The following is a 270,617-nucleotide window of genomic DNA, read 5'->3' as shown; positions in this document are numbered from 1 at the left end:
TGTCCCAGAGAGTTTTATTATGCAGAAAAGCAGTCCACTTTGTCACGGTAGAGGGATGGGAAGGACACTGTATTTGGATGCAGAAAGCCTTGCTTCAGACATCAGCTCTGCCACTCACCCGTTTTGTAAACACTAAGCCCTTTATCTCTGTGCACTCCAATTTTCTCATTTGAGAACAGAGCTTGGCTCTGATCAGAAGACAGAGTTTAGTGACATTAAAATGAGTAACACATTATTAACTAAGTTTCAAGCTGCAAAGAACTACCTAAAAGTAGTTACAGTGGTGTGACTACCCCTAAACTAGCTTTGCGGGGAATTTGGTAGTTCCAGTTGCACATGTCATTCAAGAGCACTGTTCAGGAGTTTTTGTGCCACACTTGTGCTTGCCAAGATCTTAATGACCTCAGAGAGTTCCGCATAATCTAGTAGATTTGCTATCTCGAGTCCACGAAGAACGAGAATGGCTGTGCTACACAGCACAGGTGATTCAGTGGTTTAAAATTACTCAGCAATGACCAGGAACCCTGCATTGTGCTAAGCACTGGGAGGAGAGGATGACACCAAATAAGTGAAAGACATGCCCACTGTCTCCAAGGAACACATGTAGACACTAAAAAAAAAAAAAAAAGATTTACGTAAAGCAAGAAGCATAAGTCAGAGCATATACATTAGACCCAGCAGAAATACAGAGAAAGGAGAGATTATAGGGTAAGATTAGGCAATTAATGCATTATCCTTACTTTTTTTTTGTAGAAGAAATCCAAGAAACTTTGCATTTTCCCTTTGGAGCTATAATCTCTGGAGAAGTATTGTGGAAGAATATATGGAACGCAGCTATACCCCACAGTCTAACTTTTCACTTCGACCTGTCCTGTTTCAATTGCTTCTGGCCCCACCACATTTAACACAGGGCCCTGCTTCCACTGAAACGAATGTGTTGAGTAAGGATCAAAAAGTCACCCTTCTGCTAATTCTAACTAGAATATCTGAGAGAGGCCAGAACTTGAAAAACACTTTGCCAAATATTCAAAAAGAATAAGTGGAAAATGCAGAGAAAAAAAAACTAACTACTCCACGTGCTTCCTACTTCTATTCTACTTTGAAACCATCTTGAGACACAAATACCACTATACCAAAGGGTTGGCCCAATTTTCAAGCATCTTGTGTGGAATCTTTACTGAGCCACAGAGACTAAGGACATTTATGGAGAAGCTGCAATTCTCATCAAGTATTTTAGGTGCTGAGGGCACAGAGATGGTAACAGGACTTGTAGCAGAATCAGTGTCCATGAATACTCAGTGCTTGCATCTCAGTATCTGTTAGTAAAACAGATATCATCAGCATAACAATACAGCTATTTTCCATTTAAATGTAAGCACAGTTTTTATAAAAGTGATTAAAAGTCCAAAGCAACCTCTCCTGGTTTCCTCCAGCTTCAGTCTCCTCTTCCCATCATACCAAATGATAGGGACCAAACAAATATTTTCAGGAGAACTAAGATAAATTAGCACTCTCTCTTATCTTTGTATGTTTGTGACCTGGGCTTTTCTTCTATGGTTGGCTTTAGGGTCTACATTAAAATTTGGAAAAAAGTGAAACATATACAGGTGGTGACCAGGTGTGTCTATTTAATAGATGTGGCTCAGTTCAGGAAGACTTGACCATTTCTTGGTCCCCGAAGAACTGATTCTAGGCCTTAGTGCTTGAGTGGAGAGCTCAGATATCTGTCACAGTTCCAGTGAATTGTGCATATTATAATAATATGTGCCAAGCGGGTGAATTTTTACTAGTCCAATTTTTCACAGGAACACTGAAAGGTATTTATTATTTTTCTCAAGTCATGTATGAGGGGATTATGCTTCAAAGAAGTTTCAAGTTTGCTAAGCTAATAAGTGGTAGATTCAGGATTCTATTACTCTAAAAACGAGTGTTCTCACCACTTCCTAGATTTTAGATCCACTGCTGCTATTTAGTCACTAAGTCCAAGTCCAACTCTTTTGTAACCCCACGGACTGTAGCCTGCAAGACTCCTCTATCCATGGGATTTCCAAGGCAAGAATACTCCAGTGGGTTGCCATTCCCTTCACCAGGGGATCATCCTGGCTCAGGGATCAGATCCACATCACCTGCCTGGCAGGCATGTTCTTTATCACTGAGCCACCTGATCTGTGCTGTGCTGTGCTTAGTTGCTCAGCTATGTCCAACTCTTCACGACCCCATGGACTGTAGCCCACCAAGTTCCTCTGTCCATAGGGATTCTCCAGGCAAGAATACTGACGTGGGTTTCCATGCCCTCCTCCAGGAGATCTTCCCAAGCCAGGGATCGAACCCAAATCTCCCACATTGCAGGCAGATTCTTTACCATCTAAGCTACCAGGGAAGCCCAAGAATATTGGAGTAGGTAGCCTATCCTTTCTCCAGGGGATCTTCCCAACCCAGGAATTGAACTGGGGTCTCCTGTATTGCAAGCTGATCCTTTACCAGCTGAGCTACCAGGAAGGCCTTGCCACTTGATCTACTTGCCACCAACACTCCCAAGCTCAGATGTCTCAGCACCTTAAGGCTTAATCCCTCCCTCTGCTCTCTTTATCCCTTCTCTTTACATGTCCTTCAAGACATTACTATGTGTCTTCCTCAATTTCTTCCAAAGAGAAACAAAAACCCAAAAGTTTCCTTTAACTCCACATCTACCATCTTTTTTTTTTTTTCCTCTTGGTTGTCTCCCGGTTATACTTCACCTGTGCATCAGGATATCATTACCAGCTCTGCAAAAGACACCTGTACCCCTTTGTTGGACTTCCCTGGTGGCTCAGACGGTAAAGCGTCTGTCTACAATGCGGGAGACCTGGGTTTGATCCCTGGGTTGGGAAGATTCCCTGGAGAAGGAAATGGCAACCCACTCCAGGACTCTTGCCTCGAAAACTCTATGGACGGAGGAGCTTGGTGCAGGCTACTGTCCATGGGGTCGCAAAGAGTCAGGCACGACTGAGTGACTTCACCTTCACTTTTCACTCCTTTGTTGATCAATCCGAAGGTTTTTCCTCTTTCCTCGTGTAATGTCTGATATTCAGACTACTCCCTCCTTCTTTCTGAAACTTTTCCTCCCCATGGCTTCCTGGCCCCAGATACTATTTCTAATCCTCTGCTTTTGGGGTCCAATTTCCTTTGCCAATCCCTCTCAAAAAGTTACTGTGCTTTCTAGTGCTGTATTATCAGCGTTTTTCTCTCCTTGCCCATTGTCTTTATCTGTGAATTATTAGATCCCTTGACTTTGTGTCTGTTTACATTCTAATAACTTCCAGTCAAGTTTCAGACCCCAAGTACTTGCACTGAACATCTCCTTCTGGACAAGTCCATATAGTTCAGAGTCCAGAATGAGACAAACCAGGATTTCCCATTGTTCTTTATACCAGTTAACACTACCACAATTATCCTCGTCCCAAGATGAGACACAGAGGACACTCTTCTTTCTCCACTCAGCCCACCCACAATTGTTCACTGAGTCTTGTTAGCTTCGTTATGCGTTTGAATTTTTTTAATGGAGTTTATTGACAATATTATATTAGTTTCAGGCATACAACAGAGGAATTCAATATTTTTATACATAATACTCCATTTAAAGTTATTATAAAATATTGGCTATATTCCCCGTGCTGTACAATATATCCTTGCAGCTTATTTTATATACATAGTTTGTATCTCTTAATTCCCTACTCCTGTGTAGCCCCTCCCTCCCTCTCCCCACAGGTAAACACTAGTTCATTCTCTATATCTATGAGTCTCTATTTTATACTTGTTAATTCCTAAATAATTACATGAAGTAGCAACATGATATTTAAAATAATAATAAAAGAGGAGAAAATGCCTAGCTCTTGGCCTCCATTTTCCTCCGCTTTCCTCTTTTGGCTTCAGCCATTGGAAACACAGATTTTCCCAGGAACATAAGCAGTTTCACATCTCCAAATTTATTCAGGCTCTGACTTTTGCCTGAAATAACCACCTCCCAGGTTTAATTTATTTTCTCATTCAACAGCTATTTGTTGATTGTATATTATTTGCCAAAGGATACAGTGTGAACAACACAAACAAGATCTGCAGTAGAGCTATGAACAACACAGACAGGGTCTCTGATGCTACAAAGCTTAAAACAGCAAAAAATAAGTGAGCAAGCAAGGTGATTCCGGACAGTGATACGCCATGAAGTAAACAGTGAGTTGTTTAGAGTTGCTCAGGAGTCAGGAGTGGAAAGGATGCTACAGATAAGGCCATAAGAGTAAACCCCTTTAGGAGGTAACAATGAATCTGAGACCTAAAATTGGAAAAGGATCTATCCCTGGAGAACTATGAGGAAAATGGCATTCCAAGCAGAGGGGACAGCACGTGGGAGTGGCCTGGAATGATGTATTAATTTTCTATGGCTGCCATAAAAATTAGCACAAACCTAGTGGCTTAAAAGAACACAAATGTATCATCTTATTGTTCTACAGGTCAAAAGCCTAGGTCTCATTAAGCGAAAATCAAGGTGTCAACAAGACTATGCCCCTTTTCAGAGGATTTAAGGATGAACCCATCTCTCTACATTTCCAAGCTTCCAGAGATCTCCTGCGTTCTCATGGCCTCTTATCTTCAAGCCAGCAATGTAGGGCCTCTCTGAAGCTACTTTTGGGGTTACGCCTCTTTCTCTGACCATTGCCAGGAAAGGTTCTCTGCTTGTAATAATACGTATGACTGTGTTGGTTCTATCTGAACAATCCAGAACAATTTCCCCATCTCAATATCCTTAATCATATATCACAAAATCATTTTTGACATGTAAAGTAACATATTCACAGGTTCTAGATACCAGGACATGGACATCTTTGGTAGGCTATAATTCCTCTTTCCAAAGATAGGAATAAGCTTTGAGTGTGAAAGAATAAAAGAAAACTATTATGACTAGCCTGATATGATGTAAGGTTGGAGATAAGGTCTGTGTACCTTAATGTAAAGTACCTACTGTGTGTACCTACTGTAAAGTAGGTCATGTGTAAGAATTCAGATTTTTTTCTATATGCAATGAGAATCCAATGAAGGGTTTTAAACAAAGGAATGATGTTCTCTAATTTACTGATTTTTTAAAAAATCTGAATGGCTTGTGAGAAATGTATTATAGCAAAGCAAGAATGGAAGTGGGGACACAGGTTAGGAAGCACTTTTAGTCCAAATGAGAAATGATGGAAATAGAAGCAGAAAAATTCAGAATATATTTTGGAAATAAAATCCCTAATGAGTTATGAGAAGTTAAAGTATGAATTTGAAGAGGAAACTTCTGCCAACTAAGTGGATAATAGAGCCAGCAAAGCTCAAGTGTTGGTCCCCTGACAAATCAGCCTTTTCCTTCATAAGGTGACCAGCGTGTTCTCTATGTTCCTTCCTGTGCTGTGCTGTGCTTAGTCGCTCAGTCATGTCTGCCTGCTTGCAACCCTATGGGCTGCCCGCCAGGCTCCTCTGTCCATGGGGATGCTCCAGGCAAGAACACTGGAGTAGGCTGCCATGCTCTCCACCAAGGGATCTTCCCAACCCAGGGACTGAACCCAGGCCTCCCTCATTGCAGGCGGATCCTTTACCATCTGAGCCACCAGGGAAGTCCAGGGCCCTCCCTAACCTCACACAATATTTACAAGTCTGACTTCCCTGTCAGACTGAAAGCTCCTTAAGATTATGGCCATTGTCTGATTATTTATATTTATTGTTGTTTCGTCTCTAAGTTGTGTCCGAGTCTTTTGCAACCCTATGGGCTGTAGCCCACCAGGCTCCTCTGTCCGTGGGATTTCCCAAACAAGAATACCGGGGTGGGTTGCCATTTCTTTCTCCAGGGGATTTTCCTGACCCAGGGATCAAACCTGTGTCTCCTACCTCAGTCAGATTCTTTACTGTTTGAGCCACTGGGAAGCCCATGTTAAGTATTTATTATGGGTCAAGTACAATGTAAGTACTTTGTATGGACTCACCAACTTAATCATCATATCAATACTGTGGAATTAGTCCTATTATTTTCTCTGTTTTACAAATGAAGGAAGGATATTGAGGCTCAGAGAAGCTAAATAACTAGAGTCAAGTCATACTAAACTAGTCAAGAAATGACATACTAGTCAAGAAAAGGCTAGGTCCTGGTTGGAACTCTCATTTCACAGCCTTTTCTCTTAAGGAGATGTGGTGCAAAGAAATTATATGATAATTATTTATTTAGCTTAAGCTCCATCACTGATTTTTTTAAAGCAAATGACAACACTTAGAGAATCTTTCAAAATGTCTTTAGCATAACAGCTTTTCAAGTAAACAAATATATGAATCAATTAATTTAATTATAAATGCTATCTATATTCAAACTTTTAAATAAAGGTTAGCTCTATCTGAATATTTGTATTAAAAATGTAATTTTTTACAGGTAAGCATAATAAGGAATATTTTCTTTTTAACTTCTTAAAATATGAACTTTCATTTTAATCTGGATCTTTACATTTTAGAATAAGCCACATTTTAAGAAGTTTGCAATTTTAAATTTTAAAATATTTTCTTATCTCTTAAGACAATCAATGGTCACATTTAGAGGTTATGGAGAGTCCTGTAAATGAAAACCATAAAATGATCTAACAAATAATGTCAGCTCATATAGACCTAACTGCTTACCTACTCTTTGAGTACATATGCTTTGAGACTAACAATAACCCAGTGAAATAATATGACCAAGATAATCATTCCCATTTTACACTGGGATTCAGTGAGATTAAGTGACTTTTTAGACAATGCAAACAATAGTTATAAAATGGTTTCTAAATCCTAGCAGTCTAGGCCCTGTACTTCATGATAATTGAACTATAATATAATTTCATTTTACTAAGTAGGAAGATAGCATCAAAAAATTCTGCAAGCTGGGCAAAACAGTAGGTCTTACTTGCTCTCACCATTTAAAAAAAAAAGGTAACTGTTTATTAAGGTATATTTTAGACAGTAAAATTTGCCATTTTAGATGTACAGATTTTTAAGTATGACAAAATTATACAGTTGTATAGCTACCATCACCACTTAGAGGACATTTTTTTCATCCCCAAAAGTGCCTCCACTTGTGAATTCAACCTTCTCCTCCCAACCCTACTCCTGGTACCACTGATCTGACTTCCATTCTCATAGCTTGCTTTTCCAGAACATCATGTAAGTGGAATCAGACATAAGCGTACTTTTGTATCTGGTCCTGATTCATTCCTGTTGCTGCATGTATCAGTAGTTCATTCCTTATTTTTAAAGAACTATGTTCACATTTTAAAAATTTGACCCTCCTTCTTAACCATTAATCCATTATTTATTAAGCCTAATAAATCCTAAAATGTGGATGATTGTTTGAATTGGAATAGACTATTCTCTCTAGCTAAAATGAGAGTCCATGAGTCAGGGCTCCCCTAAGGGAAACTTGTTAGATGGCAGGAGTACATATAAGCTACAAAGGGGAAATTGTCCAGAAACTCAGTGACACCAAAGGCCGCTTATACCAAATGAGCTTGCATGCTCCGTATACTGTTTTGAAAAAATTAAAGGCCTGAGAGTCCCAAGTTGTTTCTCAACAAAATAAGGACTCTTTCAGCCCATAAGACTTTTGAGTTATTATACTGTTCAGTTGACAATTATATGGAGATCAGAAGTCTGGAAAATTGGTCCTTGGTATGGAGAGGGCAGCAGAAGGCAAAGAAATCAAAGTGATACATTTTATCACACTTCATACCTCCATCAGTATTTTGTTAATTTTCTACATTTTCCTTGCTTGGGGCAAACTACCCTTCAGACACTTTTATAACTTCATTTTTGTTTTACAGAGCTATGGAATTCTCTGCTTTGAAAGGTCATAAAAGAAATTTTTGTAAAATCGGCTACTTGAGAAAGTATAGCATTTTATATAGCCTGCTGTTTCAAGTGTGATTTATGCTATAATTTTGCTTGATGTTTTACGTTTGTGTCCAGAATTTGAATATGAAAAATAACTACACCAAAAATTACATCAGTTGTCAATATGTCAGAAGTATTTGATGCCAATTTTTAAAGCACTTTTTTAGACAGTCTATGAGCAATAAAAATTCATCCCTAACTCCCTCTTTCCAATGTGCATATATCAAATGGGAAATGGCCAAACTTCTGCTCACAGTCTCTACTATCATAACTATTTGTCATATGCAAGTACTTTAATAATCATGAAAAAGCTGAAATATATTGATTAAAAACATATGACACATTTAGATTATAATTTTTGTTTGAATATCTCCAAGTAATTAATGAGTTCACTTTGGATGAATTTACAAGTATAAATTAAGATAGGCTCTGACCACAGTATTAAAGTCTTAATTAATTATTAAAATTAGTCACTCTGTATCCAAGTTTCTCAGTCTTCAAAATACCACAGAGACCCAGTAGCTCACTGACAATATGCCTAGAAATCAAGAGCATTCTATATATTTATCACATATTGCCTTAATTACTATTCAATTAAAATGTATAGATATCTACACACATATACAAAGAGTTGGCAAGGGAACAATTTACAAGCTTGACTTTTAATATGTTCTTGAGTTATTTTAGCCACATAAATTTGAGTCCTGAACACCCAAGGATAAGAAAATCATAGCCTCCCGTGATCACTTACTGCCAAAAAATGGGTCATTATTCCTAATATATAGAAAATACTAACGTAGGTTTCACTCACCAGTTGAATAATGTTTTATTTTAATTTTTTAAGGATGTGAGTGATATCGTCTCATGAGATTAGAAGGAACACATGGATCTCATTTTCTGTTTTACAAAGACTTACTTTTGTTTTCTCTGGAGTAAATACAATCATAAGATACTATTGAATTAGTGAAATTTTACAAATGTGCCTTGTCTTCTCTTTCAGTATCATCTCCACTTCCATGATTTTGGAATGAGAGAAATCCAGAAAATTGTTCCTGGGACATTAGAAATCCCTTCTCCATAAATCTATAGCTAAAACAATCAAGGAACACTTAGAACATTTGGCCATTTCCCTTCCTGTTAAACTAGTTGGCATTAATTTTATACACATTTATTTGTAAGAAACGATCATTTATTAATTCACATCTTGTAGTGAATCTCTAAGGCCCATCAGTTGTCTCCAAAAGCGACAATGCACTTACTTGACTAAATTTATTCTGGATTCTGCTCAACTTTTATGAATCTGTTAAAAACTCTAAAAATCACTTCAGTTATCTCTGACATGGAAATCAACAGTAACAGGGGAAGTTAATAAGTCACCGTACTTCTGAAGCATGAGCAGTATGCCTTGCCCATCCTAATGTGTCCATTCTGCTTAGGGAAGAGGAGGTTCTGGCTTCAGAAGATATATGCAATTCAACATAAGGTACATTTGTTAGGAAATTACTTTGAGGATGCAAATATATATAGCACCTACTCTTGGTCCTCCATGAGCTTACCTGGTTTGGTGGTAATAGACATAAGCCCTGGTATCTACTGATATAACCCACATGATATTGGCATGAGTTCTGTATTGTGAAAGTGCACAGAGCAATGGAAGAACAGAGGAGGGCGGGACAGAATCGCAAGGAATCTGGGAAAGAGCCCATGGATGTGATGGAATTTAAGCAGAGCATCAAAGAATGAATAATGCTTCAACAAAGACTGACTGAAGGGAGGTTAGGGAAGACACAGAGAAGACTCAAGTGACTTAGAGAATTTGATAGTAATCTAACAGATTTAAATCAGAAGCCTCTTAACACTACAAAAGAGGGAATAAAAACTCAGTGCTTTTAAAAGTATGAAATATTAAAGAAAAACACATTAACTTATACTTAAAATCTTATTAGTAAAACTCAGCCATGATATTAAAAGACCTTACTCCTTGGAAGAAAAGTTATGACCAACCTAGATAGTATATTCAAAAGCAGAGACATTACTTTGCCGACTAAGGTCCATCTAGTCAAGGCTATGGTTTTTCCTGTGGTCATGTATGGATGTGAGAGTTGGACTGTGAAGAAGGCTGAACGCCGAAGAATTGATGCTTTTGAACTGTGGTGTTGGAGAAGACTCTTGAGAGTCCCTTGGACTGCAAGGAGATCCAACCAGTCCATTCTGAAGGAGATCAACCCTGGGATTTCTTTGGAAGGAATGATGCTAAAGCTGAAGCTCCAGTACTTTGGCCACCTCATGCGAAGAGTTGACTCATTGGAAAAGACCCTGATGCTGCAAGGGATTGGGGGCAGGAGGAGAAGGGGACGACCGAGGATGAGATGGCTGGATGGCATCACCGACTCGATGGACGTGAGTCTGAGTGAATTCTGGGAGTTAGTGATGGACAGGCAGGCCTGGCGCGCTGCGATTCATGGGGTCGCAGAGTCGGACACGACTGAGTGACCGAACTGAACTGACTGAATATTTTATTTTTTAAACCTTTTATTTTATATTGGTGTATAGCCGATTAACAATACTGTGATAGTTTCAGGTGGACAGCAAACGGACTTAGCCATACATAGACATGTATCCATTCTCCCCCAAACTACCTGCCCAATCCAGGCTGTCACATAACATTCAGCAGGACCAGTAAGTCCCTCTGCTATACAGTAAATCCTTGATGATTATCCATTTTAAATATAGCAGTGTGTACATGTAGATCACAAACTCCCAAACTATCTCTTCTACCCGTCCTACCCTTGGCATTTGTGTTCATTGTCTAAGACTATGAGTCTGTTTCTGTTTTGTAAATAAGTCCATTTGTATCATTACTCTTTAGATTCCATATATAAGAGATGCCATACAATATTTCTCCTACTCTGAAAACTTGATATTTTAAAAATATAAGGTATTTATAGTAAAAGAAATAGGTAGATGAGCCAAAAAATATTTAAAAGCCAACTGCAATAAATCCCAACCTTAAAAATACCTTTATCTTTTGAAAGTCTATTTAGTATTTCAAGATAATACCTATGGGAATTACTATATTTCAGGGTACAGTGATTTTTAAAATGATTTCACTAAACTAATAAACGACTGTGCTGGGTTCTGCAGTACTCTCTGTCATTCGAGAAGCACAGAAGGACATTGATAATATCCCCACATCTTTAGTCTTGTAGCAAAAATAAAAAACATTTCTAATACTTTGCATGGTTTTGTTTCGTGTAGAACCACACCCATATCTTAGCTTCCAAAAGAAGACATAGTTCAAGAAAAAATGTGCATGAATCAGTAACCATACATAAACTTGAACTGTTTTTCACATAGCAACCTCATCTCATCTAAGCTCACTCCAAAGTGATTTTTCAGCAGCTTGAGTCAGCATACCAAGGAGAAGTAGAAAATACACATCTGAAGATCCCTATCTTATCTGTCTGTGAGTGTTACTATCCCTTTAAAATATTTGGAAAGATAAATACCATTTCAAATTCCAAATCTGGAAGAGAGGGAATGAATAGCTAGTACAATCAAAGTAATTTTAGATTACAAAAAAAAAGAAAACTGCAAAAATTCATCTTGTGTCATTAAGAACTTGAAGTGTGATATCTCTGAAAGAATTGATACACAGACTATTAGCAGCAGCAATACTGGGCCTTGAGAAACACAAGCCTGGTCCTGGGACAATCTCTGATCAACCTCTTGACCTGAGAAGGACCCCTCTACATTATCAGAGTCCAGTTTCTTATTTACAAAATGAAGTATGAGAAGTCCCTTCATATTGCCAAGTATTGTCACAGAGGCTATGCATGAATGAGAATTAAAAATTCTAAAAATTAATAAAACATAAGCTATCATTCTCATTATTAATACATTTAAAGAATGATTAAATATAAACAGACCATTTAAGAAAAATCCTGTCCCTTTCTTTACTTAGGAACAGACAGTGAATTCTAAAGCTATTTTTTAGCCATTAAATGCATATTTTCAATGGGTAAAAGGACAAGACAAGTGAACAATGCGATGTTCCTTGGTTTGGCAGGATTCCCTTTAGACTGCCTAAACTCAGAAGGAACTTCCAACTGAGTACTGATCTCATAGAATGAGCTAAGAGGAGAGCAAGAGTTTGGAGAGAAAGCAGGGGACAGAGTAATGAGGGGGACAGTCCAACAGCCTTCTGAAAAAACAGAAAAGATTTTTCCTTTTGCATAGAAGTAATGCACAGAATTAAAATTTTATTCCTTTGCCACTTACGACTATGAAAGCTGCAAACATAACTACTACTACTATCTGATTAAACAGAAAATAGGGAAATGACATATGTTGTATCTCAAGTCTTTGTTTTGAAAATGCAAGGGAATTTCACAACGACTTTTCTCAACCACACAGTGGAATACAAATCTCATTTCACAGATAACATTTAGTTCAATGGTGTTAAATGAAATGTCAGAATTACACAACTAATAAATAAATCACTTATTTAGGACTCAAACTCAGATCTGACTTCCAATTCTTCCTGTACCTCAGAGGAAGGTCTACATACTCGGGTGCTCCCAGGACTTTCTACATTTAGGGAGTTGGGGTGTAAGAGTGTGAGAGTAAGTCTGTGAAGCTTTCCTTTTTCCAGTCACATATCTGTATGAGTCCATGTTTTTCAATATGCTTTAACCATAACAAAACATGGCAACAGATGGAAATCAGATACAAATATGAGAATCTGCTGTATTCTATTAAGCCAGACATTTACGAGATTTGCAAAAATTTTAAATAATGCCACTCACCTAATTAAGTTCTCGTTTTGTTAAATATGGTTGTTTTATAATAACACATCTTTGATGTTAACATAAAATAGGTATACTGTTTTCAATGAATTAATAACTTTTTAAAAATTGCTGAGATTTAACTTCTAAAATTGTAAATATCAATAAGTATAAACTATTAAATGTTATTTGGAGTCCTTGATAATTCTACAAGTGAAAAAGGCTCCTGAAACCAAAAGAAAAGTTCAGGAAACACTGCTCTACATCATGATACAGGCATGTCCAATTCTCTTCTACATTTTTAAGATAGTAAGTAATTTTCATGTTTACTTAGCACATATGTTTACATGTTTACATATGTTTTCATGTAAACATAGCACACACTTCCGCATCCCTAGAAAATGGAAAATATAGAAAGTACAAAGAAAATGATTTCATTTAATAAACCCTGACATAATAATTTTTAACACACTATTTGTTTCCATTTTTTTCATTTGAGAATGCATGTTACATGCAATCTCTTGATGTGCTACTAGTTTCCTAGTGTCTATGAACAGCCCTTTTAGTGACTATGTAATATTCTATCAAACATCTAATCTATTATTTGTTTAGTCATTCCCCTGTTGTCAGATATTAAGCTGTTCCCCAGCTTAGATATTATAAATAAAGCAAGGTGGAAAGAGTTCCTGGAAAGACTCTCTGTTTCTGTGTGATAGATAAAGCCAAGTATATGCTTTATTGCGGTTAAGAAAAGATATGTTAAAGCTGTTGAATTGGTTTAAAAAGAATGTTTATTTAGGTTTATTTAGTTTACTAGCGATGTTTAAACTGAGAGCCAAATGACAAAAAGTAGCTAGCCATGAAAATTTTCAAAGGTGGAAAACTCCAGCAAAAACTCATACAAATGCATTAAGATAGGAACTGCTTGATATAGTTAAGAAACAGAGAAAACCAGTATGGCCAGAGGCTTCATATTACTGTTCTTTTATGTAGCAGAAGTTTCTTAGAAGCCCTTGTTATTTTTCATTCTGCAAATTTAACCTTTAATAAAATACATATTTAGATCTAGGGGTATATCACTCCTACCTGGAAGAAGTGTATATTATTCTTTAACATCAATTTTCCACACGGAATTGAATGTATAAATATTATCTTTATACAATACAGATAAAGATATATAGACATAAAGATAGGGAATACACTTACAAGCACAGAATCTAGTCTGGTAATTACTCGTCTTTGGCAGTGCTGTTGGAGTAGCGTGAGATGCTTTACCCCCATGCATGGTGCGTGCCAAGTCTTTTCAGTCGTGCCCGACTCTTTGCAACCCCGTGGACTGTAGCCTGCCAGGCTCCTTTATCCATGGAATTTTCCAAGCGAAACTACTGGAGTGGGTTGCCATGCCCTTCTCCAGGGGATCTTCCTGATCCAGGAATCGAACCCATGTCTCTTATGTTTCCTGTATGGGCAGGTGGGTTCTTTATCACTAGTGCCATGGGTGAAGCCCCTCTTTTGCCACCACTCTGTGGTTATTTGATTATGAGCAAAAGATCTTAGGAAAGTGAGACAGTATGAAGCTCATCTTTAAGTGGATGAAATGTGGATAGCAAAAGGGAAACATAGTGGAAGGCATCACGTTTTTGGAAAAATCTAGGGAGAAAGGATAGGGTAGGTAGAATATTTGCTAGAAAAATGGATGGAGGTATGAAGTTTTATTTGTTGGTTTGTGGACAAGTGGGAAACACATGCTGACTAGAGCCACTTATCAGATACTTCTATTAATGATGTGTCTAAAAAGTTAATTAATCATCCAGAAGTTGCTTTTATAATAGTAGATGGAAAACAAATTAAAGGTCTCAAAATCAACCCTTTACCTACTGTTGTAGAACATATATAAGTCATCCTTTTGAGAGATAGACAACAGTGATATTAATAAATAAACAGAAGAAATGATAGTCAGCATTAAGCCACCAATCTATCACCTTGAGATATAAACTAATTTTTTGTTTCAGCAATAGTCGTTTTTTTAGATTCCAAGTTGGAAAGCAAGAGAGAGTTATTGATTTTTATTTTCAGAGCAATTCTATTCTAATTTCTAATTTATTCATCAACTACTTCACTGATGTATTCTTTCATTCAGCCACATTAATATTCTTCCTTTTCTAAAACTATGTTTTTACATGATGTTCTATCTTTTCAATAAACTATGACTCAACAGAATCAAGACCAGTTCTTTTTGTAACATTTTTGAGTTGGGTTCTTATAAATACAAATTGTTGAGCAGGCCCATGATGATAAAGTAAAATGAGTATTTTGTTAATTCTACTCTTATGTAGTGAAAATTTTTATAATTCACATATTGGTGGTCATTAAAAACTTAAAAGTGAAACTAGCTGCTACATGTTAGCAAGGGAGATGAAACATGAGATAACGCCATAACCATCTATACAGTAATATTTATTAAGGCAGCATTTAGTCAAGTTTTTTTCTCTTCTCTTTAAAATATAGAACAATCCGCAATGTTATATTTGTTTGCTTTTATTTCAAAACACAAAGCTGTAGAGTGGCTAATTTAAAAATTATACCCAGAACTCTAGAAAGTCAGGTGAAAAGACTATTCAATTTAAAGTCTAAACTATGTACAGATACAGTTCTATAGACTTTTCTAGTTAGAATATTTATTCTGATACAATAAATTCCCAAAGATAGCAACAGATGTACTTGGTTTTCTCCTTTTGCCTCATCAGATTCATTCTTCATCTCTCTCTATACATCTGTTTGTCCCAAGAGGCTGACATTTACACTTCCATCAACAGCCTCATTCTCTGGCTTGGCCTGTTATGGTCTGGGCATTGGGAAGCACAGTAGGGGATTGGAAAGCAGGAAGAGAATGAGGTCAGAGTATTTATTCTCCCGGCCCTCGCCTGCCAGGCTGTGGTTAGAGAATGGCTACATTCCTGCAGGGTAGCTTTTTCCTAAAGCAACATTTCCCCAGGTTCCAAAAACTGTTCTCCTCTTTTATTTATCCAGGCCCAAGGATGATAAACACAAGTCTTGGGTGCTTTACCATTTGTTGTTGAACATACTTTCCTTCTCACACGTTGTAAATTTTTCATTCATCATCCTCTATTGCGTCCCAGAGGATCTCATCTGTTTCTTGCCAGGATCCTGGTATACACAATCTATCAAAAATAGAATTCTTCCAAGTGTTAGATACAGCAGACTACTGGTAAGAAGATGAGATCAGGGGAAGTTTTTACCTTAGCAACTTGTAGGTAAGTATTTCACAAATTTATAAGTGAGACAAAATGAGTAGTTGAAAGCAAAAGGATATAATAAATACAAATTACTAACAGTAATAATAATAATAAATTTATTGAATACTTTGTGCCAAGCATTCTACTCAGTACTGTTTGGGAATTAATATCATTTAAGACAAACATCATGTATGAAGTAGATTCAAAGTTAAGAAAACCAAATACTAGAATGGTTAAGTATAATCAGCCAAAGACAGTGGTTAGAACTGAGTTTCAAAGTCTAGTACCTTCAGCTGCAAGACAACAGTCCATTCCCTCAGCTACAAGACAATATCAACACAAGATAATTATTTAGCCACAGAATTTCTACCTTTTTCAATTATTGTATTTATATATAACATTTACACAAGGTGATAGCACAGCACTTACTCAAATGATCTATAACATTTACCAGATCAAAGCTCAGAAAGTCTGTGGGGAAAGGATGGGTGAACAGGAAGGAGACCCTCACTGTGAACATCACTGTCAGTCATACCAATTTCATGGATGCTGAAACCTGAGTAAGGATGTACCTTGAAGGAGTGCTCAAGAAAAGAAATCCAAAAAAAAAGTCACAGGCTCTTCCAGCTTGTTTCTTTGTCGCTACTTTTCTTTCTCCACTTTATCTTTCAGCAAATTCCTAGCCCTGTTAGTGCCAGCACAGAAACTCAACAGAGAAAAGGAAAAATAAAAAGAGAAAAGGGAAGAAGCAAAAGGTAGAAGAGGAAGAATAGGAAGGCACGTGAAAAAACAAAGCCATAGTTCAAATAAAGAATTCTTCAGACTCTCAGTAAAATTAGTGCGAGATATTTCTATTAACAAATTATACTACTAATAAATTATGAGTTCAAATGTTACATGTCTATAGAAGATGAAAACTGAGTGTATAAGTGCTCAAAAAGGGAATGGAAGATAAATATAAACAAAAGCCATAGTGAAAGCAAAAGCAATGGAATATATATTACTGAAAACAGAAAAGAGAGTGAACAGGTTAAACACACTAACACAAAAATAACTGAAGATAATACAGTTACTAAAGTACATAAAGACTATGATAGGTATTGTAAAACTAAGGAAATCAGAGATTCAATATACATGTAACTGGTGCTTCTGATTTTAAAAAAGAAACAGAAAATGTATACACACATAGGAGAGGAAAAGCATTTTTAATAAAGAGAACATCCTGAACATACAATGTATATATCATATATATACATATCTTGAACAAGAATATATATATCATAACAAAAGTTGTTACTGAACAATCAACACAAGGTTATATCTTAGTGGACTTATTGAGTTTCCATGATATTAAAAAAAGATCTGAATATTGAGGTAGAAAGAAAAAGTTCATTCAGTTCAATTCAGTTCAGTCACTCAGTTGTACCCAACTCTTTGCCACCCCATGGACTACAGCATGCCAGGCTTCCCTCTCCATCATCAACTCCTGGAGTTTACTCAAACTCATGTCCATTGAGTAGGTGATGTCATCCAACCATCTTATCCTCTGCTGTCCCCTTCTCCTCCTGCCTTCAATCTTTCCCAGCATCAGGGTCTTTTCCAATGAGTCAGTTCTTCGCATCAGTTGGCCAAAGGATTGGAGTTTCATCTTCCACATCAGTCCTTGGAGCAATCACTAACAGTATATTGAAATCATATATTCATAAAAATTTCATAATGGAGGTAAAATGAAATCATACAAAATGCCCAGTTAATCCAAAAGCTAAGCTATTAGACACAGCTAAAGAGAAAAGTAATAAATTAGAAAACAGAATATAAGAAAATATCTAGAATGCAATATAAAAAATAAAATAAAAATATAAAAGGGACATTAAGAAATATATAACTTAAGATTAAAAGTTCTAATATACATCTAATTAAAATCCCAGAAGGAGAAAGTCAAGAGAATGGAAAAGAAGCAATATTCAAAATGATAATGGCTAATAATTTTTTCAGAATTACTCTAATCCTCAAAGATAAAAATTTTAAATACCAAAATAGGATCAATAAAAAGAAACTCACAAATATGTGCATTGTATTGAAACTGCAGCACACCAAAGACATAATATTGTAAGAGCAGCAAGAGAAAGAGAAAGATGAATTATCGTGAAGGAAACAACAAGCAAGCAACAGCTAATTTCTCAACAGCAAAAATAGAAGGCAGAAACCTGTGCGACAGGGATGTACTATAAGAAGAAAACAAACATTATCTGAGAAAAACATTTGAGACCCAAGCAAAGAAAAATGTTATCCATATGTGTAAACCTAAATAATGATTGACCATATAAGCCAATTTCTAAAAGTTCCAAAGGATTAATAAATAACTAAAATTGTATATATTATCATTTCATATTAATTATATATATATGTCATATTGTATGCAATGTATTACATAGTATATGATAAACATACATATTCTATGTATTATACAATGCAGATAATACATATAAATATTCTACATAGTAGATAACATTATATATGCACATTATATATGTTGTATTTTATGTATTATATAAAAAATATAAGCATCATAAATGTATATATGTATATATAGTCCATATATATATATGTATAGATAGTCCAATGCATGAGACATGGGTTTGATCCCTGAGTTGGCAAGATCCCCTGGAGAAGGAAATGGCAACCAAGTCAAGTATTCTTTCCTAGGAAATCCCATGGACAGAGGAGCTTGGGGGGCTACAGTCCATGGGGTCACAGAAAAGTCAGGCACGACTTAGCGACTAAACAACAACATACGCTCATACACATAGGTCTTTGGGAGTCAAATGTTTTAAGCTGCTGTTATAATTGGTAAGAGATTAAACGTATTAATCTCTTCAGACTGTTCATCTTAATATATGTGTAAAAAAAGTAAAAAATAATTTTAAAAATAAAAATTAAATGCATAAAATACAACCTAGTTGGGTGAAGGGGAATAGAATGTACACAAACACAAAATCCGCTTATCTTCTCTCTGAAAAAAAGAAACTAAAACAGAAAAACAAGGTAAAGCAAAAGAATGAAATGCAACGTCAAAAATTAAGACGTAATAAATGTAAATCAATTGAATTATACAGTTTAAAGCCATAGATTGTCAGGGAGGATCTTGAAGAAAAGTTGGATTTGGAATGCATAGAGGAAAGAGATGAGGAGAATAAGTACAGGGAAAGAGTAGAGGATGGAATAACTTCTATTTATTCAAGTTGCAGTAAGGGAATAGGCCAAGAAGGCAGAGGTTTCATATTCAGAGGCTCAGAAATCAATTTCTACAGATTTAAAATCAATGTGATGGAAAAGTGAAAGCTCCTGAGCAAAAGATCAAAAATGAGAGTAGTACATAAATAAGCAGGTCAGGTAAATTTCTGATACATTCAAGGTGGCCATGATGAATTTGAGTTATCATTAAAATTATTGCCTTTGGTGGGAAATGCAGCCAGATAGTAGAAATTTGGATGAGGGGAAAGGAAACCTGAATCAGAGACATAAAGCTTATTAATCTTTTCTTAAGATCACTTTCAATCATTCATATTTTATTACTTATGTACATTTAAACTTACCAATATTTAAATGAAATTGTTTTTTCTACAAAAGAGTTTTGCCTAACAGCTCAATTACTAGAACAATATTATTACTGATAGATTCCAAGCCTCTTCTCTGCTAAATAATTTTTCCTCTAATAGCATAGAAATGGTAAGAACAAAATTCAAGTTTAATAACTTCCTACAGATCATAAATCTGAAATGGAGTCTTTAAAGGCATATTTTGGAAACAAGAGACTGTATGAGTTCTTCAAACATATGTACAAGTCAAAGACATATAATGAAGATATAGCATGACCGTAATATAATAGTCCTGCTTTATTTCTTTGCACCCTCCCAAATCTAAAAGTGGCATTGCTTTCAAGTTCCAACCAAAAAAACTTAGAATGAACTTAAGTACAATGTAGTCAAGAACCAAACACCAGAGCTCTAACTTACAATCAACACACCCATCCCATAAATACAGGAGAAACTCTCGTGGCGCGGTAGAATTACAGGGAGCAGACCAGTATTTGCTTTGGCAGATGTGAAGTCTGTGCAAATAGGGAACACAGCTGTATGCTGAGTATTTCAGCATTTCTAAAACTGCTGAATCAGGTATAAAACAATATCCAAAGTTGCGGTGTATCAGCAAGTTTAGAGAACAGAGTGCCATTCTAAGTAATTTTTAAATTTTTATAGAACAAGTGACCTGTAATAAGCATTTTTGTCACCATGTCAGTTGTAATATAGTACTTCAATCTTCAAGACCCAGGGTCACATCTTACTTACATGACTCCAGTCCTTGCTCCACTTTAGGTCTTTTACTATTTTTCTACGGTGTAACACCAGCAAACTCCAGAGGAACTAGTGACCCGTTAGCCTGAGAGAATTTTACCTGAACATGTAAAACATATGTATGAAAATTTCAATAAAACTGAAGTATCTTACACTGATATTCTGAAAAGCAATACTGGAAAATTATTGAGAATAATATTGGAAAACTTGACCCAGGACTATCCATGTCTAAAAACTGAGGCATTTTTACATACCACATTTTAATTCTCCAACTTAGTAAATTATACCATTCTTGTGGAGAAATCAAGCTCACTTTAACATTTTCAAAAACCAGACTGAAAAAGAAGCACCTTCAGTCAGTTCAGTTCAGTTCAGTCACTCAGTCGTGTCTGACTCTTTGTGACCCCGTGGACTGCAGCATGCCAAGCTTCCCTTTCCATCACAAACTCCCAGAGCTTGCTCAAACTCATATCCATCAAGTCAGTGATGCCATCCAACCATCTCATCTTCTGTCTTCCCCTTCTCCTCCTGCCTTCAATCTTTCCCAGGATCAGGGTCTTTTCCAAAGAGTCATTTCTTCGCATCAGGTGGCCAAAGTACTGGAGCTTCAGCATCAGCATCAGTCCTTCCAATAAATATTCAAGACTGATTTCTTTTAGGATGGACTGATTGGATCTCCTTGCAGTCCAAGGGAGTCTCAAGGGTCTTCTCCAACACCACAGTTCTAAAGCATCCAAACTCAGTTTTCTTTACAGTTCAATTCTCACATCCATACATGACCACTGGAAAAACCATAGCTTTGACTAGGCGGACCTTTGTTGGCAAAGTAATGTCTCTGCTTTTTAACATGCTGTCTAGGTTGGTCATAATTTTCCTTCCAAGGAGCAAGTGTCTTTGAATTTCATGGCTGCAGTCACCATCTGCAGTGATTTTGGAGCCCCCCAAAATAAAGTCTCTCACTGTTTCCATTATTTCCCCATCTATTTACCATGAAGTGATGGGACCAGATGCCATGATTTTACTTTCCTGAATGTTGAGTGTTAAGCCAAATTTTTCTCTCTCCTCTTTCACTTTCATCAAGAGGCTCTTAGTTCTTCCTTGCTTTCTACCATAAGGGTGGTGTCATCTGCATATCTGAGGTTATTGATATTTCTCCCAGCAATCTTGATTCCAGCTTGTGCTTCATCTAGCCCAGTGTTTCTCATGATGTACTCTGCATATAAGTTAAATAAGCAGGGTGACAATATGCAGCCTTGACATACTCCTTTTCCTATTTGGAACCAGGCTGTTGTTCCATGTCCAGTCCTAACTGTTGCTTCCTGACCTATATACAGATTTCTCAAGAGGCAAGTCGGGTGGTCTGGTATTCCCATCTCTTTCTGAATTTTCCGTAGTTTATGGTGATCCACACAGTCAGAGGCTTTGGCAAAGTCAATAAAGCAGAAGTAGAGATTTTTCTGGAACTCTCTTCCTTTTTCTATGATCCAGCAGATGTTGGCAATTTGATCTCTGGTTCCTCTGCCTTTTCTAAATCCAGCTTGAACATCTGGAAGTTCACAGTTCATTCACTGTTGAAGGCTGGCTTGGAGGATTTTGAGCATTATTTTGCTAGTGTGTGAGATGAGTACAATTGTGCACTAGTTTGAACATTCTTTGGCATTGCCTTTCTTTGGAATTGGAATGAAAACTGACCTTTTTCAGTCCTGTGGCCACTGCTGAGATTACTAAATTTGCTGGTATATTGAGTGCAGCACTTTCACAGTGCCATCTTTTAGGATTTGAAACAGCTCAACTGGAATTCCATCACCTCCACTAGGTTTGTTCATAGTGATGCTTCCTAAGTTTAAGGCCCACTTGACTTCACTTTCTAGGATGTCTGGCTCTAGGTGAGTGATCACACCATCTTGGTTATCTGTGTCATGAAGATCTTTTGTATAGTTTTGTGTATTCTTGCCACCTCTTCTTAATATCTTCTGCTTCTGTTAGGTCCACACCATTTCTGTCCTTTATTGTGCCCATCTTTGCATGAAGCAAGCAGCCATGAGGAGATACCCCACATCCAAGGTCAGAGAAATCCCAGTAAAATGATAAGCACTGGAATAGCTATGAAGAGATACCTCACACCTAAGGGTAAAGGAGAAGCCCCAGCAAGATGGCAGGAGGGGCAAATTCACATTTAGAATCAAACCCCATTCCCGCCAGAGATGCTCAGAGGGCTCAAACAAACCTGTTTGCACCAGGACCCAGGGACCCCACAGAGACTGAGAAGGAGCTGTGCCTAGGCATCTCCTGTGGAGGAAAGGGTCGCAGTGGACTGCCGCAGGAACAGGGGCTCTGGTGCCGCAGCCTTGGGTATGGCACAAGCCCTCTTGGAGGAGGTCACCATTAAACCTGCCATAGAGCTGCTGGAACTTACACAGGACTGGGAAATAGACTCTTGGAGGGCACAAACTTGTGTGCACCAGGGCCAAGGAAAAAGGAGCATTGACCCCACAAGAGACTGACCCAGACTTGCCAGTGAGTGTCCAGGAGTCTTCAGTGGAGGCGTGGGTCGGTGAAGGCCTGCTGCAGCGTTGTGGGCATGGAGTCTAGCAGTACAGGCATGGGATCTTTTGAAGGAGGTCTCCATTATCTTCATTACCTCCATGATAGTTTGGCCCCAGGTAAATAGCAGGCAGGGAGCACAACTCCACCCATCAACAGAATATTAAACATTTACTGAGCATGGCCCTGCCCATCAGAACAAGACCCAGTTTCCCCCTCAGTCAGTCTCTCCCATCAGAAGGCTTCCATAAGTTTATCATCCTTCTCGATCAGAGGGCAGGCAGACAGACTGAAAACCACAGTCACAGAAAACTAACCAATCTAATCACATGGACCACAGCCTTGTCTAACTCAATGAAACTATGAGCCATGCTATGTAGGGCCACCCAACATGGATGGGTCATGGTGGAGAGTTTTGACAAAATGTGGTCCACTGGAGAAGGGAATGGCAAACCACTTCAGTATTCTTGCCTTGAGAATCCCTTGAACAGTATGAAAATGCAAGAAGATAGGACACTGAAAGATCAACTCTCCAGGTCGGTAGATGCCCAACGCTCTACTGGAGATCAGTGGGGAAATAATCCCAGAGAGAATGAAGAGACTGAGCCAAAGCAAAAGCAACACCTAGTTGTGGATGTGACTGGTGATGGAATCAAGGTCCGATGCTGTAAAGAGCAATATCGCATAAGAACCTGGAATGTTAGGTCCATGAATAAAGGTAAATTGGAAGTGGTCAAACAGGAGATAGCAATAGCGAATGACATTTTAGGTAGCAGCGAACTAAAATGGACTGGAATGGGTGAATTTAACTCAGATGACCATTATATCTACTACTGTGGGCAGGAATCCCTTAGAAGAAATGGAGCAGCCATCATAGTCAACAAGAGTCTGAAATGAGTACTTGGATGTAATCTCAAAATGACACAATGATCTCTGTTCATTTACAAAGCAAACCATTCAATATCATGGAAATCAAAGTCTATGCCCTGACCAGTAATGCTGAAGAAGCTGAAGTTGAATGGTTCTATGAAGACCTACAAGACCTTTTAGAACTAACACCCCAGAAGATGTCCTTTTCATTATAGGGAACTGAAATGAAGAAGTAAGAAGTCAAGAAACACCTGGAGTAACAGGCAAATTTAGCCTTGGAGTACAGAATGAAGCAAGGCAAGGGCTAATAGAGTTTTGTCAAGACAAGGCACTGGTCATAGCAAACACCCTCTTCCAACAACACAAGAGAAGACTCTACACATGGACATCACCAGATGGTCAACACCGAAATCAGACTGATTATATTCTTCGCAGCCAAAGGTGAAGAAGCTCTATACTGTCAACAAAAACAAGACCAGGAGCTGACTGTGGCTCAGATCATGAACTCCTTATTGCCAAATTCAGACTTACATTGAAAAAAGAAGGGAAAACCACTAGACCATTCAGGTATGACCTAAATCAAATCCCTTATGATTATACAGTGGAAGTGAGAAATAGATTTAAGGGCCTAGATCTGACAGATAGAGTGCCTGATGAACTATGGATGGAGGTTCATGACATTGTACAGGAGACAGGTATCGAGACCACCCCCAAGAAAAAGAAATCCAAGAAAGCAAAATACCTGTCTGAGGAGGCCTTACAAATAGCTGTGAAAAGAAGAGAAGAGAAAAGCAAAGGAGAAAAGGAAAGATATACCCATCTGAATGCAGAGTTCCAAACAATAGCAAGGAGAGATAAGAAAGTCTTCTCCAGTGATCAGTGCAAAGAAATAGAGGAAAACAGCAGAATGGGAAAGACTAGAGGTCTCTTCAAGGAAATTAGAGATACCAATGGAACAGTTCATGCAAAAATGGGCTCAATAAAGGACAGAAATGGTATGGACCTAACAGAAGCAGAAGATATTAAGAGGTGGCAAGAGAATACACAGAAAAACTATACAAAAAAGATCTTCATGACCCAGATAATCATGAAGGTGTGATCACTCACCTAGAGGCAGACAATCTGGAATGTGAAGTCAAGTGGGTCTTAGGAAGCATCACTATGAACAAAGCTAGTGGAGGTGATGGAATTCCAGTTGAGCTATTTCAAATCCTAAAAGATGATGCTGTGCAAGTGCTGACTCAGTGTGCCAGCGAATTTATAAAATGCAGCAGTGGCCACAGGACTGGAAAAGGTCAGTTTTCATTCTAATCCCAAAGAAAGGCAATGCCTAAAAATGCTCAAACTACCACACAACTGCACTCATCTCACATGCTAGTAAAGTAATGCTCAAAATCCTCCAAGCCAGGCTTCAAGAATACATGAATCGTGAACTTCCAGATATTCAAGCTGATTTTAGAAAAGGCAGAGGAACCAGAGATCAAATTGCCAACATCCACTGGATCATCGAAAAAGCAAGAGAGTTCCAGAAAAACATCTATTTCTGCTTTATTGACTATGCCAAAGCCTATGACTGTGAGGATCACAACAAACTGTGGAAAATTCTGAAAGAGATGGGAATACCAGACCACCTGACCTGCCTCTTGAGAAACCTGTAGGCAAGTCAGGAAGCAACAGGTAGAACTGGACATGGAACAACAGACTGGTTCCAAATAGGAAAAGGAGTATGTCAAGGCTGTATATTGTCACCCTGCTTATTTAACTTATATGCAGAGTACATCATGAGAAATACTGGGCTGGATGAAGGACAAGCTGGAATCAAGACTGCCAGGAGAAATATCAATAACCTCAGATACACAGATGACACCACCCTTATGGCAGAAAGTGAAGAGGAACTAAATAGCTTCTTGATGAATGTGAATGAGGAGAGTGAAAAGCCTGGCTTAAAACTCAAAATTCAAAAAACTAAGATCATGGCATCTGGTCCCATTACGTCATGGCAAATAGATGGGGAAACAATGGAAACAGTGAGAGACTCTTTCCTTGAGCTCCAAAATCACTGCAGATGGTGACTGCAGCCATGAAATTCAAAGACGCTTGCTCCTTGGAAGTAAAGCTATGACCCACCTAGACAACATATTAAAATGCAGGGACATTATTTATTGACAAAGGTCCATCTGGTCAAAGCTATGGTTTTTCCAGTAGTCATGAATGGATGTGAGAGTTGGACCATAAAGCGACTGAGTTCTTAAAAACTGATGCTTTTGAACTGAGGTGTTGGAGAAGACTCTTGAGAGTCCCTTGGACTGCAAGGAGATCCAACCAGTCCATCCTAAAAGAAGTCAATCTTGAATATTTATTGGAAGGACTGATGCTGAAGCTGAAGCTCCAATACTTGGACCACCTGATGTGAATAACTAACTCATTGGAAAAGACCCTGATGCTTGGAAAGATTGAAGGCAGGAGGCGAAGTGGATGACATAGGATGAGATGGTTGGATGGCCTCACTGACTTGATGGACATGAGTTTGAGCAAGCTCCGGGAGTTTGTGATGGACAGGGAAGCCTGGCGTGCTTCCGTCCATGGTGTTGCCAAGAGTCGGACAGGACTGAGTGACTGAACTGAACTACCTGAAACATATAGCTTTTCTTTGTTTCCTATTTTGTCATCCAAATGAAAATAAAGCTATTTTTTGAAAGCCAAAATGTCCAAATTAAAAAAACAACAATTATTTTATGTTCACTCTATACCAGTCACCTACTGCTTTACATGTATTATCTGATTGGCACAGGCAATCCTGGAAGAAAGGAAATATTATCATCTTCGCCATTACCATCCCTAACTTAAAGATAACAAAATTGAGTCTTGAGTATGTTAAGTGGTACACTCAGAGCTTCAGTGCTGATGAGTAGAAGAAAAGGGATAGAACCTAGGAAATCTAATTCCAAATGCCACATTCCTAATTACAGTGGGAAGCTACATCTATAAATGAGACATTGGGCCACATTTCAGTTCAGTTCAGTTCAGTTGCTGTCGTGTCTGACTCTGTGACCCCGTGAATTGCAGCACGCCAGGCCTCCCTGTCCATCACCAACTCCCAGAGTTCACTCAAACTCACATCTATTGAGTCGGTGATGCCATCCAGCCATCTCATCCTCTGTCATCCCCTTCTCCTCCTGCCCCCAATCCCTCCCAGCGTTAGAGTCTTTTCCAATGAGTCAACTCTTCACATGAGGTGGCCAAGTACCAGAGTTTCAGCTTTAGCGTCATTCCTTCCAAAGAACACCCAGTACTGATCTCCTTTAGAATGGACTGGTTGGATCTTCTAGATCCTAGTAAAAAAACTGAACTGAATGTTAATGTTACAGGACAGTTTACATTTGGCCTTGACTTAGATTTCTGTGTTCATACCGTATTTGCCACCCAGCTGTGTCTTATAAAGCTACCCTTATCTTACATAAAATATGGAGATAATGTTTCCTATATTGTGAAACAATTATGAAAATTAGTAAAATAACTGCATGTAAGATATCTGGCCAACAGTTGATTTCAATAATTGTTAGTTTTCCACACTCATATTTTAATTTCTTACAGTTCCTAGAAGTAAGATCTCTAGGTTTAAAAAGGGACCTATAATTCATTAGCTAGCAAAAGTCATGAGCATTTTTGGTGATTTATAAATTTGTGTAATATGCCAGAACCAGGGTATCACATTTATTAGAAAAATTGGTGGATTTTGAAGTAATAATATGGTACAACGTCATATTATCCCACCAAAATTCCAATTTCTTAAAATGACTTATTCAAAGTAAACAGTAATTACTCCCTTCCTTTTCCAAACTGCTGTTAGCAGCTCTTAAGTCTATATAAACTTTTCAACGTTCACTCCATGTACATGTCACATCAGAGCCTAGAGGCAGAGGATCACAGTAGGGCATGGAGAGGGATAACACGAGGTGTGTCGAGATGCTGAGCCTAAACATGACACCAAGAGCAGGAAATTAACAAGGAGCTGGTTCAAGTGAGTTCACGATGGACTCCATAGGAAGGGTAAGTGGTAGAAATATGTCAAAGTCAGGGATGGGATTATAACCAGACAAGCAGATGGCAAGAGTTAGAGCATCCAATCTTAAAACAAATGCTGAAAGGAACTTCGGGGGAGTCAGCTCAACAGAAGTACAAGCACAGAGGCCCAGACCAAATTCTACCATCCTTATCTGTCGCAGCACTCTTAGGTCCTAAAGGCACTACACCCAGTTTGGCTGGACCAAAGGCAGATGTGGTTTTATTTTGGATGTAATGCCCTCCAGGCCAGCTGCATGCAAAAGCAGAAATAGTAGCTGCCTGTATGTTGTGATTTGTAAGGAAATAAGAAGCTTCTTCTCTAAAATATACCCTGTGATGAATAAAAGTCCTTTGAGCTAAGGGGTGGCTCTCTGTTAAAAACATGAAGGGTAGAAGCAAGCCTGAGCAACCATTGGAAAGGGAAGAAAAACCACTAATCTTTATTTGTCATTTACAACTTACTGTAAAAGTATTTGCCCAACAAAGTCACATTGACAGCGATTTTGTGAAAGTTATTTAAGACTGGGAAACAGAGAAGAGAAAAAGATTACCACAGGGGATGAGAAGGCTATGAAAGGTGACACTGAAAGGTTTTCATAACAATATCATTTATTTGACAATTTTGTGTTGAATTGGGCCAAATAGCCTCTGATAATTTGCTGTGAATTGCAGTTGTGAGTAGCTATTCAATAAGAACATCAAGGAAATATTAAACTTGGAGGGACCCCCCTGGTGGCTCAGAGGGTAAAGAATCTGCCTGCAATGAAGGAGACCCAGGTTTGATCCCTGGGTTGGGAAGATCCCCTGGGTAAGGGAATACCCATTTCAGTTTTCTTGCCTGGAGAATTCCATGGACAGAGGAGCCTGGCAAGCTATATAGTCCATGGAGTCACAAAGAGTTGGACATGACTGAGCTTCACTGGCAATATTGCAGATATTTTTTATATGTAATTCAAATGTATACTTTTAAAAGTATTAAAAGTTATTTTGCAACATAACCTTGGACTTCATACAAATTAAAGACGAAAATTAAGATGCCTATTACTCCTTCCTATAACAGTGGAGAATACATGTTGAAAGAAACTAGTAATACCACTGCAGATCAAACTCTTCTTGTACATGTTAAGTCAGAATAAAACTAGGGTACACCTATGACTTTTCAAACGTAAACAACAGGGATATGGATTAGAGCTGAGAGGTTTATGGCATTATGTTATTTTCAAAAATTGGCTTTATTTTCCCATTGATTCCTCTACAATTTTTAACTTTTAACATGCAAAGTTTTTTTGAATCATTGAAATTTATCTTCAAATTTAGGCCAAAAATAACTCAGGAAAAAAAAGTAACAAATATTTTAGCTTCTACTCTACTAAACCTAAGCCACAAAAACTTGCTCTGTGCCATGACCTGAATGTGCATACGTGCGTGTTTGCTCAGTTGCTTCAGCCGTGTCCAACCCTTTGTAACTCCATGGACTGTAGTCAGCCAGCCTCCCCTGTCCACGGGATTCTCCAGGCAACAATACTGGAGTGGGTTGCCATGCCCTCCTCCGGGGATCTTCCCGACTTAAGGATCGAACCCATGTCTCTTATTTCTCCTGCATTGCAGGTGGATTCTTTAACCTCTGAGCCACCTGGGAAGTCCCTGAATGAACCTAACCCCCTCAAATTCATATGCTGAAATCTTAACCCTAAACATGATGATATTTGTTGGTGGAGTTTGGGAGAGATGCTTAAGTCATGAGGGAACCCTCATGAATGAAAATAGCCCCTTGTAAGAGGCCCCAGAGTGATCGCTAGTCACCTTCTATCTTGTGAGGATACAGTGAGAAGTCTGTGGCCCAGCAGGGGACCTTCACCAGACTATGATCTCAGATTTCCAGCCTCCAAAACTGTAAGAAATAAATTTCTGCTGTTTATAAGCTCCCTGGTCTGTGGTAGTTTGTAATAACAGCCCAAACAGACTAAGACACCCTGTTATTTTATAGTTTTAATTAATCCCCTTTAATAACCTTCATCAGTGATACAGCTCTTAACAAGCACCTAGTAGGTTCCAGTTGCTGGTCTAAGTGGTAAGGTTACATAAGGCACCTGCAGAAAGTACATGCTGTAGCTGGTTAGAAAAACTGGAAAAGAACTCTAACACAAGAAAATAAGTACCCTGGGTCTTGTTCTTCAAGTCAAATTCCTGTTAAGTTATTTAACTGTCTCCATTTTCACTCCCTTGTTCTTATTCTACGTGTTGGTGTCACTGCTTCACTGAAAAAGATCTCCCTATGATCACTATGAGGTCATTTAAATCCAGTGCAAAAGTCTGCATGCTCATTTTGTTAAACCTCAGCGGCATTTAACACTGTTTCTAATTCACATTTTTGAAATGTTTTTTTCATTGTTTCTGCTTTTAATCCTCTCAATTCCCCTTGACTCAGCCTTTAATTGTTTAAGCTATTAAAAATTTAGAAACTGTCTCTTCTCTTTCCTCTCCTCTCTTCCTAGGACTGTGATTAGAATGTGTCTGCTGTTGCTGCTGCTAAGTCACTTCAGTCGTGTCCATCTCTGTGTGACCCCATAGACGGCAGCCCACCAGGCTCCCCCATCCCTGGGATTCTCCAGGCAAGAACACTGGAGTGGGTTGCCATTTCCTTCTCCAATGCATGAAAGTAAAACGTGAAAGTGAAGTCGCTCAGTGGTGTCCAACTCTTCGTGACCCCATGGACTGCAGCTTATCAGGCTCCTCTGTGCATGGGATTTTCCAGGCAAGAGTACTGGAGTGGGGTGCCATCGCCTTCTCCCATGGGTATGCTAGAGAGTGTCAATGTACTCTTCCAGTTAGCCCTTACTTTGACCCTACATGCTCAGTTATACAATAGTTGTATCAATTCCCTTGGATATATCAATCCCAGTTTCCGCCAATCCAAGTTCAAAAATAATTTCCGCAGGAAACTCCATGCAGCAAAGACCAAGGGCGTTTGGTTCTTCATTACACTATGCTTTGCACAATGGCTATTACATAATATAGAGTCAGTACACACCTGATTTGAATGAATGCACCAACAATCTATGAAAGTACAGAGGAACACATCGTTAGTTTTGTCTAGAACTCAGTTTAATGGAAGAGTTGACTCTAAAAGAATGGACAAGATCTTGTCAAAATATGAAAGAAAGTCAGAAGAGGCAACAGAGTAACACAATGGAAGTAATTAAATGTTTCAGAAGAAATGAATCAAGGATCGCACAGCAAAGGGCATGGTGAAGAGGCAGCTGAAAGTTAGGAGGTAGGGTGAAGACAGAAATAAGAGAGGAAAGGGAGGATGGGGGAAAGATCGGAAGTCGATTTTGGCGGGAGAGCAAGGAGTCTAAAACTCTGTCCCTTAGGTAGCAAGGAGCCGCTGATTGTTTTCAAAGTGCGGAGGGGAGGTTGTATTTCCAAAAGCACACTGTACTGATTATTAAGCTCTCCACTCTCGTCTCCAGTCCATCCTTCTATACTCTCTCCTGGGAGGCTAGTGCTTGGGATTCTACAAATAACTCTCTTTTGCTATCTGGTTCTTTTAGAGTCTTCAACAGGGGACTGGACTAGAACTGGGGAAAGGGACAGGGACTCTCTCCTTTCTGGTGACTTCCTGGCTTTGTCAGTCACCCTACCACAGCACAGCTGCTTCTGACTTTCCCAGACTCTCCTCATGAGGCCCCTTGGTGGCTACCAGTACCTTCCAGGTACTGTTCCTTCCTCCAAGTCTGAGTCCTCTTCTCAGGGCCTTTCCCCTAATCATCCAGCTTCCAAAAACCCCAGCCTAAGGCCTCTCTTCACTCAGCCTTAGGAATGGTAGCAGCTTCTGCAGTTATCCTTCTGATTACTTCTTTGTATTTTTTTTTTCAGTTCTCTAATAACTATTATTCAATACCTTTTCAATCCTGTTAAAATACCTAGTATAACTTCAGTTGTTCTGACTGAGCCCTCACATTTTCCTTAGATAAGGAAATTGAGTGATTAAGAACTGGAGTTAGAAGACTACTTAAAAAATCATTTCAATATTCTAATCAAGAGATAAAGTAAGTCAGTAAAGCAGTGAAAATTATAATGATGAAACTAATAATAACTAATATTTACAGAGTACTTACAATATACCAAGTACTCTTCTAAATTCATAGTCTCTATGATATAGATATTATACTTATTTCCTTTTCACAGACAAGAGAACTGAGACCCAGACAGGTTTTAACAAACAGGTTAAATAACACAGATAGTAGTGGGTGGAGACAGGATTTAAACCTGGTTCCAAAGTCCTTCCTTCGAACGATTAGAAAGGGATTGAATTCTTGAGTTCTTTCTGAAAAGGAAGCAATAGTTTTTGAACACTTATTCAACAGGAAAGATCGCGGAGAGGGAGGAGTTTAAAAAGACATCAGAGACTTAGTTTTGGAAATTGGGTGAATGATGAAGCTATTAATATTAACAATGAAAAATTATTTTAAAAAACAAGATTTGGGTGCTCAGTAGGAATAATTAATTCCATTTTGATATTTTGGATTAAAGCAACAGTTAGAACTGGACATGGAACAACAGACTGCTTCAAATAGAAAAAGGAGTCCGTCAAGGCTGTATCTTGTCACCCTGCTTATTTAACTTATATGCAGAGTACATCATGAGAAATGCTGGAATGGAAGAAACACAGGCTGGAATCAAGATTGCTGGGAGAAATATCAATAATCTCAGATATGTAGATGACACCACCCTTATGGCAGAAAGTGAAGAGGAGCTAAAAAGCCTCTTGATGAAAGTGAAAGTAGAGAATGAAAAAGTTGGCTTAAAGTGCAACATTCAAAAAACGAAGATCATGGCATCCGGTCCCATCACTTCATGGGAAATACACGGGGAAACAGTGGAAACAGTGTCAGACTTTATTTTGGGGGGTTCCAAAATCACTGCAGATGGTGATTTTAGCCATGAAATTAAAAGACGTTTACTACTTGGAAGAAAAGTTGTGACCGACCTAGATAGCATATTCAAAAACAGAGACATTACTTTGCCGACTAAGGTCCGTCTAGTCAAGGCTATGGTTTTTCCTGTGGTCATGTATGGATGTGAGAGTTGGACTGTGAAGAAGGCTGAGCGCCGAAGAATTGATGCTTTTGAACTGTGGTGTTGGAGAAGACTCTTGAGAGTCCCTTGGACTGCAAAGAGATCCAACCAGTCCATTCTGAAGGAGATCAGCCCTGGGATTTCTTTGGAGGGAATGATGCTAAAGCTGAGACTCCAGTACTTTGGCCACCTCATGCGAAGAGATGACTCATTGGAAAAGACCCTGATGCTGGGAGGGATTGGGGGTAGGAGGAGAAGGGGACGACAGAGGATGAGATGGCTGGATGGCATTACTGACTCGATGGACGTGAGTCTGAGTGAACTCCGGGAGTTGGTGATGGACAGGGAGGCCTGGCATGCTGCGATTCATGGGGTCGCAAAGAGTTGGACACAACTGAGTGACTGAACTGAACTGTGGGACATCTGAAGAGTGATGTCAGTTGAAAGTTAAATTTGAGTCGGGTCCTTTAAATGCTTTATAAAAGTAAAGATTTCAGAGCTCTTAGTATACAGATGTTAGATGAAGTTATAAAAGCAGATACTGAGGTACATACATCTTTTTCAATCATCATTTTCTCAGGGCGTATGCCCAGTAGTGGACTGCTGTGTCATATGGTAGTTTTATTCCTAGGTTTTTAACTGAAGCGACTTAGCAGCAGCAGTGGCAGCATACTGGCTGTATCAATTTATATTCCTACCAACAGTGCTAGAGGGTTCCTTTTTCTCCACACCATCTCCAGCATTTATTGTTTATAGGTTTTTTTGATGATGGCTGTTCTGACTAGTGTGAAGTGATACTTCATTGTAGTTTTGACTTGCCTTTCTCAGTACTATTTACAATAGCCAGAACGTGGACGTAACCTAAATGTCCACTGACAGATGAATGGATAAAAGACGTTGTGGTGTATAGATAAGAGACTATTACTCAGCCATTAAAATAATGAATTTAAGTCAAGAGTAGTGATGTGGATGAACCTAGAGCCTGCTACACAGAGTGAAGTAAGTCAGAAAGAGAAGAACAAATATCTTGTATTAATGCATATGTATGGAATCTAGAAAAATGATATTGATGAATCTGTTTGCAGGGCAGGAAAGAGATGCAGACATAAAGAATAGACTTGTGGACACTGTACGGGGAGGAGAGGGTGGGACAAACTCAGAGAGTAGAATTGAAACATATACACTACCATGTAAAACAGATAACTAGCAGGAAGTTGCTGTATAACACAGGGAGCTGAACCTAGTACTCTGTGACAACCTAGAGGGATGGAATGGGTGGGAGGTGGGAGGAAAGATCAAGAGGGAGGGGACATAGACTTACGGCTGATTCGTGTTGTTGTATGTCAGAAACCAACACAACATTGTAAAGCAATTATCCTCCAATTAAAAATAATTTTTAATGAAAAAAGAAAAGAAAAGCAGATATTGATAGTAATGCCAGTCCTGAAATGGAGGCTATGGAAAGAGAGTGAGCCGAGTTTTCAGGCTGCCAAATATAAATCTCATAGCTCTTTTTCCTACATAAAGCATAGCCAACAGTTTTTAGAAGAAATATATATTAAGCAGTGGAATGGAGACATGGGGATTGAAAGGAAATGTATGTGGTATGACACACAAGCGAAGTATGAAATTATTCAAGACTTTTTTTTAAGGAACCAAAAAGAGAGGGAAAGGGGAGATAAAGAGTTTAAAACAAAATGCTTTAGTTCCTACATTGAAATGCAGGCTTCTCTAGATGGATTTTTCCCCTTAGAATGACTTGGCAGCAGAGAATGAGATGACATCAGCAGGCCAATCCCTAGCCGAGTAGAATGAGTCACATTTCGTCTGTTTTCACTTGATTAAAATATTTTACATTTGTTGAGCTTGAAAAAAAAAAAAGGGACAGAGGAAGCCATTGAGAAGGGAAAATTGAAAGTCCAAATACGGTGTGTTTCTGACTCACTAGAATTGCAGCATCACAGGAACTAATAACTTTGACTTAGAGAGACATTAAAAAAAAACAAAACAAAACTCTTCTTTAAGAAGTAAATCCCCAAATGGGATAAAAGTGCTTTACAGCTTTTTTTAACTTTTAACTTAATAGCAAACAGAGAAAACCTTATAAAAGGGCAATCTTCTATAATACTTTAAAAAATATAAAGATCTTGTCAGCTGTAGAAAAAAAGGGTAATATTTAAATATCATCTGGTCTTTATAACTGATTTGGTTCAGATTAGCAGAAACTGCTCGTTTTGATGGTTCAAATGTGTCTAAACGTTTCCGTCTTTGGATCAGAGCAGGGCAAGAAAAGTAGACTAAAGTAGCGGGGGGGGGGGGGGGGGGAGGCAGATTTGCTTCTTCACAGGGCTTTATGCCAAGTAATCTGCAAACAATCCATTTCCTGGCAAATGTCACTAACTGGTTTGTCCATGATTTTTTTTTTTTTTCTGTACTGTAGTTACTAATACTGACCTTCAGATCCCTTAACAGCAAGAGAGATTTATAATTAGGCAGAATTCACTTGGAAAACAAATCCACTGCTGCTGATTTTAGGCAACTCTTTTTCTAAGAATGTGAATTATCATGACACAAATTATATAAGCGAAAGATGTCCTTAAATAATGAGGCACTTCAAAAATCTTAGTTATTGCTTGTTTAATAGATAAGAACATGTAGAGATCATCTATGAATAGGAGTAACTCTGTTGGGGGCCATTTCCTAAGAAAATGCACCACTTTCCAAGATTTCATTTTTTTTCATCCTGAAGTGGCATTAAATAAATATTGTTCACCAGTAAAACTTATCAAACTCTTTACCAACTAGTGGGTGAGTCTCTCTAGTTTTATTTTTCTTTAATTGAAATATAGTTAATTTACAATGTTGTGTCAATGGGTCACTAAATATAGCTAAAAACAACATAAAAAATTGAGAAACTTATTCACTTAAAACTATATTATGTCAAAATAAATTTAGATGATAAATACAACACTGTTAAAAATTATCATTATTATATCATCATTATTATCATTATGTGATACTCAAGAATTAAAATGTATATCTTGAGTTCTTACACATTAAGGAAAAGGCCATATACAAAAGAAAAAAAATTCTCAAAAGGCTGATAATCAATACATCATAATATTGTAAAATCATTATCAGGTTTAGTAAATATCAAGGAAAAAATTTAAAAGCAGTTAGATGCCATTCTCAGATTGCATATTGACAAAGATGAAAAATGAAAATACTGAGGGGGAGTCTGGAAAGATGACTGAAGTAGGGACAGCAGAGGTTTTGGATCTTCCAGAAAACCTGTATGAAAATGGACAGAAGAGCCAGAGAGTAAAATCAAAAACCCATGGGCAACATGTTCAACCAAAATGAAAGTGCAAAAAAAAAAAACAACAAACCACCAGTAGCCTCAAACCCTCAAGAGAAGGGAAGCTGTTCAGAAGTCAAGGCAGGACAAGAGGCATCTGGTGGATTTGACAAAGGAGACAATCCCCAAACAGCTGCCAGCAGGTATTCCCTGAAAATTCCAGTAAGCCAATTTGGGATCAATTGCTTGGAGGGGGAGGTGGCTCTGTGAGACTGATCTATCTAAGTAGAGAGAATTATTTTGTCGATGACATTGTGTCAGTGGAGACTAATAATGTAAAGCAGACCAAGTTTTAGTAGCTCATTTTAAAATTTTTCTATAGCCAATGTGACCCTTTTGGGTCAAGCCACTATTCTCTACTAGCAGCTATTAGATTCATTCAGCAATTAACTAACTCATTCATTCATTCAGTGTTCTTTTCTCTAGGAGTTAGGGGATTAGAATTCAAAGATGAGAAAACTAAATACCTGCAGCCTGGGGATCTCAAAATCTGGATTATAAACAACACAACAAACTATAATGTGATTAGTGCTATGGTAAACAGGACTTCCCAGGTGGCGCTAGTGGTAAAGAGCCTGCCTGTCAATGCTGGAAACTTAAAGAGAGAGATGCAGTTTCGATCTCTAGGTCGGAAAGATCCCCTGGAGGAGGGCACCACTCCAGTATGCATGTCAGGAGAATCCTATGGACAGAGAACCCTGGTGGGCTACAGTCCATAAGGTCACAAAGAATCAGACACGACTGAAGTGACTTAGCATGTATACAAAGGCTATACACATCACTGCTGCTGCTGCTGCTAAGTCGCTTCAGTCGTGTCCCATCCTGTGCGACCCCATAGACGGCAGCCCACCAGGCTCCCCGGTCCCTGGGATTCTCCAGGCAAGAACACTGCAGTGGGTTGCCATTTCCTTCTCCAGTGCATGAAAGTGAAAATTGAAAGGGAAGTTGCTCAGTCGTGTCCGACTCTTCGCGACCCCATGGACTGCAGCCTACCAGGCTCCTCCGTCCATGGGATTTTTCAGGCAAGAGTACTGGAGTGGGGTGCCATCGCCTTCTCCGATACACACACACATCACTAGGATAAATTAATCGATTAAATAGTAGTCACGTTAAAGAGCAGACAGTGGGATTCTAAATAAATAACAACTCATAACATAACATAATATGTTAAGATCACAAACGCTGGAGTCGCTAGTCATGGGTACTGCAAGAAGGACATGACCTCAGTGAGGAGGTGCTGTACAGCTGAGACCCAATCTTAAGAAATTGACAGCTGGGCAACAAGAAGGGGGACCAGAGCAACACCTCCGTGTCCGTCACCGGCATCACTTACTCCATGTTGTGTTGAGATCTTATCACAAGACTTTAAAGATAAATTTAGTTGCCCAATTTTTTCCTTCCTCCTTGTATATGTAAAGATTCCCAGAGTCTAAGTCATTTTCCAAAGTCACAATTTCTTAGAAAGTTCTTTACTGGGAAAACTCAAATTTATTTGAAAATTACTCTTTCAAAAATGTTTTAACTATATTTTAAGTTTACAAATTTAACATTAACTCAGTGCATTCAAGAAAAAAGATAAGGACTAATTTTCTACAAGGGTTTTAATATGCCAATCATTCCAATACAATGCAAATACAGAAATCAATACAAACAGACAATTTTCAGGCTCTGTCTTTTTCAAATCAAATTTTGCTCACATTGCAAATGGACTAATTCAGATAAGGACATACTGTAGGAAAATCTTGCATTTAGGGAATTCTACAAATAAACCAGTAATCTTTAGCTATAAATTAGGAAATAAACCAATGAAAGTTATTGTATGTAAAATGAAAGACCCAATGCAAACAAGATTTTGGCATACCAAAGTCATTTCTGATGTCCTGTGGTATGTAGTAAGCACAATAATAATCATGAGGATCATCACCCAGCCCTCCTCTTTCTTCTTACCCTGCTGACATTTTTCCATAGCACGTATTTCTTTCCAAGTTACTATTCACATTTGTTTTTTCCGTTACCTGTCTCCTCCCTTTACAATAGAAGCTCTATGAGGTCAATGCTTTCTGTCAGTTTTGGTCATTGTTGCATCCCCAGTACAAAGAAGATTAGCTAACCCACAAGAGGTGTTCTAACATAAGCTGTTGAATGAACACATGCATGACTAAGTCCATAGAAATTTATAGAATTGTGACTAAAAATATAAAGTGCATAAATTCACACTTGTATAAATCAGCAAAGGCTAAGTGCTGTTATACTACAACTTGACAAAAATCAAAATGGAGATCATAACATACTACTCATACCCTTAAACACCCCAAATTATGAAAAATAGTTACAGCACATACCCCTTTGAAGCTCCGCTTGTTTGTGAATGATTTAAATCTACTAAGGATCATGTTTTTGTTGCAATCTAAAGGGTATCTTTCCCATGCCCGAGGGGCGGCTGCCAAGAGGAGTTACCCCATGTCCGAGGCCAGGAGCGGCGGCTGAGAGGAGCAACCCCACGTCCAAGGAGCGGTGGCTGTGCAGGAGAGGGCCTAGAGGAGCTATTCCATGTTCAAGGTCAGGCAGGGCGGCAGTGAGGAGATAACCCTGGTCCAAGGTAAGGAGCAGTGGCTGCGCTTTGCTGGAGCTTTTCTGTGAAGAAACACCCCATGTTCAAGGTAAGAGAAACCCAAGTAAGATGGTAGGTGTTGCAAGAGGGCATCAGAGGGCAGACACACTGAAACCATACTCACAGAACACTAGTCAGTCTAATCACTCTAGGACCACAGCCTTGTCTAACTCAATTAAACCAAGCCACCCAAGACAGGTGGGTCATGGTGGAGAGGTCTGACAGAATGTGGTCCACTGGAGAAGGGAATGGCAAACTGCTTCAATATTCTTGCCTTGAGAACCTCATGAACAGTATGAAAAGGCAAAATGATAGGATACCGAAAGAGGAACTCCCCAGGTCAGTAGGTGCCCAATATGCTACTGGAGATCAGTGGAGAAATAACGCTAGAAAGAATGAAGGGATGGAGCCAAAGCAAAAACAATACCCAGCTGTGGATGTGACTAGTGATAGAAGCAAGGCCCGATGCTGTAAAGAGCAATATTGCATAGGAACCTGGAATGTCAGGTCCATGAATCAAGGCAAATTGGAAGTGGTCAAACAGGAGATGGCAAGAGTGAACGTGGACATTCTAGGAATCAGCGAACTAAAATGGACTGGAATGGGTGAATTTAACTCAGAGGACTCAGATGACCATTATATCTATTACTGCGGGCAGGAATCCCTTAGAAGAAATGGAGTAGCCATCATGGTTAACAAAAGAGTCCAAAATGCAGTACTTGGATGCAATTTCAAAAATGACAGAATGATCTCTGTTCATCTCCAAGGCAAACCATTCAATATCACAGTTATCCAAGTCTATGCCCCAACCAGTAATGCTGAAGAAGCTGAAGTTGAATGGTTCTATGAAGACCTACAAGACCTTTTAGAATTAACACCCAAAAAAGGTGTCCTTTTCATTATAAGGGACTGGAATGCAAATGTAGGAAGTCAAGAAACACCTGGAATAACAGGCAAATTTGGCCTTGGAATACAGAATGAAGAAGGGCAAAGACTAATAGAGTTTTGCCAAGAAAATGCACTAGTCATAGCAAACTCCCTCTTCCAACAACACAAGAGAAGACTCTACACATGGACATCACCAGATGGTCAACACCGAAATCAGACTGATTATATTCTTTGCAGCCAAAGATGGAGAAGCTCTATACAGTGAACAAAAACAAGACCAGGAGCTGACTGCGGCTCAGATCATGAACTCCTTATTGCCAAATTCAGACTTAAATTGAAGAAAGTAGGGAAAACCACTATATGACCTAAATCAAATCCCTTATGATTATACAGTGGAAGTGTGAAATAGATTTAAGGGCCTAGATCTGATAGGCAGAGTGCCTGATAAACTATGGACTGAGGTTTGTGACATTGTATAGGAGACAGGGATCAAGACCATCCCCATGGAAAAGAAATGCAAAAAAGAAAAATGGCTGTCTGGGGAGCCCTTACAAATAGCCGTGAAAAGAAGAGAAGCCAAAAGCAAAGGAGAAAAGGAAAGATATAAGCATCTGAATGCAGAGTTCCAAAGAATAGCAAGAAGAGATAAGAAAGCCTTCTTCCACAATCCACTGAAAGAAATAGAGGGAAACAACAGAATGGGAAACACTAGAGATCTCTTCAAGAAAACTAGAGATATCAAGGGAACTTTTCACACAAAGATGGGCTCGATAAAGGACAGAAATGGTCTGGACCTAACAGAAGCAGAAGATATTAAGAAGAGGTAGCAAGAATACACAGAAGAACTGTACAAAAAAGATCTTCAAGACCAAGATAATCACAATGGTGTGATCACTCACCTAGAGCCAGACATCCTGGAATGGGAAGTCAAGTGGGCCTTAGAAAGCATCAACACAAACAAAGCTAGTGGAGGTGATGGAATTCCAGTTGAGCTATTTCAAATCCTGAGAGATGATGCTGTGAAAGTGCTGCACTCAATATGCCAGCAAATTTGGAAATCTCAGCAGTGGCCACAAGACTGGAAAAGGTCAGTTTTCATTCCAGTCCCAATGAAAGGCAATGACAAGGTATGCTCAAACTACCACATAATTGCACTCATCTCACATGCTAGTAAAGTAATGCTCAAAATTCTCCAAGCCAGGCTTCAGCAATACGTGAATCATGAACTTCCTGATGTTCAAGCTGGTTTTAGAAAACGCAGAGGAACCAGAGATCAAATTGCCAATATCCACTGGATCATAGAAAAAGCAAGAGAGTTCCAGGAAAACATCTATTTCTGCTTTATTGACTATGCCAAATCCTTTGACTGTGTGGATCACAATAAACTGTGGAAAATTCTGAAAGAGATGGGAATACCAGACCACCTGACCTGCCTCTTGAGAAACCTACATACATTTCAGGAAGCAACAGTTAGAAGTGGACATGGAACAGACTGGTTCCAAATAGGAAAAGGAGTACCTCAAGGCTGTATATTGTCACCTGCTTATTTAACTTATATGCAGAGTACATCATGAGAAATGCTGGGCTGGAAGAAGCACAAGCTGGAATCAAGATTGGCGGGAGAAATATCAATAACCTCAGATATGCAGATGACACCACCCTTATGGCAAAAAGTGAAGAGGAACTGAAAAGTCTCTTGATGAAAATGAAAGTGGAGAGTGAAAAAGTCGGCTTAGAGCTCAGCATTCAGAAAACGAAGATCATGGCATCCAGTCCCATTACTTCATAGATGGGGAAACAGTGTCAGACTTTATTTTGGGGGGCTCCAAAATCACTGCAGATGGTGACTGCAGCCATGAAATTAATAGACGTTTACTCCTTGGAAGAAAAGTTATGACCAACCTAGATAGTATATTCAAAAGCAGAGACATTACTTTGCCGACTAAGGTCCGTCTAGTCAAGGCTATGGTTTTTCCTGTGGTCATGTATGGATGTGAGAGTTGGATTGTGAAGAAGGCTGAGCACCGAAGAATTGATGCTTCTGAACTGTGGTGTTTGAGAAGACTCTTGATAGTCCCTTGGACTGCCAGAGATCCAACCAGTCCATTCTGAAGGAGATCAGCCCTGGGATTTCTTTGGAAGGAATGATGCTGAGGGTGAAACTTGAGTACTTTGGCCACCTCATGCGAAGAGTTGACTTGTTGGAAAAGACTCTGATGCTGGGAGGGATTGGGGGCAGGAGGAGAAGGGGATGACAGAGGATTAGATGGCTGGATGGCATCACTGACTCAATGGACATGGGTTCTGTGGACTCCGGGAGTTGGTGATGGACAGGGAGGCGTGCTGCAATTCATGGGGTCGCGAAGAGTCAGACACAACTGAGTGACTGAACTGAACTGAACTGCAAATGTATCTTAAATATCTGAGCAAAGCGAAATATCTGAGGGAAAGTTACTCTGATTCTTTTTTTTAGATAAAGTAAAACTGAAAGAATAGTGATGAAGTGAAGTGTTAGTCTCTCGGTCATGTCTGAGTCTTTGCAACCCCATGGACTGTAGCCCGCCAGGGCCCTCTGTACATGGATTTCTCCAGGCAAGAATACTGGAGTGGGTTGCCAGTCCCTTCTCCTAAAGAATAGTATCCTGTGCTAGTAATAAAACTTGTTTCTATTTTTCTGATCACGATGTGATTAATATCTTATCTTTCACTGAGGCATAGGGACTTGAATCCTCAGAGGTGGGGTAGCAGTGGGAGTGAGGAAAGAAATGCTTAAAGGGAAAAGGATAATAGTCAGGCTAACATTAACACTGAAAGTACATATATGGTATGAAGCTTACATCCAAACATTACAACCTCTTTATCAAAAGGTATTTATTCAAGAAATATAAATATATAAGCTTACAATTAAGTAAAGGAAAAAAGACACGTGAAAGTTACATAGGAGTATCTTAACTCTTGTAAATAGGGGTTTCCCATTCTAGTAAATCTTATTCTTAAGAAAAATTCATTCACTTTTCTCATTTTCTTCTCTCCCCATCTGCTCCTCTGTGGCAACAGAGTGAAAAAGTAATATATGGCAACAATATAAAAGTTGGACTAGAATTTAGCACATGAATGATGCTGGAAGTCCACTATAACTTCATTGTCTACAGAATAGAATTTTCTATAATGCGGATATATTCAAGATGCAAATCGAAGGACATTTAGTTCCTGAAACATAAACATGTTCATGAGACACCACACTCAGTACATTCCAAGTTATAGCCTTAAGGCTTTGAAAAATATTCCTAGAGTATTACTAGAATTATGGGTAATTAATGCTTAGCCATTTAAATTGATCCATGTAAATTACCATCATTTTGTTGCCATTTAAATTTCCTCTTATTTTCAAATGGATTCTAACTAGCAGAATAAACTCAACTGACTGTGCTTTAAGGTTTCAGCCAAATGTCTACAAACATTAGTGTGTGTCAGAATCATCTGAGATGACTGATAAAAATGGAAATTTTGAGGTCCTTTTCTCAAAGATTTAAAAATAACAGGACAGGATGTGTGGTCTACATATTAAGAAACATTGGAACAAATAGTTGTGAATTTCAAGCCTTTGTGAGAGATAGAAATAGTTTTAGAAACACTATTATATAGCAAAGATAAGGAACATTTACTGGATGAAAATGTTATCAAGTATGACGTTTCATAATATATTCTTGAATACTTCTAGGTCAATGAAAAACAGTTCATATCTCCTACCAGTTGTATCCTCCTAACCAGGAAAAGTGCCAATTCAAGTTTGTTCTCCTACAAAATCAAAAGAAACATCTGTGTACTTATAAATGCCAGGACAAAAATGACTGGGTAATTTCCTTCTTAGTCTACCAAGCAGCCTGATCCCCAGAGAACCCAGACTGGGCACTTGGAAAAGCACTTAAGGGCTTGACTCTGGGCCACTGGACTTTGGCCAAGGCAAACCTGTCTGCTTTCCTCCTCAGAAGGGGCAGTCATGTTTGTAGTTTAGGAAAGGAAATCACTGATGCCCAGTAGAAAGCCTCCCAGAATTCCAACAGTACAGTTCTGCTGCAGGCTGACTGCAGAACATCATTGAGCATATGAAAACCAGATCTTAACCAGAGTAAGTCTGCATCAGTCCTGAGAGCTACTTTACGTGAGGTTGCTTCAGTCTCCTGCACTGAGAAATTCTCACTCACCCAGCTCAAGTATTCCTAGGCTGTATGGCAGAATAGTTCATGGATAACATTCAAGGACTACAATAAATAAATTCTACATTTCAATCGAAAAGAACAAATATCTGAGTTTTCCTTAAGTCAGCCCAGCTAAAAATGTGCTCCAATATAAGTTAGTTTTATACTACGATATCTTACTGTGTTCATTAGGAAACAGATTTCTCCAAATAACTTAGCACACAAGAAACCTTCACCAAAAGAACTTCTAAACACAGCCATATTTAAAAAGGAATCTTTCTCATCCAAAGTTTTCCTCATCCAGACTCTTTCACATATAAGATTGACTTCAACAAAACTGTTTGTTCAGACAATATTTTGTGCACAAAGCTAGTCTGGCCTACACTTGCCTAATCTATAGTCTCTTCCTGTTTTTCCAAATTCAGATTTTATTCTATTCAATCGCTGGATTTCTGTGAATACTAGAACAAGCTAGTCAGTCAAGTTGTAATGAATGTATGTGTGTGTTCATCAAAAGACATGCATGAGAACAGTCATAGCAGAACGTATTCCTAATAGCCAGAAGCTAGTAGTCACCCAAATGTGAATCAATTAAAGAGTGGATAAACAAATTTATGGTTATAATCATACAGCAATGAGAATCAATCATCTATAATTAGTCACAGTTGAGTGAAAATCTTACAAACATAATGTTGAGTGAAAGAAGTCAATATTATGTTGTTAGTACATAACTGTATTTCTATTTATATAAAGTTCAAACTCAAGAAAAAGTCATTTATAGGGTTCTAAATCAAAATAATGGTGAACTTGAGTGGGGAGGAGAAAAGACATGAATAGGATGTTGGTGCAAAGAGGCTTTCTGGGTTGTTAGATGGTTTTGTTTACTTAGCTGGCTCCTGAACACATGGGTCTGTTCACTAAGAAAGCTTGTGTGTATTGTGCTTAAAAGATATGACACTTTTCCATAGTTCAATAAAAAGTTCATTTTAAAAACGTCTGCCATGTTGTGCAACCTCTGAGGAAAACAACGTGAAAATGGACTAAAGGAGATCAGAGTAAAGGACAGGGAAATGTTTTATCAAGAAAGCTAGAAAAGGAACAGATAGAAGAAATGTATCAGAAAGTGAAGGCCAGGCTTCTTACTGGGGAAGTCTAACTGAGGGTAAAATCCAAACCGAGGATTTCCCTGACCGTCCAGTGGTTAAGAATCCGCCTGCCAACGAGGGGACAAGAGTTTGACCCCTGGTCCCTGAAGATCCCACATGCCTCAGAGCAACTAAGCCCGTGCACACAACTCCTGAGCATGCACACTCTAGAGCCTGCGTGCCATAGCTACTGAATCCTGCAAGCCCTAGAGCCTGTGCTCCGCAACAAGAGAAGCTGCTGCCATGAGCAGCCCATGCACCGCAGCCAGTGAGCAGCCCCTGCTCGCCACAGCCTGAGAAAGCCCTCACCTAGCAGTGAAGACCCAGCGCAAAGTAAAATGAATAAATAATTAAGGAGAATGGCATTCTAACATGTATACTATCATGTAAGAATCGAATCGTCAGTCTATGTCTGAAGCAGGATACAGTATGCTTGGGGCTGGTGCATGGGGATGACCCAGAGAGATGTTATGGGGAGGGAGGTGGGAGGGGGCTTCATGTTTTGGAACACATGTAAGAATTAAAGATTTAAAAAAAAAAAAAAAGAGAAAGAAAACTGATCCAGGAAAAAAAATAAAATAAAATAAAATAAAATAAACACACCTAAACCAAATGGCTGGAGAACACTGAAAATCATGCCCCACCACTGAACCCTCAAACCAGTTTCTCCCTTAATAAGAGAACACGTCAAAAGTCAAATGCAACTGAGAAAAATAAACGGCATTGTCTTCCCTAACCAATGATTTTTTTAAAATTGTGAGCTGCCTAGTTCATACCATGCAATCTCCCCAGAAATCAGTTGTGCTTTTGATTTAGATGAAATAAAGTACAAAGAAAGGAGACAAATAAAAGAAGAATCAGTTCTTAAGTAAGCATGAGTTACTGTAAGCATTGTTTTGTTATTATTCAATTGCTAAGTCATGTCTGACTCTCTGCAACCCCATGGACTGCAGCACGTCAGGCTTCCCTGTCCTTCACTATCTCCCAGAGTTTGTTCAAACTCATATCCACTAGTCGGTGATGCCATCCAATCATCTCATCCTCTGTTGCCCCTCGCTTCTCCTGCCCTCAGTCTTTCCCAGCATCAGGGTTTCTTCACAACCTATAAATACAATTTTTTCAACTTGAAAAATCAAAAATATCTATACCCCTGAAAACCAAAACTGGAAGTAAGAAACTTTTAAAGAGATTTGGGGAAATATCTGCAACTTATTTGAAAGGCAAAGAGTTAATATACTTGATTTGCTAAAAATACTCACAAATTGATAAACACGTCTCAATAGAAAAATAGACAAAGTACATAATTAGGCATGTCATAAATGAATACAAGTAAATGAAAAATGAATCATTTTCAATGCATGTCAAAGCAATTATAGCATTTTGCAATTATAAAATTGGCAGGGGCTTTCATAAATGTTAATCATCAGTGTTGGTATAATACAGAGATACGCTGAAGACACAAGTATTAAAAGCATCTTGGAGGAGAGCAAATCTAACTAAATCAAAACTCTGTATACTGTACACACAAAGTTCAAGTTTTACCCTCAGTAATCTTCAAAGAGAATCAGGAAGAGGTGGTTGTGTATGGACAGCGATGGCAACAACTCGGATCCAGAAGCTTCTGGGCTGCTGCTGGGCATAACACCAGTGAGGAAGAAGATGGCTGGGCTCTCAGGACTTCGGAGCTGGCCCCTAAGGAGACTAAAACCAGAGAAAAATATTCATGACAAACCATCTCTAAAGGACCAGCTGCAAAATGATGAAAACTTCTCTCATCTTGTATATAGTCTCCAATATTATTTTAACCTAAATATGTCTTATCAATCTGAATCATAACAGTCAGACTCAAGGAAATCTATATCCAACTTTGGCAAAACATTAGTGGTGTTCCCTTCACAACATTTTGCTGAAGAATAAAGCTGATATGGGACTTTTTGTTTTTCCTATTTACAACAAAGAGAATATAATCAGTGTGTTAAAATGTTTCAAACAAAAAGGATAATTATGAAAAATAAAAAAAACTGTTTTAAAACACAACTAAAGCAAACCACAACAACAAAACCAAACAAGCAATTGTATATGCTCCAAGTTGGGCACTGAGTTCTGGGGCTATTTATGTTGTCATGTTGTTTTGTTTTTTTCTATTCTGTTTTATTTCTAGACCAGCCCCTGAGTTAAGCTACACAAGTATGATGGTTACCATGCACTGTCTCTGACTCCAGGGCACAGGTTCTGGAGTTAAAGTGCCTGGGTCCAGTTTCTAGCTCTTCTGCTAATAAACTGCATAAATTTGGGTAATTTAGGGTTCTCTGGTGGCTCAGACAGTAAAGAATCTGCCTGCACTGTGGGACATCCGGGTTTGATCCCTGGTTTGGGAAGATCCCCTGGAGAAGGAAATGCAACCCACTCCAGTATTCTTGCCTGGAGAATCCCACGGACAGAGGAGCCTGGCAGGTTACAGTCCACGGGGTTGCAAAGAATCGGACATGACTGTGCATCAGTTTCCTCCTCTGTAAAGTCAGAAAAATAATAGCAACATATCTGCAGTGTTTTGTAAAAATTAAATATCACTGAATAAACACTAAGGATAATTACTGGTGTAGTAAAATTCTGTGTTGATATTATCTGTCAGTATGATTTGTATCTCTTAGTTTCTGTTATTACAGATAAAAAGCATGGAGCATGACTCGTTCGTGATAACATTTTCAAGAACTCAAACCAGAGAGGCATATGTAAGTACCAAGGAGAGGGTGGGACGAACTGAGAGAGTAGCCCTTACATATATACACTCCCTCTCGCCGGGCACAGCACCACACAGCTGGGAGGAGACTCTCTTCTCCTGGCTTTGTCTTAGGAAGGGAAAGAGAAGACTGCACCATACATCTAACATTCCGACCTCTCAGAGAGGCTTCCCAAGGGATTGGCTGCTATCTCACTGTCTCGGAGTGTTGCTGGAACCCAGTTACTCTAGCGGGACCACTGAGAACAAAATAGCTGGGCGCCACGCTGATGCGGCAGGGGACACACAGCACAGCACGCAGAGGCTAATATGGCTCAGCAGCCTTTCTCAGTGGAGAAAGAAAAGAGCGGAGCGTGTGGCCAATTTTCCAGCTTTGTGAGAGCTTCCCAAGGCACTGGTTTCTGTACAACCCAACTCAGAGCTCTGACAGGACCCACCATACCACTGATGACACTCTAATAGAAGAAAACCATAAGCCAGTATTCCTGATGAATATGGATGCACAACTTCTCCACAAAATGTTAGCATATTAAATTTCATGGCATATGAAAAGAATCATTCACCATTATTAAGTCGAATTTATGTCAGGGATGCAAAGATGGTTCAAGATATAAAAATCAATTCATATGATACATCGTATTAACAGAACAAAGGGTAAGATGCATAAAAAGCATTGACAAAACTCAATGCCATTTTAATATAAAAATACTTCATAACGAGGAATAGAAGGAGAGTACTCCTACATAAAAAAGACCAAATACAACAAGCCCACACTAACACCATACTCAGTGGTGGAATACTGAGAGATTTGTCTTTATGGTCAGGAAAAAACAAGCATGTCTCCTCTTACCCAGTTGCCGTCAACATAACATTGGAAGTCCTAGCCAGAAAAATTAGGAAATAAAAAGAAACAAAAGACATCCAAATTGGAAAGAAAGATTAAAATTGTCTCTGAATACAAATGATAAGACATTCAAGATTCCATTTAAAACACCATTAGAACTAATCAATCAATTCAACAAAGAAGCAAGATAGAAAAACAACATACAAAAATCGTCAGCATTTCTCTACATTAACAACAAATAATCTGAAAAGGAAATCAAGAAAATAAACCCACTTACCATAGCATGCAAAAGAATAAACTGCTTAGAAATAAACCAAGGAAGCAAAAAACGTGTACAATGAAAAAAAAAAATTAAAACTTTGCAAGAATAAATCAAGAGGATACAAATAAATGGAAACACATCTGTGTTCATAGATTGGAAGGCTTAATATTGCTTAAATGTCCATATTACTCAAAGTGAGCTACAGATTCAATGCAATCTCTTTCAAAAGCTCAATGATCTGCAGAAATAGGAAAAAAAAAACTTAAAATTCATGAGGAGGCACAGTCGTGTCCAACTCTTTGCGACCCCATGGCCAGAATACTGGAATGAGTAGCCTTTCCCTTCTCCAGGGGATCTTCCCAACCCAGAGATCGAACCCAGGATTCCCACATTGCAGGCAGATTCTTTACCAGCTGAGACACAAGGGAAGCCCAAGAATATTGGAGTGGGGAGCCTATCCCTTCTCCAGCAGACCTTCCCTACCCAGGAATCAAACCAGGGATTCTTTACCAACTGAGCTATCGGGGGAGCCCTGATGACCCCAATAACTAAAACAATCTTGACAAAGAACAAAACTGGAATGCTCACACTTCCAAAAGGCTGGTGGTGATGGTTTAGTGGCTAGGTCATGTCCGACCCTTGTGACCCCATGGACTGTAGCCCACCAGGCTCCTCTGTCCATGGGATTTTCCAGGCAAGAATACTTGGTGTTAACTAATTTAAGATGAACGCTTGCCTGCTCAGTGCAGGGATGCATACTGTCAGTGTTTTATATGACTTCTTTCTGAGCTGCTCTTGCCAATCAGTGCCTCTTTTAATTGGCTTATCAGGTTTTACTCATCTTATTGACCCAGTGGTCATCCAGCGTCTTTAAGACAGTTTTATAGATCTCTTTCTTACAATATTATGGGCTGCTCTCATAACATGACTCTCAGAGGGTATCTTAATTTATTTCCAGGTTCTCAGAGTTACATGTTAACCCTCAAGTGCAGTCAATACTAGTATATAAGTATATTATATAAGTTAATATAAGTAATGTATAATGGGAAATTAATGAATCAATTAATTAGTCAATAATCTGTGGAGAGAAAATTCAAGCCATAAAGCTATACTCAGAAATACACAACGTGAACAGAAGCATAGTCATAACATTTTGCCTCTTCTATCCATGGGCATTTGCTTCCTCAAATTGGACTTCAAGTCATATATTGTTTTATCATTAAAATCAAATAGCTTTCCACTTAGACAAGAAGATCCATTAACTCCCATTTTATGTTACTGATATTAATGTTCCATAGAATTTGCATTTTCTTTCTTCAATTTTCTACAGTGTTCAGTGATGCCCTGTTTTCTTCCACATCAAATATAATCGTCAAAAAATAAACTAATTAAATAAATGAATTTTAAAAACAAATAAAATTATCAACTTTCTTCACCACATATCCTCATTACTCTCTGAAATACAACACAGCTCTTAAAGAGGTTCGTTGAGCTCCATTGTCTTGCCCACAATTAAATAGCTAGTAATCCATAGATACAGGATTCAAACACAGCTTTCAGTTCAGTTCAGTCACTCAGTCGTGTCCGACTCTTTGCGACCCCATGAATCACAGCACGCCAGGCCTCCCCGTCCATCACCAACTCCCAGAGTTCACTCAGACTCACGTCCATCGAGTCAGTAATGCCATCCAGCCATCTCATCCTCGGTCGTCCCCTTCTCCTCCTGCCCCTAATCCCTCCCAGCATCAGAGTCTTTTCCAGTGAGTCAACTCTTCACATGAGGTGGCCAAAGTACTGGAGTTTCAGCTTTAGCATCATTCCTTCCAAAGAACACCCAGGGTTGATCTCCTTCAGAATGGACTGGTTGGATCGCCTTGCAGTCCAAGGGACTCTCAAGAGTCTTCTCCAACACCACAGTTCAAACGCATCAATTCTTCGGCGCTCAGCTTTCTTCACAGTCCAACTCTCATATCCATACATGACCACAGGAAAAACCATAGCCTTGACTAGACGGACCTTAGTCGGCAAAGTAATGTCTCTGCTTTTGAATATGCTATCTAGGTTGGTCATAACTTTTCTTCCAAGGAGTAAGCGTCTTTTAATTTTATGGCTGCAATCACCATCTGCAGTGATTTTGGAGCCCAAAAAAATAAAGTCTGACACTGTTTCCACTGTTTCTCCATCTATTTCCCATGAAGTGATGGGACCGGATGCCATGATCTTCGTTTTCTAAATGTTGGGCTTTAAGCCAACTTTTTCGCTCTTCTCTTTCACTTTCATCAAGAGGCTTTTTAGTTTCTCTTCACTTTCTGCCACAAGGGTGGTGTCATCTGCAAATTTAGCCAACATCAAAACCTTCTTCTTTTCACTGTATTTAATATTCCTCACAAACAAACATGCCCTACAATGGTCCTACTTCACTGTGTTCACTCTTAATTAAAAACTCAGTTGTTCAGATTTCACCTGCTTTTTATGGTCTAACTCAAACTTTGCTGCCTTCTATTCAAAGATACATATTTTTTGTGAGAAACATCATAATGTAATGGAAATTACATTACATAATGTAATGTAATGGAAAATGTTAAATTGCAATGTAATATTAACTTTAAAATATGCTATCAAACATAAAACACAAAGTGGAAAATTTGATAACTCAATGGAACAAGTTGAACTTGATGAAAAGAAGAGACAGTGGATACAGGAAGGGGGTTGCAGAGAGGAACCTTATTAGATCATCCTGAAGATTCTAGGAAAATGGGACACTGATGTCTCAATTTCCAACAGCTTCCAGGGGAAGTAGATGGAGCATACTGGCCAATCCAAGTCCTCCAATATTATACTCATGGAGTCAGAGCACCAAATGGAGATACCAGAATAGATCAGCCAAGAAATAAATGACTAATATGAGAGCTTGCCTTGTTTTGATGGGTTGATGAAAGGGCGGATAATAGGAAAGCAGAGAGCCTCTGAATAGATCAGGAAAATGTCACCGCTCAGGGACAGTCGTGCACAGAAAGAAGCAGCATAGGAATGCTATAGCCAAAGCATATAGCTAAGTGCTACATGAGGCTAAGGAACCACTTGGAAAGGAAATTGAACCTGTCCACATGTGGGCCTTAGTCAGGTACAGACATGTGATAGACTGCAGTGTGGGGATGTGGTAAAAAGTAACCAAACCCAAGTAACAGGCAAATAGAGAACAAGGCTACTCTTAGAGAAAAATCAACAGAAATGGGAAATAATTTTAGTACAAGGAACCAGATCTAGCAAAATACCTCCTTGGTGAGAGAGACTGATGGTTGAAGATAAAGCCTTAAGCAATGTTTGAATGCATTATATCCAGCCTTCTGGACTAGAGAGGGCTGTCTGTGGTCCTTGAGAAAGAGAAAACTGTGATGCAAACCCAACCAAAGAAAGAAGCAATTCATCAAGTCAGTTCTTCTGAGGAGTAATCACTTCTCCACTTCCAAACAAAACAAGAAAGCACGACTGATATAGAGGAAATGTTTCTCCGCTGGTTGGATAAAAGATCACCCTCAATCCAAGACATGTAGAATAGTGACATGGCCCTAGCAAAGGTAATAGACAAGCAGGTTTTGTACACTATCAAGAGACTCCCCCAATTATAAATAAAATTTTTAAGAAGAGACCTAGGCAGATTGTGGCTCCCATGCAAGTGGGCCAAGACCTGCTGACAGAATCACCGATGGTGAAAGAAGCATCAGCATGAAGAGCAGAGTGACGGACAACAGTCCATAGAGACGGCAGGTACGAAAGCAGAGGTGCAGGACTATGGAATGGATTCAAGAGAAATGAACCTTCTTTGAGAAATCCCAGAGAGCCAAAGAAAAGAGAAAAAATATTTGGCAGCTGGTGGCTCTTTACCTAACAGTCTTAGTGTCTACAAACCAGTGGGCACATATGCATGTTAATATAAGCATGGGTTAACAGGAGCTATGTACCCCATCTTCTCTCCCCCAAAGAAGCTCCATGATTAAATAGCATAATGAAACAAGCAACTATAGCCCCTCTTTGAGATTTACAATACATATTAGAGTCAGAAAATTCCACAGTAGAGAAACCTGAAATAATCAAATTTATTTGCCAATAGGATGTTTTTTCTGCAACATAGTTTTTGGCACACTGAGAATTACAAGACATACAGTTAAAGAATCCTAGTGTGAAATTTTTAAGTTTCTAAAATGTAAGTAATCGGGTGCATTGAACAATGATAGGTTCTGAAAATATATTTGATGAATACTCAAAGCCTTTAAAATCAATACATATTCTAATTTCTCTAGGAGTAAAATTAATTGTTATAATTCACTTGGAAACACTTTACTACCAAAATAGTTCAAGCTGAACTTTAAAAGTGTTAGTTGTTTGCTAATTCTTACTATTTTAGCTCCAAAATATCAAAGACAGAATGTGAATATTCAGTTTACAAAATGTCACAGCTTCTATCCTAATAGCATTTTAAGTTTTGTTTTCATCAAAGTCAAAAATCAGTAGTTTTCATTATCAAGAAATGGCTGTTTGTGCCATAATTTATGTCGGTAAAGCAAAGTCTGACATTTCAGAGAAATTCCCCTTATCTACAGCTATTTCCATGTTTTAAAAAAAATTGGAGAAGAAACAGATGTTGAATGGTGAAACATATTTTAAACTATTTCAAAAATATTTGGCAGCAAGTGCTGGAGCATTAGTGGAAGAACAGTTTTTGTATAAATGGCAAGTTTATTTTGCATGTACTTTTCTTGAAAGAAAAATAATTTGAAGAGAGACAAATGAGAATTATTGATGTGCATTATATAAACATTTACTAATATTGAAAACAGCTTTTAGTGAATATAATATTTCATGATTTTAAGTCTCTATAAAACTCCATATATATATATGCATGTATGAGTATATACTCATACATGTAATATATTTTAAAACTTTCAATTCCTTCTGCTTACTATAACTTGTGATTTTAAAAATAATTATCCCTGATTATTTTACCCTTCCTTCCTATCTTTTAATTTCTACTATAGCTTTTAAACTAATCCTTGCTCAAGAAAACAGACTGATCCAATATTGCTCTACATTAATCTCTGAAAGATTCCTGTGGTTAAGTAACAACTCAAGTTTCTGGGCACATCTGGTCATTTCTTATAAAATGTTCATTTCACTCTTGGTCATCAAGCTATGTTTCTACATCATTGCATAACTTTAAAATATCTTAATCTATCTTTAAGTCTATTCTGGTGGATAGATTAAAAGATGATTCCACTGAAAATGTTGTCATAATATTTCAAGAAATGTGGGCAATAAAGCATTAGGTGGCTTAATTCAAATTTTTTTAATGATTTTTTTTTTAACCATTTGTCCCAGGGATACCCAACTCTGAAGTTTTCTTTGGCATACCAAGAACAGTTTTATCAAAACAAACTTTCAGGAAACGAAGTTAGCAATGTATAGGATCAGTTCAGTTGCTCAGTCATGTCTGACTCTTTGCGATCCCATGGACCACAGCATGCCAGGCCTCCCTGTCCATCACCAACTCCCAGAGTTCACTCAAACTCATGTCTATAGAGTCAGTGACACCATCCAACCATCTTATCCTCTGTTGTCCCCTTCTCCTCCTGCCTTCAATCTTTGCCATCATCAGGGTCTTTTCAAATGAGTCAGTTCTTCGCATCAGATGGCCAAAAGATTGGAGTTTCAGCCTCAGCACCAGTCCTTGCAATGAATATTCAAGACCGATTTCCTTTAGGATGGACTGGTTTTATCTCCTTGCAGTCCAAGGGACTCTCAAGAGTCTTCTCCAACATCACAGTTCAAAATCATCAATTCTTGGGTGCTCAGCTTTCTTTCTTTATATAGGATAAGCATATATTATTTCTGATTATTTTTCCTTTGGCTAAAATTCTCTAAGATGGCTGCTGGAATTTATATTGCTTTATCGCTAATTGCAATCATTTACCAAAATAGCCAAAACTCAGAGATTGCCTACATATGATATTAAAATAAGGTGGCAATTTTAAAGTTCAATTAATGAATCTGTCATTCATGAAAAGCTTAAGTTCTTTTCCAGTTGTCCTTGAAGTTTAAGGTTTATGTATGAGAAGGCCAAACTCCAACAACTGCCTAATTTATGAACAACCAGCAGACTGGTATAGTTTCTCATGGTAATTTAAGATCCAAAGATTTTTAGTCAAAAACAATCCAAAACTCATTAGATAATTTTAACAAACTTGAAGTACAAATAAATCATTTTTGTCATTTTATTCCAGCATTCCAAATTTAGGTTTAGAAGTAGTCCTTTTATCTGTGATCCCCAACTGAATACTCGTGCTTAATTATTTAATTAAAAATAAAACAATTCAAAAAACCAAAGACATCACTCAGTCACTAGCTGTCAGCTGGATTCAGGCCAGTGTAGCTACCTGTCTGTCATCACGTACATGAGTATGGCTGTAAAGAGAGGAAAGAACAGTGTGGCTTCTGGTCCACAGCCAAAGCACATTTTCCAGTGAAAATATATACTATAGGAAAAGGATGAACAATCTTCAAGATACTTAAGGTGCTAGGGAACAGGACCACATAGCAGAAGTAGCTCCCACTTATATAGAGAGAGCTTTCACTGTGTACAGAGTTCATTTCCTAGAGTTTGGGACATATTAACTCATTTAATTCACAAAGCAAATCTATAAAGTTGGTACATGATTACCCCATTCTTTTGGTTTGTTTTTGTCCATGCTGTGTGGCATGCAGGATCTTACTTCCCTGAAGTCAAAGTCAGAGTCACTCAGTCATGTCCGACTCAGTGTCCCCGTGGACTATACAGTCCATGGAATTCTCCAGGCCAGAATACTGCAGTAGATAGTCTGTTCCCTTCTCCAGGGGATCTTCCCAACCCAGGGATCAAACCCAGGTCTCCCACATTGCAGGTGGATTCTTTACCAGCTGAGCCACAGGGAAGCCCTTTACTTTCCTGACCAGGGATCAAACCTGACCCCCCTGAGATAATGGAGTCTTAACCATTGGACCACCAGGGAAGTTTCAATATAACCCCATTTTACAACGAAGACTAAAGCACAGAGAGATTAACTAAAATGCTGAGATCACGTAGTTGGTAAAAGGAAGAGCCGTGATTAAAATCCGAACAACTTGACCTAATAACCCATGCTCTAAACCAAGGACTAAACCTAAAATGAGTCAGGCTATTCTGCAACTCTAGAGATTCATATTTTAGTCAACTACCTCCAGTTCCTTTGTCCAAACAATTTAGAGTCGCTTTGTCTAGAATCTTCAACAGAGTGACTAAACTTACTGATATAATTTCCTTCAACCTGCTTTCCTCCTCTACTTGCAACTGATCTTACATCACTCTTATTTTCTCAACTTTTTATCCTTCATTGAAAGAATAAATATCTCTCTTTCTCTCCAAGACTAAGCAAAGGTTCCACTTTAGCACTCAATTCTATCCCCATCACACTCTTTAAAAGACCATGACGCGTAACTCTCCTTACAGAGTAGCAAGCATTTGTCCCTTTACTCGAAACTATAACATGTTCACATCTCTACTTCCTTTGATAAAATAAATCTTCCCTCAATGCCTCTAGAACTTTTATCCCATCTTCACTCATTTACTTCATGCAAGTTTTATTTTAACTAAGGAAAAGTGGCTAAAGCAGGGTGTTTTAGGCATAGACCAAAAAGAAATCACAATATAAATTGTTCAACCATTTTGATATAAAGGGATCAAAGACTTGGAGCCAAAAATCTACCCTGATTAATAGTGTGAATTCTGGGCATCAGTCATTTGTAAAATATGGACGTGGATGAGGATACACCACTGCATTATGTTCTTGGGAGGATTACATGTGACCAAAGATGAGGAAATCCCACAAACTCATCTTGGAGTACAGTAAATAATTAGGAAATATTTGCTAAGTAATCATTATTAAGTAACAATATCAATAATTATTAGTTATATATAGTAATAATATTAATAATTATTAAGTAATAATTAAGTTAGCAAATTATTTTATATTAATAAGTAGGGAATGAGATCAGATTGGATGAAAAGGAATATATGTAAGGGAGAGAGCAAAGAAACAGAGATCAAAATGGAGAAATAATGACAAGATTGTGTAAGATTGTGTAACTTATCCTCTGGAATTCATTGATTCAGCAAATATTTAGAGAGCACCCACTACATCCCAGGCAGGGTTCTTGGTGCCTGGGATTCATTAGCAAACTAAGCAGAGAGAGTCTCTCTACGTCTGACTTTGTCTACTCCAACAAATTAATTCTTATAAAGATAAGGAAATAAGTTATTTCCTTTTTGAAAGTCTTCAGCAGTTCTTCATTGTCTGCTTAGTGAATTCTAACCCCCTTAGCCTGTCTTTCAGGGTCTTTTTAAGTTCTTTGAATTCCTAATCTATTTCTTCAATCTATTTCTTACTATTTCAGCTTTCCTCCAACATGTACTCCCAGGAGGCAAAAATAAATAAATAAATAAATAAAATTTTAAAGGGATTCTAGAGCTCTCCTAGAGTTCTGGTATTTAATCATATTTGAGTAGAGCTGGGACATCTGAGAGCCTTATACAGGGGGTGGGATTGTAGATGATGGGGTTGTAAAAGAAAACTGGACTAGAGCCAGATTATAAAGGATATTACATGCCAAACTAAGGCTGAGTTTGTTCTTAAAGGCAGTTGAACACCATTTTAACAAAGGAATGACATGATCAGATCTGTGTTTTCCAAAGGTAATTCTGGAGGCAATGGTAGAGAAAATTTGAAGAGGAGATGTCTAGTGGCATGGAAGGCAGTTAAGAGAATATTACAATAATGAAGAGAACCAAATAATACAGTGGAGCAGATGGAGTGAAGGATCTAATTCTTGAGAAACATGTCAGAGTTATTATCAATAAGGTCAAGGATAAATTGGCAGAAGGTTTTAATGTTATGTGACTCTGGAGTCAGACTGCCCACGTCCAAGCCTTGCCTTCCACACTTCCTAAATATATGACATATCAAGGTAACATACCTCCCTGAGATTCATTTTCCTCAACTGTAAGGTGAAGATAACCAAAGTACCTATCTTCACAGATGCCCTGAGAATTAAAGTCAATAGTTTACATCAAGTTCTTGGCACCATAACCTACTTATTCACCATAACCTGCTTATTAAGTGGTCTATAAGTTATATCCCTAGAATGTAGCAAAGCATCATAAGACTTTAGATCCCTCTCTCAGCTTTCTGTTCTCAAATTTGTTAAAATTTCCTTATATTTCATACATAATACATTTTGCTTCCCTGGTAGCTCAGCTGGTAAAGAATACCCCTGCAATGCAGGAGACCCTGGTTCAATTCCTGGTTAGGAAGATCCACTGGAGAAGGGATAGGCTACCTACTCCAGTATTATTGGGCTTCCCTCGTGGCTCAGCTGTTAAAGAATCTGCCTGCAATGTGGGAAACCTGGGTTTGATCCCTGGGCTGGGAAGATCCCCTTGAGAAGGGAACTGGCTACCCACTCCAGTATTCTGGCCTGGAGAATTCCATGGACTCTATAGTCAACAGGGCTGCAAAGAGTTAGACACGATTTTTACCTCTTTCACTTTTATCTCTATTGGATCGTACTTCATGCCACCTCTTTCACTCTGGTTTCCATCTACCAAAATTTAACTTAACACCAGAGTCTGTGGTTTAGTCATCCTTGAATTCCCAGCATTTAGGTTAATTTAGGCTGGAATTAAATTTGTTCAAAGTTCTCTGTAAACCTCTCCAAACATGATCTTTCCAGCCCCTGAACTTTCACAGAACTTTATGTCATCCTTGACCCTACACACAGTCTTGCATTTGAGGACTTGATGTATGTAACTAATCTCCCCTCATTGCTCCATGAATCATTTCTTGACTCCAACTTTTCTGGGGTTCTACAGATGAGCAGATTGGTGTCTCAGGAAAATAAATCCAATGTATAATAATTTGACGATTTTTCTCATTCACTCAATTATATGACAATAATTCCAAGGACAGCCACCAACTAAACTCCTCATTGCTATCAATTGACTGTCTTTGTAGTCAATACTTACATGTACTGTTTCATCATCTTGAAACCTGTTTCTGGGGAAGTACTGGAAAGTGTTCATTAAGTAATCTTGAGTTCACAAGATTTGATCTTTTGTTGATTGCCCTTGGGTATTTTATGATTCTCACAAAATCTTTCCAAAAAGTTAAAACTCAAACCTTCTCAATTAAGATAATTTAAATGCATACACTATGCTATAATTTAACAGAAAATGTGGAAAACTCTGAAAGAGATGGAAATACCAGACCACCTAACCTGCCTCTTGAGAAATCTGTATGCAGGTCAGGAAGCAACAGGTAGAACTGGACATGGAGCAACAGACTGGTTCCAAATAGGAAAAGGAGTATGTCAAGGCTGTATATTGTCACCCTGCTTATTTAACTTATATTCAGAATACATCATGAGAAACGCTGGACTGGAAGAAACACAAGCTGGAATCAAGATTGCTGGGAGAAATATCAATCACCTCAGACATGCAGATGACACCACCCTTATGGCAGAAAGTGAAGAGGAACTAAAAAGCCTCTTGATGAAAGTAAAAGAGGAGAGTGAAAAAGTTGGCTTAAAGCTCAACATTCAGAAAACTAAGATCATGGCATCCGGTCCCATCACTCCATGGGAAATAGATGGAGAAACAGTGGAAACAGTGTCAGACTTTATTTTTTTGGGCTCCAAAATCACTGCAGATGGTGACTGCAGCCATGAAATTAAAAGACACTTACTCCTTGGAAGAAAAGTTATGACCAACCTAGATAGCATATTCATATTCATTACTTTGCCGACTAAGGTCCGTCTAGTCAAGGCTACGGTTTTTCCAGTAGTCATGTATGGATGTGAGCGTTGGACTGTGAGGAAAGCTGAGTGCTGAAGAACTGATGCTTTTGAACTGTGGTGTTGGAGACTCTTGAGAGTCCCTTGGACTGCAAGGAGATCCAATCAGTCCATTCTGAAGGAGATCAGCCCTGGGATTTCTTTGGAAGGAATGATGCTAAAGCTGAAACTCCAGTACTTTGGCCACCTCATGAGAAGAGTTGACTCATTGGAAAAGACTCTGATGCTGGGAGGGATTGGGGGCAGGAGGAGAAGGGGACGACCCAGGATGAGATGGCTGGATGGCATCACTGACTCGATGGACGTGAGTCTGAGTGAACTCTGGGAGTTAGTGATGGACAGGGAGGCCTGGTGTGCTGTGATTCATGGGGTCGCAAAGAGTTGGACACGACTGAGCGACTGAACTGAACTGAACCGTTAGTTGTTTGCCCAGCTTGGGTCATATTATATTTCATTGCATGGGCAGGTATCTGAATGTTTCACAGACAACAGTTATAAGGGGTGTAAATATCGGGTGGCTTATACTTAGTTTAGAAGCTCAAGGCTGTGATGGCCAATGATCTAAACCAGCACTGCTGCTCCACGAAAAGATCTTGGGCAGGGCTTTAAAACATCTTGGGAGGGCAGCCAGCCAAACACATGTGCCATCCACATTTCCAAGTCTGGGGATATGAGAAAGAAGGAAACCTGCCCAAGCGTGCTCAGAGCAGACAGTATACTCAGGTCACTTCTCCTATCCTCTCAGGCTGTGCACCCACCTGGGGCCATGGTGGCACTCCCGCTCTGCCTGCTGCCACCCCAGGCCCTGTGTCACAGAACATTCCCTCTGACATTATACCACCTTCAGGCGGCCTCTGCTTGTCACCAGATGCCAAGAGACAGTATTCTACTGCATTTGAAGTAAATGCTGCTGAGGGATGCCAGGAAAAATGTGAACCAGGGGCCAGTTTGGGAAGTAAACCACCTCAGAGATTCCTACTCAACCTAGCAGCAAAACTCCTAGCATTTGAAAGCATCAATACACACTTCTTTCATTCCAAAGATCCCATAATCACACTGTATCTTATAGACTTTATTCTGCTGTGTGTGTGCATGCTAAGTTGCTTCAGTTGTGTCTGACTGTGCGATCCTATGGACTGTGGCCTGCCAGGCTCCTCTGTCCATGGGATTCTCCAGGCAAGAATATTGGAGTGGGTTGCCACGCCTTCCTCCAGGGGGTCTTCCTGACCTACAGATCCCTGCAAACAATTGTTATGCTTATCCATCAAATGCAAAAAGAAAGCATCTGCACACTCCATCCTACATCCCTTCCCAAAGGACAGTCCTAAGACTGTAAAGGATGTACAAAAGCAATGTATCACTCTCACTTCCACCAATCAGAACGCAGTCAAGGTTTCTTTCCCACGTGTTAGAAACATGTGCCTCTGATCCAAATATTTTAGTTGACAGAGTTTAAGAATCAAAACATAAACTCCAAATGTTGATTAACAGAATATGTGATTAAGTCAAACAGTTAAAATCCAAACATAGAAGTCTAGTTCAAACATACACTTCATACAAGTCAAAAGTTCGCACTCCCCAATTAATTATTAAGACAGTCCAATTTGTGTAGTCATTTAACATTCTTTCCAGTGTGCAATAAAACTTTATAGGGAAATATTAATGCCATCTGTACTTTTTTCACTTTCCTCCATCTAAATGCCCACCTTCTTTTCCCAGCATGAATCCAAAATTTCTTTGATGCTGGAATTCTGTTCTGAAACCCACTATTATTCAGATAAATGTTTTAAAAATGCTGATATTTTCACAAAACAAACTAAATTTATATTACCCATAATATAATAATTATTTGTGCCATACAAATAAATACTTTGTCTTATAAAATTTTTGACATGATTCAATTTGATAGACATTTATCAATTCTTATTTTGATTGGTGCCAGGGCGAGCCACCATATACAATATGGGCTTCCCTAGTGGCTCAGTTGGTAAAGAATCTGCCCGCAGTGCAGGAGAACTGTGTCAGATCTCTGGGTTGGGAAGATCCCTGGAGAAGGAAATGGCAACCCACTCCAGTATTCTTGCCTGGAGAAATCCATGGACAGAGAAGCCTGGCAGGCTGTAGTCTGTGGTGTCTCAAGAGTCAGACACAACTTAGTGATTAAACTACCATTTACAATAAAATATGCTCCCTTGGGGAGTCAATGGTCTAACAAGAAAAATAGATATGAAAATATCTAACTATAATCTAAAGTGGAATGATGTAAGAACTAATGTCCACTGCAAACCTGTTGTAAGAGTACATTGGGGAGTGGGAGAGCCATTCATCTTGTTGAGGGGAATCAGGTAATGTGTCAAGTAGCACTCAAGTATCTTCAAACAGGAGGAAGACTGTGACATAAGAGAGATGGATGAATATTCTACTCTCTGAAACATCATGTCTTAGAAGTACAAGGAGGATGAGGAACAAAGAGTGTGGAACGGCCAGAGTATACGGAGCATTGGAGTAGGAGCTGGGGCTTCAAAGATGAAGAGAGAATCATTACAGCCTTCAGAATTCATTTGTTATCTGTTTAGGTGTACTCAGATGTAGCTATTGCATACATGATATAACTCAAGCAGAGCACTCATCCTAAAGATTCAGTCGGGATTAAATTCCGTCCATGTCTTCCTATCTAGAAAGTCTTAAAGGCAAATTTAAGAACTTTTAATTTCATTTTTGTAGGCAACAAGAAGCTTCTGAAGGCCTTTGTGAAAATAGATGGAATAAATGAGCCTTTATTTGAGACCACTGCTCTTTGATACTATGTTAAATAGACTGGGGCCACAAAAATGAAAATGAAATGGTAATATTAATATGTCTGGAAGGACATTTTTTCCCTCCTCTGTTGTTTCCTTCCTGGCAAAATGAGGGTCACTAGCAGTATTACTCCGGAGAAGGCAATGGCAGCCCACTCCAGTACTCTTGCCTGGAAAATCCCATGGACGGAGCAGCCTGGTAGGTTGCAGTCCATGGGGTCACGAAGAGTTGGACATGACTGAGTGGCTTCACTTTCACTTTTCACTTTCATGCACAGGAGAAGGAAATGGCAACCCATTCCAGAGTTCTTGCCTGGAGAATCCCAGGGATGGGGGTGCCTGGTGGGCTGCCATCTGTGGGGTCACACAGAGTCAGACACGACTGAAGCGACTTAGCAGCAGCAGCAGTATTACTCATAGCATCTCTTCTCATCCTGAGGAAAAAAGTGACTCAACAGATTCATGAATTTCAAAGGAGAAACCAGATGTGTGAAGCCCTGCCCATTCCTCTTCCGGTCCTCTTGTGAGTTAACACTTGACCTCAAAGAACTTATGATCCCCTGAACGTCTCTATTCTCCAAGCAGTCCACGGTTGACTCCAACTGGACGGGTAAGACTGGCTAATTCAGGAACTTACCATTTAGGAAAAATTTTTGGAGATCATTTCAAGTCAATGAAGAGCATTCTCAACATTTTCTACACCTACATAGTATTTCCTTTTTGAATGCACCCTCATTATTTAACTTAGCTACTATTGTAGTAGCTAAGTTCTTAGTTGCAAACTTTTCTAATACTGAACTCTATACAATATTAACTACCATTCTAAAACAGTATTGCATTTAGCGATGCATACACTTCACACACATAAGAATGAATTTATCTTGAGAATAAGGACTCAGAATTAAAGGCTATATACATTCATAATTTGGGGCTTCTCCAATGGCTCAGCTGGTAAAGAACCCATCTGCCAGTTCAGGAGACACATGAGATGCAGGTTCGGTCCCTGGGTCAGGAAGATCTCTTGGAGGAGGAAACATCAGCCCACTCCAGTATTCTTGCCTGAAAACTCCCATAGACGGAGCCTGGTAGGCTACAGTCCATAGGGTCACAAAGAGTCAGGTACACGACCCAAGAGACTTCGCATGCAAACACGCACAAGTGTATCTAAGCTTATTGGGTATATCTAAGTATATCTAAGTCTTGTTGGGCAAATTCCTGTTTATTCTATTGTGAAGTTAACTTCTGTCAATGCAAGAGTATAACTCCAGATAATTAAATAAATAATACTAAAAACTTTTCTTCTGTGTGTATGCTAAGTCACTCCAGCTGTGTCTGACTCTTTGCAGCCCTATGAACTTAAAGCACCAGGCTCCTCTGTCCATGGGATTCTCCAGACAAGAATGCTGGAGTGGGTTGCTGTGCTCTCCTCCAGGAAATCTTCCTGACCCAGGGATTGAACCCACACCTCTTATATCTCTTGCACTGGCAGGTGGATTGTTTACCACTAGCACCACCAAAATATTGCTGCTGCTGTTGCTGCTAAGTTGCTGCAGTTGTGTCCAACTCTGTGCGACCCCATAGACGACAGCCCCCCAGTCTCCCCCATCCCTGGGATTCTCCAGGCAAGAACACCGGAGTGGGTTACCATTTCCTTCTCCAGTGCATGAAAAGTGAAAGTGAAGTCGCTCAGTCGTGTCTGACTCTTCGAGACCCCATGGACTGCAGCCTACCAGGCTCCTCCTTCCATGGGATTTTCCAGGCAAGAGTATTGGAGTGGGTTGCCATTGCCTTCTCCGACCAAAATATTGGGGCTAATAATTAACCTATGATGTATAATTGTGTATTCAAAATAATTAATTTACATTGCTGCTTTTTCTATATAACTTTAAATTAACATGCTTTTCTGAACAGAGATTTTAGTTAATTACACCCAATCATTTTATTGGGAACAGACGATAATTAATTCAATAAAAAAATAAAAGAGTCCTATCTTTGTTTACCATAGTAATTCTTGTCCCAAGATTGCTAAAAAAGCAATATGCAGTTTCTTAATCAAATCCTACCCTCAAAATGAATGATTGTAAGGAAGGTGAAATTTGACTAAGTTTTTGTGTGTAACAGGGAGACAATGTTAGGATGCTTTTTCACTCAGATACAAATTTTATTACTTTCACCTGAAAGAGGAAGGACAGGGAGCTGTAGAGCCCAGGAGACACCCAAGTGACCAGGGAGTAATATGGTGGCGCAGGAAAAAGATGCATCCAGAAGCTGGGAGAGTGGGCACCAGCCTCAGCTCTGACTTCAAATGAGCCAAGGCAAGTCACCTGCCAATCCTTGACCTATTTCCTCAGTTGAAAAATCTGACCACCCAAGACCCCTCCTGGGCCAATATTCTAGTCTATGCTTTGGTAACTCCAATCTTATCCATCCTTATCCAGCTGGACTTCCATGATCCCAAACAGAGCAGAACAGAGAAGTTTCACTCATCTGTGTGTGAAAGGAGCAAACTGTGATTTTCAGTCTCCTTGTACCTACCTAAGGCAAGTAATCTGTAATGAATCCTTGGTCCATTTTAGCCCCCAAATGCCTTTGGTGGCAGAATAATTGTTATTCAAAGAAAAAAGTGTGCTAGAAGGTAATTACACCAGCAATAAATGTGTATTAATTTCTTTCTTAAAATGTGAAAAAAAAATCTAACAATGTTGTAGGCCATTCTAAGATTTTTCCATTTATAGCCTCTTATAGTAATAGCCATTCAAGTCTAATTTTCCAACATTATGCTTAACCTTACACAGGGTGATTATTCTCCTTCACTATGGTAACCACACATCACCAATTTTCCAAGGCAGCCCCACTTCCAATAGTTTTATCCAAAATTTAGGCAAAGTTTTAAACTTTATCTCTTTTGTTTTAAGCTTAGGAGATATGATTATCCATATACTTAGCTACTGTCTTTCTGTTTTTCTTCTCTGATTATAGTAACAAATTTGAGATGAGAAGAGTAGACTAAGGAGATACCCAGAATGTTATATTTCACATCTTTGTACTTGGCTCATAGTTTTACAAGCTGATGTGGTGACAGAAAGAACTGGAGCCCCACATAAGCTTTATCCATTAACTATACAGAGATATTGGGAGATATTTAGCTATAGTAGCTGAGCACACAGAGTTTAGAAGGCCTGGGAAGCAAAGTCAGGATTGCTCCACTGTTAATAGCATTTCCAAGTGATTATAGTAGGGTCCTTCTGAGGGGAAAGAAGTCAGTTAAGTTTAGGAAGCTGACAGACCAGCAGTTGTCTTCTGAGAAGAATATACAAGGGCCTCAGGGCTTGGTAACTAGGCTGAGGTCCCCATTAGTACTAGGAATCCATGCAATGAACAGAGGGGAAAGAGCACGGTGGGTCATCAGGTATCCAGTGCTGGGCACAAGGATATATGGAAGCAAGGGGAAATGTTTATTTCTTTAATTTTATTTTCTACTGGCTGTAGATACCATGATATCGCACTCTCAAATCCTTTACTTTATGTCTCTAGAATATAAGCTGTTTTTAAACTTGTATTACATTTCTCCTTGAGAAAGTGCTGAAAGCTAGTCAGGTAAAAAAAAAAAACTTACATGTCAGTGTCTTATGGGCAATTTCAGGGGATTCACAGCTTCCTGAAGTCAGTTCAAACCCTTAAACAAATCTGCAGGGTGATCTAGGAGGGTGAAAAGTGAAAGTGAAATCACTCAGTCATATCCCACTCTTTGGGACCCCATGGACTATAACCTGCCAGGCTCCTCTGTCCATGGAATTTACCAGGCAAGAGTACTGGAGTGGGTTGCCATTTCCTTCCCCAGGGGATCTTCTTGACCCAGGGATTGAACTCAGGTCTCCTGCATTGCTGGTAGATGCTTTACTGTCTGAGCCATCCAGGAAGCCTGGTAGGAGGATGGCCAGCAAATGCCAAATCTAGTTAGCAGCTAAGAGTATTTGAATATCCTACTGACTGGTGGGGATTCCCCAGTTTGTAGACTGGGAGGATAATTGAGTCAGCCTCCATGGGAAGTTGAAGCTGTTTATCACCATCTTCTATATGTCCTGTTTGGTCTACAAAATGGAGCAGGAATGACTTGTGGTATGAAAATCAGGGGGCCCAGTTCTCAGGAGCTGAGTCTAGAAAGGGTCAAAATATAAGGTACACCGTATTGGACTGAGTCAATCAAAGAATCTGCTGCCTGTGCACCATGCCCAAACACCACAGACAAAAACAAAGTGGGATTTTAAGGGTCAGACCTGAATAGTAAAAGTCAAAGGAGAGGGCTCTGCAAATGGCATTGGCAAAAGGTAAAAGAAAGAAAGAAAGATGGTGACCAGATGTGGTCCATTTGGAATCTGTAAAAGGGAAATTGCATTACAGTAGTAGGAATTCAGGTTATATAAAAGGAAAATCTTGTATCCAGTGAACTTTGCAAAGCATGAGAATTACTTACTGGTGGCCATTGTTATTCTCTTTCCATGTAACATTTGAAAACAGAATGGACATTAGCGTGCTTTCAGGGATTTGAATATAAGATTGTCAGAAACAAGAGATCATGTCAGATATATACAGACATATTGAAATTCTTTAAAGACCAGCATGTCTATATTTGACATTTATTTCATTATAATAATTAGTATGAATAGCCTTCAAATCCATTGCATTCCCTTAATCTGACATTTCACCCAAACTTTTCTATACAAAATTGAGAATAAAAATATGCTTAATAGAATTCTTAGTCAACATAATCACAGAAGCCACTCACGAGCATCAGTACTCCTACTAATTCATATTAACAAGAATTCATAGTGAACACATCAAGATGTAGCAGTCTGATTCTCATTTGAAATCATATTTTTAAGTAAAATGACTCATATCTACATACATATGTTGCAAATAATATCTTAAGTAAAGTACACTCTGGAAAACTATGCGGAAAGTAATGGAAAAGTAAATACCAAAAAAAAAAAAAAAAGTTCTGAAAAGACCGTTAGAAAAATAATGAGATTCACAGATTGACTCAAAAACAGCAGAAAAACCTCCAAAAGGTATTTGACATTTGGTCAGTCAGTCAGCAAAGAGAGTTGGCAGTTGGTCAGGAGAAAATATGAATCATGAAGTCTACCTCCTCCATCATATAGTGCATATGAATCATATGTCTGCTAGCTAGTTCTTGGTCTCAATTCTAAGAGTCAGTAACTACTTTATATAGTTGGCTTCATGACCACGTTTAGAGTTCCTGTTTTTTCAAAACACTCACACAGAATTTAGGGTAGAATGTCACGATCCTCTCATCCGTGCTCACCACTTTTCATTTTGACCAACTGCTGAGGCAAAACTGCCATTTCTATCACCTACAGCTGAAGATTGACTTTTAGCCAAATATTAGGAAGCACTTTAGTGACTACTATGGCAACAGACTAAACAGACAATCTAAAGGGCAGAATTGGAGGCATAGGTAAGCAATTCCAAATACACGAAGGTATGAATTTAGTTTGAGAACTTTCAAACATGACTCCAAGGCATAACTCTGAGAATCCACATCAGAGTTAAGAATATTCTTTACAAAAATATAATTACTTTCTGTAACTGTTTTACCAATATTACCACCTGTGTTTTTAAATGGTTTAACCTCAAGTTCTAATGAACTACAAATTCAGAGAAAACATAGTTTCGAAATAAGAATTCTAATTCAAAATTTCCAAATGCTAACTCTTAAAATAATCTATACAAATAATTTGAAATTATTCCATTCCTTTAGAGCTGTCCCCTGCTAGCCTTCCAGCTGGAAAGGAAAATGTTAGCAGCACCAGATGTAAGCCACAGAGGAAAAAACGATACCACCTGTCTAAACTCTACTTCCTTCTGTGTAGTTCTCTGAGAGCTTTTAGTTTCCTAAATCCTTCCATTATAAATTCTCTCACACATACACACAAACAAACCTTTCTCATCTTATCAAGACAAAAATCAATTTTAAAAAAATCCTTTTGCTTAAAAACATAAGATTATTGCCGTTCTTAGATGGCTATATTTGTGGAGTTGGGTGAAACTTTAAAACTGTTTACAAAAAGAATTACCATTTATGGTTAACCAAGTGATTCTCTATTTAGACCAATGATTCTAAACACTGACTCAGAGTCTTCTTTAATAACAAATATTTTTAACACTTTTGTAGTATCATGAAGCTCTTAGAATATATAACTTATAAACATATCTAGCTTTAACAAATCAATATAATATCCTAATTGCAATGCAACAAGAAAGTAAAAAGGAATTTAAAATAAAATAATATGTATTTTAGTACATATTAATAAGTGTACAGCCATTACTAGGCTAGATGACATAAGAAATAAAATCCTATAGGCTTCTCAGTTGGCTCAGATGGTAAAGAATCTGCCTGCAGTGTGGGACACCCAGGTTTGATCCCTGGGTCAGGAAGATCCTCTGGAGAAGGATCTTACCCACTCCAATATTCTTGCCTAGAGAATACCATGGACAGAGGAGCCTGGTGGTCTACAGCCCATGAGGTCACAAAGAGTCAGACATGACTGAGTGACTTATACTTTCACTACTTTTTTTTTACACCTTCTGATAAGCAACCAATATGCATATAATACAATTAAGACAACATTCATCTGATTATTACAGTACTATTTATGCTCAATACCTAGATATAAAGGCTAAATAATGTATAGTCATATACTTAACAGCTGCATTTCAGAAAAATACATTATATAATAAAACTGTATAGATAATACTGTGTTTGCATATATAATGAAGGTGGTTTCTAGGCTTAAATAATTACAAATGAATTTTTCATTTCAAATGAATGAATGGCAAGTCCTTCAGATCAGGCAAGACACAAGACAGTTTTACACTACATGCTAGGAAATGTATGCAGCACACCACCTCCACCTCAACCTTAAGAATCATAGGGCTAAATAAAGACATCTAGATACCTTGGCTCTTTCAAAACATAAAGAAAAAAATACTTTTTCAGACAAACAAAAATTGAGAAAACTGGTTGTTAGTGGACCTGACTTGGAAGAAATGTGAAAAGAAGTGCTTTAGTGAGAAAGAAAGGCATCTAGTTTAGAAACTTTGGTCCACATAAAGACAAAAGAACATCAGAGAGGGAGGAAGTGAAGGCAAAAGAAAAATTTTGATTTTGCTTATTCTTAATTGACGTAATAGGTAACGGCTTGTCAAAAATAACAGCAGTCGTGTGTACTTCTGTACAGGAATACCGTGGAGATACTACACAGTTATAGACCATCACAATAAAGCAAATCTCTCGGTAAGGCAAACTACACAATATTTTGCTTTCTCAGTGCATATAAAAGTTATGTTTACACTCTTCTGTAGTCTATTAAGTGTGCAATAACATTATGTCTTAAAAGACAATGTTATACCTTAACTAAAAATACTTTATTGCTAAAAAAAATTCTATTATCTGAGCCTTCAGGAAATTATCATCTTTTTGCAAGTAGTAACATCAAAGATCATTGATGGCAGATCACCATAACAAACGTTATAATAACGAAAAAGCTAAGAATATTGGAAGAATTAACAAAATGAGACACAGACACACAACGTGAGCAAATGCCATTTGAAAAAAGGCACCAATGGGCTTGTTTCACGCAGTATCAACACAAATCTCTTTGTTTGTAAAAAACAAAGTATCTGTGAAGTACAAGTATGATAAAGTGAATCAAAATGAAACAGTGTATGCCACTAAAAGCCAAATGAAAGACAGCACTGATACAAGGGATGAGATAAGGGATTAGGGTTATGTTGTTCTTATGAGGTACTTGCGCTACCCATGAAGCAGTATGTTATTTGAAAACCAACTTGGATTCGCTGTAAATGTATATTGCAAATTCTAGGGCAATGATTTCTTAAAGTTTTTTCTCTCTCTAAAAAGTTTCTTTTTAATTGATATGCTAAGAGAGGAGAAAAAGTGTATCATATAAAATGCTCAGTTAAAACCTCAAAGGGCAAAAAGAGTGGAGAAAAAAGAAATAAAGAACAAGGGCAACAAATAGATAAATGGTAAAAAAATAAAAAAGAATGATATATACTCATTCAACCGTATCAGTAATCACTTAGAATGTCATAGTATAAACACATCAAATAAGACAGATATTGTCAAAGTGGATCAAAAATCAAGACCCAACTATATGTTTTCTACAAGGAATCCATCTAAAATATGAAGACAGATATAAATTAAAAGTAAACAGATGAAGAAAGATGTACCATGCTACCACTAATCAAAAGAGAGCTGGAATAGCTGCATTAACTTTAGAAAGATCGGACTTCAGAGTCAGGGAAGTTACCAGGGATAAAGAGAGACATGATTTAATGATAAAAGGGTCAGTTTTCCAAGAAGACGTAACAGTCCTTAACATATGAGAGTAAAAATAGAGCATCAAAGTGCATGAGGCAAAAACTGGTAGAACTGTGAGGAGAAATAGATGAACCCACTGTTAGAGCTGGAGACTTAAATACTCTCTTTCAGAATGGACAAATCCACGGAAGAAAAAATAAGTAAGGATATAGTTAAATACAACAACACCCATCAATCAATCACATATAATGAACATCTATAGATTACTTCATCCTATGACAACATAAGACATATTCTTCTCAAGTTCATATGAATGTTCACTAAGATAGACCACATTTGGAACTATAAAACACACCTTAATAAATTTTTTAAAAGTAGGAATCATATAATGTCTGCTTGCACACAGTGGAATTAAATTATTAGATTAAAAATCAATAACAGAAAGACAGATGGAAATATCAAAATACTTGTAAAATAAGCAATAAATCTCTAAATAACACTTGGGCTAAAGAAGAAAGTTTAAGAGAAATTTAAATATATGTTGAACTAAATGAAAATCAAAACACATTTTGTCAAGATGTGTGGGATGCAGCATTAAATGCACATATTAGAAAAGAAGACTTAGAGTTAATTGTTTAAGCTTCCACTTCAGAAACTAGAATAAGAAGAGAAAATGAAATCCTAATTACACAGAAAAAAATTATAGCATAAATCAATAAAACTGAAAACAAGAAATTAATAGAGAAAATCACTAAAACCAAAAGCCGGTCCTTTGAAAAGATTCATAAAATCAGTAAGCATCTAGGCTAAAGAAAAAACCTAAGACATAAATTGTTAATATTAGAAATGAAGAGGGGATATCACTACAGATCTCATGAACTCATGAATACTAAAAGAATAATCAAGGAATACTATAAACAATGTTATGCCCACAAATTTATAACCTAGATGAAATGGAAAAAGTCCTTGAAAGATGCAATTTGCTAAAACTCACACAAGAAGAAATAGGTAACCCAAATAAGCTGATATCTATTAAAGAAACTGAACCAATAATTAATTATTTTTCACAACAGAATGTACCAGGTCCAGATGAGTTCACTCATGGATTCTACCAAACATTTAAAAAAGGAATTATACCAATTTTCTACAATCTCTATTATGAAGCTAGCATTACCCTAATACCAAAACCAGATAAAGACATGATAAGAAAACTAAGACCAATATCTGTCATGAATACAGATGCTAAAAAATCCTCAACAAAATATTATTAAATTGAATCCTACAATGTATAAGAAAATTATACACCATGATCAAGTGGAATTTACCTCAGGTAAGCAAGGCTTACTCAACTAATGTAATCTGACATATCAATAGGCTGAAGAAGAAACATATAATCAGACCAATAGATGCAGAAAAAGCACTCCACAAAATCTCACATCTATTCATGAAATGGAGAGAAATCTTTCTCAGCTACAAAAAACTGACAGTTAACATCATACTTAGTGGTGAGAAGCTTTAAGCTTTTCCACTAAGATCAGGAACAAGGCAAGTATGTCATCTCTCACCACTGTTCTTTTTTTGTTTTAATTTGTTTATTTATTTTAATTGGAGGCTAATTACAATATTGTAGTGGCTTTTGCCATTGAATCAGCCATGGGTGTACATGAACCCCCTCTCACCTCCCTCCCCATCCCATCCCTCTGGGTTGTCCCAGTGCACCAGCCCCGAGCACCCCGTGTCATGCATCAAACCTGGACTGGCGATCTAGCTCACATATTGTAATATACATGTTTCAATGCTATTCTCTCAAATCAGCCCATCCTTGCCCTCTCCCACAGAATCCAAAAGTCTCTTCTGTACATCTGTGTCTCTTTTGCTCTCTCACATATAGGGTCATCGTTACCATCTTTCTAAATTCCATATATATGTGTTAATATACTGTATTGGTGTTTTCTTTCTGGCTTACTTCACTCTGTATAGCAGGCTCCAGTTTCAACCACCTCATTAGAACTGATTCAAATGCATTCTTTTTAATAGCTGAGTAATATTCCATTGTGTATATGTACTACAACTTTCTTATCCATTCGTCTGCTGATGGACGTCTAGGTTGCTTCTGTGTCTTGGTTATTGTAAACAGTGCTGCAGTGAACATTGAGGCATATGTGTCTCTTTCAATCCTGGTTTCAACATTATACTGGAAGCTTTGGTTAATGCAAGTAAGACAAGAAAAGGAAATGAAACTTATACAGATTGGGAAGGAAGAAATGAAACGTCTTTGTTCCCAGATGACATGACCATCTTCGTAGAAAATTTAAAACTAATCAACAAAAAATTTCTGGAGTTAGTAAGTGATGATATCAAGTTTTCCAGATACAAAATTAATGTATAAAACTCAATTGCTTTCCCATGGACCAGCCATGATCCAATGGATAAAATTAAAAACAGTACAATTTAGGTTAGCAACTTCAAAATTAAAATCCTTAGGCAGAAATGTAACAAAATGTGTATAATATTTATAAGAGAAAAACTGACAACTCTTATAATCAAATCAAAGAACTAAATAAATGGATATATATTCCATGGTCATGGATCCATATTGTTACGATATAAATTCTTCCCAACTTGATCTAAAGGTTGACTAAATCTCAATCAAAATCCCAGCAAGTTATGTTATGGCTATCAAGAAAATGTTTTTAATGTTTATATGGAGAGGAAAAAGACTAATCCTAGCCAACACAACTGATCTTTGACTATTGAACAAATGCAATACAATGAAGAAAAGGTAGACTTTTCAACAAATGGTGCTAGAACAACTGATCTTCCACATGCAAAAAGAAAAAAAAAAATTGAGACATCCTTCACAATAATTAACACAATATGGATCACAAGCTTAAATTCAGAAGTCTAGATGACTTGGGTTTGGCAAAGATTTTTCAGATACAACAAAAAAGGTATTATCTATGAAGGAATAATTGAAAACTGGATTTCATTAAGTTAGAGGTTTTTGCTCTGTGATATACACTGTCAAGAGAGTGAAAATACAATCCACAGAATGGGAGAAAATATTTGTAAGACACATATCTGATAAATGAGTAAGTGAGATAAAACCACACATATATTAGGATGGATATATATATATGTATATGAAATAAAAATAAAATCTTCACAAGAAAAACTCTCATGGGAGTATTGAGTATTTTCTGTATAAATTAATAAGATATTGTGTTATTAACTCAGGGAACCCCAACGATGCAATGGAATAGAATGGAAAACCCAAGAACAAATGTATACATATAGAAAAATTTTATATATAAAAAAGAGAGCATTGTAAAGCAGTGAGGAAAAGATGACATTTCCTATGAGTGAGAATATAAATAAGAAAATACTTTTTAATTCTAGAAAAAATATAGAACATATTTCTGACTTCATTTTTTAAAATCAAGCACAAAAATATAAATCATAAAATTAATCATAATTAAAATTACCAAAAACACTTAAATACAAGCCAAACTAGGAGAACATATTTGAAAAGTATGTAACGGACAAAGGGTTTGTATTCTCTACAATGTGTTCACCAAGATATATGTACTTATCCATTTTTTTTATCATTAATGGCCATTTGAGTTATGTCTGATTTGAGGTTATTAATTTTTGCTTCTCTGGAACATTTTTATTCATATATCCACTCCTAGGTACATACCCAGGAGAATTAAAAACATATGTCCATGTAAAAATTTGTACACTGATATTCACACCTCCACTATTAATAATAGTCAAAATAACAGTCAAAACTCATGCCCATCAATTGATGAATGGGTAAACATTTACCTGGTTAATCATACAATGAAATATTATTCAGCCATAAAAAGAAATGAGGTGCTTATGTATATTACCACATGGATGAACCTGAATTCTTAATGCTAAGTGAAAGAAACCAGACAAAGGCCATATGCTGGATGATTCCATACAGTGAAACGCTCAGAATAAGTAAGTACATAGAGACAGAAAGTAGGGTCATAGTCGCCAGCAGGGAGGAGGAGGAGATGGGTACGGGATCTCCTCTCGGGGTGATGAAACTGTTCTAAAATAGTGGTGGTGCACATACTCTATGAATATACTATAGAACACTGGATTACACATACCAAACGTGTAGATTTATGGTATATAACTACACCTCAATAAAAACATTATTTTAAAAAAGATTCTTCAAAATATTGTTTTAAAACAGCTTTCTGTCACTAGTTAGTCAAATGAAGTACATAGATAATCTATGGCCCAGCCATTCTACTCCTAGCTTCAGTTCAGTTCAGCTCAGTCGCTCAGTCGTGTCCAACTCTTTGCGACCCCATGAATTGCAGCACGCCAGGCCTCCCTGTACATCACCATCTCCCGGAGTTCACTCAGACTCAGGTCCATCGAGTCAGTGATGCCATCCAGCCATCTCATCCTCGGTCATCCCTTTCTCCTCCTGCCCCCAATCCCTCCCAGCATCAGAGTCTTTTCCAATGAGTCAACTTTTCGCATGAGATGGCCAAAGTACTGGAGTTTCAGCTTTAGAAACTCCAAAGAACACCAAAGAACACCCAGGGCTGATCTCCTTTAGAATGGACTGGTTGGATCTCCTTGCAGTCCAAGGGACTCTCAAGAGTCTTCTCCAACACCACAGTTCAAAAGCATCAATTCTTCAGCGCTCAGCCTTCTTCACAGTCCAACTCTCACATCCATACATGACCACAGGAAAAACCATAGCCTTGACTAGACAGACCTTAGTCGGCAAAGTAATATCTCTGCTTTTGAATATGCTATCTAGGTTGGTCATAACTTTCCTTCCAAGGAATAAGCGTCTTTTAATTTCACGGCTTCAGTCACCATCTGCAGTGATTTTGGAGCCCCCAAAATAAAGTCTGACACTATTTCCACTGTTTCCCCATCTATTTCCCATGAAGTGATGGGAACCAGATGCCACGATCTTCGTTTTCTGAATGTTGAGCTTTAAGCCAACTTTTTCACTCTCCACTTTCACTTTCATCAAGAGGCTCTTTAGTTCCTCTTCACTTTCTGCCATAAGGGTGGTGTCATCTGCATATCTGAGGTTATTGATATTTCTCCTGCAATCTTGATTCCAGCTTGTGCTTCTTTCAGCCCAGTGTTTCTCATGATGTACCTGCATATAAGTTAAATAAGCAGGGTGACACTATACAGCCTTGACGTACTCCTTTTCCTATTTGGAACCAGTTTGAGGTATGTATATATATATATATATGTATGTATGAACATATATATATATATATATATATATACACCCTACAATTCTTGGGAAGTTATATAATAACATATCTGAAAATGTCTATTATAGTGTAAAACATAGTGCTGGGAAGCTGGAGGCAACCTACATGTTCATCACTAAAAAAGTATATAGATAAAACAGGGGTAGATGCACACTCTGTAGTATTAGGCAATCTTTCAAAAAGCAGATAAGATACACTTGTTTCAAAGTATGTGGATGAACATCAACAATATGATGCTTGGCAAAAAAAAAAATCCATATACAGGATCCTCTATGATCCACCTCCCAGAATACTGGAAATAAAAGCAAAAATAAACAAATGGGATCTAATTAAAATTAAAAGCTTCTGCACAACAAAGGAAACTCTAAGCAAGGTGAAAAGACAGCCTTCTGAATGGGAGAAAATAATAGCAAATGAAGCAACTGACAAACAACTAATCTCAAAAATATACAAGCAACTTATGCAGCTCAATTCCAGAAAAATAAACAACCCAATCAAAAAATGGGCCAAAGAACTAAATAGACATTTCTCCAAAGAAGACATATGGATGGCTAACAAACACATGAAAAGATGCTCAACATCACTCATTATCAGAGAAATGCAAGACCACAATGAGGTACCATTTCACATCAGTCAGAATGGCTGCGATCCAAAAGTCTGCAAGCAATAAATGCTGGAGAAAAGGGAACCCTCTTACACTGTGGGTGGGAATGCAAACCAGTACAGCCACTATGGAGAACAGTGTGGAGATTCCTTAAAAAATTGCAAATAGAACTGCCATATGACCCAGCAATCCCACTGCTGGGCATACACACCGAGGAAACCAGAATTGAAAGAGACACATGTACCCCAATGTTCATTGCAGCACTGTTTATAATAGCCAGGACATGGAAGCAACCTAGATGTCCATCAGCAGATGAATGGATAAGAAAGCTGTGGTACATATACACAATGGAGTATTACTCAGCCATTAAAAAGAATACATTTGAATCGGTTCTAATGAGGTGGATGAAACTGGAGCCAATTATACAGAGTGAAGTAAGCCAGAAAGAGAAACACCAATACAGTATACTAACACATATATATGGAATTTAGAAAGATGGTAATGATAATCCTGTATGCAAGACAGCAAAAGAGACACAGATGTATAGAATGGACTTTTGGACTCTGAGGGAGAGGGAGAGGGTGGGATGATTTGGGAGAATGGCACTGAAACATGTATACTATCATGTAAGAAACGAATCGCCAGTCTATGTTCGATACAGGATACAGGATGCTTGGGGCTGGTGCACAGGGATGATCCGGAGAGATGATATGGGGTGGGAGGTGGGAGGGGGATTTAGGATTGGGAACTCATGTACACTCATGGTGGATTCATGTCAATGTATGGCAAAACCAATACAGTATTGTAAAGTAAAATAAAGTAAAAATAAAAATTAAAAAAAGAAAAAAATCCATATATATTCATTTATTAAAAGTCCATGTACAAACATATTCATCTTTGCAAAAACACATACAGATGAAAAGATACATATTAAATACATTTAATTAATTGCCCAAGAGGACAGGAAGAAAATAGGAACAATGTAAATAGTAATAAAAGGAAATTAATTCCATGTGCATTCCATTAAAATAACAATAAAATAAAGATGCCAGAGAATTGAGAAGCCAGGGTACCAAATGCAGAGAAGAATAGGGGTTGATATCAAAGTCTGGGCTTCTATTTGCTCCACATGATTCACAGAGAAGGCTGACTCCATTTAATAGATTACTGGTAGATACAGATGATGTGTCTTACTTTGTATTTATTTTTACAGGAATGCTTTTAGGGTCAAGAATAAGTAGTTTACTAAAAGTTATTTGGCCAACTGAAAATGACTCTAGCAAACCAAATAAGACAACCAAACTCATCACCACAAGTCTGGCCATTATATTATACATTTTAGTTGATCCCTAGTTCAGTGTTTACCCACTCATTTGTTCCTTTTTCATATTTTTATGGATTATGTAACTTTCTGCTTCCCTGATAGATCAGTTGGTAAAGAACCCACCTGTAATGCAGCAGACCCGGGGTTGATTCCTGGGTTGGGAAGATTCCCTGGAGAAGGGAAAGGCTACCGACTCCTGTATTCTGGCCTAGAGAATTCCATGGACTGTATAGTCCATGGGGTCACAAAGAGTAGGATATGACTGAGCGACTTTCACTTCACTTCACTTCGTGTTTTTTTCTATAGTGCCTTATTGACTATTTAGGACAAAGATATAGCTATATATAATTAGGCTTCATATATCTTCCTACTCAAAAACTGGAATTAAAATGTCAAATTATCCACTATTTTTTCATTCAGTAAGTAGAGTTCTGGTTTATTTTTTTTCACATATCTTTTGGGTCATAGAGCCATTTTTTAAAAATAATTTTAAAAAGAAGCTCTTCATCACTATGGCCTATTCCTTTAGTCACGCTTACCACCAAACTAAAAATTCTAGGAAAATTGTCATTGTTTCCATAAGAAACAAAGATATCATTTCATTTCTAAGGTATAACATTCTCTTCTTTTAAGTAAAACTTCATTTTGTTGCCTAAAATTGTTAGTAGTTCCAGCACCATTTCTCTGGCTTACTGAATATGTGGCAGAAGTTTAAATTGTTTCCAGACCTCACGCTATTTTTATATGAGTCATCTGAGCAAACTCTATTCAGCATACACTTTTAGAAACAAATTTCAGACAAACATTCTTCCTCCAAGAAGTAAGAAGCAATGAAAATTAATGCAACTGAGGTTCAGAGAAAACCCTTGTTTAACAGGTGTGCATTTACAAATAATAAATTATTCAAAATAAAAAGTTTCTCAACTATGAGTGAACATGTAAAAAATAATATGCCTTTTCTGGGAATAAACTTTGAAGAATTCATAAGTATTTTATCATTTGACCATAAGATGAATCATTAATTTTTAACAAAATTTAGAGGGAAAAAAAAGTCACTATTAGTGGATATTTTGCATACATTTAATTCTTCATTAGAACAATATCCCTTTTGCATAGAGCTAAACATTAGAATAGACAGAAAAATTGCATAGCTTTTGGTAAAGAAGATAATTTTACATAAATCAAATTTGAGCATTATCAACTACTTAGCAGTTGCTTAAACTCCCATTGCCTTTGTAAAGGAAGGATATTAAATAAGATGATCACTTGTGTCCCCAAAACTCTGTAATTCACTGAAACCAGAGTCTAGCCTTGTCTTAATGGAATGAAATGAGAGAATCCAAACATTTGGTTGGCTACCAACTTCAATACTTCACCTTTTTCACAATCAGGAAATTCTTCTGGGCTAGCCTAAATCTTAAGCCCTTCCAATAATTCTATAATGTGGTTAGAAAACAGATGATTACTTTCCCTTGTATGGAAAAAATTAATTCCATACTTGAATAGACCTAATAAATCACAACTTAGATTTTTCTCCTCCAGACTGGATAGTCTCAAACTTTCCTTTAAAAAAAAAAAAAACTCAATTTCTAACTATTTAATCATGTACTGGCTTTCCCATGACTCTACTCCAAGTTTTCTAGATTTTAGAAATGTGAGTCTCAAACCTAGACAATGAAATTCCTGGAGGATCTTAATACAGCTGAGTGTAATTCTCTACCAGTTTAAGGACATGAGAAATAGCATGGATATTTCAGAAACTAAAAAAACCTTTACTCCTTGTACATTATGACCACTAATTTTGTGAAATGATTATAACTTTCTCTGCCAAGAATGCCAATGTAAATGACTGGGTGGTTCTCCTCTATCATCCACAAACTAGAAGGTACAAATAGCTTTTCTTTATAGTATTCTAACAGAAGATAGATTTCAAATTAGATAGATCAAAACACTGGCTGTTTTCTGATCTCTTACATTAGCAATGTGGATATATGTTGTGCTTTTGTACATGAATCTCAGATAAAATTAAATTGCTTTGATGGAAGAAGGCATTCATGATGACCGAAAGCATAGAAAGTTTGAATGTGAGGTCTGATTCAAAATTGTATTATTGCCATTTGATGGCCTATGTCCTTCCACAGGTTACTATTTAATTTCTCTGGGCCTTAGTTTCCTCAATTTTGAATATGCAATTGACACTAATAATATGTACCTCCTAGGATTGTTCTGAGGCTTTAATAAGAAAATTAGGTATAACCCAGATGTACAGTACCCTCTCATCTGCTCGGGCTAACCTGGAATAATGCCAACACATAATCCTTCATAAACATCAACAGGAAATCCATTTGTATTAACAGCAAGAATATCATGGTTTGGGCATTTTTACTGAACATTTACAAAGTCTCAGGGGGTTGAACGCAATTGTACTCACAGTTCTCTGTGATCATTCACCAGATTTTGACCACAAGGTCTGTACTCTCTTTAACCTTGAGTTCACCTTGCAGGTGCTGGCCACCATCTTGCATCATCCTCACAACCTTCACTGCCTACTCTCAGTTACATGAAAAATGTGATCCAGCCTCAGGTTCTGTACTGAAAACATAGATCTTTTCCCAACAAAGTGCTCAGTAAATTACAGAAGTCACTGGAGAATCATAGCTACCTGTTTTTCCTACGACAAGAGTAAAGCATTTTCTTGACAAGGTACTTGATGAACATTAACTTCCTCCATCCACCTCTGTGGGAAATTCCATGAGAGGGAGTTATGTCAGAAGCTAAAAATAGTAAATACTGAATCATGGTAACTGTTTTAATCTTAAAAGTACTTCTGTTTTGTGCTTTACAATTCACAGTATTAAATATTTCTAGTGTCCATAGTCAATCGTTCCAGTAATAAAAATCAAAACCAAATACATCGTTATTCTTCAAAGCAAAACCTGTGGAAAGTGGTTGAATATACACTATTTAAGCTTCTGTATAATTATAATTATTTTTATCATTACCTAACCCAGGAGCTGACTGTGGCTCAGATCATGAACTTCTTATTACCAAATTCAGATTCAAATTGAAGAAAGTAGGGAAAACTGCTAGACCATTCAGGTATGACCTAAATCAAATCCCTTATGATTATACAGTGGAAGTGAGAAATAGATTTAAGGGCCTAGATTTGATAGATAGAGTGCCTGATGAACTATGGAATGAGGTTCAGACATTGTGCAGGAGACAGGGATCAAGAACATCCCCATGGAAAAGAAATGCAAAAAAGCAAAATGGCTGTCTGGGGAGGCCTTACAAATAGCTGTGAAAAGGAGAGAGGCAAAAAGCAAAGGAGAAAACGAAAGATATAACCATCTGAATGCAGAGTTTCAAAGAATAGCAAGAAGAGATAAGAAAGCCTTCTTCAGCAATCAATGCAAAGAAATACAGGAAAACAACAGAATGGGAAAGACTAGTGATCTCTTCAAGAAAATCAGAGATACTAAGGGAACATTTCATGCAAAGATGGGCTCAATAAAGGACAGAAATGGTCTGGACCTAACAGAAGCAGAAGATATTAAGAAGAGGTGGCAAGAATACACAGAAAAACTGTACAAAAAAGATCTTCACGACCCAGATAATCACGATGGTGTGCTCACTCATCTAGAGCCAGATATCCTGGAATGTGAAGTCAAGTGGGCCTTAGAAAGCATCACTACGAACAAAGCTAGTGGAGGTGATGGAATTCCAGCGAAGCTATTTCAAATCCTGAGAGATGATGCTGTGGAAGTGCTGCACTCAATATGCCAGCAAATTTGGAAAACTCAGCAGTGGCCACAGGACTGGAAAAGGCCAGTTTTCATTCCAATCCCAAAGAAAGGCAATGCCAAAGAATGCTCAGACTACTGCACAATTGCACTCATCTCACACACTAGAAAGTAATGCTCAAAATTCTCCAAGCCAGGCTTCAGCAATACGTGAATTGTGAACTTCCTGATGTTCAAGCTGGTTTTAGAAAACACAGAGGAACCAGAGATCAAATTGCCAACATCTGCTGGATCATGGAAAAAGCAAGAGAGTTCCAGAAAAACATCTATTTCTGCTTTATTGACTATGCCAAAACCTTTGACTATGTGGATCACAATAAACTGTGGAAAATTCTGAGAGAGATGGGAATACCAGACCACCTAACCTGCCTCTTGAAAAATCTGTATGCAGGTCAGGAAGCAGCAGCTAGAACTGGATATGGAACAACAGACTGGTTCCAAATAGGAAAAAGAGTACGTCAAGGCTATATATTGTCACCCTGCTTATTTAACTTATATGCAGAGTACATCATGAGAAACACTGGGTTGGAAGAAACACAAGCTGGAATCAAGATTGCTGGGAGAAATATCAATAACCTCAGATATGCAGATGACACCACCCTTATGGCAGAAAATGAAGAGGAACTAAAAAGCCTCTTGATGAAAGTGAAAGTGGAGAGCGAAAAAGTTGGCCTAAAGCTCAACATTCAGAAAATGAAGATCATGGCATCTGGTCCCATCACTTCATGGGAAATAGATGGGGAAACAGTTGAAACAGTGTCAGACTTTATTTTGGGGGGCTCCAAAATCACTGCAGATGGTGATTGCAGCCATGAAATTAAAAGACGCTTATTCCTTGGAAGAAAAGTTATGACCAACTTACATAGTATATTCAAAAGCAGAACATTACTTTGCCGACTAAGGTCCGTCTAGTCAAGGCTATGGTTTTTCCAATGGTCATGTATGGATGTGAGAGTTGGACTGTGAAGAAAACTGAGCGCCGAAGAATTGATGCTTTTGAACTGTGGTGTTGGAGAAGACTCTTGAGAGTCCCTTGGACTGCAAGGAGATCCAACTAGTTCATTCTAAAGGAGATCAGTCCTGGGTGTTCATTAGTAGCACTGATGCTGAAGCTGAAACTCCAATACCTTGGCCACCTCATGTGAAGAGTTGACTCATTGGAAAAGACCCTCATTCTGGGAGGAATTGGGGGCAGGTGGAGAAGGGGACGACAGAGGATGATATGGCTGGATGGCATCACCAACTCGATGGACATGAGTTTGGGTAAACTCTGGGAGTTGGTCCTGGACAGGGAGGCCTGGTGTGCTGCGATTCATGGGGTCAGAAAGAGACGCACACGACTGAGTGACTGGGCTGACCTGTACTGAACCCATGTTATTTTTCTACTTATGGTATTCCTATTTTTATTCTGCTAAGTGAATTAATTACTTGTATAATGGCTCTTGACTGGGGAAACACTTCAGTGATTTTAATTATTTTGGCTATAGTAAATCAAACATTGGCCACACAACAGTGAATTTTACTGAAGCTCTAAGATAATCAACAGGAAAGTAATCTTTCCAATTATGTATTTATTTATAATCTTGCCAAGAAATTACAAATTTAATTGTGTGATATTTGGTTCCCAAATCTAACAGTTATAAAGTCAGCAAAGCATTTTTTCAAGTTTAAAGAGTACAACATGATGGTTTGATTTATATATACTGTGTAATAATTATCACAATAGGTTTAGTTAATATATATCATCTCATATAGATATATTGAAAAAATTTCTCCTTGTAATGAGAACTCCTAAGATCTACTCTTTTAATTTTCCTGTGTATCATACAGCAGTGTTAACTATAGTCTTCAAGCTGTACATTGCATCCTTAGTACTTATTTATCTTAAAACTGAAAGTTTATACGTTTTGACCATCATCATCCTATTTTCCTTCCTCTCACTTTCCAACTCTGGTAAACACAAATCTGGTCCCTTTTTCTATTGATTTACTGGTTTGTATGTGTGTATGTTTCCATTAGATTTCACATTTAAGTGAGGTTGCAGTATTTGTCTTTATCTGTCTGATTTACTTTATTTAGCATAATACCTTCAAGGTCCACCCATATTGTCACAAATAAGATTTCCTCCCTTTTTTAGAGGTGAATAACATTTGTGTGTGTGTGTGTGTGTGTGTGTTAAAACTTTTTTATCTAGTCATCCATCGGTGGACACTTAGGTTGTTTCCATGTCTCAGCTATTATAAATAATGTTATTTTGAACATGAGGCTCTAGGTATCTTTTCAAGCTGGATTTCTTTTGGATATAGTCCCAGAATTTAAATTGCTGGATCATATAGTAATTCCATTAAAAAAACATTTTTATTAGCATTAAATTAGTCTCCTTAAAGGAAAAGCTTTTTCTCTAAACATCTGTAGCACATTTCTCTCATTTTCCATTTAAATATATTTTTCAAAATATTAATATTATTATTAAATTAATGGATATACAATAGCTGAAATATGGAACATCCCTTTAAATATATTATTTTAAAATAAAAGAACCCTTATAACATTCCAATCTCTCCAAATTAATGTTACTATTTATAATTTGGAATCAAATCTTACAGATTACCATTAAGTTAATTTGTTTTATATTTTAAGCCTTTTCCTCAAACACTACCATCTAATTTATTAACTGTAGATATGTAAAAATATGGAAAGCTTTTTTATTTCTAAATAAAAATATTCTTTTTCATCATTTGTTAGAAGCCAACAATTTAGATCAGTTGATTTAGTATTTGTGCCTTATGAAATTGCCACTTTTTAGGAAAAATATGGCTGAATATCAGCACTTTATATGGTTCAAACTACTAATCATATTCCCATTTCAAAAGAAAAATGTTGACACGTATTCCTATCAGTTACACAGAGAGCCAATAGGAACTTGTGGGAATCTGTCACAGGCACTACACAGTCTATGATTTCAAATTTTTATCTCAGCCCCAAACCAACTTTGATATTTCTTTTCTCCAAATTAGGTAGTCTTACTCTGAGGGCAGCGCTGGAGTTGGTTAAGCATTATGACCTGTATTCACTGTGTGTCCTGACCACCACATGCTATTTAATGTCATCCATTCTCTGGGTTGCATGTCTGGTGAGATGTCTTACTCTCCACTGCTCATTTATGGTAAATTGTCTCCCTTGAGGTTAAGGACATAGTACAGTCTGGGAATTTTTTTTCTGGTTTTACGAATGACATCAGATTTCCAGAGACTGCTAAATATGTACCAGAGTACCATATTGCATACAATTATTGTCTTATTGCCACACAAATTCCCTTTAGGAATTGCTCAGTTATGATTCATATTATATGGGTTTGACTCACTTAAGGCCATATCATTTTAGAAAACTACTTCAAAAATATACTTAAACAGAAGCATCATAATTTAAATTTAATATATTAAAAAGTAAGATTTCTTTTCTCCTATGCTAAATGTATTGGCTTATGTCATACTCTCTTGTAGTTCTCTACATTTTTCAGTTCTCATCTCATTCCCATCACATCTGTTACTTTGAACTTCCTTTCAGTTGTCATAAATCTAAAAATTAATCTAAAATCTAAAAATTAAATCCTTGACTCAGTATTTTAATTTTCTTAATTTTCTAATGTAAAAAGGCAAATTTTGAAGCTATATTTCATGAATGCTTAATTTATTACAGCTTAGTTATTATAGCTTAATTTGATATTTGAAATAAAATAGATCTGCATTCAAATCTCTGCTGTGTAAGCTATGTAAGCTGTGTAAGCTATGAAACTTTGGGGACATTATTTTACTTTCCTAACTCTGTTTTCTCATGTATGAAATAATGATACTAAAAATTATATGTAGAAATTAAATTGGGCAAAAAATAAACCACATAATTTAATGACTTGCCTACATTAAGTGAATAAAGGTACTAATTGTTAATATTATTAGTATCATCTACCCAATAATCCAAAACAAGAAGCCTTCTAACCACAGAAGTTTTCATTGTATAAGGGCCATTTACATATGTGAATGAGTCTATCAAAATGTTTACATGACCCATGATTCACTGAAGTATATTCCAGAATTAAGGCAAATCAAGTAAGCAACAGTAAGTCTGGCTTATTTAGCTAAATAACAGACTGAAAACACAAGGGCTGGGTTAAGTATTACCTGTGAGTTTAAGTCAAACACTATAAATTCTTACCCTTCTCTATACCCCTTAATAGCAAAACATCATGACATTACAAAGGCCTACGTCAGCCATTTTCGTTAGACTTAAGAATCACAAGGGGGAGGTCCTTTGCAGGCCACAGTTTGGGAAGATACTAGGCTTCAGAAACAAGAGAAGCTTTACTAGTGACAAGGTATCCATCAAAATCTACGGAAACATATATCTTAAAATAAAACTAACATAGATTGCTCCGTATTGCCATTGCATAGGTACTCATAAATCCAGTATCTTGTTTGTCACAGTCTCATTTACGATATTCTAAAAGATTAGCCCTTTGTCAGTGTTTCCACCAATTTATCCTTTAACCAAGCACAATGGACAAAACAATAGCAACCTGCCAGCCCCAACTAGCAGTATTTGAATGTGAGTTTGGCTGTTAAGGAACTTTCTTTCTCTTTTCGGTAAAATGGGAATCTGTTTAGATTTCCAAACTGGGTGGGTTCCAGGAGGTCAAAGAACATCTCTGGAAACCTTAATTTTACAGCTAAAAATAGGGAATTTCCTCCAGGAAAATAAATAGTTTCCACTTCCAGAATGCTAACTGCAGACACCTGAGAAATGTTCAGATAAGACCAGAAAATCATAGAGATGCACTGTGGTGTGATCAACACTGACCATATAGTCAGAATAGACAGGGGATTGTCCATTCTGGAGATGAAGGGGTGAAGCTGTACTAGTTGGAGCTGCCCTGGCAACACAAGGGATTTAAATACTCCATGGCCAGTGCATCAGCATCAAAAATGTAGTGCAGCAAACAAAATCTGGGTCTAAAATTATATTTAAATAAAAGTAGATTGCTTACTTGAAGCAAAGTGGAAGCCTCTGAGAGATCCTACAGTCAAATGATTAGTTTTGATTTGAAATTTTTGACCAGTGTAAATTATTCAGGAGAGTAAGAGATGAGCTCAAAGTGAATTAGGACCTTGACTGCAGACAAACATGCTTAGATAAATATAAATTCCTAGGAAGGAAACCCATTTTAAGATAAATGTGAAAAGTTATATTTATATCTAAGTTAATTGCTGGATATAATCTACCTTAAATGTCTTTTCAACCAATTCTTTGGTTTGATTTCAAGTTGCCTTTCAGATATTGTAACCTAACAATCCAGAGGTCGTTTAAAACATATTTAAACAGGAACTATTGTGCAAATGTGGAGAAGGCAGTGGCACCCCACTGCAGTACTCTTGCCTGGAAAATCCCATGGATGAAGGAGCCTGGTGGGCTGCAGTCCATGAGGTCGCTAAAAGTCGGACGTGACTGAGTGACTTCACTTTTCACTTTCATGCATTGGAGAAGGAAATGGTAACCCACTCCAGTGTTCTTGCCTGGAGAATCCCAGGGACAGAGGAACCTGGTGGGCTGCCATCTATGGGGTCACACAGAGTTGGACACGACTGAAGCGACTTAGCAGCAGTAGCAGCAGCATTGTGCAAATGACTTCCTTAAAAGGTTAGTTCCAGAAGTGTGACCCAATGGGAGATGTACCTGACTTTTCATATTACCAGGAAAATAAATGTTTTAAATATATGTGCATGTATGCACAAATCATTGTATTTCAGTTAAAATTTTGCTGACTAAATAAAAAATTTTACAACTTTTACAATTTTAGGAAATATTTTCTGCCACATTTCTTTCAAATCATAATTTGATAGTGTCTTTATTATCGTCTGCTTCTCTGTGAGCTGAACTATATATGCTGTTACTGGCCAGACATTGGGACAGGAATAGCTAGATTTAGAAAAAAAAATTATTTAACTTCCCACAAAGAATCTTCTTTAAAATACTTTCTGGAAAATCAATTAATGAAGTCATTTTTCAGGGACAGTGGAGTTTTCCATCTTCTTGGTTTTTATTCAGGAAATCTTGCTGGGGAATAGTGGATGGTGTTGCCTTCTTGTTTGGTTAATAATTAAGAACATTCAGTCAATCCAAAATATATTGCATATCAACAATCTGCAGAGCATACTTCTGGGAAGAATTAGAAAATAAAATATTAGAAGACACAAGCCCTACCTTCAAATAGCATTTAGAATGTTTTCTTTGCATTCACTCTTAATATTCATTAGAGAGGGTTTGATGTTGGATTTTTCCTGTATTCTATTTGGCACACACTGTGCTTTTTCAAAACCAAAGTCTCCATTTTTCTTTAGTTCCATATCTACAAATTCCACATCCATGGATATGATGGGCCTTCTATTAGTTAGAAGAAGCCCCTGACAAACCTAGACAGCATATTAAAAAGCAGAGACATTACTTTACCGACAAAGGGCCATATAGTCAAAGCCACAATTTTTCCAGTAGTCATGTATGGATGTGAGAGTTGGGACCATAAAGAAGGCTGGATGCTGAAGAACTGATGCTTTTGAACTGTGGTGTTGGAGAAGACTCTTGAGAGTCCCTTGGACTGCAAGGTGATCAAACCAGTCAATTCAAAAGGAAATCAGTCCTTGATATTCATTGGAAGGACTGATGCTGAGGCTGAAACTCCAATACTTTGTCCACCTAATGTGAAGAACTGACTCATTGGAAAAGACCCTGATGCTGGGAAAGATAGAAGGTCAGAGGAGAAGGGGATTACAGAGGATGAAATGGTTGGATGGCATCACCGACTCAATGGACATGAGTTTGAGCAAGCTCTGGTTGTTGATGAACAGGGAAGCCTGGCATGCTGCAGTCCATGGGTTGCAAAGAGTCGGACATGACTGAGAGACTGAACTGAACTGATTAGATAGTAAGAGTTTATTGTAGGGTGTAAAAACACTTCTCAACTGGAAGCTTGCAAATTTAAAATTAATATGAAGCTCAAGAGTCATTAATAGCTTACAAAATGAAAATGCGGAAGTTGTTTAATCTTTACAATGATTGGTTATTACAATGGAGGTTTCCAGAGAGCAGCAGATTGCTTAAAATGTGATTATCTTATACCATTTTTAGGAAGATGGCTTAGATTTCTTTTATAATTATCAGAGATATTTACAAGCAATAACCTAAGAAAAGTTTCACTTATAATCATGAAATAAACTAGATTTAATCTTTCTTACATGGCTTATATGGTTTTGTCTGCTCAGGGAATTCTCAAATATATTCTGTATTTCTGTATTTAACAATTTCTTACACATTTTGCACAACATCAAGGAGTATACAATAAGAACTGTATAATAATAATGCAAATATGTTATATAATTCATAATAAATATTTTATTTATAACAAATAATTTGTAAATTATAATTTACAAATATTATGTTTATTAACATAATATCTTATATAATATACAGATGCTATACAACCTGTTATAATGGTTATATAAATTACATAAAATATAGATATTATATATACATATATTGTAAATATCTGTATAATGGCATAATATAACACAGCTATTTAACAATAAACCAAAAAACCAAAACAAGAGACATGGAATACAGCTTCAGAGCTAATTCATCCTAGCTCCAAAGTAAATGTCTCCACATAACATTATTTCAATAATTTTTATATTTTCCAGCATAGAGTATATACACTGTATATTTGGTCAAATAAAATGAATATTTCTTATACTGAGGAAGTCAATTAGGTCAGCTGAGAAAACCCAAGAAAATAATTTCCTGGCAAAAATCTAATTCTCAATTAAGAAGATGAAAATAATTTATTTTGACTCAATTTGCAACTTCCATTGACTTGATGGGCATGAGTCTGAGTGAACTCCGGGAGTTGGTGATGGACAGGGAGGCCTGGCATGCTGTGATTCATGGGGTCGCAAAGAGTCAGACACAACTGAGCGACTGAACTGAACGTAAAATTTATGATTAACCAATAAGTATAATACTACTTAATAAACGTTCTGTTTTATTAGAATGGATAACAGTGAGTTTAAAATTATGTTTGCATTTTATAATAAATTTCCACATTGTATAATAAATTTGAAATCATTTAACCTTAAAAAAACCCTATAAGATTGCAGTATGGGTATTTTTTTAATTAATTTGTTTTTTTATTGAAGGATAATTGCTTTATAGAATTGCATTGTTTTCTGTCAAACATCAACATGAATCGGCCATAGATCCTCCCATGTCCCCTCCCTCCGGAGCCACTCTCCCATCTCCCACCCCATCCCACCCCTGTGGGATTGATAGAGTCCCTGTTTGAGTTCCCTGAGCCACACAACAAATCTCCATTGACTATCTATTTCACACATAGTGTTGTAAGTTTCCATGTTACTCTCTCCATACATCACCCTCTCCTTTTATTATTATGTTTTCCACTTTATAAATCAAAACCTGAATGCAACTAAATTAAATGACATGCCCACTGTCATATGGTGACGCTGGATAAGATTTCTAGACAGAAACTGGATTGAAAGATAAAAGAGTTCTTCATAAGGAGGAAGAGTACAAGGAACTTGGAACTTTATGGATCAAACCAATGACTCAAAAATGCCACATGTTTATGAATAATTAGGAAAGGACTACATTAGAGTGGCCTGCTTAGTGTAAAATCACAATGAATGGATTTACTCTTATGAGTAGAAGACTGAGTTTACTGGATATTTAAAAGAGAGTGTCTCAAAAATTCAGACTCTCCAAATAATGATAAAAGAAGGATAAAAAGGCAGTTGTTATAAATGCATCTTTATGTGTGCTTGGTGAGGCAAAGAATCTCTGTCCCATATTAATCTTTGATTAACTATACCCTATAATTAGATTGTATGCATGCTAAGCCTCTTCAGACATGTTTGACTCTTCCCAACCCTATGGACCATAGCCAGCCAGGCTTCTCTCTCTAGGGCATTCTTCAGGCAAGAATACTGGAATGGGTTGATATGCCCTTCTGCCAGAGATCTGCCTGACCCAAGGATCCAACTTGCATCTCTTATGTCTCCTGCATTGGCAACCAGGTTCTTTGCCACTAATGCCAGCTCAGAAGCCCATAATTAGATTGGCTGGCAGTAATATCATCTCTAAGAACAGTAAGGTCAGCTACATGCAAAAAAAAACTTGCTCATTCAACAAATATTTACTGAGTGTGTACTATACCTAATGAGTTCATTTTTATTGTTGATGCTGTTCAGTCGCAAAGTCGTGTTTGCAATCCCATAACCTCAGCATGCCCAGCTCCCCTGTCTTTAATTATCTCCCAGGGTTTGCTCAGATTCATGTCCAGTGAGTTGGTGATGCTACCCAATCATCTCATCCCCTGCCACCCACTTCTCATTTTGCCTTTAATCTCTCCAAGCATCAGGGTCTTTTCCAGGGATTTATCACTTTGCATCAGGTGGCCAAAGTATTAGAGCTTCAGTTTCAGCATCAGTGTTTTTAATGAATATTCAGGGATGATTTCCTTGAGGATGGACTGGTTTGATCTCCTTGCAGTCCAAGAGACTCTCTCTTCTCCAGCACCACACAATTCAAAAGTATCAATACTTCAGTGCTCAGTCTTCTTTATGGTCCAACTCTCAAATCTGTACATAACTACTGGAAAAACCATAGTCTTGACTATATGGGCTTTTATCAGCAAAGTGGTGTCTCTGCTTTTTAATATGTGCTCTAGGTTTGTCATAGCTTTCCTTCCAAGGGGCAAGCATCTTTTAATTTCATGGCTGCACTCACCATCTGCACTGATTTTGGAATCCAAGCAATTAAAGTCTGTCACTGTTTCCACTTCTATTTGCCATGAGGTAGTGGAACCAAAAGCCATGATCTTAGTTTTATTAATGTTGAGTTTCAAGTCAGCTTTTGCACATTCCTCTATTTCACCCTCTTTAGCTCTCTCACCCTCTTCAAGAGGCTCGTTAGTAGTTCTTCAGTTTCTGCCATTAGGGTGATATCACCTGTGTGTCTGAGGTTGTTGATGTTTCACCTGGGAATTTTGATTCCGCTTGTGATTTATCCAGCCCAGCATTTTGTATGATGTACTCTGCACCAGGACATCCCTGGTGGCTCAGTGGTGAAGAATCCACCTGCCAATGCTAGAGAAGCAGAATTGATCTGTGGGTTGGAAAGATCTCCTAGAGAAGGAAATGGCAACCCACTCCAGTATTCTTGCTAGGAAATCCCATGGACAGAGGAACCTGGTGTGCTACAGTTCATGGGATCTCAAAAGACTCAGCATGACTTAGTGACTAAAAAAAAAAAACAAAACTCTGCATAGAAGTTAAATAAGCAGGGTGACAATATGCACCCTTGCATACTCCTTTCCCAATTTTGAATGAGTCCATTTTTCCAGGTTCAGTTCTAACTGCTGTTTCTTGACTGAGGTTTCTCAGGAGACAGGTAAGGTGGTCTAGTATTCCCATCTCTTTAAGAATTTTCCGCAATGTGTTGTGATCCACACAGTCAAAGGCGTTAGCATAATCAATGAGGCAGAAGGAGATGTTTTTCTAGAATTCCTTTGTTTCTCTATGATCCAACTAATGTTGGCTATTTGATTTCTGGATCCTCTACTTTTTCTCAACCTAGCTTGCAATCTGAAATTTCTCAGTTCACATACTTTTGAATCCTGGCTTGAAGGATTTTGAGCATAACCTTGCTAGCATATAAAATGAGTGAAATTGTACAATAGCTTTAACATTCATTGGCATTGACTTTCTTTGGGATTGGAATGAAAACTGATATTTATCATGCATCTGGACACTGCTGAGTGTTCCAAATCTGCTGACATACTGAGTATAGCACTTTAACAGCATCATCTTTTAGGATTTGAAATAGCTCAGCTGTAATTCCATCACCTCCACTAACTTTGTTCATAGTAATGCTTCCTAAGGCCCATTTGACTTCACATTCCAGGATGCCCAGCTCTAAGTGAGTGACAACACCATTGTGGTTATCCAACTAATTGAGATATTTTTTGTATAGTTTTTCTGTGTATTCTTGAGACCTGTTTTTAATTTCTCCTTCTGTTAGATCCTTAATATCTTCTTATGTTAGGTCCTTACCCTTTCTGTCCTTTATCATGCCCATCTTTGCATGAAATGTTCCCTTGATATCTCTAATTTTATTGAAAATATCTCTGGTTTTTCCCATTCTATTGTTTTCTTCTATTTCTTCACATTGTTCATTTAAAAAGGCCCCTTTGTACAGGAGACAGGGATCAAGACCATCCCCATGGAAAAGAAATGCAAAAAGGAAAATGGCTGTCTGGGGAGGCCTTACAAATGGCTGTGAAAAGAAGAGAAGTCAAAAGCAAAGGAGAAAAGGAAAGATATAAGCATCTGAATGCAGAGTTCCAAAGAATAGCAGCAAGAGTTAAGAAAGCCTTCTTCGGCAATCAGTGCAAAGAAATAGAGGAAAACAACAGAATGGGAAACACTAGAGATCTCTTCAAGAAAATCAGAGATACCAAGGGAACATTTCATGCAAAGGTGGGCTTGATAAAGGACAGAAATGGCATGGACCAAATAGAAGCAGAAGATATTAAGAAGAGGTGGCAAGAATACACGGAAGAAGTGTACAAAAAAGATCTTCACGACCCGGATAATCACAATGGTGTGATCCTGGAATGGGAAGTCAAGTGGGCCTTAGAAAGCATCACTACAAACAAAGCTAGTGGAGGTGATGGAATTCCAGTGGAGCTATTTCAAATCTTGAAAGATGATGCTGTGAAAGTGCTGCACTCAATATGCCAGCAAATTTGGAAAACTCAGCAGTGGTCGCAGGATTGGAAAAGGTCAGTTTGCATTCCAATCCTAAAGAAAGGCAATGCCAAAGAATGCTCAAACTACCGCACAATTGCACTCATCTCACATGCTAGTAAAGTAATACTCAAAGTTCTTCAAGCCAGGCTTCAGCAATACGTGAACCGTGAACTCCCTGATGTTCAAGCTGGTTTTAGAAAAGGCAGAGGAACCAGAGGTCAAATTGCCAGCATCTGCTGGATCATGGAAAAAGCAAGAGAGTTCCAGAAAAACATCTCTTTCTGCTTTATTGACTATGCCAAAGCCTTTGACTCTGTGGATCACAATAAACTGTGGAAAATTCTGAGAGAGATGGGAATACCAGACCACCTGACCTGCCCCTTGAGAAACCTGTATGCAGATCAGGAAGCAACAGTTAGAACTGGACATGGAACAACAGACTGGTTCCAAATAGGAAAAGGAGTACGTCAAGGCTGTATACTGTCACCCTGCTTATTTAACTTATACGCAGAGTACATCATGAGAAACGCTGGACTGGAAGAAACACAAGCTGGTATCAAGATTGGTGGGAGAAATATCAATAATCTCAGATATGCAGATGACACCACCCTTATGGCAGAAAGTGAAGAGGAACTAAAAAGCCTCTTGATGAAAGTGAAAGTGGAGAGTGAAAAAGTTGGCTTAAAGCTCAACATTCAGAAAACGAAGATCATGGCATCCGGTCCCATCACTTCATGGGAAATAGATGGGGAAACAGGGGAAACAGTGTCAGACTTTATTTTGGGGGGCTCCAAAATCACTGCAGATGGTGACTGCAGCCATGAAATTAAAAGACGCTGACTCCTTTGAAGAAAAGTTATGACCAACCTAGATAGCATATTCAAAAGCAGAGACATTACTTTGCCAACTAAGGTCCGTCTAGTCAAGGCTATGGTTTTTCCTGTGGTCATGTATGGATGTGAGAGTAGGACTGTGAAGAAGGCTGAGTGCTGAAGAATTGATGCTTTTGAACTGTGGTGTTGGAGAAGACTCTTGAGAGTCCCTTGGACTGCAAGGAGATCCAACCAGTCCATTCTGAAGGAGATCAGCCCTGGGATTTCTTTGGAAGGAATGATGCTAAAGCCGAAACTCCAGTATGTTGGCCACCTCATGCGAAGAGTTGACTCATTGGAAAAGACTTTGATGCTGGGAGGGATTATGGGCAGGAGGAGAAAGGGACGACCAAGGATGAGATGGCTGGATGGCATCAGTGACTTGATGGACGTGAATCTGAGTCAACTCTGGGAGTTGGTGATGGACAGGAAGGCCTGGCATGCTGCAATTCATGGGGTCACAAAGAGTCAGACACAACTGAGTAACTGAACTGAACTGAACTGAACTGAACATCTCTCCTTGCAATTCTCTGAAATTCTGCATTCAGTTGGGTATATCTTTCCCTTTCTCCCTTGCTTTTCTCTTCACTTCTTTCCTCAGCTATTCATTAAGCCTCCTCAGACAACCACCTTGCCTTCTTCATTTCTTTTCCTTTTGGATGGTTTTGGTTACTACTTCCTGTACAATGTTATGAACCTCTGTCCACAGTTCTTTAGGCAGTCTGTCTACCAGATCTAATCCCTTGAATCTACTCATCATGTCTACTGTATAAGCATAAGGGATTTGATTTAGTCATACCTGAATGGCCTAGTGGTTTTCCCTACTTTCTTCAATTTAAGCTTGAATTTCCCAAAAAGGAGTTCATGATCTGAGCCACAGTCAGCTCTTGTTCTTGTTTTTGCTGATTGTATAGAGCTTCTCCATCTTTGCCTGCAAAGACAGTGTTGAGCATCTGGTGATATCCATGTGTAGAGTCTTCTCTTGTGTTGTTGGAAGAGGGTGTTTGCTGTGACCAGTGTTTTCTCTTGACAAAACTCTGTTAGCCTTTTCCCTGCTTCATTTGTACTACAAGGCCAAACTTGCATATTACTCCGGGCATGTCTTGACTTCCTACTTTTGCATTCCAGTCTGGTTGGGGCACAGACTTGGATTACTATGATGGTGAATGGTTTGCCTTGGAAACAAACCGAGATCATTCTGTCATTTTTGAGATTGCACCATGTCTAATGTACCTTGATACATAGACCTAACATTACAGGTTCCTATGCAATATTGTTCTTTACAGCATTGGACTTTACTTTCACCACCAAACACACCACAACTGAGCATCATCTCTGCTTTGGCCCAGCCGCTTCATTCTTTCTGAAGCCATTAATATTAGTAATTACCCTCTGTTCTTCCCCAGTAGTATATTGGACACCTTCTGACCTGGAGGGCCCATCTTCTGGCCCATGTATTTTTGCCTTTTCATAATGTTCATGGGATTCTGGTGGCAAGAATACTGAAGTAGTTTGCTATTCCCTCCTCCAGTGGACCATATTTTGTCAGAACTCTTCACTATGACCCATCCATCTTGGGTGGCCCTGCACGGCACGGCTCATAGCCTCACTGAGAGACACAAGGCCCTTTGCCATGACAAGGCTGTGATCCATGAAGGGGTAAGGAGATGTAGCAATGTACAAAGCAAAGACCGTGATTTGGGGTGAATTATATTCCTCTGAAATGATCAAACAATAGGGAAACTAGAAAGTACATCAGGGCTATTAAAAAGAATAAAGAAGTTAAGGGGTAGTCAGGGAAGGCCACTCTGAACAAAATTTGAGCAGAGACCTGAAGGAAGTAAGCCAATGAGGTATATGGATATATGCAGAGAGAACAGTCTAGGCAGAGGATCAGCAACTAACTGCAAAGGCTCTTTGCGTGTTGACATATAAAAATGGAAAGCCTTCTCTCATTAGGTCAGGAAATGGGACAGGGATGACTGAGTGGAAGGAAGAAATGAGAAATAATTTACCAGAATCTTTAGAAGAAATCTGGATGTTAAATTTCACAAGTTGCCAAAGGATCAAAGTGGATCAAGGTCTAAAATACAAAGACCAGAGAGTCCCTAGTCATATGAAATCAAGGCACAAAATATTAAAGGTCACAGGGGAGGTTTCCACTCCATCCTTGGCCCTTTAAATATGCTCATCTCATCCACACATCACCTGCTGTACCTCTGGAAGCTCCAGGGCATGAACAGTCCCTGCCACTGCCACAGTAACCAAGAAATATATATGTTGAGAAGTATATTCATATATGTATATCACAAATCCAATTACAGTGTCATCAAAAAAACTATTAAGCTTTTTTTTCTCTAATTTTAACTTTAGAAGCTAGCAGTCTTATGGCGGTGCAGCAACAACACAGCATTATCAGCCTATTTCATAACTTCAGGGTTAAGAGATGGCTATGCCACATCCACCCCCACCCCCAGGAAGCTAAACTTCCCCCAAACACCCAGTTAAACAACTACACAAAATACCCATTAAACTTTCATTTCTCTCTCATTGGTCAGATCTGTGTTAGCTGCAAGGGAGTCTGGAAGTTAGTTTTGATGCTACTTCCAACAAAACTAGTCTGAAGCATTGAGGAATTATGATACAGAGTACTGTCATTCAGTAAGCAATGACCCAGATAGATACTAGCTAATCAGTAAGTAGACCCAGTAGTAGGTCAGGTGTCCTCTGACCTGAAAATCCTTTATATATCAGAGGCAGGAAGTAGGACCTCACACTATGAATCATATTAACATTGATAAGATAAAATGATAGAAAACATTTCAAAAGAAGCATGATATTATAAAACAAATATAAATGTTGGGAATTGGAATGGCTAATTTCACTCTTATACCCTGCTTCCAGTTTCTTTCTGATGGAGTCACTTGCTATCAGCTTTTGCACTTATAATATGGAAATAATAAAACCATGATCAGAGTAAAGAAGATTATTAAGCAGAGAGGCTAATGGAAAGCATGTATTAACCCTAAGAAAGTTTGTGTAACAGGATGTAAAATGATGAGCTTGTTTTTGTCTATAAGATATGGAAATAAAATGGACTAATTTTTAACACGCCATTTGTACACATGCCACCATCCATTCTGACTATATGAATGCTTGGATTCATCTTTTCTAGGTCAGTGACTTTGCTCTCAGAGCAAGATATTAAAAGATTACTACATGTAGGTGGGATCAAAGTCAATTGCTTGACTCAATAGAGTTTTTGTACCTGATGATCTCTGAATACTCCAAAAAGATCTAAAATCTATAATAAATGCAAAATCCTAATTATAGATTCTTTAAATGATGCTTCATATTTCCTGTTAAAATCAATATCAAGAGCAACAATAACTACAAAGTCTATGATATTTATTGTACAAATTAGACACCTTAGTTGCTTAAACCTAAAATACAAAATCTGAGAAACAGCACTCAAGGGCTGCCTATTCAACTCAACAAATGTATAAATTTGCCTCCTGTGTCAACAAAAACACATAGTTAATTATTTTTAGTTAAATGTGGTGAATAAAGAACCATGGAATCTTCACGTACAAGGAAAATACATTACTACTAGTAAATGCTGTTGACTGGTTTGGAAACGAAGAGGAAGGAAAGAAGAAGGTAAGAGGGAGAAAAATAGGGAAAAGAGAGAAAAGAAAATTGAAAAGGGACCAGAAAAGGAAAGAAAAAGGGAAACAAAGCAGAGAAAATTTAAAGAAAAGAAAAATAAAAGGCCTATGAAATTTCTGAAAGAGCAGAATATGAGCTGAATTTAATCTCTGTGGTCTTTTTCCAAAGCACCCATAACTCCAGATTAATCATAAGACAAATGTTATACAAATACCAATTGAAGTATTCTACAAAATACCTGACCAGTCAGTTCAGTCACTCAGTCATGTCTGACTCTTTGCAGCCCATGGACTGCAGCACACCAGGCTTCTCTGTCCATCACCAATTCCCAGAGCTTGCTCAAATGCATGTCCATCAAGTTGGTGATGCTATCCAACAATTTCATCCTCTGTCATCCCCTTTTCCTCCTGCCTCCAATCTTTTTCAGCATCAGGGTCTCTTTCAATGAGTCAGCTCTTTGCATCAGGTGGCCAAAGTATTGGAGTTTCAGCTTCAACATCAGTTCTTCCAATGAACATTCAGAACTGATTTCCTTTAGGATGGACTGGTTGGATCTCCTTGCAGTCCAAGGGACTCTCAAGAGTCTTCTCCAACACCACTGTTCAAAAGCACCAATTCTTCGGTACTCAGCTTTCTATAGTCCAACTCTCACATCCATACATGACTACTGGAAGAACCATAGCTTTTGCTAGGCAGATTTTTGTTGGCAAAATAATGTCTCTGCTTTTTAATACGCTGTCTAGGTTGATCATAGTTTTTCTTCCAATAAGCCAGTGTCTTTTGATTTCATGGCTGCAGTCACCATCTGCAGTGATTTTGGAGCCCCCCCCCCAAAAGTCTCTCACTGTATCCATTGTTTCCCCATCTATTTGCCATGAAGTGATAGGATCTTAGTTTTTTTAATGTTGAGTTTTAAGCCAGCTTTTTCACTCTCCTTGGATCAAGAAGCTCATTGGTTCTTCTTCATTTTCTGCCATAAGGGTGGTGTCATCTGTGTATCTGAGGTTATTGATATTTCTCCCAGCAATCTTGATTCCAGCTTGTGCTTCATCCAGCAGAGCATGTTCCATGTCCAGTTCATGTTGAGGTTTGACAGAAAACAACAAAATTCTGTAAAGCAATTATCCTTCAATAAAAATATAAATAAATTTTTAAAAACTAAGGAAATCTGAATAAAGTATCCATTTGTGCCAAATTGCTTCAGTCGTGTCCATCTCTTTGCAACCCTATTGACTGTAGCCTGCCAAGCTCCGCTGGGGGATTCTCCAGGTAAGTATACTGGAGTGGGTTGTCATTACCTCCTCGAGTGGATCGTCCAAACCCAGGGATGGAAACTGCGTCTCTTATGCCTCCTTCATTGGCAGGTGGGTTTCTTACCACTAGTGCTACCTGGAAGACAACTTTATTTAATAATAATCTATCAATATTGAGTCGTTAATTGTGACAAATATGCTATAATAAAGTAAGATATTAACAATACAGGAAATTAGATGTGAGGCATATGGAAACTCTGTACTACCTTCACAACTTTTCTATAAATAAATAGAATTAACCTAAACTTAAAAGTTTATTTTTTAAAATGTGAGCCTAAATATCACCCTACTGCTGCTGCTAAGTCGCTTCAGTCATGTCCAACTCTGTGCGACCCCAGAGACGGCAGCCCACCAGGCTCCCCCGTCCCTGGGGTTCTCCAGGCAAGAACACTGGAGTGGGTTGCCATTTCCTTCCCCAATGCATGAAAGTGAAAAGTGAAAGTGAAGTCGCTCAATCGTGTCCAGCTCTTGCGACCCCATAGACTGCAGCCCACCAGGCTCCTCTGTCCTTGGGATTTCCCAGGCAAGAGTACTGGAGTGGGTTGCCATTGCCTTCTCCGAAACTACCACATGAATCCAAAGTTGTTCTCCATTCTGATCCACATTCACCACTAATCTGGAAAAATGTACTAAAATTACCTTACAGAGAATAATGCTGCTTAGCCTAACTAGTTGGAACCAGAATTTTAAGAATAGATGACACCCTTCCAGTTGCCTTGGGATATACATCTTCAGCCAATGGGTTGGCCTTTCTTCCCCAGGCTCCTATTTTTAGAAATGAAAGGGTGAAACACTGTTGTGGATAACACAGGAAATGTACAGATCTCCATCATGATACTTATCATGGTAAATGTGATCACAGACAGCCGTGGACACTTTTGAAGAGTGAAGCATGATAACAGTTGCTGTCTGGGGTCAGGAAGATCTGACTTGACCATTCACTGACTCTGATGTCTTGGACAAGCAACTTAAACTGGCTCGTATATTTTCCCCGTTTTAAAAACGGACATAAAACAACTCATCCCACAGGCTTATTGTGTAATCAACATGAAAGAAGGCAGGGAAATAATTTAGCACAGGACTTGACACATAGTTCTCAAAAAATATTGTTTTTATTTTTTGAAATTTTTCCTGTTTACTTTTATTGAAGTATAGTTGATTTACAATGTTGTGTTAGTTTCTCCTATACAACAAAGTAATTCAGACAGATGTATAGATAAATATAGATTGTGCGTGTGCTCAGTAGCTTTAGTCTTGTCCGACTCTTTGTGAACCTGTGGACTGTAGACTGCCAGGCTCCTCTGTCCGTGGCAATCTCCAGGCAAGAACATTGGAGTGGGTATCTATTCCTTTCTCCAGGGGATCTTCCCGACCCAGGGATTAAACCTGAATCTCCTGTGTCTCCTGCATTGCAAGTGGGTTCTTTACCACTGAGTCACTGGGAAAGCCATAAATATTGAATGTAGTTCCCTGTGCTATATAATAGGACCTTCTGATTTATCTATTTAAATATAGGAGTTTATGTGTGTTAATCCCAAACTCTTAATTTATCCCTCCCCTCTTACCCATTGGTAGCCATAAGTTTGTTTCTATGTCTGTGAGTCTACACCTTTCTGTAAGTGAAATTATTTGTATTATATTTAAGATTCCACATATAATTGATATCATATGATATTTATCTTTCAATTTGACTTGCTTCACTTGTAAGATAATCTCTAGGTCCATCAATGTTGCTGCAAATGGCATTATTTCATTCTTTTTTGTTTGTTTGTTTTGTTTTTTAATTTTTACTTTTACTTTATTTTGTTTTACAATACTGTATTGGTTTTGCCATATATTGACATGAATCTGCCACGGATGTACATGAGTTCCCATTCCTGAACCGCCCTCCCATCTCTCACCTTATATCGTCTCTCTGGATCATCCCTGTGCACCAGCCCCAAGCATCCTGTATCCTGTATCGAACATAGACTGGCGATTTGTTTCTTACATGATAGTATACATGTTTCAATGCCATTCTCCCAAATCATCCCACCCTCTCCCTCTCCCTCAGAGTCCAAAAGTCTGTTCTATACATCTGTGTCTCTTTTGCTGTCTCGCATACAGGGTTATCATTACCATCTTTCTAAATTCCATATATATGTGTTAGTATACTGTATTGGTGTTTTTCTTTCTGGCTTACTTCACTCTGTATAATAGGCTCCATTTTCATCCACCTCATTAGAACTGATTCAAATGTATTCTTTTTAATGGCTGAGTAATACTCCATTGTGTATATGTACCACAGCTTTCTTATCCATTCATCTGCTGATGGACATCTAGGTTGTTTCCATGTCCTGGCTATTATAAATAGTGCTGCAATGAACATTGGGGTACATGTGTCTCTTTCAATTCTGGTTTCCTCGATGTGTATGCCCAGTAGTGGGATTGCTGGGTCATAAGGCAGTTCTATTTGCAATTTTTTAAGGAATCTCCACACTGTTCTCCATGGTGGCTGTACTAGTTTGCATTCCCACCCACAGTGTAAGAGGGTTCCCTTTTCTCCACACCCTCTCCAGCATTTATTGCTTGCAGACTTTTGGATCGCAGCCACTCTGACTGGTGTGAAATGGTACCTCATTGTGGTTTTGATTTGCATTTCTCTGATAATGAGTGATGTTGAGCATCTTTTCATGTGTTTTCTTTGGAGAAATGTCTATTTAGTTCTTTGGCCCATTTTTTGATTGGGTCGTTTATTTTTCTGGAATTGAGCTGCAGAAGTTGCTTGTATATTTTTGAGATTAGTTGTTTATCAGTTGCTTCATTTGCTATTATTTCCCCTCATTCAGAGGGCTGTATTTTCACTTTGCATATAGTTTCCTTTGTTGTGCAGAAGCTTTTAATTTTAATTAGATCCCATTTGTTTATTTTTGCTTTTATTTCCAGTTTCTGGGAGGTGGATCATAGAGGATCCTGCTGTGATTTATGTCAGAGAGTGTTTTGCCTATGTTCTCCTCTAGGAGTTTTATAGTTTCTGGTCTTACGTTTAGATCTTTAATCCATTTTGAGTTTATTTTTGAGTATGGTGTTAGAAAGTGATCTAGTTTCATTCTTTTTCAAGTGGTTGACCAGTTTTCCCAGAACCACTTCTTAAAGAGATTGTCTTTAATCCATTGTATATTCTTGCCTCCTTTGTCAAAGATAAGGTGTCCATAGGTGTGTGGATTTATCTCTGGGCTTTCTGTTTTGTTCCACTGATCTATATTTCTGTCTTTGTGCCAGTACCATACTGTCTTGATGACTGTGGCTTTGTAGGAGAGCCTGAAGTCAGGCGGGCTGATTCCTCCAGTTCCATTCTTCTTTCTCAAGATTGCTTTGGCTATTCGATGTTTTTTGTATTGCCATACAAATTGTGAAATTATTTGTTCTAGCTCTGTGAAAAATACCGCTGGTAGCTTGATAGGGATTGCATTGAATCTGTAGATTGCTTTGGGTAGTATACTCATTTTCAGTATATTGATTCTTCTGATCCATGAACATGGTATATTTCTCCATCTATTAGTGTCCTCTTTGATTTCTTTCATCAGTGTTTTATAGTTTTCTATATATAGGTCTTTAGTTTCTTTAGGTAGATATATTCCTAAGTATTTTATTCTTTTCATTGCAATGGTGAATGGAATTTTTTTTTAATTTCTTTTTCTATTTTCTCATTATTAGTGTATAGGAATGCAAGGGATTTCTGTGTGTTGATTTTATATCCTGCAACTTTACTATATTCATTGATTAGCTCTAGTCATTTTCTGGTGAAGTCTTTAGGGTTTTCTATGTAGAGGATCATGTCATCTGCAAACAGTGAGAAGTTTACATCTTCTTTTCCAGTTTGGATTCCTTTTATTTCTTTTCCTGCTCTAACTGCTATGGCCAAAACTTCCAGAACTATGTTGAATAGTAGTGGTGAAAGTGGGCACCCTTGTCTTGTTCTTGACTTTAGGGGAAATGCTTTCAATTTTTCACCATTGAGGATAATGTCTGCTGTGGGTTTGTCATATATAGTTTTTATTATGTTGAGATATGTTCCTTCTATTCCTGCTTTCTGGAGAGTTTTTATCATAAATGGATGTTGAATTTTGTCAAAGGCCTTCTCTGCATCTATTGAGATAATCATATGGCTTTTATTTTTCAATTTGTTAATGTGGTGAATTACATTGATTGACTTGCAGATATTGAAGAATCCTTGCATCCCTGGGATAAAGCCCACTTGGTCGTGGTGTATGATCTTTTTAATGTGTTGTTGGATTCTGATTGCTAGAATTTTGTTAAGGATTTTTGCATCTATGTTCATCAGTGAAATTGGCCTGTAGTTTTCTTTTTTTGTGGCATCTTTGTCAGGTTTTGGTATTAGGGTGATGGTGGCCTCATAGAATGAGTTTGGAAGTTTACCTTCCTCTGCAATTTTCTGGAAGAGTTTGAGTAGGATAGGCGTTAGCTCTTCTCGAAATTTTTGGTAGAATTCAGCTGTGAAGCTGTCTGGACCTGGGCTTTTGTTTGCTGGAAGGTTTCTGACTACAGTTTCAATTTCTGTGCTTGTGATGGGTCTGTTAAGATTTTCTATTTCTTCCTGGTTCAGTTTTGGAAAGTTGTACTTTTCCAAGAATCTGTCCATTTCTTCCACGTTGTCCGTTTTATTGGCATATAATTGCTGATAGTAGTCTCTTATGATCCTTTGTATTTCTGTGTTGTCTGTTGTGATCTCTCTATTTTCATTTCTAATTGATATCTATAGGACATTTCACCCCAAAACAATGAATTTCATCTTTTTCTCAAGTGCTCACGCAACCTTCTCCAGGATAGATCACATCCTGGGCCATAAATCTAGCCTTGGTAAATTCAAAAACAATTGAAATCATTCCAAACATCTTATCTGACCATAATGCATTAAGATTAGATCTCAATTACAAGAGAAAAACTATTAAAAATTCCAACATATGGAGGCTGAACAACACACTTCTGAATAACCAACAAATTGCAGAAGAAATAAAAAAAAAGAAATCAAAATATGCATAGAAATGAATGAAAATGAAAACACAACAACCCAAAACCTGTGGGACACTATAAAAGCAGTGAGAAAAGGAAAGCTCATAGCAATACAGGCATAGCTCAAGAAACAAGAAAAAAGTCAAATAAATAACCTAATTCTACACCTAAGGCAACTAGAAAAGGAAGAAATAGAGAACCCCAGAGTTAGTAGAAGGAAAGAAATCTTAAAAATTAGGGCAGAAATAAATGCAAAAGAAACAAAAGAGACCATAGCAAAAATCAACAAAGCCAAAAGCTGGTTCTTTGAAAGGATAAGTAAAATTGACAAACCATTATCCAGACTCATCAAGAAACAAAGGCAGAAAAATATATTTTTTAATTTCTTTAAAAGTTGTTCTCACTGTGGGTAGTCATTAGAGTTATTTACCAAATATTTCTGGTTCTACCTACTTTCATTCTAGACACATAGCAAACTACACTTTCTAGTTCTCTTTTGGTTGGGTAGAGCATGTGATATCCTGGTCAAAAGATTATTAACAAAAGTCATACATGTCACTTGCAAGCCAATATGAGATTCTGCATAAGTCCTTCCTTCTGGCAAGGGGACCATTCATGTTAAGGCAGCTGTCTGTCACTCTAGACCCCTGAGTGACATCAATGAGCAAGGCTCTAATGTTGACTCACAATGAACACACAGTATGAAGTAAACTCTTTGGATTCAAGTCCACTGAGATTTGATAAGTATAACCTAGCCTGTCCTAAAATACTTCAGTTCTCAAGATTAATAACAAGTCTCTTGCAGCCTATAGTTCAGATTAATATGCCATCTGGAAACAGACTTTTATACAGCCATATTTCAGTAAATAGAGCTAAAAATGCTAAGAATGCCCATCCAAATATAAGAGACAATGAAGTATTAGCTGTAAAATAAAAATAGCAGAATTTCTCAAGCTCTGTAAAAAAAGGAAGGGCTTACTGAATTTTGCTATTCCACAGGTTTTCTCTTATCAAGCCTCATTTGATGTTATCAGTTCAGTCCAGTTGCTCAGTCATGTCCAGCTCTTTGTGATCCTGTGGATCGCAGCACACCAGGCCTCCCTGTCCATCACCAACTCCCAGAGTTTACTCAAATTCATGCCCATTGAGTAGGTGATGCCATCCAACCATCTCATCCTCTGTCATCCCCTTCTCCTCCAGCCTTAACCTTACCCAGCATCAGGGTCTTTTCTGAGTCAGTTCTTCACATTAGGTGGCCCAAGTATTGGAGTTTCAGCTTCAGCATAGCTCTTCCAATGAATATTCAGGACTTATTTCCTTTAGGATGGACTGGTTGGATCTCCTTGCAGTCCAAGGGACTCTCAAGAGTCTTCTCCAACACCACAGTTCAAAAGCATCCATTCTTCTGTGCTCAGCTCTCTTTATAGTCCAACTCTAACATCCATACATGACTACTGGAAAAGCCATAGCTTTGTCTAGACTAACCTTTGTTGGTAAATAATGTCTCTGCTTTTTAATGTTGTCTAGGTTGGTCATAACTTTTCTTCCAAGGAGTATTCTTCAAAGTAGAATTGAATGCATGTATGCCAAGTTACTACAGTCGTGTCCAACTTTTCACAACCCTATGGACTATAACCTGCCAGGCTCCTCTGTCCATGGGATTCTCCAGGCAAGAATACTGGAGTGGATTGCCATGCCCTCCTCCAGGGGATCTTCCCAACCCAGGAATCTTATGTCTCCTGCATTGGCAGCTGAATTCTTTACTACTGCTGCTAAGTCACTTCAGTCATGTCCAACTCTGTGTGACCCCATAGACAGCAGCCCACCAGGCTCCTCCATCCCTGGGATTTTCCAAGCAAGAGTACTGGAGTGGTTTGCCAAGTGCCATGTTTATTTAGAATACAAAAGTCTTTTTATTGAAGTATAGTTGATTTACAAGTTTTGCCAATCTCTGTTGTACAGCAAAGTGACTCCATTTTACACATATACATTCTTTTTTAAATATTCTTTTCCATTATGGTTTATCCCAGGAGACTGGATATAGGTCTCTGTGCTGCATGGCAGGACCATGTTGTTTATGCATTCTAAACATAATAGCTTGCATTGGAATACCAAAGTTTTTTGATTCCATTTTCAATAGTTGAGTGTTCCTCAACTATATATGGACAGTCCTTGAAATGCCATAGCTATATAGACAGAGTCCTTGAAAAACCCAAGGACTGACCAAAATATGAGGCATGGTTGGATAACAAACATTTTGCTGATGTTTTCTTGTTTAAGATGGAGTTGTTCTGGTTGATTTCACCTACTTGTTTATCTTATGAAACCCTTCCTGTGTGATATACGTAAGGACACCTCTGAGTTAGCCTCCAGTGTACTATTGTGTAAGCATTCATGAATGTATGAGTGAGTGTATGAGAAAGACTGGGAAAGTATTCTCTTGATGCTATATCTTTCAAAAGAGAAAAATTAAAGATGGAGCAAGACCGGGTGAACCTCTCTGCTGGCCACTGGCCTTGAATGTAGGCATCTGTTTTCTGAGATGGGCCACCGTGACAAACATTGGTACTGTCCCCCGAATGCCACATCATACGTTAAAACTTCTCCAAAGGCCTGAAAAATCACACCTCTACATATAAAGTCCTGAACTCATCAACATCAAAACACTGCTTGTAATTTCAGGTCTTGCACCTCTAAACAAAGTTAAGACAATTTGAAAGGGCCCCTCAACTTCTAACCTACATTGGTAATGCAGTTTCTCATTAGTATCATTTCATTTGGTGCTCACAAAAATCCTATAGAATATGCAAAACAAGAACTATTATTTTCATTTTATACAAAGAAAAACTAAAATTGACATGAAATAACTGATTTCCAGAAGGTCACGTATTACAACTACCAAGGCAGGACTAGAATTATGCTAGGTCACCTAACTTGACATCTTTCCACCAGCAACATCGAGTCCAACCAGGCACGATGTCAAAGACATAATTTCAGACTAATTGGCAAAGTGGCCCTTTGAAGTAAAAGTGAAATGATTTTTCAAGATGTGTATCCTGGGAAAATTCCTTTGATATAATATAATGTGAAACTGGAGCCGATTATACAGAGTGAAGTGAGCCAGAAAGAAAAACACCAATACAGTATACTAACACATATATATGGAATTTAGAAAGATGGCAATGATGACCCTGTATGCAAGACAGCACAAAAGACACAGATGTGTATAGCGGACTTTTGGACTCAGAGGGAGAGGGAGAGGGTGGGATGATTTGGGAGAATGGCATTGAAACATGTATACTATCATGTAAGAATCGAATCGCCAGTCTATGTCCGATGCAGGATACAGCATGCTTGGGGCTGGTGCACGGGGATGACCCAGAGGGATGTTGTGGGGAGGGAAGTGGGAGGGGGGTTCATGTTTGGGATCACGTGTACACCCGTGGTGGATTCATGTCAATGTATGGCAAAACCAATACTGTATTGTAAAGTAAAATAAAGTAAAAATAAAAATTAAAAAAAATATATAATGTCCTTTAGAGATTAATTTCTCTCACTACTAATAATACTTAAACTTATTTTTAGCTTTTTAAACTATAACTAGACTACAGAGGATGAGATGATTGGATGGCATCACTGACTCAATGGACATGAGTTGGAGCAAGCTCTGGGAGTTGGTGATGGACAGAGAAGCCTGGCGTGCTGCCGTCCATGGGGTCACAAAGAGTTGAACACGACTGAGTGATTGAACTGAACTGAGAGAATCTTTCCATGAAGCAAGTGAGTGACTGGCTGAGGTATGGACATTTCTGGTTCAACCTATCAGTTAATTAGAATGTTGCCTATTCCTCAGGTTTTCCAAAGGAACTCATTTTGTGTCTGTATCCTAACATCCCTTTTGGTATATGTTTCTAACACTACTTTATTTCACCGGGCAGCCATTTATTTAATTAGACAATTTGAAATTCAGCGCCTGGCTTCTTTCAATGGCCTAAGGGTGACTCCACAGAAGCTCACATGTGATGAAACAAATGACTTGAAGATGGAAGAGAGCATTAAATGGCACAGGCAGGTCAGATTGCACAGTTTGGTGTTGCATTTAGTAAATTATAGTCAAGCAGCTCTTAATTGCATCCTAACTGTCCATTTTCAGATGGTACTTCTGCCAAACACCAGATTACTAGGGCTGTGTTAGAAAAGCTCAAATAGCACATTCAAATCTGAAACTATAGGTCTCATTTATTTCTAGTTCTTCAGCTGGCAGACATGAAAAGCACTTTTGAGCAGCCAAAGAAGATGAAGAAATAACTTACAGTGAATGGAAAATGTTAGGAAAGCGAGGGCTAGACAATTCTATGAGTCACTACTGAGATATCTAAAGGAATAGGGATTCCAGTCCACTCATTAAAGTGTGGGTTGAAACGTTGCTTTATTTTTCAAGAAATTCCATGGGAGGCACTTGGAGGGGAAAACAGGAGGTGGTCACACTGCACTTCAGACAGAAAAGGCATATCTTGAGAGTGGTGAGATTCTGGCACAACTTGAAGACACTCCACAACATGGATGAGATTTCCAGTCTTAAACGATTTTAAGAGGTTTTATGGCACTATTTCAAAAGTGAACCAAATCCTTGAAAAAAATGTTCTAAATTAACAAATGTACCTTCTAAAATCATTTTTAGCCTACTTCTGGTTTCATAAATACAACAAAATTGGTTTTGTCTAAGATTCTAAATCTTTGAATATCTTTCTAAGGAGAAAAATATCCTAAGATATTGATTAATTTTAGATTCACATTTTTAGGAAGAAATTATCATCTGTTATTTTTCAAACTACAGGAGCAAAATGAAGAATGAATTGAAAAATAAATATTTACATTGTCGATATTAATTTAGAGTTAATATCTTAATATCCATCACATGCTTCCTGGGGAAAAGATGATTGGTGCTTTGGAGACAATCTTTCTAATATGACAGAGTGTTAATTGCACCCCTGAGAGACTATGGCCAGCAGACACTAGGAGTACAGTACAGTGCTGGTTCTATCACTTATCAGTTTAAAGTTTCCATGTCTTCTATAAAGTGAGAAAAAAATAGTACCTAATTCATAGAGTTATTGTGAAAGAGTATAGCTCATAGGTAGAGTATATGACTGCAGAGTTATTGTAAATTTAAGCAAATAACATCTGCAAAGTACTTAGCACATAATAAATGATAGTTAGGGTTTCAAAAAAATTTTCCACAAAAAGCTAAAGAACCACCAAATAAATAATGTCTCTTGTCTTTCCAGTTTTGTTACTGACTGCTGAGATTTGGCATAGATGCGGCACACGCACACTGATCACAGGACAGACAACTTGGGGAAGGATAAGGAGAGTGCAAGGGAGATGTAATGATATGTGTGGAAAACCCCACTTTCAGACAATTCTTTCATTCAGCTTAATAAGAAGTAATGAATGGGCTCCAACCAGGGCCCTAGTCCTCTAAAAGATGTCCCGTCCCTGTATTCAAGAGCTACTGATCACGATGATAAGACAAAACTCTCACACATGGAACAAAGAGATTTATGATTAGATGCTAAAATAAGTGGCATCACAATGGGTTCTTACTAACAAATCTTTCTAACTATTATAAGATTCAAAGCCATATGCATGCAAAACCTGTTGGAAAGGGAAATCACTGTGATTACTCTTCTCAATACATCTCAAAATGTCATATTCTACCAGTCTCTAAAAAAATGTAAAATGCCTACTGCTTTCCATCACTTTCCTTTATTTAGATATATAGTTTACTTATGCTTTCCAAGTTAAACCAGAAATCCTCTGACTTGGGTTTCACATGTCTGAATTTTAAATGTCTAATAATTTCTCAAACATTTCAGAGATACAAAATTATGAGTTATTTCACCCAGATGAGCATAAACTATTCACGAATTCCCCAAACTGTGAGTTATATATGTGCAAGAAGCAAAGAGCAACAGCACTGGAAAGTTTAACAGATGTCGATAGCTCTGTTGAAAAAGAGATCAGAAAAGAAAGTATGCCCCCTGCTGTTTACAGAATGATGGTTTCTGAAGACGATTTTAGCTGAAAAAGTTTTGAGTTGCATCTCTGATTTCCTAGATCTTGACTCCAGCACGCTGTAACAAGTCTATGACCATGCATGTATACCTAAAGTTATTGTGAACAAGTCTAATCCTTGTCTCTCTCCTTTGAACAATACAGAGGTGGTAGGTTGTTTAACTCTCTACTTGTGCTGATCTTCTATGTAAAATATTTAGTACATGAAGATAAACGTCTATGTGATTTCCTAAGTGACTGTGTAGTTATTAAAAAGCTCTACATGCAGTATCAGACAGTCCAAAATGTGACTGCTCGGTGGTAAAATAAAAGGAATCATGTGTATCATCATCATTTCTTTTGCCTTGAGTCCAACCGGAAACCAAGGTAAATCACACCTAGGAACCTGAGCTGGCAGCAACTCTAGCACTTAGCAACTGCCAACTGGCCTACTTATTTCACATAATTCTAAAAACTAACAAATATTTTTGATATTAATAATTCACAGCTATTTTGCTACACTTTTATTTATTCTGGATACAGTTATAATTAAGGACCAGTATAAGGTATTGGTTATAAGCACAGACCCTGGACCCAGACCGCCTGATTTCAAATCCCAGATGCACTACTGACTGTTTGGGGTAGTTTCTCAATATCTCTGCCTCCTTTATCTCATCCATAAAACTGGGATCATATTTATAGCTACCTCATGAGATAATACATGACAACATACAGAAAGAATTGCATCTGGAACATAATAATTACTCCATAAAAATTTATGAGCATCAACATTATTTATTACTACTATTTATTTCTTTACTGTAGTCTACCATGTATTTCTCCAATGCTTAATGCAAAACCAAGCTTTCAGACTGCAATTTAAAATGTACTAGAGCACTCAGAAATAATCAAGAAATATTATCTATGGGAAGAAAATGAAACAACGTAGCTGACATACAAAAAAAGTCTTAAGGAAATCATCACACCATGTTTACCAAGATGAAAACAGATATTATAATGATATAATAAAAGTGTAATATAATACATAATATAATACATTACATAATATAATACATGACAACATACAGAAAGAATTGCATCTGGAACATAATAATTACTCCATAAAAATTTATGAGTAAAAATATTATTTATTATTACTATTTCTTTACTGTAGTCTACCATGTATTTCTCCAATGCTTAATGCAAAACCAAGCTTTCAGACTGCAATTTAAAATGTACTAGAGCACTCAGAAATAATCAAGAAATATTATCTATGGGAAGAAAATGAAACAACGTAGCTGACATACAAAAAAAGTCTTAAGGAAATCATCACACCATGTTTACCAAGATGAAAACAGATATTATAATGATATAATAAAAGTGTAATATAATACATAATATAATACATTACATAATATAATACATGACAACATACAGAAAGAATTGCATCTGGAACATAATAATTACTCCATAAAAATTTATGAGTAAAAATATTATTTATTATTACTATTTCTTTACTGTAGTCTACCATGTATTTCTCCAATGCTTTATGCAAAACCAAGCTTTTAGACTGCAATTTAAAATGTACTAGAGCACTCAGAAATAATCAAGAAATATTATCTATGCGAAGAAAATGAAACAACGTTGCTGACATACAAAAAAAAAAGTCTTATGGAAATTATCACACCATGTTTACCGAGATGAAAACAGATATTATAATGATATAATAATAGTATAAATGGTTTGATTTGAAAATAATGAAAGGGAGCAAAGTTGCCAAAAAGACTCAGGAAGAAAGTGACTCTTCCTCTAACTGCCTAAAAGAATTTACAAAGAAGCCTGTTTCTAAGCTTTTGCTAGAACTATCTACAAAGAATATGGTACGGGTTAGGTTTAGTTGGAGGAACTTGGCAGAATTCTGGAAATCAGAATCTATTCTGCATCTCATCGTCTTGACATGACTCAGCAAACATTTGTGTACCAAACATTTGCTTTTCCCTCTTCATGTGAATTGCCTTCCTCTTCTTTGAGGTCCCAAACTCCTACTCCAGCGTCCTTTTTTGTCTATTGAAGATGGTATTTAAGATGAAGGCTTTAGTCATTTTGGAGAGTTACTCAGTTTTCCTGGGTCTCTCCCATGAATACAGGGAATTAAACCTCAGTTTAACTTTCTCTTGTCAATCTGTCTCATAACATTTCATTCTTAGACCAGCCAGAAAATCCTAGAAAGGTAGAGGAAAATTTCTTCCTCCCTGACGGTAACAAAAAACCTAATTCAAGCTACCTTTAAAACCTGAAAAGAATTTGTTGGATATCATAACTAAAAATGCAGATACTTCAAATGAAGTCTGATCCAGGAGTCCAAAAATGACACAAAATACCTGAATTCTATCTCAATTATCTGCCTAAGGCCTCTTTACCTAGCATCCCCAATGAACACTGAGATCCCCTGTAATTGGATTGATTTAACTCTCTAACCCTCCATCTCTGTCACAAGAAAGAAGGAATATACTGATTGGCTTTAGCTGGAATAGCTTCCCTGAAATTGTATGGCTCCCAAGTGAAGAGAAAGCTCTGGTGGGAATGAAATAGGGAAGAAACACAGTTTAAGAAAAAAACACAACAAATATTGACCCACCTAAAATTAATTTGTAGGTAAATGGAATCTAATCAAAATTCCAAGGTGATTTCTGTACAGTCATTTAAGAATTTTATCATTAAAATCTTTAGAAAAATACACATGAGAAAAAAAAGTGAGTTAACTTTAAGGAAGAAAAAAATAATTTCAGGGATGGCAACTTGATATACCATATACAAAAATTTATAAAGCTCTGATAATTAAAAGTATAATACAAATATAAAATCAGGCAGAACAACCATTCAATAAATAATAGTATAATTGAATAATTACTTAGAAACATTAAATTTTAGATCTTCTATTCAGACTGCATATCAGAATAATTAATAGATAAGGAATTTAAGTCTAAGACATTAAGCTGTTAAAAGTAAATATGAGTGAATATGATCTCCCAAATTGGAAAGGCTTTCTTAACATGAAAACAACAGAAAAATTAAAATCAGAAGATTATTAAATGTGATGACTTAAAAGAACTAAATTTAAATATACTCTTTTACCTAAATTGAATTTTATAACAAAATCAAAAGGCAAACACTTCAAGAAAAATATTTGCTTTAAATTTGACAAGTGAGTGAAGTGAAGTCGCTCAGTTGTGTCCAACTCTTTGAAACCCCATGGACTGTAGCCTACCAGGCTCCTCTGTCCATGGGATTCTCCAGGCAAGAATACTGGAGTGGATTGCCATTTCCTTCTCCAAGGGATCATCCTGACACAGAGATCAAGCCCGCATCTCCTGCATTGGCAGGTGGACTCTTTACCACTGAACCACCTGGAAATCCCAGCTATGTTTTGCCCTAAATAAGTGCCATAGACTGGGTAGTTTATAAACAACAGTATTTTCTTTCTTACAGTTCTGGATGCTGGAAATCTGATACCAGGATGCCAGGATGGTCAAGTTCTGGTGAGAACCCTCTTCTGGACTGCAGACTGTCAACATATTATATCCTCACAGAGTGCAAATAGAGTGAGCTACCTCTCTGGTCTCATCCAAGGACACTAAACCCTTTCATGATGGCTCCATACTCATGATCTAATTTCCTCCCTAAGGCTTCACCTCCAGTACCAGGACATTTGGGAATCAGATGTCAATACCTGAGTTGGCGCTAGGAGAAAGGACCAACATACAGTCCATAATAAGTGGTAAACAATAAGGATGTACTATCATGCATATATAGCAGGATTACATATTGATTAAATTTCCTGCAGAAAAGTGATTAACAATACCCATAAATAACCTCAAATATTTAAGTTCTTTGACACAATAACTTCTTTAAGAAGCTATTTGGAAGATATCATTTTAAAACACAAAGATTTATACCCAAACACATTCACTGCATCATTATCAAATAAAAACTAAAAACAATAAAAATGTTTCTATATTATGCAATAATTTGCAAATGCTAAATACATATATAAAGAATATGTAGAAGACTGAGAAAATTCTAAAAGTTGAGAGAAAAAAACAGTATACAAAATGTGTGTGTGTGATCTCATTGAAGACAATTGGAAAAATATAAACAAAAAATTTTTAACACCCAGAGTCCCTGGGTGGAATATAGATGACTTTTATTTTCTCATTTATAAGAATTTTCTATACTGCCTACCTTATATTTATCAAATCTAAAGTATTCTTAACATATTAGAAAACTTTCATATGCAATTAGATTATGACTTATTTGAAAAATAAACAATCTTTTTGTAAAAAAAAAGTAAATATTAAAATATGTATAAATTCTTATTTCATGCATCAGCTTTATTTACAATGATGCACATTTGCAAAATACAATAAAGAAGTATGTTTTGTCATTATTAGCCCAGAAAAAGAATACACCATCAAAATAAGGAGCTCAAATACTTCCATAATTCATATTCTTTTTCTAACCCTAACATTAGTTTTTAATCACATTTATAATACAGAAAAATAAAAATTGCTAAGAAATGGATTCTGTAATTGAAGAACTGTAGATAGCTTAAAAGATAATTCCTATTGGCCTCTTTGCATTATAGTAAGAACATGCATCAACTTTTTATTTTAAAATAACTATACAATATTGATATAATAATACAGATGCATAGTCTTTAGATTTTGGTGGGTTGAACTGTACCAGTTTATCTCTGAGGATTTTTAGATTTTGGCGGGTTGAACTGTACCAGTTTATCTCTGAGGATTTCCCCACATCCTGTTTGAATACTTGGGAGTCTAGTGTCTAGTACCCAAAGGAAAAATTTGGACTGGATAAATCTGAGATTCCATCATATATATATAGTAATTGAAACCATACATATACACACATTATTATATAGATGATATATATATAAAGGCAAATAGAGATAGCACTTCAAATTCCTTTTTGAAGGAGGAGTGTTAGACATAACAAATACATGAAAGGTATTAAACCTCAAAACCAGGAAAAATATATTGGCATGTACAAAAGAGCCATTTGGTTAAATTAGGGTTTCCACTAGATGTGTACAAATGCAGAGATAACAGTTTTGTTGTAGATTCTAAAGTACTAGGCCTTATTCTTGAAGATACTAATGTTTTAGTAAACAAAAGATTTTAAAATGTTATATACTGTTTTTTATATTGATAAGTCATAACATATGTCAAAGAAACATTCAGTTAATTTTTGCAACATTTAATTAGGGCATTTAAGAATTCCCACTTAACAAAAATCATACTGACTCTTATCTAAATTCCATGGATTAACTCTGTAAATCTCAATAAACATTTTGGTTTCATGTCCTAGTAGTTATCTTTATATCCACTCATGACAGAAGACTGAAAGATTTGCTTTGCTGCTGTTTCTGGATCAGAGGTTTAGCTCTATAATTCTTAACCACATCTGGCAGGAAACAGAAGACCAGGTTTCCTCATTTTGCCACACATGGTATTTTAAACATTTATTAATCCCTGCAAGTGCTTAAGAACAAAAAGGCAAAATTCATAAACTTTTGAGACATTTTCGTTTTCTCAGTTTTAGTCCTTTATATTTGAAATTGATTATTTCATTTGTGGCACCTCTTTCCCCATAACTTTATTATGACATTTGACTATATTTTCATTTAAATTTAATGGATAAATTCTTTCAGAGTAGGTGTGATTCTCATTCCAGAAGGTCCTTACACAGACCATATAATGTACTCATAAGCCACATTCAAAGAAACTCAGTTGGAAATTATGATTCACTGTAATGAACAAGATCATTTCTCTTCATCATGCCTTGAATTTTTACATCTTGGTAAAATGTTTTCTCATTCTGTATTACTGAAAATTTTTCTAGTGTTTTTCCTAGGGGCAATTAAGCTTCTTAATTTAAAAAGAGAGCTTGCTATATTCTGTAATGTTTTATTCCAAATCTTGGATTATACTAAAAAATATTAATTTTTAATAATTAACTTCTATATATCTTCTGTGCAAATCTACCTAGACATTTTTAGAGCTTCTCTATATTATAAAAATGAAGAGCTCACTTTCAAGGAATTAATGTACCCTTTTTATTACATAATCATAACTTACAGCCCAGAAATAAATTGGCTTAATAAATAGCTTCATGACCTATGAAATAGAATTTTTGCATTTCTTTAGAAAGAAAAACAGTAGTATACTCAATCCAAGAAACTCCACTTAGCAGTCTGGTTCATGGGAACTTGGTAATCCAGTTTAATGTGATCAGCTATATAGTCCATTGTATGGAAGATCATATTTTTAAATTACTAACATCAGTTGGTGAGAAAAAGATCAGCTTAGGTAAACTGATCCGTGATTAACATTTATTTTAATAAAAAATTGTTTAGGAACTATACTGAAACTGGGAGATACTGTCAGTGTCTCAATCTCTTACCCATTGACCTTGACCATTCTGTTGCATGCTAAAGAAGGTTTGAGGGCTTTGCCTGGTCGGAGCCTATCTACACTGCACAAGAGTCAGAATAGAAGTGCTTGGGAGTAAATGACCTCGGGGACCAGTTCTCAACCAATGACTGATGGGTGGGAGTTGATGCATAAGCACCCTTCCCCAGTTAGGAATTTAGCCTGAGGTATTCTAGTCTATCTTTGCAAATGAGGCAACAGTTCAGTTCAGTTCAGTTCAGTCGCTCAGTTGTGCCCAACTCTTTGTGACCCTGTGGATTGTAGCACACCAGGCCTCCCTGTCCATCACCAACTCCCGGAGCTTGTTCAAACTCATATCCATCAAGTCAATGATGCCATCCAATCATCTCTTCCTCTGTCATCCCCTTCTCCTTCTGACCTCAATCTTTTCCAGCATCAGAGTCTTTTCCAGTGAGTCAGCTCTTCACATCAGGTGGCCAAAGTATTGGAGTTTCAGGTTCAGCATCAGTCCTTCCAATGAATAGTCAGGACTGATTTCCTTTAGGATGGACTGGTTGGATCTCCTTGCAGTCCAAAGGACTCTCAAGAGTCTTCTCCAACACCACAGTTCAAAAGCATCAATTCTTCAGCACTCAGCTTTCTTTATAGCCCAACTTTCACATCCATACATGACCGCAGGAAAAACCATAGCTTTCACCAGATGGACCTTGTTGTCAAAGTAATGTCTCTGCTTTTTAATACACTGTCTAGGTTGGTCATAGCTTTTCTTCCAAAGAGCAAGTGTCTTTTAATTTTATGCCTGCAGTCACCATCTGCAGTGATTTTGAAGCCCAAGAAAATAAAGTCTCTCACTGTTTCCATTGTTTCCCCATCTATTTACCATGAAGTGATGGGACGAGATGCCATGATCTTTGTTTTCTGAATGTTGAGTTTTAAGCCAACTTTTCCACTCTTCTGTTTCACTTTCATCAAGAGGCTCTTTAGTTCTTCTTTGCTTTCTTCCATAAGGGTGGTGTCATCTGTGTATCTGAGGTTATTGATATTTCTCCCAGCAATCTTGATTCCGGCTTGTGCTCAGCCAACCCAGCATTTCTCATGATGTACTCTGCATTTAAGTTAAATAAGCAGGGTGACAATATACAGCCTTGATGCACTCCTTTCCCAATTTGGAACCAGTCTCTTGTTCCATGTCCAGTTCTAACTGTTGCTTCTTGAACTGCATACAGATTTCTCAGGAGGCAGCTAAGGTGGTCTGGTATTCCCACCACTTGAAGAGTTTTCCACAGTTTGTTGTGATTCACACAGTCAAAGGCTTTGGCATAGACAATAAAGAAGAAGTAGATGTTTTTCTGGAACTCTCTTGCTTTTTCCACGATCCAGTGGATTTTGGCAATTTGATCTCTGGTTCCTCTGCCTTTTCTAAATCCAGCTTGAACATCAGGGAGTTCAAAATTGTGAGCATTACTTTGCTAGCCTGAGATGAGTGCAATTGTGCAGTAGTTTGAATGTTCTTTGGCATTGCCTTTCTTTGAGGTTGGAATGAAAACTGACCTTTTCCAGTCCTGTGGCCACTGCTGAGTTTGCCAAATTTGCTGGCATATTGAGTGCAGCACTTTCACAGCATCATCTTTCACGATTTGAAATAGCTCAACTGGAATTCCATCACCTCCACTAGCTTTGTTCGTAGTGATGCTTCCTAAAGCCCACTTGATTTCACATTCCAGGATGTCTGGCTCTAGGTTGGTGATCACAACATTGTGGTTATCTGGGTCGTGAAGATCTTTTTTGTATGATTCTTCTGTGTGTTCTTGCTATCTCTTCTTAATATCTTCTGCTTCTGTTTGGTCCATACCATTTCTGTCCTTTTTATTGTGCCCATCTTTGCACAACAGGATAGAGCAAGTGGTAACTTGCATAATAATATACCCTACACCTGCCTATCTGCCTTTCTTCTTTCCTTCCTCCTTTTGAACTCTATCAGTGTTTCCTGGAAACAGCTTTCAAATCACTAATTGCACTCAAAACTTTGTACTCAAGTCTGCCACTAGGGGAATATACAATAAGTTGAAGGTTATTTAATATTTTTCTTCCTCAAAGTTTATTTACATAAACTGTATTTATATAACTTCATATCAGCTGGCTCTATGAAAATATATATATACCTATATAAAATGAGGCAGAAAGAGCTATTTCATATTTAACTTAGTCAACTCCATTAGAGGAAAAAGCTGATACTACTTTTTAGTGATCAGAGATTTTAATATATTCCTAATAACCTGTGATTCTTGGAATACATCACACTTGGCAATGTAATAAAATACGCAATATATTCAATATCTGTTAACACAATTCTTTTTTTAAAGCAAACTAAACTCATAAAAATTCACTAGACAATTTCAAAGCAACAATCAAATATACCCTCAATATGTACTGGAAAATCAAATATCTTCCAAGAGAAAAGCTAAAAATACATAGTAATTACATTTTTATTTCTACACAGATACCCTTAAGTAAATGGAGACATGTCTACCACATTCTCTGTGTTCTAATTTATACTTTGAGGGAAACTTTACTCCTTAAAGTAACACACTAATTCCAATCAATATTCTTATGTTGCTAGTAAAAAAGTGTCACAGATATTTCATATATTACTCTGTAGCTAAAAATTAAAATTATCCTTGAGATATATCTATGCTAAATATTTAGGGGTTTTTCCACATCTCTGAATTTTTAATATTTTTTAGTTCAATTCTTGGCAACTTTTACAGTGGAATGCTAATAAAGAGGAAAACACGAAGTGTAAGAACAATTATGCCAGAAAATACAGTAGTTCATCTACCATGGGATATTGCACCATATTTTTCCAAAGTCATGAGAAATACTAAAAATGCAAGTATTTCAGGAATAAAAATAGCTAAAAAAATAATGTTTCCCATATGACATTCACTGAGGTAAAAGTCTACACATGAGTAAACTAATCCTTTCAACAAACTCATGGGGCACTGAAAATTTATGTCCTCATTTTTCAGAAAAAGTAAAGAAACTGAAGCTCAAGAAATTTAACTTACCCAAGGTCGTACTGATAGAAAGGGTGGAACCAGTGTTTGAACCCAAGTGTTTTGAATATAATGTGCTCAATAGAGCCCTATAGCTGAAGTGATTCAGTCAAACTAAGTTTTCTCCATTTCACAACCTCTCAGAATTTCCAATATAGTGAACTGAACTCAGAATCTACAAAGGGATAAATAGTTTCTCCAGTTTATTTGACCATCCACCTTTTGGGGTAGCACATCCTGCTGCTGCTGCTGCTGCTAAGTCACTTCAGTCGTGTCTCATTCTATCTGACCCATAGAGTCACACAGAGCCCACCAGCCTCCCCCATCCCTGGGATTCTCCAGGCAAGAACACTGGAGTGGGTTGCCATTTCCTTGGATCCTGAGAGAATATTTAATATTCAGAGGAACATACTTTAGGAAATCCCTAAAGAAGCAAAACTGAGTAACTATTTTTTAAATTTATTATAAAAATTATTTTGGCAACAATAAACAGGTTACTAGAAAGAATAAGAAGAAAATGTATAAAACACATATTTCATTCTCAAATTTGAATAATTATAATTTGCACAGTTCTTATAGTCAAAATTAATTTAATGTAAGCTAATAAAATATCTTGATATGCTATTGATGATATATATATTAATTATTTTATTTTTAAAATATATATTTATTTTAATTGGAGGTTAATTACTTTACAATATTGTATTGGTTTGGCCATACATACTGTTCATACTGTTCATATTGTTCAGGCAAAATGATAGGATACCGAAAGAGGAACTCCCCAGGTCATTAGGTGCCCAATATGCTACTCGAGATCAGTGGAGAAATAACTCCAGAAAGAATGAAGGGATGGAGCCAAAGCAAAAACAATACCCAGTTGTTGATGTGACTGGTGATAGAAGCAAGATCTGATGCTGTAAAGAGCAATATTGCATAGGAACCTGGAATGTCAGGTCCATGAATCAAGGCAAATTGGAAGTGGTCAAACAGGAGATGGCAAGGGTGAACGTCGACATTCTAGGAATCAGCAAACTAAAATGGACCGGAATGGATGAATTTAACTCAGTTGACCATTATATCTACTACTGCGGGCAGGAATCCCTAGAAGAAATGGAGTAGCCATTATGGTCAACAAAAGAGTCCGAAATGCAGTACTTGGATGCAATCTCAAAAATAACAGAATGATCTCTGTTCGTCTCCAAGGCAAACCATTCAATACCACAGTTATCCAAGTCTATGCCCCAATCAGTAACGTTGAAGAAGCTGAAGTTGAACAGTTTTATGAAGACCTACAAGACCTTTTAGAACTAACACCCCAAAATGATGTCCTTTTTATTATAGGGGACTGGAATGCAAAAGTAGGAAGTCAAGAAAAACCTGGAGTAACAGGCAAATTTGGCCTTGGAATGCGGAATGAAGCAGGGCAAAGACTAATAGAGTTTTGCCAAGAAAATGCACTGGTCATAGCAAACACCCTCTTCCAACAACACAAGAGAAGACTCTACACATGGACATCACCAGATGGTCAACACCGAAATCAGATTATTTATATTCTTTGCAGCCAAAGATGGAGAAGCTCTATACAGTCAACAAAAATAAGACCAGGAGCTGACTGTGGCTCAGATCATGAACTCCTTATTACAAAATTCAGACTCAAATTGAAGAAAATAGGGAAAACCGCTAGACCATTCAGGTATGACCTAAATCAGATCCCTTATGATTATAGAATGGAAGTGAGAAATAGATTTAAGGGCCTAGATCCGATAGATAGAGTGCCTGATGAACTATGGAATGAGGTTCAGACATTGTGCAGGAGACAGGGATCAAGACCATCCCCATGGAAAAGAAATGCAAAAAAAGGAAAATGGCTGTCTGAGGAGGCCTTACAAATAGCTGTGGAAAGAAGAAAGGTGAAAAGCAAAGGAGAAAAGGAAAGATATACCCATCTGAATGCAGAGTTCCAAAGAATAGCAAGAAGAGATAAGAAAGCCTTCTTCAGCGATCAATGCAAAGAAATAGAGGAAAACAACAGAATGGGAAAGACTAGAGATGTCTTTAAGAAAATTAGTGATACCAAGGGAACATTTCATGCAAAGATGGGCTCAATAAAGGACAGATATAAGCATCTGAATGCAGAGTTACAAAGAATAGCAAGAATAGATACGGTATGGACCTAACAGAAGCAGAAGATATTAAGAAGAGGTGGCAAGAATACATGGAAGAACTGTACAAAAAAGATCTTCATGACCTGGATAATCACAATGGTGTGATCACTAATCTAGAGCCAGACATCTTGGAATGTGAAGTCAAGTGGGCCTTAGAAAGCATCACTACGAACAAACCTAGTGGAGGTGATGGAATTCCAGTGGAGCTGTTTCAAATCCTGAAAGATGATGCTGTGAAAGTGCTGCACTCAATATGCCAGCACATTTGGAAAACTCAGCAGTGGCCACAAGACTGGAAAAGGTCAGTTTTCATTCCAATCCCAAAGAAAGGCAATGCCAAAGAATGCTCAAACTACCACACAATTGCACTCATCTCACATGCTAGCAAAGTAATGCTCAAAATTCTCCAAGCCAGGCTTCAGCAATACGTGAACCGTGAACTCCCTGATGTTCAAGCTGGTTTTAGAAAAGGCAGAGGAACCAGAGATCAAATTGCCAACATCTGCTGGATCATGAAAAAAGCAAGAGAGTTCCAGAAAAAACATCTCTTTCTGCTTTATTGACTATGCCAAAGCCTTTGACTCTGTGGATCACAATAAACTGTGGAAAATTCTGAAAGAGTTGGGAATACCAGACCAGCTGACCTGCCTCTTGAGAAATCTGTATGCAGGTCAGGAAGCAGCAGTTAGAACTGGACATGGAACAACAGACTGGTTCCAAAGAGGAAATGGAGTACGTCAAGGCTGTATATTGTCACCCTGCTTATTTAACTTATATGCAGAGGACATCATGAGAAACACTGGACTGGAAGAAACACAAGCTGGAATCAAGATTGCCAGGAGAAATATCAATCACCTCAGATATGCAGATGACACCACCCTTATGGCAGAAAGTGAAGAGGAACTAAAAATCCTCTTGATGAAAGTGAAAGTGGAGAGTGAAAAAGTTGGCTTAAAGCTCAACATTCAGAAAATGAAGATCATGGCATCCGGTCCCATCACTTCATGGGAAATAGATGGGGAAACAGTGGAAACAGTGTCAGACTTTATTTTTGGGGGCTCCAAAATCACTGCAGATGGTGACTGCAGCCATGAAATTAAAAGATGCTTACTCCTTGGAAGAAAATTTATGACCAACCTAGATAGTATATTCAAAAGCAGAGACATTACTTTACCGACTAAGGTCCATCTAGTCAAGGCTATGGTTTTTCCTGTGGTCGTGTATGGATGTGAGAGTTGGACTGTGAAGAAAGCTGAGCGCCGAAGAATTGATGCTTTTGAACTGTGGTGTTGGAGAAGACTCTTGAGAGTCCCTTGGACTGCAAGGAGATCCAACCAGTCCATTCTGAAGATCAAACCTGGGATTTCTTTGGAAGGAATGATGCTAAAGCTGAAACTCCAGTACTTTGGCCACCTCCTGTGAAGAGTTGACTCATTGAAAAAGAGTCTTGATGCTGGGAGGGATTGGGAGTAGGAGAAGGGGACGACCGAGGATGAGAGACCGAGGATGAAATGGCTGGATGACATCACAGACTCGATGGACGTGAGTCTGAGTGAACTCCGGGAGATGGTGATGGACAGGGAGGCCTGGTGTGCTGTGATTCATGGGGTTGCAGATTCGGACATGACTGAGCGACTGGACTGAACTTGGCCATACATCAACATGAATCACCACAGGTGTACACGTGTTCCCCATCGTGAACCCCCCGTCCCTCCTCCCTCCCCGTACCATCCCTCTGGGTTGTCTCAGTGCACCTGCCCGGAGCATCCAGTATCATGCATCGAACCTGGACTGGCTATTTGTTTCATATATGATATTATACATGTTTCAATGCCATTCTCCCAGATCATCCCACCCTTGCCCTCTCCCACAGAGTCCAAAAGACTGTTCTATATATCTGTGTCTCTTTTGGTATCTCACATACAGGGTTATCATACCATCTTTCTAAATTCTGTATATATGCATTAGTAATTATTTTATTTTTATTTAATTTTTTGGCTGCCTGGCACATGGGATCATAGTTCCCTGACCAGGGATCAAACCCATGACCCTTGCATTGGAAGCGTGGAGTCTTAACCACTGGACCACCAGGGAAGTCCAATATAATTATTTTAAATGATATGTTGACAGAAGGTTACTTGAAAATATATTGATCAAAAAAGAAAATAAGTTACTAGAAGCAAATTAAAGAATAATGAATTTAATTTTCATTTCAATTTCAATTCTTTCTCAGATAAATTCATAACACAAAAATGTACAATATAATGCTTATTTTTATTATTATATTTTTATACAAGAGCCTTAAAATGCCTAAAGAAAGCTCCTAAACATATGACAGCATTAGTCCTATATTTTCTGGTTTCCAGCTAAATTTTATTTTGACTGCTCTGAGTGACTGAGTTCTAGTCTGTGATGAAATAGATAAATGACTTTGAACAAGTCATTTAATCTCTGAATTTAATTTCCTCAGCAATACAATGAAAAGACTTGACTTAAACATTTGTTTTTAACTTTACAATAATATGATGCTAGTAAGAAAATCTAGTCATACCACTATAAAATTTTCTTCTCTTTAAGCCATATCATGGAAATAAACCTATAAGACATTTTACTAGGTAGAACTCTAATAAAAGTAGCTGACGTGTGTATTCTCTTTTATTTTCTTTGCCACTTTATTTTTTTAATTGAAGGATAATTGCTTTACAGAATTTTGTGGTTTTCTGTCATACATTAACAAGAATCAGCCGTAGGTACACCCATGTCCTCTCCCTCCCAAACCTCCCTCCCATCTCCCTCCGCACCCCATCCCTCTAGATGGTCACAGAGCTATTTGAGCTTCTGAGTCATACAGCAAATTCCCATTGGCTCTCTATCTTACATATGCTGTTGTAAAACTTGGAACACTCTGACCTAAGTTGCAGCAATATCAATCCATCTCCCAGAATAATTTAAGTCAGATTTGATAAAAATAGAAAAATAAACATTTCTCTGCCTCATTCTCATTCTACTCTCTTTCTGGGGCTCTGATTATATGTATCTAAGACTGGGTGACATTATCCCGTAAGTCACTGAGGCTCAGTTCTTTCCCTCTCTCTATGCTTCAGATCATTTCTCTTGCTTCCAATCTGCTATTAATGTCATCTGAAGGATCTCTCAAGTTCGAAACGATGCTTCTTTTTCCAGGATTTCTATCTGATTATTTTTGATAGTTTCCAAATTCTCCTGAAATTCCCAATCTCAACATCTATTATACCCACCTTTTAAAATTGATTCCTTTACATAGTTATCCTGCTCATCATTTTAAAGTCCTTCTGCAAAAAGCTCCAACATCTGTATTCTCTGTTGATATGCAGATTCCAGTGACTGATTTTTCTCTTAATCATAGGTCACTTTTGCTACTTCTTCATTTGTCTAGTTATAATAAATGGTAGAGTGATTTTATTCTATTATGTTCCTATGAAAAATAGTGAACTTTGTTCTAAGCAAGTAGCTCAATGACTGGTGGAATAGTTTTGCTCTTAGTTCAAAGGTGAATCTCTTAGTCTTAGAATGTAGTCTTTATTCATAAAGCACAAACCTTCCTGGGTTTCAGTAAAAATCCTGAAATATTTAGCAAGACTCTGTAATTGATAGGATTGAAAATCCAAACTTTGTCTTCCTCTGGGAGGCAGCTGTTGATCTATTCATCCTTTACAGTTCTCAAGCTATTGTTTTCTCTTTGAGCTACTTGATAAGATCCTAATATATGCACAGTTTAAGGACAGCCAAAGATTTGAGAAGAGTTACTTACAAGAAGGATATACACCAGTTATAAGGATTTTCCTCTGAGGTCTTCTCAACTCTTATATTTGCTATTCATTTTCCAGCAACTCTGGCAGCCCCTATCCTCTGCCTCTTCAGGCCAATAAGGCTGACTTTCCGATCAAACCCTATACACTGTACCCACAAGTCTTGAGGATGCCTTCAATGGAAAAGCCATATACACATGCATCTAAGTTGTAATCATTCCTGTTTTTCAAGAGATTTCCTTCCAGTTTTGCCTGCTTTTGATTGGCTTCCAGTACTTCAGAGATTTGTAAAATATTTTTGTTCAAAGTTTGTAATTATTATTGGTAAGAAATTTAGTGCAATACAAGCTCCTCTACTTACCAGAAACCAGACTTCACATCTGCAATAGCTTTCTGCTACTGAGTCCTAATTTTACTACACTACCTTCAAAGAATATCATGTTAATTAGTGGAAACTTCCTTTGTAGTTTACAGTGAAGACAATTTTGTATGCTCTGACTCCAGGTGTGAGGTACTCAATACATTAATAGAAAGTTTTTCTTTAACTGGATTACTTTTCCCCTCTAAAATTTTTGACTTTTTATAAACTATTTTCATTTCTCCTATATTTTTTATTTTTAAGTTTCTCTGATTTTTTTTCTTTGTTTTCATCCTTTCTGTCTTATATTGACCCTTGGCTTATTCAGATTAATCAGGTAATTTTTTTTCACCTCTACTACTTTTTGTTACACATCTATTTCTATTCTTTTAGTAGTTGCACTGAAAAACCTTAGCATACAAATTTAACATAAGAAAAAAATATATCTTGAAGAGCTCCCTGGCATTCCAGTGGTTAGGACTCAGCACTTTCATGGCCATGGGCCGTTTATAATCCCTGGTTAAGGAACTAAGACCTCATAAGCTGTGTGGTGTGGCCAAAATAAGATAGCTAGTTATAAATGACTATAAAATAAAATATCTTTATCCACCACCATTATATACAAGAACCATAAAAACACTTAACTCTGAACTCTTCTTATCACATGTTCTATGTTATTTCAGATGGCATTTTAATTCTGCCTTATTTTCAAACTCTTCAAAATCTAGCACTTTTCCACGTGTGTGCTTAGTCACTCAGTCATATCCGACTCTTTACAACCCCATGAACGGTAGCTCACGAGGCCCCTCTGTCCATGGGGATTCTCTAGGCAAGAATACTGGAGTGGGTTGCCATGCCCTCCTCCAGGGGATCTTCCCAACCCAGGGACCAAACCCAGGTCTCCCGCATTGCAGGCGGATTCTTTACCAGCTGAGCTACACAGGACTGCTAGGCAATTCATTCTTTAGGTTAAGCCACATCTTCACCAACTTGTTTCCATTTGCTTCTCACATTCCCTTGGTCTTTCTAAGTTTACCTGTCTTCTAATAATTCTTTTCTCAGGGAATCGTGAGTGTCTACTCTCAGTCCTCAATATCTGAAAATGTCTTTAAAGTTTTTTCCTCAGACTAGAAAGATAGTTTGCTCTCTCACACCTTATATATAGTCCTTCTCTCTGGCTGCTTTTAAAATATCTTTGCCTTTTGTATTCTGTAATTTCACTCTGATATTTTTGGTGAGAATTTTATTCTATGCTATTTTGATTTGGTAACTTGTCTTCTTTAGATCTGGTAAATCCTCAACCAATGAATTATTGTTCTATTGCCATTTTCCATTTTCTCTATTTTTAGTCCTACGATTCCCATTACATATACATTTAACCTCCATGTTCTAACTTGTATATCTGTCAGCTACTTTTGATTATTCTTCATATCTTTATCTCTCCGAGATAATTTCATGGAGATGATTTCCCCAAATTAACCACAATTTCTCTCTTGAACTATGTCTCCTTATGATTATACTTATCTTCTTATACTTTATTTCATGTTTTCTTTCTTCATAGTGGTTTCTGCTCCATCTCTATCTTTTTTTTAAACAGTTTAAGTAAACTTATTTTATAGTCTCCTTCAGATTGTTTATTATTCTTTATTCTTGGGAGTGTTACTCTTCCTGCTTGCTAGTCCTTCTTCAGTTCAGTTCAGTCACACAGTCGAGTCCGACTCCTTGCGATTCCATGATTCACAGCACACCAGGCATGGCATCCCTGTCCTCCACCATCTCCCAGAGTTCACTCAAACTCACATCCATTGAGTCAGTGATGCCATCCAGCCATCCCATCCTCCGTCGTCCCCTTTTCCTCCTGCCCCCAATCCCTCCCAGCATCAGAGTCTTTTCCATTGAGTCAGCTCTTCTCATCAGGTGACCAAAGTACTGGAGTTTCAGCTTTAGCATCATTCCTTCCAAAGAACACCCAGGGCTGATCCCCTTTAGAATGGACTGGTTGGATCTCCTTGCAGTCCAAGGGACTCTCAAGAGTCTTCTCCAACACCACAGTTCAAAAGCATCAATTCTTCAGTGCTCAGCTTTCTTCACAGTCCAACTCTCACATCCATACATGACCACTGGAAAAACCATAGCCTTGACTAGATCGACTTTAGTCGGCAAAGTAGTGTCTCTGCTTTTGAATATGCTATCTAGGTTGGTCATAACTTTTCTTCCAAGGAGTAAGCGTCTTTTAATTCATAGCTGCAGTCACCATCTGCAGTGATTTTGGAGCCCCCAAAAATAAAGTCTGACATTGTTTCCACTGTTTCCCCTTCTATTTCCCATGAAGTGATGGGACTGGATGCCATGATCTTCGTTTTCTGAATGTTCAGCTTTAAGCCAACTTTTTCGCTCTCCTCTTTCACTTTCATCAAGAGGCTTTTTAGTTCCTCTTCACTTTCTGCCATAAGGGTGGTGTCATCTGCATATCTGAGGTTATTGATACTTCTCCCAGCAATCTTGGTTCCAGCTTGTGCTTCTTCCAGCCCAGCGTTTCTCATGATGTACTCTGCGTATAAGTTAAATAAGCAGGGTGACAATATATTCCTTCTTACTCTCCCTCATAATGGCTCATTTGCTAATGAGTTTGAAATTTTGATTACAAAGCAAATTCATCTTCAATGGGTCTGTGTTTTCCATAAGAGTTCTATGTTCCCTGAGTTGTTAAATTATCCTGACAGATCAGTTTTGCACTCTTTTTTTCTGACAGAATACAGTAGATTTGAATGGCCTTTGACCAAATTTTATTCCAATTTCTTAGCTTATATTTCCCATACCATTCAGGAAATATCCATTGTGATCACATTTGACACAAACCTGGGCTTTCAGTTTCTCACTAGTATTTTTTTCCACTTAGAGCTCCAAACAAAGAGCAGACTTCCAGGCTGCTTCCCAAGCCTTGTGTGCAGGATGTTTCTAGTCCCATTTTTGCCAGGAGAGCACTACTTTAGAGTACTGTCTTTTTCAGATGAGTACTCAGTACAAGCTCCCTACCTCTTGTGGATCAAATGACACTGCTGCCATCCTTTTGTGTGTGTAAAATTACATCCATAGAGCCTGTGTAAAAACTAAAACCTATGTGAGCTTTGATTGACTCAGCTTCCATTTAAAATGCTGCCTTTTGTTTTTCCCAATTCCTGGCACCTATACCTGCCATCTTTATCTTTCCTTTCATTGCAAATAGTATTGCATTTTAAATTATTTAAAATATTTTATCTAGCTGCTTTCTTAAATGATCTGGATTAGTTTAATCCTTCATATTCTGCAAGTCTCAAAATATAAACATAAGGATACAGATATAATTTCAAGCAAATATCAAGGCTTAAGTGATTTTCACTTAAACACATATCAAATAGCATTTCCAAAAGAAATAATTGATTCAGTGATTAAAAGAATGAAAGTTAATCATAAATAAATTATACTAGGGTATAATATACTCTTGGTCTTCAAATCACACTAAATAGGTTTGTATGACATGGAAAGTTAGAAAGGTCTAATCAAAGAATGAATTACGACAGTACATGGTACCGTAAGAAAAAAAAAATCATATGGTCATAAAACTTACTGAAATAACAAAACCAGGCAGGAACACTGGGAAAGATGTTATGAGAACACAAGTGAGAGATAAATGGCATTTGGGTAATTAACTTTGCAGCAAAGACAACAACATCACAGACAAGAGATGTTGTGCAGGAGCAATATTTGTGGGGAAAACATAGTGAAGAAATGTCTCCAGGACACTGAATTGTAAAAGAGGTGTGCGGCAGGCATATATTTCAGATTCTACAAAAAGTTATGATATCCGCCAAAATGCTTTTGTGCAAAAATATAGCTTATTTTAGTTTCCTTTTTTTTTTTTTGGACTCTCAGGCCTCACACTGCCAAACGTAGTAAACTCGGTTTGACTGAGTGATTTCCAAAGACTTCAGTTTAAAACGCAACCATAGTTTCTTTGTCCCCATTCCTCTTTTCCTGGGGCTGATGATAATCTCTAGGAGTGCATATAAAATTCCTCCCATAATTGATCCTAAATATCTTTGACCTCCATCACCACATTCTAAGGGCCTGGCATGGCCTTAGGCAGCAGCTTCTCACAGGCCCCTCCACTTCCTCCCATTACTTGAATTTTCTGAATTGCTCTACCCATTCCACCCTTCTCAGGAGCACCGTAGAGATCTGACTATTCTCTGGTACCCTGCTGAGGACTGTGGGAAATTTAGGGATGAGTGCAGTGTCTGCTCTTCCCCTGGTGCCTCCCTTCCATTCCTGTGAGGCTGCAACCATTAGTGACCAGATGGACGCGAGCGGGACAGGGCCGTTTTATTCTCACACCTCTGACACCTGATGGGGAGTGTAGGCCAGGCTCAATGCCTCTCCTGTTCACACTTCCTTACCTCTACAATCTTCTTTGTCCCCATTCTAGAGGTTTCTCTGACCACAGGACTGTGTTACAATGGCAGACAGTGAGGAGTCCATCTGTAGATTCTGCTCCTGATCTATATTTGGGGGTGTATTTGGGGAATAGGGGGATTTCCCTTGTGTCTCAGAGGGTAAAGCATCTGCCTACAATATGGGAGACCCGGGTTCAATACCTGGTTAGGGAAGATCCCTTGGGAGAAGGAAATGGCAGCCCACTCCAGTACTCTTGCCTGGAAAACCCCATGGATGGAGGAGCCTGGTAGGCTACAGTCCATGGGGTCACAAAGAGTCGGACATGACTGAGCGACTTCACTTCACTTGGGGAGTAGAGGAGGGAAGAGGTTTTTTTCACCTGAAAGTTCTCAAGCTTCATTTTTTGTATTCATAGGTGTGAGTAAGATTTGTATTCCCTTTTATTTCTTTCAAGATGATAGTAATACCTAAAGGGGCAGAATTCAATGTGTTTTAATAGTGTAAGATGACCCTTTGGGGTCAAAAGTATCTTAGAGCACATGAGAAACATTTAAATTTTAGCATAAAATGGGGACACCTTAAATGATAATGTAAAATGTCAGTGCTTAAAAACACAGGTCTGAGATGTTATGGGGACGGAGGTGGGAGGGGGGTTCATGTTTGGGAATGTATGTAAGAATTAAAGATTTTAAAATTAAAAAAAAAAAAACCACAGGTCTGCCGGGGCCTTTCTGGGCAGCTCCAGTTTCTTGCGGAGGCTGCATGCTTTACCATCTGTGTGTACTCCTTTAGAAATCATTAATGCAAACTGGCATCTCCCAGATGTGTCCATTTCAAAAACTGATTCACAGCGATTTGCCTTTGTGCTCACATAACTGACAACTTATTCGTTATTTGGTGAAGAAAAATCAAGATGCTTTTTATATTACGTGAGTTTTTCTTTTGAATGTTCTTACTCAGAAGCCTAATCCCGTATAAAACCATAAGCACAAAAATGCCATTCATATTGCTGATTGTATCTTAATACCCAAAGTCTTGAAAGTCTTATATTTTCCAGAAGCTGAAGTAAAAAAGAAGTGGCCCCTCATTGCACATTTCTCCCGTTATTTCTCCACTGTTTGCCAAACCAGTGAAAGACATTTTATCAAAATGAATACCAGTGCAATCTCAAACAGCTGAAACACAAATGTGAAATCACTTATTTTTTCAATCACTGCTTTTAACTGTGCTTTGTCCAATCTTTTCTCATCCCTCAACATCATATTTGGTAGATTCCATAAACTTCCAGTCATTTTTTATTATTAAAACTCAGTCTAGTAATAAAACTTCAAACTCAATCTAAATGTCATCAGCTCCAAGCATGAGGGCCGACACAGGCTGCCAGGGGTAGGGATGAGGTGGGGGCGGCAGGGAACTTTGTATAACTATATTCTTCTTGTCCCTGGGCCATCCTTTTTCTTCAAGACTACTTCCTTTGGTTGTTGGGGGGAGGGAGCACAGAAACAGAGAGGGACAAGTGCTTCTTTGTATAATTATGGCTGTTAAAAACTGCTTTCTATTGGTTTTCTCTGCTTCTCTGGTTGGATATTGACACCCTCCATGAGGCAGACATCTAAATGCTGACTGTCTTGAGAGGGCTGTGAAAGTTCTTGGGAAAGCCTTCAGGGGTTCCTTCATAACACAGTTCTGTATGAAGGGAGGTTAAGCTCCAGGTCAACCTCATTCTCCACTCCCAACTCCCTCCCCTGGTAATATGTTAACTGCCTCTTCCAGCTGGGGCCTCCCTGTCCAGCAAAAAGGCTTTTAATCAGCTCAGACCACTGTAACCAATACTACAGACCCTGTGGCTTAACAAACCTTTACTTCTCACAGCACTGGAGGCTGGAAGTATGAGATCGGGGTAGAGGCATTGTTGGGTTCTAGGTGGGGTCCTTTTTTCTGTTTATGTCCTCTCATGACCTTTTTTAAAATGCATGTACACAGAGAGAGAGACAGAGAAAGAGAGACTCTGTGTCTCTTCCTCTTTTTACAAAAGGACCTGAATCCCATTATGGGACCGACAGAGGATGAGATGGCTGGATGGTATCACCAACTCGATGAACATGAGTTTGAGTGAACTCTGGGAGTTGGTGATGGACAGGGAGGCCTGGTGTGCTGTGGTTCATGGGGTCGCAAAGAGTCAGACACGACTGAGCGACTGAACTGAACTGAACTGAACTGAACCCTCGTGACTTCGTCCAAACCTAATTTCATCCCAAAACTCAAATACCATCACCAACATATGAATCTTGGAGGGGCACAAACATTCAGCCCACATCAGTAGGCAGGCAGGCCTAAGCCAGCTTACATTCCCTGATACACGCCTGAGCTCATCTTTACCACACCAGATGGCGAAAATACAGGCTCTCTCCACTCTGCCAACAATCTCTCATTGTGTTCTCTTCTGCTGAAATAGGCCAAGAGGTAGACCAGCAAGTTTGCTGGCTAAGCAAACGTTTCATCAAGAAACACAGTGCCAATCAGTCTCTCCTGGTAAGAGCCCCCATTCTTTATGAGAAATTCTCATGGAGCCCCTCCTATTCCCAATTTGGCCTTCAAAAGGAAAGCATCGCTCTTCCTCCCCAAGGGAAGGGAGAGTGAAGCTTCTAACACAATAGCTCCATTCACGGTGATGGCTGTCTCCCCAGTCTAGTCATTTTCTATAAAAAGGAGGGTGGATGGGGGTGGCTGGTACAGAAGGATTGGTTCTGTCACTTATTATTAACTCTGAGGGAAGTGCTAATAATTCCATCTTCGGGGCAGTTCTATTTAAATTGGGATACTTAACACCTCGGAGTTTTTAAGCTCTGACCCTAAACAATAAACATTGGATCCCACTAAATATCCTGGGCAGAAACAAATTTTCATGTTTTTAATCCTACTCCAGAGCTTTCAGCCACTATTTTCTTAAATTTTTTCCAAAAGTAGTCAGAGTATTGAGCCCATGGTTATGACACACAATTAATATTAGAATTTTGCAGCTTACTATCCAGGAAGATATATCTTTAAACTAAGGTAAGGTTTAAACTAAAGCTTTAAACTAAAATCCCTAAATAATTATTTTTTAATATTCACTTTCAGACTGCAATTTTATGGGCTTCCAAAGAGAATAATTCAGAAACTGCAGTAATTCACTGAGGTCTAGTTACTTGGAGGTAATCACTTAAAATCATTCTGCATTTTTGTCCACTGGAGACATCATCCAGTTCAGGAAATCTCTACACCCTAAACCCATGAACCCACGTTGCTACATGGCTCAATTCTATGTAACCTCCATGGAAGACCTACCAAAACTTGGTATCAACATCCTGCCAATAACTTGGGGAACACACATATTTCAATATTTTAAGGGTACATTCCACAAATTTCACAATATACTCTTTCAAGCCATTAAATATGATGGGTCTTTGATAAATGTTGTTTGACAATACCTACATGTTACAGGGAAGGCATCATTGCCACTGACAAATAACTTATATTTTGAAAGACAGCAAATGCTTTCTGGTATAATCAGTTTATTTCAATTCCAAAGTAAGTCATGGTGTTCTCATATTATGTTGAAGTGCCTGCTTAAGCACAAACTTAATAAAAAGTGGCCCTAAATAAAGGTCTTTCTTAATTAGATGAGACCACATGAAACCTGGGAAAAAGAGAAAAAGCAACATCCATAATTTTTAAGGACTAATTTCAGAAGCAAGATGGAACCAGAGACTCAGACAAGGATGTCCCCTATGGCCTTTATAGTTCATTGTAAATAAGGATATGTTGACAACAGTTCTCATGGTAAACTATAGTATCAACCTTGCTCATCAAATCTTCCCATTGTGTGCATAAATCTCCAAGTGACGCAACCCCTTTCAGTATACATAGATACTACAGCCAAAGAGGGTCAAGATTCTGATGCTTTAATAATAACACTGTCTTCTGACTTAAAATACATATCCCTTGGTATGTTATATATTTATACTTCTTTACATTGTGTCTTTTATCCCTACATGCAGAGTTGTGTGGAAATATCTTCCTGCGTGTTTCTATCTTTCCTTTTGTGGCTGCATTTTTTAAAATCTACTATCTACATTCTCAGAAGAAAGTCAGAACTACACAAACCTGAGACTACACAGAGACTTCTTAAAATTAGGAAACCTTGAATGTTCCCAGATTTTCTATATTTTCTCTACATATTTAGAGGCAAAAATAAATAAATAAAAAGTTTCCACATTTGTCAGCTAACTTGGAGAAATAAAAATAACTCCGTGCTTGAGGCAGCAAGAAAGGAAGAAGAGTGAAACTACATCCCACTCTTCAGCCAGTCTTGGGAGGAGAAGATTCCCAAAGAATAAAGTGATAACCCTCCTCAGGAAAGAAATGTAGACATGTCCTCAAGAGCCATAGGGTACAGCCTGCAGACTGGGTGCATTTGAGAACTAAGTGCTAACAGGATTAGTGATAGAAGGCCTAGATGGTTCCAGAACATGCAAAGTGGTATTCATTATTGAAATAGGCATGCATTATGGTGTCAGACCTGGGGTTTTCAGTCTAATGCTGATCCAAAGACTAGAAATATGACTTTGAAGAAGTCATAGCTCCTGACTCTGTTTCCTCTCCAGCAAAACAGCCATGTGTATACCACCTCGAAGAACTTTTTGTAAGGATTTAAAAAGATGATCTGTGAGCACATCTATCTCAATGTCTGGAACATAAAATGCTATGGAATAAAGGAAAATATAAATGCAGTACTGCAAATTACATGGAATAAAAACATGCTCAAAATATACCTTTCTGATGCCCTACCAAGCTCACTGAACCAGTTTAAACCCAGTAAAATAATGTATTATCTCCTAGAATCAAAATCATTAAATATTTAAGAACTAAGGTCCACCTAGTCAAGGCTATGGTTTTCCCAGTGGTCATGTATGGATGTGAGAGTTGGACTGTGAAGAAGGCTGAGCACCAAATAATTGATGCGTTTGAACTGTGGTGTTGGAGAAGACTCTTGAGAGTCCCTTGGACTGCAAGGAGATCCAACCAGTCCATTCTGAAGATCAGCCCTGGGATTTCTTTGGAGGAAATGATGCTAAAGCTGAAACTCTAGTGCTTTGGCCACCTCATGCGAAGAGTTGACTCATTAGAAAAGACCGTGATGCTGGGAGGGATTGGGGGCAGGAGGAAAAAGGGATGACAGAGGATGGGATGGCTGGATGGCATCACTGACTCGATGGACGTGAGTCTGAGTGAACTCCGGGAGTGGGTGATGGACAGGGAGGCCTGGCGTGCTGCGATTCAGGGGTTGCAGAGTTGGACACGACTGAGCGACTGAACTGAACTGAACTCAAGAATCTGTATAATTTTATATTTGAAGTTATTAAGCTTCTATATATTTGTTTACATTTTCAAGGAAAAAACGGTTAATCATCTTCACTATTTCTTAAAGTGAAGTGAATTACATTTGATTTATATATCTATACAAGATCATTGCCAAAATTTTATGCACTATCACCTTATTAAAGTATACGACAAAAGAAATAGCAAATCCCATAGTGAAACAGTTCCTAAGTTTGGCTTCACTGTTTGAGTAACTCAGAACACAGAAATTTCACCAGATATTTAATTAATTCATCAAGCTAAAGTAGAAAACTCCTCAATTCTGTAAAGAACCACAAAATAAAACATTCTCCATACATACTTGTTTTGCTGAATCTTTGCTTCAGGAGAGAGCTAAATAAAGCCTAAAAACACAGTGAAAAGCTTTAAAAAGAACTAGAAAATATTTTAAAAGAACCATCAGAACTGAAGACAAATAACAATGAAACACACACTAGAAGGAATGAACAGCAGACTACGTGACACAGAGAACGTATGGGGGATCTGGAAAACAGAAAAGTGGGCATCACACAGTCAGAACAGCAAATATAAAACTGATTTTAAAAAATGAAAGGGACCTTTGGCATACCATCAAGCAGACCAAAATTCACATTTTAGGAGTCTCAGAAGGAGAAGAGAGAGAGAAAGGGGCCAAAAATATACTTAATTAAATTATGGCTTTTAGGAAGATGGCAATGACGACCCTGTATGCAAGACAGGGAAAGAGACACAGATGTGTATAACGGACTTTTGGACTCAGAGGGAGAGGGAGAGGGTGGGATGATTTGGGAGAATGACATTCTAACATGTATACTATCATGTGAATTGAATCGCCAGTCTATGTCTGACGCAGGATGCAGCATGCTTGGGGCTGGTGCATGGGGATGACCCAGAAAGTTGTTATGGGGAGGGAGGTGGGAGGGGGGTTCATGTTTGGGAATGCATGTAAGAATTAAAGATTTTAAAATTTAAAAAATAAAAAAATAAAATTAAAAAAAAAAAAATAAATAAATAAATTATGGCTGAAAATGTCCCAAACCCAAAGAAAGAAACAGAGATCAAGACACAGGAAGCACAGAGGATCCCAAAAAAGATGAACCCAAACAGACCCACACTATCCCAACTAATAAGGCAAAAGTTAAAGGGAGAATTATAAAATCATCAAGAGAAAAACAGAGTCATAGACAAGGGAACCCCCATAAGGCTATCAGCTGATTGTTTTGCAGAAACTGCAAAAGGAAGTGGCATGATATACTTAGGGTGGTAAAAGAGAAAAATCTGAAACCTAGGATATTCTACCTAGCAAGATTATCATTTATAATTGAAAGAGAAATAAAGAACTCACACAAGCAGAAACTAAGAGTTCACCAACACTGGCATACATACTTTGAGACATGTATAAAACAAGAGTATGTGAACCAGAATTAAAGAAAAACGGTCAGTAGAAATCCGCTTTCAGAAGATACAGATGTCAGAACCGTACAAGAAGTTTTAAGTAATGTAATAAATACATTAAGGGAGTTAGGGCCAATTTGTGAGAAAATGTAGGTAATTTGCATTGGGAAACATGCCTGGAAACATGGAAAGTGTAAAAGAATCAAATGAAAATTGCAGAATTGAAAAATACAAAATCAGAAATGAAGAAGTCACGTGATAACCATACAGCAGGATTTATAGAACAGAGAAAGGATCAGTGAACTTAAGCACAGGAAAAAGGAACCAACTGAGCAAAAGGAGAAAAAGGAATGCTTAAAACCTAAAGAGAGCAAGCGAAATATGGACCAAGAGCACACATCACACAATACGTGTAGTTTGAGTCCCAGAGGGATTCCCTGGTAGCTCAGCGGGTAAAGAATCTGCCTGCAATGCAGGAGACCCAGTTGGATTCCTGGGTCAGGAAGATTCACTGGAGAAGGGATAGGCTACCCACTCCAGCGTTCTTGGACATTCCTGGTGGCTCAGTTGGTAAAGAATCCGCCTTCAATGCAGGAGACCTGTGTTCAGTCCTTGGGTTGGGAAAATCCCCTGGAGAAGGGAACAGCTATCCACTCCAGAATTCTGACCTAGAGAATTCCATGGACTGTCTGACTCGCAAAGAGTCAGACATGACTGAGAGACATTCACTCACTCACTGAAGTCCCAGAAGAGGGGAGAAAAAAATAGGAAATATTTATTTTAAATAATAATGGTTAAGAATTTTTTGAAATAAATGAAAAACACTGTAATGGTTAATTTTATATGTCAACTTGACTGGGTCAGTCATGGGGTGCACAGGTATTAAGCTAAATATTATTTGTGGCTATGTCTGTAAGGGTGTTTCTCAGTGATATTAGCATTTCAATCACTAGACTCAGTAAAGCAGATTGCCTTCTCCAGTGTGCATGGGCACCATCCAATTCCTTGAGGACTTGAATAGAACAGAAAAAGGAAGGCAGAATTCATTATTTCTCTGCCTGACTGCTTGAGCTGGAACATTCATCTTCTTCTGCCCTCAGACTGTAATTTACACCATAGCCTCTCCTGATTCTCAGGCCTTTGAACTAGGACTAGAATTACACCACTAGTTTGGATATCCAAATTGCAGATGGCATATTGTAAGATTCTTAGTCTCTATAATCATGTGAGTCGATTCTTTGTAATCTCTCTATATCTATCTACCTGTCTGTCTGTATATCTATCTATCTATCTATCTATATATATATATATATATATATATACATTCTAATTTTTGCAGAACCCTACCTAATTTGGATAAATTCAAAAAGAATGGCACTCATCTCAATAGATTCAAAATAATAAAAAAATTTTAACACTAATTTGAAATTTAAAATTCTCAGTGAATTAGGAATAGATAGGAATTCACCAAATTTGATAAAAGAGAGTTATGAAAAGAATTAACATTTTTCATAACAGTGAAACACTGAAAGGTGTCACCCTACAACTGGGATTATAGTAAAGATATCTAGCCTCACCATTTCTTTACAGTACAAAACTGGAAGTCTTCAGTGCAAAAAGACAAAATAGCCAGAGTAGAAAGAAAGTAAAACCAACCAGCATTTAGAGATAACACTGTGGCATATGAATAAAACCCTAGAGATCCTCCAAAAATTTACTAGGACTAACAGATGAATTAGCAAAGTCTCAGAATATAAGATTGGTATACAAAAATTAATAATGTTTAAATACTATAAGCAAATAATTAGAAAGCATTATTTTAAAACAATACCATTCACAATAGCATCAAAACTATCACATACCTGAGACTAAATCTAAAAAAACACAAGATCTTTACACTAAAAAATAAAAACTATTCCTAAAATTAATTAAAGATCTAAATAAATGTGAAGATATACTATGTTCATAAAACAAGGAGAGAAATTTGTATTAATAGATTCTCAAATTGATAGATAGATTTAGCGAAATTTCAGTTAATTATTCAGTAGATGATTTTGTAGAAAATGACAAGGAATTTTTAAAATGTGTATGCAAAGACAAAGGACCTAGAAGAAACAAAGCAACGTTAAAACAGAAGAAAACAAAATTAAGATCTTGCATTATCTGACTTCAAGGCTACAAATATCATGTAGTATTCACATGAAGACAGACATATCTATCAATGGAACAGAATAGAGTTCAGAAATAGAACACACACATATGGTCAACTGGTTTACAAAAAAGGTTTCAAGACAATGTAATGGAGGAAATTATAGTCTATTCAATTAACTGTACTACAACAATGTTATATACACATGGAAAAATAAATAAGCCTCTACATTTACTTCACACTATATGTAAAAAATTACCTCATTACTGATCATTGATCTAGCTATAAAATGTACAGCACAAAACTTCTAGAAGAAAAAGTAAGAGAACATATTCATGACCTTAGGGAGACAAATACTACTTACCCAAAACATATTAACCATAAAAGAAAAGGAAAAATTAAAATTTTATCTCAGTTTTATCATAATCATCCAAAGTTAAAGATTTATTAAATTAAAAATGTCTAGTAAAAGAAACCATTAACACAAAGCTAAAGTAATCAAAGGGGCTTCCGTCATAGCTCAATTGGTAAAGAATCTGCCTGCAATGCAAGAGACCCCAGTTCAATTCCTGGGTCAGGAAGATCCACTGGAGAAGGGATAGGCTACCCACTCCAGTATACTTGGTCTTCCCTGTGGCTCATCTGGTAAAGAATCGCCTGCAATGTGGGAGACCTGGGTTCAATCCCTGGGTTGGGAAGATCCCCTGGAGAAGGGAAAGGCTACTCGACTCTAGTGTTCTGGCCTGGAGAATTCCAAGGACTGTATAGTCCATGGGGTCACAAAGAGAAACTCACTTTCACTTTCAAAGTAATCAAAATTGTATGGCAGTGGCACACAGATGGACATACACATCACTGGAATAAAATTCAGAGTCCAGAAGTAAGCTCATATTGCTCATATTTATTGTAATTTATTGCTCACTTTATTGCACTTGCTCATATTTATGAGCAATTGATTTCCAACAAGGGGACCAAGACAATTCAATGAGGAAAGAAAATAATCTATTCAATAAATGGTACTGGGACAACTGGATAACTACATGCAAAAGAATCAAAATGCAACTGTGCCTCATGTATAAAAAATAATTCAAAATTGATCAATGACCTAGATTTAAGAGATAAGATAAAACTATGAAACTCTAGAATAAAACCTAGACGTAAACCTTTGTGACTTTGGATTAGGCAATGGTTAATTAGACATAAAATCTAAAATACAAGCAACCAAAAGCAAATTAAGCTTTATCAAACAGATTCAAGGGATTGTATCTGATAGGGTGCCTGAAGAACTATGGACAGAGATTCATAACATTGTACAGGAGACTGTGATCAAAACCATTCCAAAGATAAAGAAATGCAGGAATGCAAACTGTCTCAGGAGGCCTTACAAATAGCTAAGAAAAGAAAAGGCAAGGAGAAAGAAAAATATATACCCAACTGAATTTAGACTTCCAAAGAATAGCGAAGAAAGATGAAAAGCCTTAAGTGAACAATGCAAAGAAATAGAGGAAAACAATAGAATGGGAAAGACTAGAAATCTCTTCAAGAAAATTAGAGAAACCAAGAGAACATTTCTTGCAAAGATGTGCACAATAAAGGACAGAAAATGGCAAGGACCTACCTAACAGAAGCAGAAGAGATTAAGAAGAGGTGACAAGAATACACTGAAGAACTGTACAAAAATGTCTTAATGACCGGGATAACCACACTGGTATGGCCTCTCACCCAGAGCCAGACATCCTGGAGTATGAAGTCAAATGGGCCTTAGGAAGCATCACTATGAACAAAGCTAGTGGAGGTGATGGAATTCCAGCTGAGCTATTTCAAATCCTAAAAGATGATGCTGTTAAAGTGTTGTACTCAATATGCCAGCAAATTTGGAAAACTCAGCAGTGCCCACAGACTGGAAAAGGCCAGTTTTCATTCCAACCCCAAATAAGGACAAAGCCAAAGAACGTTGAAACTACCACACAATTATGCTTATTTCACATGCTAGCAAGGTAATGCTCAAATCCTTCAAGCTAGGCTTCAACAGTACATGAACCAAGAACTTCCAGATCTACAAGTTGGGCTGACAAAAGCAGAGGAACCAGAGATAAAATTGCCAATATCTGTTGGATAATGGAAAAGGCAAGGGAATTTCAGAAAAACATCTACTTCTGCTTCATTGACTACACTAAAGCCTTTTATTGTGTGGATCACAAAAAACTGTGAAAAGTTCTGAAAGAGATGGGAATACCAGACCACCTTCCCTGCCTCCTGAGAAGCCTATATGTGGGTTAAGAAGCAACAGCTAGAACCAGACATGGAACAATGGACTGGTTCAAAACTGGGAAAGGAATACATCAAAGCTGCATATTGTCACCCTGATTATTTAACTTATACGCAGAGTTCAGTTCAATTCAGTCGCTCAGTCGTGTCTGACTCTTTGCGACCCCATGAATCGCAGCATGCCAGGCCTTTCTGTCCAACACCAACTCTCGGAGTTCACTCAGACTCATGTCCATCGAGTCAGTGATGCCATCCAGCCATCTCATCCTCTGCCGTCCCCTTCTCCTCCTGCCCTCAATCCCTCCCAGCATCAGAGTCTTTTCCAATGAGTCAACTCTTCGCATGAGGTGGCCAAAGTACTGGAGTTTCAGCTTTAGCAGCATTCCTTCCAAAGAAATATGCAGAGTACATCATGGGAAATGCTAGGTTGGATGACACACACGTTAGACTCAAGAATGCGGCAGAAATATCAACAACCTCACATATGCAGATGATTCAACTCTTATGGCATAAAGTGAAGAGCAACTAAAAGAGTCTCTTGATGAAGGTGAAAAAGGAGAGTGGAAAAGCTGGCTTAAAACTCAACATTCAAAAAACCAAGATAATGGCATCCACTCCCATCACTTCATGGCAAATAGATGGGGGGAAAATGGCAACAGTGGCAGATTTTAATTTCTTGGGCTCCAAAATTACTGCAGACAGTTACTGCAGCCATGAAATTAAAAGATGCTTGCTCCTTGGAAGAAAAGCTATGACCAACCTAGGCAGCATATTAAAAAGCAGAGACTTCTCTTTGCCAAGAAATGTCCATATACTCAAAGCTATGGTTTTTCCAGTAGTCATGTATGGATGTGAGAGTTGTACCATAAAGAAGGCTGGGCGCCAAAGAATTGATGCTTTCAAACTGTGGTGCTGGAGAAGACTCTTGAGAGTCCTCTGGACTGTAGGGAGATCAAACCAGTCACCTAAAGGAAGTCAGTTCTGACTATTCATTGGAAGGACTGATGCTGAAGCTGAAGCTCTAATCTTTTGACCACCTGATGGGAAAGCCGACTCACTGGAAAAGACTCTAATGCTGGGAAAGATTGAGGGCAGAAAGAGAAGTGGGCAACAGAGGATGACATGTTTGGATGGACATGAGTTTGAGCAAGCTCTGGGAGAGAGTGAAAGACGAGCAAGTCTGGCATGTTGAGTCCATGGGGTCACAAAGAGTCACATATGAGCCAGTGACTGAACAACAACAAAGGCTTTATCAAAACTAAAACTTTCGTGCCTCAAAGGGCACTATATAGAAAGTAAAACTACAATCCAAAGAATGGGAGAAAATATTTGCAAACCATGTACCTAACAAGGGTCTGGTATCCAGAATATATAAAGAAAATTCTCATAGCACAACAATTAAAAAAAAATGTTTAAATAAGCAAACGATCTGGATGGATATTCCTCCAAAGAGGATATAGAAGTGGTTAATAAGGACATGAAAAGATGCTTATTAGTCATTAGAAAAATGCAAATCAAAACCATAGTAGTAACTATAATTTTAAAAAACGGTCAATAGCAATGGTTTGCAAGGGTATGGAGAAATTAGAACCCTCACACATTGTTGGTGAAAAGGTAAAATAGTATAGTTGATGGGAGAAACAGTTTGTCACTTCCTCAAAAAGTTCAACAGTTACCATATGGAATTGCTCGTAATTCAATTCTAAGCAATTATCTTAGTTCAGGCTAATATAACAAAAACACCAATCTATGGTTGGCTTAAACAGTAAACATTAATTTTTACAGCTCTGCAAGCCGGGAAGTCCAGGATCAAGGCACCAGCCGATCCACTGCCTGATGAGAACCTGCTTTCTGGCTGGGAGACAGCCACTTTTGTTCTGTATCCTCTCGTGACCTGAAGGAGACGTAGGAAGCAAATGCGCTTGCCTCTTTTTAAGGGCATTAATCCCTCATAAGAAAAGCTCCACCCTCATGAACCAACCACCTCCCAGAGGCCCCATCATATTAGAGATTAGGATTTCAACATATGAATGTTGGGGGAACACAAACCAGTCTATAGTAGGAATATACTCAGGAGAACTGAAAATTTATCTTTACATAAAAACTTATACGTGGATACTCATGGCAGTATTATTCTTAACAGCCAAAAAAAGTAGAAACAACATACTATCCATCTACTGATAAATAGAAGGCACACACAAGAGGTCACAGATTGTATGATTTCATATATATCCTTTGTCCAGAACAGGCAAATCCATAGAGACAAAAAATATATCAGCAGTTGCCAGGGCCTGGAGGAGAAGGAGGAAATGGGGAGTAAATGATAATGGATATGGGATTTATTCTAAATTTTATGCTATGTGAATAATTTCTCAGTCAATAAAAGAAACCAATAAGGAAAGAGACAATATAGAAACTAGAAGAAAATGTTCAGAAAATATTTATCTAACAAAAGACTTATAGAATATAAGGATAACTCTAATCAAAAAAGGATATTGATACATGGAACAATATGGATAGATCTTAAAAACACATTGGGTCAAAGAAATCAAATCCAAAAGAGTAGATACTATAAGATTTAATTTATATGAAGTCCAGGAACATGCAAAACTAATTGTTCTTTCTGGTAGATGGAGGAGGGTAGGAAAAAAGCCTAGGAAGCTTCGTGGGTGATGGAAATGTTTTATGTTGATTTGGGTGGTGACTACACAGAGCTGAAAACCCTTTGAACTGTAAACTTAAAATGTTCACGTTAAATAAAGTATAACTTTATTTTAAGAATTAAAAACAGAAAACATCTCTAAGCAATATATCAATTTTACAAATTACTCAGATTCCATAAAATATCAAAGAATTTAGATTCAGGATTTTGAATTTAGATTCAGAAGAATTTTGAATTTATGGACTAAGGATTAGGTACCTTTTTCCCTGGCCTATTTTTTGGTTCATTCTTAACTTTGGTAACTATGTTTATATGATACATATTGCTGCTTGCATTTTGCCAAATTCAAACTGCAATATTTAAACTAGATTAAAAAACCTCACATGCACACATGCACACATGCACAGAAATACTCCTTTCTGGCAACATTATGAAGTGCTTTTGACATCCTTTTTATAAGGAAATGAAAGCATATGTCTCCAATTACCAGTACTATAAGCTTTCAAAATTATGGGAGTAATGTGAACTACTTTCTTCAAAGACGATTGATTTAAACATATTCACAGAGGAAGCAAAGATATGGATCCTGATTTTTATCTGTTTTAAGAGAGTAGGAAAAAAAGAAGGAGTTACAATCTTGTCGTATTATGCAACTCTTCTGCTACAATATATCAAAAACTTGATGAACTAAGGTCATACAGGACAGCTGAGAAGCAATCAAAGTAAACAATGTACATTGCCGCCAAGAAATCCTGCCAATTTGAGATTAGAACTCTCCATTTTAGCAAAAAAAAAAAAAAAAGTCTTTGGAAAGTTCCTTATAACATTTTATGACTCATAGATATTCCCAGAGGTTCCTGTTTCCATTCTGCAGTAGACAGTTTGAAGACGTGCAGTTCTAGTCAACTGTTGTTCTTAAGCAACTTGGCTGAAAGATCTGTTTAAAAAACATTTGTTGGAAAGATGGTATGTTTGGATGTTTTCATTTTTTAAGACAAAATTCCAGATTTTAAATTTGTTTAACTCCTAATTCAACATTAACTTAAAAGATATCCAATGAAGAATTACTATGTTACGTAATATGTATTATGAACTCAACAGTTTTCCCATTCGAAAACGCCCATACCAGGGGGTATATATTCCTGGCATAGTCCCCCTTGCAGATCCTTCCAAACTGCCTCCAGATCCCTGGCTCTGTATTCAATAGTTCTGGCTCTGATCTTGGCCACCCAGTTCAGTATCTCACCTTGGCTTCTACTTTGACCCAAACTGCCAAGTCACCTCCCAGCCCACCAGGACTTGATTCCTGGCTATTCTCCACTTTTGTCTAGCCCCAGTTCTCCCTTTCTGTTCTAAGTATTGAATATCACTCATGAGGTATTTTCTCCCCATACTCATCTAAGTCCACTTCACTCCATTTACAGATCAGTATCTTCACCTCCAAGGCCTATTCTCTACTCCCAACCAGCTCCCACATTCTTGTCTTTCCCCCACCCTCATGTCCCAGACAATTAGCTTTAATAATTTTCATCATCTATATATGGTTCTTGTAGGCTTGTTTCCTGACAATAACTATAAAGATATGAACATGAGAAAAGGCACAATATTATAAAACACTTTAGCATTATCCAAATAAAAGTTATTCCTTCATATAATAAGTATGTTAATAGAGGGAGGCCTGATCTCCCCTGACTCCTTAAGCAACTCATCACCACTCTACTCCCAAGCTCAACCCTCCATCCCTCCTTTACAGATGACATTTCCCTCACACACAATCTCTTTGAAAATGTAGTTCCTTTCCCAGGTTCCACACACATCTCTCCCTTGATTTTTCTGCGGGTCAGACTATGCAGAGATATGGTAAGCTGGCTCTAGACCAAACACATGTTCAGTTTGACTTACATAGTATTTTAGACTTTTTTTGCAGTTAGTTTCTAACATTTAAAAATTGGAAGAGTAAGTCAAAAAGTAGGTTTCCAAAGGAAGTGAACAGATATCAAAGGTATCTCTGCACTCCCATGTTCGCTGCAGCAATATCCACAAGAGCCAAGATGGAACAACTTGAGTGTGCATCAGTGAAGGAGTGAATAAAGAAGAAGATATGAAACACACACACACACACACACACACACACACACACACACACACACACACACACACGGAGTGGAATATTACTCGGCCATGAAAAAGGGAATCCTGCCATTTGCAACTATGTAACTGTGGGTAACTTAAGGGCACTAGAAAGACAAATACTGCATGGCATACTTATATGTGCAATCTGGAAACATAAAAAGCCAAACTCATAGAAACAGAGAATTGAAAAACAGTCACCAGGAGCTAGGGGGTGGAGGATGTAGAGAGAGCTTGGTCAAACAGTATAAACTTTCAGCTAAAAAATGAATAAGGTCTGAGGATCTAACGTGCAACATGGTGACTAGGGTGGATTACACGGTATTGTATAATTAAAATTTGCTGACAGAGTAGAACTTAAATGCCCTCATAAAAAGGTAAATAGGTGAGGCGACCCTTGTGGTAATTAACTGCATAGATGGGGGAATCCTTTCACAATGTAAATGTATGCCAAATCCCCACAATGTACATTTTAAATATCTTACCACTTTAAAGGTCACTTACACCTCAATAAAGCTGAATTCTTTTTTAAAGAAATGAGAAGTTATTTGAGATCAGGGGTCAAGAAGGTATGAGTTCAAATTTGTGTCCATAAATAAAGTTTTATTTGAACACAGGCATGTTCATTTGTTTATCTGTGGCTACTTGTGTGCTGAAATGGCACAGTCGAGTAGCTGTGTTCATAAGGCCGGATATGTTATAGATACTACCAAAGCCAAAAATATTTACAATCCAGTCCTTTACAGAAAATATTTGCCAACTTCTGTTCAAATGGTCCTCAATACTGGATGCCTCACCTACAGAGATTACAGTATGATTAGTCTGCAGTGGGCATTGGTGTCAATGCCCAGAGATTCCAATGCCATTGATCTGAGTGGGTGCTGACACAGGCATTTTCAAGTTCCCAAATGGTTCTAATGTACATACAATGGTGTGCGAACCACTGAATTAGGTAATCTGGATGTCTTCAACAGTCTATGGTTCTTTTCTCTCTCTCCGAGAACAGATCTAAGACAGTCAAAAGTGATACTAACGCATTAACACATGTCATTACCTCACATTAATATATATTAAAAGTTAATACATATATCATAAGCTAATTGACAGAATATAAATGAATGAGTAGATGTGCAGTATAAGAAAGTAATTGACTTTCAAAAGGCAACAAGTTCTCCAACACTGTCCTTCCAAATGAAAGTTCTCAGTATAATATGTTAATACATTATTAATTTAAAGAAACCTAGATTAATTATGTTATTTATGCTCATTTCTGGCCAAAAGGGAACAAACCCTTGCACGGAATACATGTAGTCATGAGCAACTAAGTCAGCTTGAGGAAAAAGAAAGAAAATTAGATTCAGTTCTGCTCCGGGTTTCTAACCACTCACTTGTATGACCTGGAGCAAGTCTCTTCATCTCTCCTGGTCTGGTGTGCTTTCTGTAAAATGGAGTATCAACTAGGATAAAACCTAATTAGAACTCCACTGGCAATGATTAAATATTTTTTCAAGGAGATATCACTATCAATGTTAACACCCACTTTTGCTTTCGATGGTGGAGGCGTTATACATTTTACATGGCATGTTTCATACCACATAGTGAAAATGTATGTGATATACATCCTCTAACATGTGATATGTTCATGATGGTACATATGATATATGTGATATGTTATATATATGATATGTGTGATGTATATGTGATGATGCATGTGATATACATGTGACTCTTTGCAACCCCATGGACTATAGCCTGCCAGGCTCCTCTGTCCATGGAATTCTCCAGGCCAGAATACTGAAGTGGTTAACCATTCCCTTCTCCAGGGGATCTTCCCAACCCAGGGATCAAAGCCAGGTCTTCGGCATTGCAGGCAGATTCTTTATCGTCTGAGCCACCTGGGAGGCAAAGGATATATATGACATATCTATTACATATATATGTGTGTGTGTGTGTGTGTATATATATCAGTTCAGTTCACTCAGTTCTGTCCAAACTTTTGTGACCCCATGAACCACAGTATGCCAGGCCTCCCTGTCCATCACCAATTCCCGGAGTTTACCCGAACCCACATCCATTGAGTCGGTGAAGCCATCCAACTATCTCATCCTCTGTCATCCCCTTCTCCTCCCGCCTTCAATCTTTCCCAGCATCCGGGTCTTTTCAAATGAGTCAGCTCTTCACCAGGTGGCCAAAGTACTGGAGTTTCAGCTTTAAAATCAGTCCTTCCAATGAGCATCCAGGACTGATTTCCTTTAGGATAGATTGGTTGGACCTCCTTGCAGTCCAAGGGACTCTCAAGAGTCTTCTCCAACAACACAGTTCAAAAGCATCAAATATTTGTCAAAAAAACACACAGAAGGGATTTCAACAGAAGGGATTTGATGGAAAGAATTGTCTTCACATGTGTTACAGGGCAGAAAGAGCAAAAAGGTAACACTGAGTTAACCCAGGAGGCAGCTACAATGCCTGAGCTTAGGGGACCAAAAAGGGAAAGCAGGGGAAAAGCAGAACCTAAGAACTAGAACAAGTGCCCAGATTTGATGCTTTAAGGAAGGGGCTTGGTCTAGCTGCTGTTAATTCCTCTGAGGGAATACAATGAGACTAGCTCTGGAAGAGCCACAAGGAACTGGAGGCTGGAGTTGCTTCCACAGCTGTGGCCACTAGCTGATGCTCAGGAAAAGTGCCATTTTGGAACTGAGGCCAAGAAGAATGGTTCAAATTCAAAAGCAGGAAGTCTTACATCCTTTCCTGCTACTCACCTCCAATACATTTAAAAGGGAAAGGGAAGTCGCTAAGTCATGTCCGACTCTTCGCAACCCCATGGACTGCAGCCCACCCTAATGCTGTCAAGAATCCAGCGAAGAAATCTGAGGAATGGAGTTTGCAGAGTCATAGGCCTAGCATCACAGAATAGAGGCAAAAAGGAGGACACAGAGACAGTAGGGAAATAACTGACACCACTTCTTTACTCAGAAAAGTGAATGTCAATGGCACTGTAGTTAACAGCAAGAATATTAATGTTGAAGTATCTTAGAGAATATAAGACTTATACATGATTTATGCATGAACAGGCAAGCATGTTTGAGCAGAAAAGTAAAAGCTCTCCCATGCTTAAGGAACGACATGCAGAAAGAGGGAAAAAACAAAGAAAATTTGGACATTGTGGAAGAGATCTCTATTAGAAAAGGAAAGTGGCACTGGTATAAACATAATCATAACATTAAATGTTTAATGTAATTGACACTATATCTCAAAAAAAAAAAGTTCTGTGTAATTATATTAGGTTCCAAGTGTAAGAAATTGGCCCTTATATCGGTGCTAAAAACAAGCATGAAGTGTCCCACAAGACTATGGTAACTAAAATTTGGGATTACTGGGCTCATGTGCTCATGTGCAAACACTATTTGTCAAGCACCCCAAAGTTAAAATAGACCAACAGTGACATCTGCTGCTGTGGAGTTACTTTGAAAATGGCCAGCCTCAACATTTTGAAGTGAAGTCTCCTGCCAAACCACTGGACTTCTGCTGCGATGAGTCAGCACTTCTGGAACTCCTGTTTGTCATCTGTGCTATTAGCAGCTTTGCTTAAGTGAACACAGAACATGGGAAAAATGAGAGAATATTTGGAAAAGTAACTAAAACAAACAAAAAACAGTGGGGGTGGAGGCATAAGTGATGAGAAAAAGAGACTTCATATTGTCTTTTCTCATCCTGTTTTTCCTTTAGCTAAGTAAATCCAAATTAATTTCGTAGCTGTCAGCAAGCATGAGCATGTCCGCAGTAAAAAGAAGGATTAACTGTTGCCAGCTTCAGTGGACTCCAACACAAAATTTACAGCATAATATCCATACCAGGAAAAAAAAACAACAACAAAAAAAGGTTAAATGAACAAAGGAGAGTACGTGGAAAATGTTTGAAGTTACTCTTGCTTTGGAAATCTCTTCTTAATTATCTAATTGTTTACATTAATGATGCTTCCTTCAACATCTGCTGACCCTCAGGCTTTTTGTTTTCTGAAAGCCAATAGAACAGAAGGTTTGAATCAAACAGTATGGCTTTTAAAAATCACGTATAATCTCCAGTGTAAAGCGGTCAGTGGAGCTCATTTGAGTAAACTAATAAATATGAAAATCATGGATCAATTTATTTGCTCAAGAAAAAAGATGGCAACTGATACCGAATCCCAACTCTGGTTATTATAAAAGAAGATGAATGAAAAAGTCTTGCAGTGGGGAAGAACTGAATTAAGAGTTCTGACTTCTAATGTGGGTTCTGACCACTCACTAAACGTGTCACTGTGAGGAAATCGCATAGCCTATCTGAGCCTCAGTTTTCTCTTCCATAATACTAAAGGCCTGGGCTACATGAGAGATGGAAACTGGATTTCAACTCATTTTCCTGCTTTGGTTAATCGGCAATGGCTGCTTTTAAGTAATCCTAAAGCTGCATCCAGACTCAAATAAAAAGCTGCTGACCAACTAGCAGCGTCTGCAGTAAGCAATACAAATGTCAAAGGGCAACGTGCATGTCACATATATACCAAGCTTAGACAAAATTATTTCTCTCATTTTCTTACAGCTGTAGATTCTGCTATTAGCTGCCATTTTTAGTGCCTAGTCTATTTCAGCTTTGCAAGATGCTCAACAGATATTATTTCTAATCCTCACCATATTTTAAGGACATGGAAACTCAGAAACATGAAATAATTTTCTCAAAACCACACAACATAGCTGGACTCGGTTATTAACAAAATAACCCAACATTCTCTATTGTGAATAAAATCTTCACTTATGTTTTAGATCACATCCCCATAGCCCTCTTGCAATGTAAAAGCTATAATACCATTATGTCTTATCTGGTGATACTTTAATACATCTATATTTTCACAGAAAGAAAGGATGGTTTGGACATGAAACTTGGCTAGTTCACGTAAACATGAAAGGGCAAGGCAGGGAGAAAGTATCCAAGAAAATGCTTTTTTCAGGATTGTATGGTAAAAATTAAAAGTGATAAAGGAATGGACAATAACTAAAAGTCATATTCAATTTTAAATCAAATAGAATTATAGACAAATAAAATAACAGAATTGAAAAGACTCCTGTAAAAATAGGACATCGGGTATTACATCGATTGGGTCTGCGTAGGCATTGCAGCTTAACTGGTACGGTACTGGGGGATGTACTCAGGTAGAGTACTCAGGATGTCAGTGCTTGATACGCACTTTTTGATGATGCTGGTTTACAAATAATTCAAAAAAGAGATTCCTGGTAAGAAACATTTTTGAAGCTTCCTTAATTTGATACGCCATTTTGGACATTCCTTGGGTTACAATCTCCAGGTATGGTAGAAAACAAGACACTCTAACGTGGTTAGAGCAAACGGACTCCATCATACAGTGGAAACTTTGAGAATGACATCACAAAGTCCGTCTACCCTGACCACAGAGTTACATACTGATGCTCTCAGAGTACATACTCAGAAACTTATACTTGCCTTTAGAAAATAACCTAGAAATGTCAATTAGTAAAAAAAAAAAAAAAATTAAGGAAACCAAATGCAGTATTGCACCCATAGGAGAAAAATTTTTAGTAGTGGTCAAGTTGAGTTTCATGTCAAGGTACCTCATGGCCTATAATTAGCTGGCTGATTCATTCATGTTATATAAATATTTATCTTTACTTACTATGAACCTAGGCACTCAGGAATGCAAAAAAAAAGAGACCTGAGGAGTAGAGGTCTAATTGGAAACAACTACATAAATTAATGAAAATACAAAATGACATGTAAATCAACTGGGTAATGTTTGAGGTACATATGTATTGCATGAAAGTGAAATTACTAATTTTCTCTCACGGTGTCAGAGAAGGATCGGAAAGAACATAAGTACAAGGCTGAACTGAAGATCAATGTATTTCTTAGGATACCCATAATTTGCAAGTTTTTAATGATATTGAGACAGCAAAAAAAATAAATAAATAAAACCAAAGGCATAGACCCCCTTAGACTGGCCTCACTCATAAGATAGCTCTGAAAAGAACACAGTCAATAACCATATGGAGAAAATGGTGCTTGTATACTTAAGTAAAGCAAAGTGTTGTGTATTTTTCATCCTACTATTTTAAGGTAATAACATTCCAAAGTATTAGGGCCCAACATCTTGTCATGCACGAGGAAAGTCAACACAAGAAAGTCCTTCAAAGAGTGTTGTTCCACATATACTCTGTGACTAATTCTGTTTATGGAATGAACTGTGCTGTGGTCATGGGTCACATTGAGCCAGCCAAGAGAATGTTTCCAGAGTGTAATTGTTCTGGGCATCAAGGCACTTTACAGCATGTTCCCATTGCTTTTTGATACTCAGTGGCCAGGAGACTGCTGAGAAAATATTATTCACCCGAATTAGACTGGAGTAGTCAACCGCCTGGGTATTACATCTCCATGTCAGCACAAGCGGTGTCTGCAACCGACCTTACCAGATGTTTCTAATTTCTCTACCTTCTGAACTACAACTTGGTTTTCTTTTCCTGACTTTGAAATATTTTAAACAAAGGACTTTCTGTAATGTCTCGGGAAACTTACAAAATTAAAATCCTGGGATTAACATCAGAATAAGAGTTCTGGAGCTCCTGCCACTGCCACACTGATGAGATTTCCACCTTGCAACTCACTACCTCAGTTTCTCTCAAATGACTTTGGAGCTGCAGGAGTCTCATTCACTCTAGAGATTTCCACCCAGCTAACAAATTGAAAAACACTGAATTCTGGAGGCAACTACATGTCCTCTGTTGCCATATTACCTAAAATAAATGCTACTTCAAATTAAGGCCTTAATGTTAATAAAAATGATCAAGCTTTCAAATCAGCAACTGCATTTCGAGAAAGTTATCCAAAGATTTTCACACATGTTCACAAGGAATCATATATAAAGATATTAATTGCAGCATGGTTTGTCAGACATTGAACTTGGAGACAGCTGAAGCATCTAGCGGCAGAGGACTGGTAGAATATTTTATGCTATATCCACACAAGAAATAATATGCAGCCCAAAAAGACCTTGGCAGCTCTCCACATATGATAAGAAGGGAAATCCCCATAATAATTGTTAGGGAAAGAACTAGGCCAATATGTATGTGTAAAAATACAATACATACTGTGTAACTTTTTGTAGCTTTTGGATTTTAATTTTTGCCATGTGCAAGCACTGTTTATTCAAGAAAATTAAGTTTGGTGAAAATAAAGTAAAATCAAGATAAAACGAGGTCTTGAGGAAACAAAACTAATGGAAAAGGAATCTGGTAAAAGAAGGGAAGGAAAAAGGAAAAGAAAATTGTGAGACTTCAGGCTTCTAAAACCATGGAAGGGTCTATCTCATATTCTCAGCAAAATTTCCAACTTGTGTCACAGGTTGGCCTGACTCAGTTCTCATTCTTTTTTTTTTTTTTTTTTTGTCTTTTATTTTTACTTTATTTTACTTTACAATACTGTATGGTTTTGCCATACATTACAAACGCTCCGGAGTGCATTTGACTCATGATTGGAGACTCTCCTCTTGCATGAACTGCCTCACCCCGATTCTCTTTTTTTCTTTCTTTCTTTTTCCCTTTTTTAAAGCTGAAGTGTAGTTGATTTACAAACTTGTTTAATTTCTGCTGTACAGCAAAGAGATATACATCCTTTTTTATAATATATTTTTTCCATTATGGTTTATCATAGGATATTGAATATAGTTCAGTCTTCCCTGGTAGCTCAGTGATAAAGAATCCACCTTCAATGCAGGAGACCACCTGCAATGCAGAAGACAGAGCTAGATCCCTGGGTCAGGAAGATCCCCTGGAGAAGGAACTGGCAACCCACTCCAGTATTTCTGCCTGGGAAATGTCATGGACAGAGGAGTACATGGAATGGCAAGAGTCAGACATGACTTAACAACTAACCCACCACCACCACTGGATATAATTCCCTGTGCCATATGGTAGGATATTGTTGTTTATCTCCTCTCTATATAATAGCTTACATCTGCTGACCCCAACCTCCCACTCCGTCCTCCCCACCCCCTCCCTCCTGGCAACCACAGGCTGTTCTCTATGCCTGTGAGTCTGATTCTGTTTCATGTTTAGGTTCCTTTGTGCCATATTTTAGATCCCACAGAAGTGATACCATATTGTATTTGTCTTTCCTTTTCTAACTTACTTCAATTAGTATGATAATCTCTAGTTATATCAACGTTGTTACAAATGGCATTACTTTGTCCTTTTTATGGCTGAGTAGTATTCCATTGTATATATATACTTCATCTTTTTTATCCATTCATCTGTTAATAGACAATATCCATTCACCTGTTAATAGACATGGAAACATTGTTTCCATTTCTTGACTAGCACTGGTGTGAATGTAACAGTGCTATATCCTTCTGAACCACAGTTTTGTCTGGATATATGCCCAGGAGTAGATTACTGGATCATATGGTAATTATATTTTTAGCTTTCTGAGGAACCTCCATACTGCTTTCCACACTAGCTGCACCAACTTACATTCCCACCAGTAGTATAGGAGGGTTCCTTTTTCTCCACACCCTCTCCAGCATTTGTTATTTGTAGACTTTTTAATCATGGCCATTCTGACTGGAGTGAATTGATACCACACTGTAGTCCTGAATTTCATTTCTCTAATAATTAGCAGTGGTGAGCATTTTTTCATGTATCTATTGGCCATCTGTATGTTTTCTTTGGAGAAACGTCTATTTAGGTCTTCTGCCCATTTTTCTATTGGGTTGTTTGTGTTTTGTTGTTGAGTTGTATGAGCTGTTTGATATACTGGAAACTGAGTTCTGTTGATCATATTGTTTCTGGATATTTTCTCACATTCTCCCTTTCTGTAAGTTGTCTTTCTGTCTTGTTGTGATTTCCTCTGCTGTGCAAAAGCTGTGACTCGGTCCTCTCACCCTGATTCTTGACATGGCCATTGGTCACTGCTCTCTGCTCTCAGGCGGCTCTTCATTCGCCCCCACCACCCCCATCCTGAACTCTCCCTTCAAAGCTTTGGTTGTGGGCATTTCCCAGAGCTTAGTGACTAGACCTCAGTAGTTCAGATACTTCCTTGATGACACTGTATTTGTAGATGATTCATAAAACTGTATCTCCAACATTTGCCTAACTTTTGTCATTTGCCTACCTTTTGTCATTTGCCTCTCATCTTCCCTTTCCCTTTTCCTTCTCAAAGCCTTCCAACCACATTTTCTGACTGCCTACAGAAAACTCCCAACAGATGCTACTTAAACACTGAATTTGATCTTCCCCAGTCTCTCTTGCTCTCGTTTTATGTATGTGCATGCATTGCCCTCAAAATGAAATGCCAAATTCATCATTTTAGGAAGATTTTTACAATTACCTTAGTATATACCCCATCCTTCTGTTTTTCCTTCAGCCAAGAACAGAGTTCTAACCAGGTGGTTAGCCAATAAATTCTTATGTAATATTATATTTTTACGAATAAACTACTCCCTTCTCATACAACCACCAGATTTAATTCATAATTATACATATGGTACGTATAATAGGATACAGGAATTATATTTATTAATTATTAATATACTTTTCTAACCTATTCCACAGTGGATTATTATTACACAGTGGATCATTATTACACAGTGGATCTGAGACAGCCTATGTTAGAATCATTGTTTACATTTTCCTCCTCACTTAGTTTTTTGAGGCTAGTACCTGCGTGTTATTTGTTTCCATATTGCTAGAGACTGACTCCCACTAGTAGCTTATCATAATTATTTGTCAAAAGAATAAATATTTTTTAAAAAGAAAATACATGAAATATTTTCCAAAAAGGATTTTAACATTTAGCGGATTAATCCTTTTCTAACAAAGTCGTGATTTGTATTCACAAGGAATAAAATGGATCAGAGCAGAGATAAACGGAGGCCACAAATTCAGATATGCAATTAATGCAAATATAGTTCCCATTACTCCAGTGAATTGTTATTATGGGTCTGAATTTCAGGCTGAAGCTTCCCCTTGAGTCTTTTTGAAGGTTCCCCCAATTCCGCAGCATTTTGTTGAGGTTTAAAGAAGAGTAAAAGGTTTTGTAAGGTTAAGAATTGTGGAAGATGGAGAACTAACACCGCTCTAACGTCACTTCTCATATAAAGGTTACAACAGAGAAGTCCCTCAGGCCATGGAATTATGGTCTTTCTGATGCACCTTCCTGCCCATTCTTAGAGCACGGAAATGTGTCCACAAAGTTTCCCACTCTCCACCTGCTCAAAGCCTCACATTGTTGTTTCCTTGGTAGCATCTTACCAAATCCTATCCTCTCAAGGACATTGCCAGAAAGCAGAATTGACAGTCAGATCTGTAGGATGCCATGAATCTCCCAGGCTCTCTCTTCCTAGCCTAATCGATTTTCTTTTAGTTTCAAAGCAATTCTCCCTTCAGAAATCCAGCTGAGACAGTTTCCTTTGTATTCACATTCCCTTTGTTGTACCAATTTCACAAAGCCTTCCTCCATTATGAGGTTTAGATTTCTAAAACAAAAGACAAGTTTTGTGGTTCCAACCAGCCATATCCCTTCCCTTAGACAATGATTCCAGAACCAAACACTTATCTGACTAGGAAAAGAAAAAGGGAAAAACACGATGCAAAGTTTAAAGCTAGGTTACTATATCAGTGTATTATCCCATTCTGTTTTTCCCAGATCTTTCCATCATTTGCCTTCTCTTTCCCTTTTTCATTCTCACTGCATTCCCACTTCATATCACCCTTTTCTGGGCCCTTACCTCACACTTGGATTACATCAATATTCTCCTTGAGTCTCCAGTTCATCCCAGCTTCCACCATTTCTTTCCTCTACAAAACCAATTATCATGCCTCCGTATAATCTTCTACTCTCTGTGACAGAAAGCATAAATTCTCCTGCCAACTTGAAATATTGGCATGTTAAGTTATTAATATTTCAGCCTAACTTACTTTCACCTGATCTGGAGCATTCAATCTCTTTTCTGAAAAGACCCATCTTTTCATTGCTCCCTCCATGCGTGCAGTACTTGTGCCTGCTTCTGCACTTTGACTCAACATCATTTGTCTCATCTCACATGCCCTAACTGCTTTCTCCTCTCACATATATTTCAACCAACATTCAGGACCAACTCTAAATTCACTACCACAACCCAGTCTCTCTTATGCACAGTAATTTCACCCTAGGGCATGGATTGCCTAATTTAAAATTTAATTATATATTATATATTTTTTGCACTGCACTTTAATTATTCCACATTTTTTGCTTGTTGCACACTCCACTAATTACATGCTCCCTGTCAACAGGGAGCATATATTCCCATTTCCTTCATTATACAAAGCAGAGTCTGACATGCAATAAATTCTAAATCCATATTTGTGTGGTGGAAAGATCATTTTAATTACTTACCAGTGTGGCTCCTCCCAACCTCTGCCTATGCCTCCTGCCTCCAACATGCACACAAAAAACACTTCTTTCTAACTGATCTCCTTCCTCAAATTAGGAGGTGGCAAAGGAATTCTGTAACTCTAAAAGTAGAGTTGTCCAAGCAGAAATGCAAGAAAAAAATAATAATAAATGATGGAACCAATTTTTAGCTCTTGACTTTCAAAATAAAGTTTTATAGCCCACATAGAGACAGCAAAAAGTCAGAAACTCTATAATATAGAGCACAAAATGCATGTTTTAAACAACTGAAGGATGATGAAGAAAGAAATTAGCTCTCCAATCTAGGAAGAAACTTTTAAAAAGAATAATAGTGTGAGATGCGTATGTGAGTCTCTTAGAAGGGACTCCACCCTCACTTCTTCCCATTCCAAGAAGGTGTAAAGAGAATCTCTAGTAAATTTAAGTACTGAAAGCTTATTCTTTGTTTCCCATCTGCTGCCTTGAGAAGAAGCAAGCTAACAGGCTCCAAATATTCACAGGCATAAGGTTATAGAAATGACTTCATGCATACTTGGATGACTTAAGGGGTTCAAGAAGTATGGAGAGCCTTGAACTAAATGGGTGAATAAAACTTTTCACTTTTTGAAAGAGGCCAAGCAAAGAGAAAGTAAGTGCACCAAGTGTACTGCAAAATGACTAGATTACACTTTTTGCCCCTAGATAGTGCAGAAGTTGAAAATGAAGCTTAGGTTGAGTTACAAAAAATAAAGAGAGCTACTCTGCACATTCAAAGTTATTACCTGAGAAATATTATACCCAGTACTGTGTTTATGATCAAGTGATTAACTCATTGATCAATTCCTGGTGAAATAAAAGGTTGAGCTAGACTCTGAAGTTGAAAACACATTTTCTAAAAGGTCCTAAGTCCATTTTAAGAAATCTATTAAAATATTCATAAAATTTAAATAATGATATAATCTCATGAATAAGAAAAACACCTTCGGAAAAGTACAAATGACTTCCCTGGTGGTTCAGACAGTAAAGAATACACCTGCAATGTGGGAGACTTGGGTTTGATCCCTGGGTTGGAAGATCCCTGGAGTAGGGCATTGCAACCCACTCTAGTATTCTTGCCTGGAGAATCCCCATGGACAGAGGAGCCTGGCGGGCTACAGTCTATAGGGTCGCAAGAGTCAAGACATGACCGAGCAACTAAGCACATGTTTATACCAATAAATGTGACATTTGAATGAGAAAATGAAAATACAAGTCATCACATAGTATTATATAAATATCATGACAGAATAAGAATATATTAGACTACACTTTTAAGGCATTTGTCTGTTTTCACTTTTACACAGGCTAGGATGCATAGAATGAGAAGTCCATGATTTTTAATACTACCAAATAATTTCTGCTCAGTTCAGTTCAGTCGCTCAGTCTTGTCCGACTCTTTGCGACCCCATGAATTGCAGCACGCCAGGCCTCCCTGTCCATCACCAACTCCGGGAGTTCACTCAAACTCACGTCCATCGAGTCAGTGATGCCATCCAGCCATCTCATCCTCTGTCATTCCCTTCTCCTCCTGCCCCCAGTCCCTCCCAGCATCAGAGTCTTTTCCAATGAGTCAACTTTTCACATGAGGTGGCCAAAGTACTAGTGTTTCAGCTTTAGCATCATTCCTTCCAAAGAACACCCAGGGATGATCTCTGTTAGAATGGACTTGTTGTATGTCCTTGCAGTCCAAGGGGCTCTCAAGAGTCTTCTCCAACACCACAGGTCAAAAGCATCAGTTCTTCAGTGCTTAGCTTTCTTTATAGTCCAACCCTCACATCCATACACCACCACTGGAAAAACCATGGCTTTGACTAGACGGACCTTAGTCGGCAAAGTAATGTCTCTGCTTTTGAATATGCTATCTAGGTTGGTCATAACTTTTCTTCCAAGGAGGAAACGTCTTTTAATTTCATGGCTGCAGTCACCATCTGCAGTGATTTTGGAAACGAGGAAGATAAAGTCTGACACTGTTTCCACTGTTTCCCCATCTATTTCCCATGAAATAGAGGAATGCAACTGGAATATTTTTCACTAAGACAAATAGGTAATCATCATCCAGCTGTGCTCTGGGTTAGTAATTCATCAAATATAAGAAAGAGACAAATGACCAATGTTTTCCATCATCGTGGTTCTAGTGTACAGGATTGACAGAATGCCATTGGTAAAATTAGGAGACAAACTGTGAGTAAAGTGAAAAATGGTCTACTTATTTAAGACCTAAGTTGAATACTTTTTTTTTCTACTGGTTTGAAACATTATAACACTCTACTTTCTTCTTTAATAATAGCCTGGTTACCAGTAGGAAAAAAAGTATTCAACTTAGGTCTTAAATAAATAGACCATTTTTCCCTTTACTCACAGTTTGTCTCCTAATTTTACCAACAGCATTCTGTCAACCCAGTACACTAGAACCATGATGATGGAAAACATTCGTCATTTGTCTCCTTCTTATATTTGATGAGTTACTAACCCAGAGCACAGCTGGATGATGATTAACTATCTGTCTTAGTGAAAAATATTCCAGTTGCATCCTGTCAGAATTTTTTTCATTTTGATTCATAACTTTCCTGGCAAGGATATTATTAACTTTACATCTCTGTAGTTAACTGCCAGATGTGAACAATAAGTTATTCAACATATTAGCCTCCCTATGCTGAATAAGTCCAAGTTCTATCTACTTAGTAAGAAAGCATTCAGCAGAAACTACTAATTATGATAGGAAAATACTCCATATTTTGAAATTAGGAATCCAAACTCACAGATCAATAATTGAATGTTATTAATATAAGCCTGGTTTAAGTGCATTTTCACTTCAAACATTTTTGAACTTGTTTTTAATCTCACTGAATAATGTTTAGATCACATTTTTTAAGTGTCAATTTTAAGTCATTAAGAAAGGAAAACAAAAATTAATTTCTTATACCATGTATAATTTTTGAGAAATAGGTCTTCAAGAGAATATTCTGAAACAGATGGAAACAAATTCATTTCTTTTAACACTGATTTCTCAGTGGTAGTCAAAAGACCATGTAGAAGCCTCAACTGAGGCAGATACCTTGCGAGAAAACACTGATCCTCTGATGTGCCTTTCTTCATTCTTGTAGCCACTAGATCAATGTCGAGGGCTGTGTTACCATACCTGACTTGGGAATTGCTGTCTCTGCTAAGGGTAAAGGGGATTTTTCCACCAAAGATGCTGTAAGGCCTTGCTAATATGAACTGGTAAGAAGCAGGACAGCATGCCTTGAAAGTCCTGAACCAGGATGGGATCTGAACTTAGAGCTGGATTTATTTGTTTTTGGCTGAGCCCGTGAGGCATGCAGGATCTTAGTTTCCCAGCTAGGAATTGAACCCACACCCCCTGCAATGGAAGCACAGAGTCTGAACCGTTGGGCCACCAGGGAAATCCCAGAAAGAATTTGTTGATATGGGGGCATGCTCTGTGACTCAGGATTTAATGCCCTGGCATGTTCTAATACGCTGCTGGGATGAATCTTGGAAGCTTGAGAAAAAAAAAAAATAATGATGGCTTTCTATTAAATCTGAGATGCCAGAACTGATAGGCTGCTGAAGGAAAGAAAAAATAACCCAGTGAAATGAACATGGCAAAACAAGTCCACTACATAAGACGTGAGAACCCACCAGAACCCCTTCCTGGAAGGGGCCAGAGAAGATTTCATTAACTGTGGTAATAAGGAATGCAGTGGAAACAGAGATGCCACCATTAATGTGAAGCTTAGTGGTGGCTGGCCTCTGCAGGCTGAGGCTGATGGCAGGACATCCTGCTACAGAATCTGGCTCCCCAGCATCAGCAAAGAAGATGGGATTCCAGAGTAGTAGAGACAGCTGGTAGCACTTAATTTTCAGAGAAAAGATGCATGTAATAACTGTAACTGAGAGCATAGTTGAAATGGCGGCATCCAGGGCATCCTGACCCACAGTGAACTATCATGATGACTAATAGAGTCCATGGTTCTAAAGAGCAAGACAAATAAACAGTAAGTAGGGAGTTTCTTCACATGATTGATACATGCATATATACATATACACATAATATAAATAGATTCAAGAGAGATCAAAAATGGATGAACAGAAAGATGATATCACCTGCCCCAGTGGAACTAATCAAATGCTGCAATCTCTCACCAACATTCTATACCTGAGCCAGTTCTTAGACAAGTCATCAGATCTCTGTAAGGAAAAATTCTCAAATACCATAGTAAGCGAAGGTAGCAGTTCCCTCAGTTTTTTCCCACAGTGACCTCTGATCATTCATTGTTTACATATATATTTTTCATATTACTTTCCATTATAGGTTATTAAAAGATATTGAATATAGCTTCCTGTGCTGTATAATAAATCCTTGCTGCCTATCTATTTTATTCACAGTAGTTTGTATCTGCTAGTTCCAAACTCCTAATTTATCCCTCCCTCCCTTTCCCCTTTGGTAATCACAAGTTTGTTTTCTCTGTCTGTGAATCTACTTCTGCTTCATACATAGATTCATTTGCATTTTTTATATTCATACTTGTATATTCCACCTATGCGATATCACATAATATTTGCATTTCTTTGCCTGATTTACTTCACTTAATATGACATTCTCTAGGTCCATTCATGTTGCTGAAGTGTCAATATTTCATTCTTTTCTATGCTTGAGCAATATTCCATTTTATCAAATATATGTATATGATATATATACATATATAATACACATAGTATTAAATAATGTAAATATTTTACATAAATATATATGTATATATTTTATAAAATATATATTGTATAAATGTATATATTATATATTTAATATAATATATATTATGTATTATATAAAAATATATAATATATAGAATATGTATTTATATATGTATAAACACATATCACATATATTGATAAATTATGTATATTTGTATCTAATAGAAATATATATTTCATCAAATGAAATGGCAACCCCTCCAGTATTCTTGTCTGGAAAATCCCATGGACAGAGGAGCCTGGCAGACTACGGTCCATGGGGTCAAAAGAGTCAGACACAACTTAGCGAATAAACCGCCACCATGTATAAAGCATCTGAAACCAGCCACCTATTGACGGGTACTTGGGTTGTTTCCATGTCTTGGTTTTGTAAATAGTGCTGCTATGAATAGTACTGCTTTTGAGTTAAAGTGTTCATCTTTTCTGGATATATACCCTGGAGTAGGGTAGCTAGATCCTGTGGTAGCTCTATTTTTAGTTTTTTTAAGAAACCTCCATACTGCTTTCCATAGTGTCTGTACCAATTCATATTCCCACCAACAGTGTGTGTGGCGGGGTCGGGGGTGGGGGTGGGGACCAGGGTCTTTTGAGATCTACCAAATTCAGAATCTAAACTGACTCTGACAACAGAGCTACAATAGATACCTCACCCAAGAAAAATAGAAAATCAAGAACAATACTGAGTAATACTGCATTTCAGATAGGACAGTTTAGTGCCAATCTCAAAGGCCTAAAAAAATGCAGTGAAGGTGTTTACTATTAATAACCCATTTAATTCACCAATTTGGCCATAAAAAATTAAATGGAGCATGGCAGATGACAGTAGATACTAAAAATTAATTACATATGAATCCCAACTTTAGCTTTTTTGCTAAATGTAGTATATTCGGCAGATCAACATGGATGGCTGTCCTCTGCAGGCTGAGGCTGAAGGCAGGACATGCTGCTCTGGAACCTGGCCCCAGTATCAGGAAGGAAGATGGGATTCCATCTAGTATGTGATACGGAGCTACTGGTCTGTTAAATAACTGGTCAGGAAAGAGGCTAAAAAGCAGTTCTCACTTACCAGAGACAAACAACATGATACATTTAGGGCATCGCCCAGGGCTATGCTGAATCGCCTCTCTTCTGTCACCTTATAGTCTTAATGCATCTTGATTACCTGGATCGTCCATAGGTCCTTTAATGACTTTCCCATTGGTCTAGTTTATTGATAACAACGTGGCAAATAGAACTGATAAGCAGAACATGGCAAGTATTCTGATGGCAAAGAAAATGGCAAGTAACATACATGAGCTCCTAAAAATGGGCATTAAGTCCTACAAAGTCCCAATTTACCAGTCAATTGCTTAGAACTCCAGCAGTATAAAATATCCTTTTCAAGATAAAGAGCACCTTATTGTGCTTTGCACTTCCTACTGCTTAGAAGCATAGCACCTGGAGGGCTTTATGAATAGTGTTTCGACTCACTTATCATGTGACTCAAAAGAGGGCTTTACAGTAAATCGAGGCTGACATACAAATAGTCCTGCCACTTGGGCCATACAGCCAATCAGATCCATAATTCTAAAGGAATCTTTGTTAATCTACATGATCAACATTACGTAGAGTCTCTGGGAACACCCAGTAGGAGAGTTGCAGCAAAGAACTCCAAGGTTCTGGATCAAAGTCATGCCATCTACAGTAGAGAACTGTATTCTATTTAGAAATCGGTTCCTAGCACGCTAATAAGTCATGGTGAAAACTAAGCATAAGACCACAGGATAGCAAGTGACCATTGACCATAGCTTCCCATAATGAATTAGATTCTGTTAGACCTCAAGATGTCATAAGGTTCAACTGGCCTGTGTGTGTGTGCTGGTCGCTCAGTCATGTCCAACTCTTTGCGACCCCATGGACTGTAGCCTGCCAGGCTTATCTGTCCATGGGGATTCTCCAGGCAAAAATACTGGAGTGGGTTGCCATGCCTTTCTCCAGGGGATCTTCCCAACGCAGGGATCAAACACAGGTTTCCCACATTGCAGGCAGAGTCTTTAACATCTGAGCCACCAGGGAAGCCCTCAAATGGCCTAGCAACGATATGTCTTTCAAGATAATCTTTATACAGGTATACCTAGGACAGAATGAAGAAAACTTAGAAGACACAGTAAGCTTCATGATTAGGTTTATTATGTACCAATAACTCATCCTTTTCTTACACCTATGGGCTCATGGAATAGTTTCTTACAGCCAGCTAACAAAGAAAAAAAAAACAGAACTGGTTCACAGATTACTAGATATGTTGAGGCAAGATTAAAAATAGACTGTGGCTGTACCAACTCAAGGGTGGCCCTGAAAGACAGTAATGAGGAGAAATTCTCTCAATGAGCAAAACTTGGGTCAGTGTATCTGGTCATCCAGTTCATCTGAAGACAACAACTGGCCAAAGATAAGGACATTCATAGACACAGGGACAATGAAAAGGTGGATTGACTGGTTGGTCAGAGGCCAGGAAAGAGCAAGACTGGAAGATCAGAGATAAGAAAAAAAGTCTTAGAAAGAAGTGTTTCGATGAGCCTGTAGCAGTGGGCACAAAGGTTGAGCATTCTTGAAACACACTAAATGCCCTTTATAGAGCATCAACTGCAAAAGACATCCTAAATAACAGGTACACAGGATTACTTATCCAGTGGCTGTCTGCCAGCCTCTGCACTTCGGCACACAAGGACTTCTTCAATGGGTCCAAGAATGAAGTAGTGGTGGTGGAAGAGATGAACCTATACATAGGCTCAATACCGTGGGGTCCCATGGGTATACACACACACACACACACACACACACACACACACACACACACATCACATGCTCTTTATCCATTCATCTATCAATGGACATAATTAAGGTTGCTTCCATGTCTTGGCTATTAATTAGTGCTGCAATGAACACTGGGATGCAAGTATCTTTTCAAATTATGGTTTTCCAGATATATGCCCAAGAATGGAATGCAGAATCATTGGTAACTCTATTTTAGTTTTTTAAGGAACCTCCATACAGTTCCCCATAGTGACTAACCTATTTACATTACCACCAACTGTTTAGGAGGGTTCCTTTCTCTTCACACCCTCTCCAGCCTTCATTATCTGTAGACTTTTTGATAATGGCCATTCTGAGAGTGCAAGGCAATACCTCACTGTAGCTCTGATCTGCATTTCTCTGATCTGCATTAGCAGTGGTGAGCACTTTTTCACGTTCCGGTTGGCCATCTGTATGTCTTCTTGGGAGAATGTCTGTTTAAATCTTCTGTCCATTATTTGATAGGGTTGTTTGTTTTCTGATATTGAGCCGTACACACTGTTTGTATAATTTGGAAATTAATCCCTGTTGGTCACATCATTTGCAAATATTTTCTCCCATTTCGTAGGCTGGCTTCTTTTGTTTATGGTTTCCTTTTCCGTACAAAAGCTTTTAAGTTTAATTGAGTCCCATTTGTTTGCTCTTGTTTTTATTTCTATCACTCTTGGAAGTAGATCCAAAAAGATACAGCTGCAATTTGTGTCAAGGAGTGTTCTGTCAATGTTTTCCTCTAAGAGTTGTATAGTATCCAGTCTTACATTTAAGTGTTCAATTCATTTTATTTTTATGTATGGTGTTAGAAAATGTCCTAATTTCATTTTTTTTTAACGTAGCTGCCCAGCATGACTTAGTAACTGTCTTTTCTCCATTATAAATTCTTGCCTCATTTATCATAGATTGATTGGCCATAAGTGATTGGGTTTGTTTCTGGGCTCTCTCTCCTGTTTCATTGATCTATGTGTCTGTTTTTTTGTGCCAATACCACATTTTTTGATTACTATAGCTTTGTAGTATAATCTGAAGTCAGAAGGCCTGATTCCTCCAGTTTTGTCCTTCTTTCTCAAGATTGCTTTGGCTATTGAGGGTCTTTTGTGTCTTCAAACAAATTTTAAAACCCTTTGTTCCAATTCTGTGAAAAATCCTGTTTGCACTGAATCTGTAGGTTGCCTTGGGTAGTATAGCCATTTTGGCAATACTGATTCTTCCTATCAAAGAATATGGTATATTTTTCTATCTGTTTGCAACATCTTTAATTGTTTTTATAAGTGTCATATAGTTTCTGGAGCACAGGTCTTTTACCTCCTTAGGTAGGCTTACTCCTAGGTATTGTATTTGTTTTGATATGATTGTAAATGGGATTGTTGCCTTAATTTCTCTTTCTGCTATTTCATTGTTAGTACATAGAAATGCAACAAACTTCTATATATCAATGTTGTTAAACAATTGATATTTTAAAATGAATTATTTCATGGTTCTACTTCAAGCTTATATATGTCCAGTTTTTTAAACTATGTAATATTATTCAAATTTGCATACTTTATATGTAAAACATTGAAAATGAATAAAATCTTTTTCTTGTTACTTGTTTTCTTGTCACTCTGCAGTGTCCGACTCTTTGTGACCCCATGGACTATAGCATGCCAGGTTCCTCTGTCCTCCACTATCTCCTGGGGTCTGCTCAGATTCCATTGAGTATGAATAAAAGTCTATCTTTGACTATTTGCTAATACATATGAAAAAGTCTGTAATTATATATAAGAAACTATAAATGACAATATTTATGCAAGTAAATTAGCAGGAGAATTTTCACTTTTAATTTTAAGTCCTTATGAAAAGTCTAAGGGTTTACAAAGACCATGAATTACTCACAAAATCATCAAATAAGCACATACAGATTTTTCCAAAAAAATACAGTCATTATAAAGTGGAATTTTTCCCTTTTTTCTTCTGATGAAGCATTTTTGCATAAGCTTGTATATTTTAAAATTACATTTCAAAAGATAAGGTTTGTTGACTTGTTTAGCCATTACTTCATCTTTGGTTTGTAGATTTTTATAATATGTATACAAATAAACTTTATTTTTTCATGCTTTTCATGAAATTACACCTCTCACATTTGATGTTAGGACTGTTCCAGAGGGTGAATTTTGCAAGCCAGTCAGTTAATATCAAAGGCAATGACTTCATATTTTGGGAAAGTTGACATATGTTTTAAAAGTTTTTCACATACTACATTTGGCACAACTTCAGAAGGCCCTATATTGTTCTGGATCATTTCGTGGCAAAACTAATTTCTGTGTTACTTCACTTTTTCCTCCAAAGGATGCCATTTTTTTTTCTATTCCAGTTAAGTAGACATTAATATCTCAACAGGGAGAATATGACTTTTTAAATAATAGCTTTTTTGGTCCCAAACATTACATTATTGGTTACAGTTACTATTTACTAACCAGAAAATGTTCTTTTCAGTTCAGTTCAACAAACATTTATTGATCATTTTATACACCACAAACTGGATAAAGCTCAAGACTAACAAAGAAAGCTATGTTCTCTGTTGCTTGAAATATTCATCGACTAAAAGAGATATCTAAAGAGAATTTCAATATGATCATTGAGGACTAAAGATTCACAACAGACAGGAACTTCTCTGATTTCTACTTTTCAAAATAAGTATATACTCTTTAGTTTAAATTTATCAATTTAAATTTAATTCTAATTCAATTATACATTCCTACTTGGTAAAAATCCCTTTAGACCTTTCTTTGTGCTAGACTTTCCAAATAGTTATGAATAATCCGACTCAAAATAATATTCCTTGTGAATGACAGCAATGAGAAAGGTCTCGGAAGAAATATGGCAGGGACATAAGAGTTTCAGCTTCATGTGAAACAAAATTTGATATGAGAAGCTTAAATTCTAAGAGAACACGAAAGGACCTAGCTGATACAGAAAAAAAAAAAAGAGAGAAAAGGAAAGAAGTGAGGTAAAGAATATGAAAACTAAATCAGTTCTGTAACTTCTGTACACTGCACACGGAAGTATCTTCAACTCAGGAAATGCCTTTAATCTCCCACATGACTAAGGTCATGGCATGGCTTACAGATCCTATTTTGAACTTTTTTTTAAGCAATGGGACAATATGTCATTGATTTTTGCTGTGAAAACACACAAGTGAAAAGAACTTATCCTAGAAATTGATTTCTTCCTTTTTTTTTTTTTCAAGAAAATGTCCCATGAAGAAATAAAAAATAACCTGCACAAACCCTGTTTAAGAAAAAAGCCATAAAAGAAGTACCAGGTCAAAAGACAATTATAAATTAGAAGAGAATACTGTAAAGAAAACATAATGTGAAAAGTGAAATGACAATTGCATAGTGCATGAGTGATAAGGCATGGGTTGGGCACAAAACTGACTAAATACTGAATTATTAAATTATCATTTTCATATATTTGCTCTTACCTATGGAAATCTCAAAGCTTACATGTCTTTATTGAGGTGGAAAGATTCAGATTCCTATGGTTGTTGAAGTCCAATTTTACTGTCTTTTAATTTTACAATCACTCTTAGGAAGAAATTTATCATGACTTCAAAATAATCTTTAATATATTTTATGTATCATGTTTAAATAAATGACTGCTAGAGAATCAATTTAATGGAATAACTCAAGAGCTATATTTATATAAAGCATAACTGTTAAAAGATGCATTGCTTCAAAATAATTATCAAAGATCCACTTTTTCCTTAGTATTATATGATATATTCTCCATTGAAAGTGTGCATTCAGGTCAAGGGAGATGTGAACTAAGGAAGACATGAATGAAGAGGTTAATATAAATGCATAAATCTTCAGGGCATAATAGTTTATAAACTGTTCTTTCACACTATAGATCTCTTTAAAAATAGTTTCCAAACAAATGAAAATGAAAACACCTTAAAGTTAACAGGAAATTTGACTGCCTCATAGATTGAATTGTCCCATATGCACAGAAAAAAATGTAAGCAAAATATTATATGCCAGAACATAAGTGTATCCAAATATATAGTATACATGTGTATTCACATATATGAAGCACATGGAGAAAATTCATACCTAAAACTAACAAAAATGGGAAACAGGCATTCAAAAGGTCTGCATTCCAAAATGGCCCTACAAAAGTAAGTTGATGTGTAAAATGTAAAGACCTACTTTGTGCTGTGCTGTGCTAAGTCACTTCAGTCATGTCCAGCTCTTTGCAAGCCTATGGACTATAGCCGACCAGGCTCCTCTGTCCACGGGATTCTCCAGGCAAGACTACTGGAGTGGGTTGCCATACCCTCCTCCAGGGGATCTTCTCCACCCAGGGATTGAATCCACGTCTCCTGTGGCTCCTGCGTTGCAGGAAGATTCATTAGCACTGAGACACTAGGGAAGCCAAAAATGAAGATAAAAGAGTTACTGAATAAACTATTTTTTAATATCTATACAAGTCTCCTTTATCAAATAGCATTACTTCATAACTATATTTTGCTGGATAGCGTGAAGGTCCCATTTTAATTTATTGATCGATACTGTGCTTAGATTATAAACAATCTATTTATTTCATGTTTGTCTAACACAAAATGGAAGCAATGGCTTCTTCTGTCAACTAATATGATGTCTATGTTTTGTTTGTAGTATATGTTATACATTATTTATCAATGTTTAAATTCTTATATAGGGATATTACTTTCCCAAATGACATTTTGCCCAGTACAGTACTATTTCTTATTATAGGAGGTCTAGAATGGATCTCATACCTAACTGGCCCAAGTTCTTGCCTCAAGGTAAGTTCAAAATGGTGAATAAAGAATGCAAAGTAATAAAACTGTCATATTTGAAACAAATTACATAGACATCTGGAATTCAGAAGACAGTAAATAAAAAGGAAAAACTCGTTTACACTCCATGACCCTTTCTCAGTTCTGTTCAGTAAAGTCGAAGTCGTGTCCAACTCTTTGCGACCCATGATTTGCAGCACACCAGGCCTCCCTGTTCATCACCAACTCCCAGAGTTCACTCAGACTTACGTCCATCAAGTCAGTGATGCCATCCAGCCATCTCATCCTCTGTCATCCCCTTCTCCTCCTGCCTCCAATCCTTCCCAGCATCAGAGTCTTTTCCATTGAGTCAACTCTTTTCATGAGGCGGCCAAAGTACTGGAGTTTCAGCTTTAGCATCATTCCTTCCAAAGAACACCCAGGGCTGATCTCCTTTAGAATAGACAGATTGGATCTCCCTGCAGTCCAAGGGACTCTCAAGAGTCTTCTCCAACACCACAGTTCAAAAGCATCAAATTTTCAGCGCTCAGCTTTCTTCACAGTCCAACTCTCACATCCATACATGACCACAGGAAAAACCATAGCCTTGACTAGATGGACTTTGTTGACAAAGTAATGTCTTTGCTTTTAAATATGCTATCTAGGTTGGTCATAACTTTTCTTCCAAGGAGTAAGCATCTTTTAATTTCATGGCTGCAGTCACCATCTGCAGTGCTTTTGGAACCCGAAAAATAAAGTCTGACACTGTTTCCACTGTTTCCCCATCTATTTCCCATGAAGTGATGGGACCGGATGCCATGATCTTCATTTTCTGAATGTTGAATTTTAGGCAACTTTTTCACTCTCCTCTTTCACTTTCATCAAGAGGCTCTTTAGTTCCTCTTCACTTTCTGCCATAAGGGTGGTGTCATCTGCATATCTGAGGTTATTGGTATTTCTCCCGGCAATCTTCATTCCAGCTTGTGGTTCATCCAGCCCAGCATTTCTCATGATGTACTCTGCATAGACGTTAAATAAGCAGGGTGATGATGTACAGCCTTGACATATTCCTTTTCCTATTTGGAACCTGTCTGTTGTTCCATGTCCAGTTCTAACTGTTGCTTCCTGACCTGCATATAGGTTTCTCAAGAGGCAGGTCAGGTGGTCTGGTATTCCCATCTCTTTCAGAATTTTCCACAGTTTATTGTGATCCACACAGTCAAAGGCTTTGGCATAGTCAATAAAGCAGAAATAGATGTTTTTCTGGAACTTGCTTGCTTCTTCCATGATCCAATGGATGTTGGCAATTTGATCTCTTGTTCCTCTGCCTTTTCTAAAACCAGCTTGAACATCTGAAATTTCATGGTTTACATATTGCTGAAGCCAGGCTTGGAGGATTTTGAGCTTTACTTTACTAGCCTGTGAGATGAGTGCAATTGTATGGTAGCTTGAGCATTCTTTGGCGTTGCCTTTCTTAGGGATTGGAATGAAAACTGACCTTTTCCAGTCCTGTGGCCACTGCTGAGTTTTCCAAAGTTGCTGGTATATTGAGCGCAGCACTTTGACAGCATCATCTTTCAGGATTTGAAATAGCTCAACTGGAATTCCATCACTTCCACTAGCTTTGTTCATAGTGATGCTTTCTAAGGCCCACTTGACTTCACTTTCCAGGATGTCTGGCTCTAGGTGAGTGATCACACCATCGTTATTATCTTGGTTGTGAAGATCTTTTTTGTACAGTTCTGTGTATTCTTGCCACCTCTTCTTAATATCTTCTGCTTCTGTTAGGTCCATACCATTTCTGCCTCTATCGAGCCCATCTTTGCATGAAATGTTCCCTTGGTATCTCTAATTTTCTTGAAGAGATCTCTAGTCTTTCCCATTCTGTTCTTTTCCTCTATTTCTTTGCATTGATCACTGAGGAAGGCTTTCTTAGCTCTTCTTGCTATTCTTTGGAACTCTGCATTCAGATACTTATATCTTTCCTTTTCTCCTTTGCTATTCGCTTCTCTTCTTTTCACAGCTATTTGTAAGGCCTCCCCAGACAGCCATTTTGCTTTTCTGCATTTCTTTTCCATGGGGATGTTCTTGATCCCTGTCTCCTATACAATGTCACGAACCTCATTTCATAGTTCATCAGGCACTCTATCTATCAGATCTAGGCCCTTAAATCTATTTCTCACTTCCACTGTATAATCATAAGGGATTTGATTTAGGTCATACCTGAATGGTCTAGTGGTTTTCCCTACTTTCTTCAATTTAAGTCTGAATTTGACCCTTTCTACTAGCATGTTAATAAAGGTCTAAGATTAGCAGAGGTCAGAATAATGGGAAAAAATTCCCAAGTCTTCCTGATGAAGCCTTCGACTAAATCCAAACTTCAAATTGGCTCTAATTTTTCTCATCCTCCAAAAGGAGAGTAAGATCGCTTTGTGCTTTTCTAATTTTCTGGCATACACTGAGACTTTTAAACAATACGGGTAAGCAAAGTCTACCTTTATGGCATCTATAAGATATTATGCTTTCTTTTATTCTTTGACTCTCCCTTTAGTGAATACCTGAATTTTTTATGTTTATGTTATTATTGCTCAGTCACTCATTTGTGTCCAACTCTTTATAACCCCATGGAATACAGCATACCTGGCTTCCCCATCCTTCACCATCTCCCAGAACTTGTTCAACACATACATTGAGTTGGTGATGTCATCCAACTATCTTATCCTCTGTCATCCCCCTCTCCTCCTGCCTTCAATCATTCTTAGCATCAGGGTCTTTTCTAATGACTCAGTTCTGCCCATCAGGTGGCCAAAGTATTGGAATTTCAGCTTCAGCATCAATCCTTCCAATGAATATTCAGGACTGATTTCCTTTAGGATGGACTGGTTGGATCTCCTTGCAGTCCAAGGGACTCTTAAGAGTCTTATTAAACACCACAGTTCAAAAGCATCCTTTCTTTGGCACTCAGCTTTCCTTATATTCCAACTCTCACATCCATACATGACTACTGGAAAAACCATAGCTTTAACTAGATGGACCTTTGTCAGCAAAGTAATTTCTCTGCTTTTTAATATTCTGTCTAGGTTGATCATAACTTTTCTTCAAAGGAGCAGTCCAGTTCAGTTCAGTTGCTCAGTCAAGTCCAACTTTTTGCGACCCCATGGACTGTAGCACACCAGGCTTCCTTGTCCATCACCAACTCCTGGAGTTTACTCAAACTCATGTCCATTGAGTCAGTGATGCCATCTAAACATCTCATCCTCTGTTGTTCCCTTTTCCTCCTGCCTTCAATCTTTCCCAGCATCAGGGTCTTTTCTAATGAGTCAGTTCTTCGCATCAGGTGGCCAAAGTATTGGAGTTTCAGCTTCAACATCAGTCCTTCCAATGAGTATTCAGGACTGATTTCCTTTAGGATGGACTGGTTGTATCTCCTTGTAGTCCAAGGGACTCTCAAGAGTCTTCTCCAACACCACAGTTCAAAAGCATCAATTCTTCCATGCTCAGCTTTCTTTATAGTCCAACTCTCACATCCATACATGACTACTAGAAAAACCATAGCCTTGACTAGATGGACCTTTGTTGGTAAAATAATGTCTCTGCTTTGTAATATGTTGTCTAGGTTGGTCATAACTTTTCTTCTAAGGATTAAGCGTCTTTTAATTTCATGGCTGCAGTCACCATCTGCAGTGATTTTGGAGCCCAAAAAAATAAAGTTTGACACTTTCCACTGTTTCCCCACCTACTTGCCATGAAGTGATGGGACTGGATGGCATGATCTTAGTTTTCTGAATATTGAATTTTAAGCTAACTTTTCCATTCTCTTTCAACTTTCATCAAGAGGCTCTTTAGTTCCTCTTCACTTTCTGCCATAAAGGTGGTGTCATCTGCATATCTGAGGTTATTGATATTTCTCCCGGCAATCTTGATTCCAGCTTGTGCTTCATCCAGCCCAGCATTTCTCACGATGTACTCTGCATGTAAGTTAAATAAGCAGGGTGACAGTGTACAGCCTTGACATACTCCTTTTCCTATTTAGAACCAGTGTGTTATTCCATGTCCAGTTCTAACTGTTGCTTCCTGGCCTGCATATAGGTTTCTCAAGAGGCAGGTCAGGGGGTCTAGTACTGCCATCTCTTAAAGAATTTTCCACAGTTTGTGTTGATCCACACAGTCAAAGCCTTTGGTATAGTCAATAAAGCAAAAATACATGTTTTTCTAGAACTCTCTTGCTTTTTCAATGATCCAGCAGATGTTGGCAATTTGATCTTTGGTTCCTCTGCCTTTTCTAAAACCAGCTTGAACATCTGGAAGTTCACAGTTCACATATTGTTGAAGCCTGGCTTGGAGAATTTTGAGCATTACTTTACTAGCATGTGAGATGAGTGCAATTGTGCAGTAGTTTGAACATTCTTACAGTCCATGGAATTCTCTAGGCCAGAATACTGGAGTGGGTAGCCTTTCCCATCTCCAGGGGATCTTTCCAACCCAGGATCGAAGCCAGGTCTCTCATATTGCAGGCAGATTCTTTACCAGCTGAGTCACAAGGGAAGCCTACGGGTACATACAACTTTTCAACTCAGAGATTTTATTTTTTTAGATGAATACCTGGAAGTGAAATTGCTGGATCATATGGCAGTTCTACTTTAACTCTCTAGAGGAAACACCACACTGTTTCACACAGAGATTGCACCAGCTTACAGTATCACTAACAGTGCATGAGTGTTTGCTTTTCTCTGTATCCTTGCCAAAACATATTTGTTGACTTTATGATGATAGCAATTCACAAAGAGGTGAGATCTCATTGTGGTTATGATTTGCATTTCCTGATGATCAGTGATATAGAGGATATTTTTATGTATCTGTTGGCCACCTATGTTATCTTGTTTGGTTTTCTTCTAAGAGCTTTGTGGTTTCAGGTCTTGCATTTAATTCTTTAATCCAGTTTGAGTTTATCTTTGTATGTGGTGTAGAAAGTACTTCAGATAGATTATTTTACATGTAGCTGTGCAGTTTTCCCATTTTATTTTAAAAGGCTGTCTTTTCCCTACTGTATATTCTTGCCTTCTTTCTTTTAGATTAATTAACCATACTAGTATGGCCTTATTTCTCGTCTCTCTATTCTGTTCCACTGATTTGTTGGTCAATTTTGGTGTCAGTGCCATACTGCTTTCATTACCATAGTTTAATGTATGATTTGAAATCAGGAAGTGTAATACCTCTCGCTTTGTTCTTTTTTCTCAAGATCGCTTTAGCTATTTGTGTTCTTCATACACTCTATGGGGTCACAAAGAATCAGAGAAGACTTACTGACTAAACAACAACACCAATCGGTATTTCCATACAGATTTTAAAATTATTTGTTCTAGTTCTATGAAAGATACCATTTTATTTTGACAGGATTTACATTGAATCTATAGATTGTGTTGGATAGTAGGGTCCTTTTAGCAATATTAATTCTCCTCATTTATGAGTACAGTATAAATTGTTTTTCCATGTGTTTTTTATACTCCAGTTTCTTTCATCAGTGTTTCATAGTTTTAGTAAATTTTTACCTCATAGGTTAGATTTATTCCTGATTTATTCAGAAATAAGAACAAGAATAGTATCTTATTCTTTTTGATGCAATTATAAATGGAATTGTTCCCTTAATTTCTCTTTCTGTTAGTTTGTTGTTAGATTATAGATTTGCAGCATATTTCTGTATGTTAATTTCATACCCTGCAACTTTACCCTGCCTCCTAGGCAACCTGTATGTAGGTCAAGAAGCAACACTTAGAACCAGATGTGGAACAACAGATTGGTTCAAAAATGGGAAAGGAGTATGATAAGGCTGGATATTTTCAACTTGCTTATTTACCTTATATGCAGAGAATATTATATAAACTGCTGTGCTGGATGAATCACAAGCTGGAATCAAGATTTCTGGGAGAAATATCAACAACCTCAAATATGCAGGTGAAACCATTCTAATGGCAGAAAGTGAAAAGGAACTAAAGAACCTCTTGATAAGGGTGAAAGAGGAGAGTGAAAAAGCTGGATTGAAACTCAGCATTCAAAAACCTAAGATTTTGGCACTCAGTCCCATTACTTCACGGCAAAGAGAAGAGGAAAAGTTGGAAGCAATGACAGATTTTATTTTCTTGGGCTCCAAAATAAATTCAAATGATGACTGCAGCTATGAAATTAAAAGACACTTGCTCCTTAGAAGCAAATTTATGACAAACCTAAATAGCATATTAAAAAACAGAGACATCATCTTGCTGACAAAGGTCTGAATAGTCAAAGCTATGATTTTTTCAGTAGTCATGAACAGATGTGAGAACTGGACCATAAAGAAGGCTGAATGTCAAAGAATTGACGCTTTCGATTGTGGTGCTGGAGAAGACTCTTAAGAGTTCCTTGGACTGCAAGGAGATCAAACAAGCCAATTCTAAAGGAGATCAACCCTGAATATTCATTGGAAGGACTAAGGCTGGACCTGAAGCCCCAGTACTTTGGCCATCTGATGCAAAGAGTCGACTCAGTGGAAAAGACCCTGATGCTGGGAAAGATTGAAGGCAGGAGGAGAAGAGGGCAGTAGAGGATGGGATGGCTAGATAGCATCACCGACTCAACAGACATGAATTTGAGCAAACTCCGGGAGACAGTGAAGGACAGAGGAGTCTGACATGCTGCAGTCTGTGGGGTCACAAAGAGTCTGACATGACCTAGTGACTGAATAACAGCAACTTTACCAACATCACTGGTGCATTGTAGTAGTTTGTTGTTAGCATTATTAGGATATTCTATATATACTGTCATGTCATCAGCAAACAATGACAGTTTTACTTCTTCCTTTCCAATTTAGATTCCTCTTAATTTTTTTCTTCTTTTCTGATTGCTGTGGTTAGGACTTCAAGTAACATGTTGATTAAAAGTGGTTAGAGCATCCTTTTGTTATTCCTGATCTTAGAGGAAAGACTTTCAGCTTTTCATCATTGAGTATGATGTCAGCCATAGATTTGTCATATATGGCCTGATTAAATTGAGGTATGTTCTCTCTACACCAACTATGTTGAGAGTTTTTGTCATAAATGAATGATAAATTTTGTCAAAAGCTAAAGCTTTTTATCCTTCTATTGAGATAATCGTGATTTTTATCTTCAAGTTGTTAATGGGGTGTATCACACTGATTTATAGATCTTGAACCATATTGCATCCCTGGAATAAATCCCACTGGACTATGGTGTATGATCCTCTTAACATATAATATTATTGAATTTACTAATATTTTGTTGAAGATTTTTGTATCTGTATTCATCAGGGATATTGGTCTATAATTTTTCGTGTGGTGTCCTTGTCTAGTTTTGGTATCATGGTGATGCTGGCCTTATATAATGAGATCAGAAGCATTCCTTCTTCTTCAATTTTTTGGAATAGTTTAAGAAGAATAGGTATTAACTTTTATTTAAAGGTTTTGTATGACCCACCTATGAAACCTTCTAATCCTGGAATCATGCTTGTTTGGAGTTTTTTTATTGCTTACACAATTTCACTACTGGTAATCAGTCTGTTCATATTTTCTACTTTTTCTTGATTCAATTTTGAGAGATTGTACATCTCTAGGAATTTATCCATTTCTTCTAAGTTATCCAATTTTTTGGCATATACTTCTTCATAGTACTCTCTTATGATCGTTTGTATTTCTGTGGCATCCATTATAACTTCTTTTTCATTTCTGAATTAATTTGGGGCAAACTTTCTCTACTTGCTTACTGAGTCTGGCTAAAGGCTTATTAATTTTAGCTTTTCAAAGAATCAGCTTTTAGTTCCATTGACCTTTTCTATTACTCTTTAGTCTCTAATTCATTCATTTCTACTCTCAACTTTAGTATTTCTTTCTTTCTACTAACTTTTAGGGTTGTTTGTTCTTTTATAGTCCCTTTAGGTATAGGGTTAGATTGTTTACTTGACATTTTTCTTACATCTCCAGATATTTGAAAGTCATCCCTAGTAACTGAAAGTCCTTCAATGCCCTTACTCCTCTCCTTTACAGTTCCTACCTTGACAAGTAGATCTTGACAAGACCCAGGCCAAAATTAGCTCCTCTAAACCCTTCTCTGAACTTGCGTTGTCAATGATTCTCCTCTGTTCGTAGAGCACTTTGTGCACAGTTATGTTGCACTCACTGTTTCATGACACTATTACTAATTTGCCATAAACTACATATATGATCCTCAAAGGCAGGAAATGCTGATATTTTCCTGTTTGTGTCCCATTTTCTGAATAGTACCTATACAAAGTAGAGACTCCAAAAATATGTTCTGAATGAATAAATGCATATTTGAAAAAATCATTGACTGTCTAAAATGAATTCAGGTTACAATCAAGAGCCTTTTTTAGGTTCACACTAGTCTTGCTGTTCCATTACCCAATTCTTAATTGTGTGGGTTTTTTTTTTTAACAAGGCTCACTCAAAAGTGACAATCCCACAGCTTCTGTATTTCTCTGTCATAATCTCTCCACCCTCTCCTCACCCCTAGAAGTGGCAAATACCATAGGGAGAAATTTTTTTTTCAAAGACTCATATATCATTACAGAATAAACACAACAGTTACATGATTTTTTTTCCTTTTGTGAATCATTTATTCAATAATTTTTATTGCATAAATGATCTAGATTATTCTGAGGCTTGAAATATGTTTATAAATCACAAGTGACTCACTGTTTAAGGATATAAGAGGCACCCACCAGCTAATCAAATCCATTTTGAGAGTTATCTGAGTTAAATCTGGAGAGAAATGATTTACAATATATTTTAAAATGTTATCATTTTTGCTTTTTTCTCTCTCTTTCCTGAAGAATATTATTTTCTGATCATTGTGAAAAGGGAAATCTCCCCTCCTTGACTTCTACATGGCCAGTTTCAGAAGTAATTTATTTTCTAATGCACATCCATTTATATCCTACTGTTTACATAAAATATTTGAAGCAGTTTATAACAAAACACATAAAATAAAATTAGAAAAGAGCTTCTATGGAATAGATAAATATGATATTAGTAAGAACAATGTAGATGCTGTCATTTCAATTAAATTCTAATTTTGGGTTGCCTGAAAGCTAAGGTACAAAGGAAAGATAAAATGAGTAATCTATTTTCATTATTTACAAAGGAAAAGAAATTAACATGATAGATACTAAGTGCAAGCAACAGGTTTTCTGGCACTGAACTCTCAAAGTTCTCATTTGAAATTTGATATATGCAATATATATATATATATATATATATGAAGTTTCATATGCTCAAAATTCTCCAAGCCAGGCTTCAGCAATATATGAACCATGAACTTCCAGATGTTCAAGTTGGTTTTAGAAAAGGCAAAGGAACCAGAGATCAAATCGCCAACATCCTCTGGATCATCAAAAAAGCAAGAGAGTTCCAGAAAAACATTTACTTCTGCTTTATTGACTATGCCAAAGCCTTTGACTATGTGGATCACAATAAACTCTGGAAAAATCTGAAAGAGATGAGAACAGCAGACCACCTGATCTGCCTCTTGAGAAACCTATATTCAGGTCAGGAAACAACAGTTAGAACTGGACATGGAACAACAGACTGGTTCCAAATAGGAAAAAGAGTATGTCAAGGCTGTATATTGTCACCCTGATTATTTAACTTATATGCAGAGTACATCATGAGAAATGCTGGGCTGGGTGAAGCACAAGCTGGAATCAAGATTGCTGGAAGAAACATCAATAACCTCATATATGCAGATGACACCACCGTTTTGGTAGAAAGTGAAGAGGAACTAAAGAGCTTCTTGATGAAAGTGAAACAGGAAGGTGAAAAAGTTGGCTTAAAACTCAACATTCAGAAAACGAAGATCATGGAATCTGGTCCCATCACTTCATGGCAAATAGATGGGAAACAGTGGCTGATGTTAAATTTTTGGGCTCTGAAATCCAAAATCATATCAGATGGTGATGAAATTAAAAGCCATGAAATTAAAAGACACTTACCCCTTGGAAGGAAAGGTATGACCAACCTAGATAGCATATTAAAAAGCAAAGACATCACTTTGCCAACAAAGGTCTGTTTAGTCAAGGCTGTGGTTTTTCCAGTAGTCGTGTATGGATGTGAGAGTTAGACTATAAAGAAAGCTGAGCACCAAAGAATTGATGCTTTTGAACTGTGGTGTTGGAGAAGACTCTTGAGAGTCCCTTGGACTGCAAGAAGATCCAACCAGTCCATCCTAAAGGAGATCAGTCCTGGGTGTTCATTGGAAGGACTGATGCTAAAGCTGAAACTCCAATACTCTGGCCACTTGATTGGAAGAGCTGACTCATTTGAAAAGACCCTGATGCTGGCAGTGATTGAAGGCAGGAGGAGAAGGGGACGACAGAGGATGAGATGGTTGGATGGCATCACCAACTCAATGGACATGAGTTTGAGTAAACTATGGGAGTTGGTGATGGACAGGGAAGCCTGGTGTGCTGCAATTCATGGGGTCGTAAAGAGTCGGACGCGACTGAGTGACTGAAATGAACTGAACTGATATTCCATTTTAAAAGCTAGAGTTAATTTCTAAAATAATAAAAGCACAAGTAAATAATTAATATAAATCTTGCTATAATTGTATATGTAAGTATATTTATGACATCTGATGACTTTTCCATATTAAATATGGGAATTCATTTCTGAATGAAACCACCTTTCCAGGCAGAAAATAAAATGAGTTACATCTTGCCTATTTTTTGATTGTTTACGTGTTTATAAATAGTATCATCAAATCTGTGAATAATAATAATTCTATAACATTTTACTTAAAATCACAAAAACATTATAAAAGAAGATGGAACAGTATTGTTAAAATAATAAATAGTTGAGGTATCTCACACATTCTTCTATATATAGAAAAGATTGTACAGTAATTTCAGAAGAGAAGATTGAATGAGAAAACTTGAAATAAAATTGCATTCTTTCCACCACTTGAATAAATTTGTAAAATGACATATCTTTCCTACCTCAAAGAGTTTTTAAATTTCAAAGTTGAGATTAAAACTAGAAAAGTACTATGATTTTCATTTTTAATAAAACTGATTTGTAAAATATGCTCTTATTACATGTGTTACTGGATAATTAAATTGGACTATAATAAAAATTATTTACTTTCAGATTGATTTTCAGAAACTATTTGATGAAATTTAGTGACATGAAAATGATATTATGCAATAATTTTCTGCTAATGTTCAATATTTTTTTCACATTATTATACATAAGCCAAATAAATAACCATTCAACAATTAACATTCTGAGTAATTTAAACTTTTCCTTTCAATAATTCAGGAGACAATTATTTACATGCCTTAATGATTTCAGCCAGCAATAAATAGAAGGCAGTATAGAACTGAGTGTCTTTTTGTTGAAGTCAAAGAATTTCCTTTTACCAGTCATAAATAAGTGAAATGAGAACCAATGTTTACCTAAGTAGTTAAAGATCAAGATATTAAAGTCTTGTCTTCATCATATAGTTAATTACATTTATGAATTGTTTCTAATTTCCACTTATAGGTGGCTATATATAACATTAAGAAAAATTTTGATTCATGTATAATTATCTTCTATCCAGCCATCTAATCAAATTCACTTAATTTGTAGATTTTTATTATTAATAGGATGAGTATGTCATGGTTTTTTCTGTATTAGTTTTCTAAAACTGCCATAACAAAATACGATAGACCCTGTGGCTTAAACTCCAGAAATTAATTTTCTCACAGTTCCAGAGGCTAGAGTCCAAGACCAAGGTGTCAGAAGGGTTGGTTTCTCCTAAGACCTTTCTTCTTGGCTTGGAGAAGACAGCCAAGCTTTCTTGCTGTGTCTTAGCATAGTCATCTGTGCTGTCTGTGTCCTAAAATACTCTTCTTATAAAGAAGCCTGTCATATTCGATTAGGGTCTCACTCTTATGATCTTATTTTGACCTTATTTACCTCTTTAAAGGCTCTGTCTCCAAAGAGGTCACATTTGGGGTTAGGACTTCAACATATACATTTAGAGGGGGCATAACTCAGTCATCAGAAATTTCTAAGGATATTAAGATATCATAGACAAAAAAAGAAAGAAAAAATTTTGTTTTTGCTTCCAATATTTCAGTTGTTATTTCTTACTTTTCTTATTGCATTTTAGAGAACCTCCAAAATAATGTTTAACACTAATAAAATACTGGTCATCTCTGCTCTTTTCCTAGTTGTGACAGAAATATTTATGTTACATCATTTAGAATAATATTTGCTATTTATTTCAAAAATTCAGAAATCAGTTAAGACAGGACTCCAAATGGGCAAGTCCCCCCCCCCTTTCAGTGTGTTTTGTATTAAGTACAAGCTTTAATGATTTCTCCACCCTTTTTTTAATATTTACAGGAAAATTTATAGATCGTTTATAAAAGGAACATAACCGGGGACTACAACTCAGGATTTCTCTGGTTTTGCACATTCAGTTCAGTTCAGTCGCTCAGTCGTGTCTGACTCTGCCACCCCATGAATCGCAGCATGCCAGGCCTGCCTGTCCATCACCAACTCCCAGAGTTCACTCAAACTCACATCCATCGAGTCGGTGATGCCATCCAGCCATCTCATCCTCTGTCATCCCCTTCTCCTCCTGCCCCTAATCCCTCCCAGCATCAGAGTCTTTTGCAATGAATCAACTCTTCGCATGAGGTGGCCAAAGTACTGGAGTTTCAGCTTTAGCATCATTCCTTCCAAAGAAATCCCAGGGCTGATTTCCTTTAGAATGGATTGGTTGGACCTCCTTGCAGTCCAAGGGACTCTCAAGAGTCTTCTCCAACACCACAGTTCAAAAGCATCAATTCTTCGGTGCTCAGCCATCTTCACAGTCCAACTGTCACATCCATACATGACCACTGGAAAAACCATAGCTTTGACTAGATGGAGCTTTGTTGGCAAAGGAATGTCTCTGCTTTTGAATATGCTCTCTAGGTTGGTCATAACTTTCCCTCCAAGGAGTAAGCATCTTTTAATTTCATGGCTGCAGTCACCATCTGCAGTGATTTTGGGGCCCAAAATAATAAAATCTAATGCTGCTTCCACTGTTTCCCCATCTACTTCCCATGAAGTGATGGGACAAGGAGATACTTAAGTTTTACCAGTTCTCAACAACCTTTATTTTCAGTTCAGTCTCTGGGTTTGAGGCACAAAATATTCTGTAGTTTTGTGTATTTATCCACTTTCTCACATTCTCTTTCCTACGGATCTCATGGTAGTTCCTGTCAACCCAACACTGTCTAACAGTATGCTACTATTTTTCAAACTAAAAAAAAATAGCTTTGAACCTAGTAGGGAAGTAAGCAAGCTTTCTTCCTCTGGTTTCCTTTGAAGTATTCTGGGATGTCAGAAAGATTTATTGGATCAAGTAGGATGGAGACAGCAACAGAGAGGAGGGAAATACTTGACTTGGGAGCTGGGGGTCTGCTATCACGAATCCTGTAATTACCCTCCCATGCCTGGTGGCATGATGCTGGAAAGATAGGTCCTGAAACTATAGGCCACACAGTGCCCTGGTTTCCCCAAGATGCCTGGAGAACAAACTGTGAGACTGCCGTTGAAAACATGAGCCTTGAATCCTACTGATGACTCAAAAATTCAGGCTTATTTCTGTTTTCTCAGGAGTGGGATTCTGTGTCATGATCGAAATCTATCTCCTTCTTCCTTTTAATTGTTTCTTTATGCCTGTGAAGTGTCTTCACTATGTTAATAACTGTCCTGTGTCTCCCTCCCAGCGAATAACTTTTATCACTGGAGCTGAGGAAATAGACATTTTCTGTCACAAACGGCAGCACCAGTTTGGATCGATATGTTCCCGAAGACATCAACATGTGGCCACAACCGTCACTACTGCATCCAACTATCAGTCACCTGAAAAACACTTCATATTTATGAATTGCTAATGACAAGGGACACTGCATAAATTACTATTCACTAGTACATGTGCCTCAAAAGTTATAATAAACAGACTATTAAACATATCTTAAATGATGTAGAAGTCCCTCTATATTCTTGTATAGTTTATGATAGAGTTGTAAGAAAGAAAACAAAAACAAAAAGTCAAACTCATTATTCTCATTCTGGAACCTACTAGGTAGAACCTGCTAATGCCAGGTCAGATGGGATGCTTGGCATGCTGCCCGGACAGTGGAGTGGGCCCTGAAGTAGGACTTTTTTGGCTTCCCTCATGGCTCAGATGTAAAGAATCCACCTGCAATGCAGGAGACCTGGGTTCAATCCCTGGGTTGGGAAGATCCCCTGGAGGAGGGCATGGCAACCCACTCCAGTATTCTTGCCTGAAGAATCCCATGGACAGAGGAGCCTGGCAGGCTACAGTCCATGGGGTCGCAAAGAGTCAGACAAGACTGAGCGACTAGCACTTTCATTTCACACTTACTCAGTGCAATTCAGTTCAGTAGCTCAGTCGTGTCCAACTCTTTGTGACACGGACAGCAGCACACCAGGCCTCCCTGTCCATCACCAACTACCGGACCTTGATCAAATCCATGTCCACTGAGTTGGTGATGCCATCCAGCCATCTCATCCTCTGTCGTCCCCTTCTCCTCCTGCCTTCAATCATTGCCAGCATCAGGGTCTTTTCCCATGAGTCAGTTCTTCACATCAGGTGGCCAAAGGATTGGAGTTTCAGCTTCAGCATCAGTCCTTCCAATGGACACTCAGGACTGATCTCCTTTAGGATGGACTGGTTGGATCTTCTTGCAGTCCAAGGGACTCTCAAGAGTCTTCTCCAACACCACAGGTCAAAAGCATCAATTCTTCTATGCTCAGCTTTCTTTATAGTCCAACTCTCACATCCATACATGACTACTGGAAGAACCATAGCTTTCACTAGATGGACCTTTGTTGGCAAAGTAATGTCTCTGCTTTTTAATATGCTTCCTAGGTTGGTCATAACTTTTCTTCCAAGGAGCAAGTGTCTTTTCATTTCATGGCTACAGTCACCATCTGCAGTGAATTTGGAGCCCAAGAAAATAGTCTGTCACTGTTTCCATTGTTTCCTCATCTGTTTGCCAAGAAGTGATGGGACTGGATGCCATGATCATAGTATTTTGAATGTCGAGTTTTAAGCCTGCCTTTTCACTCTCCTCTTTCACTTTCATCAAGAGGCTCTTTAGTTCTTCTTCACTTTCTGCCACAAGGGTGGTGTCATCTGCATATCTGAGGTTATTGATATTTTTCCCAACAATCATCCAGCCCAGCGTTTCTCATGATGTACTCTGCATATAAGTTAAACAAGCAGGGTGACAACATACAGCCTTGACATACTCCTTTCCCAGTTTGTGACCAGTCTGTTGTTCCATATCCAGTTCTAACTGTTGCTTCTTGACCTGCATACAGATTTCTCAGGAGGCAGGACAGGTGGTCTGGTATTCCCATCCCTTTCAGAATTTTCCAGTTTGTCATGATCCACACAGTCAAAGGCTTTGGCATAGTCAATAAAGCAGAAGTAGATGTTTTTCTAGTATTCTCTTGCTTTTTCTATGATACAACAGATTTTGGCAATTTGATCTCTGGTTCCTCTGTCTTTTCTAAATTCAGTTTATGTATCTGGAAGTTTTCAGTTCACATACTGTTGAAGCCTCACTTGGAGAATTTTGAGCACTACTTTGCTAGCGTTTGAAATGAGTGCAATTGTACAATAGTTTGAACAACCTTTGGCATTGCCTTTCTTTGGGATTGGAATGAAAACTGACCTTTTCCAGTCCTGTGGCCACTCTGAGTTTACTAAATTTGCTGGCATAGTGAATGCAGCACTTTAATAGCATCATCTTTTAGGATTTGAAATATCTCAGCTAGAATTCCATCACCTCCACTAGCTTTGTTCGTAGTGATGCTTCATGCTTGCTATTTATTTCTAATAAGCCTTTACTGATTTAAGCATATCCTGCTATTCTTATTATACGTAGGTGTTTCATGAATATCCTCTTTCACTCAAGGTTTTCCAGTATCTACTATATAATTATATAGCTTTCTCTTTTAACTGGTAAATACAATAATTTCTGGTATTAAAGTAGGCTTGCATTCTGGGAATGAGTCTTTCGCAGTCATGATATGTTACTCTGGAAGTACTGTAGTATTCTGTTTGCTAGTATGTTATCTAGAATTTTTGTATACAGTAAAATTAAAAAATTTCATAAACTTTGATTTAACAATGTCACTTCTAGGCCTCTAGCTCACAGAAAGAGATCACCAGCAGGTTAAGACTTTTATGCTTAAAGATGTTAATTAGCAAATGTTAAGTAGCACAGTTTACAATGAGTAAGTTTTTAAAATTTATCCTATAAAGAAGTCCATTTAAAAATTTTTATCTACTGACTAGATAGATGATGTTTTCAGCATAACACCAGTAAGTTTACAGCATGGTTGGATTGTAGCTGATACAGAAAAAAAGGAGTTTTTTGTTTATTTGTTTTATTTTGCTGTGCTGGGTCTTTGTTGCTCCTAGGGCTACTCCGCAGTCACAGTGTGTGACCTTTTCATCTTGCTGGCTTCTCTCGTTGGGGAGCACAAGCTCTAGGAGGCTCGAGTTGCAGCAGTTGCAGCACGTGAGCTCAGTAGTTGTGGCTCCCGGGCTCTAGAGCATAAGTTCAGTAGTTGTGGCGCCCAGGCTGAGTTACTCCAAAGTAGGTGGGATCTTCCTGGATCAGGGATCGAACCTATGTCTTCTGCATTGGCGGGTGAATTCTTCACCATTGAACTACCAGGGAAGCCAGGAAAGGGTTTATTTAAATGTTTACAGATTAAAATCCCAGTGGCCCACTTTTGTAGAACTTGATAAGCTGATTCTAAAATTCACATGAAAATTGAAATTACACAGAATACCCATAAAAATTGAAAAACAAAGTTTGGGAACTTAATCTGATTTAAAGACTTACAGTAATCAAAACAGTGAAGTACTGGTGGAAGGATAAATTCATGGCCAGTGAAATAGAATATAGAGCCACATTCACGGTATATTGATTTTTGACACAGATCTCAATAAAGGTAACAAAAAAGAAAATAAAGCCTTTTCTACTAATAGTGCTGAAATAATTGAATACATATATGAAAAAAAATGAACCTCTTTCCTTTTATAAGGCTGTACACAAAAGTAATTTACAATGCACATAGTCCTGAACATAAAAGTTAAGTCTAAAAATTTCCAAAAGAATGTATCGGGAAAATAATGAATGAACAAATGAAAAAACAAACTGATATATTCAGAAAATGTAATATTACTCAGAAACTTAAAAATTAATCAAGTACCATGGAAGAACTTAATATTAGATGGTGGAAAGAAAGCCAGACACAAAAGAGCATAAATTTCATCAGCCCATTTGTGTGAAATTTAGAACAGACTAAATTTCTTTGGAAGAAATGATGCTAAAGCTGAAACATCAGTACTTTGGCCACCTCATGAGAAGAGTTGACTCATTGGAAAAGACTCTGATGCTGGGAGGGATTGGGGACAGGAGGAGAAGGGGACGACAGAGGATGAGATGGCTGGATGGCATCATGGACTCGATGGACGTGAGTCTGAGTGGACTCCAGGAGTTGGTGATGGACAGGGAGGCCTGCCATGCTGCAATTCATGGGGTCACAGAGTCGGGCACGACTGAGTGACTGAACTGAACTGAAACTAACGTATAGCCACAGACAGTAGAATAGTCACTATTTGGGGCCAGAACTGGAGATGGTGATTAATTTTAAACAGACTTAAAGAAACTCTTGTGTGAAGAAAGGGTTTTATCTTTTAATTGCAGTGACCAAAATACTTAAAAGTATACATTTTATTTATTTTTTGCACATTATTTTATTTATATCCCCACTGTCTAATATGTACATTTATGAACCTCCCAAAAGCAGTATTCTTTTTGCAATCTTGGAAATTTTAAATACTCTAAGTTACTCCTGAAGATTTAAATTGTCAGATTCTTCACCAACAACATCCTTAGGTCATCTTTGTGCTCCCAGAAAGTAAGTAATCAACAGGCAGCAGTCTACGCTTCAAGTGTTGTTCTTTGACCTGTAAAGCTGATGATGCTTACTTGATCTCTGCGAAGTTGTTCACCAGACACAGTAACCAAGACCTAAAACTTAAGTGGCATTTTGTTTCTGCCGTTGACTGGCTTTCACACCATGACAAGGTAGGCATACATGGAGTTAGACAGTGAGGCCTTTCCCTTCCACACATATGGAAACCCTACTCCTATTAAAAATTCCCTAACATACAATCCATGGCCAATCAACTCGAAAGCCCTCACACCCGTCGCCTCATCTGCCAGTGCGTGGACGCAGACCTGGGGCCGCTGCTGGGCCTCCCGAGAGCTCACCGACAGCGTGGTAGAGGCCGGGCCAGACCACTGCCCTCAACTTGCTCAGGGCCCACATGCTTAAATGGTTGTATTTATTATATGTAAATTATTTCTCAACACGGTTGATTTAATAAAAGGCAAGAAATATATTGTTTTTTAAATTGAGAAAATGCAAAACAAAAAAAGACAAGAATTCAGTAATCAAGTTGCTGAAGCATCCAAGCTCAAAGCGGGTGAAATAAGCCCTTTGTGGGACATATGGAATCTATGATTACATTGTCCAACAGAATTGTCTGTGATGATGTAAATGTCCTCTGTCTGGACTATCTGACATAATAGCCATAAGCTACTTTTGACTATTGGCACTTAACTGTTATTAGTACACCTGAAAACCTTGATTTTTAATTTTAATTAATTTCTATTTCAATAGTTCCATGTGGTTGGTAGCCACCATACTGGAAATCATAGTTCTTCATATACAATTAAAGCTATTTCCAGTTTCTTCAGGAAGAGAAATTAAAGAATAATAGTAAAATCCACTATGTGTATTACTTATATTTAGTTGTACGCAATAACATAACATTCTCTAGAAAGCCTTCATTTTTTTAAATTTAAAATCATTTAAATATTATTTTTATTTTAGAACAAGAATATAATATGACATCCTTTGAAAGAAAGAATATATGCTACATGCCCTGTCAACATTCTTGCATCTTCTCCCTTCCAAAACTCTCATGCTGGAGGGCTCAGAAAATGTGGTTGGTAAGATAGAAAGAAGGAGTAAAACAAGGAAAAAGCAAGGAGCAGACCATAACCCCCATCTTCTCCTCAAATACCTGTCTGAGTATTACTAGTGCCTAAAGAGGTAAAGACACACAAATACAAAATAAGACTGAATTTTTCTCTTTTTTTTCTGTTGTTTTTTAAATTTATTCATTTGTTAACTGAAGGATAATTGCTTTACAGAATTTTGTTGTTTTCTGTCAAACGTCAACATGAATCAGCCATAGGTATACATATATTCTCTCCCTTCTGAACCTAACTAGTACAAGAGACTGGGCATTTTTACAACTAAACTACAACTCTGATATTTGACTTCAAAGAACCAGAGAACAGTTTCAAGAAATGTTGCAAGGACTGCTTGAGTTTTTTTCCCCAAAGGCAGAACTGTATAGAAATTATTTAAAGGGAAAATAAATTATGAAAATTAAGTCCCTTTGCAATTACACGTGTGAAGAGATTTAAAGAAAAATTATAGAAAAATGAACTACATACATCACCCACTATAGTATTTTTTGCAGCAAATAAAAATGTGTGTCCAGTATCACTGAGGAATTGTTTCCAGGAAATTGAAACTATAATGAGGGCCTAATCAAACCTGCTGCATCAGTGTGAAAAAGAAAAGTTCTGAGCGTAAACCTGAAAAACTTTAAGGAGGACAGAGCTGCCTTTTAGAAAAGAAAAACAAGACCAGGAGAATCAACTGTTTTCAACATATGGTAAATACATTTGACCCTGCAAAGGGCCTCAAACAAAACAGACAATAGGCAATGTTAAGATCCCTAAAAGGAGTTTTAATCTGTTCCAAGACTCTGTGCTTCAGACCAGGGAAATAATATAAATAAAGAGGCATTTACGAAAGTGTGTTCCTGTTCCAACCCAGGAGACAGAGTATGGAAGGAAAGATGATTGGTGAGAGGAAAACCTCTAAGGAAGCTGCTAGAAGAGTTTGACAAATACTGCAAATGTGCTGAAACCGTAGTATTTAAAGCTAGAAGGAACCCCAGAGAGTTTCTTGGCCAGTATTTTCCTTTTGAAGTCAAGCAAGGAAAACAGGTTTATAAAATGTAACAGACGTTAAAACTCAGATGTGCAGCAAAAACTTAAGTTCCTTATTTTGCCTAAAAGCAATCTGTCCAGCTTCCTTTTTCTGCACGTAATACCTAGCGGGTTTCTGAGAGATTTCTGATCCAATCAGGTCATTTAACATTCCCTTCAAGTAATGCTCAGTCTTCCATATGGATAAAAATTCTGTCTCACAAGAGCCTCTTATCTTACTCAACCCCCAGTGATGTCATATCATTTTAGGCATTATAGTCTCTTGGTGCTGGGATGAAGTGGCCACCAGCCTCACGCCAGTCCTTGCACTGGTGCTGCTGGTGTCTAAACTGAGGTCTCCTGTCCTCTGAGTGATAGTTTGCTGCCCTGGCCTCTGTTGCTACAAATTACAGCCAGAAAACTTATGGTCTATTCCTTTGGCTTGAATTTTGTTCCCAGAAGAAACTAGCTTCTTTCTCTTTCCAATTCAGCTTTCCCGCGATCTTTATTGACTTCACACTTGTGGTTTTCCCTACTGCCTCCATACAGTCCCCTGGCCTGATGGCTTCTTCTCAGCCCCTGCTGCGGGGTCAATCACCTCACCTCGCTGTCTCTCATGTTAGTGTCCAACCTACTCCCTTCTCCGTGTTGATCAGGACCTCTCTGCTCAGCCTCCTTCAGTGCTGGTCAGGACAGCAAGGAAGAGTCACATGCCACTGAAATCCTAGTTGCCCAAACTCTCTCAAAAGCCATGCGAGGGAAAATCAGGCCAAGTATTTATCTGGCTCCATATTCTCCCTCTTGTTATCCCTTCTGTGTACCTAAGCTCAAGGCCAAAAGGGGGGTTAGTTCTTCTTCTATTTTCCTAACTTCATTCCTCTCTTCTTTCTGACTTGAGTATCTCTGTTAACATTTAGAGGAGACTAGGGGAACAGTCACTAAACACTATGACAAGAAATACACATACCTAAGGACTCCAGGCTAATCTTTAAATAATAAATGGACTTGAAGGGTTCAGTTCAGTTCAGTTCAGTCACTCAAGCATGCCCAACTCTTTGCGACCCCATGAATGGCAGCACGCCAGGCCTCCCTGTCCATCACCAACTCCCAGAGTTCACTCAAACTCATGTCCATCGAGGCGGTGATGCAATCCAGCCATCTCATCCTCTGTCATCTCCTTCTCCTGACCCCAACCCCTCTTAGCATCAGAGTCTTTTCCAATGAGTCAACTCTTCACATGAGGTGGCCAAAGTACTGGAGTTTCAGCTTTAGCATCAGTCCTTCCAACAAACACCCAGGACTGATCTCCTTTAGGATGGACTGGTTGGATATCCTTGCAGTCCAAGAGATTCTCAAGAGTCTTCTCCAACACCACAGTTCAAAAGCATCAATTCTTCGGCACTCAGCTTTCTTCACAGTCCAACTCTCACATCCATACATGACTGCTGGAAAAACCATAGCCTTGACTAGGCGAAACTTTGTTGGCAAAGTAATGTCTCTGCTTTTAAATATGCTGTCAAGGTTGGTCATAAAATTTCTTCCAAGGAGCAAGCATCTTTTAATTTCATGGCTAAAATCACCATCTGCAGTGATTTTGGAGCCCCCCAAAATAAAGTCTGACACTGTTTCCACTGTTTCCCCATCTATTTCCCATGAAGTGATGGGACCAGATGCTATGATCTTCGTTTTCTGATTGTTGAATTTTAGGCAACTTTTTCACTCTCCTCTTTCACTTTCATCAAGAGGCTCTTTAGTTCTTCTTCACTTTCTGCCATAAGGATGGTGTCATCTGCATATCTGAGGTTATTGATATTTCTCCTGGCAATCTTGATTCCAGCTTGTGCTTCCTCCAGCCCAGCGTTTCTCATGATGTACTCTGCATATAAGTTAAATCAGCAGGGTGACAATGTACAGCCTTGACGTACTCCTTTTCCTATTTGGAACCTGTCTGTTGTTCCATGTCCAATTCTAACTGTTGCTTCCTGACCTGAATACAGGTTTCTCAAGAGGCAGGTCAGGTGGTCTGGTATTCCCATCTCTTGAGAATTTTCCACAGTTTACTATGATCCACACAGTCAAAGGCTTTGGCATAGTCAATAAGGCAGAAATAGATGTTTTTCTGGAACTCTCTTGGTTTTTCTATGATCCAATGGATATTGGCAACTTGATCTCTGGTTCCTCTGCCTTTTCTAAATCCAGCTTGAACATCTGGAAATTCACGTTTCACGAGTTGTTGAAGCCTGGCTTGGAGAATTTTGAGGATTACTTTACTGGTGTGTGAGGTGAGTGCAATTGTGCAGTAGTTTGAGCATTCTTTGGCATTGCCTTTCTTAGGGATTGGAATGAAAACTGACCTTTTCTGCCCTGTGGCCACTGCTGCATGTTCCAAATTTGTTGACATATTGAGTGTAGCACTTTCACAGCAACATCATTTAGGGATTTGAAATAGGTCAACTGGAATTCCTTCGCCTCCATTAGTTTTGTCTGCTGTGATGCTTCCTTTTCTTTTTTTTCATAGTGATGTTTCCTAAGGCCCACTTGACTTCACATTCCGGGATGTCTGGCTCTAGGTGAGTGATCACACCATCGTGATTATCTGGGTTGTGAAATCGTTTTTGTATAGTTCCTCTGCGTATTCTTGCCACCCTTTCTTAATATCTTCTGCTTCTGTTAGGTCCATACTATTTCTGTCCTTTATTGAGCTCATCTTTGCATGAAATGTTCCCTTGGTATGTCTAATTTTCTTGAAGAGATCTCTAGTCTTTCTCATTCTATTGTCTTCCTCTATTTCTTTGCACTGATCACTGAGGAAGGCTTTCTTATCTCTCCTTGCTATTCTTTGGAATTCTGCATTCAAATGGGTATATCTTTCCTTTTCTCCTTTGCTTTTGGCTTCTCTTCTTTTCACAGCTATTTGTAAGGCCTCCTCAGATAGCCATTTTGCTGTTTTACATTTCTTTTTCCTGGGGACAGTCTTGCTCCCTTTATCCTGTACAATGTCATGAACCCTGTCCATAGTTCATCAGGCACTCTGTCTATCAGATCTAGTCCCTTAAATCTATGATAGCTTTATGTTATTTTAAAAGAGTTTTTAATAAATTACTTTTGGGAAGTAACATGCTGAGAGAAATATGGAAACTCAAATATGGAAACATTTTATTCATCATAGTATAAAAATAAACTTTTTAATGAAATCATTATGAACAAATTGGCAAAGATTCTAGGAATTTTTTCCAAGATTTCTTACCTTCTCCCTCAGAGAATTTATCTGATCTGGTGTCTTTAAAATGCCCAAATCCTTACTGTCAGTCCAATATTTATAAAACTCTATAAATTTTAGGTTGGAAAAACACAATTTGGCTTTACAACCAAGTACAATCTGCTCAAAATTTGTAAAGGGTCTGTGACATTATTGCTTACTCCTCAGGAGAAGAAAATACAATCAGCTAGAGCTCCTAATCCTCACACCTCAAACACATATATACCGTGATCATTAATTGGATCATTAATGAAAACAACTGCTATTCCAATCTGAACTGAAGATGACTGCAACTGGGAAATTTTAACTAATGACCTGCCAACATTAATGAGTTTTTAGTAATTCTAAATATATCTGAAAACTGAAAAGAAGATATTATTGCATTAAGAAGCTAGATTTCATCAACACATTTTATCTCTCATTAAATTTCATGAAACCTGGAAATACTGTGAAGTATTTTGAATTGTGAAAACACCTTCATCAGGGGAGGCAAACCAGTCTATCTATTCTAATGAACAAGATGACAGAGTCGTGGACAGATGTGAACTCTTATGGACCTCCTGGTTCTCCGGGGCATGCCCCAAGTCTGTAAATTCCAGCCCCAAACGTTGCCTAAAGAAAGCATAATGTTGTAAAATGTGTCCCCAGAGGATCACTCTGTGCTTAACTACAGGTTCACCAGCTTAGCAACCCCAGGCCTAGGAACTCACCAGCACAGACCGCAATAGCACACACCCAGATGGCTTGGTCCTTCAAGCTAAAATACACACAGTCAGAGCAGAATGCAAGTATGTGGTATGACTCAAGAGTCACTAAAATGGTTTGCAGAGGGACGAAAACAGATCTAGTAAATAAAATATTTATTTCTAGTTAAAATGTCAAGATGATTGAAACTACCAAATTTGAGCAAAACTTCTGCCGGACCAAAGAGGAAAGGTAAACTTGACTGTCCACATGTCCTAATGGAGAAAAGACCCCAAAAGCAGGGAACAGAAGACAAGTTAGAATTAATGTGAATAAAGTCAAATCTTGCTGCTGCTGCCTAGCAAAGCAGGGCCATGGGGTTGGAATAAAGGAAGGGGGAAAATAAGGTTATGAGGTAAGGGCTACAGACAGAAAAATCCGGCATAAAAAGTTGGGATAATAAGCTATCCAAATACTTACTGTTGGCTGCTTTGCTCTCAAAGGTCACAGGAGCATGTGGTATGGACTATGCTTTCCTGTATCCAAGATTGTTTAATGATCTAAATAACCAGTTTCCAACTGTAGTCTTTTCTTTATAGTCTAAATGAATACACACACACAAAAAAAGGTATTCAGTACTTGGAAGCCATTTCTTGGATTTATTTAACAAATTGAGCCATTTATAACAAAGTAATAAAGCACTGGTAATTGATTTTTGGAATTCATTAAAACTGAACTATTGCCATGCTCTGAAACCATCACCTGGGGGTAAGATAATCACTGTATTGATAGAAGCTAATTTCTTAAAGTAATAAAGTTTTCCTTTTGGTCAAGTCTGTTTAGTTTAAATGTGAGTTTATTAAAGTTGGCTTAACAGGTAAGTCATTAGGAAAATTGGTGGTTGCTATTTTCAAAGATTTTTTTTTAAACTACTTTGAAAGTAACAAATGCTCTAAGACTCATATTTGGTTGGATCTTTTAAGACAGATTGAGGTTTAGATCTGAAATGGAGGTAGGATGGTAGGACATTCCCTGTGTTCTATATACAACATCTGACAGACATGCTCTATAGGACATTCCGTTTAGACCTGAAAAATTTCCTAGGTGGCATGACAGTGAGAATTATGGAGAACATCCCTTACTTGTGGCTATCATCCCACTGATGATGACAAACTTTGAATGCGAACCTGTTTCTCTCATTTCACAAAAGTAATGAATTTGGTAGCTCCTTAGACAAAGGCTGATGGTTCAGGGTCACAAAAAGCAGAACTAGGGCGACTGGGGTGATATAACTTGTTGTTGATGCTATTGCTAATAGGTCACTAATTTTTCCATTTAAACAGATATGGTTTCCTCACGTTAACTGTACATCTCAATGTTACTAAGTTTGACATCATGTTGAAATGGTGTTCCCATTAGGTAACTAGTCTATGTAAGTTATTGATGCTCAGCTGAGATATTAGCTTAATCTTTATTAAAAATTTCCTTGTCATGTCAGTACATTATAATATTCCTTCATTCCCATTTTAAAACTGAAATAATTTGAGAAAATTTAATACTGGAAAGTACAGAACCACTTTTACTTTTATGTATGAGGTTATAAGATGTCTTAAAAGTTAGGCACTGAGCTTGATTCAACCACTCAAAATTCCACATAAACCTGGAAAGAAAAATTTGCAAATGTGAAAAACCAATGCAGTACCAAGACAGAGTTTGTTTACAACTCTGTTGATAGATCTTGGGATTCCAACAGAACTAGAAATTCATGTAAAAAAGTCAGGGAATACTTCCTCAAAAATGTCATACTGACTTTGACCATACCCTCAACAGTCCAGGCACTGTCCCTCTGTGCTCTTGGTTGTCTCAAACTTCAACGTTCACATCAAATGATTATCTCTCCCTCTTCTTTAACTCTTAAAAACAAAATCAGGGTTTGCATTTTCCTACCTCTAATGGTAAAGACTGTGTCTTCCTTGGTCCTTCAACTTTACAGGATCAATGTGCTTCCACATCTCCTGATCTAAAGAAGCAAACCATCTGAGTTTACCACCAGGAGAGTAGTCCCCCTCCCTCCCATCTCTTCCAGACTGAAAACTGCTTGGACCAAGCCGTGCAGCAGAGTGGGGGGAAGGAAGGGGTAAGACAGAGTGAGAACTCACTGCAGTGTTAGTAGGAGTCATTAGCAACAATAAATCTCACTTTTCATGTGGCCCAATCTGCTGGGAATCACTTAAAGCAGCAACTATTTTCTAACCCTGCTCAGAAGTTTTGTTTAGCATCCTCTCTTTGTATTTGGTCTGGTCATAAATTATTTGCTCACCTGAACAGCTTCAGTACCTACCTTGAGAGTACTGTCATCAAGCAAGAGGAATTAATTTAAGATATTCCATATCTATCAAAAAAAAAAAAGGAAGTGGGGTACTGTATGCTAGTTACATCTGGGTTGCCCTTGTAGTCTCATTACTCCTGTTTGCTAAACAGAACTCTACCACAAATGAGAAATATAATTGTAAGAATAAATAGACTAAAATAAGTCCAATTTGCTCCCAATTAGCAATGTCAATTCAACACCATATGTGTGACCCTGGAACTCACAGTCTCCCACATTTGGGACACATTTTTTAAATCTTCCAATTTTTTTACAGAAAAATACAAAAAGAAGTTGGTTCCAGCTGGGACTTCACTGCCTATGTGTAAAGGTACTACGATTTTCCAGTCTTGGGTCTGGCAACATTGATGTTTATTCATAACATTAATTGTAAATTAAAATAAAACTAACAACAAAATAGGATTAGACAACATGCTATTTTATAGTAAATGAAAATTTTCATACTTTAAAGGTTTTACACAGTCCCATTAATTCATTTTTAAACTATTTTCATCAGCTTGAACACTGGCTAGAACTACAGAGACGTATCTTTCCAGCCTAACTATCTGCTTAAATTTTACAAGACTTTCATTTCCACCCAGAAAGGGAATGTGAGTCATTGTCAAAGCAGCATCTGTATAATGTCTGATGGTTGACAGGATGGGTTCATGGCTTAAGGAATGTTGTTTATAGCAGAGAGATTTGAAGTTGGATTCCCCTGGACAACAGTGATGCAAACAAACTCCTAATCTACCAAAAAACATTAGTCATAAAGTGATAAGTGGTTCTTTTAATAACTAGTTCTTACCCCTCCATTCTTATAGCTTCTCTTTGGTCTGCCATTCCTAGAATGCCGAAAGAAATGAACTTTTATGCAAAAAATCCCTTAATATTTCTCAGTTACAGTGGCAAGAAATATTATTTGACCCTTCAAGACATGTAAGGCCTTCACCACACACTAGCTCCACACTGCCTGCCTGCTGTTCATGCATGAAAAGACATTCTGCCCACTTAATTTTCGCTCTTTCTCAGCCATATTTTTTATATTTCCCTATGCTGAGTAGGCAAGTTCCCTTTGCTGAACTATATTAATCAGAAACTATATTAGGCCTCCTCTTGGGCACACCTCCCAATCACAAGCAACCAATAAGCAATCCTTAATAAAGCAAAGATTGATAAGCAACCAATCTTTATAATTGCTACTAGTCATTACTGCGCTTTTTTTTTTTCCAAAGGTTTATCCCTCTTATGGAAAAGTTAAGTTGTTCCTAGACAATGTCAAGCTTAAAGCAGCTGCAGAAGGTGATTCTCTAAGAGAGATATTTATGTGATAAGACTAAGGAATATCAAGAAGCTTCTAAAAAAATAAATTCCTTTAAGGTTCTTCATACACATGTTCTTTAAAACACAAATAAGCGTGGAAGGGTTATGCAATGGATAAGATGATCATGTCCCTCCAGACTTTATTAATTTATGTTGAAACTCCTAATCCCCGATGTGATATTATTTGGAGATGGAGATATTAGGAGCTAATTAGGTCATGAGTGTGAAATCCACATGATGGGATTGGTGCCCACATAAAGAGAGACAAGAGAACTTGGTTCCCCTCTCTGTTCTCTGCCATATGAAAACACAATGAGAAGATGGTTGTCTGCAAACCAGGAAGAGGACCTTCACCCAAGAATCCAACCATGCTGACACACTGATCTCAAATTTCAGTCTCTGAAACTGTCAGATACACAGGTTTGCTGTTTAAGCCACCTAGTCTAAGGTATTCTGTTATAACAAAGCAAACTCAGCAAACTAATCACATGACAAAGTCAGAGACTCATAAAACATTTTCCTCTTTTACAGGCTTGTAAGGCACAAAGATTGAGAGTCAAGGAGGTAGGGGGAAAGGTGTCCAACAAAATGAGATGATGCTCACAGAAAGCTGCTGCTGCTGCTGCTAAGTCGCTTCATTCGTGTCCGACTCTGTGCAGCCCCATAGACAGCAGCCCACCAGGCTCCCCCGTCCCTGGGATTCTCCAGGCAAGAACACTGGAGTGGGTTGCCATTTCCTTCTCCACACAGAATACCTAATTAAGAAATGGTTCCCATCCCAGATAGTCACATTGTGTTCATGATACTGAACCTACTCTAAACTGCACTGAACAGTAACTAGTCTTGATTTACACACTTTATTTTAGTCACTCATTTTAGGTCTGTCTTTTCATGAGATGGTTTATAGCAGCTCCAGAATTTGTTATTCTCTTAGAGTACAATAAGATGCTGACAAGTTCTATGTCATAGTTTTTTGAACACTTTTTAACATCACTTAAGATTTTTCCACACTTTTCATGACTCTATGAACAATGATAATTTTTACATAATGAATTAGAATGAAATGAATTTATAAAGAAAAGCATAATGTAAGCTGGAAAGCAATGAAAGAATTTTCATCAATTAATAGTTCCAATTTTACATTACAGTTTGTAGACTAAGCTTTAGTCTCTTCTCTTCTATTTTCCCAAACCACTTCTAGGTGAACACTTGTTCTTCATCACACATATGATAAAAGTATCAATTAGCTCCAAAAGTTCTCCTTTGGTTTTTATCTTAGAGATGCCAGGTGCAACTTGGAATTTCTTGCCACTACTAAATTGTTTTAATTAACAGTTTTAGGAAAATCTCTAAGTGAAAGTTCAGCAAAGGTAGTATAGAATGCCATTCTTAAGAGGTTATTGGTTAATTTCATAATTTTGCATGAAAAGTGGTAGCTACATGATTTGTTGCTGTTTTGTTGGCATTTAGAATATACTAGTAACAAAGAATATATATAAAACATCTACTAGATAGGAATTAGAATACTTGAGTGAGAAATGTACTCAAATATCTCTTTTTGATATTTTGTCCTGCTATAGGATACTTTATTACAATTTGGTCCCAGTTTCTTACTGGCATCAGCTTTGCGTGTGTTAGTAGCTCAGGCATGTCCAACTCTTTCCTACCCGATAGACTGCAGCTTGCCAGGCTCTTCTGTCCATGGAATTCTTCAGGCAAGAATACTGAAGTGGGTTGCCATTCCCTTCTCCAGAGGATCTTCCCCAACCCAGGGATAGAAGCTGGGTCTCCAGCATTGCAGGCAGATTCTTTACCATCTGAGCCATCAGGGAAGCTTTATTAAACTCTTTAAAATTTAAGAAATTTATAGATATGTTCTTAATGGTAAATGTTGCTGTTATTTAGTCACTAAATTGTGTCTGACTCTTTTGCAACCCATGAACTATAGGCCACCAGGCTGCTCTGTCCATGGGATTTCCCAGGCAAGAAAGTTGGAATGTGTTGCCATTTCCTTCTCCAGGGGATCTTCCTGACCCAGGGATTGAGCTGGTGTCTTTTGCATTGGCAGGAGGATTCTTTACCGCTGAGCCATGGGGAAAGCCCAATAGTAAGTATACTAGATGATAAAGCTAGTGTGTGATGTCAGATTATTTAAACCTCTCTCATTCTCAGTTTGCGCCTTTCTAAAATTTTCTTTCTTTTGTAGAATACCCCACTAGGGCACATGCAGTAAATTTGGAAACCACTAATACAGTAGAAAGAAATGGGCTTTTCCCCCCCTCTTTCTCTAGAACTATGTCTCACAGATACAAGGTCCATAATTAGCATATAATTTCAAAAGCAAGATGGAAAGCAAGCTAGTAGATACAATAATTTGGGTGACCATACATGTGTGGATTTATCTCTGGGCTTTCTATTTTGTTCCATTGATCTATATGTCTGTCTTTGTGCCAGTACCATACTGTCTTGATGACTGTGGCTTTGTAGTAGAGCCTGAAGTCAGGCAAGTTGATTCCTCCAGTTCCATCGTTCTTTCTCAAGATTGCTTTGGCTATTCGAGGTTTTTTGTATTTCCATACAAATCTTGAAATTATTTGTTCTAGTTCTGTGAAAAATGTGGCTGGTAGCTTGATAGGGATTGCATTGAATTTGTAAATTGCTTTGGGTAGTATACTCATTTTCACTATATTGATTCTTCCAATCCATGAACATGGTATATTTCTCCATCTATTAGTGTCCTCTTTGATTTCTTTCATCAGTGTTTTATAGTTTTCTATATATAGGTCTTTAGTTTCTTTAGGTAGATATATTCCTAAGTATTTTATTCTTTTCGTTGCAATGGTGAATGGAATTGTTTCCTTAATTTCTTTTTCTACTTTCTCATTATTCGTGTATAGGATTGCAAGGGATTTCTGTGTGTTGATTTTATATCCTGCAACTTTACTATATTCATTGATTAGCTCTAGTAATTTTCTGGTGGAGTCTTTAGGGTTTTCCATGTAGAGGATCATGTCATCTGCAAACAGTGAGAGTTTTACTTCTTCTTTTCCAATTTGGATTCCTTTTATTTCTTTTTCTGCTCTGATTGCTGTGGCCAAAACTTCCAGAACTATGCTGGGAAAACTGGTCAACCACTTGTAAAAGAATGAAACTAGATCACTTCCTAACACCGCACACAAAAATAAACTCAAAATGGATTAAAGATCTAAATGTAAGATCAGAAACTATAAAACTCCTAGAGGAGAACATAGGCAAAACACTCTCAGACATAAATCACAGCAGGATCCTCTATGATCCACCTCCCAGAATTCTGGAAATAAAAGCAAAAATAAACAAATGGGATCTAATTAAAATTAAAAGCTTCTGCACAACAAAGGAAAATATAAGCAACGTGAAAAGACAGCCTTCTGAATGGGAGAAAATAATAGCAAATGAAGCAACTGACAAACAACTAATCTCAAAAATATACAAGCAACTTATGCAGCTCAATTCCAGAAAAATAAACGACCCAATCAAAAAATGGGCCAAAGAACTAAATAGACATCTCTCCAAAGAAGACATATGGATGGCTAACAAACACATGAAACGATGCTCAACATCACTCATTATTAGAGAAATGCAAATCAAAACCACAATGAGGTACCACTTCACACCAGTCAGAATGGCTGCAATCCAAAAATCTGCAAGCAATAAATGCTGGAGAGGGTGTGGAGAAAAGGGAACCCTCCTACACTGTTGGTGGGAATGCAAACTAGTACAGCCACTATGGAGAACAGTGTGGAGATTCCTTAAAAAATTGCAAATAGAACTACCTTATGACCCAGCAATCCCACTGCTGGGCATACACACCGAGGAAACCAGAATTGAAAGAGACACATGTACCCCAATGTTCATCGCAGCACTGTTTATAATAGCCAGGACATGGAAACAACCTAGATGTCCATCAGCAGATGAATGGATAAGAAAGCTGTGGTACATATACACAATGGAATATTACTCAGCCATAAAAAAGAATTCATTTGAATCAGTTCTGATGAGATGGATGAAACTGGAGCCGATTATACAGAGTGAAGTAAGCCAGAAAGAAAAACACCAATACAGTATACTAACACATATATATGGAATTTAGGAAGATGGCAATGACGACCCTGTATGCAAGACAGGGAAAGAGACACAGATGTGTATAACAGACTTTTGGACTCAGAGGGAGAGGGAGAGGGTGGGATGATTTGGGAGAATGACATTCTAACATGTACACTATCATGTAAGAATTGAATCGCCAGTCTATGTCTGACGCAGGATGCAGCATGCTTGGGGCTGGTGCATGGGGATGACCCAGAGAGATGTTATGGGGAGGGAGGTGGGAGGGGGGTTCATGTTTGGGAATGCATGTAAGAATTAAAGATTTTAAAATTTAAAAAATAAAAAACTAAAAAAATAATAATAATAATAATTTGGGTGAAAGAACTCTTTGGAATAAAATAAATATCCCCAAATTGTGTATGTGCTTGTTATAAAACTTTTATAATACTTTTTGTTGTTGTTCAGTCACTCAGTCATGTCCAACTCTTTGTGACCCCATGGACTGCAGCACACCATGCTTCCTGTCCTTCACCATCTCCCAGAGCTTGCTCAAATTCATGTCCATTGACTTGGTGATGCCATCCAATGATCTCATCCTCTGTCGTCCCCTTCTCCTCTTGCCTTCAATATTTCCCAGCATCAGGGTCTTTTCAAATGAGTCAGCTCTTCACATCAGGTGGCGAAAGTAATAGAGCTTCAGCTGCAGCATCAGTCCTTCCAATGAATATTCAGGACTGATTTCCTTTAGGATGGACTGGCTCAATCTCCTTGCAGTCCAAGGGACTCTCAAGAGTCTTCTCCAACAACACAGTTCAAAAGCATCAGTTTTTAGCACTCAGTCTTTTTATGGTCCAACTATCATATCCATACATGACTACTGGAAAAACCACAGCTTTGACTAGATGGACCTTTGTCAGAAAGGTAATGTCTCTCCTTTATAATATGTTGTCTAGGCTGGTCATAGCTTTTCTTCCAAGGAGCAAGTGTCTTTTAATTTCATGGATGCACTAACCATCTGCAGTGATTTTGGATCCTAAAACAATACAGTCCGTCACTGTTTCCAATGTTTCTCCATCTATTTGCCATGAAGTGATGGGACCAGATGCCATGATCTTAGTTTTTTGAATGCTCAATTTTAAGCCAACTTTTTCACTCTCCTCTTTCACTTTCATCAAAAGGCTCTTTAGTTCCTCTTTGCTTTCTGCCATAAGGGTGGTGTCACCTGCATATCTGCATAAAGTTTTATAACACTTTAAGTATATTATTACTTAAATATAATAAATATAAGTTATATAATAAATATAATATAATTATATTAAATATATAAATTATATTAAATATATAATATATTATTAAATATAATAAATATAAATAAATATGTTATTTATAATGCTATAAGTATATTAAAATATTTTGCATTTTTAGATGTTTTCAGATATATATCATTTTAGTAATTAATCACACTTTTTGCTATAATAAAATTGAAACAATCTAATTAGTTAATAGAGGTATAGTAGATATAAAAATTCATCTAATTATCTTCCATATAAGATACAATCACCATCTTGATCTCATGTAGAATAGAACCACAAGTGTGCAGTAATGAAAGGCACTCCAGTGCCTTTAGATTAACAAAATCAATTAACCACATTATCCTAAGTTGTCCAAGTTTACGTATCAGTCTGAGCTGTTCTGACATAATGAAATGTTTGAGAAAATACTGCAAATTATAAAACATACATGGCAAGGTTCTGTATTTGTAAAACATCAATAATATATAAAATATATACATATAGAGTATCTAAAGAGATATGTACACGTGTGCTCAGCCGTGTCTGATTCTTGGCCACCCAATGGACTTTAGTCCACCAGGCTCCTCTGTCCATGGGGTTTTCCAGGCAAGAATACCAGAGAAGGTTGCCGTTTTCTCTCCAGAGTTTCTTCCCAACCCAGAAATTGAACCCATGTCTCTTGTATTGGCAGGCAGATTCTTCACCACTGAGCCACTTGAGAAGCCCTACAGAGATATAGTATTTGTACTAACAGTGTTTTTCAGATGGATTATAGTTATTTTCAATTTTTGTTAAATGTCTGGTTTTTCATTTACATGTATGTCCTGCCTTTTTTATCCAAAAGAAATTCTAAAAAGAAATGTAAAACTTGAGTGTTCTGCTTTTTACAAACTATTTTATTTTAAGCCAAATTACTTGCTTTTCTTGTTTATGTTTTGTGTCTAAGAACACAGGTGATTCACACTCATTTCATTATCAAATATTTACTTCCTTTCAATTTTTCCTATTAACAGAGCCTAAGCAAAGGCTCTGGAGACAGACCGTCTGGATGCAAATATTGGTTCTGCCATTTGCTAAGTATACAATTTTGGATGAATTATTTAATATCTGTGTGTCTCAGTTTTCTTGCCTACAAAACGATAATAAATGTATCTATTTTACAGGTTAACTGTGAAAAAATATATCAGATAATCCAGCAAAATAAATCTGTTTGCATACAGGAGGTTTCTCTATAGATATTGACCGTTTTTATCAATATATTTATTACTAACTAGAAAATATTCAAATTAATTGAACAGAAATGAAGAAAAAGAAGCACACACCAAAAAAAAAAGAAAAATGACATAGGATATTCTATTGCAATTAAATTACCCTTTAACAAAGCTTAGTGTCACAGAATTTAAGATTATTGCACTCTATAGAACATTCTACATATTGGCCAGTGGGGAGACAATAGGCAAGAAATAGCAACCCAAAAGAACCTGGTTAAAGTATAAAGCAGAGATATGTAACATACTACTGTGCTAAATTAACACAGACAAATGCTTGCACATGATTTCATGCTCACAGTGCATATAAAACCAGCTGGGTATCTATAAGCATGAACCTAATGTAGAGCTATAGTGCATTCGAATCAAAAATCTCTGCTGTCCCAAGGTTTTTTTGATAACTTCTAAAACTACTACCAAAACTTAGTCAACACTTATGGCCCTTTAGGAACTATTTTTTGGACTAATAAATTAATTTGTTGCATCATTTGAAATTCTTAATTTATTTTCAAAGCAATGAATATGAATAGCTTAGTTCTTTCTAGAGCATTTGCAACCACATCATACAATGATTAAGGGGAAATATGCAGAAAACTTATTTCAGCTAAGATCAGAGTATATTCACAAACAGTAATTAATTTTCATATTTCTAAGTGCTAATGTTATATCTTTTAAAAAATGAATTACTAATTAAAGAAAAAAGTTCAATATAACAAATAAAATCTGTTAACAATACTGTGTTGGAAATTGCCAATTTTAACTTCAATCTCATTGTAATTTTTAAGCTATACTTCTAAAAACACACAATTAGTGCTTTTTAAGATATATTTCTCCTAAAACACTGTACTTTTTGGTAACAATATATTTCACAAATAAAATGAAGACCTGGTAGACTGCACTGTTGAAATAATTTTATCTCAGACACTGCTAATAGCTGACTATGTTCAGAAATAGCCAAGGCCACCAAAAAAAGCACATATTGCTAAAACCTTAAAAATTAGTTTAGTGCCTATTTCCTGACACAAATTACAATATTATCCTTGCATTTTTCCTTAGTCTAAAATCAAGTTCATTCCCCTTCTTAAACATCACAAGAAAATGTACTCCTTGAGATACTGGAAGAAAATTTCAGCACAGAAAAAGTTCTATAAACATGATTGACCCAACTCTGACCTCTAGCCATGTGACTAAGAAAACTGCTTGAAAATTGGTTTATATTGGATTGCTTATATATTAAAAATCACTTGTGCATGATGTTATTCGAATACAGGTTGCCAAGAAAAAGCTATTAATTTGTTAACACAGTTTCTAAGGTGTGGGAAATTCATCAATGATGATGTAAGATCTCAATATTATTCAGACAAAGAGCCCATAGACAAATCATCACAAAAGCAAGAAAGATGGAGCTATAATTTATAGGGGTTAAAGAAACTGGATAACTTCCTGCAAGCCCAAAGATAAAAGAATTATAATTAGTTTGCCTGCTTCAACCCAAATGTCTACTGAACATGTCTTAACTTGTATTGTCTGTGCTGGCCAAGTTCTTCCCCAGAAGAAAATGCATTTGAAAGTTTATTAATGGCTATACTATAGCAAGATGCTTTAAGGTTACACTAAATTGTCAAGAAAATGATTATATTTTTCAATCATTTTTAGGTTATTTTGCTTCAAGTAAGCTTTCAAATGAGCCTGGTGGGCTATAGTGCATGGGGTCGAAAAGTTGGACACAACTGATCATGCAGCATTCAAACTGCATCTCTGTAAAAGGTTCTTTATAAAGGTTTATTTAGTTTAAAAGGCAAATAATTGTAGGAAATGCATGATGAGAAGAAACTGAAAAGTTTTTAAATCCTTTGCCTTGAGCCTGAAAAGTGTAAGAATAAGGAGGTGAAGTGGAATATTTATACCACTCAAAACATAGCTACAGCTGGTTTGTATCATTATGTACTAAAAGCCAACTCAAATACATAAAAAGAGGTTCACTGTATAACGAGTGGGATAGTCACCTTCTCCAAAACTTAGTTTTCTAAGGGATTATGTTGCTTGGTATTGGTTTAATGGATCATGATCTAACATTTTAATTGAAGAAGGTAAGATTTTTTCTGCTTTGAAAAGTCTAAAATCCTCCATCAACTCAGCAGCTGTGTACGATTAAGAATGCAAATAGGCTCAAGAGACTGAATCCACTTCCAGGTCCTCTGCTTATGAATCACCTACCCAGAGACATAATTTTAATGGAAACAGAATTTCTTTCTAAAGCAACAAATAAATTATCTTGCAGAAATACTGCAGCAAGTCAACACTTCTTTACCAGCTATTGCACTGAACAGAGACAGGCTCCATTTTCTTTGCTTTAAGACATATAGTCAGAAAATGAGTTCTGTTTTTCATTTTCTGGAGGAAAAAAAATATTAGAGCTGCCTTTCTAGTAACAGCAACATAAACTCCAAATCTTGTTATGGCAGATTAAAGATCTTTCACTGAGGATGGACACAGTATTTTGGATGGAGAAAGTAGAGTACGTTAAGATTGTTCAAGACTGGTTCTGTTTACCTGGCCATTGTGTGCTCAATTTGCTGATCAAGATGAAATCCACTCTAATGCCTGGGACTGTAAAAAAATGTGCTTATTATCTAGTCAATTATTTAGCACAAGGGATTGACTTCAAGCAAGGAAGCCAACGCTCTTTCTGAGTGAAGGATAAAGGTGAGTGAACACAAACCTGAGTAAAAGTAATACTAATATTTATTTGCAATAAGAGACAACAGCTAAAGCTGAAACTCAAGGAAAATGAACTCAGTCTCACAGACATTCACATGCTGCCCATTGTATTACAAATCAGAATATGTGGACATGTGCACAGTTTTGCTTTTTGCCTCTCAATGGTGTGATGTCAAAACAAAGTACATAGCATTATTATGTAAAATAGACTTGACATATTTTATTCAAATTTGACTCAAAAAAACGTGTGACTATCAAAAACATCAAGTTGTATACCTTAAATATATATACTTTATTTGTCTATTATACCTTAATGAAGCTGTTCTTAAAAAATTCTGTGGCTATCAATTCTTAATACTGGTCTGATATAAAGGATATAAAGCCTAAGAAGGAAAGCAACCCAGAGTACATAATTCAGTGCCCACAGTGACTCTTAATAGTCATTCTTTAAGTTGGAATATAATATAAATGTATCCAATCACACTACGCATTTTAAATGTACCCAATGTTACATGTCAATTACATCTCAAAAAGTAAATAGGAACTTTTATATCAATAGGCATTGGAAAATTAAAATTATTCAGATACACTAATTTATCTTTTTATCACTGGTCTTACTTTGAATCATCGTTCTAACCACTAGATAGAAGCCATACAAGAAACAATCACCATCTCTGCTATTTCTTTGACCTCATGTAGATCTGAACCACAGTGGAATATAGGGAAGAAAGGTACTCCATGTAAATCCAGACATAATCATTTAATCATATTATCCTGAGTTATCCAGGAATATTTGTAAATCTTTCAGATGCTTTGATGTAACGAACTGGATCATTTATTCAACTGATCCTCTTTACTTTTGATTGTAGAAGCCCAGGTTGGAAGCAATCAAAGGAAAATAAAATAACTGAGGGTCTGAGTACTTCAGAAGCTTAATTTTTTATGACTACAGTCTTTCACTTGAAAAGCAGCATGAATCCACTCTTATTCGATGCCGTGTTTATAAAATGTTTCCTTCATGACATTTACTTTTGTTTAGTAAAACTTCTTTCTGAAAGTCACCAGTATTTCATTTCAACAGAAAATTACACTCACAAAATGACACAAGATAGATTCTGCTCACAGAATTATAGAAATACCCTTACATTTTATTGAATTTTTATGCTCCCTCAATGCCAGGACATATGGCCTAGTCACTCAGAAATGCAAGTTTAATTGCTCAGTTAGCACTGTTCATCTTACAATATTGTGCAAGGGGTTAATGAAACAGGAAATTACTTTTAGTTCCTCCTTAATACCTTCTCAAGAAGATCTGGAAATGAGATTTACATTCTACTAATTGGGAGGTGAAGTGGGAAACCTTAAGTCACTGGAAAAATTCAGATTAAAACTATGACTTAATCCCTTAAAATCTATTAACTTTGTTCTGAAAATAGAATTGTTTTAATATTAAAATAAAAATACCATCTCTGCAACACTCTTTTATAAGACTGAATTTGTGACTAAATTACTAGGCCATTATTTTTTCAATTGACTTCCATAAACGAAACTACTGAAGTTTTGTCGTTTATGGCCTCTCAAACAGACTAGAAAACATAAAGAATGTCATAATAGTTTTCTGTCCACTCCCTAACCACAGTTTGAGGGAAACTTTAAAATGGAAAATAAAGTACTAAGAATCTATTTGTTTTAGAACTATAATTCAGGCTGAAAAAAAGAGTAAGTTCAATATCAGGCATTAAATGTAAGAGAGCAATATGAATGATTCCCTCTTAAATTAGAAGTATGTTTTATGCTGTTCCAGTAGAAAAATAATATACATAAAATACTTTCAGAGCAGATTCCAATATCCACATACATCCCAATAAATAGCACCATCTATTTCCATGCAACTATAAACTATAATGGCAAGACCAAAAGATGTATATTTGGGAATAAAACAAATACTAAAACCAGAATTAGGAAAATTTAACTTATTTTTATAGAAATAGTAAAATAGCATTATGTATCAAAGAAACACAGAGCTCCTGAAACACATCTCAATGATTCTAAAAGCTAGCTCGACAAAAATAGCATAGAATTTATTTTTTGAATATAAGTTTCTCCACATTCATTTTGAATTTGTTTTTGTGAAGAAAACACTATCCAGAGAATTGTTATTTCTGTTGCATTTAATATACATGAGAGCTATCATTTAGCCTTCTAAGTTGGCCATTCAGTTCAGTTCAGTTCAGTTCAGTCGCTCAGTCGTGTCCAACTCTTTGAGGCCATTAATAAAGGCTAAATTATCATTTACCAACATAAAAATATAATTACACATACATTTCATAAGAATAGATTTCCCTGATAGCTCAGATGGTAAAGAATCTGCCTGCAACACAGGATACTGGGGTTTGATCCCCGGGTTGGGAAGATCCTCTGGAGAAGGGTATGGCAACCACCCGTTTTCTTGCCTGGAGAATCCCATGGACAGAGAAGATTGGCGGGCTACAGTCCATGGGTTCACAAAGGGTCAGACACAAGTGAGCGACTAACACTTTTCCACATTATAAGTATACAAATGCATTATACACACTTTTCACGAAAGCTTCATTTTTTAATCTAGAAGCTAAATATCTATGGACTTGATTAAATACAATGACAAATTCAACGATGCTTTTTTATGTTTACTTTACAAAGCAAAAATATATGAATATACATGGAATTGCATAGATTTTTAGTCATTGATGTATTTTACTGGTTCACATAGAAGGTAACTCACTAACTTTAAGAACATCAGCTGTTATGAAACCTATTGAATATTTGCTATGCAAACAACTTCCCTGGTGGCTCAGATGGTAAAGCGTCTGTCTACAATGTGGGAAACCCGGGTTCAAGCCCTGGGTTGGGAAGATCCCCTGGAGAAGGAAATGGCAATCCACTCCAGTACTGTTGCTTGGAAAATCCCATGGGCAGAGGAGCCTGGTAGGCTACAGTCTAAGGGGTCTCAAAGAGATGGACACGACTGAGTTATTTAACTTATATGCAGAGTACATCATGAGAAACGCTGGACTGGAAGAAACACAAGCTGGAATTAAGATTGCCAGGAGAAATATCAATGACCTCAGATATGCAGATGACACCACCCTTATGGCAGAAAGTGAAGAGGAACTAAAAAGCCTCTTGATGAAAGTAAAAGAGGAGAGTGAAAAAGTTGGCTGAAAGCTCAACATTCAGAAAACGAAGATCATGGCATCTGGTCCCATCACTTCATGGGAAATAGATGGGGAAACAGTGGAAACGGTGTCAGACTTTATTTTGGGGGGCTCCAAAATCACTGCAGATGGTCACTGCAGCCATGAAATTAAAAGACACTTACTCCTTGGAAGGAAAGTTATGACCAACCTAGATAGCATATTCAAAAGCAGAGACATTACTTTGCTGACTAAGGTCCGTCTAGTCAAGGCTATGGTTTTTCCTGTGGTCATGTATGGATGTGAGAGTTGGACTGTGAAGAAAGCTGAGCGCCGAAGAATTGATGCTTTTGAACTGTGGTGTTGGAGAAGACTCTTGAGAGTCCCTTGGACTGCAAGGAGATCCAACCAGTCCATTCTAAAGGGGATCAGCCCTAGGTGTACTTTGGAAGGAATGATGCTAAAGCTGAAACTCCAGTACTTTGGCCACCTCATGCGAAGAGCTGACTCATTGGAAAAGACTCTGATGCTGGGAGGGATTGGAGGCAGGAGGAGAAGGGGACAACAGAGGATGAAATGGCTGGATGGCATCACTGACTCGATGGACATGAGTCTGTGTGAACTCCGGGAGTTGGTGATGGACAGGGAGGCCTGGCGTGCTGCGATTCATGGGGTCGCAAACAGTCGGACATGAATGAGCGACTGAACTGAACTAAACTGAGTGACCTCACTTCACTTCATGCAAAAAACAGACATATATTATTATCACTTTAAAATAACATAAATCAAAACTTTTCATGTCAAAACATATATCAAAATTTTATAATTATAATCTCGAAATTTTTATTTAAAAAATTTTTGCATTCATATTTCCAACCTTTAAGTATAGATAAACCTAGTCTCATGCTTCCTTTCAATTTTTTTTTGTGAGGGGAAAGGGTAGCAACAAGTAGTGCAGGCACTTTGGGGCATTTTCTTTTCGGATTTTTGGTTCTGTTTTGTTTCTTTGGCCATACCATGGGGCTTATAGAGTACCCCGACTAGGGATTGAATCCAGGCATCTGACAGCAAGTGGAAGGGCAGAGTCCTAACCACTGGACCCCAGGGAATCTCCTTTCCTTTCTGTTCTTTCTCACCACCTATCCTTCCATGTATCTGAAAGAAAACCAAATGAGTCCTTATGTCCACAAACCCATCACCCTAGGGCTCATTCCATTCTGCTGCCTCAAAAATCTGCTTTACCGTTCAGTGCCTAGAGAAATCCCCTTCTATCATTCAACACTTACCTCCAATAACATCTCCTCTATAAAGTCTTCTTTATTTACCCCAGCTTATGTTGTTGGCTCTTCAGTGTGGTCAGAAAATTTTTGAATTAATTTATATATTTTAATTAGAGGATAATTACAATATGGTAATGGTTTTTGCCATACATCAACATGAATTGGCCACAGGTATACATGTGTCCCCCCCTCCCCCATCCTGAACCACCCCCATCTCCCTTCAAACCATATCCCTCTGCATTGTCCCAGAGCAGTGGCTTTGGATGCCCTGCTCCATGCGTCAAACTTGCACTCATCTAGTTGACATATGATAATATACATGTTTCAGTGCTATTCTCCAAACCACCCCACCCTCGCCTTCTCCCACAGAGTCCAAAAGTCTGTTCTTTACATCTGTGTCTCCTTTGATGTTCTGCATGTACAATCGCTGGCACCATCGTTCTAAATGCCATATATCTGTTAATATACAGTATTTGTCCTTCTCTTTCTGACTTATTTCACTTTGTATAACAGGCTCAAGTTTCATCCACCTCGTTAGAACTGACTCAAATGCACTTTTTCATAGCTGAGGAATATTCCATTGTGTATATGCACCATGACTTCCTTATGCATTCATCTGCCAATGGGTTGCTTTCTGGTTTCCTTGGGGTGTATGCCCCCCAACAGTGGGATTGCTGAGTCATATGGCAGTTCTATTCCCAGTTTTCTAAGGAATCTCCACACTGTTCTCCATAGTGGCTGTACTAGTTTGCATTCCCACCAACAGTGTAAGAGGGTTCCCTTTCCTCCACACCATCTCCAGCATTTATTGTTTGTAGACTTTTTGATGAATGGCCATTCTGACTGGTGTGAAATGACATCGCGTTGTGGTTTTGATTTGCATTTCTCTAATAATGAGCGACGCTGAGCATCTTTTCATGTTTATTAGCAATCTGTATGTTTTCTTCGGAGAAATGTATGTTTAGTTCTTTTGCCCACATTTTGATTGGGGTGTTCATTTTTTCTGGTATTGAGCTGCATCAGCCGCTTATAAATTTTGGAGATTAATTGTCAGTTGTTTTGTTGCTATTATTTTCTCCCATTCTGAGAGCTGTCTTCTCACCTTACTTATAGTTTCCTTTGTTGAGCAAAAACTTAAGTTTAATTAGGCCCCACTTATTTATTTTTGTCCTTCTTTCCATTACTCTGGGAGGTGGGTCAGAGGATCTTGCTGTGATTTATGTCAGAGAGTGTTCTGCCTGTGTTTTCCTCTAAGAGTTTTATACTTTCTGGTCTTATATTTAGGTCTTTAATCCATTTTCAGTTTATTTTGTGTACGGTGTTAGAAAGTATTCTAGTTTCATTCTTTTACACGTAGATGACCACTTTTCTCAGCACCACTAATCTGTGCTTCTTTCCTGTTATACTGAATGTTCCTTAAGAAAAGGATCTGTCGTAACCCTGTTTAAGCCTCCCTCCCATCTTGCTTCCCTGGTACCTCAGTTGGTAAATAATCCACCTGCAATGCAACAGACCCAGGTTCGATCCCTGGGTTGGAAAGTTTCCATGGAGAAGGAAATGGCAAACCACTCCAGTATTCTTTTTATTTGTTTTTTCTAGTTTATTTTTTTATTGAAGAATAATTGCTTCACCAAATTTTTCTGTCAAACCTCAACATGAATCAACCATAGGTATACATATATCCCCTCCCTTTTGAATCTCCCTCCCATCTCCCTCCCCATCCACTCCAGTAATCTTGCCTAGAGAATTCCATAGACAGGGGAGCCTGGTGGGTTACAGTCCATGGGGCTGCAAGGAGTAGGACATGACTAAGCGACGAACACACACACACACACACACACACACACACACACACACACACAAACCTGAGGTAGGCCCTTAACAATTATCTTTGAAAAGAAATATGGGAGTGGGGAAAGAAGAAATAAATTAAAAACAAAAACAAAAAAAGAGTAGTTAATAACTAATAACTACCTTTTGGGGGAAAACAATTAGAAGCACAAATTCTATGTGGCTAGAACTCTATAAGCAATCATCAACATAAACCAGACATTAAAATACTTTTAAACACAGTCCTTAAATACCACAGCAATGAAAAGGTACATAGGTGTTATACAAAAATCTGCCTTTAATACTGCCAACCTTTAGGAAAATAAAAGTTCAAAGCAATTACTAAATGATAAGACAGTGAGATTTAGTTTGGGTTTAAGAAAACTTATATTATTAGTGAATATCTTTCTAAGTAAAGAATAAGCAAAGCTTACAGAGAAGGAGAGGAAATCCCATGGTTATCAAGGAAGGAGTTTAAAGCAAAATCCAACATTTGTTTGATGCAACGGTTTCCCAGGAATAAACTGCTACTCACTAATGGGGTCAAAGACACTAGATGGCTCTCCAAAATGCCCTTTTCTATTCAAAAGGTATTTCAAAATAAAGTGGGGGTGGAATGAGAGGCTAGGGAACTGTTCTGTGCACCAAACGCATTCTCAGAGTACTAACAGCTGTTTCAGTTTACATACTTTAAGTATGACTTTACACATAGAAATTAAACTTAGGCAACATGCCTAAGAAGCCTCTCTGCAGAGAACGCATGTACCATCAACAGCTGGAATTTGTATAGGTCCACATTCTACAGAATATAATGAATGTCCTGTGAGCCACCAGTGACCTCCATCCCCAAACCCAAATGTCAAGAACAGCTTCTAATGCTCATGTAATTTTAGGGTAGAGAGGGATTAAGATGGTGAAGGAAGAGGAATCTAATTTCAAAACAGTATAGAAGAATTCTAGACTTAAAGACATCTTTTGTAAATAAATACAAGATTCACAAAGATCTTTTTGAACGTTTCTATACTGAGAAATGCTCATCCCATAACACTCAACTGAGCTTAAATATCAGCTAGATATTAAAAATATTTTTCTATGTGCTAATACGGTAATTATAATTTCTGGTAGAAGTAAAAATACAAAGTCTGCAAAAATAATGATGTGTCTTTGGTGCCACCATGTGGCGTATTTTTATTTTTGCAGTCATTTTTTAAAAACCAATTTTCATACCTAGTTCTGAAGTCATCATCAGCTCAGATCTCTGGCATGCAAATAATATTAAATACTTCAAGAATATAAGGTTGGTTCCAAGATAATTTACCTACTAATAAATCATCAACCAATAAATGGTAATTAGGAACCCACAATGCAGGAAACACTGCATTATGATATCCAAAAGGACAATATACTGTCTTGACCTCTAAGATTGTATATCTGTTAACACCAAAACACAGACAAATCAAGTATTAACTTGAGACAACTCAAGCTACTATATAATTAAAATGCAATAAGTCATATAGAAAAGTTTACCTGCTCAGATTAGAAAGTAGAAAGATAAATGAAAATATTCATGGAAGAGAACTGAGAAGGTTTAAAACTCTTGGAAAGGATTTCAGTTTTAAGAATAAAAATAAGAAGGGATTTCAGGTAGAAGCAACATAAGAAAAGGTACAGATTTAGAATCATCATGGAATGCTAGGAGGACCATACCCACAGAGAGGTTCATAAAAGCAAGAAAAATAAGATAGATTTTTTAAAGTTAGGACAATCCGTGTCAGTCCTTCATTGCCGGCTGCACAGTACCAGAGTGAGCGGAGGGCTCAAACAAACCTTGTGTGCACCAGGACCCAGGGACTCCACAGAGACTGAACGGAGCTGTGCCTGGGCGTCTCCTGTAGAGGAAAGGGTCAGCAGTGGACTGCCACAGGAAGAGGGGCTCTGGTGCAGCAGACTTGGGTATGGCATAAGCCCTCTTGGAGGAGGTCACCATTAACCCCACCACAGAACTGCCAGAACTTACACAAGACTGGGAAATAGACCCTTGGAGGGCACAAACAGAACCTTGTGTGTACCAGGGCCCAGGAGAAAGGAGCAGTGTCCCCACAACAGACTGACCCAGACTTGCCTGTGAGTGTCCAGGAGTCTCCAGTGGAGGCGTGGGTCGGTGGTGGCCTGCTGCAGGGTTGGGGGCACTGAGTCTAGAAATACATGCATGAGATCTTTTGAAGGACGTCTCCATTATCTTCATTGAAAGCAAAGTCACTCAGTCATGTCTGACTCTTTGCAACCCCTTAGACTGTAGTCTACCAGGCTCCTCTGTGCATGGGATTTTCCAGGCAATAGTGCTGGAGTGGACTGTCATTTCCTTCTCCAGGGGATCTTCCCAACCCAGGGCTCGAACCTGGGTCTCCCGCATTGCTTTACTACTGAGCCACCATTATCTTCATTACCTCCACCATAGTTTGCCCCAGGTAAATAGCTAGGAGGGAATACAGCTCCACCCATCAACAGAAAACTGGATTCAAGATATACTGAGCACAGTGCCTTTGGAGAATTCAATGGCACCCCACTCCAGTGCTTTTGCCTGGAAAATCCCGTGGACGGAGGAGCCTGGTAGGTGGCAGTCCATGGGGCCGCTAAGAGTCAGACAGGACTGAGTGACTTCACTTTCACTTTTCACTTACATGCACTGGAGAAGGAAATGGCAACCCACTCCAGTGTTCTTGCCTGGAGAATCCCAGGGACAGGGAGCCTGGTGGGCTGCCACCTATGGGGTCGCACAGAGTCGGACAAGACTGAAGCGACTTAGCAGCAGCAAGAGCATAGTGAAAGTGAAGTTGCTCAGTCGTGTCCAGCTCTTTGTGACCCCATGGACTGTAGCCCACCAGGCTTCTCCATCCATGGGATTCTCCAGCCAAGAGTACTGGAGTAGGTTGCCATTTCCTTCTCCAGGGGATCTTCCCAACCCAGGGATCGAATCCGGGTCTCCCCCATTGTAGGCAGACACTTTACCATCTGAGCCACCAGGGAAATCCAGTCACTGGTACTGAGCATGGCCCTGTATAATTATAAGGGACTTGATTTAGGTCATACCTGAATGGTCTAGTGGTTTTCCCCACTTTCTTCAACTTAAGTCTGAATTTGGCAACAAGGAGTGCATGATCTGAGCCACAGTCAGCTCCTGGTCTTGTTTTTGCTGACTGTTAACAGTTCTCCATCTTTGGCAGCAAAGAATATAAACAATCTGATTTCAGTGTTGGCCATCTGGTGATGTCCATGTGTAGAATATTCTCTTGTAGATCTCATCAAGAAAATTAGAGATATCAAGGGAACATTTCATGCCAAGATGGGCTCAATGAAGGACAGAAATGGTATGGACCTAAGAGAAGCAGAAGATGTTAAGAAGAGGTGGCAAGAATACACAGAAGAACTGTACAAAAAAGATCTTCATGATCCAGATAATCACGATGGTGTGATCACTCACCTAGAGCCAGACATTCTGGAATGGGAAGTCAAGTGGGCCTTTGAAAGCATCACTATGAACAAAGCTAGAGGAGGTGATGGAAATCCAGTTGAGCTATTTCAAATCCTAAAAGATGATGCTGTGAAAGTGCTACACTCAATATGCCAGCAAATTTGGAAAACTCAGCAGTGGCCACAGGACTGGAAAAGGTCAGTTTTCATCGCAATCTCACAGAAAGGTAGTGACAAAGAATGCTCAAACTACTGCACAATTGCACTCATCTCACACGCTAGTAAAGTAATCCTCAAAATTCTCCAAGCCAGACTTCAACAACTCATGAAACGTGAAATTCCAGATGTTCAAGCTGGATTTAGAAAAGGCAGAGGAACCAGAGATCAAATTGCCAATATCCATTGGATCATAGAAAAACCAAGAGAGTTCCAGAAAAACATCTATTTCTGCTTTATTGACTACGCCAAAGCCTTTTGTGGATCAATACTGTGTGGATCACCACAAAGTGTGGAAAATTCTGAAAGAGATGGGAATACCAGACCACCTGACCTGCCTCTTGAGAAATCTGTATGCAGGTAGGAAGCAACAGTTAGAACTGGATATGGAACAACAGATTGGTTCCAAATAGGGAAAGGAGTACATCAAAGCTATATATTGTCACCCTGTTTATTTAACATATATGTAGAGTACATTATGAGAAATGCTGGGTTGAATGAAACACAAGCTGAAATCAAGATTGCTGGGAGAAATATCAATAACCTCAAATATGCAGATGACACCACCCTTATGGCAGAAAGTGAAGAGGAACTAAAGAGCCTCTTGATGAAAGTGAAAGAGGAGAGTGAAAAAGTTGACTTACAGCTCAACATTCAGAAAACTAAGATCATGGCATCCGGTCCCATCACCTCATGGGAAATAGATGGGGAAACAGTGGAAACAGTGCCTTACTTTATTTTGGGGGGCTCCAAAATCACTGCAGACAGTGACTTCAGCAATGAAATTTAAAGACGCTTGCTCCTTGGAAGAAAATTTATGACCAAACTAGACAGCATATTAAAAAGCACAGACATTACTTTGTCAACAAAGGTCCACCTAGTCAAGGCTATGGTTTTTCCAGTAGTCATGTATGGATGTGAGAGTTGGACTATAAAGAAAGCTGAGCACCGAAGAGCTGATGCTTTTGAACTGTGGTGTTGGAGAAGACTCTTGAGAGTCCCTTGGAGAGCAATGAGATCCAACCAGTCCATTCTAAAGGAAATCAGTCCTGAATATTTATTGGAAGGACTGATGTTGAAGCAGAAAATCCAATACTTTGGCCCCTATGCGAAGAGCTGACTCATTTGAAAAGACTCTGATGCTGGAAAAGATTGAAGGCAGGAGGAGAAGGGGACAACAGAGGATGAGGTGGTTGGATGGCAACACAGACTCAATGTTCATGAGTTTGAGTAAACTCCAGGAGTTGGTCATGGACAGGGAGGCCTGTTGTGTGGCAGTCCATGGGGTCTCAGAGTCGGACACAACTGAGTGACTGAACAGAATTGAACTTTATTGCCAGATCAAGAAGCCTAGATTTTACCTATGGATCATAAGGAATCATTGATTCAAATTATCATGCTTTTATCTACCACTGTAGAAATAATAATTTATTTCCCAAACTGAAAATAATCTAACAAGTCAGGCCCTTTAATATCATACTCTGAATCAGTAATTTGAGATTACAAAGCCCTGAAATCAAAGTCAACCAATAAATCACTCCAGAAAGAAAAAAATTAATAAGTACTAAAATGGACAGTGACTGAACCCAGTGAGATATGAAACCTTCTTCCTAGTCTTTTACGGAGATCTGTTCTGAGTGGATGGGTGAGCGTTGTAGGGAAGGAGAAGAATTTTACTCACAGGTGCCTTTGGAAGCAGAGTGTAATGTAGTGTGCATTGAGAAGAGCAGAGTCACGTAAAGGAATGATGGGCTAGGACAATTGCTAGGTGAGACTTAGATGGCCAGGTAAAAGTGAACACTCTAGCACTGGGTCAGTTTTCTTCAAATGGTTGATGTAAACATTTTTTTAAATAGAAAATTTACTGCGGGTCATGCTATTGGATGCTATAACTGATCTGTTCTTTAAAATGCACTTACAGACCACCATGAAGAATAAAAGATCTCTGGGGGAAGATTCAAATAACAGTTCCTCAATCCTCACATGTGAGAAACCATGGGGGAAACCTGGGGTCTTGTTTATGCTGTTCATTCCGCCTGGAATGTTCTTTACAGAGTCTCTTTACATGGCTTACTTCTATTCATCCTTTAAGAATTACGTGAATCATCACTTCCCTCAGAAATTCAGATCAGGTCAGGGGGCCTTCTGTAAACCCACATCACCATGTATATACGACATTTGCACTGGACATGGAAAAACAGGTTAGTTCCAAATAGGAAAAGGAGTACATCAAGGCTGTATATTGTCACCCTGATTATTTAACTTCTATGCAGAGTACATCATGAGAAACACTGGGCTGGAAGAAGCACAAGCTGGAATCAAGATTGCCGTGAGAAATATCAATAACCTCAGATATGCAGATGACACCACCCTTATGGCAGAAAGTGGAGAGGAACTAAAAAGCCTCTTGATGAAAGTGAAAGAGGAGAGCAAAAAATTTGGCTTAAAGCTCAACATTCAGAAAATGAAGATCATGGCATCTGGTCCCATCACTTCGTGGCAAATAGATAGGGAAACAGTGGAAACAGTGTCAGACTTTATATTTTGGGGCTCCAAAATCACTGTAGATGGTGATTGCATCCATGAAACTAAAAGACGCTTACTCCTTGGAAGGAAAGTTATGACCAACCTAGACAGCATATTCAAAAGCAGAGACATTACTTTGCCAACAAAGGTCCGTCTAGTCAAGGCTATGGTTTTTCCAGTGGTCATGTATGGATGTGAGAATTGGACTGTGAAGAAAGCTGAGCGCCGAAGAATTGATGCGTTTGAACTGTGGTGTTGGAGAAGACTCTTGAGAGTCCCTTGGACTGCAAGGAGATCCAACCAGTCCATCCTAAAGGAGATCAGTCCTGGGTGTTCTTTGGAAGGAATGATGCTAAAGCTGAAACTCCAGTACTTTGGCCACCTCATGTGAAGAGATGACTCATTGGAAAAGACTTTGATGCTGGGAGGGATTAGGGGCAGGAGGAGAAGGGGACGACAGAGGATGAGATGGCTGGATGGCATCACTGACTCGATGGACGTGAGTTTGAGTGAACTCGGAGTTGGTGATGGACAGGGAGGCCTGGCGTGCTGCAATACATGGGGTCGCAAATAGTCGGACACGATTGTGTGACTGAACTGAACTGAATACACCTATTAAGATGATTTTTAAAAGATTAAATGGATGAACTACTTTATATAATCTCTCTGCTAAGTCACTTCAGTTGTGTCCGACTCTGTGCAACCCCATAGACGGCATCCCACCAGGCTTCCCCATCCCTGGGATTCTCCAGGCAAGAACACTGGAGTGGGTTGCCATTTCCTTCTCCAATGCATGAAAGTGAAAGGTGAAAGGGAAGTTGCTCAGTCATGTCCGACTCTTCGCGACCCCATGGACCGCATCCTACCAGGCTCCTCTGTCTGTGGGATTTTCCAGGCAAGAGTACTGGAATAGGGTGCCATCGCCTTCTCCGTCTTTATAAAATAGACCATCACAATTTCATAATTGTTTAATGTTTTTATATTTTCACTTGTTTTTCAAAAATTGTCAAATTTCTAAACTAAATTAATTCACAAAGGTTGTATGTCCACTCTAAGGTGTAGAAAAACACTGTATCTTGGGAAAAAAAAAAAGGCCTTAGAAATTCATCACTTTGGATAATGCAGAAACACAATTTATTATCAGACACTTCATCTTACATGTTGAATTAAATTTCATGATTGCATGTATCAGTGGATAATTATTTAATCTGATTTAATTCAGATTTTATGAATTATAAATTAATCAACATAATTTAATTCAAAAATGAGGAAACAAAACAGAATAGACATCAGTTGTATATAAACAAGAAGAACTTTTTAAAGTTTTGTAGTATCTTGGAAACCAATTTAGAATCAGGTTTAAAAATAATAAATACTGTATTAAAAATGTGAAAAGTGCCCTCTATATTCACATTTGCTTCTTAGCAACCAGTTTCTAATCTTGTTAAATTTTGCACCCTAATAGTTGAAGAGACAATTTTAGTATGCATATCCAAATATATGTATACACATAGGCTGGGGATATGCGCCTATACGCGTGTATGTATGCATGGTAGTGTACTAAATCCTTATAAACACAAAACCAAATAAACATGAAAAGGAATAAGATCAGAGAAGCTCCAAAAAAAGGTTAATGAAATCAGGCCCTCAGCAGAGTCAGTGACTGGTCATTCTGTTGCTGTAGTTGCTGTTGCTTAGCAGCAAGGTTATTCTTTTGTGACCCCCATAGACTGTAACCTGCCGGGTTCCTCTGTCCATGGGATTTTCCAGGCAAGAATACTGGAGTAGGTTGCCATTTTCTTCTCCAGGGGATCTTCCCGACCCAGGGATCAAACTCATATCTCCTGCATTGGCAAGTGGGTTCTTTACTGCTGAGCCACGATGGAAGCCCATGTGTAGCTAATTACATCTTTATAGATAGTAACGAAGTTTTAGTAAAAGCTTGTAATGAATAGCTAGAACACCCTTGGGGATATAACTAGCATAAAATATTTATTAAGGCCAAGTACTTAAAAGTATAGTGTTTTGTATACGCTGAATTTTATGTGGATAGGACTTGAGACTCTACTTAATGGCTTATTTTGCACTTGTTTAATCACTAAGTCATGTCCGACTCTTTGTAACCCCGTGGACTGCAGCACCCCAGACTTCCGTCTTTCACTAACTCCTGGATTTTGCTCAAACTCATGTCCACTGAGTCGGTGATGGCCATCCCACCATCTCATCCTGTCACCCGCTTCTCCTCCTGCTTTCAATCTTTCCTAGCATTAGGGTCTTTTCCAATGAGTGGGCTCTTCACAGCAGGTGGACAAAGCATTAGAGCTTCAGCTCCAGCATCAGTCCTTCCCATGAATATTCAGGACTGATTTTCTTTAGGATTTACTGGTTTGATCTCCTTGCAGTCCAAGGGACTCTCAAGAGTCTTTCCCAACACCACAATTCAAAAGCATCAATTCTTTGGCACATAGCCTTTTTTATGGTCCAACTCTCACAACCATACATAACTACTGGAAAAGCTTTGCTTTGACTGTATAGACCTTTGTTGGCAAAGTGATGTTTCTGCTTTTTAATATGCTGTCTAGTTTTGCCATAGTTGTTCTTCCAAGGAGCAAGCATCTTTGTATCTCATGGCTGCAGTCACAATCTACAGTGATTTTGGAGCCCCAAAAAATAAAATCTGCCTCTGTTTCCCCATCTATTTGCCATGAAGTGATGGGACCGGGTGGGATGGTACTCATTTTTGTGAAGATTTAAACCAGGTTTTCCACTCTCCTTTCACCCTCATCAGGAACCTCCTTAGTTCCTCTTCGCTTCTGCCATTAAGAGTGGTATCATCTGCAAATCTGTGCACAGTCGTCATTAAATTGTAGAATTTTTTAAGCTTTGTTGACTGAAAAAACATACACACAACCTAAAAGTTGAGAGCTGTATGTCTATTTGGTGGAAATTGTTAGGACTTCAAGCCTGAGAGACAGCATCGCAAGCAGCCTAAGAAACTGCTCTGAGGAGGCAGAGGAAGGAGTCAGCTTATACAGAAGTTTGCAAGAAAGGGAGCAGATAGTCAGTACATCAGATTATTGTTAATTAAGGAAACTAAATATCTCAAGTTAAGAAATTTAGTGCTCTTCTATATATGGGAAGATGCAAGCTCTGGGCTTGCATCCTTTTCATATGCATCTTAGCTCTCTGAGGCCAGCATCCTGCTTCTCAATTATTCACACCCTATATTCTTCATTTGTTCACCATAGAGAGTGGTGGGTGTGGTGGATGGCTGGCACTGGCACTTTCTCCCACCCCCATGAGCTCCTCTGGGCTAACCATGGGGAGTGGCTGATGGCTGCTGGATAGCTCGCATTGTTCTTCCCGGCTTGGAAATTTACATTTGGAAGGTTGGAATCCCTAAAGGCTGTGCCATCCTTGTATACAGCTAAGGCAGGAAATATTCCATTTCACAGCTTTATGAAGCTATTCCCTATGGCCTAGACTCTCAAATTAAAATCTGAGAGTTCAATAAGAATTTTTAATTTTTGGTATCATTTTAATAATCTGAGAAAAATTACCACAAAAAATAACAACAAAAGTTCTCTTTTGAATTATATCCTCAGTCAGTACAAAATAAAATAATACTCTCCATGTTTCCAGTCTTCACAGACACCCTCCATTCTCCCTTCCTAGCTTACTGTTGAGTAGAAACCTTGGTGGTGGTGGTGTAGTCACTAAGTTGGGTCCAACTCTTGTGACACCATGGACTCCACACAAGATGGATTCTCCACCCAAGAATACCAGAGTGAGTTGCCATTCCCTTCTCCAGGGGATCTTCCCAACCCAGGAATCAAACCCAGGTCTCCTGCATTGCAGGCAGATTCTTTACCAACTAAGCTACAAGGGACACCCCCAACTAAAACCTTACCAATGGCACAGTCATCTCACACGCTAGTAAAGTAATGCTCAAAATTCTCCAAGCCAGGCTTTAGCAATACGTGAACCGTGAACTTCCTGACTTTCAAGCTGGTTTTAGAAAAGGCAGAGGAACCAGAGATCAAATTGCCAACATCCGCTGGATCATGGAAGAAGCAAGAGAGTTCCAGAAAAACATCTATTTCTGCTTTATTGACCATGCCAAAGCCTTTGACTGTGTGGATCACGATAAACTGTGGAAAATTCTGAGAGAGATGGGAATACCAGACCATCTGACCTGCCTCTTGAGAAATCTGTATGCAGGTCAGGAAGTAACAGTTAGAACTGGACATGGAACAACAGACTGGTTCCAAATAGGAAATGGAGTACGTCAAGGCTGTATATTGTCACCCTGCTTATTTAACTTATATGCAGAGTACATCATGAGAAACGCTGGACTTGAAGAAACACAAGCTGGAATCAAGATTGCCAGGAGAAATATCAATAACCTCAGATATGCAGATGACACCACCCTTATGGCAGAAAGTGAAGAGGAACTAAAAAGCCTCTTGATGAAAGTGAAAGAGGAGAGTGAAAAAGTTGGCTTAAAGCTCAACATTCAGAAAACGAAGATCATGGCATCCGGTCCCATCACTTCATGGGAAATAGATGGGGAAACAGTGGAAACAGTGTCAGACTTTATTTTTTAGGGCTCCAAAATCACTGCAGATGGTGATTGCAGCCACGAAATTAAAAGATGCTTACTCATTGGAAGAAAAGTTATGACCAATCTAGATAGCATATTCAAAAGCAGAGACATTACTTTGCCGACTAAGGTCCGTCTAGTCAAGGCTATGGTTTTTCCTGTGGTCATGTATGGATGTGAGAGTTGGACTGTGAAGAACGCTGAGCGCCGAAGAATTGATGCTTTTGAACTGTGGTGTTGGAGAAGACTCTTGAGAGTCCCTTGGACTGCAAGGAGATCCAACCAGTCCATTCTGAAGGAGATCAACCCTGGGTGTTCTTTGGAGGGAATGATGCTAAAGCTGAAACTCCAGTACTTTGGCCACCTCATGCGAAGAGTTGACTCACTGGAAAAGACTCTGATGCTGGGAGGGATTGGGGGCAGGAGGAGAAGGGGACGACCGAGGATGAGATGGCTGGATGGCATCACTGACTCGATAGATATGAGTCTGAGTGAACTCCGGGAGTTGGTGATGGACAGGGAGGCCTGGAGTGCTGCGATTCATGGGGTCGCAAAGAGTCGAACACGACTGAGCGACTGAACTGAACTGAACTGAACTGAATGACACAGTCAGTGAATATATATTTTTATGTTAAGTGTATTATCTGTATACATTTTCTGCATTCCTGACACACCTAACTTTTTCTTAATTTTTTTGATAGTTCTAGACAATACAGAGAATCTGTGAGTCTTTTCGAACTGTCACAAACCTCAAAAAAAAAAAAAAATCCAACATATTTGTTGAAAAACACCTGCATATAAGTGGACCTGTTGCAGGAAGGCGGACCCCTTCCAGGGCCCGAAACTGGGCTCTTGTCTAACACTCGGAAATGAGTTGTCCAAGGAGACACATCTGCTGACAAAGCAAGAGATTTTATTGGGAAAGGGCACCCGAGTGGAGAGCAGTAGGGTAAGGGAAACCAGGAGAACTGCTCTGCCGCGTGGCTCACAATGTCGGGTTTTATGGTGATGGGATTAGTTTCCAGGTGGTCTTTGGCCAATCATTCTAATTCAGAGTCTTTCCTGGTGGTGCACACATCGCTCAGCCAAGATGGATGCTAGCGAGAGGGATTCTGGGAAGTGGACGGACACTCAGTGTCTCCTTTAGACCTTTCCCGAACTCTCCGGTTGGTGGTGGCTTATTAGTTCCGTATTCCTTATCAGGATCTCCCGTCATAAAACAACCCATGCAAATGGTTACTATGGTACCTGGCCAGGGTGGGCGGTTTCAATCAGTGTGCTTCCCCTAACAGACCCATAGTTCAAGACTGGTCCAGGGCATATAAGTCGGCCCATAGTTCAACACAAACCCATGTTGTTCAAGTGTCAATTGTATAAAACTCTTCACATTAAACATAGGAGAATACGTTCATAAACGTGGAATAGATAAAAAGAGTTTTTAAATACAACAACAAAACATTATCCATGAAAGAAGAGAACTGATAACTGTACACCAAAAACTTCAGTTCTGTGAAAGATACTATTAACAGAATGAAAAGGCAAGCCACAATCTGGGAGAAAGTATTTACAATCCACATATCTGAGAAAAGAATTGTATCTAAAATACATTTTTAGAGTTCTCTGAGCTCGCAGTTCCTCTCTCTTCTCCTGGGAGGATTCTTGGCTTTTTTTCCGCATCATGGCCCCCAAACACCAGTCCTCCCTTCCACCCCAAGCAAAGAAACTGAAGAAAGCCAGGCCGACTCCTGCCTCCAGGCCAGATGAGGCATCTGCTTCTTCAAACTTGCCGAAGGAAGAAAAAGAACAGCAAGAAGCAATTGAACATATTGATGAAGTACAAAATGAAATAGACAGACTTAATGAACAAGCCAGTGAGGAGATTTTGAAAGTAGAACAGAAATATAACAAACTCCGCCAACCATTTTTTCAGAAGAGGTCAGAATTGATCGCCAAAATCCCAAATTTTTGGGTAACAACATTTGTTAACCATCCACAAGTGTCTGCACTGCTTGGGGAGGAGGATGAAGAGGCGCTGCATTATTTGACAAGAGTTGAAGTGACAGAATTTGAAGACATTAAATCAGGTTACAGAATAGATTTTTATTTTGATGAAAACCCTTACTTCGAAAATAAAATTCTCTCCAAAGAATTTCATCTGAATGAGAGTGGTGATCCATCTTCAAAGTCCACTGAAATCAAATGGAAATCTGGAAAGGATTTGACGAAACGATCAAGTCAAACACAGAATAAAGCCAGCAGGAAGAGACAGCATGAGGAACCAGAAAGCTTCTTCACCTGGTTTACTGATCATTCTGATGCAGGTGCAGATGAGTTAGGAGAGGTCATCAAAGATGATATTTGGCCAAATCCATTACAGTACTACTTGGTTCCTGACATGGATGATGAGGAAGGGGAAGGAGAAGAGGATGACGACGATGACGAAGAGGAAGAAGGATTGGAAGACATTGATGAAGAAGGGGATGAGGATGAAGGTGAAGAAGATGAAGATGATGATGAGGGGGAGGAAGGAGAGGAAGATGAAGGAGAAGATGACTAATGGAACACTGATGGATTCCAACCATTTTTAATTTTCTCCAGTCCCTGGGAGCAAGTTGCAGTCTTTATTTTTTTTTTTTCTCCTCTTGTGCTCAGTCGCCCTGTTTTTGAGGTCTTTTTTCTCCTTTATACCATGGTTCACAACTTATTTGGGGGAGGGAAATACCTTGAGCAGAATTCAGTGGGACAAGAATCTCTACCCCTTTCTGTTCCAAATTCATTTTTATCCCTTCCTGTCTCAACAAAAACTATGGAATCAACACCACCATGCTCTGTGGGAAAAAAAGAAAAACCTTCTGCTCCCTTAGCTCTGCTGGAAGCTGGAGGGTGCTAGGCCCCTGTGTAGTAGTGCATAGAATTCTAGCTTTTTTCCTCCTTTCTCTGTATATTGGGCTCAGAGATTACACTGTGTCTCTATGTGAATATGGACAGTTAGCATTTACCAACATGTATCTGTCTACTTTCTCTTGTTTAAAAAAAAAAAAAAACTTAAAAAAATGGGGTTATAGAAGGTCAGCAAAGGGTGGGTTTGAGATGTTTGGGTGGGTTAAGTGGGCATTTTGACAACATGGCTTCTCCTTTGGCATGTTTAATTGTGATGTTTAACGGACATCCTTGCAGTTTAAGATGACACTTTTAAAATAAAATTCTCTCCTAATGATGAAAAAAAAAAAATAAAATAAAATACATTTTTAAAAATTTAAAAACTCCAAGATAAGAAAATAACCAATAAAACAATGGATAAAATATTCGAAGACACTGCACCAAAGATGATATTAATATATAGATAGGAAATGAACACATGAAAAGATGCCCAACAGCATTAGTCATTAATGCAATGAAAATAATAATGAAATCCCACTACAAAATTACAGTGGCTTAAATTAAAAACACTGACAACACAACGCTGACAAGGATGTAATGCAACTACAACTTCCATAACTAACTGATTAGCATGCAAAATGGTACTGAAACAGGAAAAACAGTCTGGCAATTTCCTAAAAACTTAAACATTATTTGACTAAGCAGTCCCACTTATTGGTATTTATTCTAGAGAAATAAGACTTCCCTGGTGGCTCAGATGGTAAGGAGTCTGCCTGCAGTGCAGGCGACCTGGGTTTGATCCCTGGGTTGAGAAGATTCCCTGGAGAAGGAAATGGCAACCCATCCAGTCTTCTTGCCTGAACAATTCCCATAGACAGAGGCATTGGGGCTTCCCTGGTGGCTCAGACAGTAAAGAATCTGCCTGCAATTCAGGAGACCCAGATTCAATTCTGGGCTGGGAAGATATCCTAGTAAAAGGAATTAGAACCCACTCCAGTATGCTTGACTTTTAAATAAGATTCTGGAGAGGAATAGAAAGAAAAGGAGCACTAAAGAGAACCAAGGACTTGTCAAAGACACTCAGTTCTCAACAAATGAGCCAAACGTCCCTTGTTCTTTTCTATGAAATGGCTAGGGAAGTATCTGATACCGTGTTCAGAGAGTAAACACCCACCTTCTATCACCCTTATTATTCCATTAGTTCTTTCAAGTCCTCCAAACACTTAAGAAAGTTTTGCTTTTATTTTAATGTTTGTAAACCAATCAACGAAGACTGTGGTGTGATATATGAATGTCAGTATACTAAACGAAATATTAAGGAGCAGAATTTGTTATACTTCAGTTCAGTTAGGTCACTCAGTCATGTCCGACTCTGTGACCCCATGGACTGTGTAGCATGCCAGGCTTCCCTGTCCATCACCAACTCCCAGAGTTTCCTCAAAATCATGTCCATTGAGTGAGTGATGCCATCCAACCATCTCACCCCTTGTCGTCCCATTCTCCTCCTGCCTTCAGTCTTTCCCAGCATCAGGGTCTTTTCCAATGAGTCAGTTCTTCGCATAAGGTGGCCAAAGTATTGGAGTTTCAGCTTCAGCATCAGTCCTTCCAATGAATATTCAAGACCGATTTCCGTTAGGATAGACTGGTTTCATCTCCTTGCAGTCCAAGGGACTCTCAAGAGTCTTCTCCACCACCACAATTCAAAAGCATCCATTCTTTGGCACTCAGCTTTCTTTATAGTCCAAACTCTCACATCCATATATGACTACCGGAAAAACCATAGCTTTGACCAAATGGACCTTTGTCGGCAAAGTAATGTCTCTGCTTTTTAACATGCTTTCTAGGTTGGTCATAGCTTTTCTTCCAATCAGCAAGCATCTTTCAATTTCATGGCTGAAGTCACCAGCTGCAGTACTTTTAGAGCCCCCCAAAATAAAGTCTCTGTTTCCATTGCTTTTCCATCTATTTGCCATGAAGTGATGGGACTGGATGCCATGATCTTAATTTTCTGAATGTTTTAAGCCAGCTTTTTCACTCTCCTCTTTCACTTTCATCAAGAGGCTCTTTAATTCCTCTTCGTTCTCTGCCATAATGGTGGTGTCATCTGCATACCTGAGGTTATTGATATTTCTCCTGGCAATCTTGATTCCAGCTTGTGCTTCATCCAGCCTGGCATTTCACATGATGTACTCTACATATAAGTTAAATAAGCAGTATGACAATATACAGTCTTGACGTAGTCCTTTTCCAATTTGGAATCAGTCCATTGTTTCATGTCCGGTTCTAACTGTTGCTTCTTGACCTGCATACAGATTTTTCAGGAGACAGGTAAGCACAGGTAAGGTATTGGTATTCCCATCTCTTTATGAATTTTCCAGTTTGTTGTGATTCACACAGTCAAAGGTTTTGGAGTAGTCAATAAACCAGAAGTAGATGTTTTTCTGGAACTCTGTAGCTTTTTATGACCCAGTGGATGTTGGCAATTTCATCTCTGGTTCCTCTGCCTTTTCTAAACCCAGCTTGAACATCTGGAAGCTCTCCATTCACGTACTGTTGAAGCCTGGCTTGGAGAATTTTGAGCATTACTTTGATAGCATGTGAGATGAGTGCAATTGTGTGGTAGTTTGCCTTTCTTCAGGACTGGAATGAAAACTGACCTTTTCCAGTCCTGTGGCCACTGATGAGTTTTCCAAATTTGAGTTTTCATTATACTTAGAAATTCCTTTTTTCTCTTTCCCTTTTTTAAAACTACTTATTTGGCTGCACCAGGTCTTAGTTGTGGCATGTGGGATCTAGTTCCCCGACTGGGGGTCAGGCCTGGGCCCCCTGAATTGGGAGCAAAGAGTCCTAGCCACTGGACCACCAGGGAAGTTCCTACACTTAGCAATTCTTGCAAAAGTGACTCAACAATACACTCAGTTTTAAATAATGAACTGCCCACACTTGCTACCTTTCAACTGGTGCTCACTGATGCAGTATTCATAGGCAATTTTGTTTGCCTTGCACTATTTCATCAGTCCTCTTCCTTCCTGATTTCTTTTTAAGAAATCATACTCTCTTATGGACTTTCCCAAAACTTTAGACTAAATAGTTCCCTTTTTTGGCTGTTATTAGTTATTTCTCTTGGTTTTCCCAGTAACACGCATCTCTATTCCAGTAAACACTCCTTCAAAATAAAAAAAAAATATCCTTCAACCCCACAATACTTATCCTATGAATATCTCCTACAGCAATACTGTCACAAATTTATGTCAAATTCATATGTCCTATAGCACTATGTGCCCTTTTTAAAAAAAAAAAAAATGGAAATGACTAAATGTCTACTTTTGAGGGATTGATTTAATCAAGTATGCTACATTTACTCTGTGAAATACTATGCAGTTATTAAAAAGGAGATAAAATTTTAATACACTGCAATGAAAGCATATAGACGGGGGGAAAAAACACTTGGTGCATTGCAAAGCATTGAAGAATAACATAAGGTATATATGAATATGCATATATGTATGCTTATAAAAATGTCAAGAAGCATACACTCCAAACTTTTCACGGTGGAGATATTAGGGGAAACACACTGACTGAAACCGCCCACTCCAGCCAGGCACCATAGTAAGTACTTCCACGCCTTATTTTATGACAGAAGGTCCTGCTGAGGAACATAGCACTGATAAGCCACCAACTGGAAGCCTTAAGGAAAGGGCAAAAGGAGATGCCACGTGTCCTCTAACCACCCAGACTCCTTCTCACTGGCATCCATCTTGGCTGAGCAATACATGCGCCAACAGGAAGGACCCTAAGTCAGAATGATTCGACAGAGAAAACCATCAGCCATGTGACCAAACAGTCTTCCCAGTTTCCCTTATCTACTGCTCTCCACCCGGGTGCCTCCTCCCAATAAAGCCTCTACTTTATCAGCATGTGTGTCTCCTCAGGCAATTCATTTCCAAGTGTTAGACAAGAGCCCCCATTTGAACCCTGGAAGGGGTCCCCCTTTCTGCAACAGAGAATAGGATTAACAGGGACCATTCTATTTCTGCCCACTGATTTTATACCAAATTTGTATTACCATTGAATTGTTAAAATATTACCTTTTAAACTACACAACCTTAACACATATTCATCAGGTCAAGCCTAAACCTCCTCAGAGAAAACTATTCTCTCTCTTATATTCCTATTTTATTTTCTTCAGTATACAATCTGTGATCTTTTTGTTTGTTAAAGATTTTTGCCTTTCTCCCATCGAAGGTAACAGGGCAGGGATCACATCTGTCTTGAATTGTGTCTCACATATAGAAGGCTCTCAATAATTATTTGCCTCCAGAAAGACGAGAGATGTGGTAATTTTCTACAGAATCAAGGCAGTTCCTGTTCCTGTTATAGTTAAGCTGTCTGTGGCTCTTTACACTTAAGAGAGCTACAGAGGAGATTGGTAACTGTTTATTGAATGAATGAAACAATGAATGAAGAGAAGCACCCCCTAATATATAGGAACCACGAATATGTAACATATAAGCTTACAAAAGGGAATGAAGATGGGGGGCATAAACATTCTCAGAGTTCAGGGATTCGGTTGACTAACTGGAGAAGCTAAAACCCCAGAAACACGCGCGAAACAGCAACCAGGGGGCAGGCTAAAGCCCTTAGCCAGGGTAAAGCCGAGAAGATCTAATGAACGTGGGAGAGATGGAGTAGGAGCCAGGTGTCCAAAGGAAAAAGCCAGGCTCATGGAGCTATAAGGGGTCTGCAGGAAAGTGTGCTCAAAGGAACACGACTACGGGACGACTAACGAGAGGTCCTAACAGCTGTGCAAAATATAGAACGCTACCTTTCCACCCAAGAACTCAATTTGCGCGACCAAGCAAGCCGTTGGCTCGAAAAGCTGGCGTCATCTTGCAGCGCCCAAATGAGAGGTAAGAGAAAGGCAAAGACTGGAAGGGTTTGGGGAAAGACTGGGGGTCACTTGATACTTTGGGCCTCCTTTCTCTTCCAGCAGAAGAAACTATAGAGTTGGGTTAACAAGGCAGGAGAGCAATGTATCTATAATAAACAAGAGTTTAGAGGAATCTGATATAAATATATTGTGTCTATGTCTCTGTTTCGCTTTTACCTTTTCAGTTCAGTTGCTCAGTCGTGTCCGACTCTTTGCGACCCCATGAATCGCAGCACGCCAGGCCTCCCTGTCCATCACCAACTCCCGGAGTTTACTCCAACTCATTTACCTTTTACACGTGTCCTAATGTGGGTCGGGAAGATCCCCTGGAGAAGAAAATGGCAACCCACTCCAGTATTCTTGCCTGGAAAATCCCATGGACTGAGGAGCCTGGTAGGCTACTGTCCATGGGGTCGCAAAGAGTCGGACACAACTGAGCGACTTCACTTTCACTTTTCACTTTTCAAAGTGACGTTGCCCAAGTCAAAGATGGCCGCGCAGGCGCAGGGTCTTACCATAGAAACCTACCATAGAGACTGAGTCCTAGAATGCCCCCGCGTGGCGGCCTGTGGGCCGGGACAGACTACCTACCCACCGGCTTCCGTTGAGGAAGCTCTCGGTGGAGCCGGCGGTAGAGAGTCCTTGCGCGTGCGCGAAGATGGTGGAGGAAGAGGGCATCCGCGTGGTTCGTTGTGGCGGCAGCGAGTTGAACTTCAGGAGAGCGGTGTTCTCTGCGGATTCTAAGTATGAGGCCATGGGTAATTGCCGGCCCCGCTGAGGGGCGTGAGTCCAAGGTGGCGGAAACTGCCGGGCGCGTCCGGACGGGCCCGCCGGTGCTTCTGGCTCGGGGAAGCGGCGCGCGCGGGAGGGAGCCGGGGTCCGGGTGCTGCGAGAGGAGTCGGAAACCCCTTAATCCAGAGGCACCGCAGGCTGCGGCGCGCTCGCTTCCCTGCTCCCCGGACCTGCCGATAGGTTGAGGGGGCCCCCGGGCTGACCCTTGTGTTAGAATCGGCTCAGCATTGGAGAGGCTGGAAAATGGTTCAGGCACAGATGTGTACGCCACTACTCTTGGAAAACCAGGAGTAAACAGCCTTCTTTCGGACCGAATCGTGACTTAGGTTACTGAACGATTGCAGGTTCCGATTTCTTTGCAGTTCCCTAACACCTAAGATGCGTTTTGATAGCCTTTTTGGAGCTCTCCGTAAAAACTGATATTAAATTCTGTGTGAGATAAATATATGCGTAAGTCCTGATGCCCCTGCTCAGGAGTTCAGTGTAGCTGGAAGCGTAGCTAAGCCCGGTTCATCTACTGTGTGCTTTTCGCGAGGTTCTTAATCTTTGCTTCAGTTGCCTCATCTATAAACGGGAATAATATTTAGTAGTTCATTTCATAAGGTTGTTACAAGAGGAATTAAATGCCTTAATACATAGTGTTTAGTCCTTCAGTCGTGTCCGACTCTTTGCGGCCCCATGGACGGCAGCACACCAAGGCTTCCCTGTCTTTCACTGTCTCCCGGAATTTGCTCAAACTATTGTCGTTTGAGTCAATGATACATACCATCCAGCCATCTCATCCACTGTCACCCCGCCTCCTCCTGCCCTCAATCTTGCCCAGCATTAGGGTCTTTTCCAATGGCTCATCACAGTTCAGTTCAGTCGCTGTCGTGTCCGACTCTTTGCGACCCATGAATTGCAGCACGCAGGCCTCCCTGTCCATCACCGACTCCCGGAGTTCACTCAGACTGACGTCTATCGAGTCAGTGATGCCATCCAGCCATCTCATCCTCTGTCACCCCCTTCTCCTCCTGTCCTCCCAGCATCAGGGTCTTTTCCAGTGAGTCAGCTCTTCGCATGAGGTGGCCAAAGTACTGGAGTTTCAGCTTCAACCTCAGTCCTTCCAATGAACACCCAGGACTGATCTCCTTTAGAATGGACTGGTTGGATCTCCTTGCAGTCCAAGGGACTCTCAAGAGTCTTCTCCAACACCACAGTTCAAAAGCATCAGTTCTTCGGCGCTCAGCCGTCTTCACAGTCCAACTCTCACATCCATACATGACTACTGGAAAAACCATGAGGTGGCCAAAGTGTATAGAGAGCATGTCAAACAATGCTTGTCGTTGAATGGCTCAATATATGTCAGCTCTTACATCATTGCTGTATTGTGAACATCATCTAGAAATGACAATATAAAAAGGTTTCCAAGTCACTCAGGGATAGACACTTACCAAACTCCCTTTCTGTCTTGGAAAAGCAGAGGTAGTATCTTACGAAAGTTTGTATTGCCACAATATCTTATGGGTGTATGGCAATAGTTATTGAATGCATGCATGACTTAAAGAAACTTCTGTAAATTGCTTTAGAGGCAAAAAAAAAGATCTTTTGGTCTTTACAATACAGAGGGCTTTGTTGATACTCAACTTGTGAGTCAGGAGGAAACTGAGGCTTCAAGAGATTGCCAGAGTTCTGCCACTTTGGACTTTTATCCAGTTTCTTCCTCCAGTGTACTATTTCTACAAGTTATTCATTATATTGGGATCTAATGTTTTTCACTTCCTTAGTCTTGCAGTTAATTTTTAAGTGTTTACCAACTATGTGTTTGTAACAAACTGAGATTTTGAAAACTAAGATAATTCCAGGATTGATCCTACCTTTAAGAATTTCAAACCTAATGAGGAAAAGAAGATAACCAGTAACAAATGTTTCATACAGTGGCACTTTGGAAGCCCATAAGAAACAGTGTTTCAGACCGAAAGGATGGAGAAGGTTGATGAGGAAGTGATATTTAGGCTCGACAGGGATGGAACAAACTCTGGGAGATGGTGAACCATGGGGAAGCCGCAGGCAAAGGAGTCACAAAGAGTTGGACACGACTTGAGCAACTGAACTACAATAAATGGATGGTATTTTGACTAGAGGATATAGATGGAAGGCATTCGGGATAGGGGGCACAGTATAAGCATGAGAACTGTGGTACAGTTAGCTAGTAGCAATGGTGTGTGGAGAGAGCTGGGGATGTGAGTTTCGAAAGGAAACATAGAATCATTCTTGGTTGTTGTTTGGTCCAAAGAGAGTGTATTTTTTTAGTTCTCTAGATAAGGTATACTCAGGCAGGGGGTGGTAACATAAGATTGTGTTTCAGAATATGAATCTGAAAACTGTATCACTTCAGTTCAGTTGCTCAGTCGTGTCCAACTCTTTGCGACTCCATGAACCACAGCACGCCAGGCCTCCCTGTCCATCACCAACTCCCGGAGCCCACCCAAACCCATGTCCATTGAGTTGGTGATGCCATCCAACCATCTCATCCTCTGTCGTCCCCTTCTCATCCTGCCCTCAATCTTTCCCAGCATCAGGGTCTTTTCAAATGAGTCAGCTCTTCACATCAGGTGGCCAAAGTATTGGAATTTCAGCATCAGTCCTTCCAGTGAACACCCAGGACTGATCTCCTTTAGGGTGGACTGGTTGGATCTCCTTGCAGTCCAGGGGACTCTCAAGAGTCTTCTCCAACACCACAGTTCAGAAGCATAAAGCTGTATAATACATGGTGGAGAGATGAGAGACGGTAGGAAAGCATACTCAAGGTACAATGCTGGCATAGAAGAGGAAGTCACACAGTGAGAAAGTTTCCCTTCAGCAGTAGGATCTTGCAAAACCAGTAGGAGTTTGCTCCTTCTGTGATATGTTGGGAGGCGGGGAGATTAAGCAAAGCAGACAACTTAAATTGGAATAGGCGGAGGGTTATCATGGCTGTGGGGTCAGTGTATCTGCAGCATAGGGTGAAGGGAAGTGGTGGGAGAAGAGTCTAGAAGGTTATAGACCAGGGCTCCGAAGGCTAATGCAGGCATCCAAGCAAGAGATGACTTTGGCCAAAATTAAGATACTATTGAAGGTGAAGAGAGAAGACAGGGCTTTGGAGTGCTTTAGCAAATAGGATTAACAAGGAAAAGATGTTGGATTCATACTGGGCCTCTTGAGTTTAAAGTACCTTGAGAATAAATGTGAATGTAGCAGGTGTTTAGGTAGAAATTCAAGATAAGAACTTGGTCAAGATTTAGAGATGCTTTTTTTCATGTATATATATTTATACGCTAATAATTAAAGACAGTTTTTTAATCAAATTAACAGGGTTATAATGAAATCACTGAGGACTTGAATATTATCTAAAAGCTACTACAAGGAGTTGGCTAACTTACACAAAGAGGAATAAGGACATGTTGTATTTTGCTTCAAAGAGTTTATCAAAAAAGCTGAATTAGTAAATGAAATGACAGAATCGTGGAATTTTAGCAGCATCGTTTTTCTTTCCCAGCCCTTAAATCATACATTCTTCAGAACCTCATATAAATCCTGTTTCCTGCTTGAAAACATCATTAATTTCATCAACACTTTATCAACAAAGATGACTTGAGTCCTCTGCGACAGGCGCTGTGGCGGCGCTTTATGTGCATTCCTGTCTACATAGTTTAGGTACTGTTATCCTCATTTTACAGAAGTGTTTACTGAGTGTTAGCTGTGCAAAGCTTGCACTTGCACGCATTGTCTCAATGCACCTTTATGATAATCTTATAATAATCTTTATAATAACCCTGTGAGTAGAGATCAGTGAGGTTTAGAGAGATTAAGTAAGTTCTCCAACGTCATTCAGCCCATACATGGATGAAAGCTGACATTCGAACCCATCTGGGTTTGACTTCTTTAAAATGCATTCTTTTCTTCTGCACTGTATTTCCATTATTATTTGTAATAAGTAAATGCAATTGCTCCCCTCAAGGAGCTCATAGTCTGGTCGGGAAGGTCTCTCGTAACACTGTGTGGAAAATGCTGGAGTAGAGCTGAGCTCTGCACCCTGTGGAAGCACGTTTAAGACAGGCACTGATTTGGAACAGAATGAGGGAAGGTTCCGGTAGAAAGATACCGGAGCTGAATGTCGAAGACATAGAAAATGTTCTCATTCTCCATGGATAGCAGACTGTGCAAAAGCATGGAGTGTTTCCTCTAGAGGGTTGTATTCAAATATTGGTAGTTAAACCCATTATTCTCTGCTGAGGAGGAAGGAGAGAGGAAATCACTTTCCTCTAGAGAAGAGTATCAAAATCAGCTAGGGTGAGTTTTCAGTACCCCCTCACCCACCACCATCTCAAGGAAATACTGCCTGAAGGACCTGCTGATGCAGGGGGCGGCGGGGGGTTGGGCAGGTTGTTGGAAATTTGAACCGCTTGGCCTACTGTTCAAGTGAAAAAGTTCTAGACAGATTGGAGTCAGACTTAGGAATTTGGATCATATCCTGAAAGCAGTGAAAAAACCTTGAAGGATTTTAATTTAGTCTTTATTTAAGGGAGTAATATGGTCAGGTTTGTAAAAATTAGTCTGGTATGAATAATAAAAGTGAATTGAAGGGCCACACCTGGAGACTGAAGGGAGCCCTTACAAGAGTGGTCTGGGCTGAAGACTGTGAGAACCTGGGTACTCCTGGGCATGGAGAGGAGGAACCAGCCAGCAGGGGCGTCCATGGGCCTCAGTTGCTTCATTGCATGTTCTTTGTTGATCTTATTAAACAGCTGAACACAACTGTGTCCTCTGGTCACAGCACTTGGAAGAGGCATCTTGATTTCAGAGATGTATGTGTGAAAACTCAAGTGTCTTAGAAATGATAAAATAGGGTAGTAGCAGCCCTAGCCAGCGTAGATGTACCCTTTGATTATTTGGTGGTAATTCTTTCACTGGTTCAGTTTATCTAAATAGTTTATAAAACCTTTGAAGATTGGGCAAGTTCTGTTTGACAAATGTGTGCATATATTGCAATCAAGTATAAGTAAGGCCTCTGCCCTACAGGAGCTTATGGGTACATAAGGGAGATGGATATTTAGATAAATGAGGAATTTCAACACAATTCAAAAATAGATCAAATGATTTGGGATCACAGAGTAGAGAGAGGTCCAGTCTAAGGATTCTGTGGTTTTTACCTTCTTTGGTATATGAGGAAGCACCATGTTAGACAGGTACAGTGTCACATCTAATAGGCACAGAACAAGCATCTTTTATTTGATAGATCCTAGAATATTTGCAGTTCTGAGCTTTGTCTTATGGTTATGCCTACTATGAAAAAAGTCAAATATTACCCCAGATTAACCACAATTAATAATTTAGTAGCCTCTGCTATATGGAAGAAAGCTACAAATCTAGAAGAACAAAGGCAAAATCATTTTGGCAGTAAGAAAAAGAACTGCCATGAAGTCTTTACACTTTGCTGTATGAGAGACCTCACTGAGTAGAGAATCTCTGACTTTGTACTTGTAAACTGGTGTCCGCAATGAATGATGGAGTGTTGGAGGACAGGGAAAGATTGCTGTTGGCCACCCCACCACAGAATAGTACCTGATAGTGCATAACACAGCCTCTGCATCCATTAGTGAGCCGGCAACTTGGTTAGGTCAGCCATTTTTGCAGGATGATTCCATATAGCCTCTGCCCCTGGCACAGGTCAGAGATGTGATTTTGGCATCATTGATCTACTTTTGAGAGTTAATGAACTAAATGGTCTGAGATGTCCCCATAGGTGTGAGCAACACAATTTGAGTACTCCGTTCTTGAATTTTTTTGTTTGAATGAAATCTCCATTGCATGTTTTAATTTTTCATGGACAATAGACAGATTATACTATATGGGGAACTGAATCTTGTTTTTCTCTCTTATTTCCAGGTATATCTTCTGTGTCTCTGGAGACTTTATTAAAGTTTATAGCACAGCTACAGAAGAATGTGTGCATATATTGCAAGGGCACAGGAATCTGGTGACCGGAATCCAGCTCAATCCCAACAACCATCTACAGGTGTTAAACGATTTGCAATTTAATACTTTAATATTGGTGTTACTGTTGCCAGAATAATTTCAATAGAATTTGGCTGAGAAGCTTTCTAGGTGACGATCAAGGAAATATCTATTTTGATTTTCTGACTCAGGATATTTTTCACTTATTTTTAATTATTAAAATAGGGTCACAGCCTAGAACTACATTATTTATGAGATGAGTTCCATGTCCTACTCCACCATCTTTCTTGTGAATTGTTTTCACAATAATAGCACATACGCAAGTTCAGTATAACCTTAGTAAAACTCAGTCCACTGAAACAGAAATAAAAACATGTTACTAAGGCATTCTCGTGTTACCAAAGTTTGGCCCACAGACTGTTGGTTACAATGAGATAAGTGTAGAAATTGACTGTTACACCCTACATTCCTTTGATACCCATGCAAGATAAAAGTAGTTCTGCTGGTAAAGAACTGGGCTCTGGGATAATAGTCACAAGCTCTCAAGAGTTTTTTATTACTCGGTACCTTATCATCTCCCTCTTGAAAGTAGAAGGTTGACTTTTTTCCTTCTTTTAATTAAAATTTGATAGGTCTCATTTCCGCAAAGAGCTGTGATAGGATTTTTTATTTTGCAAAAAGAGTATAAATGATTCCACGTCTTTAAAGCTAATAATAGATTAATCAATAGGCAATGCCTTCTGTATTAGCATTTAAGTTACTTGATAATCTTATTGTAGTTCTTTTTCTTAATCAGTTTTGTACTGTTCTTACCCTTTTAGCTGTATTCTTGTTCCGCTGATGGCACGATTAAACTGTGGGACTATATAGATGGCATTTTGATAAAGGTACGTGGATTGAGTTTCCATTTTCATTATGGGAAGAGGAATGGCAACATAAGACAGATAGATGTATTTTGTTACTTCTCTGAGGTCTCATCTTTTAATGAGCAGTGAAAGAACATATTTACAAGAGATATTATCGGTGATACACAAAATTACCAAGAACCAATAAGGAAAAACTAGTGACCCCACAGGAAAAAAAAGTTGGTATAGAGTAGGACTATGTAATACACTAAAAAGAAATAGCCAATAAACATGAAAAGGTTCTTAACCTTGTTAATAGTTAAATGTAAATTAAGAGATAACACAGCATTTTTCCCTGTCCGTTTAGACAAATTACAAATTGAAAATGTATAGTGATAAAATATAGAGAAATAGACATTTTTGTATATAGTCAGTATATGACTGAAAACGAATACGCTTGCTCCAGCAATCTCACCTTTAGGAATCTCTTGTTGAAATAATGGCAGGTACATACGGTTCTTAAAACATTAAACATTGTTCATGGTAGAAAAAAGTTGAATTTAATCTTGAGTTAAAATTGGGTATTCATTCAATAGAATACTGTGCACCCATTGAAAAGAACCAGGTAGATCTAGAGATATTCACTTAAGAGGTTATTCAGTAAATACATACTGAATGTCTACCTAGGTCAAGTTTTCTTCTGATGTTGGCAGAATAGCAGTGAGCAAAATGGATTAAAAAATCCCTCCTGTTATGAAACTTTTGCAGGGGGTGGACAGAACAAATAATATGGTGCTCTTTATCTTTCAGACCTTCAGAGTTGGATGTGAACTTCATGCCCTCTTTACTCTTTCCTGCGCTGAGGATTCTGTCTTCGTTATGATAAATAAAGGAAAACCAGGTATAGTAAATTAATTTATTTTTATTTATATATCTTTGAGTGGCTTTTTTTTTTTTTTTTTACAGTGTCTCAAATTTAACATTTTCGTTTTAATCTGAAGTCAACAGTTTTGGAGCTGGTGTTTAAACTGGTTTCATCATTATTGCAGTCATATGGGGGAGGGTTTGTATTACTTTCTGAAGTATTGATGATGAAATGATTATTTAAAATATGGTTGTGATAATGGACAACCTTACTCTAATTTTAAAGCTGTTTTGAGCTACAGTGTGTCTTGCTACTGAACAAATGTCAGTTTTAAGCATCACTATCATTTTACCCATCCTCGAACACCACCCATTTGTTGACCTTGAATCTGGAAGAAATGGTATAGAAAACAAATTATTAGCAGCTAAGAGAGTGGCTAAATTATTTTTATATATTTTTTTATCATTGGAACATTATTCACTCAAATGCCATGTTTCAGAGTATTCTAGGAAATCTAGAATATCTTCAGTGGTTACAAGTAATTATCCTTTAGCAGTAAGTTTAATACCCCAGCATTGATGTGAAGAATATATCCAAAGCATTTTTCTAATCTCAGACTTTAAGAATCCCAGTGCAACCTGTGTTTATCCTCCTAAAAATAGAGTTGCATTCAGAATACAAAGTACAGAGCAGCTTTAAATTTGTAACTGGGTGGTCAGCTAGATTGGCTCACAACCCATTAACTAAGTAATCCTTTCCATGGTGGGGGTGGTTTGGAAATTTTGGGGAGATTTTTGGTTTGTTTTTGGGGGGGTGTTGGTAGTTAGATTTGGGGGATTTGGGAGGGGGGTCGTTTCTTTTGTTGAAACAGTTTGCAGATTGCTAATGTCATGAACTTTAAGTAACTTGAGAATAGTCACAACTGTGAAAGTGAAATCGTTTTCAGCTAGAAGTCATTTGGTAACAACCGTGTTAAGGAGTAATGTTTTTATCTATCAGAAATGTGACATGAAAGAATAAAAAGCTGTGAGTTTTCTTATGTGACCCATCAGTTCAGTTCAGTCGCTCAGTCGTGTCCGACTCTTTGCGACCCCATGAATCGCAGCACGCCAGGCCTCCCTGTCCATCGCCAACTCCCGGAGTTCACTCAGACTCAAGTCCATCGAGTCCGTGATGCCATCCAGCCATCTCATCCTCGGTCGTCCCCTTCTCCTCCTGCCCCCAATCCCTCCCAGCATCAGAGTCTTTTCCAATGAGTCCAATCTTTGCATGAGGTGGCCAAAGTACTGGAGTTTCAGCTTCAACATCATTCCTTCCAATGAACACCCAGGACTGATTTCCTTTAGGATGGACTGGTTGGATCTCCTTGCAGTCCAAGGGACTCCCAAGAGTCTTTTCCAACACCACAGTTCAAAAGCATCAATTCTCCTATGCTCAGCTTTCTTTATAGTCCAACTCTCACATCCATACATGACTACTGGAAAAACCATAGCCTTGACCAGATGGACCTTTGTTGACAAAGTAATGTCTCTGCTTTTCAATATGCTGTCTAGGTTGATCATAACTTTCCTTCCAAGGAATAAGTGTCTTTTAATTTCATGGCTAAAATCACCATCTGCAGTGATTTTGGAGCCCCCCAAAATAAAGTCTGACACTGTTTCCACTGTTTCCCCATCTATTTCTCATGAAGTGATGGGACTGGATGCCATGATCTTCGTTTTCTGAATGCTGAACTTTAAGCCAACTTTTTCACTCTCCTCTTTCACTTTCATCAAGAGGCTTTTTAGTTCCTCTTTCTGCCATAAGGGTGGTGTCATCTGCATATCTGAGGTTATTGATATTTCTCCTGGCAATCTTGATTTCAGCTTATGCTTCTTCCAGCCCAGCGTTTCTCATGATGTACTCTGCATATAAGTTAAATAAGCAGGGTGACAATATTCAGCCTTGACATACTCCTTTTCCTATTTGGAACCAATCTCTTGTTCCATGTCCAGTTCTAACTATTGCTTCCTGACCTGCATATAGAGTTCTCAAGAGCATAAACTGTCTTTAAGGGACATTTCAAAAAATGTTCTGGAAATGGCAGTATATTTCTTAAAATGATTGTTGCCTTATATGGTGACTGTTTAAAATAGCACTTTTCAGTATTTAGGTTCTGCCTGTACATAAATATGTGAATTCTTAATGTCTGTTGTTGTTGTTTAGTCACTTAGTCGTGTCCCACACTTGTGACCCCATGGACTGCAGCCCACCAGGTTCCTCCGTCCATGGGATTCTCCAGGCAAGAATACTGGAGTGGGGTGCCATTTCCTTCTGCATCTTAATGTCTCTCTTAATTCTTAATCTGTATGCGTATTAAAAAATTAATGTTTCTAAACTCCGACTCACTGGGTCTGAGATTTGGTCTAGGAATGAGCATTTTTTATATCTTCCTAGGTGGCTTTGCTCATAACTGTAGTTTGGTAGCCACTCCCCATACTCACCGCATGATTCCTCAGTTGAAGTGGGCAGTGTTGGGGAAGACTTCACGTTAGAAAAGAAAATACATTTTTAGGACTTAGGTATCTACAGTTTGAGATGACTGAAAAGGCTGTAAGAAAGGCTGGAAAACAGAAAAAAATAGTAGATCAGTGCATTGCAGAATTTTGTATTCATTGTAAAGTCTCGGGGGCTTCCCTGGTAGAGGATAAGGCAGAAATAGTGCAGTGAAATATAACTGTTTCCTGTTCAAGGAGAAGCTATTTTAACAGAATGCAAAGAGAAAAGCGTGCCGGTTTACAGAAAAGGTTTATCCTATGTATGTGTGGCAAGTCCATAGCATTTCTGAAAGCTCTCAGATGATTTGTTGCTTGTGGCTGCTCATTTCACCAGTATGTCATATTCTGTCTCCATTTTAAAGCTCACCTCAGCACTTTGGAAAGCAAAATGCACCAGTAAAAGAAACTGTTTCCAATTTCTACCTATATGATGCTTGTGTGTATACATAAATGAGTTGTGAGATTAGACTTCTGTTAAAACTTGTGTATTCAAATGAAGAATACAGCTTTTTCAGATAGCCTAGAATTACGATCTTGGCATCAGGTGAACTCCGGAGTTCTGATAAACGGTCTTATATGAACACACACACATGTTTTTCTCTGGAGAAGCTTTCTATTAATATAGCTGCCTTTGGCTAGATGTCTTTCAGCTGGCTTCAGTGAAACTACCAAAATCATCAAGTCAGGAAATAGAAGCTAAGGAGCTCTCCTTCGTTTTGGATTACGTAAACCAGTCACCCAAGTGCATTGCCTTTGGAAATGAGGTAAAATTTGCTTTGTTGGTTTTCTTTTGTGTACATAAAATCTCTTTCCTGCAATCTTTCCTCTGAGTATTTTATGTTACAGTCATTTAATATTGCCTTGAGTTACAGTGCCTTTGTTAGTAGCTAAAAAAACTGTCTTGCAGCTTTAGCATACATTTGCAGTATAGATTTTTTTAGGGCCATTCTTATTTTGTATATTGTCTTACTGCTCTTATAAACTCTGTAATTGTTCAGAAAAATCAATGGTTTGACATATTTTCTGTACTTCTTAGCCTATACCACGTAAAACCACTTAAATTCTTTGATTATAGATACATGTCTTTTGAAAATATGACCTCCATGTCTATAAATAAATAATATGCCTTTACAGAAAAGTAAAGAAATGAAATCTCACAAGCGATACTATTTGAGGAATCTTTTTCTAGACTTTTGCTTAAATATGTATAAAATAACTTCCCAAACTGAATAATTATCTGAGGGCTTTTACCTTTTTTCCTTCATTTAGCACTGCAGCAGTGTATACTTAAATTTTCATCTGAAACAGTAACTGTATGATGTTCATACAATAATTTATTCAGCTGTCAAATCAAGTACCATAGAAAGCCCCTAGATATCATTGTGATGGCATGTTTCTTTAGTCTTAAGTTTTGTAACATTATTTTGGCTTTGTTCTAAAAAGGGTTAATTTCTTAGAGAAAACATAAACGTCATTACTCTTCAGCATCATAGTCATCAGTTAAATACAAATTAAAAGCACGAGATACTACTTCACGTCCACTGGAACAGATAGTGACGGTACTGAAAGTGAAAGTGAAGTCGCTCAGTCGTGTCCGACTCTTTGCGACCCCATGGACGGTAACCTACCAGGCTCCACAGTCCATGGGATTCTCCAGGCAAGAATACTGGAGCGGGCTGCCATTTCCTTCTCCAGGGGATCTTCCCGACCCAGGGATCAAACCCGGGTCTCCTGCATTGCAGACAGACGCTTTACTGTCTGAGCCGCTGCTGCTGCTGTGTGGTACTGAGTGGTGGCTAAATATGGGGTAAAGTTAAACATGTGCCTTTACTGTGTGTGACCCAGCAGTTCTGCTTATAGGTAGCAACATGAAAGCATGGCCACAAAATGACGTGTACGAGAAAGTGTGCGTCAGTAAGGGAGTAAATGATTTGTAATACATATGCATTCACTGGTTGCTGCTTCACAATAAAAAGGAACTAATGATACATATAAGAGCAAGGGTGAATCTCAGGTGATATGGAGCTACCATTGTAATGTATTAGATTGGTGCAAAAGTAATTGTGGTTTCAGACCATGAATTTTAAATCATTATAATTAGGCTGAAACACATCTTTGTTTTTTTCCCCTTTTTTAATTTTTTAAAATATAAATTTATTTTAATTGGAGGTTAATTACTTTACAATATTGTATTGGTTTTGCCATACATCAACATGAATCCACCACAGCTATACACATGAAACACATCTTTATTAGTCAAAATAGGGACCATTGCAATCAAGACATTTTTTCCAATGAGAAATAAGTTTGCTTATTTCTGTATCATAAAAATCCATGCTTCAGGATTCATCAGACTCTTAGAAAGCATTTTCTGCATCCTGGTTATAGAGCATTTTCCCTGCGAAAAGTTGTTGAGATGCCAGAAGAAGTGGTAGTTGGTTGGCAAGAGGTCAGGTGAAATATAATAGATGAGGCAAAACTTGATAGCCTAAATCATTCATTTTTTGAAGTGTTGTTTGTGTGATGTGCAGTCAGGCATTGTCTTGGGGAAGAATTGTGCGCTTTCTGTTGACCAGTGCTGACTGCAGTCATTGCAGTTTTCACTGCATCTCATCAACTTGCTGAGCATACTCCTCAAATGTAATGGTTTCACCAGGATTCAGAAAGCTGTAGTGACTCAGACAAGCAGGAGACCATCAAACAGTGGCCACGATCTTTTTTTGATGCAAGTTTGGCTTTGGGAAGTACTTTGGATCTTCTTCTCAGTCCACCCATAGAGCTGGTCATTGCTGGTTGTTATATACAATCCACTTTTCCTCATATGTCACAGATCGAGAAATGGTTCATTGTTGTTGCATAGAATAAAAAGTATATATATATATATATATATTTTTTTCCCCCTTTTTGGTCAGCTCTTGAGACACCTACTCATTGACCTTTTTCACCTTTCCCAATTTGCTTCAAATGCCAAACGACCACGGAATGGTTGACGTTGAGTTCTTTGGCAACGTCTCATGTAGTTGTAGGAGGATCAGCTTTGATGATGGCTGCCAGTTGGTCATTGTCAGCTTCCAACGGCCAGCTACTACCCTCCTCATCTTCCAGGCTCTCGTCTTCTTTGCAAAACTTCTTTAACAACCGCTGCGCTGTACATTCCGCAGTCGTTCCTGGGCCAGACGTGTAGTTGATGTTGTGAGTTGTCTCTGCTGCTTTATGATCCTTTTTGAACTCAAATAAGAGAATCACATAAATTTGCTTTTCGTCTAATACCATTTCTATAGTCTAAAAATAAGTATAAACAGCAAGCAATAAGTCATTAGCAAAAAACATAAAGTGAGAAATATGCATCAAAATGGTGTATAACATAACCACATTTATTTAAGAATGTATTCCAATATCAAATGGCAAAGTTCAGCAATACAAAACCACAGTTACTTTTGCACCAACCTAATATTTACCATTCTGTTATAGAACAGGCTGAGAGGTAAGCTATGGTGATAGCTGGCAGGGCTAGAGGCATTGGGGATTGACTGGAATAAAGAACAAATGAGCACTCCTGAGGCAAAGAAAATGTCCTGAATCTTGATTGTGGTGATGGTTACGTGGTTATATGCATGTTAGACATTGCACTTTTTTGTTGATAAATTATGCCATAATAGAAAAAAGTTTTAATCATTATACTTAAAGTTTGAGAGTCTAGTTTTAGGATATAGGATCTACATTCCTCTTTAATTTTCTGATTATTATAAAAATGGGAGTATCCTTTCCATACAATAATCATGCTGGTAAAGAATCCACCTGCAACACAGGAGACCCCAGTTTAATTCCTGGGTCGGGAAGTTCCCCTGGAAAAGGGATAGGCTACCCGCTCCAATATTCTTGGGCTTCTCTGGTGGCTTAGATGTTAAAGAATCTGCCTGCAGTGTGGGAGACCTGGGTTGGAAAGATCCCCTGGAAGAGAGCATGGCAACCCACTCCAATATTCCTGCCTGGAGAATCCCCGTGGACAGAGGAGCCTGGTGGGCTATAGTCCATGGGGGTCACAAAGATTCAACTAAGCAACTGCACAACCTTTCCATTGTTAAACTGTAATATATTGTTTCATATTAATATACTCAATCAGCAAAACAATTTTGTTGCTTTGTTAACTATTGTGATGAGAATATTTCTTTTTAAAGGGTGTTAACTGTCTTTATGAATGTTATCTTCTCTTTGCAATACCAGGGGGAGTATGTTGCTGCAGTACGGGACTTCTACTTGTCTGTTTATTTTTTCAAAAAGAAAACAACAACAAGGTAAGAATTCCGTTTTGATAGCCTTATTTTATTTACTCAAGAGTTCATTGTAATTGTATTTATCTTAATTTTATTCATCCTGTGACCCAATGCTATTTCTCTACCATATTAAAATTATGAAACCACAAGATATAAAGGTAGAATTTTTAATCCACAGTGAGTCAAAATTATTACCCACAAAATCCTAGGGAGCTTGTCTCCCTAAAACCCCATCCACACATAGATTTCTGCTGTCAGAATTGGGATGTGGTTTCCAAAGTCTTTTCTAGATGATCCTCATTCATTTTATGGCAGGAGAAATGAATGTAGGCTTTCGGATATCTGGGCTTAACATGATTCAAATTAGTTCATTGAACCTCCTTGTACTTCAGATTAACATACGTTTTAAATGGGGATGATACCATTAAATGCAGATCATGAACTCCTTGTTGCAAAATTCAGACTTACGTTGAAGAAAGTAGGCAAAACCACTAGACTCTTCAGATATGACCTAAATCAAATTACCTTATGATTACACAGTGGAAGTGACAAACAGATTCAAGGATTTAGATCTGATAGAGTGCCTGAAGAACTATGGATGGAGGTTCGTGACATTGTACAGGAGTCAGTGATCAAGACCATCCCCAAGAAAAAGAAATGCAAAACGGCAAAATGGTTTTCTGAGGAGGCCTTACAAATAGCTGAGAAAAGAGAAACTAGAGGCAAAGGAGAAAAGGAAAGATACATCCATTTGAGTGCAGAGTTCCAAGGAATAGCAAGGAGAGATAAGAAAGCCTTCCTCAGTGATCAATGCAAAGAAATAAGAGGAAAACAATAGAATGGGAAAGACTAGAGATCTCTTCAAGAAAATTAGAGATATCAAGGGAACATTTCATGCAAAAATGGGCACAATAAAGGACAGAAAGTGTATGGACCTAACAGAAACAGAAGATATGAAGAAGAGGTGACAAGAATACACAGAAGAACTACACAAAAAAGATCTTCATGACCCAGATAATCATGATGGTGTGATCACTCACCTAGAGCCAGACATCCTGGAATGCAAAGTCAAGTGGGCCTTAGGAAGCATCACTACAAACAAAGCTAGTGGAGGTGATGGAATTCCAATTGAGCTATTTCAAATCCTAAAAGATTTGAAAGTGCTACACTCAATATGCCAGCAAATGTGGATAACTCAGCAGTGGCCCCAGGACTGGGAAAGGTCAGTTTTCATTCCAATCCCAAAGAAAGGCAATGCCAAAGAATGTTCAAACTACTGCACAGTTAACACTCATCTCACACGCTAGCAAAGTGATGCTCAAAATTCTCCAGACCAGGCTTCAATAGAACGTGGATCATGAACATCCAGATTTTCAACTAGATTTAGAGGAACCAGAGATCAAATTGCCAACATCCAGTGGATCATCAGAAAAGCACAAGAGTTCCAGAAAAACATTTGCTTCTGCTTTATTGACTATGCCAAAGCCATTGACTGTGTGGGTAACAACAAACTGTGGAAAAGTCTTCAAAAGATAGAAATACCAGACCACCTTACCTGCCTCCTGAGAAATCTTTATGCGGGTCAAGAAGCAACAGTTAGAACTGGACATGGAACAACAGAGTGGTTCCAAATAGGGAAAGGAGTACTTCAAGGCTGTATATTGTCACCCTGCTTATTTAATTTATATGCAGAGTACATCATGTGAAATGCCGGGCTGAAGGAAGCACAAACTGGAATCAAGATTGCTGGGAGAAATATCAATAACTTAAGATATGCAGATGACACCACCCTTATGGCAGAAAGTGAAGAGGAACTAAAAAGTTTCTTGATGAAAGTGAAAGAGGAGAGTGAAAAAGTTGGCTTAAAGCTCAACATTCAGAAAACAAAGATCGTGGCATCTGGTCCCATCACTTCATGGCAAATAGATGTGGAAACAGTGACAGACTTTATATTGGGGGGCTCTAAAATCACTGCAGATGTTGGCTGCAGCCATGAAATTCAAAGATACTTACCCCTTGGATGAAAAGCTGTGACCAGTCTAGACGGCATATTAAAAAGCAGAGACATACTTTGCCGACAAAGGTCTGTCTAGTCAAAGCTATGGTTTTTCTAGTAGTCATGTATGGATGTGAGAGTTGCACTATAAAGAAAGCTGAGCATTGAAGAATTGATGCTTTTGAACTGTGGTGTTGGAGAAGACTCTCGAGAGACCCTTGGACTGCAAGGAGATCAAACCAGTCAATCCTGAAGTAAGTGAGTCCTGAATATTCATTGGAAGGACTGATGCTGAAGCTGAAATTCCAATACTTTGTCTACCTGATACGAAGAACTGACTCGCTGGAAAAGACTCTGATGGTGGGGTAGATTGAATGTGGGAGGAGAAGGGGATGACAAAGGATGAGCTGGTTGGATGTCATCACCAACTCGATGGACATGAGTTGAGTAAGCTCCAGGAGTTGGTGATGGACAGAGAATCCTGGCGTGCTGCAGTCCATGGGGTCTCAGAGTCGGACACAACTGAGCAGCTGAACTGAACTGAATAGAGTCGTAAGGATGAATGAGATAATATATTTAAAGAGGCTAGTGCTAAGCATGGGACTTCTCAGGTGGCACATTGGTAAGGAATCTGTCTGCCAGTGCAAGAGATACTAGAGACATGGGTTTGATCGTTGGATTGGCAAGTTTCCCTGGAGAAGGGAGTGGCAACCCACTCCAGTATTCTTGTCTGGAAAGTCCCATGGACAGAGGAGCCTGGTGGGCTACAGTCTGTGGGATTGTGCAGAGTCAGATAGGACTGAGCACAGCACACAGCAACACAGTGCTAAGAATGAGAAGTCACTCTTCAAATGACGCTGTCCTCTTTAACTCTGCCTTAAGATTAACATTTGTTTTCCTTTGCAGTATAATAAGCATCCTGACATCTTTGAACAGATTATCCAGTTGTCTCAGATATAATTTCTTAGGCTTATCCATACTTAATACTAAAAACTTGGCTTAAACAAGAAATTTTAACAAACTTTGGCCAGGTAGAAAACCACAAAAAGGACTGTCTATTCTTTACTTCACTCTCAGTGGCTTGCATGGATAAGTTATTATGGCAGAATGTTATTCACATAAAGTTTATATTGTTTAACAATAAATGTTTATAAAGCACAATTCATGATTCCTGGTCACAGTTTTTCTTAAAAATTGTACATTTATGTTCAATACATCTGAGAGCTCACCAGTTTGGCTGGATAAGGATGGACCTCCCTTTTACCTAACTATATGATACCCACCAAGTCTTTAATAATCAAGGTAAAATTTTTTTCTTCTAGGTTTACCTTATCATCATCAAGAAATAAGAAACACGCTAGGAACAACTTTACATGTGTAGCATGTCACCCAAAGGAAGATTGCATAGCAACTGGTCACAAGGATGGCAAAATTCGTCTTTGGTCAGTTTACTCTTGCAAAGCTTGATGATCATTTATTTCTTCTGGATTAGTCCTGCAGAACAGGGATGTACCTGGGTACAGGGAGAAGGACAGAACCGAAAAGCAGCTGCTAATAGTAGAGATGAGGCTTTGCTGGCGTCCTCCCTTTCGTATATTACTATACTCTTTGCTGCACAGACTTAACTATTATAAGATTTCCACCTTTGGCCCTAGGAGTAAAAAAGGTGCCTTTTATCTATAAGAGAGCTTTTTGTCAGCCTTTAAGTAAAATGGAAAGAGTAACAACAGTGAATATTGAACTAGTAGGATACTGTGATGGCTTGTTGTTTGCAGAAGTGACTGGTTTAGAAATAGAAAGTGTTCTTTTTGCACATTAAAACCAGTGAGCTTGATAAACATACCCCTTTGACCAAATTAAGAATTTTGGTTTTCTCCAACAGGAGGAATTTTGATGATGAAAAGAAATACACATATACATGTTTACATTGGCATCATGATTTGGTTATGGATTTGGCTTTTTCAGTGACAGGTAAGTGCAGATTTAATCATTAAAATGAACTTTTGAAATGTGTGAACCAAGTATTTTAATTCACTGTATATATAGTCTGAAAGACTTAAAATTGCCTGGGCCAGATGAATTTTAAGCGCTCATATTACCCGTGTTTTAGGCACAGTTAGCACAACGCTTATTGCACAATACCATTTGCTTAAGGTTTCAGAGCCCTTCAGAGTATCAAAGTGTACACCTTTCATAAAGCCTCTTGTTAATACACACCTATTTAAATTATATTACTTTTTTGTTTTAATATATGTGCACATTGTCAAGTCCTTGCTGTCCATGAGTCTAACGCAGTTTATCAAGAGCAAGTGACTGCTAATGCTTCACATCCATTATCTCAATTAATCGTTGACTCCAAAAATCATAGGCACCTTTATTCTCATTGTACAGATGCCATAAATGAGCTTCATAGTTGACAACTAACTTGCTTAAAAGGTCACATGGCTAGTAAGTTCGATTTGGACCTAGATCTAGTTCAAAACTTTCTTTTTTTTACCTATTAGATGGCCACATTCACTGTTTGAAGTTAATTCAGTCCTTTGTTCCATTTAAGCTGCATGAGAGTGGCTGTAATGAGTAAAAATACCCCCTTGGAAATAGGATGACCTGCAACAGAAATTTGGGGTACATTTTGTCTTTGGTTACTTTAGCATCCCCTACACCTGTGTGCTGAAAATCATGTCATATTTTGACTGGTTCCGAACAATGCAGGGGAGGGGGTGCTAGATGCTCCAGGGGTTGATGTCCCTGGAGAAAGTGGATTTTCTTCCTGCACGTCTTCCTAGAGATGGCCAGGACAAGTCTTAGTGCTGTGTGCTCTGGATTCCTACAGGGTTTCTTGGGTTTAACTCACTGGAGCCTTGGGAAGTGGAAGGTATCCTCAGCCCATTTGTGCTTTTGATTTTGGGGGTTGGGGAGTGGTATCTGGAAGGGTGGGACCCTTAGAGTAGTACAGCAGGAGTCCAGCCTCGACATACGGGAACTGAGAACAAAAGGAGAATGAAGAGGGTGTTAACCCTGTGGATGGAAGACTTAGGCCGTCTTATCTTTAACCCCACCCCCACCCCAGCCCCCAGAGTACAAATGAGGGTGTTTGTGGCGTTTTGTATATATGCGTCTGTGATGTTCAGGCAGTGTCTTTATTCTTTCCTGACCCAAGGCGGGTTCTTCTGCCCTTCCTACTCAGTTTGTTTCTCTCTGCTGTGGCCCCTGCTCAAATCAGAACCAAGATCAGCTGGTAAATATTGTCATAGTGACTTTTCTCTTTTGTTGTCCTTACCCATCTTGCCCACCGCCTGTCAAGCTAGTTATTAGTCATAGCCTTCTTGATGGCCTTACTTATCCTTAAGCCCTGGAACATTCAGATCGGCCTTTTCAGGTGGGGTTAGGGAAGAAGGCATAGTTAGATTACTTGGCACTCAAAGAAAGTAAACACGAATACCAGAAGCCTCTGCTGTGACCCAGGGCTTTTGTGCAGGAGGTATTGCAGATCATCTTGGCTAATAGAGAGCTGAATTCTTGATGTCATTTTTTTAAATCACATGAATGTTTGTAAACAAGGAGTAATATAGTACATGGTTGTCAGTGAAATGTTAGAATTGACCCTGAATATGTATAAGAGTTAATTGAAGAAAGAAATTAGTTGTCTGTGCAAACAGTTTTTAAAACTATTTATAAGTTAGGGTAAATATTAACTGTATAAACTGTTTTGGCTCCGCTTTGAACCCAGTCATGCTCTCTGTGAAAGCATCTAATTTTTGTTGTTTTTTAAATTATGAAAATAACACATTTACAGGAGACCTGGAAAATACAAAACAAAATTACATGTAGTTTCACCGTATATATTACAGTTGTCTGTTTTAAGTTGATAAATTAAGATTTTTAGTTAGAGTTTCAATATCAAACTCTCAGAAATTATTAGAATGAATGTACAGATGAGTCCAAGAATATAGTAGACCTGAAAAGCACTATGAACCAATTTGACATAATTAAGATTAATACAATTTTCACACAGCAGTAGGATACAAATTTTATTCAAGTTCCCATAGACTAAACTAGGAGATATCCAGACATAAGACCAGGTGCAGAAATTTTATAGTCATAAAGTATTGATCTTATAGAGTCTGTTCTCTTTTTACTGTGGAATTATGATAGAGATCAATATCAAATATATTTGAAAAAACCCACATGTTTTCTTCAAGTGCAGTGTGACCTTTACCAAGAGAGATCTTTGCCTTAGCCATTGAAAGACTCAATAAAGTTAGAGGACTGAGAAACAGAGGGTGGTTGCAGAGAATCTTTTAAATGAGAAATGAATAGCAAAGCTACTTTAAAAAATCCCATATATTTGGAAATTAAATGTCCACTTTTGAATGAGGGGTATATCTAAGATGCCATAAAAAGGAAAATTACAAAATATTTGTAATAGAATAAAAGTGAAAAGAGAATTCACCAGAATTTTTTGCATGCAGCTGATACTGCTCAGTGCAATTAAATACAATATAGAGTCTTGAATAAGGTATGAAAACAAATAATGGACACTAACATAAAAATTTGAAATGTGAACAAAATCTGTACTTCAGTTAATAATACTGTATCACATGTTAATTTTTTTTTAATTTTTATTATGTTGTGTTAGTTTCTGCCATACAACAATGCAAATAAATTGCACATACATCGCTAGCCCCCCTGCCCTGTCCCCATCCGATGCCTCCCCGCCATCACAGAGCACCGCCCCGGGCTCCCTGTGCTGCCCGGCAGCTTCTCACCAGCTGTCCGTCTCACACCCGAGAGTGCACACACGTTGATGCTACTTTCTCCGTTCATCCCTCTCTCCCTCCCCGACTGTGTCCACAAGTCCATTCTGTGTCTGCACCTGCATCTCCTTTCCTTCCCTGCAAGTAAGTTCATCAATATCACTTGTTCTAGATTCCATATTTATGTGTTAATATACTATATTTGTTTTTCTCTTTCTGGCTTACTTAACTATAACAGATTCTAGGTTCATCCACCCTGCTAGCATCTAATTTGTTACTTCATTCTGATCTTTAAGCCTTTCTTATTTTAGTGCTCTAGGACCTCAGGTTAATGTTGAATAAAAGTGGTATGATGTTCCCAACACGGGGAAGGTTTTCAGTGTTTCACCACTAAACTACTCGTAGATTTTCTATAGGTGTTTTGGTGAAATTTTAAAGGTCTCACTACTTGTTTACTAAGTTTTTATTATAGGTCTAGAATAATATCATTTATGTTCTCTGCATCTATAATAAAATACTGATGATTTATTTTTCCTTTATTCTCTAAGTAGAGTTCATTACACTGGTTTATTTTTCAAATGTTAAAATAACCTCACATTGCTACAATAAACTTTACCCTGCAGTGATGTCCTGTGTTTTTAGTGTATCATTGGATTCAGCTTGCTGTTTTCATGTGGTGGTTTTTGCCTGTTAAGAAATTGGCTTGCACTTTTCATATGGTGTACTAGTTTTGGTGCTGGAAGTATGCTGGTCTTCAAAACAAATTGGGAAGTGTTCTTTTATTTTGTTACCTGGAAGAGAGTAAAACTGGTTTATTTCTTCTTTACATGTTTGGAAAAGTTCACTAGTGAAGCCATTTGGGCCTGGAGGATGTTTGTGTTACCCAGATTTTCTAGTTATTGGCAGAATTGGTCAGCAACGAAGTAGTCACATTACTGGAAAGAAAAAAAATCCATGAATCAGTGATCTTTAAATCTTTTGTCTTGCAAGTTTATTAAAAGATATAAAGATACTTGTTTGCATGTTTTTTAAAAAAGTTTTTCTCTAATGTAGGAAAACTCACAACATTGATTATATCTTCCTGTTTTTTCTCTGTCTGTTTCATTTCTTTGGGTGGATGAGAAGGCAGCAGTCTGCTGAGCGGTGGCCGTGAGTCTGTCCTCGTAGAGTGGCGTGAGGCAGCAGAGAAGAATAAGGAGTTCCTCCCCCGCTTAGGAGCTACCATTGAACACATCTCAGTGTCACCAGCCGGGGATTTGTTCTGTACTTCACATTCCGATAACAGTAAGTCTGAATTTGTTGTCGTGAGGAAATATGATTTTGTGTAATGTCATAAATCAGCTAGCGTCTGTAGGGAATGGAAAACAGCAAAACAAGAGTAGCATAGGATTTAACCAGCCTATTTTTCTCTTCCATTTCTCATCTTTTCTCCATCCCTTTCTTGCCCTTAGGTGCCACCAGAATCCTACATTTCCAGAGATGTTTTTATGAGAGTATAGGGCTAAGTGTATTTAGTTATTGTTGTGCCACTTACATTTAAAGATCTTTTTCATGTGGGATGATTGGGGGAATAAAAGAAGGGTTTTGAAATAGGCGTTTGTGTTTTTACAATATAACGGCATTTTTGTAAGAATGCTATGAGATTTTCCTTCAGTATAACCACTATCTCAGTGTGAGAGCTATTATCTCACTGTGAAATTTTGACAGAAATGGAGGCCGTCTTGTACTTCCACCAACGCATTTGGTCATCCTGTTATAACTCAGCTGAGATGTGAATCCCATAGCCCACTGCCTTGTTTCACCTCAACAGAGAGCATGGCCGACCAACCCATTACTGCAGTGATTCATTTCAAAGTAAACTGTAACCATCTCTTTTGGGGCAAATAAGTTTCTGAATTAACATTTTCAGTGTAGTCATAGTCGCAGCAGAAAACTTAGAGGTTCCAACAGGGACTGAAAGGTGGGATAAAAAGTCCTCATCCCACCCCTAGTTTTTCTGTTAAATAACAAACTATAGTCCTAACTCTCCAATCACAGCCCAAGAACATAACTCAGTTGTCTTCTGTATTCTGGTATATATCAGAAGACTATAAATTCACCTTTTTTTTTTTTTTTTTTGCCTTGAAATCTGACTCATTTATGTTTAACTGTTTGTTTTTACCCACAGAGATAACAATCATTCACCGAAACCTTGAGGCATCTGCAGTAATTCAAGGCCTAGTGAAAGGTACTGCAGACCTTTGGCTGTGGAATGGTATACATTTTTTAAAGTGAATATTTTTCTGATTTCAGCTACTATTCATCACTTGTTTTGCAGACAGAAGTATCTTTACCGGTTTGATGATTGACCCAAGAACTAAAGCTTTGGTTTTGAATGGGAAACCTGGCCACCTGCAGTTTTATTCTCTCCAAAGTGATAAACAGTTATACAATGTAAGATTTTGATGCATTAACTAATCTTAAAACTAGTGAAAGTTTTTATAGCACCCACTGGGGTCAGGTAACTTTTGTGACTTCTTAAGATGCTGTGCCTATGTTATTTAAACATTGTATTATCAGTTGTTTACAGCATGATCCTAATGAGGCCACGGTTGCAGATGAAGTCTGCCTGTAAAAGCCAGTCAGGGCTGTTGTGTAGGCTCTTATTGTTTCAGACAACACTAATTAACTGTTAGACACATCTCTACCTTTGAGTAGATACCTCTGTCTGCCACAAGGATGGGATATGAGAATATGTGGATTGACAACACAGACATGTCTGTGTTTTGTGGCAAAACAGTGTCATATGTGCATACTGAAGATAAAATTTTCAGTGTAGATTAAAGAGGAACACTTTCTGTAATCCTAATAAATGCAGTTTAGACTTTCCACTTTTACTTTTGTGCCTCACAGTACCCTTGATTGGAGAAGGAAATGGCAACCCACTCCAGTGTTCTTGCCTGGAGAATCCCAGGGATGGCAGAGCCTGGTAGGCTGCCGTCTGTGGGATCGCACAGAGTCGGACTGAAGTGACTTAGCAGTACCCTTTATAAATTTCTATTACAGCCTCTCTGACACTTTGTCTCTTTCCCTCCGACACCTTTTAACCTCTCAAAGGAAGAAAGCTTACTGATCTTTGTACATTTCTAGTACAATGCCTGGAAATAGTAGACATTGAATACATTTTTAGATGTAGATGAGGAAATAGAATAAAGGAAAAAATTATAAATGCTCATCTGTTTACAGTATTGTTCTTTTTTCACTCCTTAAAAATTGTAGGTTTTATTTTTGCTCTCTTTGTTTCTAGTGATGTGAAATCTAGTCTTGAGATTTTATATAAAACTATAAAGAAAAACATTACTGTAATCTAAGATTCTGTTCTAAGATCTATAAATGGAACATAATCATTACTTAAATTCAAGATCGCTGAAAAATTATCACCACTGAATTTATGTTATATAATATGCTTCATTTTTTAATGGCAGTTTTGATCACTATAAGCAATTGTTAGTTCATTTTTGTCTAAAAGTTTGTTACTCTAGATTCCAGAAGGTATCTGTGATGTGGTTAATATTCCTTGAATGCTTTAACATTTACGTATTTACATTAATAGAAATTTTGGATTTTTTTTAACCCATCAGTTAGATATTATACAGCAAGAATATATCAATGATTCTGGTCTGATCCAAATTGAGCTAACAAAGGCTGCATTTGGCTGCTATGGTAATTGGCTTGCAACGGTGGAACAACGTCAAGAGAAGGAAACTGAGCTTGAATTACAAATGAAAATATGGATGTATAATAAGAAAACACAAGGGTAAGATTACCTATATAGCTGTTTAATTTCAGAGCAGGAAATTATTTGACTTTCTAGCCTGTGGTTTCAATTATTGGTCTTTTTGATACATTTATATTAAGAGAAGTGAAGGAAGTGTTACTCCTCTAATAAAGCCTTTGAGCTTTCTGCTCTGAGAAAGCAGTGTTGTGTCCAAGTTATGAGTCACTTCATTGCATAAATGAGGAGACATGGAGAAGTGACACCCCAAGGACACACCTAATTCCAGGCAGATCCAGGATTAGGACAGCTGTCTTTGTTCCTTGGCTCTTTTATTGATGTTAGACTACCTTCTTTGGGAAAAATGACAGTAGTAGGTGGTGGAAGTGTGGTGTGGTGCAGTTTCGACTAGATAAGGAGCCCACTAGTTTCAGTTAGTATGGCTGTAATAGCTATTTATCAAGTCCTTGCTTGTCAAGACCTAGGCTTAGTGCTCTGTGCCAGTTATCTTGTGAATCTTCACAAGATAAGCCTGTTGCATTTTACAGATGAGGAAACAGTCCCTCCATACCACTCTCATAACCTGGACTTTTAAAAAATCTGTCAGCCAGACAGGACCACTGCCCTGATATATTCTCATGCTAGCATGAGTTCCTCCCAATCACACCAGTGTTCTGTCGAGGCAGAAACAAACTTCGGGAGGTAGTTTGGGTAACTTATTAAATACTGACCGGGGCAGTTTGAAATAGGTAGTGTTTCTTTACCTTCTTGCCACAGGAGGGGCTTTATAGCCATTTCCTTTTTTGCTTTTTTTTTTTCAAAATAGGTATATGTGTCCTGCAGTTTTCCTGTATTTTAGGGTAGTAACCTTTCAAGAGCCATGTTTTGACAGACCCCTATTTTATACTCATTCTGTACCAGTAAGTTGACACTACGAATCATCTGTGTTAATGTAAGTTACCCGAGGCCAGAGGTAATGTGCTGGAACTCTTTGCATCTTTTGTCTGTTAGTGACAGAGCACTCAATTGTTGGTCATTCTGGTGGTAATATATAAGTTGCCTAATCTTAAAGATTCTATTGGAAAATGTACAACTTGTAAGGAATTCTTAATACTCAATGATAGTATATCATATTGTCCTGGTATAAAAATAAATTGGTTTCCTTCCTACTAGGTTTGTTCTTAATACAAAGGTTAACATGCCACATGAGGACCACATCACAGCTCTCTGTTTCTGCAATGCAGAAAAATCTGAAAGCTCCACATTGGTTACAGCAAGTAAAGATGGCCACTTCAAAGTGTGGATATTAACAGATGATTCTGATATATACAGTAAGTTGCTTAAATTTAGTATATGCATATGTAGTGTACAAGTTTAAGAATTGGTATGTTTAACTCATGAAAATCATATCCATTCTGGGAGGATTTTTTTCAACTATAATTCTGTAGACCATTGCCTAATTTCAAATGATTTGGGAAATAACATTTTACATCTTTCTTTCCCAAATCTTTACTTATTTTATGACATTCTTGATTAATTGTATGCTAATTACTCCATTCTATGAGGAAAGAGTTTTGAAAAAAAAAGTTCCTCCCTTTCGCAGTTACTGCCTTTACTTTTCCACTAGAGGAAGGCCAAGGTCTCTTGGAAGGGATACAAATTTCATATCAGTCAATGACATGTAACTAAATTTGGGGGCAGAAAGGTTTTTTTGCTTCCTTGTTTTTTAATATGTGTGTCTACTAAATGCCCTAAAATATTATCTAACATTATACTATTTTTATGCTCTATATTTCCACAGAAAAGGCTGTTGGCTGGACCTGTGACTTTGTGGGTAGTTATCATAAATACCAAGCAACTAACTGTTGTTTCTCTGAAGATGGCTCATTACTAGCAGTTAGTTTTGAAGAAATAGTTACAATATGGGATTCAGAGACTTGGGAACTTAAATGTACCTTTTGTCAACGAGCTGGGAAAATAAGGTAGGTAAATTATTGGGAGAGTATAAACTACTGGATATTTTTTAAATTCAAACAAGTCTTTCTACATAAACTTTAATAATAATTTATGCTTTCTCCAAAGGCATCCTGTGTGTCAGTGGTGCCACCAAAATACTGGGAAGCTAAGAAATGCTGTGTTTGTAAACCGTGTGCATTAGTTTTCTTGGTTGTACTACACAACTAGATGCCATGCATAAGCCTCAGTAGATCCAGACAGTGTGTACTTTCTCTGCATCTTCATAAAAGCAATGTTACGCTCAAACTTCATTATTTTTAATAATGGCAAGAGAATTAACAATAATATCTTCCATTTTATTTTAGGTCACTTGAGCATTTGAGGACAGAATGGCTAATTTTTATAATTTCTAACATATCTAATTCTGAATTTACTTCATAAAACTTCACAATTCATATTGCAAATCTGCCTCTTGAGGCAAAAAAAAAGCATAAACGGTTTTAAGTAACTTGGTATGTTTCACGTACATGTTCTCTATATGTGCCAATTACTGTACAGCATATTAGAAAAGAATCGGTCATCAGATCTGTTTTCCTAAAGAAACAAAATAGGTCAATAAACCTTTCCTTTTGTGCTCCTTACCCCCTTTTTCTGCAGGATAATTATGAACAAAAACGTGTGTGTATCTAAAAGTCTGCACTGCACAAAACTAGTACTATGTGGGAAGTCTGCAGTCCTTTGTAACTGAGTGTAGTAGAACTAACTGTTGTTGACTTCCCTGTTTTAATCTAGGGTGGGAAGTCTGCAGTCCTCTGTAACTGAGTATGGCAGAACTAACTTGTTACCTTCCCTGTTTTAATATAAAGCAAGAAGTCAGCAGTCCTTTGTAACTGAGTATGGCAGAGCTAACTTGTTACCTTCCTTGTTTTAATTTAGGGCGGGAAGTCTGCAGTCCTCTGTAACCAAGTGTGGTAGAACTAAATTGTTAACTTCCTTGTTTTAATCTAGGCACCTTTGCTTTGGGAGATTGACTTGTTCCAAGTATCTTCTTGGTGTCACTGAAAATGGCATTCTGTGCTGTTGGAATCTGCTCAGTTGTGCATGTAAGATATTTTTTGCTATAAAGTGGTATCAGAGCACATAGGAAAATTTGGAGTGCTATGCCTATAATAATAGACTTTGATTACAGTTGGCTCTTGAGTGATGCAGGAGTTAGGGTCATTGACCCTCTGCACAATCAAAACTTCACACATAACTTAGAGACATCCCTCTGTGGATTCAGCCAGCCTTGGATTGAACAGTGCTGTAGCATTCGCTGTTTTAAAAGTCTGTATATATGTGTACCTGCTCAGTTCAAATTCGTGTCATTCAAGGGTCAGCTGTATTTATAAAGGGCTTCCCCGGGTGGCACTAGTGGTAAAGAATCTACCTGCCAACACAGGAGATGCAAGAGACTCAGCCTTGTTCCCTGGAAGAAGGCTTATTCCCTGAAGTGGGAAATGGTACCCTACTCTGGTATTCCTGCCTGGAAAAGTCCATGGACAGAGGAACCCGGCAGGTTCACAGTCCGTGGGGCCACAGAGCGGACACAGCTGAGTGCATGCATGTATAGACCTGCTCAGTTCAAATCCACGTTATTCAAGGTCGGCAGTGTTTATAAATTATTACCTAATTTTCAGCAAATCAGCTTCCATCGTCCTTGCTTTTTTCCCCACTGTCTTCAGTGTGTATGACTCTGCCGCCCTCCATATTCTCCACCCTCCTAACAATTTGTGGAAAGTTTCTCTGATTCATAATGCATATTAACCTGCAGTGCCCCTGACAGCATTAAATTTGAATGGAGCCTATTAACAGTCCTCCTAACAAACATGGACTCTGTGGCATTTTACTTATTCAAGTATGTTTGGAAGGCATGGTGGTTGCTTAGTAATGAATGTTTATAACTTATGATGATTCTGGTTAACATTTTGCCCACATTTAGCAGTAGTGGAAAAACATCAGACCATAGTTGCACTGAAATAATAACCATTTCATTGCATGTGGAAGAAATACTCTGTTTTTTTGCTTCCTGCCCTTCATCTTAGTGCAGATTTCCACAGATAATTTCAGTACGTTGACTCTGTATTATCTGGAAGCATAAAATCCCTCTTCCTAAGAATAATAAAATTGATTGTCCCAATAAATATTGAGTACCTACTTTAAGAAAGCTTTTGGTAAATCTCTTCTTAGAAGTGAATCCCTTTTTCCCCCAGTGGAATGGAGTACGAAATTAAATGTGAGAGTTATGGAACCTGATCCCAATTCAGAGAATATTGCTGCAATCACTCAGTCTTCTGTTGGTTCAGACTGTAAGTACACACGTTTCTTTGACAGAAGAAATCTGTTAACCTAAATCTTCTTTTTAGCATCTTTAACGTCATTTGAATTAAACTTTACTTTGGATCAAAAGCCACTTGCCTGACTACTGCTCTTCCTTGAGTTCCAGCTTGAGGACGTCCCTCATTTTTCAGCATGTCATCTCCTACTCAGTCTTCAAAATCCAAGAGAGATTTCATCTCTTTGAAGGGTTTTGAAGGCACCCCCCAACCCCCAAGGAGCTTTAATCGTGCCTTCTCAGTGACCTTAAGGCTCCACAGATGTCTGTTCTAGAGCTTAAGACAAAAAGTACTTCTGCAGTGTTTTGGTGTCTGTTTTCTGCAGTTGGCCCTGCTCTCAGAAATAGGAATTTTTCTTTCTCTTTTTCATCTTCAAAGCCCTTGTTCCTAACCTTCTTGACACATAGTAGGCGTCACGTAGATACTTGTTGAATCAAAGCCTGAAATAATCATGACCTGGGCCATTTACTCAATGGGGTAAGTCCCAGGGTGAGTATGGTCCTCCAACCTGAGGCTAGAACTAACCTTTGCCAGCAAAATGTTATTGTCTGTTTTTCTCTAGTGTTTGTATTTAAACCTAGCGAGCCAAGGCCATTGTATATTCAAAAGAACATCTGCAGAGAGGAAGTCTTGTGGGGAGTGTTTGTTCCCCGAGATGTCCCTGAATCATTCACCTCCGAAGCTCACCAGTGGCTGAACAGATCCCAGTTTTACTTCCTAACAAAATCACAGGTAACCATCCATCTCAGAAAAGGCAGTCATTAGTATGTGTGAAATAGTTTGATTAAGGATTACCCCTCCTCTCCCTACCCACCTCAACCCACTGCCAAATTGTGTAATATGCTCAGTACAGTCATATTATTGGTGGGAGTATATTAGCCCCCACCTTTAAGGCTATTTCTTGTATTCATTCATTCCATGACAGTAAAAAAGATATGATCTAAAAGATAAGAGTATTGTGAATGGTATTTGTTAGAATGGCCTTTTTTAAACTTTTTTATTTGATTTACCATAAAGAAATCAGTGGCTTAAATTAGATCTATCAGTTGATTTTATATATATATATATATATATATATATATATATCTTTCAGAACAATCTTAGAACTGTCACAGCAGTTACTAAATACATTTTCTGTGAGCATATATATATAAGCATGAAAAGTTGACATTATTTTCTAACTTTAATATCTACAGTTTATATTTTACATCATTAATTGACCTCTCTTTTCAGAGTTTATTGACATTCAGTACACAGTCTCCAGAAGAGAAACTCACACCCACAAGCAAACAGGTACGTTCTGATCACTTATAGCTCAGATCATACACATTGCCTCTCTGCAAAGATAAGTTTATCTTTCAAAACTCAGCTATGACAAAAATGTTTTACCTGCCCTGAAGTGGAGTTTTAAATTATATACTTAGAAACTACTTGCTTCATTTGATGTCATAGTGGTCTTTGAAATTGTAGTTTTAATTTGTAATGCTAGTGATATGCTGGTGATCCAAAGAATCAAATAGTTTTGTGAGACTTCTGTGAGAAAATTTGAACTTCACCACCAAGTGCGATGACCCACAAAGATACTCACTCTCAACTATTTAGTTGAAGTTTTTATTTACCTCTCTGTCTCTAAGAAACATGTTTATATTGCTAATTCTGGATTTTTCAGATCTAGGCATTAGATTTGGTCTTTTCTAACTGTGATCTATTGAAGTTGACATTTCTTCCACACCCCTACCCCCAAATACACAACATACACCCTCATACATTCTGTCCCTAATCTTTCCAGTGTAGATAAATCTTAAATTTATCTTAGATCGCTGTTCATCCTTAAAAATGTTAACACAATTCATAACTGAGCCATGCAGTAACAAACAGGTTGTTTTCCCTTTTATGACCAGCTTCTTTTATCTGGAGTTAATGATTGCTTATCTTTTCATTTGCTCAGTTTCCTATTCTCATCTAGTGAAAGTGAGAGTGTTAGTCGCTCAGTCATGTCCAATTCTTTGAGACCCCATGGACCGTAGCCTGCCAGGCTCCTCCATCCATGGAATTTTCCAGGCAAGAATCCTGGAGTGGGCAGCCATTCCCTTCTCCAGGGGTCTTCCTGACACAGGGATCAAACTTGGGTCTCCTGCACTGTGGGCACCTAGTTCACCATCAAAGTCTATCCTAGTGTATAAGTCCTCTCTCGTGGTTTTCATATTAGGTATTCTGAGTCTTGAAGAAGTATTTTCAGGAGCCTCTGACCTGCTTTTTTCTGAACTGATTGCCCTATTATAAACCTAAAACCTGCTGCACAGTAGTCATCTTAGGATCTGCATTTGCTGCCATTCTGGGGATTCAGTCACCTCTACTGTAATAGATCCTGTGGTTTATCGCTTACTTTGCTTACTCGTTTGCTCTGGTGAATATCTCCCTGTTGGTGTATGGGCAGTAAATTAAGACATTGCAGGTTTGAACTTGTTTTTATTCTCTCCCATTTGATTGGTTGCTTACGTAGAAATCTAGATTGAAAATCATTTTGTCTTAGAACTTTGAAGATACTGTTATACTTTATCTGTAACCTGTCTTAGTTTTCTCTGAAAATTCATTGAATTCATTCAGCATTTTTTTGTTGATCATTACTGTATGCTCTAGACATTTAGGGTATCAGTGAATGGAAAGGTCAAGTCTCTAAATTTGTAGTGTTACAGTCTAATAGGAAGGTACAGATAATACACATTAGGTAAAATATATAGTATTTTAGAAAGTAATTATTTTTTTCCCATTTTTTATAATATGAGAGATTTCTTATTTTTCATCTGATCTTATTTATATATATATATGTTTGGGGTTGGGTTTTTTTGTATTTTTTTTGTTTTTTATATCTCGAATGGTTTATTTCCATTAGGTTTTTTCTTTTCAGTCTGTTTTGGAGATTTTCATCAGAGTCTGATGATTGTTGGCTGTCTGCTTTTAATTAAAAGTGAGCAAGATCACCGTTTGAAAGTTCGCCTGGATGGAACTTGACCCCTGGTCTCCACTAGCTGACTGAGCTGAAGTCATTACTTTTAGAACTTTCTTAGACTGGTCGTTATCACCCAGATAGACTTCTTCCAGGTTCCTGCCTTAAAGGCGTCACCTGACTCCAGCACTGTGGGAAGCGCCCTCTATGGGCCGCAGCTGCCTTCAGCTGCGCAGCCACCACCACCCTCCACAGCACGCTGTCCAGTCTAAAGAGGCACTTGGTTCTGCTCTTCAAGGAGCATACTGCCAGCCTTCTGCTGAGGCTGAGGAGATCTGGAAACCTGAGAGCTCTTGAGATAGGCTTTAACCAGGCTAACTGGGTTTCTTTTTTTTTTTTTAGCCTTTTTCAAAGGTACTATTAGTACCAATTCTTGAGCATTGTGAGATTCTACAGAATAAATTTGGAGAAGGAAATGGCAACCCACTCCAGTATTCTTGCCTGGAGAATCCCATGGACAGAGGAGCCTGGCAGGCAACAGTCCATGGGGTCACAAGAGTGGACACAACTTAGTGACCAAACCACACGGCCACAGCATAAATTGGGATGCTCCTTAGCGTTCGCCACCACCAGCTTAGAATCCTGTTCTCTTGGGTCTGCTAGGTTAGTTACCACCCTTCAGCCTGCTTTCCACTTTCCACATCACCCAGTGTCTTTATTACTGTAGATTTATGCCCTCCCCTTTGCTGCTGTTTTTGTAGGACTGGGGGAAGAGGTAGTGGTAGGTGTGCATTTTGTTCTGTCATCTAAGTGTCCACGTTGGCTTTTCTCAGAGTAAATGGGCTAGTCACAATTGCTTTCCTTGTGAAGTGAAAGAATCATACAAGATAACCTACAATTCCTTTCATCCGTGTTATTTTATTACTGTAGTACTTGGATCAGAAGGCAGTTCCTCCTTTTTTATTGAAACTGTTTCCCTGTTCTTTAACCCTTACAGCTATTAGCAGAAGAAAGTCTTCCAACAACCCCATTTTATTTCTTATTGGGAAAGCACAGGCAGCAGCAACAAAATGACAAGTTAAATGAAGCTTTGGAGAATGAGCTGGTGCAGCTGCCCTTAACAGAAAACATCCCTGCAATTAGTGAGGTAAGTAATTAACTAATTACACAAGTTTATCATAACACTGAAACTAATAGTATAAATTAATTGCTTATACCTATGTGACATGGATTAAATGCAGTAAAGCACTTTAACTAAAGTTGGAATTTTTGTATAATCAATCTGTAACAAATAATTTTTGGATAATCATTTGTGTATTGTGCAACTATAATTCTCAAACTAAACGGTATAAAATTTAGGATTTCTGATGGGGTCAGAGGAGGGGTTGTTTGCATAAAAGTAGGAGTTGTTTGGTTTTTCATCAACAGAACCTGGTGTTGATAAAAGCCTTGGCATTTGCTCTTTTTAAATGGAACCCTGTTTTTCTGTTTTACTCTAGCTTCTTCGCACTCCAGCCCATGTCCTGCCATCTGCTTCTTTCCTCTGCTCCATGTTTGTAAACTCACTGCTGCTGTCTACAGAGACGAAGAGGTAAGGCCATTCATTAGATGTGTTCAGATACTCTGTTTTGAGAAACAGGATGGTCTGTGATATCATTGATCACAATATTCTTTCCCTGTGTTTCTCCTTCAGCTTTAATCTGTATTTACAGGGTATAGAATTACTAAGCCAAATAAATAAAATAAAAAGGTATTCAGTAACAAGAATTTTCATTAATTTTGTTCATATGATTTTTTTCATAAGTATCTTAAATTAGAAAGTTATTGTTTAGAAATATTTTTCAATAGTAATTGCATTTTCTGTTATTGTTAAAGTGCTGAAGAAAATCCTGATGATGTCGATATGGAAGAAGAAAAAGAAAGTGATGATTCAGATGAAGAAAATAATTTCACTGAAAAGATCCAGGATACAAATAACACAGATTTGGAAGAAGACATTATACATCAGTTGTCAAAATCAGAAGAAAAGGAACTGAAAAAATTTAGGAAAGTAGACTACAGCTGGATAGCTGCTCTTTGAGCCTTGGAGGATGGGGGAGGGTTCTGCACTTTGTTTTTATGTTTTGATTTGTTTTCGTTATATGTTGATACTCCACAAATCTATTTAAATGTTATTTCTGTTCTTGAAATATTAACAGGCTGTTAAATATTAACAGGTTTTACTTTTAAATAACTGGCAATATGAAGTTGGGTTTATATCACATTTTACAGTTGCCATATGTATCATCTCATTTCACATATCAGCCTTAAGGAAGAGCTGGAAGTTGAACTTATACAGCATAAGTCCCCTTATCTGCAATTTGGAGATATAATAAAATTTTTTAAGGCTTTGTAGATAGTGTTTTAATTTCAGAATTCATTTGGTGGCCAAGTACGACTTGAACTGATGTGAGGTTCTCTACAGTCTTGATTTCAGCCCTCTTGTATATTTCTCATAGAGAAATTTAGGGAGATGATTTGATTATGGTAGTATTTCACAGACTTCGCTGAGAATGTTACATAATATAAGCTGCCTAAAATCTGGAAACATCATCTGACCCCATACCTTTCTGCGAAGGTGTCTACTATGCTTGTAAATACGGTCTTCGTGTCAGCCTCAGAGCCAGTAAGAGCTAGTGTACTCTGTCCGTGTTACTGTGTCTACTGAGTCATGGAAGAGTCCCTTAGGAGTTTTCCAATTCAGTGATCCTCTTCTGTAACGTCTATATTAAAAAGTTAATGCAAAAACAAGTGTACACGTAAGTGCACATCTCAGGGAATGTTCACAAATTTGCTCTAAGTGGCTCTTTTTAAAATATTTTTTTAGATTCTATTTCTACTATTTTGGGATTTTACACTTTTATATTGGTACTCATTGAAAGTAACCTTATAAATTTCTCTAATACACTTAAACATCTATATGATTTATGGACTTAGAGAGTGTCTTCTACTGACTATCTAGTATGGTGGTTAAAATAGTACATTTAACATCCCGTCATGTCTCTTTATGGCCACTCGAGTTAGTTGGTCGTTTTGTTGGTTTTCATGGATGCTAACACTGTTGAATAAATTGGTACAAAGCAGAACAGTGATGGATCTTTTTTTCTCTTGTCACACACTGTCCCTTGCTCAGTTCTTTTCAGATAGCGTTGTAGAAAAATTATTAGATTTGACCCTGCACTTATCCTCTTGTAATTTTGTTGAAAGTTCTATTTTGAGGTTCAGTTCAGCTTCTTGAGGATATAGCTTGTGATCTTAAAATTGCCTTTATATTTTCTTAATTTTTTCTCTCACTTAATTCATTAACTTCATTGAATACATCACTGCTTCTCGTCAGAAGTTGCAGAAGATGGCAGAACTGAGGTCTCTGGCCAAGGAGCTACTAGGAAAGAACATAGGGAATGGCGTTTCCCTGGACATTTTGCTCTTAGCCATTCACTCCCTTAGAGCCTCTGCTCTATTTTCTCTTCTGACCTTTCTTCCAACTGAATGTGGCTTTCAAGAGTCAGGCAAATGTTTATTTTATTTAAAAAAAAGATAGCATTGTAAGTGTTTTTTTATTATTGTGCTTTAACTTATTACATTCTTTTTTTCCTTTTTAATTTTTTTATTGAAGGATAATTGTTTTATAGAATTTTGTTGTTTTCTGTCAAACCTCAACATGAATCAGCCATAGGTATTCATATATCCCTTCCCTTTGGAACCTCCCTCCCATCTCCCTCCCATGACACCCATCTAGGTTGATACAGCGCCCCTGTTTAAGTTCCCTGAGCCACAGAGCAAATTCCTATTGGCTGTCTATTTTGCATATGGTAATGTAAATTTCCATGTTACTCTTTCCATACATCTCACCCTCTCCTCCTCTCTCCCCATGTCCGTAAGTCTGTTCTCTATGTCTGTTTCTCCATCGCTGACCTGTAAATAAATTCTTTGGTACCATTTTTCTAGTAGATTCCGTATATATGCATTATGTACTATAGCTTTCTCTTTCTGACTCACTTCACTCTGTATAATAGGTTCTAGGTTCATCCACCTCATCAGAACTGACTCAAAAGTGTTCCTTTTTATGGCTGAGTAATATTCCATTGTGTGTATGTACCACGACTTCTGTATCCATTCATCTGTCTGTAGACACCTAGGTTGTTTCCATGTTCCAGCTATTGTAAATAGTGCTGCAGTGAACAACGTGATACATGTGTCTTTTTCAGTTTTGGTTTCCTCAGGGTATATGCCTAGGAGTGGGATTGCTGGGTCATTTGGTGCTTTTATTCCTGGTTTTTTAGGGAATTTCCATACCGTCTTCCATAGTAGCTGTATCAATTTACATTCCCACCAACAGTGCAAGGGCATTCCCTTTTCTCCACACCCTCTCCAGCATTTGTTGTTTGTAGACTTCTTGATGATGGCCACTCTGACCAGTGTGAGGTGATATCTCATTCTAGTTTTGATTTGCATTTCTCTAATAATGAGTGGTGTTGAGCATCTTTCATGTGT

The 270,617-nt window shown here is 38.1% G+C and overlaps 2 protein-coding genes and 1 long non-coding RNA gene across 6 annotated transcripts; 2 read left to right on the top strand and 1 right to left on the bottom strand.

Moving 5' to 3' along the window:
- Positions 1–37,818: 37,818 nt before the first annotated feature.
- Positions 37,819–233,427, bottom strand: LOC138433779 (uncharacterized). Of its 3 annotated transcripts, XR_011254461.1 has the most exons (5): positions 233,188–233,425; positions 196,994–197,066; positions 195,527–195,646; positions 46,621–46,779; positions 37,819–38,869 (listed from the first exon to the last, which is right to left on the bottom strand). It is a non-coding gene; the product is annotated as an uncharacterized lncRNA (long non-coding RNA). The 3 variants fall into 3 exon arrangements; XR_011254462.1 differs by lacking the exons at positions 195,527–195,646; positions 196,994–197,066 and having other exon boundaries at positions 233,188–233,393; XR_011254463.1 differs by lacking the exons at positions 37,819–38,869; positions 46,621–46,779; positions 195,527–195,646; positions 196,994–197,066 and adding an exon at positions 229,304–230,382 and having other exon boundaries at positions 233,188–233,427.
- Positions 226,547–228,206, top strand: LOC138433770 (protein SET). Its single transcript, XM_069577001.1, has one exon. The coding sequence runs from the start codon at positions 226,879–226,881 to the stop codon at positions 227,755–227,757; it is 879 nt and encodes a 292-aa protein (XP_069433102.1). The 5' UTR covers positions 226,547–226,878; the 3' UTR covers positions 227,758–228,206.
- Positions 232,457–268,478, top strand: WDR75 (WD repeat domain 75). 2 transcript variants are annotated; one of them, XM_069576921.1, is made up of 21 exons: positions 232,457–232,990; positions 239,710–239,839; positions 240,600–240,665; positions 241,434–241,524; positions 244,665–244,789; positions 248,250–248,320; positions 251,618–251,737; positions 252,178–252,266; positions 256,178–256,336; positions 257,220–257,279; positions 257,370–257,485; positions 258,673–258,848; positions 259,980–260,137; positions 260,608–260,788; positions 261,771–261,865; positions 263,015–263,110; positions 263,700–263,869; positions 264,371–264,430; positions 267,082–267,231; positions 267,584–267,675; positions 267,960–268,478. In XM_069576921.1, the coding sequence occupies exons 4-21, from the start codon at positions 241,503–241,505 to the stop codon at positions 268,162–268,164; spliced, it is 2,145 nt and encodes a 714-aa protein (XP_069433022.1). In that variant the 5' UTR covers positions 232,457–232,990; positions 239,710–239,839; positions 240,600–240,665; positions 241,434–241,502; the 3' UTR covers positions 268,165–268,478. The 2 variants fall into 2 exon arrangements, with proteins under 2 accessions (XP_069433022.1, XP_069433021.1); XM_069576920.1 differs by lacking the exon at positions 232,457–232,990 and adding an exon at positions 233,549–233,754.
- The last annotated feature ends 2,139 nt before the right edge of the window (positions 268,479–270,617 follow it).

The sequence above is a fragment of the Ovis canadensis genome, chromosome 2 (genome assembly GCF_042477335.2).
Source record: "Ovis canadensis isolate MfBH-ARS-UI-01 breed Bighorn chromosome 2, ARS-UI_OviCan_v2, whole genome shotgun sequence".
Classification (NCBI taxonomy): Eukaryota; Metazoa; Chordata; class Mammalia; order Artiodactyla; family Bovidae; genus Ovis; species Ovis canadensis.
The sequence above is the reverse complement of the archived record's forward strand: the minus strand, read 5'-3'. Positions and strand labels throughout refer to the sequence as shown.

Bases quoted from the DNA above. Each gene is read 5' to 3' on its own strand.
- LOC138433770 (XM_069577001.1), top strand. From the start codon at position 226,879: ATGGCCCCCAAACACCAGTCCTCCCTTCCACCCCAAGCAAAGAAACTG.
- WDR75 (XM_069576920.1), top strand. From the start codon at position 233,669: ATGGTGGAGGAAGAGGGCATCCGCGTGGTTCGTTGTGGCGGCAGCGAG. The intron at 252,267-256,177 runs GTAAGTGCAGAT...GTGGATGAGAAG, and splicing joins TTTGGCTTTTTCAGTGACAG to GCAGCAGTCTGCTGAGCGGT. The intron at 263,111-263,699 runs GTAAGTACACAC...GTTTTTCTCTAG, and splicing joins GTCTTCTGTTGGTTCAGACT to TGTTTGTATTTAAACCTAGC.